Source organism: Haematobia irritans, chromosome 1 (assembly GCF_050003625.1).
Source record: "Haematobia irritans isolate KBUSLIRL chromosome 1, ASM5000362v1, whole genome shotgun sequence".
Lineage (NCBI taxonomy): Eukaryota > Metazoa > Arthropoda > Insecta > Diptera > Muscidae > Haematobia > Haematobia irritans.
In genome coordinates this window covers 15305187-15593544 of record NC_134397.1, presented here as the reverse complement: position 1 = coordinate 15593544, position 288358 = coordinate 15305187, and the positions used below count along the sequence as shown (strand labels likewise).

General features: G+C 28.4%; 9 protein-coding genes, 1 long non-coding RNA gene and 1 other non-coding gene across 19 annotated transcripts; 5 read left to right on the top strand and 6 right to left on the bottom strand.

The window, feature by feature from the left end:
* Positions 1 to 2205: 2205 nt before the first annotated feature.
* Positions 2206 to 9763, bottom strand: LOC142220308 (mitochondrial pyruvate carrier 2). Of its 2 annotated transcripts, none has more exons than XM_075289367.1 (5): positions 9645 to 9763; positions 9234 to 9492; positions 9119 to 9159; positions 2619 to 2895; positions 2206 to 2557 (listed from the first exon to the last, which is right to left on the bottom strand). In XM_075289367.1, the coding sequence occupies exons 2-4, from the start codon at positions 9373 to 9375 to the stop codon at positions 2638 to 2640; spliced, it is 441 nt and encodes a 146-aa protein (XP_075145482.1). In that variant the 5' UTR covers positions 9376 to 9492; positions 9645 to 9763; the 3' UTR covers positions 2206 to 2557; positions 2619 to 2637. The 2 variants fall into 2 exon arrangements, with proteins under 2 accessions (XP_075145482.1, XP_075145481.1); XM_075289366.1 differs by having other exon boundaries at positions 9234 to 9526; positions 9645 to 9737.
* Positions 9764 to 14075: 4312 nt separating this feature from the next.
* Kap-alpha3 (karyopherin alpha3) lies at positions 14076 to 18944 on the bottom strand. Its single transcript, XM_075289365.1, has 4 exons — positions 18661 to 18944; positions 16364 to 17575; positions 14524 to 14700; positions 14076 to 14454 (listed from the first exon to the last, which is right to left on the bottom strand). The coding sequence occupies exons 1-4, from the start codon at positions 18724 to 18726 to the stop codon at positions 14359 to 14361; spliced, it is 1551 nt and encodes a 516-aa protein (XP_075145480.1). The 5' UTR covers positions 18727 to 18944; the 3' UTR covers positions 14076 to 14358.
* A 1790-nt stretch (positions 18945 to 20734) lies between these two features.
* On the top strand, positions 20735 to 46094 carry Rga (CCR4-NOT transcription complex subunit regena). 4 transcript variants are annotated; one of them, XM_075289364.1, is made up of 9 exons: positions 20735 to 20892; positions 35589 to 35724; positions 35821 to 35978; positions 36109 to 36346; positions 41552 to 42105; positions 42687 to 42765; positions 42831 to 43035; positions 45447 to 45611; positions 45713 to 46094. In XM_075289364.1, exons 1-9 carry the CDS (start codon positions 20887 to 20889, stop codon positions 45936 to 45938), a joined length of 1767 nt encoding a protein of 588 aa, XP_075145479.1. In that variant the 5' UTR covers positions 20735 to 20886; the 3' UTR covers positions 45939 to 46094. The 4 variants fall into 4 exon arrangements, with proteins under 4 accessions (XP_075145479.1, XP_075145477.1, XP_075145476.1 ...); XM_075289362.1 differs by having other exon boundaries at positions 36109 to 36364; positions 42690 to 42765; XM_075289361.1 differs by having other exon boundaries at positions 36109 to 36364.
* A 1482-nt stretch (positions 46095 to 47576) lies between these two features.
* On the top strand, positions 47577 to 54647 carry asl (chromosome segregation ATPase asterless). Its single transcript, XM_075289360.1, has 5 exons — positions 47577 to 47786; positions 47841 to 49793; positions 50718 to 51554; positions 54005 to 54130; positions 54201 to 54647. Exons 1-5 carry the CDS (start codon positions 47670 to 47672, stop codon positions 54267 to 54269), a joined length of 3102 nt encoding a protein of 1033 aa, XP_075145475.1. The 5' UTR covers positions 47577 to 47669; the 3' UTR covers positions 54270 to 54647.
* An 8697-nt stretch (positions 54648 to 63344) lies between these two features.
* Positions 63345 to 92524, bottom strand: Pi4KIIalpha (phosphatidylinositol 4-kinase II alpha). Of its 4 annotated transcripts, XM_075289356.1 has the most exons (7): positions 92080 to 92524; positions 91028 to 91886; positions 69444 to 69562; positions 69050 to 69180; positions 68765 to 68960; positions 67854 to 68701; positions 63345 to 63639 (listed from the first exon to the last, which is right to left on the bottom strand). In XM_075289356.1, the coding sequence occupies exons 1-7, from the start codon at positions 92185 to 92187 to the stop codon at positions 63564 to 63566; spliced, it is 2337 nt and encodes a 778-aa protein (XP_075145471.1). In that variant the 5' UTR covers positions 92188 to 92524; the 3' UTR covers positions 63345 to 63563. The 4 variants fall into 4 exon arrangements, with proteins under 4 accessions (XP_075145471.1, XP_075145472.1, XP_075145474.1 ...); XM_075289357.1 differs by lacking the exons at positions 91028 to 91886; positions 92080 to 92524 and adding an exon at positions 81982 to 82291; XM_075289359.1 differs by lacking the exons at positions 91028 to 91886; positions 92080 to 92524 and adding an exon at positions 73231 to 73387.
* On the top strand, positions 87280 to 87352 carry TRNAK-UUU (transfer RNA lysine (anticodon UUU)). Its single transcript has one exon. It is a non-coding gene; the product is annotated as a tRNA-Lys (tRNA).
* A 761-nt stretch (positions 92525 to 93285) lies between the features above and the next one.
* Positions 93286 to 95754, top strand: LOC142220302 (coiled-coil domain-containing protein 174). The gene is made up of 2 exons (XM_075289354.1): positions 93286 to 95196; positions 95611 to 95754. Exon 1 carries the CDS (start codon positions 93352 to 93354, stop codon positions 95083 to 95085), a length of 1734 nt encoding a protein of 577 aa, XP_075145469.1. The 5' UTR covers positions 93286 to 93351; the 3' UTR covers positions 95086 to 95196; positions 95611 to 95754.
* A 5989-nt stretch (positions 95755 to 101743) lies between these two features.
* LOC142220317 (uncharacterized) lies at positions 101744 to 107316 on the bottom strand. The gene is made up of 7 exons (XM_075289389.1): positions 106821 to 107316; positions 106552 to 106733; positions 103502 to 103626; positions 103195 to 103436; positions 102904 to 103110; positions 102621 to 102829; positions 101744 to 102543 (listed from the first exon to the last, which is right to left on the bottom strand). The coding sequence occupies exons 1-7, from the start codon at positions 106953 to 106955 to the stop codon at positions 102315 to 102317; spliced, it is 1329 nt and encodes a 442-aa protein (XP_075145504.1). The 5' UTR covers positions 106956 to 107316; the 3' UTR covers positions 101744 to 102314.
* Positions 107317 to 122160: 14844 nt separating this feature from the next.
* Positions 122161 to 270350, bottom strand: LOC142220301 (hexosaminidase D). 2 transcript variants are annotated; one of them, XM_075289353.1, is made up of 6 exons: positions 270192 to 270350; positions 135704 to 135844; positions 135064 to 135609; positions 134861 to 135004; positions 126742 to 127899; positions 122161 to 122645 (listed from the first exon to the last, which is right to left on the bottom strand). In XM_075289353.1, the coding sequence occupies exons 2-6, from the start codon at positions 135842 to 135844 to the stop codon at positions 122400 to 122402; spliced, it is 2235 nt and encodes a 744-aa protein (XP_075145468.1). In that variant the 5' UTR covers positions 270192 to 270350; the 3' UTR covers positions 122161 to 122399. The 2 variants fall into 2 exon arrangements, with proteins under 2 accessions (XP_075145468.1, XP_075145467.1); XM_075289352.1 differs by lacking the exon at positions 270192 to 270350 and adding an exon at positions 263072 to 263177.
* A 1144-nt stretch (positions 270351 to 271494) lies between these two features.
* Positions 271495 to 271880, bottom strand: LOC142220300 (uncharacterized). The gene is made up of 2 exons (XR_012717854.1): positions 271749 to 271880; positions 271495 to 271688 (listed from the first exon to the last, which is right to left on the bottom strand). It is a non-coding gene; the product is annotated as an uncharacterized LOC142220300 (long non-coding RNA).
* Ssdp (Sequence-specific single-stranded DNA-binding protein) lies at positions 271807 to 286111 on the top strand. Its single transcript, XM_075289351.1, has 3 exons — positions 271807 to 271941; positions 273162 to 273275; positions 282582 to 286111. Exon 3 carries the CDS (start codon positions 284111 to 284113, stop codon positions 285431 to 285433), a length of 1323 nt encoding a protein of 440 aa, XP_075145466.1. The 5' UTR covers positions 271807 to 271941; positions 273162 to 273275; positions 282582 to 284110; the 3' UTR covers positions 285434 to 286111.
* The last annotated feature ends 2247 nt before the right edge of the window (positions 286112 to 288358 follow it).

The following is a 288358-nucleotide window of genomic DNA, read 5'->3' as shown; positions in this document are numbered from 1 at the left end:
CGGGAAAAATTCACCGCAAGTCTTTCATGTGAAACGTAAATTTCGAATCGGTTTGTAGTCTTCCCTTCCACTTATCCGCTAAATTTAAATTTACACACTCACACAATATAATATTGGTCGTGCCCAACGGAACTCGTGCCCAGTGGAACTCAACCTAGCTTTCCTTAGGAAACTAAGGAAATGTTCAGATGCTTTCACAGCGAAGCCCTCGGCGGTGTATCCCCTCCGGGATATTTCGTCAATTTTATGATGAGAAAAATTGCAACTATGCAACGGCGAGCGCGATATACACAAGCTCCCGGTCGGCCATTGCACGCATCTTACGAGAAGAGAGATGAGGTGCGTGTCAAATGGTAGCCGGAGGCTGACTTTTTTAAATAAATATAGTAAAAGAGCGGAGACCAAAATTGGATGGGGCCAATATCAAAATAGACTATAAGGACAAATATTTGAAAAAAAAATTAAATATAAGGCCCTAAAGGCCAAATATGGGGAACCCGATTCAGAATAAGTAAGTGTATACGCATCTTAAGAGATCGGCATGAAGATGAGGTGTGTGTCAAATGGTGGCCAGAGGCTGATTTTTTTTAATAAATATGGTACAAGAGCGGAGACCAAAATTGAATGGGGCCAATATCAAAATATACTATAAGGACAAATATTTGAAAATAAAAACTAACTAATACTATTCAAATTCAATACTCCCGAACAAGGGTAGTGGTGATTTAAGAAATAAAATGCTTTAATTGAATTCTCCTCGTCTATATTAATAATTACAATGAAAATATTACTAAGAGTTGATAGTGGTTGTTTGTTTATAATTACCATTAATATTTTGTTGTTGTGCCTGGTTTTGTGACACATATGATGTATCCATTTGCACAATAAGGTGGGTGCTATGTTCGGTTTTTTCACCAAAACACCAAATTAAAAGTACAAAAATATATATGAAGACGATTATATTTTTATCAAGCCTTGTCAAATTATGGATGGTAAACATCCAAGGCATTGATTTCGAAAAATTTTATATTTCTAAAATTATTAATTCAAAAAAGTAACCGTGAAAACAAGCTGGTTTTCAGCTTGAATTCTGAATATAGTACCGATGGAATTTCAACGGCCTGACAAATTTGGGATCAAAACAAAATGAGTCTCAGGAGTGCTTTAGAAATCATATATGGCCCATATTAAAAAACACACATATCCTGAGGATCGATCTGTATGGTGGCTTTATTTAACTCTAACCCACCATAGCGAATTTAAGCGTATTGGGTGGATAATAGGCTTTCAGGGAACTCATGAATTTAAATCGGTCTATGTGGAAGCTACATTTAATTGTGAAACGATATGGAACAAGTTTTGCATGGGCTATACCCATATATATATACTCCGCTATGCCCCATTTGCAATACCCGGAGACCTAATGAAATAAGAAGTCCTCGTATCAAGTATACGTATTTTTCAACGTAATAGTGATTTTTTTAAAGTCACCTATTCTCTGATTGGTGGATACGAAGCATGGAACCTTGTCCATACTTATTCAAAGATCGGGTTATACTTATTCAAAAATCGGGTTAATTTTGTGCCGAACACTCGGATGACTGTCGATTAGACTTCGGAGCACTCCAGTCAATAACATTTTCTACCAAAATTTGAATCAAATTTTACCAAAACTACCAAACAAAAAATCTTTTGCCAAAATTTTATTTCTATAGAAAATTTTGTCACTTTTTTTTAGAATTTTTTTTTCAAAATTTTATTTCTATAGAAAATTTTGTCAAAATTTTATTTCTATAGAAAATTTTGTCAAAATTTTATTTCTGTAGAGAATTTTGTCAAAATTTCATTTCTATATAAAATTTTGTTTTGTTTATTTTCATAGTTGATTTTTGTCAAATATAAAGAATTCTACCAATCTATCAAACAGTAAAAAATCTACCATTTTTGGTAGAATTCTACCAACTGTGGCAACAGTGCTTCGGAGCCATGTTTCATCCATTGTCCCATATGAAATCTTGGGATTTGTTCGCCAGATCATATCCAAACCTTACTTCGAATTTACAACGTATTTCTTATTTATGATTGTAGTGATGTTCTAATTCAATTTATATCTATAGGGTGCCATGTATTTAAATCAATTTCTATTTACAATCATTCAAGGCAACAATCTCTTCTGATTACTTTTTAGAAAATTAAATTCAAATATTTCATATTATTCCATCGCATTTTCAATTGATAATCTATTTTTAGTTTTATTTGTTGTCACTTGTACAGAAATATTATAACATATTTTAAATTTTCAATAAAATTGTGCTATTACTATAATTATACATAAATTATGTATTTGTATTCTGTTTAAAAGAAGAGAAAAAAAACTAAATATAAAAAATATATTCCTGATGTAATTTTACTTATTTTGAGAAAATATCACCATAATTTCTAACATTAGTTAGTTACTTCAATATCATTTCTTTACACGCATCTATTTTACACATTTAGTCCAACACTATGGAATATATATAGTTCACTGGATTTGTGTGCTTTACATCTGGGTAACCTGTTGAATAATTAAATACAGTTTTTTAAACTTTTTTTTATAAAAATTATTTTATACTCACACACTGGTTTGTTATCTTCTTATTTCTGTGCTACAGCAGCGGCATCAGCCTTTTCTTTTTCCTTCAGTTCCTGCTGATACATATAGGCTCTTCCCAATTGTATAGATTGTACTAGACCAACAAATAAATTCACCGAAAATAGACCCCAATTTTTTGGTTTGATAACCAATGAATAACGTGACCAAATAATGCCAGTAGCAGCTAATGCACCACATTGAGAAACGGAAAGAGTTTCAGCTGGTCGTGCTAAATCACTTAGACCGGCAATTACAAGACCCTACAAATGAAAATAAAAATGGATAACAATATAATTATTGAATACGATAATTTTATTAATTTTTCTAATTCGGCGTGTAAGTTGATATGGTCCTTTTTGACTGGTAGGTCGCAATTTGTAGAGATGAACTGTGCTGTGTCTAGCAATCTGGGGTTATCATCGGATGTACCCCAAGGCACTGTCCTGGGACCCCTTTTATTCATTTTGTATATAAATGACCTCCCTGATTGTGTGGATAGCAGATTTTGTACCCCGTTTTTATTTGCGGACGACATATTTTTACATTTTAGTTCTGCACGGGATTGTCCTGATTTATTGCGTGATAATATACAATCTTGCCTCGATCGGATTTTTCAATGGTCGGCAGTGAATGCGTTGGCCATTAATCCGGTCAAATCTAAAGCTATCGCATTTTGCTCTTCGAGTCGTTATTTCAATTATGGATTATTTATTGATGGGACTGTTATCGCATTTGTTAGTCAATTTAATTGTCTTGGAGTTATCCTAGATGAGCAGCTACGCTTTTTGTCCCACATAGAATCTGTCCAGCGTAAGGTCTTGAGTGTTCTACGTAGGATTTATTCTGCTAACATTTATTTGCCACTTGGTACTAAGTATCGTATAGCTTGGTCGCTACTCATGCCGCAGGTACTATATGGACTCGAGGTCTATTCGGGCACTACATCTAACAATATTGACTTACTTGGACGTATTGTTAATTCTGTGGTGAGATTTGTCTTTGGCGTTAGGAGAAGGGAACATATATCGGGTTATGTTAGAGAATTGTTAGGATGTTCTTTCAGGGATTTCGTTAAGATTCGCGCAGTGTATCTTTTCTATAGGACGATTAAGTGCGGAGTAGTTTTACCACTGTGTAATGCATTTTCTTTTATTCTGTCTGCAAGGGTTAATCATATTGATATTCCTCTGAGTAGGTGTAGTACCTTCGATAGATCTTTTCTGATTCGTGTGGCACGTTGTTGGAATTATTTGCCTATTGAATTACAGACTTTTTCACACTCTAATAATGCTTTTAGGCGTAAGCTTTTGCAACATTTTCGGGTGATACTGAATGATTCTCTATTTTTGTGTTGCTTTAACATGGATAATTGGGCATATTTTAGTGTTCATTTTTTAAATGTATTTATATATGGCTGGGGATCCAAATATACTATGGTTAAGTATTTTTTTTTTTTGTAATTTAGGTAATCTAGATTTTAAGTTTTTGAATTTAATTATTTTCTATAATTCAGGTATTTTGTTTTGCTATGTAATACGTTTTTTGGCCCTAGGGCTTTTGTATTACTTCGTGGATTAATAAATAAATAAATATAAGATCGCCTTAAAAAAAAAAAAATACAAAATCTCAGAGGATGGTTAGTGGCACTAACAGAATAATTGGAAATAAGTTGATGGTGATAGACGACTAAAAGTCAGCCAATTCGCGAGTTCCTAATTCTTTACATTTTTCTACTTGACCAATTTAAAGAGCAAGGTAAGGACAAAAAATATGCCAGTATGGATGAGTTGTAAAACAAAATCTATAGAAAAAAATGTTGACAACATTTTGTAAAGAAATATAATTTTAACAAAATTTTCTATAGAAATAAAATGTTGACAACATTTTCTATAGAAATAAAATTTTGACAAAATTGTCTATAGAAATAATATTTTGACAACATTTTTTATAGAAATTAAATTTGGCAAAATTGTATATAGAAATAATATTTTGACGAAATTTTTCCATAGAAATAAAATTTTGACAAAATTTTCTATAGAAATAAAATTTTGTTAAAATTTTCTGTAGAAATAAAATTTGACAACATTTTCTATAGAAATAAAATTTTGACAAAATTTTCTATAGAAATAAAATTTTGACAAAATTTTCTATAGAAATAAAATTTTGACAAAATTTTCTATAGAAATAAAATTTTGACAAAATTTTCTATAGAAATAAAATGTTGACAAAATTTTCTATAGAAATAAAATTTGGCAAATTTTTCTATAGAAATAAAATTTTGACAAAATTTTCTATAGAAATAAAATTTTGACAAATTTTTCTATAGAAATAAAATTTTGTTGAAATTTTCTGTAGAAATAAAATTTGACAAAATTTTCTATAGAAATAAAATTTTGTTGAAACTTTCGGTAGAAATAAAATTTTGACAAAATTTTCTATAGAAATAAAATTTTGTTGAAATTTTCGGTAGAAATAAAATTTTGACAAAATTTTCTATAGAAAAAAAATTGACAAAATTTTCTATAGAAATAAAATTTTGACAAAATTTTCTATAGAAATAAAATTTTGACAAAATTTTCTATATAAATAAAATTTTGACAAAATTTTCTTTAGAAATAAAATTTTGACATTTTCTATAGAAATAAAATTTTGACAAAATTTTCTATAGAAATAAAATTTTGACAAAATTTTCTATAGAAATAAAATTTTGACAAAATTTTCTATAGAAATAAAATTTTGACATTTTCTTTAGAAATAAAATTTTGACAAAATTATCTATAGAAATAAAATTTTGACAAAATTATCTATAGAAATAAAATTTTGACAAAATTATCCATGAGACCACTGACTGGAGTGAATTGTATGAACTAAAATATGAATATATATTTATTTATTTGCTTTTTATTTAATTTTTGAAAATCTGATATTGGGTTTTTAACTCCTTAATGTTTTGAAATGTCATCGGTTGATAATTCTTTTTTGAAATCTTAAAACTAAAATCCCAAAATCGTATATGAACTTCGGTACATCCTAATGTATATACTATAGTCAATTTATATATTTTTTTTATTTCGTTATATAGGCATTAATAAAAGGCAAAGCAAATGCTTTTTCACCAACACCGATTATAATATGTGTAGATTTTATAACATGCTTAGATATATACGTGGGATTTTATAGTATGTCAGACATTTTAACACTTTGTCAAAGAGTAATATCCCATGTTTCCTTACAGCAGAGCAGTATTAAAAATTCCATGAGATTTCTCATTATAATTTTTACTTCTAACTATTGCATTTTATTTTCCAAAAAAAAATTAAATGCTGTCTAATACTAGTACCCTACACCATTATGTAGTCATTCCGTTTCGGCCAAATACCAAAAAGTTGGTCAAAGTTTGTTTTCTCTGCTTTAAATAATTTAACAAAAAAAAAAAAGAATAATTTAACAAATTTAAAAATTATTTCCTCAATAACGAAAATCGATCGAATCAAATGGTACTCAGACGAAAATACAAACCTAATAAGCATTGATGAACAATTGATAGTTTATCAGTTTCAAGCAATATCTCTGTGCTGACGCTGTTTTTTTTTCTTTTGGCACAAAGCTCTACATTTGTAAAACAACAAAATACGTTATACTGGAAATATCGTATGCCGTTTATGAGTTCAATAGATAGTCGAATAAACGATTCATAATCCGACGTCATATAATTTTTTTTTCAAATAAATATATCACGTATGGAAGTTATGCCAATGTTTTTAAGGTAGATCAAAAATTTAATAAATTCCTTCTTATAGATTTTAAATAAACGGAAAAAATGTAAATTATTCTTAACTGCATTCGTCATTAAATTCCACCCTCAAATAATGTGAAAATTATTTGGACCCTTGCCTTCATGTAGCTTTTATGTTAGCCTTCATTATCGACGTATTGAGGCGTAAAAATTTTAACTTCGTGGCGGTTGAGATGAAGTCCTGTACGAAAGGTAACCTTTCATATGAGCGGGTATATTTATGAACCTTCCTAAATTCGATTTTTTTAGGGTTATCGAAAAATAAAACTGGGGTAAAAAGGTGGATATAAGGAATTCAATTAAAAATAGTTCAAAAAGGGCAAACATTAACTTTATTTGTGAGAACACATGGCAAAACTGTGTTATTGGAACGTAAACTACTTTTCCGCTAGAGATAAATGCCTGGCTAAAGGGATGCATCTTCGTACACATCTCTATCCAATACTTTTTTATCTATCTTGGTCAGCTTTTGTAGTTAAAAACCGATTAGGGTGTGCAAATTTACATCTAATTTCTTCGACAGCACACACGGTTGTCATTCGAGCATAAAAAATTTTTATCAAATTTTATTTCTATAGAAAATTTTGTCAATATTTTATTTCTTTAGAAAATTTTGACAAAATTTTATTTCTTTAGAAAATATTGTCAAAATTTTATCTCTATAGAAAAATTTTGCAAATCTCTATAGAAAATTTTTGCAAAATGTTTATTTCTATAGAAAGGTTCTTTGCAAAATTTTTATTTCTATAGAAAGTTTTGGCAAAATTTTATCTCCATTGAAAATTGTTGCAAAATTTTATTTCTATAGAAGTTTTTTTTTGCAAAATTTTATCTCTATAAACATTTTTTTCTGTAGAGATACTACAGAAAATTTTTGCCCTATTTTATCTCTGTAGAAAATTTTGGCAAAATTTTATCTCTATAGAAAATTTTATCGCTATAGCACACAGCCCTTCACTGTACTTGGCCGGAACAGTCACAGTGCAATGGTTAACATGTCCGCTTTGCATACATAGGGTAATGGGTTCAACCCCAGTTTCGATCGAACACAAAAAAAAAGAAACAAAAAAGCGATGGATAATAAGCACGATTGCCATTCGAGCCAAAAATAATCTACTAAAATTTAGAGAAAAACTACCTAATAAAAAGATCTTATTTTGTCAAAACTTTATTTCTATAGAAAATTTTGTCAAAATTTCATTTCTATAGAAATTTTTTAACATTTTATTTATATAGAAAAATTTGTCAAAATTTTATTTCTATAGAAAAAATTTTCAAAGTTTTATATCTATAGAAAATTTCTGAAGTACCTCTTAATTGGAGAGGATTACTCTGTAAAATCTACCAAAACATCAAGAATTCTACCAATCTACCAAACAGTAAAAAATTTACCATTTCTGGTAGAATTCTACCAACTGTGGTAACCGTGATAATAAGCACTCAGTGATGCTGGTGATATTTCTGAGCCTTTCAAAGCTTCGCCGGAAGGTTAAACGCTGTTTGGACACGGCTATAAAAGGTAGGTCTCTTGTCATTGAGCTAAACATCGAATCGGGCAGCACTTAGTGATAAGAGAGAGGTTCACCACTGTGGTATCACAGTGGTGAACTGAATAGTCTAAGTAAGTTTGAAATATCGGGCTGCCACTATACCTATCCTAACCTTACCTAACGGTCAAGGGAAGTTAGCATAGATTATTGATCAACTTTAGATGATATATTAAATTAAATTGAAGCTAGGATCTAGAATGAGAGTTAGGATCTAGAATTTTGCAAAGTTAAATTTATTTGATTTTCGGTTCTACAAAATTTTGGAAAAGGCGACTTTCAACTTCATATAAATTTTGATAAAATCGTTATTTTTGAAATATGGACTTATGCTGTCCAAGAATAAAATATCTGCAACATATTCCCCTTTCGAATGAAAAATCTACCGTACGATTATTACGTTAAGGCCGGCACTATGTTCGGGTTTCGAGTTGAAAATCACTTTATTGTCGAGGTTACTTATTAAAATAATTTTAAAGCGGATTGATTGTTTGGCTCAATTGAGGTTTACGTTTATTCATTTACATTTTCGAGATTTAACAGCAGTATTTTTGTTTTTATTTATATCTTGAAATGTTAAAATAAGTAAGCGCGAAAAAATGTGCTTTCAACTTGAAAATTGAACATAGTACCGGCATTTAAAATTCGATTGGTAGCTATCAAACATGGGTTGCCCTATTTCAACCACAATCAAAAGTAAATTTGTCGGTTTGACTCGATCTTTTAAAAACATAAATGTCGATTAATCCAAGCTGGGAGAATTCCAATAACTTTATTTTCCAAAAGTAGATTTCCGATTTTGGAATCTCCAAAAATATTGTTTTTTAATGGAAACGGTGTACTAATCAAATACTAGGGTACACGAACTTTCGTAGCTAATTTAATTATTTCCTAATCTCTGTTTGTCTTTATAAAGTACTTAAACTCTATTTATTAAATTAGAAACAATCTAGATGTGACATTGATAAAGCTTATCAATATTGTCGTCTCAAATCAAGTCCTACCCTATATACGTTGTACGACAAAACAATTTGTAAGTAGCGGGGGATCTAAACTTGTCAAAAGAGCACTTACCCACAATGACGTTTGTCATTTTTACATGCAAATGAATCTAAAATCGAATGATTATATAAAACTTACCCATTTAAATACGGGAGACCAAAAGAAGATCGTTTTAGGCCCTAAAATATATTCAAAACAATATCATCATTAGGAATATACGAATCTTTGTGATGTGACGACTACGACGACATACCAGCAGGGTGATTCCACAATGGACGTAATTTCGTTGGAACATGTTTGTCTACGGCACCTACTAAACCATTGTAAACCTTTGATGGGAAACTCAATTTTGCTGGAGCCGGTGGGGGATTTGGGGGGGTTGTAGTGGAAGCCATTGAATTAAACAAGTTGGAACCTTGAAAACGTCAACCGTGGAACAGAATTTGCGAATAGAATCAGATGATGGCCGCCACTCAACAAACGTTATGGCAATGTTGTTTATTTAAACTACGCTGTTTATGGCAAAAAAAAAAGAAATTTTGTTCGCTTCCCCACATAATCGTTAGAGAGAGGCAGAGAGAACCAGACAAATATAAACACAAATTCACCGAAAAGAAAAGCACAACAAAAAGAATCTCTCAAAAGCTTTCTCCACCTTACTTACCTTGGCCTTTACAAACAATATCCGCAAGTATTTTAGTTTACGGAAACCGAAATTTGTAGTTAAAAATGAGATGAAAAAATGTGTGAATTCTAAATATAAAATCAAACACAAACTAATGGCCAACTGGCAAACATTTACTTAGAAAAAATAAACGTACTATTTATAGATAACATCAAACAGTGGTTGCGAATATTTGTTGTTGTAGAAGGAAACCAGTGATGATAAATAGCATTCTTAAAGTTGTACTGAATCAGCTTCGAAAAAGTACTTTGCTGAAAGCCTTTTCCTTTTTTTTCATAATTTTATTGTAGTACTTCCGGAAATAATGCTGTAATTCATAAATTATTCAAGTCAGACATATGCTCCCGAGTATAATGTGTGAACACAACCTAAAGTTGGAATGAGTTCTTGTTAGATTCTTTCCATTGTACCAATTTGGTACCAAAATACCAAATTTTATGAAGGTTGGAAGCAAAATCTTATAGATATCTTGTAAATGATTGCGGAGATTAAAACCAAGCGTTACTCAGTTGGTGGTGCTCATATCTAGCAATGCGTGACATAGGATATGTCTCATTTGAATTCAGACGTATTTATCACCCTTATATTTAAAATTCTCTGCATAGACAATCATCATCAAAAGGCTTTAGAAATTCAAAAACAAACCTTCAAATTTGAAGGTTTAAAAAGTACCAAATGTTCTCGGAGTTACCACATTACTTTTTATACTCATATTGTTTAAAAAAAGTACAAAACAAATTTAACATCCCTGATGCATACATTGAAAAAATGTCATCTGGGTATTCGTAACGTTTCGTTGACGGAATATACGGCGTACCAGTGCTGCCAGGTTGGGGGTTCCCCCAAATTTAGATTTTTTGCACGTTTCGTGGGATTTTTAAAATTTTTAGGTGTAAAAATATTTTACATCTCATAAAGTTGAATAATTCTTAACTAAATGCAATTCTACCACTCTCTTAATACCCACCAGCAAAAAAAAAGGTAAAAAATTATACATATTTGTTGCAGATTTCATTATAACTTGATGGGGAATAGCCCAAAGCAAATTTTCACAAAGTTTGTATTCCATAAAATGGATTATATAAGAAAAGTAATCGTGAAAAATTTACGATTTTAGCGGCTAAACTCGAACTTAATACCCACCTTTAGCGGCTAAACTCGAACTTAATACCCACCTTTACACAAAATTTTCGGGGGTGTTTGAAAAATATCTAGACCAATTTGGAGTTTTTTCTTAAAAATTGGGGGAAAGTTCAAAGTTTACCTGGCAACACTGATTTGTACGATTTAAAGGGTGATTTGTTAAGAGCTTGATAACTTTTTTTTTTAAAAAAACGCATAAAATTTGCAAAATCTCATCGGTTCTTTATTTGAAACGTTAGATTGGTCCATGACATTTACTTTTTGAAGATAATTTCATTTAAATGTTGACCGCGGCTGCGTCTTAGGTGGTCCATTCGGAAAGTCCAATTTTGGGCAACTTTTTCGAGCATTTCGGCCGGAATAGCCCGAATTTCTTCGGAAATGTTGTCTTCCAAAGCTGGAATAGTTGCTGGCTTATTTCTGTGGACTTTAGACTTGACGTAGCCCCACAAAAAATAGTCTAAAGGCGTCAAATCGCATGATCTTGGTGGCCAACTTACCGGTCCATTTCTTGAGATGAATTGTTCTCCGAAGTTTTCCCTCAAAATGGCCATAGAATCGCGAGCTGTGTGGCATGTAGCGCCATCTTGTTGAAACCACATGTCAACCAAGTTCAGTTCTTCTATTTTTGGCAACAAAAAGTTTGTTAGCATCGAACGATAGCGATCGCCATTCACCGTAACGTTGCGTCCAACAGCATCTTTGAAAAAATACGGTCCAATGATTCCACCAGCGTACAAACCACACCAAACAGTGCATTTTTCGGGATGCATGGGCAGTTCTTGAACGGCTTCTGGTTGCTCTTCACTCCAAATGCGGCAATTTTGCTTATTTACGTAGCCATTCTACCAGAAATGAGCCTCATCGCTGAACAAAATTTGTCGATAAAAAAGCGGATTTTCTGCCAACTTTTCTAGGGCCCATTCACTGAAAATTCGACGTTGTGGCAGATCGTAAGTCTATTCATGATGAAATGTCAAAGCATACTGAGCATCTTTCTCTTTGACACCATGTCTGAAATCCCACGTGATCTGTCAAATACTAATGCATGAAAATCCTAACCTCAAAAGAATCACCCTTTATAAACACACGACAAGATATGTTACTCCTTGAGAGAACGAAGCCGTTCCATTTTTTCTTGGCAACGGCTTTCAACTTTTGCCAACGGCGGCTTGACGATTATCCGATATAATTTTTTAAAAATCAAATTAAAAAAATCTTATTTTGAAGTCAAAATTTTATTTCAATAGAAAATTTTCTGAAAATTGTATTTCCTCAATTTCTATTTCTATAGAAAATTTTCTCAAAATTTTATTTCAATAGAGAATTTTCTCAAAATTATATTTTTATATAAAGTTTTCCAATATTCTATTTTTATAGAAAATGTTGTCAAAATTTTGTTTCTATAGAAAATTTTCTTAAAATTTTATTTTTATAGAAAAATTTGTCAAATTATATTTCTATATATAGAAAATTTTCTCAAAATTATATTTCTATATATAGAAAACTGAGATGCTTCTTGGTTGGAGAGGATGATTTTGCAAAATCTACCAAAACATCAAGAATTCTAAGAAACAGTAAAAAATCTACCATCTTTGGTAGAATTCTACCAACTGTGGCAACCGTGCTCTAACCGCTACGTTTTATTTATTAAGGTAAGTACTATGTTCGCTTTTCGCGTTGAAATTTTCGTGGTTACTTTATTAAAACAGCTCAATACAAAGCAGATAAATTGACTCAATTGATGCGCAGTTACTTGTTCCTCTAGATTTCGACAAGACGTTACAGGAATAAGTTTGTTGTCAATTATAATTTTGATTATTTAAAGAAAAGTAATCGCGAAAATAAAGTGGTTTTGAACTCGAAAACCGAACATAGTACCCACCTTTAAATGATAAAATTTTTTGGCGGATAAATTTTACTCGAAATCAGCCGATATCATAATCGACAGTGGGCACCTAGCAAACTATCAATGGCACCCATGTTCGGATATCCACTTCCAAAAATAAGTGAAATCAATAGATTTATTTTAATTTTTTTTTATTAAAAATGACACGTTTTTAATAATACTCATGTATTAAATATAAAACACGATTTTTTTACCCGAGTACTTTTTTGAACCGGAAACACATCCATATTGGACATAATTCAACTTTTACCAAGACTTTTGCAAGTGAATTAATTTCACTTGCGGTGTAAGTGGATTCTAGGAAACCAAAATCGTGGAATTAATTCACATTCACTTGGGAGTGGATTTGCGAACTTGGGCATGGATTAGGGATACAAAGTTTTTTTTTTCAAACTGAGAACTTTAAGGACAAAACGTTGAAAAATGGGAATGTGATACAATTCTTCTCATGTTGATATATCGTAAAAAATTCTCGAGTCAAAAAATTATCGGCGTAGAATTAATTGAGCAAAGTATTTTTATAATATACGAAAAATGCCTTCCATTTATACAAAAAAAAAAACGATATGACTTCCCCGAACAACTCAACCATAGCCAGCAGGCTGGGGACAGTTCTTTTAACCTCTCGTTACATTAAAATGTATCGGCTTGAAATTCTATAAAGCCTCAACAGAAATTTTGTTCGATAATCACTTAAGTACAAACAAAACTGAAAAAAATGACATCCTCTGTTGTCTTTTATTTTTATATAATTATATTTACGATTTAAAAGTTTTCTTTTGTTTTAAAAACGTTCTAATATTTTTTAAATATGTTGGCGTTTTTAAATACTTGAATGAATTTTGTTGATTAATGAGCGAATATTGATGGTATTTATCTATGACATAATGAATTTGTTTATTTTAACGATGATTAAAAATGAATCTAAACGGAAGAAATCTCAGAAATGCGCATGTCTAAAACACAAGACAATTTACTGGTGGCAAAATAAAGATATAAAACAAGATTTCTTCGTTTCAAAAATTTTGAAGATAGTTTGTTTTACTACAATGTATTTTTAGTTCCAAAGAAAAAAAATTAAAATTATATAAAATAAAAAATTCTTTAAAGTAAATAGGTTTTTTTAGTACAGACGAATTTCTTATTTGTTGTTTTACAAAAAAAATGTTGGTTTTATATAAAAGATAAAGGATATTACAAGGGACCAAGGTAAAAGGTAGAGGGGGGAAGACCAAGGATGTGGGGGATAGGGATAGAGTGACTTATATAAATTTCCAGAATAAAAGGAAGTCGAGGTTTAATTTAGGTTGTTTTTTTTTTCAAAATTGTTTTTAAAACTCAAAAATTCAATAAATCTGTTTGGTTTTATGTGTATGTATATATATATAATTATATATAGATGATTTATAAAGTATTAAATTATTACAATAATTAAATTATCATGGACTCAGTATGTTCGTTCTTGTTATTTGCAATTTTGATAAATCCTTGTTTTTTTGTTTACTGTGTTCTTTTCTCTTTTTGTGTGTTACGATTCTAAATTAAATAATAACTAAAAAATAAAGATTTCGATTGTTTGCAATGTACAAGACAACATTTATCGTAAAATCATGGTCACATTGAAAAATAAGGGAAATTTTGTTAAAAATTAAATGAGTTCGGTAGTCTGCTATCAGCATTTGGATCAAATTGATATTGTGCTCCATCCGAAGCTGGTGCCATTGATGCTTGTTCAAGCTGCAAGATAAAGAAAAAGAGATTTAATTTTTTTTTTGTACTTTTTCGAGATCAACAGAATCCTCTTACCTCATCGGAAAAGTGTTGTTCAATGATTTCATATGCCAGTTTGTAGATTTCCACATTTTCATGGTTTTGTAATTTTTCAATTTTTTCAAGACCATCACATTCCTCAATCAAGTTGGCTACCTCTTGCACATGGCTGTCAGCCATTTTGAGCATATTGTTAAGACCATCTAGGACAACCTGCAGAAAAATCATAGTTAAATTCGTTTACATTTAAAATTCGAGGATTTAGGAATTTTGATTATTCACTATCAAATGAAAATGTGTATTTAAATTCCATGTAAAAAAAATATTTATTTATTTATTGAATCATATACTAATATAAAGCCTTCAAGGCCAATAAACATATTACTCTTAGCAAGTACCTGAGCATTAAATAGTTCTGTGATAAATCTAATATTTAATGACTACTTTTAGTCTAACACTAACGCGGCTCCCCAGCCATAACAACAAAGGTGTACGATATTTAAGATAACATAAAAAGGGGGTAAAATCCTATGTTCCATGTTCTAAAAATGTTTTTTTTTTTTTTAAATTTAGTTATTACTCGTGTTTACCAGTCCAAATAAATACAAACCTTTCGTCGATATATTCTGCTATCGATATTTTACATTTTATTTATTAAATTATACAATTTTTTGGCGGATACATTTTACTCGAAATCAGCCGACATAATCCAGAGTGGCATCATCATCTGGACATCTAACAAACTATTAATGGATGAGGGATACAAAGTTGAAATGACTTCTTAATTGATTTTTAAATTTTTTGTAATCTTAAAAATTGACTTTTGATATTTTTCGAAATTGAGAACTTTAAGGACAAAATGTCGAAAAATGGGAATGTGATACAATTCCTTTTATGTTGATATCTCGTAAAGTCACGAGTCAAAAAATTATCGGCGTAGAATTAATTGAACAAAGTACCTTTCTAATATACGAAAAATGCGATATAACTTCCCGAACAACTCAACCATAGCCAGCAGGCTGGGGACAGTTATCTTCTGCTATCGACGAAGATCTACATTCCTACTGTAGCTTTTTGTCGCTGAACTGAAAAATTAATTTAAAAATATGGACACTGTTAAGAGTTAAAGTGACTAATCCTAGAAATCTTTCAATGGACTTTAGAGGAGCTTCACAGTTGCCAATTAAAAAAAAAAGTGGATCAACCGGATGTTGCGCGCCCTGTCCGAAATGCGTGTAGTGACTTTTACTCAATTTTAGAGATCACACATCCTGAAACAAATTTGACGTCGGAAACATTGCGTTCTGCCGACACAAGCAGGTAAAAATATCGTAAATAACTTATTAGGCAACTTCGAAAAAAAAGAATAGTTTGATTCGATATCTGGACCATATGAACATTGAAAACTCGAATATACGCTATTATTAAATTGGTTGTAATATCTTCTAATGTAGCTACTTCTCTATATTTTTATATTTCTCAAATTTTGCTTCCGGCTTAGAACACAGTATTCGCTGTTTCACAATTTTTCCACTCACACGCCGTATTACAGAACCTTGTGAAGCCGTTAGATTTAAATAAGTCTACAACAAAGCGTAGTGACGATATCCTTTATATCCTAAATTATTTCCATTATCAACAGATTCTATTTTTCAAGGAACATTAAAGTAGGTAATTCTTAATTATATATGTTTTTACCCGACCAGAGCTGTAAGGATTTCAATACACTCTACCATTTCTGGATATGTTCGTTTTTATGGTTTAAAACCAATTTTTGCTAAAAATTTTCTACTGGATGTCAATAACTACATTGATGATACGATTTATTTTATGGTAGAAAAATAAAAACCAATTAAATATTTCACACAGTACTTACATTAATAACTTGGGTATCTTGACATACTAAAAGATCACAGAATGGTGATATAACTCCCTCTTTGATGAGCGTAAACACTTGCTCACGATTACCACTAATAGTCAAATTGCTAATGGCCCATGCAGCTTCTTTTTGTGTTTGGAATTCGCCATGTCGTAAATTTTCAATAATTTTCGGTAAAAGACCACAATTGATAACAGCCTGCACTTGTGACTGATTACCGGCTGTGATGTTAGATAAAAACCATACGGCTTCCTTGCGTATCTTCTCCTTTTGGTGAGACAATAATGCTGGGAAATATGATAAAGCATCATAATTGAGTACCACTTGTGTTTGTTCATCGGAGCCAGTAACAATGTTGCCGACAGCTCGTAGAGCGGCTGTCTGTACTTTAACTTCAGCATGACCCAAAAGAGGTATTAATTTTGGTACAATACCACTCTCAATAACCATTTGAATTTGATCATTGCCGCCATCAGTTAAATAACTAATTGCCCATACAGTGTCTACCAAAATGTTGGTGTCTGTGTGGTGAATCAACATATTTAGAGCGGGCAAGATTTCATGAATTGTGGCGGCCGGTGGAGGGGGATCTTTGTTGCGGCATAAATTCACAATAACCCAGGTGACATTACGTAAAAAGGAAATTGGTATATCGGGTTTGATAAATGACAACAATGGTTGAACCACACCATGTTTTATTACAAAATCACGCAGTTCTGGCCCATCACCAATAATATTACCCAGAGCCCAGACGGCTTGTTCACATACATTTGGAGCGGGTGAAGATAATAACTGCAAGAAGAGAGGGACAGCACCGGCAGCTACAACTTGATTTGTTTGTTCTGAAGTGCCAGAAGCGATATTTGTTAAAGCCCAAGCTGCTTCAAATTGCAACATGGTGTGATTGTGTTGCTTGAGGCACTCAACCAATATGGGTAGAATGTCGCTCTTTATTAAATCATTAATGGGTGGATTCTTGTCAGACGATAGCAGTTTGCGAGCAGATTGCACAGCAGCCAATTGCTGTTCGGGATCCCTTGAATCAGCAGCGGCTTCAGCTAATTTCTTCAAATTGATTTGATTTGGCAACTGATCATCTTCATCTGTATTTGAGTCCATATTGGGGACATTGCGTCGTTTAAGGAGAGTTTCCTCACGTTTGTTTTTGCGCAATTCCACTGTGACTTCATTTCGTCGTCGTCGCATTTCCTAAAATATAGAAAAAAAAGTTTAAACAAATAAATAATAAATTAGCAGATTGGTTGTGGAACATAAATATAAAAAGACATGGTCCAAACTTGTGGCTACTATTAAAATGTTATCCTTGATCTTTTTCATGATGTCAAAAATTGATAAAAAAAAATAATAATAAATGGGACAAAAATATAGCTTTGAACTTAGCGTTTTGGTGGAAAAATCATGCATGCATAGTTTTATTTAGTCATACAAAGTCCCCATTTCCTAAACATATACGAGTATTGGTCTGACTATATATAAAGCAGACACAGACCGTGAAAGATCCCATTAGTCCTATTTGAAAGCCCATATCCATTAATTGTTCATAAAATGGCAGATCTTTTTAATGGGCAGACATGTCGACCCACTTTAATTGCCAATTTGAACAATTCATTTACATTGCCAACCCTGTTTTTCCCCTCTATATTGATCAACCACTACACAGGGTTGTACTTGGGCACTTTGCTGCACACATACAAACGCATTCGAAAACAAATTACACACACACCCGCTCAAACCTGTGCATGTGTCTGCGTCGTCAAAGAAGAAACAAACAGTAAATGTAGGAACAAGGCGTACATGTGAAAAAAATCACCGTAATACCACGAGGAATGGAAGAAGAAACAGAGGGTATTAATAATATCAATGACATGGAATAAAATTATCAATTCAATTTTTATTATGGACACTGTGTGAGGAATAAATTTCACAATCTCATAGAAAAACGTCATTACCTTTTGGTACAAAATCAATATAAATACAAAAATTAAATTGAATAATGCATACATATAGATAGCAAATGGAGGTTAAGCAATTCGTTTTTCCTCTATTTGCTAATTCCTCATTTCTGCTAGTACTTCATTACACCTATATGTACTACAGACACCACCACAATCTCGGGAACGGACCACATCCATTTTACAACAAAAACATGTGCCATCTCAAGGAAATTTTACACAAAAAAATTTCGAGAAATTTTAAAAGTCATTCCATTTTGTTAATATGGGTGTGGTTTTTTTTTACAATAAAATACAAATATATAAAAATCTTTAGCTTACCTCTTGATCTTTGCCTTTGTTTTTGAAATTTTGCAAGCGATTCACATTTGGTTCCACAGACGTCATTTTTTCTTCTATTTTTTTCTTTTAGCTACTGCCTTCAGTAAAATTACGTTTTATTCCGTAGAAGATTCCAATTGATTCAAATACTTCTTACTTTATTTCTTCGTTAAGAAATGAATGTATATAGTTGCTAATGGTTTTTCAATACAATTTATATGGTCCTGTATCAAAAATCACTGATTAAATCGAAGAAAAAGACAGTAAACGCAACGATTGATGCCGATGACGAACGACGAAATGTATATCATTGCCTCTCATTTAGAGATAACGGCGTCAGAAATTATACCTATTAAGCCGTTACTTTAGACAATGAGATTGCATATTAGTGGGGCTTTACATGACATTGTTATGAAAATATCCGATACGAACATTTATGTATATATTTATTTTCAATTACTAAGCTGAGTACTATGTTCAGTTTTCAAACTGAAAACCAGCTTGTTTTCACGGTTACTTTTTTAATTAAAAAATTTAGAAATATAAAATTATTTGCAATCGATTCTTTAGATCTTTTCCATCCATTATTTGGCAAGACTTGATCAAAATATAATCGTCTTCATAAATATATTTGTACTTTTAATTTTGTGTTTTGGTGAAAAAAACCGAACATAGTACTCACCTTTATGTTGGCAGTATCCATTTTTCACGGCTGCTTTTCTTAGCTCATTTATTTTAGAAAAAATAAACTTTTTTAATTGTTGCTTTGGATTATTTCCCACAAAATTTGCTAAAAAAAAAGTTATTCTGTTATTCTACTTGTAGATTTATTTTTGAGCCACTAAACTCGAACTTAATACCCACCTCAATAAAGCTAAACTTAAAGAAGAAATATAATGCTACAATACAATATAGCTTGTAGGGAATGGCCAATAATATAAATTCAATAACTTTTCCTTTTTTAAGGTTTTATTTTTAGGGCTTTATTTTAAACATGGCAACGCTGATTAGAATTCGAATGTTACCAATAATATTATCCTTTACAGACAATCAGCTATTCCGGACGGAATGTCGGTGTTTGTAAAGAATCTTACACTGTGTCGGATCGATACGACTTGTCGGCGATGACTAAATAATCGGTAAATGTGTTATCGATCCCATAAACAAGCAGCATCGAGTATGCCTTGGGACTTAACTTATAATGTGCACAATATATGGGATATGTTCGACACGAGCACTGTCGTCCGGAATAACTGATAGTCTGTCTGCAAGATAGCGTTGCGGGGAAAATCTGTTTGAAGCTGTATTGAATATACGCATTTTTTCAATGCTAGTGTTTACTTATTTATTTAATCAACCAACGCCTTTCTGGACATCATGTTGATAGAATTCAATCAGTACAGCTCTAGTCTTCAAAATAAAATAATCGTTTTCATCTGTTTTATATAAAATTAGATATTTTTTGTTTGTTTTTGAAAGCACGATTTTCTTAACAATTTCTCAAATTGTTAAGACTGGTGTTAGGTTCCCCAAAAAGATGTCCAAGAAAATGTATAATGGCGCATTAGCCTGAAATTCAAATTGAGAAATTGTTTAAAACCCCGGCTGTCATAAAAATCAGATATTCTCCTCTACATTAGAATTCAATAAATAAATTATGAGCCGTTCATGCAATACTTTTATTTGGACTTTTTGGTGATTTTATATAATACCTATGAAAACGCATAACTTGAATCAATTGAAATCATTAGGAGTCAGATCCGCGTTACCATGTTTTTTATATCGATTAAATAAAAGTATAATTTGAAGGGCTTTTAATCATTAAGGAAACCTTTGAATGCGAGTTAAAAATAAACTTTTTATCAATGCATTTATTGTGGATAATTCCAGAGTTTCCTACTTTCAAAAAATACCACTTCAATAGTTGCCATATTTCAGAATATCCCATGTCCTCCAATTTTATCGAACATCTGGTAATCGCCTATTGCTAATAGATATTGTCCCTCTTTGGCATTAGGTATTGGCATATGTTCATCTCTTTTGCACGTATCACATACAAAAAGTGTCAGTGTTGCAAGTGCGTGAACGAAACGTCTCTGTGTAGTTGTATTCGTGATCCATATCTGCGGAGGTTTTTACTTCTACTTCTAATAATTAATAAATTCCGTTCACTTAAGAAATTTAATTAAATCACAGTGTTTTCCTCAAAGGAAGTCGCTTTATCCCATGGAGGTACGAAGCGAAAAGCTGTGAAAGCAGCAAATAGTGAATAATTTCGATTCTTTCGTATTCTCATGAATATCGGGTGAAATTGAAACACAAAGACAAGTTATCCACACCACGAATACATTTGCAAAAGTCGTGTATGTGTGTATGTTTGACCAACGAATAAAGGTATCGTGAGGAAGAACAAGCACACAGAAGAGTCGAAGGAGAAAAAGGCAAACAAAAAACTGAATGTTTGGTTGAATCAAATTCAACTGAAATATAACAAATATATTTCAATAAATTGAAGAAAATCGATAAAAGCATACAATATAATTGTGAATAGATTTATAAAACTTTCGATTTGACATTCAAAGTAGTAGTGGCAAAAATTAAGAAGAAAGAAACGAAGAAGAAGTTGTGTTTGTGTGAGTGTTTGTGTCGAAGAAGAGGAAGAAATACGTTCGCGTGTTTGTGTTGCAAATCAATTTGGACGACCAGCAACACCAAAACGAACAATATAAGAAATCCAAAATCAAAAAACATCAAAGACGACGGCGACCATCTATCTCTCCAAAAAGGCACAACTAACTACTGATTCCATTCGTTCGTTCGAGTTTTTTTCTTCTGCAAGGAAGCTAAAGCGACAAATACATATCGGAAGGCTACATTCCTAATAAGTCGTCAGTGCTTGGAGGAGCAAGAAGCATCACCACCAATCAGCTTATTTGGCTATTGGAATCTTCATCGTCAGCAGCAGGTTTCTGTTTGCAGACGCCGATTTTGTGCCATTTTTTCTCATTCTTCCTTGCCTGCGCCTGCTCTCACGATATTTCCTGAAATATTGTAATATCCCATTATCCAATTCATGTTGTTGAGGTTGCCTGCCTGCCAGTGCCTACCTATATACCCAAATATCTATTCAACAACAACAAGAACCAAGAACCTCACAAAAGAAAAAACAACTTGGTAATTGAATCCCAGAAGTGTTAAGCTAGCACCTGGTATCAGTTATTAGTGGTAATATCCGCAAAAACTTTTAACGTTCCATTTTGCCCTTTTGGAATGTTAAATGCGGTGAACTCTTGTATTTACGGTCGTAGTAGAAGCAGTAAAAGTTCGAGTATTACAAGTCGTTTGAAAGTGCATTCGGAACAAGGACATCAGCAAACAATAACAGTTTATTTGGGTAAGTTTCGTTCGTAATTCGCCCCGTCGCTGCGTCCTACAATGAACGCAAACGCACTCACACTCACACACACATATACGCACACAATATGTATGCACATCGGTTCGATGATCCTTGTCAAGCGATTTGATTTCTTTTTATCGATGTTCGATTATAAATCAATTTGAAAAGAATATCTTCTCGGTTATTTTGTATCATCATAATAAAAACTATTTCGCGAAATCAGTAAAAAGTCTACTTTAGCCACAAGTTGTTAAAAAAAAGAACTAAATTGTTTTGTTGGTACGGGGGGCAGTGTGTGTTTAAAGAGGAATTGCAAAGTAAACATTTAGAGCTTAGTTTTTTTTATCGATCCCTGAGAATTATTTTTTTTTTAATTTTTGGTTTTTTTTTTATTATATTAAAAAAAGGAAAATACGTACTGGGTATGAATATGGTATTTTAAAGAGAAAATGTAAATATTGCGCCAGAAAAGCTTGGTTTTCGGGCTGTAGCGAACCCAATGTGATGTGGTTGAGAGACTTTCCCAAGGATAGAGTCCAAAGTAAGATAAAGCGAAGCCAATGTGGAAGGTGTTGAGACTTTCAACTATGACCAGGGTCTAAAGTGGGCTAACGCGAAAGTTTTTCTATGGTGATCGTCGAAAGAGAAGTACGCGAACCAAATGAGTCGATATTGTATTTTTTAAAATTTTCTATTTTTAGATTTTACAATTTTTTTTAATGTATTTGTCTTTGGTAGGAAAGGGTCTAACGTGACTGGTCTTTGATCAGGATTTTAGACTTTCTACGGAGAGAGTACAAAGTGGAATAACGTAAGCCAAATGAGTCCGTATATATATTTATATTCTCTATATTTAGGTTTCCTCTCGAGAGTTTTTCTAATTTTTTAATGGATTTGCCATGTATTTTTTCAAACATAAATTACATATTTCTAAAACGGGAAGAGCTTTTTGAAGGGCTCGCAACCTCTCCGGTCCATGGGTATGAAGTTATTTATTTGAATTCTACAAATACCCTTTGTATGCTCATATTTGGACAACACGATCAATGGAAAAGAAACAAAACGATTAACATACGAATACAAAATGAGCTATATAAAAATCAGCTTTGCCCTTCTGAACCCATTGGACCAAAATTTGTACAAAAGATTTCTAATTATTTAATTTAATCCGAATTTATTTGAATTCTAAAATTGCGCTTCGTAGGTTCATCTTTGGACAACACGATCAATGGAAAAGAAACAAAACAAACCGATTAACATACGAATACAATATGAGCTATATAAGTATCAAGCATTGGACCAAAATTAGTACAAAAGCTTTTTAATTTTTTAATTTGACCCGACAAATGGAGTTTAGTACATATCCACCAAAATGATCAAATTTATCAGGTATTTTAATTTTTTTATTACATATTCAATAGTATTTCAAAAACTATGAGATTAGACACAATCCTAATCACCTATTTTAATTCTCATTGTACTTAGACATTTATCGAAAGTTAACCTTCATAAGCATGATTTCTTGGTTTGTCGATTGCCTTTTAACGCCGAACATTTTAAAAGTCTTTTACAGTGTACTTGGTGGGTTTAAGATTACTTTAATTCAAATTCATCTTTTGGTAATATTGATTATTCGACTAATCAATTTTTGATCTTAGTTAAAATCGAAATATACTTTTCCAAAGTCGAAAACAACCTTTTCAAAAAGTGAACCCTTCCAAAAATTAAAAAAGTCCAGAAATCGACTTTTTGTATTTAACCGTTTAGACACATACAGTGGTTGACAAAACAATGGAAACTTTTTACTAATATTTCATTTTTCAACTTTAAGGCCCTCCAACGTTTTTGCTTCTTAAAAAACATATATATCTTATAGCTCATTCACATTAGACACGAAATCGAGTAAATGTGGATTTGAAATCTCCTTTTTATAAGGCAAATGACAGTTGAAATGTAGTTAAAGTGCATTTTGGAAGTGTAATGCGAATGAGGTATTATTATGAAATGATGTTTTAACTCAATTTGCTTTAAATTACAAAAAAAACCCTTAGTATTCAATGAAAATTTTAGAATAATATACAATTATTCATCGCCGAGCTGATGAAGCAGGTCTTAAATGTTACCGTCCAGCAAAAAAAAAAAATTACCATTCGCAGTGGTAATATGCCAAGGAAAGGGCCCAATTCATGTCATTAAAGATACCCTCACTGGAATTGAAATGGCTTGCCCAATCCACAGATTTAAACCCCCATAGAAAATCTGTGGGATATAGTAGATCTCAACATTAGGACCCGCAATTATACCAAAAAATCTGATCTCATAGAAGCTGTTACTTCAGAGTGGGAAAAGGTTTCTAAGGATATAATTGACAATTTAATTAACACATCGATGTGAAAATTTTAAAAATTTATACAAGATTTTTTGTTGTTTTTTTTTCATTTTTATTACAAAAGTTTCCATTGTTTTACCAATAACATACAATACATTTTGTTTTTGTTTAATAAGTAAACAACCAACAAAATATATTTTTAGTTGTTTCTTACAAATTGTGGCTATTTTGCATAACAGTCATAAATAATTAAAATATAAAGTTTCCATTGTTTTGTAACTCACTGTAAGTCCTTTCTAGTTTGCTTAATATTTTATTAAAAATTGCTACGTACTACAATAAATTGCTTTTTAAGATATTTTTCGAAATAGGAAAATTGGTCGGCTCAAGGGAATTTTGGTTCGATTTAAGAAAAAATGTCAAAAATAATTTAGCCAAATGGAAGCAAGGGAAAAGACACATTTTAATCAAATATGTACTGATTGGTAGCAATGCGACGTATAGTATCATCATATAGGATAATAGGATTGATTTATTGTCGTATAGGATAAATTTAATATGCAACTGATACTTCGTGGAGAAAAGTTCATACATAGTTTTAAATTAATTTTTGGTTTATTAATTTTTTGACTAGCACAGTGGTCTAAGTCAAAGGCTACATAGAAGCTTCTTTGATGTGACGAAAATGGGATATATTAGTCGACGTCACACCATGGTATTCCATTTTAATTCACTAGTTTTAAATTTTAAAACTTAATACAAATTTTTTTTTTTGTTTTTGTTTTTACAAAAGTGTCCATTGTTTTGCCAACAACATACAAATGAATAGCATGACATTTTTGTTTTTTTCTTCTCTTGATTTTGTATTAATATTTTTTTTGTTTAATAAATAAACAATCAACAAAATATTTTTTAATTGTTTCTTCCTTTTCAATTACAAATTGTGGCTATTTTTCATAACAATCATAAATAATTAAAATATAGTTTAAAGCTTCCATTGTATTGTCACTCACTGTAAGTCCTTTTTTTAATAAAATTAATAAAAATTACTACGTACAACAATAAATTGCTTTTTAAGATATTTTTCGAAATAGGAGAATTGGTCGGCTCAAGGGAATTTTGGTTCGATTTAAGAAAAAATTTCAAAAATAATTTAGCCAAAGGGAAGCAATGGAAAAGACAAATTTTAATCAAATATGTACTGATTGGTAGCGATGCGACATATAGTAAACACACAAAGGCAAACTGGGAAAACGATGACATCCAGATTCATATGTGAAAGATTAAATTTTTAGATATCCATTTGATGATGAAAACGGACATTGCAAAATGTATTTGGCATTTATCATATGGTCTACAAAAAAGCGATGCGATTTCACAGGGAAGGAAGAACGATTATGAATTATTCCGGACTATGTTTTGTAAGATATAGAATTAAAACAACGTCTCTCTAGTATAATACTGGCGTGCTAACTTTTACCTCATTCTCATTGCACTACCGAAATCCATTTTAACTAGATTTCAACTGTCATTTTCTTTATAAAAAAAGAGATTTCAAATCCACTTTTACTACATTTTCAGCATAATGTGAATGGACTTTTAGTATTATGTCACAATATCCGACAATCAAGTCCTAAAGTATTAGGCAAAATATACCACTATGGGCAAAAAAATCCGACCGAAAAGAACTTTATAACAATTTTTTTCCAATTCTCGAAATCAATGTTAACGTTTAATAAGGCAAATACGATGGGTTTGGAACAATATTGGTTGAAAAAACTCACGAATTATCAATGTGTTATAGGAAATTCCACTATCGTGATGCAAAAGCCAAGGGATTTCGGCCCATATTTAGGGCCTCTATTTAGGATTTTTTTGATGCGATATTTGGTTTGACAGTCATTTCATTGACAGTCATACCAAAAACTACGACGAATGTATTTCTGCGCCAAATTAAAAATTAAGTAGTCTTACTATATTTTGCCTACAGTAAAACAGAGATTTTTTGAAACGCTTAGTTCAGATATATAATGACAGCAGCATACCATACGTATTTAGTTACCATTGACAAAGATTCTGAATCCTTAAAACCTAGGATCGATTGCAGGACAATCCACATGAGCAGCTGTTAGCTATATACTGATGCCTACCAACAACAAATCCCTAACCAATATTATTTGAATCGAAATATATGAATAAAACAAGTAAGGAAAGTCTAAAGTCAGGCGGGGCCGACTATATTATACCCTGCACCACTTTGTAGATCTAAATTTTCGATACCATATCACATCCGTCAAATGTGTTGGGGGCTATATATAAAGGTTTGTCCAAAATACATACATACATTTAAATATCACTCGATCTGGACAGAATTTGATAGACTTCTACAAAATCTATAGACTCAAAATTTAAGTCGGCTAATGCACTAGGGTGGAACACAATGTTAGTAAAAAAAAATATGCGAAACATTTAAATCTAAAGCACCTTTAAGGAAACTTCGCAAAACTTTATTTATAATTTATCGCTCGACATATATGTATTAGAAGTTTAGGAAAATTACAGCCTGTTTCTGTATGTCGAATGAGCTCTGTCGATCGACTAAAATGGAAACAAACAGCTGAATTTATAACCAAAAAACAGCTGTTTCTATACATTTCAGTCGATCGATTGAACTCGTTCGACATACAGAAACAGGCTGTTAGAGTCATTTTTAAAACTTTTCGACTAAGAAGTGGCGATTTTACAAGGAAAATGTTGGTATTTTGACCATTTTTGTCGAAATCAGAAAAACATATATATGGGAGCTATATCTAAATCTGAACCGATTTCAACCAAATTTGGCACGCATAGCTACAATGCTAATTCTACTCCCTGTGCAAAATTTCAATTAAATCGGAGTAAAAGATTGGCCACTGTGGTCATATGAGTGTAAATCGGGCGAAAGATATATATGGGAGCTATGTCTAAATCTGAACCGATTTCAATAAAATTTGGCACGCATAGCTACAATGCTAATTCTACTCTCTATTCAAAATTTCAACCAAATCGGAGCAAAAAATTGGCCTCTGTGGTCATATGAGTGTAAATCGGGCGAAAGCTATATATGGGAGATATATCCAAATCTGAACCGATTTCAAGCAAATTTGGCACGCATAGTTACAACGCTAATTCTACTCCCTATGCAAAATTTCAACTAAGTCGGAACCGATTTTGCTGATATTTTGCAAGTTTTTCGAGACTCATAAAATATTCGGATGTACGGAATTTGAGGAAGATCGGTTGATATACACGCCAATTATGACCAGATCGGTGAAAAATATATATGGCAGCTATATCTAAATCTGAACCGATTTTTTCCAAAATCAATAGGGATCGTCTTTGAGCCGAAACAGGACCCTATACCAAATTTTAGGACAATCGGACTAAAACTGCGAGCTGTACTTTGCACACAAAAATACATCAACAGACAGACAGACAGACGGACAGACAGACGGACATCGCTAAATCGACTCAATTTAATTCTAAGCCGATCCGTATACTAAAAGGTTGGTCTATGATTACTCCTTCTTGGCGTTACATACAAATGCACAAACTTATTATACCCTGTACCACAGTAGTGGTGAAGGGTATAAATATGTCCATTATATTAATTGAAGTATTGAAGGTATGTCTTTTCCATACAAAAAGCGTAAACAGAAAAAAATTTCCCGAAAAATTTTCCTATTAAAATTGTAATTGAGTTTTAAAAAATATTCAATTAAAAATTTAATTGATTCAACAAATTTTTTAATTGAAACAAAAATCACAATCACAAAAATTAATAGTATCAATTAATTTTTTAATTGGATCAATTAAATTTTTAATTGACCTTCAATTAATTTTTTAATTGATACTATCATTTCTGTGATTGAAGACATTTCAATTAAAAAATTAATTGAATCAATTAATTTCGTGATTGAATCAGAAAAAAAATTTTTTCTGTGTATATATGCGTCCATACGTTTATAAGTACTTCTTATACAAAAATATTTATGAATAATAATTTTTGTGCTATCTAAGAAATAGATCAAAATTGACGAAATAAATCAAAATACCATTTTCCCATAATTCATTTCATCCCCATAAACGCTTTATAACCCAACTAGCCTTAATATATAATTTGTGGCCAGAAGAAAACAACAACACAAACATAATGCCTAATTTAATGAGTGAACACAATAAATATTACTTTTTATTCCACCTCACACAAATAAATAAATATTCTCAATAGCAAAGTGTGATGGAGGTTTGAGTAGTTACCTGTACCAGCTTTATTAATGTATTATTAAAAAGAGCCTCTGCGTAGTCCTGTATGTTTATGTATGTGTGTTCGAGGTGTCCATAGAACCGACCACCTTATACATGTGTTTCAATTCGTTTTAATAAACGTCAAATAGATGGGGGGAAATTCGTTCAAAAGTATTGGTGGACCTTTGACCCTTTCCATTAGCATTGCCAGGTAGCCTGACAGGCTGACTTGTTTATGGTTACAACTAAATCCATCCATCCATCCATCCATTCGTCCATCAATTCTACCCATATAATATCATACGAGGTGCCAATGCCATTTCTCCTACTATATAGTTTTATAAATACACACAAAAATTCCTTTGAAACACAGCATGTTGAGATATGCAGAGGACAATGATTATTATGATGATTACGATGATGACAGTCAGTGATGCTGCCGATAATGATTTTGTGTCTTATGATGATAAACATAAAGTAATGGGGGCAGTGTTTAACAAGAAACGCAAGAATCGCCATAAGTATTGAACTTCTGTGGAAGGCACAGACACAAATTGTTTTTCTTTTCGATATGTTTTTGTTGTCTTTTACTTCATTCTGTTATGGATAAGTGGCTGGCTTGTATTGGAGTTTAGGTTCCTGTCAATTTACAAATGCAACGCGTTTATGATTCTTCAAGTTTTATTTTTGTTTTAAGATTGTTGTGACTATGGTTTGATTTATCGTCATAAAGGATAAATTTAATATGCAACTGATCCTTCGTGGAGAAAAGTTCATACATAGTTTTAAATTAATTTTTATTTTATTAATTTTTTAACTAGCCCAGTGGTCTAAGTCTAAGGCTATAGAGAAGCTTCTTTGATGTGACGAAAATGACGATATTAGCCGACGTTACACCATGGTATTCCATTTTATTTGACTAATTTGGGCAAATATTAATCCTATTAAAACTCTTCAAGAAATAAGTATTGAGAGATTTTTCTATAAATAAGTTTTCTATAGAAATTAAATTTTGCAAAAATTATCAATGATTTGAAATTTTAGGTAAAAATTAGGTAAAAAAATATATAAAAATAAGTCGCGTTTTCCTTCATGACGCAATAACTCCAGAACGCACGAAACAATTTCCACGGTATTGCATTTGTTGGAAAAGTATCGGGCTCCGTAAGGTTTATAGCAAAGAAAATTCAAGAAAAGAAAATTCGACGGAAAAGCGGGAAAATATTTTTTTTATATACAGCGCCATGTCTGATGCAACTCCAGAACGCACGAACTGCTTTCCACGGTTTTGCATTCGTTGGTAAGGTCTTGGGCTCTGTGAAGTTTGTAGCAAAGAATATTCAAGAAAAGTTTCAACGGAAAAGCGGGAAAATCTTTTTTACAAACAGCGCACATTACAAATTTTATATTTTGAATTCATCGCAGTTGCTTTTGTTACAAAATAAATTTAATTTTTTTCACACGAAAAATGTTCGGAGAACGCAGAACGCATGTGGTGAAAATAGGGTATCTCAGTTTTTGATACCTGGTGGGGGATGGGGACATACCCCTTGCCCGGCTTTTTCAAAATTGGGCCAAAGTTTTCCGATTTGGGTGAAATTTCCAAGGAAGGTTAGGGATGATGTACAGACAAAGACCCGCTACTTTATTTCTCGATATTTGGTCGCGGAAGTGGACCACCCCTTTATACGATTTTTGTTTAAAGTACAGTAAACCAACAAAAAATCACTGATTTACTTGAGATTTACAGAGAACACGCCGCGAGGTTATGAATTTTTTAGGGGGTAGCAGATTTTTTAATATTTGGATGGGAAGGGGGACCTCACCCTTGCCCGACTTTTTGAAAATTGGAATAAAATTATCCGATTTGCTTGAAATTTTCAGGGAAGGTTGAAGGGGGCGGGGCGTCTAGGAAAAGAACAGCTATTTTATTTTTCGATGAGGGGGCATCCCCTTTGTCCGACTTTTTTTTTTTAAAGTACAGTGAAAAAACTAAAATTTGTCGACTTGCTGAAATTTTAGGGAGAACTAAGTACATACCGTGAAACAATTACACTTTTCCAATTTACTGAGGATGTGGGGTAGGCTATATTGTTATAATGGATATCTGATTTTGTGATATTCGGAAGGGAAGAGGGGCCTCCCCTTGCCTTGCTGTTTAAAAATTTGGCTTATAATTTGCTTGAGATTTTCTGAGACGTCTACAGAATATACGATATATCATTTTTCGATATTTGGACGGGGAGGAAGACTTCCTCTAAAACTGAAAAAACCTATAATTCTCAAGTTTACTTGAAATTTACAAAGGCCGTAGGGGTTGGTTATGAAATCAATATGATGTAGTTGAGTTTTGGGTATTTTGACGGGAACCTTCTCCTTGCCCCCACGCTATTAAACTTGAAGAAAAGTTTACAGATTTCAACATGGTGTAGTTGAGTTTTGGGTATTTGGACGGGAACCTTCTCCTTGTCCCCACACTATGAAACTTGAAGAAAAGTTTACAGATTTTCTTGCAATTTGTAGAGAATGTGAAGTCCCTTTAAAAATTAGAACAAAATCTAACTTTCTCCGATTTACTTGAAATTGGGAGAAGATGACTAAATTTATACAGGGTACATGATTTTTCGATGTCTGGTTGGGGAAGGGGAATATAGGGTACGTGAATTTACGATATCTGGTCGGGGAGAAGCGAAGGAGGGGTGTTGCATTTTGCCCGATTTTTTGAAAATAGAAAGTAGACGATTGTCGATAAACGTGAACTCGGTATATAATTTTATGATTTTTCCATAGACTTCTGCCAGACTTTTTTAAGTAAAAAAACTTAAATTTACATGAAGTTGACAGGCAACGTAGAGGGTGCTTCAGGCATGTTCTCCGTGTCCAACACTTTAAGAAATGTTAATATGGACAATTTTTAGGTACTTTTACTTTTTCCGTGATTAATCAGTACTTCACTTTTTGTTCCAGACTTCCCCTGACCCTATTTTCGAAAAGAGTTCAAATCTTTTCGAATTTGTTTTCAGGTCGAAGGATATGGTTGACTAAGTTAACGAAAATATGCTTCGGGAGGCGCAACGAAGCGGGCCGGGTTATTCTAGTTTTATTTATTTTATTTATTTCATATAATACCCAAAGCCTACAAGGCCAATACATTAATATTATATATTTTTTCTATGAAAATCAAAACAAAAAAATAGAAAAAATGTAAATAGAAATATGGGCATAAAAATTCCATTCAAATCCCGAAAAAAATAAATTTTCATATGCAAATTTTATTTTGCTCATATCTCCTAAACTATGCGTCCTAGAGCGAAAAGGAGCATAATTTATGACCACCCCAAAAAAAAATCGACAATTTAATCCAAATCCCGAAAAAATGAAATTTTTATACGAAACATTTATTTTGTTCATATCTTCTAAACTATGAGGTCCTTGAGCGAAAAGGAGCTTAATTGACCATCCCCAAGAAAATCGAAAATTCCATCCAAATCCTGACAAATTTAAATTTTAGAACGAAAGGAGCTTAATTCATGATCACCCAAAAAAAAATTACGTATTCATGTACGTAAAAATGTATCTACAGTGAAAACTCCCTGAAGTGGACAGCTACGTGCGCCTTAATTTTGTCCACATTTGGGAGGTGCACACTTATAAAAGTAAATTTAAATGGAATAAGATAGCAAACATCTCAAGGCATTCAAGGTTTCTCTGTAATTTTCAGAAATAATATGGCAATGTAGCACACATTGTCTATTGCGATCACCTCATAAACATTTGTTGAGATCAAAAAGAAGGAAGTGTTGCATTTGTCTGCAATGTGTGTTAAAATATTTTACTGATATCATCATGTTTAACCACTTTACCTGATTTATTCTCATTGGATTTTTTTATTTGTATCTAAATATATTACTTAGTAACCATCTGGAGAGGAGAAAATATTTTTCAAAAGTTCAATGCTTCCAATAGGGTCAATCACCTATTGCAATGAGTGAAGGTGGTAATATACATGGGGTTATTTGAAACAACGGTTCATTGTCCAATGCAAAATGAAACAAGCCAAATCTAATTTGGTTTAATCCCTAGTTACATTTTTCAAGTCAACGTTTATTTGAAATCTTATCTAAAATAATTAACAATTGTAAGAAATGTCCCAAAACATAACTAATATGTTGTTTGTGGTAGGGACATTTTCGCGCAAATTAAAATTACTTTGCCCTTGTGACCACGGTTGCCACCGATACCACAAATAACCAACCTAAATTTAAAGAAAATTTTACAAAAAATCTAGAAAATTTAGAAAAATCATAAGTTTTTGATCAAAATTTTTGTGGTTTTTATGAAAAAAAAATTTCTTCGAAAGAATTTCTTTTAGAAAATTTTGTAAAAATTTTATTTCTATAGATTTTTTTTAATTACATTTCTATAGAAAATTTTTTCAAATTCTATTTCTATAGAAAATCTTTGCAAAATTTTATCACTATAGGAATTTTTTGCAAAATTTTATTTCTATAGAAAATTTTGTCAAAATTTTATTTCTATAGAAAACTTTTACAAATTTTTTTTCTATAGAAAACTTTTACAAAATTTTATTTCTATAGAAAATTTTAGCAAAATTTTATTTCTATAGAAAATTTTGTCGAAATTTTATTTCTTTAAATTTTATTTCTATAGAAAAGTTTGCAAATCTCATTTTGTCAAAATTTTAATTCTATAGAAAATTTTTTCAAAACTTTTTTACTATAGGAAATTTTTGCAAAATTTTATTTCTATAGAAAATTTTGTTAAAATTTTTTCTATAGAAAATTTTTGCAAAATTTTATTTCTATAGACAATTTTTCCGAAATTTTATTTCTATAGACAATTTTTGCAAAATTTTATTTCTATAGAAAATTATTGCATAATTTTATTTCTATAGGAAATTTTTGTAAAATTTTATTTTTATCGAAAATTTTTGCAAAATTTTATTTCTATTGAAAATTTTTCCGAAATTTTATTTCTATTAAAAATTTGTGCAAAATTCTATATCTATAGAAACTTTTTTTGCATAATTTCACCGTACACTGTACGTGTACGGTGACTTGCCAAACGAACAGTAGCACACGAACTCAAATACAAAATCCCAGAAGATGGTTAGTGGCACTAACCGAAATATTGGAAATAAATATTAAAACACATCAATATTCGATTGTTTCTATGATCTCAAGCCGAACAAAATTAATAATCGGAAATTTTATTTCTAAAGAAAACTTTTGCAAAATTTTATTTCTTTAGAAAATTTTTGTTAAAATTTTATTACTATAGAAAATTTTCCCAAAATTTTATTTCTATAGAAAATTTTTACAAAATTTTATTTCTATAGAAAATTTTACCAAAATTTTTTTTCTATAGAAAATTTTTGCAAAATTTTATTTCTATAGAAAATTTTTTTCAAAAATTTTATTTCTATAGTCAATTTTTCCGAAATTTTATTTCTATTGAAATTTTGTGCAAAATTTTATTTCTATAGAAAATTTTTCCAAAATATTATTTCTATAGAAAATTTTTCCAAAATTTTGTCGAAATTTTATTTCTTTAAAAAAATTTGTCAATTTTTTATTTCTATAGAAAACTTTTGCTGCCTGCCTCGTTACGAGGGTTACTTTTTATATTTCGGGATTTTTCAAAATGTTCCCCCATTAAGATCTATACACTTTCTCATACACAAGTCGAAGGCCTTTTTGCCACTCTGATTGAGGTGCATATCTCCAAAACATGCATTCTGAACGCATCAATGGCTTCTTCGAGTGTCGAAAAACGTTGACATCTCATTTTATTTGTTACCTATGGTAATAAATAGAAGTCATTCGGTGCCAAATCAGGATCAAATGGCGGATGACCCATGAAATCGATGTTTTGACTCAAAAATGCAGTTGCATGAGCCGATGTATGAGAGTTCGCATTGTCATGGTGAAGAGTGATCCGTCGCTGGCAACTTTTGTTGTATTTGACTCATCTCGAAACTCCTATACAGTCGACTGTTGTTTACTTTCGGGCTCATATGCGCAAATCCAAGATTCATCACCCGTTACGATGTCCTAGACGTGTTTCGATGCACCGCGATCATATTTCTGGAGCATTTCTTTCGACCAATCGCCACGAGCCTTTATTAAGCGATTAACAAATTGTGTGTGATCCAACGCGAAGGTCAAATGTTCATGCAATATTGAATATATGTCTAAGTTTGTCTCCATCTCATGATAGGTTAGATGATGATCTTGCAATATCAGTGGGCGCAAAGCATCAATGGTGTCCGGAATAACAACTGATTTTGGGTGACCTTCACGAAGTTCGTTTTGGACTGAACAAAGACCTCTGTTGAATTCACCATACCATCGATAAGTACTAGTTTAGGAAATATGTATTTATTTAAGCTATCTCTTATTTTATTGAATTTCATCAATTTGATATAAAGATGGACGTTGTTTCATTAAATAAATAAATAAAATTTACCTATGCCTATGATTACCTTAAAATTAGTGCTTCATTTTGCACTTTCCAAAGCTTGAAAATGTGTAGTCTGCTTACAATTTTCAAGTGAATCAAATACAACTTAAAAAAATGTCCAGTGTTGGTTTTGAAATGCCAATGCCAGTATAAACTTTGATGCATTTTTTCCTAGACATTGATGCGTTTATTAAATACGCAATTTTTATTGACCTTGATTTCCACGCAAAGGTTATCATGATTTACAACTTTGTTGTATATATGCAAAAAATGATACTTTCTTAAAGCATAATATAAACAAATCATTTCTATAATATTTCATTCCAAAGAAAGATATAAATTATTGACATACCATACATTCATAATCAATTTTTTTTTAGTTTTAGACTCTTTGACATTTTATTAATCTCAATTGCCTAACTTTTTTTGTAGATTATGGCGAATTTAAATTTTCAACAACCCCCAAGAAGCATAGCAAATGCATCTCTAACGGGCAGAACTACAGGCGGATTTGGTGGTAGTTCATTATCCGGTCATGTAACACCCACGTCTGGCATGTTTCCAAGTGGTAAGTCACTTACATATTAATATGTTTTTCAATTCCCTGCCTTTTTTCCCATGATTGTTTTCCTATTTAACGGTTTTTATTTTTATGTTATAAAAGGAGCAAATTATGGACAAACGCAACCTCAATTATCACCGAACCGTAATGCTCAGCTATCGGTTGGTGGTCCTGCGTTAACAAGTGGTAATCGTGCAAATGTATTCAGCCAGCGTCCATATGTGGAAAGAAGAATGCAAGGCCTGGGAGCTGGACCTATGGTAAGTTATATGGAAATTAGTCATGAAATATGTTTCATTTGAAGTTATAAAGCTGAAGATACGTAATCTATGCACCATTTACCGATTTAAAACAACATACATAACTCCATTGGTTTTTTTCTACTTTCAGTCGAACATGGGTAACTTCATGCAAACAGGCCGAGGAGGTTATGGTAATAGTGGTAGTGGCGGTGCCGCTGGTGGTCCTCTCAATAATTTCCATAATGTGTTTGGTGGCAGTGGGGATACAACAACGCCGGCCCTGCTTGATCCATCAGAATTTCCATCACTGACAAATGTCCGCGGCCAGAATGATCAATCACTGCCTCAGACGAATCCCCTCCAGCCGCCGGGAAGCAAACCTTATGGTAATTTCTTTACCTCTTGTGAGTTTTTCAATGAAATATTTATCCTCCGTTTTATTATTTAGTTTTATGATTATTATAGTACATATAAACAAAACAGCAACACTTCATACTTTCTATTAGTACTTCTTATTATTTTTTTGTGTGTATTTTTCATTTTGATTACATAAATGCGTCGTATCGTACATACATTTTCTATGAACTTTTAATAATTAATAATTTTCTTAGCTCTCATATAAACAAAAAAAAAAACAAAACATTGCTATTATACATGTATATTTTAATTTTGTTTTTGTTATTAATACATACATTCTCTCGGTAGTAGTTGTGTTTGTTGTTTGCCAAAGAAATTTTCAATACGCTGAGTTTTGGATCATTTTGAATCTGTGATTTTTGGTTAATGATGACTGTGGTGATTTATTTATTTAATCACAATATCTTATGAGTTTTCACGTTTTACTTATATGAAATATTTTTTAGGGAAGTATCGATATTTTCAATAATACATTTTATTTATTCGGAGGATATGTAAAGCTACCCTTTTTATACCCTTGAGCCATAGAAATCTTTTCTGCTTTAGGTATAGATCCACGGTTGCCACAGTTAGTAGAATTCTATCAAAAATGGTAGATTTTTTACTGTTTGGTAGATTGGTGGATTTCTTGATGTTTTGCAAAATATTCCTCTCCAACTTAAAGGCACTTCACAATTTTTTTATAGAAATAAAATTTTGACAATATTCTCTATAGAAATAAAATTTTGGCAAAATTTTCTATAGAAATTAAATTTTGACAAAATTTTCTATAGAAATAACATTTTGACAAAATTTTCTATACAAATAAAATTTTACCACAATTTTGTATAGAAATAAAATTTTGACAATATTTTCTATAGAAATAAAATTTTGACAAAATTTTCTATAGAAATGAAATTTTGACAAAATTTTCTATAGAAATAAAATTTTGACAAAATTTTCTATAGAAATAAAATTTTGACAAAATTTTCTATAGAAATAAAATTTTGACAAAATTTTCTATAGAAATAAAATTTTGACAAAAATTTCTATAAAAATAAAATTTTGACAAAATTTTCTATAGAAATAAAATTTTGACAAAATTTTCTATAGAAATAAAATTTTCTATAGAAATAAAATTTTGACAAAATTTTCTATAGAAATAAAATTTTGACAAAATTTTCTATAGAAATAAAATTTTGACAACATTTTCTATAGAAATAAAATTTTGACAAAATTTTCTATAGAAATAAAATTTTGACAAAATTTTCTATAGAAATAAAATTTTGACAATTTTCTATAGAAATAAAATTTTGACTCAATTTTCTATAGAAATAAAATTTTGACTCAATTTTCTATAGAAATAAAAATTGTCTATAGAAATATATATATAAATAAAATTTTGGCAAAATTTTCTATAGAAATAAAAATTTTGACAAAATTTTCTATAGAAATAAAATTTTGCGAAAATTTTCTATAGAAATAAAATTTTGACAAAATTTTCTATCGAAATAAAATTTTGGCAAAATTTTCTATAGAAATAAAAATTTTGACAACATTTTCTATAGAAATAAAATTTTGTCACAATTTTCTATAGAAATAAAATTTTGACAAAATTTTCTATAGAAATAAAATTTTGACAAAATTTTCTATAGAAATAAAATTTTGACAAAATTTTCTATAGAAATAACATTTTGACAAAATTTTCTATAGAAATAAAATTTTGGCAAAATTTTCTATAGAAATAATATTTTGACAAAATTTTCTATAGAAATAAAATTTTGCCAAAATTTTCTATAGAAATAAAATTTTGACAATTTTCTATAGAAATAAAATTTTGACACAATTTTCTATAGAAATAAAAATTGTCTATAGAAATATAGAAATATATATATATATATATATATATATATATATAAATAAAATTTTGGCAAAATTTTCTATAGAAATAAAATTTTGCGAAAATTTTCTATAGAAATAAAATTTTGCGAAAATTTTCTATAGAAATAAAATTTTGACAAAATTTTCTATAAATAAAATTTTGGCAAAAGTTTCTATAGAAATAAAATTTTGCGAACATTTCTATAAAAATAAAATTTTGCGAAAATTTTCTATAGAAATAAAATTTTGCGAAAATTTTCTATAGAAATAAAATTTTGCAAAAATTTTCTATAGAAATAAAATTTTGCGAAAATTTTCTATAGAAATAAAATTTTGAGAAATTTTTCTATAGAAATAAAATTTTGACAATATTTTCTTTAGAAAAAGAAATCAACAAATTTTCTATAGAAATTAAATTTTGACAAAATTTTCTATAGAAATAACATTTTGACAAAATTTTCTATACAAATAAAATTTTACCACAATTTTGTATAGAAATAAAATTTTGACAATATTTTCTATAGAAATAAAATTTTGACAAAATTTTCTATAGAAATGAAATTTTGACAAAATTTTCTATAGAAATAAAATTTTGACAAAATTTTCTATAGAAATAAAATTTTGACAAAATTTTCTATAGAAATAAAATTTTGACAAAATTTTCTATAGAAATAAAATTTTGACAAAAATTTCTATAAAAATAAAATTTCGACAAAATTTTCTATAGAAATAAAATTTTGACAAAATTTTCTATAGAAATAAAATTTTCTATAGAAATAAAATTTTGACAAAATTTTCTATAGAAATAAAATTTTGACAAATTTTTCTATAGAAATAAAATTTTGACAACATTTTCTATAGAAATAAAATTTTGACAAAATTTTCTATAGAAATAAAATTTTGACAAAATTTTCTATAGAAATAACATTTTGACAATTTTCTATAGAAATAAAATTTTGACTCAATTTTCTATAGAAATAAAATTTTGACTCAATTTTCTATAGAAATAAAAATTGTCTATAGAAATATATATATAAATAAAATTTTGGCAAAATTTTCTATAGAAATAAAAATTTTGACAAAATTTTCTATAGAAATAAAATTTTGCGAAAATTTTCTGTAGAAATAAAATTTTGACAAAATTTTCTATCAAAATAAAATTTTGGCAAAATTTTCTATAGAAATAAAAATTTTGACAACATTTTCTATAGAAATAAAATTTTGTCACAATTTTCTATAGAAATAAAATTTTGACAAAATTTTCTATAGAAATAAAATTTTGACAAAATTTTCTATAGAAATAAAATTTTGACAAAATTTTCTATAGAAATAACATTTTGACAAAATTTTCTATAGAAATAAAATTTTGGCAAAATTTTCTATAGAAATAATATTTTGACAAAATTTTCTATAGAAATAAAATTTTGCCAAAATTTTCTATAGAAATAAAATTTTGACAATTTTCAATAGAAATAAAATTTTGACACAATTTTCTATAGAAATAAAAATTGTCTATAGAAATATAGAAATATATATATATATAAATAAAATTTTGGCAAAATTTTCTATAGAAATAAAATGTTGCGAAAATTTTCTATAGAAATAAAATTTTGCAAAATTTTCTATAGAAATAAAATGTTGCGAAAATTTTCTATAGAAATAAAATTTTGCGAAAATTTTCTATAGAAATAAAATTTTGACAAAATTTTCTATAAATAAAATTTTGGCAAAAGTTTCTATAGAAATAAAATTTTGCGAACATTTCTATAAAAATAAAATTTTGCGAAAATTTTCTATAGAAATAAAATTTTGCGAAAATTTTCTATAGAAATAAAATTTTGCAAAAATTTTCTATAGAAATAAAATTTTGCGAAAATTTTCTATAGAAATAAAATTTTGAGAAATTTTTCTATAGAAATAAAATTTTGACAATATTTTCTTTAGAAAAAGAAATCAACAAATTTTCTATAGAAATAAAATTTTGATAAAATTTTCTATCAACATTTCACTCCAATTTACTTGAAATATTGCAAATATTTTAACGATTTGTGAAAAATTTGGTCGAAACCAGCGAAGATTTAGACATAGCCTCGAGAACTTGTATAAATTACTCAAATATTCCTATACGTCTAATACGTATCTATCGACCTATAAATTAAAAAAGAAATTGCATATAAAAGGCTTTAGATTTAAATATTTCCTATATTTTTTTACTAATATTGTGCTCCGCCCCAGGGCATTAACCGATTTAATATTTAAGCCTAAGAGAGTTTGTGAAAGTCCATAAAAATTTTGTCCAAATCGGCTCAAATTTATGGGAACATGAACCATTATACATAGCACCCAATAAATTCGAAAGATTTGGGATGGTATCGAAAATTGAAATCCACAAAGTGAAGCAGGGTATAGTATAGTCGGTCCTGTCCGACTTTAGACTTTCCTTACTTGTTTTCCATACAATTGCAGGAGACTTAGATAGTTCAAATCCATGATGGTAGTAATCTTCCGTTTTTGGTTTTCATGATTTGTATTTTATTTCCTAATTATTTTTATCGTTTTAAAATGCTTCAATTTATTTTTTATTTGATTAAAACAGCCATAATTAAATTTCAGCGGATTTTTTTTCTAAATTAATACAAAAAAAGTTATTTTGGATATTTATTTCCTTTGTATTGATAACAGTAGAAAAAGTAACATTATCTCCATATGAAAGTTAAAATAAAAACAAATCACACTGTTTGCGATACCGAAATATATTTCTAAAATTTATACTTGCCTTACGGAACGGAACCATGCGTAAATCACAGATTCAGCGAATATAAGAACAATACCAGCGACGAAGAAACAACATAAAAATTATTATCGTTATGTTTTGTATTTACATTTGTAATTAATATAATAATATGAGCACTCGTAAGTAAAATCTACCTATGCTAAATGTTGTTATTAACATAGAAAAACCAATATGCCGAAAAGAAATTAAAAAAACAAACATTTGAAATCTAACAGTAATTGTATGTAATTGGATAAAAATCAACACACTCACCACTCTCTTTGTCTCTCTTCTCTCTTTTTTCACATTGTGTAAATGTCGATATTTTCCGTAAAAAACTTAATGCTATCGCCTCCTTTTCCTTCTCTATAAAATCAATCACATATGAACTATTAATCGTATTTTACTAAGAGTTTTATTTTTGTATTTCTTATATTCTTTACAATAAAAATGTGTCCAAATTCCTCATACTCGTCAACTAAATACCACCTATTATATACAACCTGCATACCTGCATTCGAAAATATTCCCCAACTTATAGTTGGCATGGTAAAACAACCAACATCCGAACAATCGGAATTTACGATGTCGAATGAAGATTTCCCTGCGTTACCGGGCACACACAACTCGGATGGTACAACGAATGCGGGAAGTATTGGACTAACAGATAGTAATAATTTGGATGGTACAGATAAGACGATGAATTCGATTGTATCGAATAGTGGGTTGGGCGCCGTGGGTAGCGGTGCAGTGGGATCTGGCGGTGGTGGTTCAACAGCTGGAGGATCGTCAGGAGCTCCAGGCAGTAGTGCGGGTGGCTCTGGCACAGGTGGAGGTGTTGGTGTTGTTGGAGGTGGTAGTAGCAGTACGTCAGGATCAAGTAGTGGTGGTGTTAGCGGAAGTGGTGGTGTGATTGGCAGCGGTATTGGTGGTATTGTTAACAACTCTGGTGTGAGTAGTGCACAGCCCAGTGGAAGTAGTGGAGGCGGCAGTACAACAGCTGGTCTTAGTGGTATGGGAAATAGTGGTCATTACCAGCAGCAGCATCAGACGAATCAATCTTCAAATCAACCTGGCACGGATCTCTCAGCTTTGGTAAATATTATTGTTACTTCCAAAAGATTTTGTTTTGAAATTTCCATAAACATCCCTGAGAGAGACGCCTCTCATATCGACGAGACCCATTGGTTTATTCTTTCATATCTCTTGTAAAGAAAAGTTTTACTAAAGACTAAAATTTAACACGTGAACCTCCGTACATTACAAGGTGGATATTATTCAAACCCATTGTTGTTATATGTCGAAACTTGGTACTAAAAAAAACACCACTTTGTGTAATATTCTCTTGTTAGTAAGTCTCACTCTATGGTGAGGTACCTACTTTTGACTGTAGACTAAGAAAGACGATTGAATCATGGGAATCTTCAAATAAAGTTCTGACTAATGAATTATTTTTTTTTCTAATTCTATCACTTATTGATTTATTTATATATAAATTGATATATTTATATATATTTTTTGTTATACAAGGAATTGTTGTTTTATATTACTTAGGTATATAGTTGCTTTGTAATACGTTATTGGCCAATAGGCTTTTGTATTATAATGAATAAATAAATAAATAAATAAATAAATAAATAAATAAAATAAAATTCAATTTCTATCCTCCTTTTCAGCAGCAACAACAACAGCATCCGAACGATAATTCCAGCGATAATAAATTGGTGAAAACCGGTGTACAAACATCTCCTGACGGTATGCATTAAAAGCAAAAAAGCGAAAATTCATTTATAAAATCATCTCTATGATTTTTTTTTCAGGCAAAGTCACAAATATACCAGCTAGTATGGTGAACAATCAATTTGGAATGGTGGGCCTACTGACGTTTATGCGTGCCGCAGAATCCGATCCAAATTTGGTGACATTAGCCTCAGGCATCGATTTGACAGGTTTAGGTTTAAATCTGAATTCCCAAGAAAGTTTGCATCCAACATTCGCTGGACCGTTTGCGGATCATCCCTGCAGGTGAGTGCAAATTTTTGATAAAAGTTTACAAATTCGACCAAATATTCTGTAAAAGTCCAATTTAACAAAATTTTCTATAAAAATCAAATTTTGACATTTTTTATAAAAATCAAATTTCTACGAAATTTTCTATAAAAATCAAATTTTGACGAAATTTTGCATAAAAATTAAATTTCAACAAAATTTTCTATAAAAATCAATTTTTGACAATATTTTTTTTTTTATAAAATTTTCGACGAAATTTTCTATTGAAATTAAATTTCGACGAAATTTTCTATTGAAATTAAATTTCGATGAAAATTTTTATATGAATCAAATTTCAAGCAAAATTTTGTATAAAAATTAATTTTAAACTTAATTTTGTATAAAAATCAATTTTTGACAAAATTTTGTATAAAAATCAAATTTCCACGGCATTTTTCTATAAAAACCAACCAGACCAAAAAGTTTTCTATAACAATCAAATTTCGACATTTTCTATAAAATCAAATTTCAACGAAATATAAAAACCAAATGTCGACGAAATATTCTATAAAAATCAATTTTAAACAAAATTTTGTATAAAACTCAATTTTTGACAAAATATTTTGTAAAAAACAAATTTTGATTAAATTGTCCATAAAAATCAAATTTTGATTAAATTTTCTAGAAAAATCAATTTTCGACGAAATTTTCTATAAAATCAAATTTAAACGAAATTTTTCTATAAAAACCAAATGTTGAAAGTTTTCTATAACAATCAAATTTCGACATTTTCTATAAAATCAAATTTCAACGATGTTTTTCTATAAAAAACCAAATGTTGAAAGTTTTCTATAATAATCAGATTTCGATTAAATTTTCTATAAAAATCAAATGTCGACGAAATATTCTATAAAAATCAATTTTAAACAAAATTTTGTATAAAACTCAAAACGATATTTTTCTATAAAAAACCAAATGTTGAAAGTTTTCTATAATAATCAGATTTCGATTAAATTTTCTATAAAAATCAAATGTCGACGAAATATTCTATAAAAATCAATTTTTGACAATTATTTTGTAAAAAAAAACAAATTTTGATTAAATTGTCTATAAAAATCAAATTTTGATAAAATATTCTAGAAAAATCAATTTTCGACGAAATTTTCTATAAAAATGAAATTTCAAAAAAATTCTTTCTGCAAAAAATAATTTAAAAAAAAATTTTTCGATTTTACTTACTTTCGACGAAATTTATATAAAAATCAAATTTCGATGAAATTTTCTATAAAAATCAAATTTCTACGAAATTTTCTATAAAAATCAAATTTCCATGAAATTTTTTATAAAAAACAAATTTCTACGAAATTTTCTAGAAAAATCAAATCTATAAAATTTTCTACAAAACTCAATTTTCGACGAAATTTTCTAGAAAAATCAAATATCTATAAAATTTTCTATAAAACTCAATTTTCGACGAAATTTTCTTAAAAATCAATTTTCAACGAAATTTTCTATAAAAATCAAATTTCAACTAAATTCTTTCTGCAAAAATAATTTTTTTTAATTTTTCGAATTTACTTATTTTCGAAATTTATAAAAAATCAAATTTCTATGAAATTTTCTATAAAAATTAAATTTCTACGAAATTTTCTCTAAAAATCAAATTTTTGTGAAATTTTCTATAAAAATAAAATTTCGACGAAATTTTCTATAAAAAACAAATTTCGATGAATTTAAAAAAATATATATATAAAAATCAAATATCGATTAAATTTTCTATAAAAATCTAATTTCTACGAAATTTTCTCTAAAAATCAAATTTTGACGAAATTTTCTATGAAAAACAAATTTCGATGAAATTTTCTATAAAAATCAAATTTCGGTTAAATTTTTTAGAAAAAACTTTGAAATTTCAATGAAATTACCTAGAAAAATCAAATTTTGACGAAATTTTCTATAAAAAATAATTTTTTTTACAAAGTTTTCTGTAAAAATTAAGTTTCGATTAAATTGTTTATAGAAATCGAATTTCGATGAAATTTTCTAGAAAAGTTTCGGTTAAATTTTCTAGAAAAATCAAATTTCGATTAAAATTTCTAGAAAAATCAAATTTCCATGAAATTTTCTATAAAAATCAAATTTCCACAAAATTTTCTATAAAAATCAAATTTCAATGAAATTTCTATAAAAATTAAATTTCAATGAAATTTCTATAAAAATTAAAATTTCGACGAAATTTTCTATAAAAATTTTGTCGAATTTTTGGCCACTTAAGGGTTCGTATTACAAAATAAGAACAAACTAAATTTCGACGAAATTTTCTATAACAAAAAAAGAAAAGAAAAATTGAAAAAACATTCGAATTTACATAATTTATTTCTAACAAAAAACTCCATACACATTAAATTTGTTCCACTTGCAATATATTTTCTATTTGCCATTTCCAGAGCACAAGATGTCGAATATAACGTGCCACCCGAATATCTGATTAATTTTGCGATAAGAGATAAACTTTCCTCGCCTCTATTAAAAAAACTACAAGAAGATCTGCTGTTTTTCCTGTTCTACACAAATATCGGCGATATCATGCAACTTATGGCTGCCGCTGAATTGTACGTTAACATTTATAATTGTTATAATTTTTCCTTCCCCCAAAATCCAGTAGCACTTTTCTAAAATCTAATTGTGATTTTATTTTCTATTCAAATTATAGACATAGTCGTGAGTGGAGATATCACATAGAGGAGAAAATCTGGATAACTCGAATTCCTGGCCTCAACCAATATGAGAAAAATGGTACAAAAGAACGTGGCACCTTTTACTACTTCGATGCGCAGAGTTGGAAACGTTTGTCCAAAGTTTTCCAAATCGATCCCGAGAAATTAGATAAATGCCCCAATTTAAGTGCGTTTATGAACATAAATGGACAGTCTGTATAATATTAATAAAAAACGAAAAAAATCTTAAAAACACGAAAAAAATCTTTACAAAGTTCTTTAAAAAAACTTTCTTTTTTTAAAATTAAGGATAAAACAAAAAACAACACACAAAGCATGAAAAAATAAAAAAACGTAAAAATATTGTTTTAAAAAAAATTTGTGAATGCCAAATTTTTCGGGGAGCTTCTTTAACCACAAATTGAATGGGCTTTTTGTTTGTTTTGTTTGGAGTGTGTGAAACTTTACAAAGATTGGGGTGTAGAGGCAAAAAATTCCATTAGCTTCAATCGGAACACATTGTTACATTGAGAGAAAATCCTTAACTCAAGTGGTAGTCCGTTCCACGTACGTGCAATTCCCACCAGAAACGATCTAGAAAATATAGTTCTTCTGATCCGAGGTATAAATATCTGTATGTTCCGTGTCGATCGTGAGAACGTAAATTCAAGACGTAGAGGTAAAGGTCTGGATTCCCTAATCATCTTGTAGAATAGGCAGATGCTCCTTTTCTTTTTATTTTATTCATTTTTGTTGTCTTAAGGTGTGTTTTACTAAAAGCTTCTTTATTTAATGAAGTCCGCCTAAAGGCGAGATTGGGCATTAGAGGGCTAAGAAAAGTAATCGTGAAAAAATGGCGATTTTTTTAGCGGCTAAACTCGAACTTAAACCCCACCTTTAGCCGCTAAAATCGGCCAACATTTGGGAGTCGAAAACATTCCAAATTTAAACCGATTGAAGGGGGTAAAGTGGAAACAAATTAAGGAATTCGTCGAAAGCACAGAATTCTTAAAATAGGCATCGGGGTTATAATTATAAACTAGAGCGCACAACAAGCCGATTTCTGGCTTAGGTGTATGTCATATGACATGAGACGGAGAAATCCGACTCCTCTCTTCAACCTAACCTAGCTGCTAAAATCGTCATATTCCACGATTATTTTTCTTTAATAATACATTTTAAAGAATATAAACTTTGTCAAACGTTTCTTGGGAAAATTCCCTAAGAAAAAGGTTATGATTTCATACAGTTTCCACTGATCCAATTTTGATCTTAGCGGCTAAACACGAACTTAATACCCACATTTAGATAAAAAGGAGCGCCACAGGTTCATATTGTACTCTCTTTAGCCCGAAATGAATCCCTAACGAAATTTCCTCTATAGTATACCCATAAACAATGCATAGCTACTTTTGCTAACGTATTTTTCGTTAGGACGATGTTATCGACTGTTTACACTTTTTCCCATAGGAAATACATGGCAAAAACAGCCTTATTGGCATGTAATAGGAATTTTCGTAAGAGCTGCATAGCAGGCTTTATAAATTGGCTCAGCCCACTCTTCCCTGATTCCCGCATCATGAAATGGTCAATATCTAAATTACAAAAATTGTAAGAAATGATAGCGACTAAAAAAATAGAGCATTTGAAAAATGTTTGAATTCAGCATGTTTTCAAAGGTTGCAAATTAAATCAAATGTTTACCTTTCATCCATGTTTTGTATGAGCGAATGTTTTAATTAATGTGTCGTTACGTTATTGCTTTACGTCACGTTATGAATCTCCAGCTGTCTTCGTGACTTCTGGAAGAAGAAGAAGAATTCTTTGTTTTGAAAGCAAACGGTCCCGATGATTGTTATCGATAACATCGATTAAGAACATATCTGTTTTGATTGGAATGCGGGACATACAATACGGCATTAGTTTAAATATTTAAATAAATGAACAATTGAAATGGACACTCCCGGAGTTAGTTTGTTTCAAGGTTCTGAGAACCTCAAAATTAATAGCACTTTGGAGAGACAAGAAGAGGAAGAGGAGTTAGAAGACCAACGTCGAAGGCAAGCAGAGGTATTTTCATTTTTCCGATATCAAAACAAAAAAATCAGATTAATTTCTATTTAGCTGGGTGCCCTTTTGGAAAATGGTTTTGAAGATTTGGATGATGATGAGGGAACAATTGATTCTACGACAAATTTTCATAGTGATCTGGGAGCAGATGATGATATGGGGGGTAATCGGGGGCAACATGTACCACTCCAATCGCATCCCTATGGGAATAACGTTTTTCAACAAAACCCTTTACCGGTGCCAGCAGCCGATCACTCTTCCTGCGAGAGGGAAATTCACAACCTTAAAATGGCATTAGAATCACGATCCCGAGAATTAGAGCATACACATGGTCTGTTAAAAGAAGAATACAAGACACGAAATGACTTGGAGAAAAAATTATCCATAACCGAAGCAGAACTGGATAGGGCTCTAGCAAATCGTAACAATTCCCACGAACTTTTGGTGGAATCAAAGGAGAAATGTTCAAACTTGGAGAGTATCATAGAGAAGTTGAAAGAGGAAAAGAAAAATGTGGAAATGGAAAATAATGCATTGTTGGGAAAATTGGAAACTTCCCAAATGCTATTGGCCGATGTCCAAAGAAAATATGACATGGTGGAGAGAGATATGAATAAGAATTCCCAACGTAATTTCGAAATGAAACAAAAACATATGGAAGATCTTCATCGGGCACAAATGGAGGTAGTGCAACAACAATTACAACAAGCTACCAATAAACTGGACAAAAAGTCTTCCGAACTGGAGAATTTGAATACCCGCTATCAGACACTACAACACAATCATGAAATGATGCTTTGTGATAAGGCCAGCAAAATTAATGACTTAAGCAAAGCCCTCGATCAATCACAGAAACGTTGTGAAGAGCTACTCTCGCGTCCGGATTATTTCCAAGAAAATGTACGTTTGCAAAAGCTGGTAGCAAGTCTGCAAGAGCAAATAAATGGTATGGAAAAAACCATATCCTCTTTAAGAGAACGCCTTGAGGTGACAACAGCTGAGCTGGATTTGATGGATAGTGTGTTGCATCAGCACAATATGGAAGATACACCACGTAGGCTAAGTCAAACCCAAGGGCGTGTCGTGGGTAGTACTCCACTAAATCCTGTAGATCGTGTGGGAAATCTAAAAGACGAATTGTATCGGGCCTTGGCAAATGTAAAGGCCAAAAGAGAGGAAGTCAAACGACTACAGCAAACCTTGGAAGAGAAACAGAATGATATACGTTGCCTGAAACAGGAAGAAAACAAAGCATTGGTTCAAATATCAACATTGAGGGAAGAGAATATACGTTTGGAAACTAAACTCAAAATCCTCGAAGAAGAATGTGAGTCTTTGAAAACATCCAAAGACACGAGTCACGAAGAAGACAATCAAATGCAAACATTAAAAAAGGAACTTGAAGATTTACGACAACAACATAATATCCTACAGCAAAAAACGGTATCCTTGGATCAGGAAAAACAGACACAAGAAGCCGAAAGAAAAAAACTTGATTTTCAAATTAAAAATTTGGAAATTGATTTGGAAGAATTGAAACAGGAACATGAGAGTCTTAAACTTAATCACGAGCAAACACAAAAGGAGAATATCGAACTTAAGAAAAGGCATACAGCCGACAACGTTCGTTTGGAATTGGAGAAACATAAATTTCTTCTCAAAGATGCCCAAGCTGAATGTGATCGCTTGAAAAATCTCTATGTTGAAATATCCAATGCTAAAGAGGCTTTAGCCTATGAAATGGATAAACTCTTAAAATCTGATCAAGTAAAAGAGCTACAAATGGCCAAAGAAAAGATAGCCCATCTACAGCGTTCTTTGCAATTGAACGAAGTTAAAACATCCGAATTATCCAAAATGTTGGAAACGGAAAAACTTTGCCATGAACGAGAATTAGTTGCACTTCGAGAGAAATTGGAAAAAGAGAAGCTAGAGACCACAAAAGCTACAAAAGAGGCGGCAAATGAATGTGCTAAATGTATGGATTATGTAGCGGAATTGACAAAGGTATGTAAAGTCTATGTTAGATATATTGAGACATCCATTGTTTTCGATTTTTCAAAGTAAACATCTTTCAAATTTTTCCAGAGTAAGATTTTCGAATTTTGAAACAGTCGACATTTTCCAAATTTAGAATAATTTCAAAGAGTTAATTATCGTGTAAGCGATTATTGAAAAATCGACTTTTCCCACTTTAATGCAAAAACGACTTTTCGATTTTTTCATTTACAGTCCGATTCTGTTCACTATAAAAGCAGATAACATATATATAGTTAGGAACTTACTGTTAAAAATTTTTCAGTTAAAGTTAACCGGAAAGAAGATATTTGCAATTTTATTTCTGTTAACTGGCAGTTAAAGCCTAACGGAGCTACATGAAATTGGCCGTTATATAATTATATTTTCCCCCCCAATATGGGAATATAAAAACGGGGTTTTCAATAATTTTAAAGAGTCGACTATCGCTTTTGCGACTACAGTGAAACCTCTCAAACTTCGATACTCTGAAAACCGAACACTTCCCAAACGTGTACTGTTGTCAGGGGACGTTTGCTATATTAAAACATTAAAATTAACCTCTCATAAGTGGACACCTCCTAAATGTGGAAAAATTTCAGGCGACCGTGAGTGTCCACCTTTCAGAGGTTTCACTGTATTGTAAAGTCGACTTTTTAGGTCGAGACCTTTTACTCTTACCTTTTTAACGAAAATTCGACTATTCAGTTTTTGCGTTAAAGTCGAATAGTCGATTTTGACCAACATCAGATTTCGATTAGTCGATTTGTCTTGATTTTCGAAAAAAAACTGTTTCTCAAATTTTAAGATTACAAAAAGTATTTTTTATTTTTTTCAATTAGTTGTCAAGTCAATTTTCGACTTTTTTATCGCTACGATAATTCAAGCTTTTAAAATTTCTCTCTATCGTTTTAGTTTGAAATTCAAAATCTAAAGCTAACAAATGTGAATGCCGTCTCTAAAAAAGAAATCCATGAACTTAAAGAAGAGTTGAAAACTTCCAAAGATCATATTGCCGAACTTAATGAACAATTAAAGCTAAGCGATAAACAAGAACAACTCATTAAAGAACTAAAGACAAAAGCAGCACAATTTGAAGAATACATAAAATCGCAAAGCTCTTCGGAACTCTCGCAAAACTCTTCATCGCGTAGCGCAAAACAATTAAGTGACAAAAGTGTTACAACTTCACCCGAATTGGAAAGAAATGAAACGAAAAAAATTGAAGCACGTATACGCGATGAAATGGCAAAAATATTTGCTGTAGAATTGAAAAAAATCCAATTAAAATTGCAAGAAACTCAAGAGCAAAGTATATGTCTACAAAGAGAATATCAACATGTTAATGCCGAGCTGCAAAAGCGTCAATTCGAAGTGGAACAATTAAAACAAGCCATTTTATTGGAACGTGAAAATATCGAGGAAATACTTAAGCAAAAAGATGAAGAACATATGGATGTAATAAAAAAGCATAATGTTGCACTTCAAAGAGGCCGCGATGAATTGCAAATGAAAGCACAAAAAATTAAGGATCTAACAAATGAATTAAACGAACGACAACAACAAATCGAAGCTGAACGTCAATCCATGAAGGCTGTAATGAAGCAATGGGAGGAGCAAAGAAAATCGCTCGATGCTGTGGAAATGGAATGGAAACAAAAATTTCTTGATTTGCAGAAAGCGCATGAGGTTTCCATGGCCTCGTGGCAAAGTAAATATAATTCTGCAAAAAGGACGGCAGCCAATTATAAGGTGAGTTAAAGAGTTGAAATTTTGAAAATGGAAAAAAAGAGTCAGAAGTGGTAATGCCAAAAAACAAAAAAAAAAAAAAACATTTTCATATATTACCACAAAGAAATGCTGCAAAGATTTTATATAGAAATAAAAATTTGTAAAAAATTTCAATAGAAATAATATTATTGCAAAAAATTTTCTATAGATATAAAATTTTGCAAAAATTATCTATACAAATAAAATTTTCCAAAAATTTTCTAGAGAAATAAAATTTTGCAAAAAATTTCAATAGAAATAAAATTATGCAAAAAATTTCTATAGAAATACAATTTTGCAACAAATTTCTATAGAAATAAAATTTTGCAAAAATTTTCTATAGAAATAAATTTTTAGAAAATTTTCTATTAAAATAAAATTTTGCAAAAATTTTCTATAGCACTAAAATTTTCTATAAAATAAAAATTTTGTGAAAATTTTCTATAGAAACAAAATTTTGACCAAATTTTCTATTGAAATTAAATTTTTGTAAAAATTTTCTAAAGAACTAAAATTTTGCAAAAATGTTCTATAAAAATTAAAATTTATGAAAAATTTCTATAGAAATAAAATTTTGATCAAATTTTCTAAGAAATAAAATTTTGGCAAAATTTTCTAGAGAAAATATTTTTTTTTTGTTTTGTTATTGTTGGTTTTAATCATTGTTGTTCTTTGTGATTTCAGCTTAAAACCATGCATTGACATAAGCCGGCTATCGTGGAAACCTTTTTTCGGAAGGTTCAAGTGTGGTTTACTTTTGGGTTTAGTGAACTGCCTGAATTTATTCTGATAATTGGTTGATAGTTTTGCTGCAAGTCGAGGATGCTGATGAGGAATGTGGTAATTCCGAAACGGGCGTCCATCCAACCATCTTGCAGTCTATAGGGCTTTGCCCAAATAAATTTGACAAACATTATTTTCCTCTGTTGGTTAAGCTACACTTGTAGTTTAGTCAATACATGGTTTTAAGCTGAAATCAAAAACAACAGCAATGATTAACGAAAATAAATTTTGACAAAATTTTCTATAGAAATAAAATTTTGACAACATTTTTTATCGAAATAAAATTTTTACAATATTTTCTATATAGAAAAAAATTTACAAAGTTTTCTATAGAAATAAAATTTTGACAAAATTTTCAATAGAAATAAAATTTTTACAAAATTTTCAATAGAAATAAAATTTTGGCAAAATTTTCTATAGAGAAATAAAATTTTGGCAATATTTTCTGTAGAGAAATAAAATTTTGACAAAATTTTCTATAAAAATAAAATTTTGGATCAATTTTTCTATAGAAATAAAATTTTTACAAAATTTGCTATAGAAATAAAATTTTGACAAAATTTTCTATAGAAATAAAATTTTGACAAAATTTTCTATAGAAATAAAACGTTGACAAAATTTTCTATAGAAATAAAATTTTGACAAAATTTTCTATAGAAATAAAATTTTGACTAAATTTTCTATAGAAATAAAATTTTGACAAAATTTTCTATAGAAATAAAATTTTGACAAAATTTTCCATAGAAATAAAATTTTGACAAAATTTTCTATAGAAATAAAATTTTGACAAAATTTTCTATAGAAATAAAATTTTGACAAAATGTTCTATATAAATAAAATTTTGGAACAATTTTTCTATAGAGAAATACAATTTTGACAAAATTTTGTATAAAAATAAAATGTTGACAAAATTTTCTATAGAAATAAAATTTTGACAAAATTTGCTAATAAATAAAATTTTGCGAAAATTTTCTATAGAAATAAATTTTTGACAAAATTTTCTATAGAAATAAAATTTTGACAAAATTTGCTATATAAATAAAATTTTGCGAAAATTTTCTATAGAAATAAAATTTTGACAAAATTTTCTATAGAAATAACATTTTGACAAAATTTTCTATATAAATAGAGTAGTAGAGTAGTTTTTGAAAGAGAGAAAGTACGTATCATAAAGTGGTGTTATTTATATACATTTTTTTTAAATAAGTTTTAGTTTTATTTATTTATTTTATTTTATTTATTTTTTTTTCTTTAATGTATATCTTTTTGTAATTATGCTTTTTTGTTGTATAGGTTATATGTTTTGTTTTATTTGTTTATTTATATTTTATATACTTTATGTTATATTTTGTAATATGTGTCCAAATATTTATAATTTTAATTTTATTATACATTATAATAGAGTAGTATCCTGTTGTTGTATTATTGTTAGTATATTAATGTTAGAAATAAGAGAATTGTTTTGAGTAGTATTTAAAATGTTGATTTAAGTAACTGTATAAGGCCTTTGTAAGGCTTAGTTACATATGAAAATAAAATAAATTAAATTAAAATTAAATTAAATTAAATTAAATTATGGAACAATTTTTCTTTCTATAGAAATAATGTTTTTTTCTCATTTCTTAATTTTTTCATTTCTAAATTTATAGCGTTACTCTGAAGACAAAGAAGCTCATATGCTTAAAGAATATGACCGATTGAAATTTGAATATGATACGAGTTTGGCTAAAATTGAAGCTCGCATGAACGAAAATTATGAAAAGAAAAGCAAAGAGGTAAATATTATGCAATTTTGTAATACATTTAGAAAAACTTAAATATGGATTTTAATTTCATTTGTTTTAGCTTCTACAAGCCCTTAGTGATAAAAATGTCAATAGCCGTAATAATAAAGAGAACACGGCTAGCAATTAATAATGAGAATTTAAATTATTTAGATTATAATTATATTTATACATTATACATAGAGGAATTTTATATACTTATATTTAATAACTGTAAACAAGAGAATAGTATTATTCAAGCACTGGACTGCTCTATTCCATCGAATAATTAATTGTTAAATTTATAATTAATTGTTTTGTATATGTTATTCGATTTATTGTTTGTTTTCTTCTAATTCAGCATTGCTTATTTGCTTTAAGATATGTATTAGGTTTTTAATATATCACAAATATGTCTCTTACACTATATTGAATATTTCCAATATGAAATTCTCTTTGACTGATGGCGTGCCACTAATATACATTAAGAAATAATGGAAAATAAAAAAGAAAACAAATCAACTGTAAATATTTTATTAATATTTATTATTATTGTTTATGTTGAATTTCGTAGAGAGAGAGAGAATGTCATATATCGATATATCAGTTAGCATACCTGATTGAGTTGAAGAACTATGAAAAGACTTTTCCGAATACCCAATATTAATACTAAACAAACAATTAAGGTAAGTCTAAAGACGGGAGGGTCCGACTATGTCATACACTGTACCACTTTGTAGATCTACATTTTCGATATATATGAACTGATTTCAACCATATTTGGTACACGTTACGACTCTACCAATTGTACTCCTTGTGTAAAATTTAAATCGAATCAGGGTAAAACTCTGGGTAATGGGGCCATGTAAGTACATATCGGGCGAAAGATATATATGGGTACTATATCTTAATCTGAAACGATTGCTTCTAAAAATCAACTATTTTGAAGTTTTTGATTAAATTTTTGTGGTTAGTATGAAAAAATGTTTTTTCTTCGAATGAATGAATAATGATCCGTTCTATTAGCGACATTTTTTGGGTCTTTCAAAAAAATAAAAATTTTAAAGATATTAATTATAAAAATTTTGTCAAAATTTTATTTCTATAGAAAATTTTCTCAAAATTTTATTTCTATAGAAATTTTGGTCAAAATGTTACTTCTATTGAAAATTTGGTCAAAATTTTATTTAACTATAGAAAAGTTTATCAAAATTTTATTTAATTATAGAAATGTTCAAAATTTTATTTCTATAGAAAAATTGGTAAACATTTTATTTTATAGAAAATTTGGTAAAAATTTTATTTTATAGAAAATTTTCTCAAAATTTTATTTCTATAGAAAATTGTTGCAAAATTTTATTTCTATAGAAAATTTTCTTATTTTTTTTTCTATAGAAAATTTTTGCAAAATTTTATTTTGAAGTTTTTGATTAAATTTTTGTGGTTAGTATGAAAAAATGTTTTTTCTTCGAATGAATGAATAATGATCCGTTCTATAAGCGACATTTTTTGGGTCTTTCAAAAAAATAAAAATTTTAAAGATATTAATTATAAAAATTTTGTCAAAATTTTATTTCTATAGAAAATTTTCTCAAAATTTTATTTCTCTAGAAATTTTGGTCAAAATGTTATTTCTATTGAAAATTTGGTCAAAATTTTATTTAACTATAGAAAAGTTTATCAAAATTTTTTAATTATAGAAATGTTCAAAATTTTATTTCTATAGAAAAATTAGTAAACATTTTATTTTATAGAAAATTTGGTAAAAATTTTATTTTATAGAAAATTTTCTCAAAATGTTATTTCTATAGAAAATGTTTGCAAAAGTTTATTTCTATAGAAAATTTTTGCAAAATTTTATTTCTATAGAAAATTTTTGCAAAATTTTATTTTATAGAAAATTGTTGCAAAATATTATTTCTATAGAAAATGAAATAAAATTTTGACAAAATTTTTTTTTCTATAGAAAATTTTTGTCAAAATTTTATATCCATTGGAAATTTTGTCAAAATTTTATTTCCATAGAAAATTTTGTCAAATTTTTATTTATCAGTTTTTATTCCGTAATACTAAGCCTTCATAGCCAAATACATTTGTATTACAAAGTTTTAATAATCTGAATTGGATCTGAATGTAATAAATTTAAATACAATTAGAAATTATAAACTAAAAATATAATCTAACGATTTAATCATGATTGGCTCCTCAGTCATATGTAATGAAAAGAAAGAAATGTATACAAAAAATAAATCTCATTAGCAATCATGTACCAGCAACACTACGAATCAGAAAAGTTTCTGAATACTTTAATACGAAACACATTATTCGAGTGTGAGAAAATGCGCGTTCCACAAGTAAGGCATTCCAACATCTGGCCACACGAACCAAAAATGACCTTTCAAAAACAGATTTGTGAATAAGTGGTATAATAATCTGAGTATTCCTACTGGAACGTGAAAAGCTAAACCAATTATAAAAGGGGACGGGTACACCCCCTTTAACAATCTTTTAGAAAAGAAAAATACTCCTCCAATCAAGAAATTGCTCAAAATTAACTCCTAAGCAGTCTTTTGTAAATCCCGATATATGTTCCCTCAAGCGCAGGTTATAGACAAATCGAACAACAGAGTTAAATAAACGCTTCAATCTACTAATGTAGCAGTCTAATGTCCCAGATACTATTTCTAGCCTTCGTCTTAGACGGATTTATCATAAGATTATTTCGAGATGACCAATCTAGGGCTTGGTTCAAGCATAAATTTATATTATGTTCGGGAGCCACCGTGGTGCAATGGTTAGCATGCCCGCCTTGCATACACAAGCGGTGGATTTTCCCACCTCAGTAATACTGGTGACATTTCTGAGGGTTTCAAAGCTTCTCTAATTGGATTCACTGCAATGTGGAACGCCGTTCGGACTCGGCTATAAAAAGGAGGTCCCTTGTCATTGAGCTCAACATGGAATCGGACAGCACTCAGTGATAAGAGAGAAGTTCACCAATGTGGTATCACAATGGACTGAATAGTCTAAGTGAGCCTGATACATCGGGCTTCCACGTAACCTATATTATGTTCTAGAAGTGGAATAAATTAACGGGAGCAACTAAAATAGAGGAATACATCATCTGCATACAGAAACACTTTACATAGATTAGTATCAAGATATTTATAAATATCATTTATGTACAGAATAAAAAGGAGAGACCCTACGACCGAACCCTGTGGAACCCCCATTTTCAAAGAACGTATAGATGATGAGGCGCCATAAACTGGAATCTATTCTGCATGTAAGACATCAAAAGCCTGCAGGCAGACTTAGAAAATCCAAAATCACTCCTAAGTTTACCAACCATGGTAGCATGACATATCGAGTCAAATGCTTTAGACAAATCAAGGGAAACCAAAGCTCCAATCCTATTATCGTTAAGGTCTTTCCTCACAGTCTCAGTAATATGCAACAACAGAGATGTGGTACTATGACCACAACGAAAAGCATATTGTGATTCAAGAGAATATAATACAGAATCTGGTTTTTCAAAATGTGCTAAAAAAAACCTTAAAAAAAACGGGAATCCTCAAGACCCTTAATAGCAGAACATTTAGGAATAGGCACGACTCGAGCAGTTTTCCATACATCAGGAAATACAGATGTCATTATTATTGCATTGAACCATATTAAGAATCAAATCAGCCACATAAGGATATATGAGGAATTTGATAGAAATATTATATTATATTTCTATAGAAATTTTTGTAAAAATTTTATTCCTATAGAAAATTTTGTAAACATTTTATATATTTTATTTATTTTATATAAACTTTTGAGAAAATGTTATTTCTAGAGAAATTTTTTTTCAAAATTTTTTTTCTACATATAATTCGTTTTGCAATGATTCGGTTTAGTTTTATTACATTCCTTTATCGCAAATCTATATTATGTTTGGGAGTAAGGTTAGGTTAGGTTGTAGACTGTGACATCAATTTTTGTGTTGAAATTGATATCCACTTAGACCAGTATAGGTCCATTGTGATTCGTCGATGTGATCTTTCCATCCTCTTCATTCCGATGCGGTCCGCTTTGTCCCAGAGCTTTCTCCTGCTCGTTCTCTTTGAAAGAAATCTCAGAACAACCAACCAGAGGCCCTGATGAATGCAAGTATGTTCCTTAAGCTGCCCTCCGGCAGATCAGTGAGAGCCTGAAAGAAAAAGGAGCCCAGTATCTTGTTTCTTCTAAAGGATAAAGCTGGACACAGGCACAGGAAGTGGTAACATACGAGTCCTCCGTGACTTCCGGGTCCAGGCACCATCTACAGATATCATCGTCTTTAAGTCTTATTCTTACCATGTGTTTCCCAAGTGTGTTATGTCCTGTTATGATACCAATCAGTGGCCGCAATTCTTCTCTGTTCAACGACATCAAAATTTCGCAGTTCCTACATTTCTTTTCGTCCCATATCAACTTGGTTTGCTCGCAACCAACCGAAGAAACCCAGCGTCTTCCTGTAATGATAAGATGATAGTGGAGGAAAAACGTCCGCTAGGACATTATTCGTTGCAAGAGCGCCCTCCTTAGCCAGCACATCCGCTTCCTCGTTTCCTATTATCCCATAGTGCCCAGGTACCCAGCACAGAGTTATATTATGCTGTTCAGTGATAACCTTGAGTTCTCTACGACAGCGGCTGACTAGCTTAGACCTTATGTCAGCACTGCACAATGCCTTTATAGCTGCTTGACTGTCGATGAAGAAGCTGATATCGCTTCTGAATAACGGCCTCATCAACAGTGACTCAGCAGCCTGTGTGATCGCAGAAATCGCAGCCTGAAAAATACTGCAATCACTATCCAGCGTGTAAGACTCCCTTATTTCTAGTTCACTGCAATAGATTCCGTTGCCCGTTCCTTCCTCCATCTTTGATCCGTCCGTATACATGTTCAGGGTTCCGAAGGGTATCCTCCTGTCTTCCCACTCCTCTATACTTGGAATAATGTATGTCAGTTTGTTATGATAAACATGCTCCGTGGCCATATGGTCCGTCTCTCTATACTGCCCGGCCAGAATCTCAGTATGCCTGCAGGCTGTCCTCTCCAGCGTGTTCAAGCTCTTAAGTCTCAGAAGTGCCAGTTCCGCAGTCTTCTTTACGTGTGAATCGAGTGGGATAACTTCCATCAGTACCTCCAAAGCGTCAGTGGTTGTGGTCACCATAGCGCCTGTCATGTAAATAAGTGTAGTCCTATTTATCCTATTTATTCTCGACAAATGATTTTGGTGGTTCACGTTTGTCCACCAAACATGACAACCATATGTGGCCATAGGTCTTACAACCGCCGTATAAAGCCAGCCAAAAAGTGAAGGCCTCATTCCCCATCTCTGCCCGACCAATTTCTGGCACGAGTATAATGCCGCATAGGCCCTCTTTATGCGATCCGCAGTATTCTCCATCCAGTTTAGTTTGGAATCCAAAAGAACTACCTTGCTGATTTCGAGAGGGTCGGCTTCGTGCCCTGGAATTCAGGCGACTTGTAACCGACAACCTTTCTCCTCCTGGTGAACAGTACCAGCTCCGTCTTTCCAGGGTTCACCCCTAATCCGCATCCTAGTGTCCACTCCGAAGGATACTGCAAAGACCCGCTCAGCACATCCAAAATCGAGTTCAGGGGAAATTCCCCGATACCATTATCACAATGTCATCAGCGTATGCCACTACCTTGATGCCCCTACTGGTCAGCCCAATCAATACCTCGTTCACCACCAGTAGCCATGTTTGGGAGTAAATACCCACATTATTCGGCGACAAGTTACAGCGTTCCCTTTGTTGATAATAAAATTATAACATTTGTGTTTACCCTATATAATATTCGAGAAGAAAAACACTTTTCATATTGTATATATTAGTTTTTATTCTCGGCTTCGATTATATATGTATTGAGAGATATTTTTTTTAAATAATTTTAATCACATTCTGATCTAAAAATTATAAAATACAATACAATTGATTCAGTTCAGTTTATACGATATTTTTTTATTGAATTTTTGTTTAGTTTGTTGATGCATTTATCTGTGGTTTTCGAATTCGACTAGATTGATTAATCAGGATATACTACCGAAAACGGAAGGGTATACAAATTTAAAATTGGGAAAAGTAACAATTTGTATTTTTGTTTTGGAATTTTAAAAATTAGGTTATTGTAAACCGATATCTCAGTTGCTTACTCACGAAAGGGATTTCGAACATTTCAATATTTTCATGAAATTTAAATATTCAACATAGTTACTTTTTTTGAAAACCATAGATATATGCACGAGATGATAAAGAGTGAGAGAAATAGGTGAATTGATTTTATCAATATTTTTCGGGTGGTTACAATTGCTATTATCTATTTTTAGATGTATGCATACTTAGTAAATTCAAATAAAAACCTTTATTCAATTCATTTTTATACAATTGAATAATTTTAAAATATAAAAAAATATATATTCAAAGAATATTTTCTAAATAATTCATACTTACGCGCATCACTTGAACTTTAACGAATACAATAAGCTTCTATTTTCCCATCCTTACCTTCACAATTCATAGTTGTCTATAACAATTTTTTTTTTGTAATAAGTTTTTAGATGCTTTTTAGACCACACAATATGATATGTTAAATGAAAATTTACTAGAAATGATTATAAATGATCTAACTACTTCAAATAACTTATAGGATATGTAAAAAACAGAAAAATGGAATGATTCTTAAATTTTGAAAACACATCACATCATTTTTTAATTAGTATAAATGAGATTTGAATAATAATACGGATAACTAATTTTTACAAATAGGTAGGATTAGTTTTTCCTCCTGGGGCCTAATCAGGGAATTCATCAACTGGCAAATTTCGAAATGAAATAATTGTCTAATTGTTATATTTTTGTCATAAAAATATGGAAAAAAATAAAAAAGGCAGGCTGAAGCTCATATATACTCCATAATAGATTTAAAATTGACAAACTTATAACCTTACGAAAGTTCGAATTAAGGGCTACATACACAGACAACAAATGTTACCAAAATATTTCCAATTAAAAAATTATTTGATATAATTAACTTTTTAAACAAACTATAGAAATTTTTTAAAATTTTATTTCTATAGAAATTTTTGTCAAAATTTTATTTCTATAGAAAATTTTGTCAAAATTGTATTTCTATAGAAAATTTTGTCAAAATTTTATTTCTATATAAAATTTTGTTAAAATTTTATTTCTATAGAAAATTTTGTTAAAATTTTATTTCTATAGAAAATTTTGTCAAAATTTTATTTCTATAGAAAATTTTGTCAATATTTATTTTTTATACAAAATTTTGTCAAAATTTTTATTTCTATAGAAAATTTTGTTAAAATTTTATTTCTATAGAAAATTTTCTCAAAATTTTATTTTTATACAAAATTTTGTCAAAAATTTTATTTATATAGAAAATTTTGTCAAAATTTTATTTCTATAGAAATTTTTGTCAAAATTTTATTTCTATAGAAAATTTTTGCAGTATTTTATTTCTATAGAAAATTTTCTCAAAATGTTATTTCTATAGAAAATTTTTGCAATATTTTATTTCTATAGAAAATTTTCTCAAAATTTTATTTCTATAGAAAATTTTGTCAAAATTTTATTTCTAAAGAAAATTTTCTCAAAATTTTATTTCTATAGAAAATTTTGTCAAAATTTTATTTCTATAGAAAATTTTGTCAAAATTTTATTTCTATAGAAAATTTTCTCAAAATTTTATTTCTATAGAAAATTTTCTCAAAATGTTATTTCTATAGAAAATTTTGTCAAAATTTTATTTCTATAGAAAATTTTCTCAACATTTTATTTCTATAGAACATTTTTGCAGTATTTTATTTCTATAGAAAATTTTCTCAAAATGTTATTTCTATAGAAAATTTTTGCAATATTTTATTTCTATAGAAACTTTTTGCAAAATTTTATTTCTTTAGAAATGTTTGTCAACATTTTATTTCTACAGAAAATTTTTGCAAAATTTTATTTCTATAGAGAAATTTCTCAAGACTTTATTTATATAGAAAATTTTCTCAAAATTTTATTTCTATAGAACATTTTCTCAAAATTTGTTTTCTATAGAGAAGTTTCTCAAAATTTTATTACTATAGAAAATTTTCCCAAAATTTTATTTTGTTTTGCAAAAACGACCATTTTAGGTAGAATTCTACCAACTGTGGCAACCGTGCTCTGGGGAGATGCGTATGAATTTGCGACCGATTTGACCGTGAGTTTATATTGTATTATTGCTAATTCTTTTTTTTATATTGAAAAATGGGGTATTTAAGATTTTTTTATACAATTTTGTAATATCTTGAGGGGGAACCACTTCGGCCGGTTTTTCTAATATACTTAAATCTTTAGAAAAGTTTACTTCAAATCTCTAGAAAACTATTTTTATAAAAAAATCTTTTAAGCTTACTTTTCAATGTCTTAACGATCGATCTTCTATGTCCTTATATTATTTAATTTGTAATTTTTTTAATATTCTAATAAGACTTATTCACGACACAGTTTCATAACATACCAGCTAACTTATATTGATTTTTTAACAACTTTTAAATAGACATTAACTTTGAAATTTTTAAAATTGTTTATGAAACCATTCAAAATTTTTTTAAAGGTATCAATGTTTTGATTGAAAATATTTTGAATTTTTAATTTAATCTATTTGTTTTTGGGATTTTAAGAGATTAACATATAAACTGTAAAATATCAATGAAGTTTTGATAGAATTTCATATTATGAAATTTTTAAATTATGATTTTTTTGGGCTACCAAAATTAGAATTTAGAATTTAATTTAAAATAAATATTATGAATATTTATTTAAAAGAAGTATTATCTAAAGAAAGAGCTTGAATAATTTTTTTATTATCTTTTTTACATTTCAAATCACTGTGATGTGTAATCAAATTTTTATTTAAGGATTTTTATTAGAATATATAATTTTTCTTTCGATTTTCTACGATTTACAAAATAAAACTAAAACAAATATATTCTGACAAAAATGTTTAAAAATATTTTTTTGTAATATATATTATGTGAACACTTAATGTAATGTTATATTCTTACAATCTGTAATGAACAAAACGAGAAAACCCTAAATTAAAAAAATAACTTTTAATAATTTACATACATTTTTGTTTTTAAATAGAGTATATATGTTCTATATTATATGTGCACAATGAGACCTTATATTGTATATATTATTATTATTACATGTTTTTTTTCATGAAAATAAGGAACGTAACAAAAACTTTACAAAAACGATACGAGTGTGTACCAATACAAAGATTTGCTACTTTTCGCAATGAAAAATAACCCGCATACTATTATGAATATATATATAAAAAGTATGCATATATTTAATAGTATTTCATATAATATTTTCGAATAGAAATGTTAGCACCAGGAGAAAAAGGGACTTTTATTTTGGAAGCGCTGTGTAAAAGAGAAAAAGCCACGTGATGCCCTGGATCTGAAAGTAAAATCGAAAGTGAATAAAAAAAACAAGAATTGAAAATTTCGTTTATAATTAGAAAGAAAATGATTAATACAAAATATTTCATTCAATAGTTCAAACTTTTTAAATAGAAATCTGCATTAAGAAAAATTTTCTCAAAATTGTATTTATTTATTTTTTATTTTATTTTAGGCCTATAAAAATATACTTTATTTGTATAGAAAATTTTATTTATACAAAAAATTTTCTAAAAATTTAATTTCTATAGATTTTTTTTGCAAAATTTTATTTCCATAGAAATTTTTTGCAAAATTTTATTTCTATAGAAAATTTTTGCAAAATTTTATTTCTATAGAAAATTTTGTCCAATTTTTATTTCTATAGAAAATTTTGTCCAATTTTTATTTCTATAGAAAATTTTGTCCAAATTTTATTTCTATAGAAAACTTCGTAAATTTCATTTCTATAGAAAACTTCGTAAATTTTTTTCTATAGAAAATTTTGTCAAAATTTTATTTCTATAGAAAATTTTGTCAAAATTTTTTGCAAAAATTTTATTTCTGTAGAAAATTTTCTAAAAATTTTATTTCTATAGAAAATTGTATTTCTATAGAAAATATTTGCAAAATTTTATTTCTATAGAAAATTTTTGCAAAATTTTATTTCTATAGAAAATTTTCTAAAAATGTTATTTCTATAGAAAATTTTCTCAAAAATTTGTTTCTGTAGAAAATTTTTGCAAAATTTTATTTCTATAGAAAATGTTGTCCAAATTTTATTTCTATAGAAAATTTGTCAAAATTTTTTGCAAAAAGTTTATTTCTATAGAAAATTTTCAAAAAATTTAAAAATTTTTGCAAAAATTTTATTTCTATAGAAAGTTTTTGCAAAAATGTTATTTCTATAGAAAATTTTATTTCTATAGAAAATTTTCTCAAAAATTTGTTTCTATAGAAAATTTTTGCAAAATTTAATTTCTATAGAAAATTTTCTCAATAATTTGTTTCTTTAGAAAATTTTTGCAAAATTTTATTTCTATAGAAAAGTTTTACAAAATATTATTTCTTTTTAAAATTTTGTCACAATTTTATTACTATAGAAAATTTTCTCAAAAATTTGTTTCTATAGAAAATTTTTGCAAAATTTTATTTCTATAGAAAACTTCGTAAATTTTATTTCTATAGAAAACTTCGTAAATTTTTTTCTATAGAAAGTTTTGTCAAAATTTTATTTCTATAGAAAATTTTGTCAAAATTTTTTGCAAAAATTTTATTTCTATAAAAAATTTTTGCAAAATTTTATTTCTATAGAAAATTTTTGCAAAATTTTATTTCTATAGAAAATTTTTGCAAAAATTTTATTTCTATAGAAAGGTTTTGCAAAAATGTTATTTCTATAGAAACTTTTATTTGTATAGAAAATTTTTGCAAAATTTTATTTCTATAGAAAATTTTCTAAAAATTTTATTTCAATTCAATTCAATTCAAACATTTATTTAATCAATTAAGCCCTCTTGGACCATACATTGATAGATTTGAAAAAAAGTACAACAAGCTAAAGAAATTACAAATGCAAAGGAAAAAAATCATAATAATACTTAAAACTAATGTGAATACAATATTCTCAATAGCTGAAAAACTACACGCACATTTCTTTACCTAAACACCAAAAAAAACGCAACACCGCATATGGAGGTAATAATCAGTGATGATACAAAAACAAAGTTAATTGTTCTAATTAAAATACAGAATTAGTTTACTTTTAAAAGCGCTTAGACTTACGGAAAAGTTCTTATAATCGGATGGAATTGCATTCCATAATCTGGATAAACGAATTATGAACGATCTTTCAAAAACAAGGTGTGAGAAAGTCTCTATTAGAATTTGAGTATTAAAACATTGGAGGTAAGCGGGTTCACCATGTTTTATAATGCTAAAGAAAAAACTAAGGCATCTTATGCTTAGGAAGTGCTCAAAAGTACAGCCAAGGAAATGATGCGTGAAATACACATAATTACGTCGGCAGTTACGACCATAGACATACCTTAAAATACTGTGAGATGAAGATTCAAGCCTGCGAATATTTGACCTATTGGTACCAGTATATACCTCAGCTCCGTACAATATATGAGGCATTAGTAACGAGTGAGCCAACATGTACTTTATTTGCGTAGGCAAGATCACATTTATGCTGTACAACTTTTTTAGGATGAGATTTAGTTTGGAGCAGATGTGGGCAATATGCTGCGCAAAAACCAAATTGGAGTCAATTTGATAACCAAGAGAAGTTATGACATCTTTCGAAGAGACTATATGATTCTGCACAGTTATACTTTGAGGAGTATTTTGGCGACGTGAGTAGTTAAACACTATACATTTAGTTTTCGGAATATTAATGTTGAGATGGTTGCGACGGGCCCAGTCGCATATCCTCCCAATATCGTCGTCAAGAGCTGAAAATCGTCTGCATAGATTCCTATATCTACATGTTGAACACAGAGCCGAACATCATTGACATACAACATGAACAACACAGGACCTAAAATGGAACCCTGAGGAACACCGGCAGAAATTGCATTAACACCAGACACACGACCATCACATCGAATATATTGAGAGCGACCAGACTGGAAAGACAATAAAAGTCTACAAGCTGTAGAAGACAATTTAAATTCGTGGTAGAGCTTCGAATGTAGTATAATATGGTCGACTGAATCGAAAGCTTTACTCAAATCAAGGGCCGCGAGAATACATGGGCCACCTCTATCAAGTGCCCGCCTAATGTCATCCGTTAGCTTAATCATAAGAGATGTGATACTATGATGTCTCCTGAAGCCCGACTGACAGTCATAAATTAATGAGTAACGATCAAGATGTTCAATAAGTTTGTCCTTTATTATTATTTCAAAGACCTTTGATAAAGCTGGAAGGATAGAATGGGACGAAAATCAGAACAGTCATTACCACTAGTACCCTTTTTCCTCATCGGCGCCACTCTAGCCAGTTTCCAAGTCATAGGAAATTTATTAGTCAATATAATAGTATTAAACAAGTGCAAAATATGCTGTGATACAAATGGAAAAATCAATTTAACAAATCTAATAGGTATTTCGTCAGAACCAACTGCGTTGGACTTAATTCTGTATATTGCACTTTCTAATTCTAAGCTATTAACAGGTACATAATGAGGCGTAGTAAAATAATTATTAAGATTATCTAGATCTATATCACAGTTATCGCTATCACAGAAATTAGAATCGAGAACTCCCGTAGAACGAACTCTAGACCACAATTCCTTGTAACTCTTGCAGTTTTGAAACATTCGAAAACCATACGAACGTTTAACTCGTCGAATGGTTCGACGGGCAATAGCTCTATACATCTTGAAACGAGATCTACTTTCGTCGGATCGATTCTCAATAAAATCCCGGTGAGAGAAAATTCTATAGAAAATTTTTTCAAAAATTTGTTTCCATAGAAAATTTTTGCAAAATTTTATTTCTATAGAAAATTTTCTCAAAAATTTGTTTCTATAGAAAATTTTTGGAAAATTTTTATTTCTATAGAAAATTTTGTAAAAATTTTATGTCAATAGAAAATTTTTGCAATGTTGAGAATGAATGAAAAATGATGTATGCAACACTTTATTTCTCCTGTACTTCTTAACGTACCACTGCTTGTACATAGATTTACAACTCTGCTTAACATACTAGTACTAACACATTTACAGTGTAACTTAAAGAGTCGTTCAATAAACCTTAATTCAAACACAACAATTTCTATAGAAAAATTTTGTCAAAATTTTATTTCTATAGAAAATTTTCTCAAAAATTTGTTTCTATAGAATTTTTTTGCAAAATTTTCTCAAAAATTTGTTTCTATAGAAATTTTTTACAAAATTTTATTTCTATAGAAAATTTTTGTAAAATTTTATTTCTATAGAAAATTTTGTCAAAATTTTATTTCTATAGAAAAATTTTACAAAATTTTATTTTTTTGGAAAATTTTCTCAAAATTTTATGTCAATAGAAATTTTTTTCAAAAATTTGTTTCTATAGAAAATTTTGTCAAATTTTATTTCCATAGAAAATTTTGTTTCTATAGAATTTTTTTTTCAAAATTTTATTTCTATAGAAAATTTTGTCAACATTTTATTTCAATAGAAAATTTTGTCAAAAATTTATTTCTATAGAAAATTTAGAGGAAATTTTTTACAAAAACTTTACTTACCTTTCAATAACAACGGCTGGCATTTGAACCAGTTGTACTGGTGACTTGCCATCTTTTAATGCCTGTGTTAAGTTTAGAATTTGTCCTCGCATTACAGACATCTGACGCTCAAAGAGGCGTTTATCGAAGCCCTTATCCTGCTGAAATAGATAGTATAAATCCGCACATAATTCCTCAACGAAATTCATATCGGATAACTGTGGCAGTACTAATTGTTTAATTTCTTCACTAAATGGCACTTTAGCCTGTGGCAACCAGGCCCAATGATATGGGTATGCACGCCATGAATCGGGATGCTTAAAGGGAAATGCCAGGCCATTATCGATAGCGGCTATTTTAATTTCGGGTGAATCGACCATACTCCATTCGTTGGCATTACGCATGCGATTATCAACAACACCAGTCGAGGAAACGGACGATGAACTGTTTGTGGTCGAGGTACTTTGTAGAGAGCCCGCATTGATATTTGTACCAATATCAACTAGCTGATCACTACCTCCTCCTCCACTTAGTGTTGGTATTTTATTTTGTTCATTGTTATTATTTTGTGTTTCCCCTGTTGTTATAATCAATTCCGTTTTAACCTCATTCGATGATGAGGAACTAGATGCCAAAGTTTTACCACCTGTACCATTAACTTTTTTGGTAATTTTCGGTTGGACATATTTGATTAGCCAATTATCATTGCCTCGATCTGTATTACGTATGATATAGTCCAATACAACTAAACGTTCGAATTGCACTTGAAATGATTTGTTTAAGGCCTCAGATAGGGGTTCTTGTTCAAAACGTCTCAGCCAATAATCAGCATCCTTATAACCTTCCACAAAGGTTTGAAAGGAACCAGTCTAAAATTTAATACAAATGTCGTTTAAATTGTAAACCCTTAAGTAAATTTCCAAAGCCCTTACCTTTAGTGGTAAACTCATGCGATTGAATTTGGCTGAGGGATAATGCTCTTTTATACGCCTTTTTAATTTGGCTTTTTGTCGATCTATACGAGCGTAGTTAAATGTTTCCGCTACTAATCTTACCACTCTGGTCTTTGGCACTACATTCAAATTTAGTTTTCTATCAACTAAACTTGCTCCAGCTTCCGACAGATACCTAAGGGATAGGCGGGGTTTAAGGAAAGATTACCGAATTATTAGAAGAAAAGAAAAAAAAAACGTGGGAATATATTTCCAATATCTTACCCTTGATTCGGTATTAAACAGGCACGACCAAAACAACAGGGACAACATAATTTATGCATCCATTTGGTCCATTTAGGATTTAAACGACCATAAGGCTCTTCATCCTTGGGTTTGAAAACAGCCAAAATTTTCTGTGGAAAGAAAAACCATAATCAATTCAATTTTTTTTTCAATTTCACACTTTTTCAAAGAGTCGTAAAATTTTTGCTGTATGACTTGCTACCAAAAATTTAACAAATACAATCTCTATTGGTAAATTTCCCCGTAAAGAAGTCATATTTTGTTATTAGCTTAAATATATAACAAAATTCTTAGAAAATCTTTAAAGCATTTTGTTTGAATTAAAATTTAAGCTATACCAGGAAATTTTTCAGCTAAAAACACAAAAACTTACCCCAGATGAATTTTTAACAAAATATGAACCACTACTCCCTTGATATATACGCTCCGGCATAATACCATGTTCAATGGCAAATTCAACTTGAGCAACAATTTCCGTAAAGCTGGGATCATCTACAAAGAAAAACAAAAAAAGACAACCATATAAGATGATTAATTGGCCATGGGGCTTTGAAATTACAAATAAAGTATGAATATGAAATAAAAATACAGAATGGTTGAACCAAAAACTTGGCGAGGAGTCTCCCAACATAGCTCCTGAAATTTCAAACATCAATGATTCATATGCTAACAAAGAATTGCTTGAATTTTATATTTTTGTAAAATTATTTCTATAGAAAATTTTTGCAAAATTTTATTTCTATAGAAATTTTTTGCAAAATTTTATTTCTATAGAAAATTTTTGCAAAATTTTATTTCTATAGAAAATTTTTGCAAAATTTTATTTCTATAGAAATTTTTTGCAAAATTTTATTTCTATAGAAAATTTTTGCAAAATTTAATTTCTATAGAATTTTTTTGTAAAATTTTATTTCTATAGAGTTTTTAGCAAAATTTTATGGAAATTTTTTTCAAAATTTTAATTCTACAGAAAATTTTTGTAAAATGTTATTTCATAGAAAATTTTTGCAAAATTTTATTTCTATAGAAAATATTTGCAAAATTTTATTTCTATAGAAAATTTTTGCAAAATTTTATTTCTATAGAAAATTTTTGCAAAATTTTATTTCTATAGAAAAATTTTGCTAAATTTTATTTCTATAGAAGAGTTTATTGAACGTGAAGATTGATTTATTGCCAACGTGTAGAATTGCAAGGCGAATATGCTACAAACTGTATCACGTTAGTTCATCATATAAATCATTGTTTCCGAAAAAAATGTTTTACATTCTTTATCAGCACTTTGAGTAATAGATCACACATTTATTTCATAACAGAGTGTTTATTTCTAAGTGGTAACTAAAAATACTTAAAAAGTTAGTTCGTAATATACTTAAAAAGTTAGTTCGTAATATACTTAAAAAGTTAGTTCGTAATATAAGGATGCGGCCGGTAGCACGTTTTCTATTACGCCTCTTATAGAAATATTCGAAAGGACATAACATTTCAGCACAAAATATAAAAATATACTAAACTACCCAAGAATACCAAAGTAACTAAAATGCCTTTGAAAACAAAAATAAGATTATTTCATCTAATTGACCAAAATTACAACCATTTTATATTTCATTATTTAGGAGGCTTGCGGAAGTAGTTAATCGCCCATCAAAAAACAAAAATGTTCAGAAATAGAAAACCAATTATTACTTTTAAAAATTTTCTTATAAATTTTTAATTTATTTCTACCCTATTACCTATGGAATGTAGTTAACAGACACGTGGGTCGGAAAGGAATTATAAACAAATACACTCAAATAAATTATTCAGTTATGGAACACATTTCTCTAGCAATACAATTTTGTATAACAATAAAATTTTCACAAAACTTTCTATAACAATAAAATTTTCTATATACAGAAAAAATTTCCGTAATTAAATTAACGCTAAATTTAACTTATTTTTGTTCGAAAAAGAATATTTGCTAGTAGTTAAATTTTATTAATTGTTTCGAAATTTTCCACAGCCCTTTCCATAAGTATGTCTCAATCATTTTATGAACTCAACGTGGGTATAAAGTTCAATGACCGTACACATAAGTTCAATATGAACTAACGCAAAAGAAAATGTTCGTACGATTCCGGGGTAGTTCATTCTTACATAAAACAGTTTTCCGGTGTAGAAATAAAATTTTCACAAAATATTTTATAAAAATAAAATTTTGACAAAATTTTCTATAGAAATAAAATTTTGACAAAATTTTCTATAGAAATAAAATTTTGACAAAATTTTCTATAGAAATAAAATGTTGACAAAATTTTCTATAGAAATAAAATTTTGACAAAATTTTCCATAGAAATAAAATTTTGACAAAATTTTCTATAGAAATAAAATTTTGACAAAATATTTTATAGAAATAAAATTTTGTCAAAATTTTCTATAGAAATAAAACTTTTGCAAAAATTTTCTATAGAAATAAAACTTTTGCAAAAATTTTCTATAGAAATAAAATTTTAAAAAAATTTTCTATAGAAATAAAATTTTGAAAAAATTTTCTATAGAAATAAAATTGTGACAAAATTTTCCATAGAAATAAAATTTTGACAACATTTTCTATAGAAATAAAATTTTGACAAAATATTTTATAGAAATAAAATTTTGACAAAATATTTTATAGAAATAAAATTTTGACAAAATTTTCTATAGAACTAAAACTTTGCAAAAATTTTCTATAGAAATAAAATTTTGACAAAATTTTCTATAGCAACAAAATTTTGAAAAAATTTTCTATAGAAATAAAATTTTGAAAAAATTTTCTATAGAAATAAAATTTTGACAAAATTTTCTATAGAAATAAAATTTTGACAAAATTTTCTATAGAAATAAAATTTTGACAAAATTTTCTATAGAAATAAAATTTTGACAAAATTTTCTATAGAAATAAAATTTTGACAAAATTTTCTATAGAAATAAAATTTTGACAAAATTTTCTATAGAAATAAAATTTTGACAAAATTTTCTATAGAAATAAAATTTTGACAAAATTTTCTATAGAAATAAAATTTTGACAAAATTTTCCATAGAAATAAAATTTTGACAAAATTTTCTATAGAAATAAAATTTTGACAAAATATTTTATATAAATAAAATTTTGTCAAAATTTTCTATAGAAATAAAATTTTGAAAAAATTTTCTATAGAAATAAAATTGTGACAAAATTTTCCATAGAAATAAAATTTTGACAACATTTTCTATAGAAATAAAATTTTGACAAAATATTTTATAGAAATAAAATTTTGTCAAAATTTTCTATAGAAATAAAATTTTGACAAAATTTTCTATAGAACTAAAACTTTTGCAAAAATTTTCTATAGAAATAAAATTTTGACAAAATTTTCTATAGAAACAAAATTTTGAAAAAATTTTCTATAGAAATAAAATTTTGAAAAAATTTTCTATAGAAATAAAATTTTGACAAAATTTTCTATAGAAATAAAATTTTGACAAAATTTTCTATAGAAATAAAATTTTGACAAAATTTTCTATATAAAAATAAGTCGGAGTTTCTTTCCTGACGCTTTAACTCCAGAACGCACAAACCGATTTCCAAGGTTTTGAATTCGTTGGAAAGGTCTCGGGCTTGGCGAGGTACGAAAAACTTTTAAAGAATGACACACAAACCCACGATAAGACATGTGTTGACTCCAGAAAAATCGCCTCATTCATGAAAATTGTAGGGACTTACGATTGAGTTGTATTGAGTGTGCGTAAATGCGAATAAAAGTTTAAAAATCTTCGTCGACAAGTATGAATAAAATTTATGTGGAGGACCTGACTGAAAACGAGCATGTTCAAAATTGATCGCCACCAAATTGTACTTCAGTTTGGCAAACACGAAAAAAAATAAAGCCATCTGATCCCCTCGCCATTGTTACGGGTCTGGTGGAAACAAATTTGTTTGGAAATGTGTGTGTTTTAATTCGTATCTTTTTTTTGATAGATTGATGTTGGCTTGTTTAGAATTTAACAAATGCATACACACATTACCATACTACACCATATAATTTTCTTTTTTACTAACAATAAAATAATTGGGGTAAGTATGGAGGTAAGGCACTTGATGATTTAGGGTTAATCAATACACATTTATATGAATTTTAGAACAGGTTCTCTTTCTGATTTACCCATAAATTGCGCCGTACAATTTCCAGATATTACATATTCGTAGGATATCACACTATGTAGGGAAATATTATCCATTATGATAGCGAAGTATCAAATATGGTTTTTTATTATTAGTGAAAAACAAAATGAAAACAAACACGTTAATTAAATTCTATCTACACAACGAAATGCCGACAGTATCCTTTTTTTATTATGAGTGCGATTATTGCAAAATCAAATAAACTACTAAAGATATGTTTTCTTCTCTTCTCTTGTTGTCGTTCTTATACAATGTGTGTTTGCTTTTGTTGGTGTATGGTGGTTTCTTTCCAGGGTTGGGTTGACGGTTGCCACAGTTCTACAAAAAAATGTTGTATAGAAATAAAATTTTAAAAAAATTTTCTATAGAAATAAAATTTCCACAACATTTTCAATAGAAATAAAAGTTTGACAAACCTTTCTATAGAAATAAAATTTTGTAAAAAATTTTTTATAGAAATACATTTTTTTTTTAAATTTTCTATAGAAATAAAATTTAGACAAAATTTTCTATTAAAATAAAATTTTGGCAACATTTTCTATAGAAGCAAAATTTTGGCAACATTTTCTATACAAACAAAAGTTTGACAAAATTTGCTATAGAAATCAAATTTTGTCAAAAATTTGCTATAGAAATAAAATATTGTCAAAAATTTTCTATAGAAATAAACTTTTGCAAAAATTTTATATAGAAATAAAATTTTGCAAAAATTTTATATAGAAATAACATTTTGCAAAAATTTTATATAGAAATAACATTTTGCAAAAATTTTCTATTAAAATAAAATTTTGGCAACATTTTCTATAGAAGCAACATTTTGGCAAAAAAAATTTTACAAAAATAAAACTTTTGCAAAAAATTTCTATAGAAATAAAATTTTGACAAAATTTTCTATAGAAATAAAATTCCATACGTTTTGTTTTGTTATTGTTGGTTTTGTTCTTTAAGCATTGTTGTTGTTGAAATTGATAAAATTTTCTATAGAAATAAAATTTTGAAAAAAACAATTTACAGAAATAAAACTTTTGCAAAACTTTTCTATGGAAATAAAATTTTGTCAAAATTTTACTATAGAAATAAAATTTGACAAAATTTTCTATCAAAATAAAATTTTGGCAAAATTTTCTATAGAAATAAAATTTAGACAAAAGTTTCTAAAGAAATCAATTTTTGGCAAAATTTTTTTTATAGAAATAACATTTTGACAAAATTTTCTATAGAAATAAAATTTAGACAAAATTTTCTATAGATATAAAATTTTGCAAAAATTTTCTATAGAAATAAAATTTTGCAAACATTTTCTATAGAAATAAATTTTTGCCAAAAATTTTCTATAGTAATAAAAATTTGACAAAATTTTCTATAGAAACAAAATTTTGCCAAAATTTTCTATAGAAATAAAATTTTGCCAAAAATTTTCTATAGAAATAAAATGTTGACAAAATTTTCTATAGAAATAAAATTTTGACAAAATTCTCTATAGACAAAAAACTTTGGCAACAATTTTCTATAGAAATACAATTTTTTTCAATTAATAAAGATTTTTGAATTAATTAAATTTTTAATTGAATATTTTTTAAAACTCAATTAAAATTTTAATTGGAAACATTTTCGTCATATATTTTCCTGTGTATAGATATAAAAAATAAATTTAAAGATACCTTTTCAACATTTTTTTAAAAATTTTCTATAGAAATAAAATTTAGACAAAATTTTCTATTAAAATAAAATTTTGGCCACATTTTCTATAGAAGCAATATTTTGGCAAAATTTTCTATAGAAACAAAAGTTTGACAAAATTTGCTATAAAAATAAAATTTTGTCAAAAATTTTCTAAAGAAATAAAATTTTGCAAAAATTTTATATAGAAATAAAATTTTGCAAAAATTTTCTTTAAAATAAAATTTTGGCAACATTTTCTATAGAAGCAAAATTTTGGCAAAAAAATTTTACAAAAATAAAACTTTTGCAAAAATTTTCTATAGAAATAAAATTTTGACAAAATTTTCTATAGAAATAAAATTTTGACAAAAAAAATTACAGAAATAAAACTTTTGCAAAAATTTTCTATACACACAAATTTTTTTTTTCTTATTCAATCACGAAATTAATTGATCCAATTGATTTTTTAATTGAAATGTCTTCAATCACAGAAATGATAGTATCAATTAAAAAGTTAATTGAAGGTCAATTAAAAAATTAATTGATCCAATTAAAAAATTAATTGATACTATTAATTGTTGTGATTGATTTTTGTTTCAATTAAAAAAATTGTTGATTCAATTAAATTTTTAATTGAATATTTTTTAAAACTCAATTAAAATTTTAATTGGGAAATTTTTCGTGAAATTTTTTTCTGTGTAGAAATAAAATTTTGTCAAAAATTTTCTATAGAAATAAAATTTTGACAAAATTTACTATAGAAATAAAATTTTTCAAAAATTTTCTATAGAAATTTGTTGAAGATACCTTGTAATGAAATACTTTGTTTTCATGAATATAATTTTATATTAGTAGGCGTTGCATTTTTTCGTAGAAAAAATATGTATATTGAATACGACATTATTTTTTCATTCTCTCTGTGAAACTTTGTTCAATAAAGACGTTTGAAATATTTTTTGTATATCGTGTGCGTTCTTTGGTTTCAATTCCTGGATATCCTCAACAAAGGTTATGGGCCCAGGATTCCAACGATAAAATAAAGCCGCGAAAATTATATAGGAGAAGAATACATTAAAGAAGATGTCGTCAATTTTCCAAATAGAAAAGCTCGAGGAAACGAATTATGATGGATGGAAAATCCATATGCGTTCCGTATTGATTCATGCAGACTTATGGGACTTTGTGAGTGGTGCAGCAGTAAAACCATCCGATGATGCTGGAAGAATGATTTGGGAGAATAAGGACCAAAAAGCTCTATCCTCCATTCTGCTAAGTATGAAAAGATCACAGCTGAACTTGGTCAAAAATTGTCCATCTTCTAGAGACGCATGGCTAACTCTAGAAAAGAAGTTTCAACCAAAAGGACCAGCAAGGATGATATATTTATTCCGTAAGTTATTAGCGACGAAAATGAGTGAGAATCAAACAATGGCAGAACATCAAAGCAATTTCAACAATGTGGTTGAAAAATTGGCAGAAATTGAAGTAAATGTGTCTTCAGAGCTTCTTTCCATTATCCTGTTAGATAGTTTGTCTGAAGATTATGAGAATTTTGTAATCGCAATGGAGTCTCGAGATTCGTTGCCAACATTAGATGCCCTCAAAAATAAGTTATTGGAAGAATACGAAAGAAGGGCAAGTAAAGTCGTAGCCGAAACGGGACCATTGCAAATTTCACAAAGAAACATGATTTTAAACCTTCTGCAAGAAGACCGAATGGAAAATGTGAGAAAAGTCAGAACTCCTTTGGATCCCGGTCAAAAGTTTAAAAGATGTGATGATGATTGTGGTAATTGTAAGAAAATCGATGCAACAAAGTACCAGTCTCTGATTGGATCGCTGATGTACATTGGACTTTGTACCAGACCAGATATTTTGCATGCAGTCACTAAACTCTCTCAATTCAATAACAACGTAGAGCACTTGAATGGAGCGCACCATGTCTTGAGCGCACCAACATCTGATTTGAGTATTGAGTACAAATGTAGTGGCAAACCCTTACATGCTTTCGCAGATGCTGACTGGGCTGGAGCATCGGACGACAGAAAATCGTTTACAGGATTCGTTTTTGTATTAGCTGGAGGTGCTATTATGTATGAATCTAAAAAACAGCAAACTGTTGCTCTAAGCAGCACCGAGGCGGAATACATGGCGTTATCTGCGGCGACTAAGGAATTGCTATATATCCAGAATTTTTTGAAGGAACTTGGATATGCACGACTTGTAAAAAATGCAACTATTTTATATGGAGATAATATTGGGTCCCAACAACTTGTCAGAAATCCTGTTTATCATTCAAGAAGTAAGCATATCGACATCAAAGTACATCACATAAGGGATGTTTTTAAAGACGGAAAACTTGACCTGAAGTATGTTCCATCGAATGAAAATACGGCAGACATATTGACAAAAACCCTGACAAAGATAAAGAATCAACACCTCGTAAAAAAGTTGGGATTGCAATAATTTATATATATTTTCATTAAGGGGTAGTGTTGAAGATACCTTGTAATGAAATACTTTGTTTTCATGAATATAATTTTATATTAGTAGGCGTTGCATTTTTTCGTAGAAAAAATATGTATATTGAATACGACATTATTTTTTCATTCTCTCTGTGAAACTTTGTTCAATAAAGACGTTTGAAATATTTTTTGTATATCGTGTGCGTTCTTTGGTTTCAATTCCTGGATATCCTCAACAAAATTAAATTTAGACAAAAGTTTCTAAAGGAATCAATTTTTGTCAAAATTTTCTATAGAAATAAAATTTTGACAAAATTTTCTATAGAAATAAAATTTAGACAAAATCTTCTATAGATATAGAATTTTGAAAAAATTTTCTATAGAAATAAAATTTTGCAAACATTTTCTATAGAAATAAATTTTTGCCAAAAATTTTCTATAGAAATAAAAATTTGACAAAATTTTCTATGGAAATAAAATTTTGACAAAATTTTCTATAGAAATAAAATTTTGCTAAAAATTTTCTATAGAAATAAAATGTTGACATAATTTTCTATAGGAATAAAATTTTGACAAAATTCTCTATAGAAATAAAACGTTGGCAAAAATTTTCTATAGAAATAATTTTTTTTTAATTAATAAAGATTTTTGAATCAATTAAATTTTTAATTGAATATTTTTTAAAACTCAATTAAAATTTTAATTTGAAACATTTTCGTGATATATTTTCCTGTGCTGTAGATTATAGATATAAAAAATAAATTTAAAGATACCTTTTCAACATATAAATTGCACAAAACATAAAATGCATTTCCATCCCTGATGTTTTGATATTAACCTCGTTTCTTTTCGTATTTTTACTAAGCGAACAACCGTACAAACATATTTATGTATCACATATAATTTTTGCTTTTCGTATTTGAGCTTTTCATGCTAATTTAAGTCACAATGGTGTATGGGGGAAAAGGCCTCTAAAGGCCCTTATACACATACATTAATACCTCTTATTTATCAATTAATATTTAAGAAATGTGTCTCGTTATAATAAAATACAAAAAAGTATAAATAAACTTTTGTAAAATTACAAGAAATTTATTTCATCAATTAAAAAAATCGAGTTTTTTTTCCATCAACATGAATTAAAATTTTTAGCGAACCAATAAAAATTTAAATGAAGTTTCAGATGTAAAATTACAAGAAATTTATTTCATCTTGAGGAAATATAATTATAAATATATAATAATACGATATATATAACTGCCTCAACTAAAAAAATCGAGTTTTTTCACCAACATGAATAAATATTTTTGACGAACCAATAAAGAATTAATTGAAAGTTTCCAACGAAATTAATTAATTTTTTAATAAATTATATTTTTTATTTCTAATTAATTCTGTCATTGAGTGTTTTATATGGTTGTCAGCCCAAAAATCCCACAATAATGGTTGAAGAAATATTAAAAAAAAAGTTATTTGCAACAATAATACGAAATTACGAAAATATTTGTATCTTGTACCAACACACCTCCAATCTTATACCTATTTTGCAAAAAATCCCCCCGAAACAAAGTAATTTTGGCAAAACATCTCAAAAAGTCGCCTTGGCTTTAGCAACCACAATATATTTTACCGACAATGTTTGTTAGTTGCAGCAAAAAAACGAAATTATAAAAAGGCCCTCAGTCCCACCTGCAATTAACGTATCGAAGAGTCTGGCAAACATTTTGTTATTGTTCGAGTCTCAGAGAGAAAGTGCGACAGCTAACATTGTACTTGAATATTGAACTCTTGTCAATGCAAAAAAAAAACTTATTTATATCCTTAAATACAGACACACATACGAGTAAATAGTTTTTGTAGTAAGGAAAAATAATTACATATTTGGAAATTACAATATGTAAGTAATAATAGCATACTATGTCAATATTGATTTTTATAAATAATAAATTATTTAATGGCAAAGAAGAAGATAGTAAATATGTAATGTAATTTACTCATTTTTTTTGGTAGATCTTGGTTTAATAGCTTGCTTTTGAATTGAACTCTGCTTGTTTGTAATTGTATTTATATTTAATAGTAACATGTTCCAGAGACGAATCGCATTGGCGAATAATTGCCACTCCTATATAACGCGCCTATCACGTAATTGAATTAAATTCCTAGTTGAACTTGATGCACTAACGCGTGCTTTTGTTTGCAATAATCTTGTATTTTCTTTGGGTTTTCAAAAGGGACATTCAAGATTTCAGTATACAGCCCTTGCTATGTGGGAATACTTGTTGAGACCAAAAACGTATCTTGTTACCGTATCAAACATTTTTTTCTATATAACATTTTATTTCTATAGAAAATTTTGTCAAATTTTTATTTCTGTAGAAAAGTTTGTCAATATTTTATTTCTATAGAAAATTTTGTCAATATTTTATTTCTATAGAAAATCTTGTCAACATTTTATTTCTGTAGAAAATTTTGTCAAAATTTGATTTCTATAGAAAATATTGTGAAAATTTTATTTCTATAGAAAATTTTGTCAAAATTTTATTTCTATAGAAAATGTTGTCAATATTTTATTTCTATAGAAAATTTTATTTTTATAGAAAATGTTTGCAAAATTTTACTTCTATATGAAATGTTGTCAACTTTTTTTTTTCGATAGAAAATTGTGTCAAAATGTTATTTCTATAGAAAATTTTGTCAAAATTTTATTTCTATAGAAAATTGTGTCAAATTTTTATTTCTATAGAGAATTTTGTGCAAAATTTTATTTCTACAGAAAATTTTGTCAAAATTTTATTTCTATAGAAAATTTTGTCAAAACTTTATTTCCATAAGAAATTTTGTCAAAATTTCATTTCTATAGGAAATTTTGTCAAAATTTCATTTCTATAGAAAATTTTGTCAAAACTTTATTTCTATAGAAAATTTTGTCAAAATTTTATTTTTATAGAAAATTTTGTCAAAATTTTATTTCTATAGAAAATTTTATTTTTATAGAAAATGTTTGCAAAATTTTACTTCTATATGAAATGTTGTCAACTTTTTTTTCGATAGAAAATTGTGTCAAAATGTTATTTCTATAGAAAATTTTGTCAAAATTTTATTTCTATAGAAAATTGTGTCAAATTTTTATTTCTATAGAGAATTTTGTGCAAAATTTTATTTCTACAGAAAATTTTGTCAAAATTTTATTTCTATAGAAAATTTTGTCAAAACTTTATTTCCATAAGAAATTTTGTCAAAATTTCATTTCTATAGGAAATTTTGTCAAAATTTCATTTCTATAGAAAATTTTGTCAAAACTTTATTTCTATAGAAAATTTTGTCAAAATTTTATTTTTATAGAAAATTTTGTCAAAATTTTATTTCTATAGAAAATTTTGTAAAAATTTTATTTCTATAGAAAATTGTGTCAAAATATTATTTCTATAGAAAATTGTGTCAAATTTTTATTTCTATAGAGAATTTTGTGCAAAATTTTATTTCTACAGAAAATTTTGTCAAAACTTCATTTCTACAGAAAATGTTGTCAAAACTTTATTTCTATAGAAAATTTTGTCAAAATTTTATTTCTACGGAAAATTTTGTCAAAACTTTATTTCTATAGAAAATTTTGTCAAAATTTTATTTCTATAGAAAAATTTATCAAAATGTTATTTCTATAAAAAATTTTGTCAAAATTTTAGTTCTATAAAAAATTTTGTCAAAATTTTATTTCTATAGAAAAGTTTTTCGCAAGATTTTATTTCTATAGAAAAGTTTTTAACAAAATTGTATTTCTTTAGAAAAGTTTTTCACAAAATTTTATTTCTGTAGAAAATTTTGTCAAAATTTAATTTCTATAAAAAATTTTGTCAAAATTTTATTTCTATAGAAAATTTTCTCAAAATTTTATTTCTATAGGAAAATTTGTCATAATTTTATTGCTATAGAAAAGTTTTGCAAATTATATTTCTAAAGAAAATTTTGTCAAAATTTTATTTCTATAGAAAATTTTGTCAAAGTTTTATTTCTATAGAAAATTTTGTCAAAATTTTATTTCTATAGAAAATTTTGTCCAAATTTTATTTCTATAGAAAATTTTATTTCAATAGAAGTTTTTCACATAATTTTATTTCTGTAGAAAATTTTGTCAACATTTTATTTCTATAGAAATTGGTATAAAGTTAGAATTGCTATCCATTTATTTTACACAAAATGTATCACTTTCAATTATAACATTATATGACTTTTTTTCTCCCGAATCACCTTTAAATTCAAAATTATCATTGAAGTTGAACTCGGCCGAAAGTGTTTCTATGTATAAAGGATTTATGTAGAAAATACTCGAGTCGTGTAAATGTGAATCTAACTTTGGCATAGTTTTAACCACACCACCAACGCGAATACTAAAACTTTAAAATTATTAATCAAAGACCGGGCCCAAATTAAGTGTTTGTTTAGAAAGAAAATTGCGGCAACATTCGAAACAAAAAAATTTACATTTTATAGCGATAGGGTTTATGTTAATTTAAATGAAATACTCTGATAACTTAATCGGAAACCAACCACATTCCATTTACACTTTTTCACATTAACAATTGGGGTATATCGGTTGGTAAACTTACAAGCATTTTTAAGTGGACAATTTACACAACGACATTGAATTCCCGTTCTCCATTGCCAGAATAAAGAATTTGAACTGCTTGATGTGTATGATGGTGTTATTGAAGACCTGGGAGTTCTAACATTTCTCACACTACCAACGGGAAGCGCTATTGACCACTCCGAATTTATTTGTAAACATTGGGTTTCATTACACGGGCAGACGATTGGATTTTGTATACTTTCGATTTTATTCATAACCCCTAACACGAGGAGGGCACATACTTTTAGGATTTATATATTCTTTATATACTTTTGATTTAGCTTTAGAATTTATCACAAAGGTTGATTTATTTGAGATTAGGTTAAAACGAAATTTTATAAACAATTTTGACGAATATAAAATAAAATAAAAAATTTTGAACATCTCAATGACAACTCATATATCAATTGATATTCATACACGAAGAAAAATAATAAAAAAACACCCAACCTTTTTATCGGAAATTGTTATTGAATATATAGATAGGCGGTATTTTAACGTGATTGCAAAGTCGTCTATAGACGTTTTTCGAATTTATTTATTTATTCAACAACGTAATATAAAAAGCCGAAACAGGCCAAATAAAACTATATTACATCTCATAATACTGAATAAAAGAAAAAAAACTTTTGCATGTGGCTAGAGAAAAATATAAAATTATTCACTCTACTTAGAATATACTACAGAATTTTGCAAAGCTTAAGGCACATTTTTTTCTTTGAATTTCCGGCGTAAAAAGAGCTACATCACATCCCATTTAAACTCGAATCGGAATATTTGACCTTTTCATTAAAGTTGAATTAGTCGATTTTGATCACAATAAAAAGTCAGTCGATTTTGGCCAACATCAAAACTAGATTATTCGGTTTGAATGGAGTTTCAAAACATGCAAATGTCGACTAGTGGATTTTGAATATAACAAAGGCAATTTCGACTTTTCAATTTTTTTGACAAAAAGTCAATTATCCACTTGTGTACCCTATTTCTTAGGAATAGAATTGGGAAATTGGAAAAAGTAAACATTTCGACTTTTTCCAATTGGTGTGGGGAAAACAGTTTAAGTGATTAATGGGCCTTCGTCATGCCGAAGGCCTATTCGTGGATTCATCGGTTGAACTGTATTTCTTCCATACACATCTCGTTTCTCTCGCATTTGCCATAAAAATATTAATATCATATTTCCAACCTTTTCCTTGGAAGTCTATTAGTCGATTTTGGCCACCATCAAAAATCTATTATTCGATTTTGGGCATCATAAAAAGTCGATTACTCGATTTTACAAATTATAAAAAGTCGATAAGTTGAATTTCAGAACCGACTTCGACTTCTTTTTGGCAATTTATCCGATTAGATAAAGACTTTTCGATTTAGAGGTTGATTAACCGATTTCGGTCACAATCATTAAGTCGATTAGATTCCTTCCACCATCAAAATTCTATTAGTCGATTTTCAAAATTAAAAAAAAAATCGATTAGGTGAATTTGAAGATTGTCAGAAGTCGACTTTCCAAACTTTTTCTTAGAAGTCAATTACTAGATTTCAAAAGTCGGTTAACCGATTTCGGCCACCATCAAAAGTCGTTTAGCCGATTTCGGCCACCATTTAAAGCCGATGATTCGAATTTCAATATTATAAAAAATGTTAAAGTTGAATATTAAAAGTTGAAGGATTGTCAGAATATCTATGTAAGTTATTCATGTCTTTGTTTGCAATAAAAGATCTTAATAAATTTCATTCAAATAGAAAAAAGAAGTCGACTTCGACTTCTTTATAAAATAACAAGTGTATACGGCCGTAAGTTCGGCCCGGACGAAGCTTATGTACCCTCCACCATGGATTGCGGTAACACTTGCCGATGGCAAGGTATCTTGAAACATCCTAATACCGTAATATGTACCACATAGTCCATAAGTGGTATATATTAAACTAAAAATGGTCGATTAAATACGTATATAATTAAGTTTAAAGTTTCTATAGAAATAAAATTCTGACAAAATAAAATTTTGACAACATTTTCTATAGAAATAAAATTTTGACAAAATTTTCTATAGAAATAAAATTTTGACAAAATTTTCTATAGAAATAATAATTTGACAAAATTTTCTATAGAAATAAAATTTTGACAAAATTTTCTATAGAAATAAAGTTTTGACAAAATTTTCTATAGAAATAAAATTTTGACAAAATTTTCTATAGAAATAAAATTTTGACAAAATTTTCTATAGAAATAAAATTTTGACAAAATTTTCTATAGAAATAAAATTTTGACAAAATTTTCTATAGAAATAAAATTTTGACAAAATTTTCTATAGAAATAAAATTTGGAAAAAAATTTCTATAGAAATAAAATTTTGACAAAATTTTCTATAGAAATAAAATTTTGACAAAATTTTCTATAGAAATAAAATTTTGACAAAATTTTCTATAGAAATAAAATTTTGACAAAATTTTCTATAGAAATAAAATTTTGACAAAATTTTCTATAGAAATAAAATTTTGACAATATTTTCTATTGAAATAAAATTTTGACAAAATTTTCTATAGAAATAAAATTTTGACAAAGTTTTCTATAGAAATAAAATTTTGACAAAATTTTCTATAAAAATAAAATTTTGGTAGATTATTTTTGGCTCGAGTGGTAACCATGTTTATGAACCGATATGGATCAATTTTTGTGTGATTGGGGATCGGCTATATATAACTATAGACCGATATGGACCAATTTTGGCATGGTTATTAGCGGTCTTATACTAACACCACGTTGCAAATTTCAACCGGATCGGATGAATTTTGCTCCTCCAAGAGGCTCCGGAGAACGGTTTATATGGGGGCTATATATAATTATGGACCGATATGAAGCAATTCTTGCGTGTTTGTTAGAGACCACATTCTAACACCATGTTCCAAATTTCAACCGGATCGGATGAATTTTGCTCCTCCAAGAGGCTCCGGAGGACAAATCTGGGGATCGATTTATATGGGGGCTATATATAACTATGAACCGATATGGACCAATTCTTGCATGGTTGTTAGAGACCATATACTAACACCACGTACCAAATTTCAGCCGGATCGGATGAAATTTGGTTCTCTTAGAGGCTCCGCTACCCAAATCGGGCAATCGGTTTATATGGGAGCTATATGTAATTATGGACCGATATGGACCAATTTCTACATGGCTGTTAGAGAACATATACCAACACCATGTACCAAATTTCAGCCGGATAGGATGAAATTTGTTTCTCTTAGAGGCTCCGAAAGCCAAATCGGGGGGATCGGTTTATATGGGGGCTATATATAATTATGGACCGATGTGGACCAATTTTTGCATGGTTGTTAGAGACCATATACTAACACCATGTAACAAATTTCAGCCGGATCGGATGAAATTTGCTTCTCTTAGAGCAATCCTAAGTCAAATTTGGGGTCCGTTTATATGGGGGCTATACGTAAAAGTGGACCGATATGGACAAATTCTTGCATGGTTGTTAGAGACCATATACTAACACCACGTACCAAATTAAAGCCGGATCGGATGAAATTTGGTTCTCTTAGAGGCTCCGCTAGCCAAATCGGGCAATCGGTTTATATGGGGGCTATATGTAATTATGGACCGATATGGACCAATTTCTACATGGCTGTTAGAGAACATATACCAACACCATGTACCAAATTTCAGCCGGATAGGATGAAATTTGCTTCTCTTAGAGGCTCCGAAAGCCAAATCGGGGGATCGGTTTATATGGGGGCTATATATAATTATGGACCGATGTGGACCAATTTTTGCATGGTTGTTAGAGACCATATACTAACACCATGTAACAAATTTCAGCCGAATCGGATGAAATTTGCTTCTCTTAGAGCAATCCTAAGTCAAATTTGGGGTCCGTTTATATGGGGGCTATACGTAAAAGTGGACCGATATGGCCCATTTGCAATACCATCCGACCTACATCAATAACAACTACTTGTGCCAAGTTTCAAGTCGATAGCTTGTTTCGTTCGGAAGTTAGCGTGATTTCAACAGACGGACGGACGGACGGACATGCTGAGATCGACTCAGAATTTCACCATGACCCAGAATATATATACTTTATGGGGTCTTAGAGCAATATTTCGATGTGTTACAAATGGAATGACAAAGTTAATATACCCCCATCCTATGGTGGAGGGTATAAAAAAGCGTTTATTCAAAGATTTTTCCGTTGGAGGTCAATTAGCTGATTTCGGCCACAATCATTGAGCCGATTAGCCGATTTCGGCACCACCAAAATTCGATATGTCGTTTTCAAAATTATAAAAAGTCGATAAGATGAATTTGAGGATTGCCAGACATCGACTTTCCAATCTTTTCTTTAGAAGGCAATTTTTCGATTTCGGACAAAATCAAAAGTCGGTTAACCAATTCCGACCACCGTCAAGTATATTAGTCTTGTTGGTCATCATCAAAAGTCGATTTTCAATATCATAAAAAGTCGAAAAATTGAATTTGAGCATTGCCAGAAATCGACGTCGTCTTCTTTGTGAGAAAAAAAAAACAATTAATCGGATTTCAAAGAATTTTCGATCGAAGAATTGCCAGAAGTCGATTACACGAATTCGGACGACTTAAAAAGTCGATTAGCCGATTTCGATTACCATAAAAAGTATATTTGTCGATTTTGATAATCATCAAAAGTATATTATTCAATATTATAAAAGTCGATTATGTGAATTTGAAGATTGTCAGACTTCTTTTTGCTAAAAAATCGCAATTCAAAGACTTTTCGAACTTTCCATTAGATGTGGATTCGACAATTTTAGCCACCATTAAAGTAAAAAGATTTTGTTTAACATCAAAAATCGATTTTTTATTATTTTTTAAGTTGAGAATTTATTTTTATTTATTTATCAGTTTTTATTCTAAAATTCGACTTCTTCTTGCAAAAAAAAAAGATTAATCGATTTTCAACTATTGTATCTCTATGTTGGATGTGCATGCCAAGCTCATTTTTTGACAAAAAATTCAAAAGTCGATTTTCCACATTTTTATACCTAAGAAAAAGTTCAACAACAGAGCAATGTTAATAAATACACAATTTGTGAACTGATAGGACATCCTTCGAAGCTTTATTTCATAAACAAAAAAAGCAAATAAGAACAGCTCTTTGACCAAAAGCTTTTAGTTTAGGAAAAGCCACCCCCACACAAAATGTTGTACAAGTCCTTTGTCTGGCAGTGTTACTAAAAGCTTATATCTCATAGCAAAAGTTTATATTTTGCCTTGAAGCGACAATTGGCCCGGGTAGCTCAGTCGGTAGAGCGTTGGACTTTTAATCCAACGGTCCAGGGTTCAAGTCCCTGCTCGGGCGATTAATTTTTGTTTAAATAAAAAAAATCCAAAACTATCATTTTCATCAGCTAAATTAATTCTAAATAATAATAATGCAGACATGACAACACTTATACACATATAATAGAGTATATACATACATAGGCATGAAAAAAATATTTGTTGTTGTTGTTTGTATGATAGAATAATCACTAGAAATGCCTTTGTTCTGTAGAAATGGCGATATTATTTTGCAAATCACTTCGACGAATGAATCATAGAATTTTAGTTATACGAGATACCTACGAGTACATGCCACAATTCCCATCTATGCTATTTACTTACATTCTTTTGGATAAAAACAAATTCAATGTGTTAGCTATGCAAAGCAAACATAGTACAATGGTCCACATTCAATTAATTTCTCAATTTAATTTATAATCATATTTGATTACGAAAAAAGGCCATATAAAAAACTCAGCCAGCTGGAAGTTTTAAAAATGAATGCCAAGATAAAAGATTCATTTACATTTTAAGATATCAACACAGCTAAATTGTAAGGGAAGCACATTTTAATAGCATTGCAAGCTAAAAGAAAAACTGATAAGATTTGCTTATCTTAAGGTAAATTTATAGGATTTACGCCCACTGTAAAATGTATTCCCGTATTAATACATGTACATACATATTTCTTTTAATAAAAAGGGTAGCTAACACGACGGGTTACCAAGCTCACACTGGTATATAGTAATGAAAACTACATGAAATTTGTTTGGTAGTTCATTATATTGATTACAGTACAATCCATTAGCATTTGGCATTAAGAAATAAACTATTCGTGATCGAGAGTTCAAGCGTAATAGAGTGATTGCGTTAAATGTGGAAAATTAATTATATTCTTGGCAGTCCCAAATATTGCCGAAATTCGATCGAAGAATCGGCAATTCGATAATAGGTGAAAAATCTGTCCTCGGTTGATAGGACAAGAGAGAGAGAGATTCAAATCCTAAGATTGTCGTGAAAAAAACAATTATTTATCCCAATAGATATATGTAGGAGCTATATCTAAATAGGAACTGATTTCGATGATTTATTGCGGGTTAGTTAGTACTACAGAAGACTACGTTCTGCCATCCGCGAGTGAGATCGGTTTATAAAAAAGGTTTTTATATAAAAAAAGGAAAATCGGGAGATACATATATTTGGGAGCTATAACTAGGTTAAGTTAGGTTAGGTGGCAGCCCGATGCATGAGGCTCACTCAGACCATTCGGTCCATTGTGATACCACTTCAATCTCATCACTTAGTGCTGCCCGATTCCATGTTAAGCTCAATGACAAGGGACCTCCATTTTATAGCCGAGTCCGAACGGCATTCCACATTGCTGTGAAACCATATAGAGAAGCTTTGAAACACTCTCTAAGTGGAGCTATAACTAAATCTGAAACGATTTCAATGAAATTGTATCTAACTTTTATCCAATTTTTGTTTTCAAATTCGAGAGCATTCATTCTTGTGTCAAAAAAAAAACACACACTGTAACAAATTTCATCAAAATCGCTTAAAAATTGTTACTGGAATCCTGCGAACAACAAATACATGTACAGACGGAGGAACACCAAGAGGTATATCGACTCAGGAGGTGATTCTAAGTCGATCGGTATATATTTTGGGGGTCTAAAATCAATATTTCTGGATGGTAAATTTTTTCTGGTAGGCACCCGGACCACTATTTGGTTTAGGGTATAAAAACTACGGTTTCATCTTCAGCCGAATATTGAATTTTTGCCAAAAATTGTCTCCGGCTTCGGCCAAAAGTATTTAATCTTGTGTGTGTAGAAAACCGTAAATCGTCATAATATTAATGGTGGCTCGGCAAAAAGCTAGCATGGTAGACCAAAAGATAAGACTAGAATCTAACAAAATCTACGACGTAATGACCAACGAACAAAAGTGGAAAATTTTCTCCCTAAAAAAACTTAAGAGATTGTTGGCAAACTTTATGTCTGGCTGACTGTCCTATGTGGAATTCAGAGGAAAAACATCTTCGGGTAGATGAAATAAACAAAGCGGACCTGAAGGCGGTGTACTTGCCCCCACTTTTTAACTATTACGTGGCAGCACCTTCTCTTCCATCATCAGAGAGTATTAAAAAAACAAGAGGACGGAAATTTCTCTTCTACAAAAACAACAAATGTCAACCGTATAGATGTCGCACAATGCCTGCAGCTGTGGTATAACCGACGTTGCGGTCGAAGCGCTGTTTTGATAAATTCTTTATTAAGGCATCGGCAGTTCAAATTTCAAATTGTCTGCCAAAAAATAGTTACATCAGATAAATACATCGAGGAGCTTTATGTGAAGAAAAATGACAACCTCTCTGCACTTAGGAATCTGAAACTTTCTGCTCCTAAACCAACGCCAACCATTGTCACATCGTGAACCAAAAAAGCGGGACTGGAGTTTAATAATCAGAATCGTGTCCTTTATGGAAATCATACGGAAGTGCTAGGTACAAAACTTTGGGAGTAGGAACAAGATCCGGAAGGCATTGGCTGGTTGCACTTGAGGGGGAAGATAAAGAGACGATTCAAAAGGCCTATGAGTCTATTGGTCATCTCCTTATCAATTATGGGGCTTCTGTTTGGACTCCCAGTAGTAGCGATACCTAATGGGGAAATCTTCAAACGGTGCAAAATATTGCGCTGCGTATTGCGACTGAGTCCAAAATGGTCAACAACACATCTATCTCCTCAATCTACAGAAAATGCAGAGGGGTACACCACCCTAACTATGTCACATCCAGGAGGGTACCATCTGAACGAGCCAAGCCCATTCGGTTCAATTTCAGGAAAGGGATACGATCAATTGAGTGCTTGATATGCGATGACAATAATGGGGAAACAGGGACGTAATTGAGGGCGTCACACACGGCATCGGTTCAAAAGGCAATAGACTCGTACCAGTGCAGTGTTGTGCTAGGTGGAAGACAACAACCTGTCACACGTCTGCGTACAGAGACGAGGTCAGTGATATCCCAACTAATCTAATCTGGCATCTCCAGGTATTTGATCAGTTTCCTCTCCCTTCTGAACCCGGTAATTCATCCTGTTTGCTCCCTTCACAAGGTATTCCTTCGCGTGTCCTACAAAACTTAAGACACTTTTGGTGTCAAGCCAACGAACTTTAGACATTATAGACCAAACACGGTGCCTTGATTGGATGGACTTTTTCTCTCATGATAAATTCCAATTCAGCACCTAAAATCCCAAAATTATGTTTTTTGCGAAACCGAATATGTACGAATCCCTTAAAAATCATTAGACAATAGTATAAAGCCAATTAGTCGAAGCTCAAATTTTGTAGGACAGTCTTAAAATATAAGTTTTCAACAAATTTTAATTGATTTGTTTAATAAACGCTCATTTTTTTATAATAATTCATATTTATGACAATAAATTCCTTGAAAATCATTAGGCAATGACATAAAGACAATTAATCGAATAGCAAATTTTTTAGGACAAATCATAAAAGAATCAGTTTTCAAGAAATTTAAATACAATTGATTTGTTTAATAAACGCTCAGTTTTTTAAAGCCCTATTGAGGGCAACATTTGTATGGCTTCACTTTGTAGTTTTAGAAAGCACCATGCATTAGTAAAATCAAAAAGCAAACAATCCACACAAACACACACACCAGTGGATTTTAACTTACCCATAAATGTATTACATCCCACATCATAAGTGTCTCGACCATGCGAGCCACCTCCTCCTCCACCACCACCAGCGCCACCCAATAAAGGCTGCGATTCACGATTATCACTTCCGCCGCTATGATCCATAATACTTATGCCACATTCAAAATCAACATCGGGAATAAGACATATCTCATCTGTATCGTCTTGAGAATTTAATGAATCCTGACGTAGATGAGATGGTAAAACATTACTGCTAAACAATCTCACTGGTTGTTGTTGTTGTTGAGTATATTTTTGTTTCGATGCGGGAGATTGTTGCTGGCGCTGCTGATTACTACTACTGCCAATTGTATAATGTGACGGACTGCCAATCATTTTACTAACATTTGCCATTGTTGCATTCTCGTTGTCGTTAATGGGCAGCATTTGTTCATCTCCCATTCCATCAGTTCTTCTCCCATTCGAGAGTATGGAGGGAGAATTTGTTGAGGAGATTGTTATTATGCTACAGTCAGTTACGTTTGAGGGAGTTAATAGGTTTGTCTTTGGTTGTTTTAGGCTACTTGTTGAGTGTTGTTCATGGTTGCCATGACCATTGAGCTGAGGTGGTGAGTTTGCTTCGCGGGTATTGAAGAAATCATGTTTATCGAAAGCCAATGTTGTCTTTTCTATGGCATCATCATCATTTTCCTCGTCGGATGATGTTTCAGAAAAATGATTCCCCTTAGGGGCACCATCTCCGTCTTCTTCATCTTCCTCGTCTTTTAATGATAAGAGCATTGGTTCATTTTGTTTTGATTCTTGGTTTTGATGTTTTTTACTGTAGCTATTCTTTGGTTTCCTACGTTTCTTTTTGTTGAGACCAATGGTATTTATCTGCAATAAGTGATTTTTGTACAGAGAAAACCATCATCATTGGTGGTGGGGTGAGGGGTAGAGATCAGACATGAAAAACAAGCAAAAACAAAAATAATAAAAATAAACATTTGTTATCTCTATTTTATGAGGGTACAAAAGAACTATGTATGTGGATTTTTTTTACAAAGTATGCTACTATTAGCTACTATACCTCAACTGTTGTTAAATTTTGTTGTTGAGTTGTCGACTGTTGATTTCTTTCCTCATCACTAAATTGATTCATTAAGTCAACATCTGCATCCAATTGTACCAAAGTCATCTTTGCTATGTCCTTTGGAAAGTTTATGGATAATTTATGTGGTTATATTATGGATCCCACCAGCAGTTTGTTCCCTTGTGTCGCTCCCTATTTTTGCACTGTATCGATTTTTCACTATTTTTCTTTGTTTGCGTTGGAGGACGTCTCGTTATAGGCGATTTGTTTGTTTCTATAAAGTGTTGTTCTTTTCACAATGTGTTATATCTTTATCGTGTTTTATTTGTTCGAAAAGTTCTAATTCTTTTGCTGATTTGTTGGACTTATTTGTTAAAAAAATCATAGAGCTAAACTAAATATGAGCTCTGAGAAAAGTTTGCTAAATAAAAGGGCGATGCCAGATTGAGTTTTATGGAAAATCATCTCCAGAAAGTATGAAACTTGAGTGATGTTCTCTAAATAATAAAGATCTGGCAATATTAGCATTTGAGAATTTTGACGTCTATGGTAAAATCCATATTGTTATTTGAAATGGTAGCGTAATTTGCCAGAGGTTTGATATATGGCGTTATGAAACGGTTCAATCATGTTATCAAATGTTTATATTTGATAAATAAACAATACATGGCAAAATCGCTTTATTGAAACAGGCATTTTCGTAAGAGCTATAAGAAATAATTGGCATAACTGTGCTATCGATACGCAAACGGAGTTTCTCTAAATGACAATTTTTGCTCGATTGTTTACGTCTTGCTACAATAATTGTATGGACGAACTGTATTATTTTCATGCATACGAGATGTACATACCGTGTTTAAAAAAAAACAATCGGTAACATTGTCATAGTAAACATTTTCGTTAGGTATGGACTAAAATTTTGCCCACACCTAATAAAATAACTGCGTTATTGGCATGCGAAGCGAGTTTTCGGAAGAGCTGCATGGCAATATTGTTTACTTTTTGCTTCCATAAGAAATACATTTCAAAACTGTAAACAAAATTTCCGATAGAGGAGCATATCAGGCTTTATAGCACACAGCTTTTTCGAATATATCTATTTCATGTCGATAAGTAGGTGCAAGCAGTTAAACACATTGCGTTACGTTACGTGAAGTATAACCACATCTGTTGGACAATCAAACAGCAGCTGTTTTCAGTAAAAATAAACAAATTTGACTTTGCGTCATTTTAGATTCCAGGACGTAGTAGGAATTTTAGCGCTACAACATGAATGATCCGAACAAAGTGATAAATGTGAACCTATCATCCCTGTTAAGTCTCAAGGCAGAATTATTGCGTAAACAGACAGAAGCCAAAGCGAAACTACAGTCAAGAAATGCTGCCGCAGCAAACATTTCAACAACAACCGATAATAATGCTTTTGGCGATGAGACCCATAGAAAAAAAGATAAAAAGAAAAGGATCAAAGAATTGGAGAGGGATGACAAGAAGACGGTATATGAGCATGAAGATTCTTTATTGCTGGAAAAGTCACAAAAGGTTTTGGAAGCAAAGGCCAAATTTTATGAACGTATGTCCAGAAGTGGAGGAAAACTCAACTCAGATGACAACTGTTTGGTTATGTTCAATAAAAAGAAACAAGAGGAATCATTGGACGAGGTGAATACGGGTAAAGAGAATCCATCGTCAGATAGCAGTGATATCAGTAGCAGCGATGAAGATGACCATAACGATGAAGACTGGGTAGAATACACCGATTGTTTGGGCCGAACTCGTAAATGCCTAAAGCAAGATCTGGAAAGTGCCAAACAAAAAGATGCTGAATTGGCTGCCAGTATGCCGGAACGATTAGATCAAACAAAGGCAAATTGGATGATTGATACAATGGGAACGAAATGTGATGGCGATCAGAATGTGGATGATGAGGATGATATGATAGGTCCAATGCCACCACCATCACTCTTTGGGGATGGCTTGTCGATGATGTCCAAGCATGAAGAACAAAAAGCAAATTGGGAAAGGAAAGAGCAAGAAAATCTGGAGAAAACAGATGTCCATTATCAAGATGTATTCTTTGATGAAGCCCGTCAACATGGTGTTGGTTACTATGCCTTTTCTACCGATGAAGTCGAACGTAAGAAACAACAGAAAGAGCTGTTGAAGGCAAGAGAGAAAACTCTGGAAGAACAACAACGTAGAGAAGCCTTACGTATACAAAGAGAGAAAATTATAGCTGAAAGAGTTTTAGCGGCCAAAAATCGACAAAGGGCCCGTTTGGGTTTGCCTCCTTTGGAAAAAGATGAGGAGAATGAAAAGAAGGAAGAAGGGAACAATACGCCACTGGAGTCGAAGGAAGAACGTAAGGCGCGAAAGAAAGCCGAAAAACTTGAAAAGAAACGTAAACGAGAAGAAGAAAAAAGAGAAAAAGAGCGTCTTGAACATGTTAGACCCTGGGACGAGGAAAAAGATGGAGTTAATGTTAAAAAATCTCAGCCTGCTGGTGATAATGAAGATGAATGGCAGTATAAACCAGAACGTGAACCTATGACCCAAGAACAATGGAATGAATATAAAAGAAAAGAACGTATTTCAGAATTTGCTCCAATGCCGGAGCAGCCTTTGAAGCGCACTAATTTCAGAAGTACATTTTACAACAATGTTCCTCCACCTTCAATGCTGGAGTCTGAAGAAATAGCTTCATCATCATCGTTATCATTCAATACTTTCCAAAGTTCTAAGAAAAAAGAGAGAACATTTAAAAGAAGAAATTTTGAAGAACAGAGCAACGATGAAGAGACATCAGCGGAAACAAGAGGAGGAGTTTGTATACCACCGCCATCTAATCTAGAAGATTTCCATTTACCTTCACATTCAAAACGAGCCAAATCAACGAAAGATGTGGAAAAGTCCATTGAAGCTGGTTTAAGATTTATACGAAATAATTGTGATAAACAAATGCCAGCTACAAAATCTTCATGGACTGCCAAAGCTGATTATTGAAAATAAGTTATTTACAGAAATAATTCAAGATTGTAATAAAGCGCGAGAGACAAAACAATATTCACTACCCACAATATTTTTCAACTTGCCCATACTATTGAATAAAGATATGTAAGTTTTACATAGAATATTTATTGCTTACATTTATTTTCTTCTGACTATACATGTAAATTTCTTATTGTCTGTATAAAGATTTGTTAAAGTTAATTGTTGGTAAGCTTTTGTTTAATAATGCTTTTCCTTGGTATCGAAGAAATACTTATGTTGCAAATGTTTTTATTTGGCACATAATATATAATTGGTAATTATATAAACAGATTTTTCTGTATTAGCTTAAATAGATGAAAGTGCTAGACTAACATACATACATAATTTGAATTTAAATTTGATTACAATGAATTGAATGAAATAAAACCGAGGAGGAAAACGAGATCATATTTTTGTATAGATGAGCGATTAATATATTTTTATCGAGAAATTTTGTGAGTAAATTTTTTAAAAATATTTTTCTTTTTATTACTATAGATGCGACGTTTTTGGTAAAAATGCCAATTTCTATTCTTGATAGAAAGCAAATGGAAATAAAAAGAAAAAATGCAGCATATTTAATCAACAAATATTAAAAAAAGGGAAAATGGAGATTATAATCAGATTGGAGAAGAGAGGAAATTGATAATTTCTATTATTGATAGAAAGCAAATGGAAATAAAAAGAAAAAATGCAGCATATTTAATCAACAAATACAAAAAAAAACGGGAAAATGGAGATTATAATCAGATTGGAGAAGAAACGAAATTGATAAATGTAAGTAGTGGAAAATATATGTAAAAAATCTTAAAAATATTTTTCAAGTCAAAACATACTTTTTTCAATACTTTTAAAACGAAATTTGTTAGATGATACAGCAGAAAAAAATCTGCTAAATGGAAAGCAGTCGCTGCTTGCTGAAATGGCAAACATTTTATACTATTTTTTGTGGCAAACTTTATACTATTTAATTTGGCAAGAAAACCAATGTATTAAAAATTTGTCTTGTATTCACTCATAAATCTGAAACGTCTCAAAAGTACGTTTGCTACAGCCGATAGAAGTCTAGCAAAAATTATAGATTTTTTACTGACAAAAATTTTCCATAGATATAAAAATTTTGACAAACATTTTCTTCAGAAATAAAATTTTGACAAAAATTTTCTTCAGAAATAAAACTTTGATAAAAGTTTTCTTCAGAAATAAAATTTTGACAAAATTTTCTATAGAAATAAAATTTTGAAAAATTTTTCTATAGAAATAAAATTTTGACAAAATTTTCTATAGAAATAAAATTTTCACAAAACTTTCTATAGCAATAAAATTTTGACAAAATTTTCTATAGAAATAAAATTTTGAAAAATTTTTCTATAGAAATAAAATTTTGACAAAATTTTCTATAGAAATAAAATTTTGACAAAATTTTCCATAGAAATAAAATTTTGATAAAATTTTCCATAGAAATAAAATTTTGACAAACTTTTTCTTCAGAAATAAAATGTTGACAAAATTTTCTATAGAAATAAACTTTTGATGAAATTTGATAAAGAAATAAAATTTTGAGAAAAATTTTCTATAGAAATAAAATTTTGACAAAATTTTCTATCGAAATAAAATTTTCACAAAACTTTTTGACAAAATTTTCTATAGAAATAAACTTTTGATGAAATTTATTTGTTTCTTTTATTTTATTTCCATTTATTTAAGCAATTCAAAGAAATACAATTTCGAAAAGTTTTTCTATAGAAATAAAATTTTAATGAAATTTTCTATAGAAATAAAATTTTGACAAAATTTTCTAAAGAAATAGAATTTTGACAAAATTATCCATAGAAATAAAGTTTTGACAAACATTTTCTATAGAAATAAAATCTTGACAAAATTTTCCATAGAAATAAAATTTTGACAAAATTTTCAATAGAAATAAAATTTGGCAACATGTTCAATAAAAAAACTTGACAAACATTCCATAGAAATAAAAATGTTGAAATAATATTTTCACAAAATTTTCTATAGAAATAAAATTTCGAAAAATTTTTCTATAGAAATAAAATTTTGGCAAAATTTTCTATAGAAATAAAAATTTGATAATAATTTTCTACAGAAATAAAATTTTGACAAAATTTTCTATAGAAATAAAATTTTGACAAAATTTTCTATAGAAATAAAATTTTGACAAAATTTTCTATAGAAATAAAATTTTGACAAAATTTTCTATAGAAATAAAATTTTGACAAAATTTTCTATAGAAATAAAATTTTGACAAAATTTTCTATAGAAATAAAATTTTGACAAAATTTTCTATAGAAATAAAATTTTGACAAAATTTTCTATAGAAATAAAATTTTGACAAAATTTTCTATAGAAATAAAATTTTGACAAAATTTTCTATAGAAATAAAATGTTGACAAAATTTTCTATAGAAATAAAATTTTGACAAAATTTTCTATAGAAATAAAATTTTGACAAAATTTTCTATAAAATTAAAATTTTGACAAAATTTTCTATAGAAATAAAATGTTGACAAAATTTTCTATAGCAATAAAATAGTAAGAAAATTTTCTATAAAAATGAAATATTGAGAAAATTTTCTATAAAAATGAAATATTGAGAAAATTTTCTATAGAAATAAAATGTAGACAAAATTTTCTTAGAAATAAGATTTTGTCAAAATTTTCTATAGAAATAAAATTTTGACAAAATTTTCTATAGAAATGAAATTTTGACAAAATTTTCTATAGAAATAAATTTTGACAAAATTTTCTATAGAAATAAAATTTTTACAAAATTTTCTATAGAAATAAAATTTTGACAAAATTTTCTACAGAAATAAAAATTTGATAATAATTTTCTACAGAAATAAAATTTTGACAACATTTTCTATAGAAATAAAATTTTGACAAAATTTTCTATAGAAATAAAATTTTGACAAAATTTTCTATAGAAATAAAATTTTGACAAAATTTTCTATAGAAATAAAATTTTGACAAAATTTTCTATAGAAATAAAATTTTGACAAAATTTTCTATAGAAATAAAATGTTGAAAAAATTTTCTATAGAAATAAAATTTTGACAAAATTTTCTATAGAAATAAAATTTTGACAAAATTTTCTATAGAAATAAAATTTTGACAAAATTTTCTATAAAATTAAAATTTTGACAAAATTTTCTATAGAAATAAAATGTTGACAAAATTTTCTATAGCAATAAAATAGTAAGAAAATTTTCTATAAAAATGAAATATTGAGAAAATTTTCTATAAAAATGAAATATTGAGAAAATTTTCTATAGAAATAAAATGTAGACAAAATTTTCTTAGAAATAAGATTTTGACAAAATTTTCTATAGAAATAAAATTTTGACAAAATTTTCTATAGAAATGAAATTTTGACAAAATTTTCTATAGAAATAAATTTTGACAAAATTTTCTATAGAAATAAACTTTTGACAAAATTTTCTATAGAAATAAAATTTTTACAAAATTTTCTATAGAAATAAAATTTTGACAAAATTTTCTATAGAAATAAAATTTCGACAAATTTTTCTATAGAAATAAAATTTTGATGAAATTTTATATAGAAATAAAATTTTGATGAAATTTTATATAGAAATAAAATTTTGTCAAAATTTCCTATAGAAATAAAATTTTGACAAAATTTTCTATAGAAATAAAATTTTGCCAACAGTAACAGTAAATAATAATAATCATACAATTTTTACCAAATTTTCGATAGAAATATTTTTTTTATTTCCTTAGAAAGTTTAACAAAATTCAATTTCTTTGAAAATTTTAATTTTCGTGAACTTGGATCGTATGAAAATACGATTAATAAATTAGGGCGACCAAATATTAAGAAAATAAGTTTTTAGATTAGAGAAAATTTTGAAAATGTGATGATACACAGAAAAAAATTTTGTCGTGAAGTCAAGGATTTCATGTCTTTCAAATATAAATGTGAATTTTTTTTAGCATAGAAGATGAATTTTTCTAAAGTTTTTTGCTTGTCCAAAAGTCGATAAACTTTTCACTGAAATCGCTTTTTCCTTATATTTAAGTGATTCGACTTAGAAATGCATATCTATAGATAAAAGAAAATTTTGTTGAACTAACGTTAAATTGGATTTAATAGTTATGAAAAAATTCATGAAAACTAATGAGATCGTCTTTAAATTTGATGAAGTTACTAATTGAAGTCGAGTCTGGATTTGGAAATTAAAGTTGTCGTTAAAACGTTTTTAGCACATGAAGAAAAAAAAAACTGAAAAAAAAACAAGTAAATATTGGTATTTCACCTTTAAAATTTTTGTAGTATTAGTTCTTAAACCAAAGAACTGCTTAAAATTTCATGAAGATTCGATGCGACCTATGACTTTCGAAAAACAAATAGAATGAACCGACGGACGAGTGAGAAGCAAGTTCTAGAAATGTTTCAAGCAGATAGATAGTGATTCTTGTGAAGTTCTCGAACAAGGAAATTTTTTAAATGAAATGAAAATATTTAATTCAAGGGTTCTGTTTTTTTTTTAATTTTCTGTACAGTTTTGCTTTAATCATGAAATATTAATTTTTTTATACCCACCACCATAGAATGGTGACGGGGGTATAATAAGTTTGTCATTCCGTTTGTAACACATCGAAATATCGATTTCCGACTATATAAAGTATATATATTCTTGATCAGGGAGAAATTCTAAGACGATATAACGATGTCCGTCTGTCCGTCTGTCTGTCTGTCTGTCTGTCTGTCTGTCTGTCTGTTGTAATCACGCTACAGTCTTCAATAATGAAGCAATCGTGCTGAAATTTTGCACAAACTCGTCTTTTGTCTGCAGGCAGGTCAAGTTCGAAGATGGGCTATATCGGTCCAGGTTTTGATATAGTCCCCATATAAACCGACCTCCCGATTTGGGGTCTTGGGCTTATAGAAATCGTAGTTTTTATCCGATTTGCCTGAAATTTGAAATCTAGAGGTATTTTATGACCATTAAGAGGCGTGCCAAAAATAGTGAGTATCGGTCCATGTTTTGGTATAGCCCCCATATAGACCGATCTCCCGATTTTATTTCTTGCGCTTATAGAAACCGCAGTTTTTATTCAATTTACCTGAAATGGGAAATCTAGAGGTATTGTAGGACCACAAATACGTGTGCCGAAAATTGTGAGTATCGGTCTATATTTTGGTATAGCCCCCATATAGACCGATCTCCCGATTTTACTTCTTGGGCTTATAGAAACCGCAGTTTTTATTCAATTTACTTGAAATTGGAAATCTAGAGGTATTGTACGACCACAAATACGTGTGCCAAAAATTGTGAGTATAGGTCCATGTTTTGGTATGGTCCCCATATAAAACGACCTCCCGATTTGGGGTCTTGGGCTTATAGAAACCGTAGGTTTTTACCCAATTTGTCTGAAATTGGAAATCTAAAGGTATTTTAGGACCACAAAGAGGTGTGCCGAAAATGGTGAGTATCGGTCCATATTTTGGTATAGCCCCCATATAGACCGATTTCCCGATTTTACTTCTTGGACTGCTAGAATCCGAATTTTTTATCCAATTTGTCTGAAATTTGAAATCTAGATGTATTTTATGACCATAAAGAGGTGTGCCACAAATGGTGCGTATCGGTCCATGTTTTGGTATGGCCCCCATATAGACCGATCTCCCGATTTTACTTCTTGGGCTTATAGAAACCGCAGTTTTTATTCAATTTACCTGAAATTGGAAATCTAGAGGTATTGTAGGACCACAAATACGTGTGCCAAAAATTGTGAGTATCGGTCCATATTTTGGTATAGCCCCCATATAGACCGATCTCCCGATTTTACTTCTTGGGCATCTAGAATCCGAAGTTTTTATCCTATTTGCCTGAAATTGGAAATCTAGAGGTATTTTCGTGTTTTAGTATAGCCCCCATAAGAACGATTTCCCGATTTAACTCCTTGGGTTTCTAGAAACCGTAGTTTTTATCTGATTTGCCTGAAATTGTAAATATTCTGGTATTTTAGGCTCACAAAAACGTGTATCGGATTAAGTTTTTATCGGTCCATTTGGCAATGCCTCCATATAGACCGACTTCACTTTTTGAGGGTGTAGAAGGCGCACTGATCATGAAAATTGCTTGAAACTCAATGTAAAATTTCCAGATTTTTCTTCTACAGATTTAAGATTTCAAATCAAGACGTTATTTTATAATTTTCTTGCACACTTACAAGAGATGTTAATGATTCCTCTAAAACTCAAACAAAAATGGTTCTTATAAATCCAGAATCTGATATAGTCTTCATAGGTGAAATCTTTAAATTTATCTTCGGGAAGTGTCCTCAAGTCCTCTAGCCCTCCTGAAATTTCAAAGGAAACCCTAATATCTGGTTCATGGTGGTGGGTATTTAAGATTCGGCCCGGCCGAACTTAGTGCTGTATATACTTGTTTAATTATACTTTTTTCTTTCGAATACCTAACCCATGTTAATAATAATCCAAATGACCACACATAAAAAATTATATTTAATGCAAAAAATAAATCAAAATAAATATAGTTCTGGTGTTAAAAATAGTAGAGTCGATTATTGTTTAAGAAATTTAAAATCTTATTAAAATCCAATAATACACTCAAAAAACGGTGAACTCACATGGGCACTAAAGCCAATAACATATAACTTTATTTTAGTCCATGGAGAAAGTTTCCTTCTCCTTAATAATTTGTTGTATATCTTAGTTAAATTAACTAAACAGCGCCATAAGAAGCGCTAGAGACATTTTTAAAATTTCTAACTCCAACTTTTTCCTTGGAACTATGTTATGCAATTTTCTTTAACAAAAATGTCTAATACATTTTCTTGAATTGGTCGAAAACTATTTAGTTACATTTGTCATATCGGCGTCTATTTTATATTTATAGCTTAGTTAAAAATTTCTTAAATTAACCTACATTTACCTTCGTGGTGGTTTCACTTTTTGTTGAGTGTAATTTCATACAATCTCCAATAATTTGTCAGAGTTGGATTTCTTAGCAGAAATATAACGAAAAAATCCAATCTCAAAAAAATGTAAATGTTATCCATTTTTTTACCATCCTAGATATATTCCCAATGATTTGATAGTATATCATCTATATTACGTGTGGTCTAAAGCCAATCTTATTTAGACACCGCCAACATTTAGTAATAATACAAATCTTCTGATTCTAATCGAAATACTTAAAGCATACCATTATCTACCATATCTATAAGGATTTCCGACATTTTCTGACGACACAAATCGTTAGGTGGAAAATTAAGTTCAGGTGCACCATATGGGCAATCCATAGCATCAGTACGATTTATATACATATCGGGGGCATCTTCCGGGGAACAAGTACTAATGGGTATAATGTCCAAGGATAGTCCCAAAGCGAAACAGCCAAATTTTTTAAGTTCCCTGTGGAATCTAAAAAGACGGAAAATTGTAATGTAACATAGGCATATTCACTATTTGTTTTTTTTTGGTAATCAACATGCACTTACAAGTTTTCGAATTTTTCAAAAGTATTGCAAATGTCCGGTATTTGTGAACATAAAGATTGCAGCCACAGATACAAATCACTAGTATACATTTTCAGGAACTCTTCCAAGTGGCAATCACGCATAGATTTACTTGTACAGCAATATAAGAGATTAGCTACATCTAATGCTATGGAACTGTAACGAATCATTTGAAAGTCCACAAAGCAAACCTGAAATTGTATAGATAGATTCGATATAAAATTACTTAATTGATCAATAGAGTCTATGGTAGTGTTCTACTTACTTCCAAAACTTTACGTTCACAACCCCCATTGGCATCAATTCCATAACGGTATAGAAAGTTATTGGTCCAACAATCGCCATGACAGAAAGCAGACAATACCGATTCTTCACTAACCATATTGACCATACGTTGGAAAAAAGTTGAGGCTTCTGCAAATTGTTTGAATTTTTTCAAATATTTTGAATCTTCTGGTAAAACATCAGAAACCTGGAAGAAAAGAATTTTAGTTTTGAATAGAAGTTTAATCAATATCATTAATTTTAATTAATTGCCGAAAGTCAACTGCTTTACCATTTTTATAGCATTTTTGGTTAATGTCTCATAATATTTATAATACCAATTGGCATTGTCATTGGAGAATAAAGCTTCCACTGTTAACTTTCTTAAATTCTCAAATTGTTTGGGGTTTTCAAATTTATAGGCTAAACTCAATGCATGGAATTGGGCAACTTGTCTCAAAACTGTTCGGGTTTCATCAATAGTTAAACCTTGTTTGCGATCAGGCATTTCAAAGCCTCGTATTCGTAAATCCTCTGAAATTAGTAACGTTATAATGAGTATGTTATATTTTTTCGTTTTTTTTTTATTAAAGGCTTACCCATTATCAATAGATCCGATCGAGCATAATAACATTTGGGAAGGGCTTTGAATTGTTCATCGCTTTTAGTGCTTTGAAATTTCAATAATTCTGGCATTATGGCTGTATAAAATTCTACTTCGTTTCTGAAAAGATTATTAATTAAAGAATTCAAATTAGATATTTATATAAAAAAATATTTTTTTGTTATTGGAATTTGTTTTTTTTAGATTTTTTCTTTTTTTTATAAAAAAGAAATTCGATTTTTATTGAAAAATTTCGTGGAAATTAGATTTTTATAGAAAATTTTGTCGAAATCTTGTTTTTTTAGAAATTAAAAAAAAAAACAATTGATGTTTATTGGATATTTGTCGAAAGTTTTGCAAAAATTTGTTTTGATTTAATTTTTATACAAAAATTATAATCTGATGTTTACTGGAAATTTGTCAAAAATTTCGAAATTTTTTTTAATTTAATTTTTATAAAAAAATTATTTTTTTGTAGGAAATTGTTATCCAATTTTTTTTATTTATTTTCGTGGAAATTTGATTTTTATAAAAAATTTTGTCAAAATTGATTTTTATAGAAAATTTTTTCGAAGTTTGGCTTTTATAGAAAGTTTTGTCGAAGTTTCAAATTTATTGAAAATTTCATCAAAATTTTGTTTCGCAAAAATTTATTTTAATATAATTTTTATACAAAATTTATTTAAAAAAAATTATTTTTGTAGAAAATTTTTATCAAAATTTGTTTTATTTTTTTTTTTGGAAAATTTCGTGGAAATTTTATTTTTATAGAAAATTTGGTCAAAATTTGAAATTTGATTTTATAGAAAATTTTGTCAAAATTTGACTTTTATAGAACTTTTTTTTTCAATTTTGGTTTTTTATAGAAAGTTTAGTCACATTTGATTTTTATTGAAAAATTGGTCAAAATTTGACTTTTATAGAAAATTGTGTCGAAGTTTCAATTTTACAGAAAAATTCATATAAATTTTGTTTAGCAAAAATTTGTTTTAATATAATTTTTATAAAAAATGTGAAATTGTGTCGAAGTTTCAATTTTACTGAAAATTTCATCAAAATTTTGGTTCCCAAAAATTTGTTTTAATATAATTTTTATACAAAGTTTATTAAAAAAAAACTTGTAGGAAATTTTATCGAAATTTGTTTTATTTGTTTTTTTTTTAAAATTTCGAGGAAATTTGATTTTTATAGAAAATTTGGTCAACATTTGAAATTTGATTTTTATAGAAAATTTTGTCAAAATTTGACTTTTATAGAACATTTTTTCGAATTTTGGTTTTTATAGAAAGTTTAGTCACATTTGATTTTTATTGAAAAATTGGTCGAAATTTGACTTTTATAGAAAATTGTGTCGAAGTTTCAATTTTACTGAAAAATTCATCAAAATTTTGTTTAGCAACAATTTGTTTTAATATAATTTTTATAAAAAATGTATTAAAAAAAATTATTTTTTGTAGGAAATTTTTATCGAAATTTGTTTTATTTTTTATTGGAAAATTTCGTGGAAATTTGATTTTTATAGAAAATTTTGTCAAAATTTGACTTTTATAGCGAATTTAGTCCACATTTGATTTTTATTAAAAAAATTGTCGAAATTTTTAGATTTTTATAGAAAATGTTGTCAAAATTTGGCTTTTTTAGAACATTTTTTCGAAGTGCTACTTTTATAAAAAGTTTTGTCACATTTGATTTTCATTGAAAAATCTGTCGAAATTTGACTACTATAGAAAATTGCGTCGAAGTTTCAATTTTACTGAAAATTTCTTCTACTTTTTATAAAAAAATTAACATTTTGTAGGGAATTTTTATTGTAATTTGTTTTTTATTTATTTATTTATCCTGCAAAATCTAAAGAAAATTGTGTCGAAGTTTCAATTTTACTGAAAATTTCTTCTACTTTTTATAAAAAAATTATAAAAAATTAACTTTTTGTACGGAATTTTTATTGAAATTTGTTTTTTATTTTTTTTTTATTTATTTATCCTGCAAAATTTGTTTTAATATAATTTTTATACAAAATTTATAAAGAAATTAACTTTTTGTAAGAAATTTTTATCGAAATTTGTTTTATTTTTTATTGGAAAATTTCGCGGAATTTTTATTTTTATAGAAAATTTGGTCAAAATTTTACTTTTATAGACAATTTTGTCCACATTTGATTTTTATTGAAATTTTATTTGGATAGAAAAATCAAAAAAAAATTATGTTTGTTGGATATTTGTCGAAAGTTTCGCAAAAAAATGTTTTAATTTCATTTTTATAAAAAATTTATAGAACAAATAAAATTTGGAATTTTTTTTATCGAAATTTGACCTTGTAAATTTGTAAATTGTATTTTTAATGGAAATTTCATCAAAATTTTACCTTTATAGAATTTTTTTTTCGATGTTTGACTTTTATAGAAAATTTTGCCGAAATTTGAATTTATTCGAAAAATTTGCCGAAATTTGATTTTTTTTTGAAAAATTTGACAAAATTTATTTTTTTTTTAATTTATGTTTTTTTTTAATATTTGTCGAAATTTAGTTTTTTTTTAATATTTGTCAAAACTTGCTTTTTATTTGAAAAATTTGTTTTTTTTTAATTTGTCGAAATTTGAAATTTTTTGAAAAATTGTCGAAGTTTGAGTTTTTGTTTGAAAAATATGTCGAAATTTGAAAATTTTGTTGGTAATTTGGCAAAAAATTGTTTTATATTTAATTTTTATAAAAAAAAAATAAATTCAATGAGTGATTTTCAGCTCTAAATCTTTGTCAAAGAAGAGGTGTTTTTATACCATCCTCTATAGGATGGTTCGTGTAATAGATCGAAATATTGGTCTCAGACCCCATAAAGTATAAATATTTTGTGTCGTGCTAAAATTCTGAGTCAATGTCCGTCCGATGGTCTATTGCAATTTCGCAAACTTTCGAAGAAGTTAGCAAATTTCTTCCGATCCGGATGAAATTTGGTGCTTTTGCAAAAAAATTGTGCATCTCGGTCCATAATTATATGTAAATAAAAAATCGTTTTGCTTTTGCAATAATTCATGTTCATATAACTTACCTAAATAGTTTATCACTCTTATAGGCTTCCCTTAGTTTAATATTTTCTGGTAATCTTTTGCATATCACATTGTTTTCCCACTTTTGTTTCTTGCCATCGTCTGGACAATTACGATGTCCAGTCAAATGAATACGATATAGAGTAGCCGTATAATTATCACCGCGACCAGATCCCTGTTCTTCCTGGAAAATCAAATTAAACGACCCACTTTAATATGGTACATATTGAAAACATTGTCTTAAAGATGACAACACACTCATTGTACATACCTCAAATGTATCGATTTCCACTTCCGGGTCAAGACATTTGAAAATATCAGCAAATAACTCCAATGTTAATTTGGAACCATTGTTCATGATGACATCATTTGAAGCCATTTTTTGTGATGTTTCGGTAATGCCCATAATCGTTACTGAATTGTTTTATTTAATATTTTATATTCTTTTTTGTGTTTAAAGAGAATGAATGATGCTGAGTACAATTTACACACCAGGAAGAAATTTTTATTATGTATTCGGAAATTAAATCACTTTTATTTTATATTTCACAATCGTGTATTTTATCGACTTCGTTATCTTTATGTTTTTTTGCTATCGAAATATGTGTATATTACTTTAGAGATGCTTACAATTACAATCAATCTATGAAATTAATTTCTTTTTTGCAAAATTTTCTGAAATGGTTTTTCTTTTATAGTCCTTAAAATTTAGCGTTCATTGATTTTCCTCCGATGACTGTTCCCAACTGTCACTGGACCACATCTGATTTTTTGATATTTGGTTCTCTTTCATTATTTCAATGAGATGATAACAAATGCTCTCTTCATACTCTCATCGATTTTGACAGCTGTTATCCTAGGACCGGCATTTTTTGCATGAAAACAAAAACAAAAGGGGGTGCTTAACAGAATTTCCCTTCATTTTGCCATTCACCACCCCTTTTTCCCAAAATAAGGGATAGAGTTGCCAAGTTAATTAGAATGAAGAGAGTTGCTAAATTGATGCTCACAAAATTCTAACGGATAATCTAATTGAATATTAGAGGACATTAAACTAACTAACCACAGAGAGGGACTACATAAGCGTTTAACATTTTCCTTAATACACTTTTCTCCTCTCATAGAGTACTTTCGGCTGGGATAAGTGATTTTTAGTTTGGAATTTTTGTGTTGTGTTGTGTTCACGGTTGCCACAGTCAATCAAAAATGGTAGATTTCTTACTGTTTGCTAGATAGGTATAATTCATGATGTTTTGGTAGATGTTTGCAAATGTTCCTCTCTAGCTAAGAGGTACTTCAAAAATTTTCTGTAGAAATAAAATTTTGACAAAATTTTCTATAGAAATAAAATTTTGACAAAATTTTCTATAGCAATAAAATTTAGACAAAATTTTCTATAGAAATAAAATTTTGATAAACATTTCTATAGAAATAAAATTTTGACAAAATTTTCTATAGAAATAAAATGTTGACAAAATTTTCTATAGAAATAAAATTTTGACAAAACTTTCTATAGAAATAAAATTTTGACAAAATTTTCTATAGAAATAAAATTTTGACAAAATTTTCTATCGAAATAAAATTTTGACACAATTTTCTATCGAAATAAAATTTTGACAAAACTTTCTATAGAAATAACATTTTGACAAAACTTTCTATAGAAATAAAATTGTGACAAAACTTTCTATAGAAATAAAATTGTGACAAAATTTTCTATAGAAATATAATTTTGACAAAACTTTCTATAGAAATAAAATGTTGACAAAATTTTCTATAGAAATAAAATTGTGACAAAACTTTCTATAGAAATAAAATTGTGACAAAATTTTCTATAGAAATAAAATTTTGACAAAACTTTCTATAGAAATAAAATGTTGACAAAATTTTCTATAGAAATAAAATTTTGACAAAACTTTCTATAGAAATAAAATTTTGACAAAATTTTCTATAGAATAAAATTTTGACAAAACTTTCTATAGAAATAAAATTTTGACAAAACTTTCTATAGAAATAAAATTTTGACAAAATTTTCTATAGAAATAACATTTTGACAAAACTTTCTATAGAAATAAAATTTTGACAAAATTTTCTATAGAAATAAAATTTTGAAAAAATTTCTATAGAAATAAAATGTTGACAAAATATTCTATAGAAATAAAATTTTGACAAAATTTTCTATAGATAATATTTTTTTGTTTGGTAGTTTTTTGGTAAAATTTTCCCTAAATTTTGGTAGATTATTTTTGGCTTGAGTGGCAAGCGTGGTTGTGTTATGGACCGATATGGTCCAATTGGTGCATAATTGTTAGAGGGTATATAATAGAGCTCGACCAAAGCATCGGCTTCGGCATTCGGCCACGAATCGGTCTTCGGCGTCAAAAGGCGGATTAACCGAAGCTTTATGAATAATTTATTTGATATTGAATTGTTCAAGTGTTGAATTTGTCTCAGTCAAAACACCCAGTACAAATAATACGTAAAAAATTATAAAAAATATTGATTTATCAATATAACATCAAATGAATTACCTTTTATTGTTGTATTTGTAGATTTGTTAAAAAAAAAAAAAAAAAAAAACAAGTATATACGGCCGTAAGTTCGGCCATGCCGAATCTTATGAACCCTCCACCATGGATGCCGTAGAAACTTCTACGAAAGACTGTCATCCACAAATTTCAACTCACATGGTTGTTAAATATCATATACTACCACTACGTACCAAATTTCAACCAGATCGGATGAATTTTGCTTCTCCAAAAGGCACAGGAGTCAAATCTGGGGATCGGTTTATATGGGAGCTATATATTATTATGGACTGATAGGAACCAATTCCTGCATGGTTGTTGGATACCCTATACTAACATCACATACCAAATTTCAACCGAATGGGAAGAATTTCGCTCATCCAAGGTGCTCCGGAGGTCAAATCTGGTGATCGGTTTATATGGGGCTATATATAATTATGGACCGATATGGACCAATTTTTGCATGGTTGTTAGAGACCATATACTATCACCATGTACCAAATTTCAGTCGGATCGGATGAAATTTGCTTCTCTTAGAGGCTCCGCAAGCCAAATCGGGGGATCGGTTTATATAGGGGCTATATATTATTATGGACCGATGTGAACCAATTTTTGCATGGTTGTTAGAGACCATATACTAACACCATGTACCAAATTTCAGCCGGATCGGATGAAATTTGCTTCTCTTAGAGGCACCGCAAGCCAAATCGGGGGATCGGTTTATATGGGGGCTATATATAATTATGAACCGATATGTTAGAGAGACGATATTGTTAGAGACCATATACTAACACCATGTACCAAATTTCAGCTGGATCGGATGAAAATTGTTTCTCTTAGAGGCTCTGCAAGCCAAATCGGGGGATCGGTTTATATGGGGGCTATATATAATTATGGACCGATGTGGACCAATTTTTGCATGGTTGTTAGAGACCATATACTAACACCATGTAGCAAATTTCAGCCGGATCGGATGAAATTTACTTCTCTTAGAGGCTCCGCAAGCCAAATCGGGGGATCGGTTTATATGGGGGCTATATATAATTATGAACCGATGTGAACCAATTTTTCCATGGTTGTTAGAGACCATATACTAACACCAAGTACCAAATTTCAGCCGGATCGGATAAAATTTGCTTCTCTTACAGGCCTCGCAAGCCAAATTTGGGGGTCCGTTTATATGGGGGCTATACGTAAAAGTGGACCGATATCGCCCATTTGCAATACCATCCGACCTACATCAATAACAACTACTTGTGCCAAGATTCAAGTCGATAGCAAGTTTCGTTCGGAAGTTAGCGTGATTTCAACAGACGGACGGACGGACATGCTCAGATCGGCTCAGAATTTCACCACGAATATCTATTCTTTATGGGGTCTTAGAGCAATATTTCGATGTGTTACAAACGGAATGACAAAGTTGATATACCTCCCATCCTATGGTGGAGGGTATAAACATATTCTAATATTGAACTAAAAAACACCAAATTTCAGCTTCGGCCGATTATTGCTTATTGCCAAAAAAACTCGGTCGAGCTCCAGTATATAATAAAATTATATACCGAATTTTAACAGGATCGGATGAAATTTACTCCTTCAGGAGGCTCCGGAAGTCAAATGGGGCGTCGGTTTATATGGGGGTTAGGTTTAGGAAATTTGTTCCCCCCAAGAGGCTTTGTATGTCAATTTTGGGGATCGATTTATATGGGGGCTATATATAATTTTAGAGCGATATGTACCAATTTTTTCATAATTGTTAGAAGGGATATGTTAACATCAAGAACCAGATCGGTTAGAATTTGGTCCTCAAGGCGTCTCCGGAAGTCAAATTTGGAGATTGGTTTATATAGAGATATATAGCCCATATATGGGGATATTGCTTATATCTAATAAGTGAAAAGGAGCTTAATTTGTGATCACCCGTAGAAAATCTAAAAGTCGATTCAAATGGCGAAAAATTCGAAATTCGGAGTCAAATACCGAAAAATTTGAAAATTTTTATAATAAAAACTTCTTTTGTCCATATCTATGCTGTCTATGTCGTTAATGTGCCGAATTATCTCATCCTTTAGCTCTTGAATTGTTGCTGGCTTATCGACGTTCACCTTTTCTTTAAAATAACCCCAAAGAAAAAAGTCCAATGGTGTCAAATCACATGATCTTGGCGGCCAATTGACATCGCCATTTCGTGACATAACACGGCCATTGAATTTGTTGCGCAAAAGAGCCATTGTTTCGTTAGCTGTGTGGCAAGTTGCACCGTCCTGCTGAAACCACATATCGTCCACATCCATATCTTCCAATTCGGGCCATAAAAAGTTCGGTATCATCTCACGATAGCGAACACCATTCACAGTAACTGTCTGACCGGCCTCATTTTGGAAAAAATACGGCCCGATGATGCCGCCAGCCCATAAACCGCACCAAACAGTCACTCTTTGTGGTTGCATTGGTTTTTCGACAATCACTCTTGGATTCTCATTCGCCCAAATGCGGCAATTCTGTTTATTGACAATCCACTGAGGTGAAATGTGCCTCATCACTGAAGATGATTTTCTTCGAAAATTGATCATCCACTGTTGCCATTTCTTGGAACCATTCTGTCCATTCACGACGTCCATGGTTCAAATTGAGTAAGTCTGAAATAGAGAAATATCAAATAAAATTCGGAAAAAACTTGGCGTTAAGGTGTGGTTCACATTCAACATCGGCCCTTACAATTTAACCACCCTTTATGTTATGCGTCATAGAGCGAAAAGGAGCTTAATTCGTGATCATCCCGAGAAAATTCAAATTCCACCCAAATCCCGAAAAATTCGAAATTTTTATATTAAAACCTTCTTTTGCTTATATCTCCTTAAAAACTTCTGTTGCTCATATCTCCTAAACTATGCGTCCTAGAGCGAGAAGGAGCTGAATTGGTGATCACCCCGAGAATATCCAAAATTCCGTCCAAATCCTGGAAAATTCTAAATTTTTATATTACAAACTTGTTTTGCTCATATCTCCTAAACTATGCGTCCTATAGCGAGAAGGAACTGAATTGGTGATCACCCCGAGAAAATCCAAAATTCCGTCCAAATCCTGGAAAATTCTAAATTTTTGTATTAAATTTTTTTTTTTCGTTATCACCCAAAGAAATTCCAAAATTCCATCCAAATCCTGAAAAATTCTAAATTTCCATTCAATTCAATTTCATTCTAATTATTTATAATAATTTTTTATATTCTAAATTTTTATATTAAAAACTTCTTTTAGAACCTCAAAAAGGTGATCAAATATTGAGGAAAAAAATACCTCAATTTGTGATCATCCCTAGAAAATCCAAAATTCCGCCCAAATCATGAAAAATTCGAAATTTGTATATTAATTTTTTTAAGCTCATATCTCCTAAACTATGCGTCCTAGGTCGAAAAGGAGCTTAGTTCTTGATTAATTTTAGAAAATTCAAAATTCCACCAAAATCCTGAAAAATTCGAAATTTTTTTTTTATGAAAAACATCGTTTGCTCATATCTCCTAAACAATACGTTCTAGAACAAAAAAGAGCTTAATTCATGACCATCCCTAGAAAATCCCAAATTTTGAACCAATATCGGCCAATTTGTGTAAGGTTATTAGAAAGCACTACTTACATCACGTACCAAATTTCGATCGAATGAAATTTGCTTCTTCAAGAGGCTATGGATGTTAAAAGTGGGGATCGTTTCAAGTTTCAAGTCAACATAGAAAAAAATTTCACGAAATGTTTTCCAATTAATGTTTTAAAAATATTCTAATAAAAATTTAATTGATTCAACAATTTTTTTTTTATTGAAACAAAAATCAATTACAAAAAATAAAATTTAGAACAAAAAAGAGCTTAATTCATGACCATCCCTCGAAAATCCATAATTCTACCCAAATTTTGAACCGATATCGACCAATTTGTGTAAGGTTATTAGAAAGCACTACTGACCAGAGAATGAAGCCGCCGAGTCGCGCCGCCGATTTTAGCCGCCGCCGACTAGTTTTGCCATTCGAAGCCGTCGCCGAATTTGTCGACTCATCTCGACTCAAAATTAGCCGCCAATTAATCAAAAATATTGATTTGAATCTGAAAAAATTATTAATAATGGTTGCATGTTTTGTCAAAATGTTTAACTTTCCACCCAAAATCCGTCAGTATAAAGTTGCTATAATAGGTTTGCAAAAATTTGGCTCAGAACATTTGAATTATGTGTAAATGTGATTATAAGATAAGTTGTACAACTAATCTCATTACCATTCGGATAACATCAAATTGATTTTATTATGGATAATTGTCCGCCGTCGATAAGACAAATTTATATCGGCTTAGCCATCAAGCCGCCGCCGCCGGAGGCAAAAAATTAGTATTAGCCGCCGCCGACAAAAATGGGTCGGCTTCATTCTCTGCTAAATACTGACATCACGAATGATATTTGCTTCTTCAAGAAGCTACGGATGTTAAATGTGGGGATCGTTTCAAGTTTCAAGTCAACATAGAAAAAAATTTCACCAACATTTTCCCAATTAAAGTTTTAAAAAATATGCAAAAAAAAAATTGATTCAACAATTTTTTTTAATTGAAACAAAAATCTATTACAAAAATTTCAATTAAATTTTTTAATTGATACTATCATTTCTGTGATTGAAGACATTTCAATTAAAAAATTAATTGGATCAATTATTTGATTTGATTTAATTAATTTTTATTCAAACAAAAATTTTATTAATATTGATTGCAAAATTCAATTAACTTTTTCATTAAAAACGTAACTATTGTTAACTACTTTATTAATTGACTTTGTGTTTTTAATTTGATTGTTTGAAATAAATTTTTAGTTAAAAATTAAAAAATTTCCATCACTTTTGGTGATATTTTTTCTGTATGTACTTACCACACTTGTAATATACCATTAAAATTAAAATTCAATTTTCAAAGTTTTTACTATAATCATGCTCCTTTATTAAATAATGTTACATATGTATGTATTTTTTGGTAAATAATAGAGAAAAAACACGAATATCGCATAATTGTTGTCCTATGTTAACTGGTTTTTATTGTTTGTATTAATGCTATGATGACCGCCAGAGTCTCTGGAACCAAAATTTTAATATTATCAACATTTGAATATGTATGGATTTGTCGTACGATAAGTATGTAACATTTTTAATGTTATTTAGATTTTGTTTTCTATATTACTTTCGTTCAACTAACAATATGAAATATGTTCTTGTATGTTTTGTAATATTTATATATATAGGATGTATTTAATTATATTTTATTATTTCTTGTTCGAAATATTACACATTTTTTTGTTGTTGTGGGTATGTTGTACTTATATTTAGATTAGTTGGGAAAAGTTTGAAAACAATATTCTATATAGCTTTTTAAGCATCTGTTTTGTATTATTTTCTGAAACGATTATGACTTTTATTTCGTTAAAAGTATTTATTTTTTTATAAAAATTTTGATTTCTTATTTAAATTTATATTTAAAAAAAAATTAATGTTCAAAAAAATATATCTCTTATTCAAAGTTTGTAATAGATGATCAATGGCCGAATTTGGGTTGAGAGAATTTAATTGTATTAAAATATGTTTTTTTTTTTAATTGCTTCTTTGAATGAATTTGTTTCAATTTCAAGTTCTAAAGGGTGATTCTTTTGAGGTTAGGATTTTCATGCATTAGTATTTGACAGATCACGTGGGATTTCAGACATGGTGTCAAAGAGAAAGATGCTCAGTATGCTTTGACATTTCATCATGAATAGACTTACTAACGAGCCACAACGTCGAATTTTCAGTGAATGGGCCCTAGAAAAGTTGGCAGAAAATCCGCTTTTTTATCGACAAATTTTGTTCAGCGATGAGGCTCATTTCTGGTTTAATGGCTACGTAAATAAGCAAAATTGCCGCATTTGGAGTGAAGAGCAACCAGAAGCCGTTCAAGAACTGCCCATGCATCCCGAAAAATGCACTGTTTGGTGTGGTTTGTACGCTGGTGGAATCATTGGACCGTATTTTTTCAAAGATGCTGTTGGACGCAACGTTACGGTGAATGGCGATCGCTATCGTTCGATGCTAACAAACTTTTTGTTGCCAAAAATGGAAGAACTGAACTTGGTTGACATGTGGTTTCAACAAGATGGCGCTACATGCCACACAGCTCGCGATTCTATGGCCATTTTGAGGGAAAACTTCGGAGAACAATTCATCTCAAGAAATGGACCGGTAAGTTGGCCACCAAGATCATGCGATTTGACGCCTTTAGACTATTTCTTGTGGGGCTACGTCAAGTCTAAAGTCTACAGAAATAAGCCAGCAACTATTCCAGCTTTGGAAGACAACATTTCCGAAGAAATTCGGGCTATTCCGGCCGAAATGCTCGAAAAAGTTGCCCAAAATTGGACTTTCCGAATGGACCACCTAAGACGCAGCCACGGTCAACATTTAAATGAAATTATCTTCAAAAAGTAAATGTCATGGACCAATCTAACGTTTCAAATAAAGAACCGATGAGATTTTGCAAATTTTATGCGTTTTTTTTTTAAAAAAAAGTTATCAAGCTCTTAACAAATCACCCTTTATTACATTTTTAATAATTTTAATTAATTAACATATGATAGTTTACACAATAGGCGATATTTACGAAAATTATTTGCTTCTTAATTGTTGTTGTTTTTTTTTACACTCATAGAAACAAGTCTGCTAAACAGCTTCTGGGCTTCTGCTGTTACATTTTTGTATTTAAGGGTATATTGAAAAACAATTGCACACAAAAATATATTTCACGAAATTAATTGAGCCAATTAATTTTTAATTTAAATGTCTTCAATCATAGAAATGATAGTATCAAATAAAAAATTAATTGATATTAACAGGTTGGCTGATAAGTTCCCGGTCTGACACATAGAAGGCGTCGCTAGTATTAAATGCATATTTTTTTTTATATAGTACCAACCTTCAAATGATTCGTGTCAAAATTTGACGTCTGTAAGTCAATTAGTTTGTGAGATAGAGCGTCTTTTGTGAAGCAACTTTTGTTATTGTGAAAAAAATGGAAAAAAAGGAATTTCGTGATTTGATAAAATACTTTTTTCTGAAGGGAAAAAATACGGTGGAAGCAAAAACTTGGCTTGATAATGAGTTTCCGGACTCTGCCCCAGGAAAATCAACAATAATTGATTGGTATGCACAATTCAAGCGTGGTGAAATGAGAACGGAGGACGGTGAACGCAGTGGACGCCCAAAAGAGGTGGTTACCGACGAAAACATAAATAAATCCACAAAATGATTTTGAATGATCGTAAAATGAAGTTGATCGAGATAGCAGAGGCCTTAAAGATATCAGAGGAACGTGTTGGTCATACCATTCATCAATATTTAGATATGCGGAAGCTCTGTGCAAAATGGGTGCCGCGCGAGCTCACATTTGACCAAAAACAACAACGTGTTGATTATTCTGAGCGGTGTTTGCAGCTGTTAACTCGTAATACACCCGAGTTTTTCCGTCGATATGTGACAATGGATGAAACATGGCTCCAACACTACACTCCTGAGTCCAATCGACAGTCGGCTGAGTGGACAGCGACCGGTGAACCGTTTCCGAAGCGTGGAAAGACTCAAAAGTCCGCTGGCAAAGTAATAACCTCTGTTTTTTGGGATGCGCATGGAATAATTTTTATCTATTATCTTGAGAAGGGAAAAACCATCAACAGTGACTATTATATGTCGTTACTGGAGCGTTTGAAGGTTGAAATCGCGGCAAAACGGCTCCATATGATGAAGAAAAAAAGTGTTGTTCCTTCAAGACAACGCACCGTGCCACAAGTCATTGAGAACGATGGCAAAAATTCATGAATTGGGCTTCGAATTGCTTTCCCATCCACCGTATTCTCCAGATCTGGTCCCCAGCGACTTTTTCTTGTTCTCAGACCTCAAAAGGATGCTCGCAGGGAAAAAATTTGGCTGCAATGAAGAGGTGATCGCCAGAACTGAGGCCTATTTTGAGGCAAAACAGAAAGAGTACTACCAAAATGGTATCAAAAAATTGGAAGGTCGTTATAATCGTTGTATTGCTCTTGAAGGGAACTATGTTGAATAATAAAAACGAATTTTGCCAAAAAAATGTGTTTTTCTTTGTTAGACCGGGGACTTATCAGCTAACCTGTTATTAATTTTTGTGATAGATTTGTGAGAAAAAAAAGACGATCACGGTCACACCACACTAAAAATTAATAACAACATTATCGAACGAGTCACAAACTTCACATACCTTGGGGTATTATTAAACGAAAAATGGGAATCTTCGAAGGAAATTAAACGCCGTATAGAGATGGCCAGAGATGCCTTTTTCAAATATAAAAAGGTTTTTGCCATGACATGACATAAACCTCTCTACAAAAGTCAGATTTGTAAAATACTATATTTGGTCGGTACTACTCTAAGCAGTTGAGACGTGGACTATCAAAAATATTGATGAGAAGAGACTGGAATCCTTCGAAATATGGATGTATCGAATAATTTTGAAGATTGCTTGGACAGATCGTGTACCAAACCAGGAAGTGTTAAGAAGACTGGGCTTGGAGAGAGAATTGCTACGAAATGTTAAAACTCGAAAAATTGCGTACTTGAGACACTTCATGACAAATAACAAATACAGAATTCTGCAAACCATCATAAAGGGAAAAATAGAAGGACAACGAGGAAGAGGCAGGAGAGAAGTAAACTGGCTGAAAAACTTTCAAGAATGGACAGGCTACCGGGATGAATGTAATATTATATCAGCTGCCAGAAATCGAGAGCTGTTTATGAAATGAAATTATTAACATATTTGTTAAACTTATTGTATGATCCGGATAACGGATTTTCAAATAAAGAAGAAGAAGATTGAGTTTTGTTTCAATTAAAAAATTTGTTGAATCTATTAAATTTTTAATTTAATATTTTTTTAAAACTCAATTAAAACTTTAATTGGAAATGTTTTCGTGATTTTTTTTCTATGTGTAAATATATAGTTTTTATTTTGTTACTATAGCCCCAAACTAAAACATGAGTTAGTGTAATCGAGCTAGAAAAAAAGTTGACAATATTTGCTATTTTAACATATAATGACAGCTTGACTTCTTAAGCAGACTTTTTGCTGTTTTAGCAGACTGTTTTGTTGTTTCTACATTCAAGTTTCTTTTTGTGTATATATTTATACCCTTCATCACCATCAGTGTTGGCAGTATTTTTCTGGCTCTTTCGTCCCCAAAAGTCTCCAATTTAAATAAATAATTTCTCACAAAAATTCCCATTAAAAATTTTTGACAAGATTTTTTTGTAAAAAAATAAAGAAATAGGTTCTGCTGTAGAAAATCAGAAAAATTTTAAAAATTGAAAAATATAAAATTTTTGGCATTTGCGAGCTGCACGAAGATAAAGATTTCACAACACAATACCGGGAAATCGTCTTCCATATGCTTGAGAAATGAAAATGTGAGTTCGGTCACCATATGTTTATGAACGAAAATTTACTTTTAAATATTCAACATAATAACATTGGGTTATAGATCATATACTTTATAATTTCTATATTTATGGGATATATTGTGAAGAACACTGACGACAAGTTGCAACATTAAGGTCCCCAAGCCCAAATGAAAAGATTTCACAATTGTGGAAAAATATTGTTGTATAGAAAAAAATATAGAAATAGTTGTATAGAAAAAAATTTCACTAAAATGTTTGCAATTAAAGTCTTGAGCTTATGTTTGTAATAATTAAACATTTTTTTAACAATTAAAAAATTAATTGATATTATTAATTTTTGTGATTGATTTTTGTATGAATTAAACAATTTGTTGAATCAATTAAATTTGTAATTGAATATTTTTTAAAACTCAATATTTTGGAAAAATTTTTGTGAAATTTTTTTCTTTGTATGATTGAAGACATTTCAATTAAAAAATTAATTGGGTCAATTAATTTTGTGATTGAATCAGAAAAAAAAAAAAATTTGTGTGTGGGTAAAATTGATGCCAATTTGGTGATTTTAACAATTAACAAATTAATTGATACTATTAGTTTTTTGTGATTGATTTTTGTATCAATTAAACAATTTGTCGAATCAATTAAATTTGTAATTGAATAATTTTTAAAACTCAATAAAGACTTTGGAAAATTTTTCGTGAAAATTTTTTCTGTGTGTGATTGATGACATTTCAATTAAAAAATTAATTGGGTCAATTAATTTCGTGATTGAATCAGATAAAAAAATTTTTGTGTGTGGGCAAAATTGATGCCGATTTGGTGCTTTTAACACCAAATTTAGTGCTTTTAGATTTCCAAAAAGCATCAAATTGCCTGAATGATTTTTGCAATTAAAGTCTTAATTGAGCTTATTTTTGTAATAATCAAACATTTTTTTAACAATTAAAAAATTAATTGATATTATTAATTTTTGTGATTGATTTTTGTATCAATTAAACAATTTGTTGAATCAATTGAATTTTTAATTGAATATTTTTTAAAACTCAATAAAGACTTTAATTGGAAACATTTTCGTGAAAATTTTTTTCTGTGTGTGATTGAAGACATTTCAATTAAAAAATTAATTGGGTCAATTAATTTCGTGATTGAATCAGAAAAACAAAATGTTTGTGTGTGGGTAAAATTATAAATTAGCACTTGAGTCCAGTGATGCCAATTTGGTGCTTTTAAAGGGTGATAAGGTTCAAAATTTGGTCAATATAAACTTGACGTATTTCTTTCAATTTTGCATTTAAAAAACCCCTCATTTTGAAGGTGTGTGTGTGTAGAATGTTGCTCCTATTTTGATTTTGGAATTCACTCTTCAGTTGTCAAAATGCCGTCCAAGCAAGAAGAGCAGCGTATCAAAATTTTGCTCGCGCATCGCGAAAATCCGAGCTACTCGCACGCAAAGCTGGCAAAATCGCTAAAAGTTGCCAACTGTAATTAAAGGGGAACATTTGTCGACAGCCAGGAAGTCTGGATCGGGGGGAAATCGAAAACCGGAAGCCGCTGAGACGACAAAGAGAGTTGCCGGTAGTTTCAAGCGAACCCCTAACCTCTCTCTCCGAGATGCCGCAAATAAGCTGGGTGTATCGTCTACAACCGTGGATCGAGACAAAAAACGAGCCGGACAATCGACTTACAAGAAGGTAGTGACCCCAAATCGCGATGATAAACAAAATACGACGGCCAAAGCGCGATCCCGGAGGCTGTATACGACGATGCTGACGAAGTTTGACTGCGTGGTAATGGACGACGAAACCTACGTCAAAGCCGACTACAAGTAGCTTCCGGGACAGGAGTTTTATACGGCGAAAGGAAGGGGGAAGGTAGCAGATATTTTCAAGCACATAAAACTGTCAAAGTTCGCAAAGAAATATTTGGTTTGGCAAGCCATCTGTACCTGTGGCTTGAAAAGCAGCATTTTCATAGCTTCCGGGACTGTCAACCAAGAAATTTACGAAAGAGTGTTTGAATAAACGTCTGCTGCCTTTCCTGAAGAAACACGGTTGTTCCGTACTGTTTTGGTCGGATTTGGCATCTTGCCATTACGGTAAAAAGGTACGCCGCCAACAACGTGCAGGTGGTTCCCAAGGACGAGAACCCTCCCGACACGCCAGAGCTCCGCCCAATTGAGAAATACTGGGTTATAGTCAAGCGGAACCTAAAGAAGACCAAAAAAATGCTAAGGACGAGCAGCAGTTCAAGGCAAACTGGCTTTTTGCGGCGAAGAAGGTGGACAAGGTGGCTGTACAAAATCTGATGGCAGGTGTCAAGCGTGAGGCCCGGCAATTCGGATTTGGAAAAGCGAAAGCCTAACTGAATATTTTCCTGAATTTTATACTAATTGAACTTGAAAAAGAAATTTAATTTGATTTTTTAAATAAACGATTTCACCGATTTACACGCGTTTTCCTTTGACCGTATCACCTTTTAACACCAAATTTAGTGCTCTTAGATTTCCAAAAAGCACCAAATTGCCTGAATGAAAGTTAAATAAACATTAAAAGTTATAGAGCTGTACACTTTAAAATGCTTTTAGTACATTGAAATTTAGGTGGCTGAAGTAGTTTTTGTGTTGCGGGAACTGGCATGTTAGAATTTATAATATATATATTTGGTGTTTTTGCCCCTCGGGAGTTGGCATCACTGCTTGAGCCTTCAAAATGAATTCCTATAATCCCCCAAATTTATGGACATTCACCATATTGAAAAAAATATTTCCGTGATATTAAAGATTACGCATCCTATATTTTATGATAAGCAATTTACAAAATATTAAGGAAAATTTTCTTTTCGCGTTGTATTAATAAAGGTACTTACGTACAAACAAATGCCAGTTTAAAAATTCAAATTATAACGGATACTTCAAAGCATAAAATTGTTTTCTTAATTCCAAAAAAAATTTAACCAAAGACGCTAAATCTTCAAAATAAGTCTTAGCCTATATTTGAAGCGTTTATATCATAAATCTAAAGTTTCAATATTTCAGTTACTTTAAGGACAATTTCTTTAAATCAAAAATGTGTTTCTTTACTTTAAGGAAAATTAGGAATAAGGAATTTGAAGTAAAGATTATAAACTTTATTTTAATTAAAATTTCATTCATTTAAAGAAATTTGTCTTTAATATTTTGTAAATTTCGCATCCTAAAAAAATAATTTAGGTTGCGCAATCTTTGATATCACGTAAATATTTTTTTAGTGTGTAAGGGTCGTTGTGAAATTCTGAGTCGATCTAGCTATGTCCGTCCGTCTGTCCGATTTTCTCGATAAAAAATTTGAACTCTGTGGATATAAAAAAAACATCATGAAATGGTGTGTGGTGGAGGGTATAATATAGTCGACCTTGTTCCGCTTCAAACTTAATTGTTTTATACGTTTTTTTCGAATTTTATTAGGTATATCATTTTAAAGTATGGGAATCAATTAATGTTTTTTATTGAAATCACCTTTTATGATAATTTCAGAGACTTTTTAACTCATAGTTGTTCTCTTATCTTATTCTATATCTTAATAAAAAATTAATGATTTAAAATAAAAATAAAATATGACCAATGTGTGTTTTTTTTTTTAGAAAAATATTTTTTTTTGATTTTAATATATATGTATACGATTTTTTTTTCATAAAAAATGATACGACTTTAGAGATTTTTTCAAAAGGTATGTAAGTTTGTGTTGTGTTTTTTGTTTTTTTTTTCGGTGTTTGCTTTGTATAATGTTAACATTTTCGACTTCTTCGGAAGACAGACTATGAAAAAAATACTCTACTATGATGATAATCATCATCTCTGCATATGGTACTTCAATGTTGCATGTGTTGATGATGTTGATGCTGTGGCTGAAGGATCTGATGTTGTCGTAATTGCTGTTGCTGGCCGGTATGATGATCCTCTGTTATTAAATGTAAATCATGTAAAGCTTGTGCTATAGGCAATGGACGTTGGGGCCAATGATTGGGTTGTAATAATAATTGAGCATTGGCTAAATGACGTTGTAGAGATCCGATTGTTGGATATATGGACTGTTCAATAAATTCGGCAATGGTGTACTAAAAGTAAAAGAAAAGAGGAGAGAGATGAAAATCCAAAATATCTAACTTAAATAATTAAATGAAATTAATGTCAATTCACAAAAAAATTTCAATTGAAGAATTAAAGTTAAATTAAACAAAATAATATTCAATTAAAATAAATTAAATTAATTCAATAAAAAATACAATTATGTTAAACATAAACGAGTTAAATTAGCATAAAATATATTTTAAAAAATAAAGTAAAATAAGTAAAAAAAAAACAAATTGAATTAACCCTTTCGACCCTAAAGTTGCCTGTGGGCAACTTTTTGTGTTTTGAGACTCACTGTCAGCGTTGTTTTTGTTCATAAAATTATAATGGTATCGAGAGCTACAAGTGTTTTCTTCAAGTTGAATGAAAAATCAGCTAATTTGGTTGTCAATTAGCAAAAATGTTTTCATTAATACGCACGTGCCTCAAGAAAAAAATATTTGCGAATTTCTGGAAGTCAAATCTTAGAAAACAACAGATGAGAAATTTTTAAAATTGAAAAGTTGCCTGTGGGCAACTTTGGGCAATTGTGGTAGTAAAATTACATATTTTTGGACATAAGACTTGGAGAAAAAAGGTTTGAAAAACAATGATTTTGAAAAAAATTTGAACTTCGATTGGGATGTCCCAGTGACGAGCACAATTGTCCAAAGTTGCCCACAGGCAACATTCTCTACCGCCTAAACGAATGGGCGTGGCGACCCGAAATTTTGGCTAGATGCTTCTTAAATGACTTCAACATGATTAAAAGTAAAAAAAAATTTAGCGATACCTATAAAAGGGTCGAAAGGGTTAAATGAAATTATATTAAAAGTTAAATTAAATTAAAGTCATTAAAAAAAATAAATTATATTAAACTCAAATAAATTAAATTCGAATACATTCAGATAATTAGTAAATTCACAAAAAAAAAAAAAAACTAATTGAAAGAAAAACAAGTATATACGGCCAGGCCGAATCTTATGTACCCTCCACCATAGATTGCGTAGAAACTTCTACGAAAGACTGTTATCCACAATCGAATTACTTGGGTTGCGGTAAATTTGCTCCTCCAAGAGGCTCCAAAACCAAATCTCGGGATCGGTTTATATGGGGGCTATATATAATTATGGACCGCTATGGACGAATTCCTGCATGGTTGTTAGAGACCATATACTAACATCACGTACCAAATTTCAACCGAATCGGATGAATTTTGCTCTTCCAAGGGGTTCCGGAGGTCAAATTGGGGGTTCGGTTTATATGGGTCCGATGTGGACCAATTTCTGCATGGATGTTTGAGGCCATATATTAAAACCACGTACCAAATTTCAACTAAATCAGATGAATTTTGCTCTTCCAAGAGGCTCCGGGGGTCAAATCTGTGGATCGGTTTACATGGGGCCTATATATAATTATAGACCGATATGGACCAATTCCGGCATGGTTGTTAGAGACCATATACTAACACCACGTACCAAATTTCAACCGAATCGAATGAATTTTGCTCTCCAAGGGGCTCCGGAGGTCAAATCTGGGGATCGGTTTATATGGGGGCTATATATATAATTTTGGACAGATATGGACCAATTTCTGCATGGTTGTTTGAGTCCATATATTAAAACCACGTACCAAATTTCAACTAAATCAGATGAATTTTGCTCTTCCAAGAGGCTCCGGAGGTCAAATCTGGGGATCGGTTTATAGCCCCCATATAAATGGTTTATAGCCCCCATATAAATGGTTTATAGCCCCCATATAAATGGTTTATAGCCCCCATATATATATGGACCGATGTGGACCAATTTTCGCATGGTTGTTAGAGACCATGTACTAAAACCATGTACCAAATTTCAGCCGGATCGGATGAAATTTGCTTCCCTTAGACGCTCCGAAAGCCAAATTGGGGGATCGGTTTATATGGGGTCTATATATAATTATGGACCGATATGGACCAATTCCTGCGTGGTTGTTAGAGACCATATACTAACACCATGTACCAAATTTCAGCAGGATCGGATGAAATTTGCTTCTCTTACAGGATTCGCAAGCCAAATTTGGGGGTCCGTTTATATGGGGGCTATACGTAAAAGTGGACCGATATGGCCCATTTGCAATACCATCCGACCTACATCAATAACAACTACTTGTGCCAAGTTTCAAGGCGATAGCTTGTTTCGTTCGGAAGTTAGCGTGATTTCAACAGACGGATGGACGACGGACATGCTCAGATCGACTCAGAATTTCACCACGACCCAGAATATACATACTTTTTGGGGTCTTAGAGCAATATTTCGATGTGTTACAAACGGAATGACAAAGTTAATATACCCCCATCCTATGGTGGAGGGTATAAAAAAAAACAATTTGAATTTAATGAAGTTATATTAAACGTTAAATTAAATTAATGTCATTAAAAAAATAAGTTATATTAAACTCAAATAAATTAAATTCGAATAAATTCAGATAATTAGCAAATGCACAATATATACGGCCGTAAGTTCGGCCAGGTCGAATCTTATGTACCCTCCACCATGGATTGCGTAGAAACTTCTACGAAAGACTGTCATCCACAATCGAATTACTTGGGTTGTGGTAATACTTACCGATGGTAAGGTATCGTAAAACTTCTTAACATCATCTTCTAAATTGTAAGTCGTGGTATATAATAGACAAAAAAGGTATATATAGTTAAGTCTACAAATAATTACGAATCAATATGGACTTTTGCTTACTTAGAGTGCGGTACTTAGAGAGCCAGAATTGAAATATGGGCGTCGCTTATATGGGGGCTATATACAATTATGAACTGATATGGACCAATTTTTGTGTGATTGGGGATCGTTTTATCTGAGGGCTATATATAACTATAGACCGATATGGACCTAGTTAGGCATGGTTGTTAACGGCCATATACTAGTACAATGTACCAAATTTCAACTGACTCGGATGAAATTTGCACCTCCCAAGAGGCTCCAAAACCAAATCTCGGGATCGGTTTATATGGGGGCTATATATGTTTGTGGACCGATATGGACCACTTTTGACATGGTTGTTAAATATCATATAGTAACACCACGAACCAAATTTCAACCAGATCGGATGAATTTTGCTTCTCCAAAAGGCACCGGAGGTTAAACCTGGGGATAAGTTTATATGGGGGCTATATATAATTATGGACCGATTTCGACCAAATTCTGCATGGTTGTTAGAGACCATATACTAACACCATGTACCAAATTTCAGCCGGATCGAATGAAATTTGCCTCTCTTAGAGGCTCCGCAAGCCAAATTGGGGGATCGGTTTATATGGGGGCTATATATAATTATGGACCGATGTGGACCAATTTCTACATGGTTGTTTGAGGCCATATATTAAAACCACGTACCAAATTTCAACCGAATCGGATGAATTTTGCTCTTCCGAGAGGCTCCGGAGGTCAAATCTGGGGATCGGTTTATATGCGGGCTATATATAATTATGGACCGATGTGGACCAATTTTTGCATGGTTGTTAGAGACCATATACTAAAATCACGTAAAAAATTTCAGCTGGATCGGATGAAATTTGCTTCTCTTAGAGGCTCCGCAAGCCAAATCTGGGGTCGGTTTATATGGGGGCTATATATATATATTTTTGGACCGATGTGGGCCAATTTTTGCATGGTTGTTAGAGACCATTTACTAACACCATGTACCAAATTTCAACCGGATCGTATGAATTTTGCTTCTCCAAGAGGCTCCGCAAGCCAAATCAGAGGGTCGGTTTATATGGGGGCTATACGTAAAATGGTCCGATATGGCCCATTTGCAATCAATAAAACATCAATAAAAACTACTTGTGCCAAGTTTCAAGTCGATAGCTTGTTTCGTTTGGAAGTTAGCGTGATTTCAACAGACGGACGGACAGACGGACATGCTTAGATCGACTCAGAATTTCACCACGACCCGGAATTTATATACTTCTTGGGGCCTTAGAACAATATATCGATGTATTAAAAACGGTGGAGGGTATAAAAACAAAAATTAACTTAAAAAAACATGTTGATGTTTTTTTTTTTTTTTTTGGTGTATATGAAGCATTCATTTATCCCTACTTACCTTATCAAAAATATCGTACATCAACTCCTGAGCCTGTCGCGACATACCCTGTAGCTCACTTATATACAGTGGGGTTTTTTGTGTCAGCTCATGTACTCGTATGGGTGAACTGAAATTATGACGAACATTATAGTCCGACATCCAAGCACTACGATCCTGAACTTGATTCAAATAGATTTGTACTTCGGTGAGTAGCTCATGGAGACGCAAGGAATATTTATAGAATTGATGACCCACATAGACACAGGTTGAGAACAACTGATTGTGATGAGAGTTCGGTTGCAAATCTAGCCAAGGATGACCCGCACGATGTTTATCCAATTGATAGACACACTGAAGGACTTTAAGTAAATCATTTTCCTTGGGGTTTGTATCAAAATAGCCCTTAGAGACGGTGGACAAGGAGACCATTAAACTCGGTATACCAGTGGGCAGTAGTTCACATAATACAGCAAAATGATCATAACGCTGCCATCCTGTCAATACCAATCCTTGGAAACCTTTAGTGAATCGTGCTCCCTCTTTGGCAATTACGGCCAACCAACGAATATTATTCTCCAAATGATTTTGTATGGGCGGTAACATGAGACTCTCTCCAAAAGCTCCCTTAAACGCTGATGCCGCCCATGCTGTGGGAAAAACACGGGTATAACGTTCCCACAACATGGGTGGTATAAAACGATAGATATCATTGACATATACCCAAATCATGGGTTCCACATATTGACCAATTTGTGAATGTTGCATTTCACTCAATGTCATGCCACGCAGCATATCATCCCAGATGATAACCTTGAGGTTGCTCCATTTGTTCCGGACAAAATGAGCCACATTAATGACATGATTCATAAATAATTCTCCCCTTGACTTTTGTCTGCACTGAACACATTCACCCATGCGGGCTACCTCATCACATCCTATGTGTATATGGGTCATTTTTATTGAGGCCACTTCCAGATGAAACTCTATGACTTGGGTAAGCATGGCTTCGATGAAGTGAAGGGATGGTTTTTGACTTGGACAAATCGATTGTGGACTATCGGGTAATTCACGCATGGAGGCGAATTCTTGTAATTTTAAAGCATATTCCATGTGGCCGAATGTCTGTACCAAAGGCATTATTTTGAAACCAAAATGCACGCATGTTTGTAAAAAGTCCTAAAATTTGGAAAAAGAGTTGATCAGATATAAAAAGCAAATTGCAAACACATTTTAGTAAAATTTTTGTCTAAATTTTCCATAGACATAGAATTTTGTGATAATTTCCATTAGAAATAAAATTACAAGTACATTTCAATAACATTTTTGACAAAATTCTTGCATAGAAATACAATTTTGAGACAAACTTTTTTAGAAAAAAAATGTTAAATAATTTTCTATTGAAATTAAAATTTTCTATTGAAAACAAAATTATGACAACACTTTCTATTAAATCAAAATTATGTAAAAATTTTCTTGTGAAGTCAACATTTTGACAAAATTTTTATATTGAAATCAAAATTTTGACAACATTTTCTATTGAAACCAAAATTTTGACAAAATTCTCTGTTGAAATAAAAATTTTTTCATAATTTTCTATTGATATCAACATTTTGAAAATTTTTTCTATTAAAATAAAAATTTTCACAAAATTTTCTAATGAAATCAAAATTTTGACAAAATTTTCTATTGGAAAAAAAATTTTGACAAAATTTTCTATTGGAATAAAAATTTTGACAAAATTTTCTAGTGAAATAAAAATTTAGACAAAATTTTCTATTGAAATATAAAGTTATGATAACATTTTCTATTGAAATAAAAATTATGAAAAAATTTTCTATTGAAATAAAAATTGTGACAAAATTTTCTATTGAAATCAAAATTATGAAACAATTTTCCATTGAAATCAAACTTAGAATTTTTTTATTGAAATAAAAATTTTAACTAAATTTTTCTATAAAAATAAAACATTTGACAAAATTTTAAAAAAAAAAAAAATCAATTGAAATGCAAATTATTACAACATTTTCTATTGAACCCAAATTTTGACAAAATTTTCTATTGAAATAAAAATGTTGAAACATTTTTCTTTAAAATAAAAATTTTGATAAAAATTCTATTGAAATAAAAATTTTGACAAATTTTTCTTTTGAAGTAATTTTTTTTTATAAAATTTAAAAAATTTTATATTAAAATTATATTTTTTATAAAAAAAATTAAAAAAAAAAAATTTTGACAAATTTTTCTATTAAAAAAAAAAAATTGACAAAATTTTCTATTAAAATAACAATTTCCACAACATTTTTATTGAAATAAAAATTTTGACAAAAATATTGAAATAAAAATGTTGACAAAATTTTCTATTGAAATATTTTTTTTTTTTTAATTTTGGTTTCAATAATAAAAATTTTGAAATAATTTTTTTTTACAAAATTATCGATTGAAATCAAAATTATGACAAAATGTTCTATTAAAATAAAAATTATGGCAACATTTTCTATTGAAATCAAAATTTTGGAAATTGTTTTCATTGAAATAAAAATTTTAACAAAATTTTCTATTGCATTAAAAAATTTTACACAATTTTTTTGAAATAAAAATTTTGAAAAAATTTTCTATTGAAAGAAAAATTTTGACAAAATTTTCTATTAAAACCCAAATTTTGACAGAACTTTGTATAGAAATCAAAATTATGATAAAATTTTATATTGGAATAAAAATTATGACAAAATTTTCTATTGAAATAAAAATTATGCCCAAATTTTCTATTGAAGTCGAAATTATGAGAAAATATTCTATTAAAATAAAACACACTGACAACATTTTCTATTGAAATAACAATTTCTACAACATTTTTATTGAAATGAAAATTTTGAAAAAAAAAATATGGAAATTAAAATTTTGACAAAATTTTCTATTGAAATAAAATTGTTTTCAAATTTTTGGTTTCAATTAAAGAAAAAGTGACAAAATTTTCTATTGAAATAACAATTGTGATAAAATTTCTAATGAAATAAAAATTTTGACAAATTTTCTTTTGAAATAAAATTTTTTGCAAAATTGTCGATTGAAATCAAAATTATGACAAAATTTTCTATTGAAATAAAAATTATGGCAAAATTGAAATCAAAATTTTGGAAATTGTTTTCATTGAAATAAAAATTTTGAAAAAATGTTCTATTGAAATAAATATTTTGACAAAATTTTCTATTGAAAGAAAAGTTTTGACAAAATGTTTTAGTAAAAGCAAAACTTTGACAGAACTTTGCATAGAAATCAAAATTATGACAAAATTTTCTATTGAAATAAAAATTATGGCAAAATTGAAATCACAATTTTGGAATTTGTTTTCATTGAAATAAAAATTTTGACAAAATTTTCTATTGCAATAAAAAATTGTACACAGTTTCTTTGAAATAAAAATTTTGAAAAAATTTTCTTTTGAAAGAAAAGTTTTGACAAAATGTTCTAGTAAAAGCAAAATTTTGACAGAACTTTGTATAGAAATCAAAATTATGATAAAATTTTATATTGAAATAAAAATTGTGACATTTTCTATTGAAATAAAAATTATGGGAAAATTTTATATTGAAGTCAAAATTATGAGAAAATTTTCTATTGAAATCACACTTTGGATTTTTTTTATTAAAATAAAAATTTTGACAAAATTTTCAATTGAAATAAAAATTATCGCAAAATTTTCTATTGAAATCAAAATTATGACAAAATTGTGTATAAAAATAAAAAAAATTGACAAAATTTTCTATTGAAATAACAATTTCTACAAAATTTTTTATTGAAACCAAAAGATAAACATTTTTTATTGAAATAAACATTTTCACAAAATTTTGGTTTCAATAAAAAAATAGTTGGCAATTTTTTTATTGAAATAAAAATTTAAATAAAATTTCTAATGAAATAAAAATTTTTAAAAAATTTTATATTGAAACCAAAATTTTTAAAAAATTTTATATTGAAACCAAAATTAAATTTTTTTATTGAAATAAAAATTATGACAAAATTTTCTATTTTCTATAAAAATAAAAAAATTTACAAAATTTTCTATTGAAATAACAATTTCTACAAAATTTTTTATTGAAGAAAAACATTTTTATTGAAATAAAAATTTTCACAAAATTTAAAAAAAAAAATCCATTGAAATTAAAATTATGACAACATTTTCTATTGAACCCAAATTTTGACAAAATTTTCTATTGAAATAAAAATGTTGAAACATTGTTCTTTAAAATAAAAATTTTAATAAAAATTTTATTGAAATAAAAATTTTGAAAAATTTTTCTTTTGAAATAAATTTTTTTACAAAATTTTCTATTGAAACCAAAATTTAAAAAATATTGATTGAAATAAAAATTTTGACAAATTTTTCTATTAAAATAAAAAAATTTACAAAATTTTCTATTAAAATAAACATTTCTACAACATTTTTATTGAAATAACAATTTTGAAAAAAAAATATTGAAATAAAAGTTTTGACAAAATTTTCTATTGAAATAATTTTTTTTTTAATTTTGGTTTCAATAATAAACATTTTGAAATAATTTTTTTTACAAAATTGTAGATTGAAATCAAAATTATGACAAAATGTTCTATTGAAATAAAAATTATGGCAACATTTTCTATTGAAATCAAAATTTTGGAAATTGTTTTCATTGAAATAAAAATTTTAACAAAATTTTCTATTGCAATAAAAAATTTTACACAATTTTTTTGAAATAAAAATTTTGACAAAATTTTCTATTTAAAGAAAAGTTTTGACAAAATTTTCTATTTAAAGAAAAGTTTTGACAAAATTTTCTATTAAAACCCAAATTTTGACAGAACTTTGTATAGAAATCAAAATTATGATAAAATTTTATATTGGAATAAAAATTATGACAAAATTTTCTATTGAAATAAAAATTATGAGAAAATTTTCTATTGAAATCACACTTTGGAATTTTTTTTATTGAAATAAAAATTATGCCCAAATTTTCTATTGAAATCAAAATTATGACAAAATTTTCTATTAAAATAAAAAATTTGACAAAATTTTCTATTGAAATAACAATTTCTACAACATTTTTATTGAAATAAAAATTTTGAGAAAAAAAATATATTGAAAAAAAAAATTTTTGATAAAATTTCTATTGAAATAAAATTGTTTTCAAATTTTTGGTTTCAATTAAAGAAAAGGTGGCAAAATTTTCTATTGAAATAACAATTGTGATAAAATTTCTAATGAAATAAACATTTTGACAAATTTTCTTTTGAAATAAAATTTTTTACAAAATTGTCGATTGGAATCAAAATTATGACAAAATTTTCTATTGAAATAAAAATTATGGCAAAATTGAAATCAAAATTTTGGAAATCGTTTTCATTGAAATAAAAATTTTGACAAAATTTTCTATTGCAATAAAAAATTGTACACAGTTTCTTTGAAATAAAAATTTTGAAAAAATTTTCTATTGAAATAAATATTTTGACAAAATTTTCTATTGAAAGAAAAATTTTGACAAAATGTTCTAGTAAAAACAAAATTTTGACAGAACTTTGTATAGAAATCAAAATCATGATAAAAGTTTATATAGAAATAAAAATTGTGACATTTTCTATTGAAATAAAAATTATGACATTTTCTATTGAAATAAAAATTATGGGAACATTTTTTATTGAAGTCAAAATTATGAGAAAATTTTCTATTGAAATCACACTTTGGAATTTTTTATTAAAATAAAAATTTTGACAAAATTTTCAATTGAAATAAAACCTATCGCAAAATTTTCTATTGAAATCAAAATTATGACAACATTTTCTATAAAAATAAAAAAAATTGACAAAATTTTCTATTGAAATAACAATTTCTACAAAATTTTTTATTGAAGAAAAACATTTTTATTGAAATAAAAATTTTCACAAAATTTTGGTTTCAAAAAAAAAAAAATAGTTGGCAAATTATTTTATTGAAATAAAAATTTAAATAAAATTTCTATTGAAATAAAAATTTTTAAAAAATGTTCTACTGAACCCAAAATTATTTTTTTTTATTGAAATAAAAATTATGACAAAATTTTCTATTGAAAATTTTCTATAAAAATAAAAAAAAATACAAAATTTTCTATTGAAATAACAATTTCTACAAAATTTTTTATTGAAGAAAAACATTTTTTATTGAAATAAAAATGTTCACAAAATTTTTGTTTCAATAAAAAAATAGTTGCCAAAATTTTTTTATTGAAATAAAAATTTAAATAAAATTTCTATTGAAATAAAAATTATGACAAAATTTTCTATTGAAAATTTTCTATAAAAATAAAAAAAAAATACAAAATTTTCTATTGAAATAACAATTTCTACAAAATTTTTTATTGAAGAAAAACATTTTTATTGAAATAAAAAAGTTCACAAAATTTTGGTTTGAATAAAAAATAGTTGGCAAATTATTTTATTGAAATAAAAATTTAAATAAAATTTCTATTGAAATAAAAATTTTTAAAAAATGTTCTATTGAAACCAAAATTACATTTTTTTATTGAAATAAAAATTATGACAAAATTTTCTATTGAAAATTTTCTATAAAAATAAAAAAAAAATTGCAAATTTTTCTATTGAAATAACAATTTCTGCAAAATTTTTTATTGAAGAAAAACATTTTTATTGAAATAAAAATTTTCACAAAATTTTGGTTTCAAAAAAAAAAATAGTTGGCAAATTTTTTTATTGAAATAAAAATTTAAATAATATTTCTATTGAAATAAAAATTTTTAAAAAATGTTCTACTGAACCCAAAATTAAATTTTTTATTGAAATAAAAATTATGACAAAATTTTCTATTGAAAATTTCCTATAAAAATAAAAAAAAATTACAAAATTTTCTATTGAAATAACAATTTCTACAAAATTTTTTATTGAAGAAAAACATTTTTATTGAAATAAAAATGTTCACAAAATTTTGGTTTCAATAAAAAATAGTTGGCAAATTATTTTATTGAAATAAAAATTTAAATAAAATTTCTATTGAAATAAAAATTTTTAAAAAATGTTCTATTGAAACCAAAATTACATTTTTTTATTGAAATAAAAATGATGACAAAATTTTCTATTGAAAATTTTCTATAAAAATAAAAAAATTACAAATTTTTCTATTGAAATAACAATTTCTACAAAATTTTTTATTGAAGAAAAACATTTTTATTGAAATAAAAATTTTCATAAAATTTTGGTTTCAATAAAAAAATAGTTTGCAATTTTTTTTATTGAAATAAAAATTTAAATAAAATTTCTATTGAAATAAAAATTAAATTTTTTTATTGAAATAAAAATTATGACAAAATTTTCTATTGAAAATTTTCTATAAAAATAAAAAAAATTACAAATTTTTCTATTGAAATAACAATTTCTACAAAATTTTTTATTGAAGAAAAACATTTTTATTGAAATAAAAATTTGCATAACATTTTGGTTTCAATAAAAAAAAATAGTTGGCAAATTTTTTTATTGAAATAAAAATTTAAATAAAATTTCTATTGAAATAAAAATTTTTAAAAAATGTTCTATTGAAACCAAAATTATTTTTTTTTATTGAAATAAAAATTTAAATAAAATTTTCTATTGAAATAAAAATTATGGCAAAATTTTCTATTGAAGTCGAAATTATGAGAAAATTTTCTATTGGAGTTAAACTTTTGAATTTTTTATTGCAATAAAAATGTTGACAAATTTTTCAAATGAAATTAAAGATATGGCAAAATTTTCTACTGAAATCATCATCAAAAGTTTCTATAGAAATCAAACTTTTGGAATTTTTTTAATGAAATAAAAATTTTGACAAAATTTTGTATTGAAATCAAAATTTAGAAAAAAAATTCTATTGAAATATTTTTTTTTTACAAAATTTTCTATTGTTGACAAAAATTTCTATAGAAATAAAAATGTTGACAAAACTTTATATAGAAATCAAAATTTTGACAAAATTTTCTACTGAAATCAAAATTTTGACAAAATTTTCTACTGAAATCAAAATTTTGACAAAACTTTCTATTGAAATAAAACAACAACAAAAATTTTTTCTAATGAACTTTAAATGTTTGAGAAAATCAAATATGCTAATATTTTAAAATTTTAGGGATTCTTGTCTTACCTTCAATTCTTCACGTGAATAAGCATTTTTGGCAGCTAGAGTTGAAATATTTCCTTCAAATGGAAACATGTCCTCATATTCGAGCAACAAACCTGTGGCACCCAAAGTTTTCATAACTGGCAATAATTCTTTTAAAAATGAAATCTATAAAATTTAAAAAGTTCTAAGAACTCAAATCATTAGGTAGTTAAATTCAATCTTACTTTTGGAGGAGCTCCTTTCAAATCGAAATGAACCAAACGTTCTTTGGGTGGTTTGGCACCATCTGGACCAATTCCAGCAACAACAGGTATACCCATACGTTGTAATTCATGTTCATACTGTGTTTGACGCTCAGCTGAGGATAACATTTGAGCTTCATTCTCCATTTGATTTTGTATCTCATCCATGGCAGAATTGCGAACACGCTGTTGATTTTCTAAAATTTTTAAACGTTCCTCTTCGAAGAGATAACTTTCACCAACTATCGGTCCCTTTTTACGTCTTGCCACCAAGGAGAGAGTTTGGGCGGATGCCTCTTCTATTACAACAGATGGGGGATTTTTGGTAGGTTTAAGAAATCTTCCTAGACCAGAATTGGCTAGACTATTTGGATGGTTTTGGGATCGTAGATCCTTTTTTGATTTTGTGCTTATTTTGTCGGTTTCCTGTTGGAAACGTAGAACACGATTAGCTTGTGCGATAAGCTTTTGCAGGACATAGATATGTTTGTAGGAGTCTTTATCTATGCTATCGGCATCGGGAATATTCTAAAATGTGAATATAGGGAGATTTAGTTTTGGTTCTCAGGTTCTCGGAGAGGGATAAAGAGGAAGAGATAGAGAGTGTTTGGCATTTACTTACATTTACACCATATCCTTGTGGAAAATTATGATTTGTATCAAAATAAGCCCAAGTCCATAGACCGAAGAGTACAAGCGATGATAAAAGTAATAGGAGAGATATTTTACGACGCCAAATTAAAATAAAAATATTTGTGTGCATCTGCAAAAAAAAAATAAATAAAAAATATATTATACAATCTAACAGTTTAAGGTGTTTTCTTATGCTTTGGTCACACTAGGCAAATATTTGACAGAATTCAAAAAAGAATCCGTCGCCACAGCCAAACCAGCTAACATTTTGAGTTCATATTGGATATATAACATCGTGGTAGGAGTATTTTCCAAAAACGGTACTCAGATATTTGGAAAATGGTTCTGGAAAAATGTTTGACACTCATTTTGGTCAAATATTTGCTTAGTGTGACCATAGCCTTAAAATTTTATAAAATTTTTTATCATGTAAAAAATTTCATTTAATGGCAATGTTTTTTTGATTTGTCGTTTCTGTTTTTATTTGTTCAATATGTTGCATGGGAATGTTTTGTTAAAATATATCACATGACAAAATACTATTTTTTGAACATTTGTCGTATGAGATAATCTTTTTTATGCAAATTTGTCGCATATCAAATTTTTTATGGAAACTGGAAACGCATGAGATATTTTTGTTTGAATTTGTTGCGTTATTTTTTAAGACACAAACATTCATCGAAAATTTTTCCAGAAATATAAAGGCAAATTTTCACAACAATTTTCGTCTAAAATCTTAAAAAAAAAGGTTTATGCAAATAGTTTTAACAAAAAATATATATCATACAACAAATTTTCATAAAGGAATTTGGGAATTTTGTCTAAAAAAAACACTCAAAGCCTTTTCAATAGTTTGAAAAATTTATTATAAGTAGACACCTTAAAAATAAATTTAAAATTAAACTTTTAAAGTTAAAATTAAATAAATTTAGTCCAACTCATATTAGTCCAACACCATAGCTATTTTCAACTAAGATATTTGCAATTTTTTAACAAATATTCCATATAAATCCAATTATGTTAATATAATAAAGAATAATTTAGTGATAATAGAAATTTCAATCCTTTTTAGACACAATTTCACCTGCAATATCCTCGAAAATAAACCCTTATGGTGTTAATAGTTGTTGTGTGTGTGTGTGCATGCGTGCGTGTAAACACCAAAATACCAAAACCGTAAAGGCCACTTACTCTATACAAATCTCTCTTTCATATAAAAACTATGCACATACAAACACACACACACATATGAATTCAGATTTTCACTCTCCTTCTGTACAATACACCTAAGTGGTGTTTAGGAAGTTTAGGTTGTTTTTTGACTAAACGGAAATCTTTTGAAAGCGGAAAACATGAACATATATAGACAACGTGGCAACACGGGGGGAATGTATGGTATATCTGAACCACTGACACATATTACCACTATATATCCGTTTTGCCTTGCATTGGGGTATAGCCAAGTAGATTATATACGTGGGCGTGTGTTTCTGTGTTGTTGTTGTTGTATATGTTCATGTACATAGGTGGCTAATAAAACATTTTGTTCCACACATATAGACGACAACAAGGGAGAGATCTTGCTGGTAATGGTCAACAATTGTAAGCCACATTTTGAGTTGGTTCGTTGGTGGACTGGTGCTGCTGTTTATTTTGCTGCTTTAGAGTTGTTAACGTAATCCCATCTAAATTTGGCTTTAGGAGATATTCGTGGAATGAAAAAAATCCAAGTCAAGCTACTCAACCACAATTCATAGCGGCATTAAAGCTGTATCAGCAAACATCACAAACCATTGAAAAATGGAAAAACTGTGGTTTTGCCATATGAATAATTTTCAAATAATATTAATTTTCTTTAGAAAACAAACGCATTTCTATTTAATCAAATATTTATTTGCCATAATTAATTGACCACATATTGAAGATGAATTTTTGACCTACGATAATTATGTAGAAAGCTATAAACTAAACAAAATGTCTAAGGAATTTTTTATGGATTAACATTTTTGTGTGTTCTATGATATAAAGAGATAACCATGTGCGCCTCAAGAAAGGGTATTAATTTTATCATCCCAGAAAACAGCATTTGAAATGTTTGCAGAAACCAATTGTGAACCTTCCTGCCCTCGGGAATTTTCTATTTATTAGGAGCGCAATAAAAAATACGAGGATTTTTTCAAATGTTTGAGAATTTATTGCGAACAAACATGTAAGAGACAGATCAATGGAAGTAGTGCCTAACGCTAGCAACTACTTTTTCCCATCATTTGCGAATCGACTCAATTTTTAACGTCCTCATAATAACGTGAATGCTAATCAGCCAAGTTATGTGTCATCAATTGGAAAAAGTCATAATCGGAAGAAAGCAACAATAAAACTTTTATTTCTATAGAAAATGTTGTCCAAATTATTGTTAGTTCTTATTGCATTGATTTTAGCTTAAAACCATGCGTTGACTAAACTACAAGGGTATCTTACCTAATAAAGAGAAAATATTGTCAAAATTTTATTTCCCTCGAAAATTTTGTTGAAATTTTATTTCTATAAGAAATTTTGTAAAAATTTTATTTCTATAAAAAATTTTGTTAAAATTTTATTTCTATGGAAAATTTTGTTAAAATTTTATTCCCATAGAAAATTTTGTCAAAATTTCATTTCTATAAGAAAATTTGTCAAAATTTTATTTCTATAAAAAATTTTGTCAAAATTTTAATTCTATAAAAAATTTTGTCAAAATTTTATTTCTATAAAAAATTTTGTCACAATTTTATTTTTATAAAAAATTTTGTCCAAATTTTATTTCTATAGAAAATTTTGTCAAAATTTTATTTCTATAGAAAATTTTGGTAAAATTTTATTTCTATGGGAAATTTTGTTAAAATTTTATTCCCATAGAAAATTTTGTCAAAATTTCATTTCTATAAGAAATTTTGTCAAAATTTTATTTCTATAAAAAATTTTGTCAAAATTTTAATTATATTAAAAAATTTTGCCAAAATTTTATTTCTATAAAAAATTTTGTCAAAATTTTATTTTTATAGAAAATTTTGTCAAAATTTTATTTCTATAGCAAATTTTGTTAACATTTTGTTTCTATAACAAATTTTGTCAAAATTTCATTTCTATAACAAATTTTGTCAAAATTTCATTTCTATAAGAAATTTTGTCAAAATTTCATTCCTATAAAAAATTTTGTCAAAATTTCATTTCTATAAAAAATTTTGTCAAAATTTTATTTCTATAAAAAATTTTGTAAACATTTTATTTCTATAAAAAATTTTGTAAAAATTTTATTTCTATAAAAAATTTTATCAAAATTTTATTTCTATAGAAAATTTTATTTATTTATTTTGGTATATAATTATTTCTATAGAAAATTTTGTCAAAATTTCTATATTTCTATAGAAAATTGAAGTATCTCTTAGTTGGACAGGAATTTTTTTTGAAAATTCTACCAAAACATCAAGAACTGTACCAATCAGCTAAACCGTAAAAACATCTAACATTTTTGGTTGAATTCTACCATCTGTGGCAACCGTGGACCCAAAACGATTTCATGAGATCTATGAAACGGGAAAGGGACGTAGCTGGAAGGTTTTACAAAGCAATTTAATTTGTCTTGAAATTTTCCAAGAAACCTGTACTGATTGTGCCCTAAAGGAATTTTCTGTTTCTTGTCCTTGTCCTTTATGTTTTTTAAAATTAAGAAAAAAAAAAATGAGAAAATTGGTGTAGTTGAAAAATTGTGCGGCGAAGGGCTGAAATCCTACAGGGGTTTTACTAAGCAACTTAAATTTAATTTTAGCTCCCCTAAATTGTTAGCAAGCATTAGAAAATTTTTAATAAAACTATATGAGTTGTGCCCTATGTCTCTGAGGGAATTTTCGATTTCTGGGGTTTGTCCTTAAAAAAAAAAATGAGAAAAATAATATAAGAAAAAATTATTAATGGTTGTCGTTTATGTTTTTAGGACTTAAATCCATCCCTCATTATTAGAGGTGTGCGCGTGACACGAAATATTCGTGACACGTGTGAAGTACGTGAGTCGTGAACAAAATCCAAAGCAACTCTCGTGATTGTGCGTGAATGGGACTAAAATAAATATGTCGTGGGTGAGCATGCGTGAGAAATAATTTTTTTTGTGAATTTGCGAGAATAAAATTTCTGCAAAATCACGCTCACGAAAAAAATCAAGATTTAATTCATACTCGTATGTTAACTGAAATTTAATTTAGCTCACGAACTATATTTAATTTAGCTCTCGAACTATATTCAATTTTTGAATTTTGTTACCTTTGCTGATTTCCGTTTGAAAAATTTCGTGAGTTTCGTGAATTTATCGTGAATTGTCGTGAATCGTGCTTGAGCGTGAGTCTTTAAAAGTAGTTCGTGCGTGAGTACTGGTTTTCATTTCGTGAATGTGCGTGAGTGGGATTGGCTACACCACGTGTCGTGTGTGAGCGTACGTGAATAAACACTTTGCTTCGTGAATGTGCGTGAGTGTGAGTGAAATTTCAGTCACGCTTTTCGAAGCCTTTTTCTTTTTGTTTTCAAAAATTCATTATATCTAAAATTCTTCGATTTCATAGAACAATCACTGTATAGAAATTCTTTAAATCACATAGAAAATACAAGAAAATGAAAGATCAGTGCTTTTGAAGTCAATTTATTATAGGGAGTTATCCACTATAGCGATGTTCGACTTTTCCTGGTTTCCTAGTTAGTTGGTTTAATTTTATACCACTGTTCCTAAACTTTTTTTTTGTATAATAAGCCTTGATATCAGTTAACCAGATATGTTTATGGTTTGTTCTATCTGTAACATGTAATTCTTATTCCAAGTATCCTCTCATTTCTTTTTTTTTTTTTGAAAGAATTCCATCGTCATGCATACTTATTTGCCCTATCATACTCGTACCCACACACACACACATACATTCATTCAGCCAAAGTACTCATAGACCCAAGTACACCTTACTTTCCGTATCCCCGTATCTGATGTGGCCATTGTTTAACGGTATCTTTGACTAACAAGTTATGTTAGGCATGATTTTGTTTTTTTTTTTTTTGTTTTTTCCTTGAGGAGATACAAGATACGGATACTCGTAGACAGTAGTAGTCTTTGTCCGTTCGGTGCTATGTTTAACTAGCCATGGCTAAATATATTCAACGTACTAGAAAAAGAATGACTTTTCGGCCTTTCTATCTTTGTTCCTCTTTTGTAATTTGAAATGAGATTTTTGTGTTCTTGCTTAACTTGACGTTGGCACATTGTATTCGAGCAAAAAAAAAAAAAAACACCGCAAAACAAAAGAGAATAATTTTGTGCCAGTCATCTATCTGTCGGTGATAGTGATAGCTATGATATAGGAGATACGTAGAGGAGTATGAAGAGGAGGAGGAGCGTTGATAGTTTCACTAAGAGATGCTGTTTGTTTGTATGCTTAATGAAAACATATTGAATTTTTAATGAGAAACAATTCTATAGATCTTTTGTCTTTCTTTCGAACATTTGAATACCAAAATCAAATAGGCAACTAATAAAAAATTCTACAAATCTGCCTTCGTCTGTTTGTCAGCAGTTTTTAAAAATTTATTAAAATCTCTGTTTTCTTGACTTGACTTGTAGATAATGCAATGGCCATAAATATACAATACAAAGAAGTCAATGAAAGGATACTAAAAGGCTTGCCTTTTATATTTCAGGATTAGAGAACAAAAGCAAAAATTAATCATTGAAAACTTTATTGTTTCTCAAAATATTCTCCATATCTATACACTTTTGCAGGCTTTTGTCAAAATTTTATTTCTATAGAAAATTTTGTCAAATTTTTATTTCTAAAGAAAGTTTTGTCAAAATTTTATTTTTATAGAAAATTTTATCAAAATTTTATTTCTACAGAAAATTTTGCCAAATTTTATTTCTATAGAAAATTTTATTTCCAAAGAAAATTTTCGCAAAATTTAATTTTTATAGAAAAATTTGCCAAAATTTTATTTCTATAGAAAATTTTCGCAAAATTTTATTTCTATAGAAAAATTTGCCAAAATTTTATTTCTATAGAACATTTTTGCAAAAGTTTATTTCTATAGAAAATTTTCGCAAAATTTTATTTCTATAGAAAATTTTGCCAAATTTTTATTTCTATAGAAAGTTTTGTCAAAATTTTATTTTTATAGAAAATTTTATCAAAATTTTATTTCTACAGAAAATTTTGCCAAATTTTATTTCTATAGAAAATTTTATTTCCAAAGAAAATTTTCGCAAAATTTAATTTTTATAGAAAAATTTTCCAAAATTTTATTTCTATAGAAAATTTTCGCAAAATTTTATTTCTATAGAAAAATTTGCCAAAATTTTATTTCTATAGAAAATTTTCGCAAAAGTTTATTTCTATAGAAAATTTTATTTCTATAGAAAATTTTCGCAAAATTTTATTTCTATAGAAAATTTTGCCAAAATTTTATTTCTATAGAAAATTTTGTTAAAATTTTACTTCTATAGAAAATTTTGTCGAAATTTTATTTCTATAGAAAATTTTGTGAAAATTTTGTTTGTATAGAAAATTTTATTTCTATAGAAAATTTTGGCAAAATTTTATTTCCAAAGAAAATTTTCGCAAAATTTTATTTCTATAGAAAAATTTGCAAAATTTTATTTCTATACAAAATTTTCGCAAAATTTTATTTCTATAGAAAAATTTGCCAAAATTTTATTCCTATAGAAAATTTTTGCAAAATTTTATTTCTATAGAAATTTATTTCTATAGAACGATTTGGGGTTGAGGGCTTATAAAAGCGTAGTTTTTATCCAATTTACTTGAAATTTGAAATCTAGTGGTATTTTAGGACCATAAAGAGGTGTGCTAAAAATGGTTAGCATCGGTCCGTGTTTTGGTATAGCTCCCATATATACCAATCTCCCGATTTTACTTTTTGGGTTTCTAGAATGCGTAGTTTTTATCGAAATTGCCTGAAATTGGAACTCTAGAGGTATTTTAGGACCACAAAGAGGTGTGCCACAAATGGTGAGTATCGGTCCAGGGTTTGGTCGAGCCTCCATATAGACCGACCTCCCGATTTGGAGGAGTGGGTTTCTAGAAGCCGTAGTTTTTATCCAATTTGCCTGAAATTGGAACTCTAGAGGTATTTTGGGATCATAGAAAAGTGTGCCGAAAATTGTGAGTATAGGTCCATGTTTTGATATAGCCCCCATATAGACCGATCTCCAGATTTTACCTATTGGGCTTATCCAATTTACCTGAAATTCGAAATTTAGAGGTAATGTAGGACCGCAAATACGTGTGCCGAAAATGGCGTGCATTGGTCCATGTTTTGGTATATCCCCCATATTTCTTGGGCTTATAGAAACCGTAGTTTTTATCCAATTTGCACGAAATGTGAAATCCAGAATCATGAAAATTGCTTGAAACTAAATGTAAAATTTCCACATTTTACTTCTCGTAATCATTTAAATAATGGGTGTGAAAATCAACAGATTTTAGATTTCAAATCAAGGCGTTATTTCATCATTTTCTTACACACTTACGAGAGATGTTAATGATTTCTCTAAAACTCAAAAAAAAATATAGTTCTTATAAATCCAGAATCTGATATAGTCTTCATAGGTAAGATCTTTAAATGTATCTTCGGGAAGTGTGCTAGTTGAACTGCTCTGCTTGGAAGAATATCTGAAATTTCAAAGGAAACTATAATATTTGATTCATGGTGGGCGGCCGAACTTACTGCTGTATATACTTGTTTTGTTTTTTTAATTAATGTACATTTTCCTTCCTGCTGGGTTCTCTGTTTTTTTTTTTTTGAGTGTATTAATATATGTGATGGAAAATATAGATATTATATTTATTTTCCTAATTTCATGCATTGTCCCGTCTTTCAATTAACATCAATGATATTTTATTGTTATCGAAGCTAAAATGAGCGATGAACGATATCTCTCATTCGACCTTATCTACATTATTTTCTATCCTTTAGATTTCTTACAAAATATCCAAGAATATTGTCCACTCACAACAAAAACAAACAAAAAAGTGGGCTAATGTTTTTGTTTTCCGTCTGGCAATCAAAAGTTTTTTTTTTCCATGTGTTTTTGTTTGTTGGCTGAGTGCTTTCAACATCATTGAGGTCATTCCAAGTGGCCACTTTGGAACAAGTAGAAAACAAAAAGGAGCACCAATCAGACATACATGAACATTATCATCATCCACATCCTACATCAGTCATGCATGTCATGGCTCAGTGGAAAGAACAAATTTTTGTTTGTAAGCATATGTACATATCAAATCGAAAGGCAACAAATACTGATATAAAGGATTATTATATAGGAATAACATATTTTTTTTTGATGATATAGAAAATTAAATTTCAATAAAAATAAAAGTTATCTTTGTCCTTAATTTTGTGTAAATTCTGTGACATAAAATTTGGTTTGCACAAAATAAAAATAAATAAAACAAAAATAAATAAAATTTTAACAAAATTTTCTATAGAAATAAAATTTTGACAAAATTATCTATAGAAATAAAATTTTGACAAAATTTTCCATAGAAATAAAATTTTGACAAAATTATCTATAGAAATAAAATTTTGACAAAATTTTCTATAGAAATAAAATTTTGACAAAATTTTCTATAGAAATAAAATGTTGACAAAATTTTTGATAGAAATAAAATTTGACTAAATTTTCTATAGAAATAAAATTTTGACAATTTTTTCTATAGAAATAAAATTTTGACAAAATTTTCGTTAGAAATAAAATTTTGACAAAATTTTCTATAGAAATAAAATTTTGACAAAATTTTCTATAGAAATAAAATTTTGACAAAATTTTCTATAGAAATAAAATTTTGACAATTTTTTCTATAGAAATAAAATTTTGACAAAATTTTCTATAGAAACAAAATTTTGACAAAATTTTCTATAGAAATAAAATTTTGACAAAATTTTCTATAGAAATAAAATTTTGACAAAATCTTCTATAGAAATAAAATTTTGACAAAATTTTCTACAGAAATAAAATTTTGACAAAATGTTCTATACAAATAAAATTTTGACAAAAATTACTATAGAAATACATTTTTGACAAAATTTTCTATAGAAATAAAATTTTGACAAAATTTTCTATAAAAATAAAATTTTGACAAAATTTACTATATAAATAAAATTTTCTATAGAAATACAATTTTAACAAAATTTTGTATAGAAATAAAATTTTGAAAAAATTTTCTATATAAATAAAATTTTGACGAAATTTTCTATAGAAAAAAATTTTCAAAAAAATTTTCAAAGAAATAAAATTGTTTTGTTTGGTAGTTTTTTTGGTAAAATTTTCTAAATACAAGTATATATTTACATTATGCAATGTATATTTAAATCCGGTAAAAATTATGACGATAAATTTTCCAAGTGTATTTTAATTTTTTGTCCAAAAAACCCAATTCTAATAGAGATAATAATGTAAAAACTAATTCTATTAAGTTTTCCTATTTAATAACCCTGCTGATTAGCTTCTATTTGTGTGTCTATGTAGGTTGTACTCTCCCTCTCAGTCTCTCTCTCTCTCTTTCTCTTTGTAATCATGAGCTTTGATAAAGACATGTACTGTATGTTTATACTACATATCATAGCCTAGGGAAAGACATGTATATGTGAAATAAAGAGGAGAGAGTATCAAACCTCATGGTGTTGATATCACATTATTACCAACCGTCTTGACTAATGGTATTGTTCACTATTTGACCAATTTCAAGCATTTTTCTTTTGAAAACGAATTCTCAATGGAGGCGGAAAAATGAAAGTAATCTTTTGTTGAAATTTCTCAAATGATACTACGGTATAAAGAGCAACAAACATATCAATCAAAAGAGTAATTGACACGCAACACACATACATGTGTGAGGAATAATGTGTGTACAAGGACAGAACATTGTTAGTACTTTTTTGATAGCATTAGGTGTTGAGGATAACGAAATTATATTGGAATTTGGAAATTGAAATAATCAAAATAATGCAAACATAAATATAAAATAACATTTTTAAAAAAATTATACTAAAATAAATTTAAAAAAAAAATAAATAAAATTAATAAATAAAAATTACATCAAATCGGACAGGACTGTTTCCAAAACCGGTACAATCAATTTTAATAAAAACGGGTAGTTTTGAAAGGTAAATCTAATTTTATTGTCATAAAGAATCATGTACTAGGTACGCTAAATGTAGTTCGTACAACAACAGTCTCGAATGCGCATAGTTTTTTGAAAGTCGGGGTTTCTTGAACAGAAATACAAAAGTCGAAAATCTAGTTTTCAACTAAATTAAATTGTCAAAAAAAAAAAAAAACAAAAATACTTTTTGTAATCTTCAATTTCGACTAGTCGACTTTTGATATTTTTAAAAATCGACTAAACTACATTTGATTTGATGAATTTTAAAAGAAAGGTTTGATTGTATAACTGTAGACAATATCATATAACATATTTTAAAACTTTTATACAAACATACTGCGAATATTTATGTGTAAAATTATCAGTGGAAAAATCATTTTTTTTTTGCAAAAATTTTATTTCTATTGAAAGTTTCGTCAAAATTTTATTTATATAGAAAATTTTGTAAAAATTTTATTTCTATACAAAATTTGATCAACATTTTCTGTCTATAGCAAATTTTATCAAAATTTTATTTCTATAGAAAAATTGGTCAACATTTTATTTCTATAGAAAATTTTGTCAAAATTTTATTTCTATAGAAAATTAGGTCAACATTTTATTTCTATAGAAAATGTTATTTCTATAAAAAATTTTGTCAAGTTTTGCCCGAAATGGGGATAGATACGCACTCAAGACTGGCATACTTATTAGTATAACCTCTTAAATGTTCCAAACACCAGTCAATTTATGGTAGAGTGCCTTCAATTATTTCGTCTTATACCCCGTTTTGAAAGCTTCGTAGGTGTTTTTTTTAACTTCTATAGGCAAAAAGCCTAATAAGAATTACACCTTCTCCAAAAAAACTTTGCCATTTCAATACCTCCTCCTTAATAAAATTCCAAACGAAGAGTATTCAAGAGTAACTTAAACCTCCTCACTTATTAGAGAATAAATTTCTGACCACGCTTTGATAAACCCCTCCCGTCAGCGGATTTCAAATTAAATTCAACGTAATTTGCACTCCGATGAATTCTTACTGCCCCATTCATAGTTCATTCAAGGAACATGAAATGCACTCGAATAGAACCAGCTTTTCATCCGCCTGGCAGCATTTTAACACAATTCTTTTACACCCGCATCCCAAGTGCCATGGCCGCACACTATCGCAGTGGTTCCGCCCAGTGGCAAATTTGTGAAAAGCATTTAAATTTTGTGCGATTGTGTGTGATGCTGATTCCTACTAACTCGCTGCAGGATCCCGACACTGTGGTGGTAGCCACAGTATCAGCAGGGGCGAAATGCAATTATGAAACATTGAAAAAAGCCCTACCAACGAACAAAAGCAGCAGGCAGAGAGTTCATTCTAAATACCACTCTTGATGCTAGAATTATACTTTAAGCAGGACGTAAGTTAGCTCACATCACATACAAGCCTTGTAGCAAACTCACAAAAAAAAAACTAAAACCAGAAAAACATGAAATCTACAAATTGCAGCATTTGCAGGCAAAAAATGTATTTGAAATGAACAGAGTGGAACGAAGGTATTTGAAATAAAGATACTCTTGGGAATTTCATTAAAAAAATTTTAAAAAATTTAAAATTAAATTAAAATAATGTTAAAAATTAAATTAAATTAAATTAATGAAATAGCAAAAATTAAAATGAAATTAAAGTACATTTAATTTCAATAGAAAATTTTGTCAAAATTTTATTTCTATAGAAATTTTTGTCAAAATTTCATTTCTATAGAAAATTTTGTCAACATTTTATTTCTATAGAAGATTTTGTCAAAATTTTACTTCTATGGAACATTTTGTCAAAATTTTAATTCTATAGAAAACTTTTACAAAATCTTATTGCTATAGAAAATTTTGTCAAAATTTTATTTCTATAGAAAATTTTGTCAAAATTTTAATTCTATAGAAAATTTTCACAAAATCTTATTGCTATATAAAATTTTATCAAAATTTTACTTCGATAGAAAATTTTGTCAAAATTTTATTTTTATAGATAATTTAGTCAAATTTTTATTTCTATAGAAAATTTTGTCAAAATTTGATTTCTATAGGAGGTTTTCTCAAAATTTTGCTTCTATAGAAAATTTTATCAAACTTTTAACTCTATAAAAAAAAATTGTCAAAATTTCATTTCTATAGAAAATTTTGTCAGAATTTCAATTCTATAGAAAATTTTTACAAAATTTTATTTCTATAGAAGATTTTGTCAAAATTTTATTTCTATGGAAAATTTCGTCAAAATTTTGTCAAAATTTTATTTATATCGAAAATTTTCTCAAAATTTTATTTCTATAGAAAATTTTCTCAAAAATTTACTTCTACAGAAAATTTTTACAAAATTTTATTTCTATAAAAGATTTTGTCAAAATTTTATTTCTATAGAAAATTTTGTCACAATTTATTTCCATAGAAAATTTTGTCAAAACTTCATTTCTATAGAAAATTTTGTCAAAATTTATTTCTATAGAAAATTTTGTCAAAATTTTATTTCTACAGAAAATTTTGTCAAAATTTTATTTCTATAGAACATTTTGTCAAAATTTTATTTCTATAGAAATTTTTGTCAAAATTTTATTTCTATAGAAAATTTTGTCAAAATTTTATTTCTATAGAACATTTTGTCAAAATTGTATTTCTATAGAAAATTTTGTCAAAATTTTATTTCTATAGAAAATTTTGCCAAATTTTATTTCTATAGAAAATTTTCTCAAAATTTTATTTCTATAGAAGATTTTGTCAAAATTTTATTTCTATAGAAAATTTTGTCAAAATTTTATTTCTATAGAAAATTTTATCAAAAATTTATTTCTATAGAAAATTTTTACAAAATCTTATTGCTATAGAAAATTTTATCAAAATTTTATTTCTATAGAAAATTTTGTCAAAATTTTAATTCTATAGAAAATTTTCACAAAATCTTATTACTATAGAAAATTTTATCAAAATTTTATTTCTATAGAAAATTTTATCAAAATTTTAACACTATAAAAAAAATTGTCAAAATTTATTTCTATAGAAAATTTTGTCAAAATTTCATTTCCATAGAAGATTTTGTCAAAATTTTATTTCTATGGAAAATTTTGTCAAAATTTTAATTCTATAGAAAATTTTGCCAAATTTTATTTCTATAGAAAATTTTATCAAAATGTTATTTCTATAGAAAATTTTGTCAAAATTTTGATTCTATAGAAAATTTTCACAAAATCTTATTGCTATAGAAAATTTTATCAAAATTTTATTTCTATATAAAATTTTGTCAAAATTTTATTTCTATAGATAATTTAGTCAAATTTTTATTTCTATAGAAAATTTTGTCAAAATTTTATTTCTATAGGAGATTTTTTCAAAATTTTTCTTCTATAGAAAATTTTATCAAAATTTTACTTCTATAGAAAATTTTATCAAAATTTTAACTCTATAAAAAAAATTGCAAAAATTTATTTCTATAGAAAATTTTGTCAAAATTTCATTTCCATAGAAAATTTGTTCAGAATTTCAATTCTATAGAAAATTTTTAAAAAATTTTATTTCTATAAAAGATTTTGTCAAAATTTTATTTCTATGGAAAATTTCGTCAAAATTTTATTTCTATAGAAAATTTTGTCAAAATTTTATTTCTATAGAAATTTTGTCAAAATTTTATTTCTATAGAAATTTTGTCAAAATTTCATTTCTATAGAAAATTTTTCTCATCACAATGGACTGAATAGTCTAAGTGAACCTGAATCTTAATCGGGCTGCCACTTTAACCTAGAAAATTTTCTCAAGATTTTATTTTTATAGAAAATTTTCTCAAAATTTTATTTCTATAGAAAATTTTCTCAAAATTTTACTTCTATAGACAATTTTTACAAAATCTTATTTCTATAAAAGATTTTGTCAAAATTTTATTTCTATAGACAATTTAATTTCTGTCGAAAAGTTTCTCAAAATGTTATTTCTATAGAAAATTTTGTCAAAATTTTATTTGTATAGAAAATTTTGTCAAAATGTTATTTCTATCGAAAATTTTCTCAAAATTTTATTTCTATAGAAAATTTTCTCAAAATTTTATTTCTATAGAAAATTTTCACAAAATTTTATTTGTATAAAAGATTTTGTCAAAATTTTATTTCTATAGAACATTTTGTCAAAATTTTATTTCTATAGAAAATTTAGTCAAAATTTTATTTCTATAGAACATTTTGTCAAACTTTCATTTGCTATAGCAAATTTTGTCAAAATTTTATTTCTATAGAAAATTTTTTCAACATTTTATTTCTATAGAAAATTTTGTCAAAATGTTTTTTTCTATAGAAAATTTTGTCAAAATTTTAATTCTATAGAAAATTTTGTCAAAATTTTATTTCTATAGACCATTTTGTCAAAATTTTATTTCTATAGAAAATTTTGTCAAAATTTTATTTCTATCGAAATTTTTGTCAAAATTGTATTTCAATAGAAAATTTTGTCAACATTTTATTTCTATATAAATCTAATTTAGATGGTTTTGTTAATAATTTCTCCATCAAAATATTTGTCTGTAATTTATTCTTTTACTATCCACAAACGTATTGATTGTTTTACATTTTATGAAAGCATTTCTGATTTCATAGTCTTCCCCATACATGCTTGCTACCAAATAGAATGACAAACATGTGCTTCAAACTTTCTACGACAAAACTAAGGAAAACTTTATAAAAATCCCAATTAAATGCAACAAACTAAACAAACGATCAAACAAGAAAACTTTTTTTCCGTAAGCCCAAACCATAGGTGGATGCCGTATAGTGAAATTCACTTAAATGCATCAGTGCCACATATTTGCACCACAAGCTTCCCATTGCTCCGCAATGCCAATTACTTTGTTGGGAGTCCCATTCAACGCATCACCATTTAAGCTGGCAACAATTAATGGTGTAATTAGTTAAGTTCAGCAGTTCCATAATGTGGCAGTAGCATCAATTTAATTGCAAACATTTTGTCGACTGGTTTGGTTGATGTTTCATACTCGTTAATGGCATTGGTGTGGTTACGTGGTGGTGGTTTATGTGGTGAAAAGACGATGAAGCCTATGGCAATTCCAGATCATTGAGACCATTTTCAATAAAACGATTCATTAAATCAAGTGCACTAATGACTATTGCAAACATATACAGTGAAATCTATGTGTGTACACTGCAAAACAACTAGAAATTACCGATGCTATGAAAATAAAAGAATATATTTTCAGTGGCCAATTATATGTTGAGGAAAATTAATTTAATTGAAAATATTGATGACTTTCTATTGCTATTCATAAAAAATAATCTTTATTTTTTGTCTCACGAGAGGATTTTCTTATAAATTTCACATCAACCGAAATGAAACTTTTCTACAGATAATCAATCACTTTAATAACGGCCATTTTCATGTAGCTCCATTAGGCTTTAACTGCCAGTTAACAGAAAGAAAAATGAAAATATCTTTTCTCTGGTTAACTTTAACTGAAAAAATTTCAGCAGTTAAGTTTCTAACTGGCATATGGAATATATATGCAAGATGACAGATATGTAGATATCACAGTTTAAAAGTTCGTTAGCTAACGTAGCACTAACGGAGCTTCATGAAAATGGGGGTAATTTATTTTTTAATTTCATATGTATAGTTTTTAAAAGATTATGACGTTGTTGCTTCAGCTTGAGATTTATTTTGTCTGTATGTTATGCTAGCATAGGGACAACAGTTTAACAGTCATTGAGAGTGTATTCATAACAACAGTTATCTCACTCTCTGACAATGACAATAATAGCATTGAATAGCCCAAAAATGAACAGTGGTTATAGGTATACAAAATGGGAGAGAAGACGAATGTTAAAAGGTTATGGCGGGGCAATTGTTTTGTTTTTGTTATGATGGCATGGACACAATAGGTCGAAAGTCATATTGTAGTAATGAAAAATGCCAATATATGTAATGGATTCAATGGGAAACTACTTGAGAAAAATCTACTACTTGCTGAAGCCATTAGGCCCCCGGGGGGTCTGTCAAATAGACAATATGGGTTCAGACCTGGACGGTCGAAACTAGAAGCCCTAAAAGAAGCAGTCGGTACCGTACAATCATCGAGATACATCATTCTGGCCATCAACACTGGCGACACTGGACATTATAAACGTATTCAACAGCCGGAGATGGGCAGATGTTATACATAGTCTCGAGAGTATATTCTGCATACTGGAATGAGCATCCTTACCTAAATGACCGCGTATTGATATATGCGACAACGCAAGGGCCAAAAAGAAAGGAAATCACTTCAGGTACCGCACAGGGATTAATCCTGGGACCAGACCTGTAAAATTAAACTTACGATGAGATATTAAAGATTAGAGTTTGGCGATGCAGATTCAATAAAGTGATCGGTCTTTTCAGATCCGCTTCTAAAAAGGAAATAGTTCCACAGCAGAAAGAAAATAAAATGCATGAATCCTAAATTTAGGCAAAACATAAAAATTGCAAAGAATTTAATCAAATTTCTTGAACATTAGCGTGCATAATAAAGATTTTGTGACTAAAGTTAGATCTAAATACAAAATCAGATATCAATATTTAAAAAATATGTTTTTAGAACAAAAGAGTTCGCCTTTCGTTTATGATTTGTCCTATTGCTGATAATATTCTTTCGCATTGGACCGATGTTGCTGATACACATGGTTAGGTTAGGTTAGGTTAGGTGGCAGCCCGAGGTGGCAGCCCGATGTATCAGGCTCACTTCGACTGTTCAGTCCATTGTGATACCATATTGGTGAACTTCTCTCTTATCACTGAGTGCTGCCCGATTCCATGTTAAGCTCAATGACAAGGGACCTCCTTTTTATAGCCGAGTCCGAACGGCGTTTCACATTGCAGTGAAACCACTTAGAGAAGCTTTGAAACCCTCAGAAATGTCACCAACATTACTGAGGTGGGATAATACACCGCTGAAAAACTTTTTGGTGTTCGGTCGAAGCAGGAATCGAACCCACGACCTTGTGTATGCAAGGCGGGCATGCTAACCATTTCACTACGGTGGCTCCCATGCTGATATACATAATCTTTGTAAAGCATTTTGGTATTGTTATGTAGGTTAGATTTGACATATTAATCTGACAACTTCAATCTAAGGGACAGTTGTCATAAAGGATCTGGCAACTTCAATCTAAGTGACAGTTGTCATAAAGAGCGAAAGAAATGGAATGAGTATAGAACGAAATGACTATAAGAAACTGAGGAGCTGAAATAATATAGCTATCGCATCCAGTTCAATTAGTTACAGCGACAAAATAGTTCCATAGAACTAGTTCGCTCCGAAACTACACAACTCTATTGAAGATAGCAACAGGTCTGACACATAGATGGCGTCGCTAGAATTAAATGCATATTATTTTTATATAATACCAACCTTCAAATGATTCGTGTCAAAATTTGACGTCTGTAAGTCAATTTTGTGAAGCAACTTTTGTTATTGTGAAAAAAAAAATGGAAAAAAAGGAATTTCGTGTTTTGTTAAAATACTGTTTTCTGAAGGAAAAAAAAATACGGTGGAAGCAAAAACTTGGCTTGATAATGAGTTTCCGGACTCTGCCCCAGTGAAATCAACAATAATTGATTGGTATGCAAAATTCAAGCGTGGTGAAATGAGCACGGAGGACGCTGAACGCAGTGGACGCCCGAAAGAGGTGGTTACCGACGAAAACATCAAAAAATCCACAAAATGATTTTGAATGACTGTAAAATGAAGTTGATCGAGATAGCAGAGGCCTTAAAGATATCAAAGGAACGTGTTGGTCATATCATTCATCAATATTTGGATATGCAGAAGCTCTGTGCAAAATGGGTGACGCGCGAGCTCACATTTGACCAAAAACAACAACGTGTTGATGATTCTGAGCGGTGTTTGCAGCTGTTAACTCGTAATACACTCGACTTTTTCCGTCGATATGTGACAATGGATGAAACATGGCTCCATCACTACACTCCTGAGTCCAATCGACAGTCGGCTGAGTGGACAGCGACCGGTGAACCGTTTCCGAACCATGAAAAGACTCAAAAGTCCGCTGGCAAAGTAATGGCCTCTGTTTTTTGGGATGCACATGGAATAATTTTTTATCGATTATCTTGAGAAGGGGGAAAACCATCAACAGTGACTATTATATGGCGTTATTGGAGCGTTTGAAGGTCGAAATCGCGGCAAAACGGCCCCATATGAAGAAGAAAAACATGTCGTTCCACCAAGACAATGCACCGTGTCACAAATCATTGACAAAAATTCATGAATTGGGCTTCGAATTGCTTCCCCACCCACCCCAATAAACACAGGATGAGCGTTTTTCAAATGCAACAACTTTTCAGTTTGAGGGTAAATATAATTTTCAACATAAATTCAACTTGACTTGAAATAGCTCATCTTCAATACATCTTCAAATTGTTTGCGAATTACTTCCAATTTGCCAAAATGTTGACGAAATCTTTGAAAAGGTGTTGAATATAATATGAGAAAACTTTGACAAAACACTACCCTAAAATGCAACGAAAAAACCATGTGGTTTTCAATACTTATTTGTGCAACGAAGTTCGTGGTCAATTGCAAGAAATTAAAATAAAATGGAAAATTTTAGACAAATAACCAAATAGTTTATAAAAATAGGTAAGTGAAAATAAAAAAATGAAATAAAACTTTAAGGAAGTCACTAAATTTATATCTCTTTGCAGAAAATTAAAATTATGGATTCTACGTTCTTGAAAACATTTAAACGCTGACCGATGAAAAAATGGTGGACAATTAACTGGAACTGCTTCAAATAGTTTATAATAATTGGTACGTCAATAGAAAAATTAAATCAACACTTTAGAGAAGTCACTAAATTTAAATCTCTTTGCAGAAAACTAAAATCTTTGGAATCTACATTCTTGCAAACATTAAGAAGCTGGCCAATGAAAAATGAGTGGCTTATCGACATGAAAAATTTTCCAGAAACATTACAAGTGCAACCAATTAAAATGGTTAAAAACAACAAATTGTTGAAATCAACAACTTCTGTATGAAAATGGGCATCACATCATCAGTTTAATTCATATGCTATTATCAGTTTAAAATGGATATTTTGTGAATTCCTTCTGCTGGAAATCAATTCTAACACGCGGTCCAGTACGTTCCTAATTTCAACTTGCCCGCATGTTAATAAATTTTAATGCTGTTTTATGACACCAAAAGGAAGGAAAACGAATTATCAATGCAAAAGTGTTTACTAATAATGTTTAAGATATTTAAAGTTTTGTTGTTTGTTTGTTTTTTTGTTCTTATTTGTTGATATGTTTAATAAGATTATTATTTATCAATTGGTATTTTAGTGTATTATGTAGTGTAGTGTATTATTATATATTTTATTTTGATGAAAATGAATAAATTATACAAAATTCATAGAATTTTGGCTTTGACTTTCAATTTGAAGTGGGGATATCATTCATACAAATTTAGGTTGAAAAGTATTTGCAACGATGTTAATTTTGAATATGACTCGCATCGAAAATAGTTTGACAAATTATTGAGTAGCGATGCATTTCAATTTGAGGATAACACTTGAGATATTATTGCTAATGTGTTGAATTTCACTGTTGAGGGTAATGTCTGTTTTTTGTTGAGAACGCGATTTTCTCAACAATTTCTCAACTTGAATATTACCCTAATCCTTTGAAAAAATGTTTGAAAAATTGTTGAAATTTAGCATTTTTCAAACGTTTGTGTTTATTGGGACCGTATTCTCCAGATCTGGCCCCCAGCGACTTTTTCTTGTTCTCAGACCTCAAAAGGATGCTCGCAGGGAAAAAATTTGGCTGCAATGAAGAGGTGATCGCCAAAACTGAGTCCTATTTTGAGGCAAAACCGAAGGAGTACTACCAAAATGGTATCAAACAATTGGAAGGTCGTTATAATCGTTGTATCGCTCTTGAAGGGAACTATGTTGAATAATAAAAACGAATTTTGACAAAAAAATGTGTTTTTCTTTGTTAGACCGGGGACTTATCAGCCAACCTGTTATGCCACACGACACGTTCCTAGTGGAATAGTCAGCGGTAATAAGAGCTAGAAACACAGAAGAGGTCAAACGAAATCTACGTCAAACATTGATACGAATGAAAACCTGGCTGTTCTGGTTTACAGTCAGCCATGGAATTAGTACTTTTGACAAGGCGTCATTTGCCTCGAGAAATATAGACGACGTAGTTATAAATACAAGACCGTCAATACTTAGGGTTAGACACAAAACTAATGCCCTTCCAGCTGATCAAGTTTGCAACGACAAAAGCTGTCATGATAACAGCACGATTGAGCCACCTTATGACAAATGTTGGAGGAATGCTCCAAAGTACAAGGAGTCTACAAACAGCATACTCTTATATAGATCTGTAGTCTGGACACGGACACTACAACGACAGACCCGAGCGATTAAACTACTCTCTGTGCAGAAAACAGCGGCGCTGAGGGTCACATCAGCGTACCGCACAAAATCGCGAGAAGCCGTACTAGTGATAGCGTGAATGGTCCCAATAGACACTCAGGCAACTGATCGAAAAAATTTTTTTCCAACCAACCAACAGGACGTGACAAATCTGATAGAGCGTCCAGTGAGAAGCAATAGAGAACTGACAAGGATGCTGGAGAAAGGAGAGAAGAGGTATATGGCGAGACAGAAAGCAAGGAAAAGTAACTACCCTATTTTCGGGAAAATTTGTACTATATATGGGGCAATGCAGTAACGACAAAAGCTGCCATGATATGATATATGATTGAACCTCCTAATGGCAAATATTGGAGGACCGCTCCCAAGTACGTTAGAAGAACTTATGGAGGCTAAAACCAGCATATTTCTATATAGATATGAAATCTGGGCACAGACTCTACAACTAGAAGACCCGAGCGAATAAACTACTCACTGTGCATAGAACATCGGCCTAGAGGGTCAAATCAGCGTAACGCACAGTGTCGGGGAGAAGCTGGACTAGTGATAACGGGAATAGTCACAGTAGACCTTCAGACAACTGAGTTGAGAAAGATTTTTCTTGCCAACCAACAGGGCGCGACAGGGACATCCCGAAAAAGAAACCATAGAGACCTGGCAAGAACGCTGGAGACACGGAAGAAGAGACAGATGGACACATTGGCTTATAACAGGTATTCGAACGTAGCGATACAGCGAAGTAAACTACTTCATAACCTAGATGCAATCTGGCCGGGACTATTTTCGGAAATATGAAGAAATGCAGTACGCATACGTGTGTATACGAGGAAAAAGAAATTTTTGAAGATGATGAATATTTCCTTTTGGGTGGGGTTTTAGCCGGTATCGTAAAAAACTATCCAAGTATAATATGCCAATCACATATTAATTAGAGTTACCCCATAAAGGCAAAAATTTTATTAGGTTGTTTTACTTGAAATTTACTAAATAATTTATTCAAGTTTCCTTTTTATAAACATTTAGTTCGGTACGAGTCATGAGTTTATTTTCAAGTGTCATTAAAATTGTGAATTCATTTCTTTATACGAGCAATGCCCTTCCTCAGACCGCTTCCATGACAGCTCAAATTGTTGAAGTGTTACAATTTGATTTACTATCTCTATGTGGTGTTATCAGCTCAACTATCTCATTCAACATTTACCTGCCTATGGCCAAAATTTCTTTTTGGCACTTTAAACAAACTATCGCGATCATCATTCATGTCCGGCCCCTACTAACCACCCTCCGCAGGAATGGACACTAAGAAATTTATGGAATTTTTATAAAGTTCAAATTAAGGCTGCTAAATATATAGAAGTCTATGTAAATTTTTGTACCTATTTTCAGTGGATTATGCATGTACAGGTGCACACGATGGCCACCAAAGTGGCATAGTTGAACGCGCCATACAGTCTGTAGCTCAATGCTATTTGGTTGGATTTGGCAAGAGCATCATGCGGCCTATACTGGGGTATACTTTTAACGATGATGGTGCGATGATACGTGTAACAAGAGCAAACTTATCTCTGGCACATAGCCAAAAATGAAAAAAGAAACGAAATTTTTAGCCATCTAGGGATATGTACACGAGGGGAGATTAATTTGTGTAAATTCATGAATAATTTCCAATGTAGAAAAAACTAAATGGATTAGGACCTCAATAAAGGCTGAAAATGTATTTAAAGGGATGTTCTAGAGATCAAAGTGGTATGAAAATAATGAAATATTTAGTCCATTGTGAAGACCACAATAGGAAGCAGCCTCAGGCCAATCGTTTATTATGTCAATCTTCTCAAAATCGGAGAATTCAGAGTGGCAAATGTGTTTCGACAATTGGTTCAAACGCATTTCTATAGAAATAAAATTTTGACAAAATCTTCTATAGAAATAAAATTTTGACAAAATTTTCTATAGAAATAAAATTTTGACAAAAATTTCTATAGAAATAAAATTTTGACAAAATTTTCTATAGAAATAAAATTTTGACAAAATTTTCTATAGAAATAAAATTTTGACAAAATTTTCTATAGAAAAAAATTTTCACAAAATTTTCTATAGAAATACAATTTTGACAAAAATTTCTATAAAGATAAAATTTTGACAAAATTTTCTATAGAAATAAAATTTTGACAAAATGTTCTATAGAAATAACATTTTGACAAAATTTTCTATAGAAATAAAATTTTGACAAAATGTTCTATAGAAATAACATTTTGACAAAATTTTCTATAGAAATACTATTTTAACAAAAATTTCTATAGAAATAAAATTTTGACAAAATTTTCTATAGAAATAAAATTTTGACAAAATTTTCTATAGAAATAAAATTTTGACAAAATTTTCTATAGAAATAAAATTTTGACAAAATTTTCTATAGAAATAAAATTTTGACAAAATTTTCTATAGAAATAAAATTTTGACAAAGTTTTCTATAGAAATAAAATTTTGACAAAGTTTTCTATAGAAATACAATTTTGACAAAAATTTCTATAGAAATAAAATTTTGACAAAATTTTCTATAGAAATAAAATTTTGACAAAGTTTTCTATAGAAATAAAATTTTGACAAAATTTTCTATAGAAATAAAATTTTGACAAAATTTTCTATAAAAATAAAATGTTGACAAAATTTTCTATAGGAATAACATTTTGACAAAATTTTCTATAGAAATAAAATGTTAACAAAAACTTCTATAGACACAAAATTTTAAAATTTTAGAAATAAAATTTTGACAAAATTTTCTATAAAAATAAAATTTGGACACTTGTCTATAAAAATAAAATTTGGACACTTTTCTATAAAAATAAAATTTGGACACTTGTCTATAGAAATAAAATTTTGATAACATTTTCTATAGAAATGCAATTTTGACAAATTTTTCAATGGAAATAAAATTTTGACAAAATTTTCTATAGAAATAAAATTTTGACAAAATTTTCTATAGAAATAAAATTTTGACAAAATTTTCTATAGAAATAAAATTTTGACAAAATTTTCTATAGAAATAAAATTTTGACAAAATTTTCTATAGAAATAAAATTTTGACAAAATTTTCTATAGAAATAAAATGTTGACAAAATTTTCTATAGAAATAAAATTTTGACAAAATTTTCTATAGAAATAAAATTTTACAAAATTTTCTATAGAAATACAATTTTACAAAATTTTCTATAGAAATAAAATTTTGACAAAATTTTCTATAGAAATAAAATTTTGACAAAATTTTCTATAGAAATAAAATTTTGACAAAATTGTCTATAGAAATACAATTTTGACAAAAATTTCTATAGAAATACAATTTTGACAAAAATTTCTATAGAAATAAAATTTTGACAAAATTGTCTATCAAAATAAAATTTGGACACTTGTCTATAAATATAAAATTTGAACACTTGTCGATAGAAATAAAATTTTGACAAAACTTTCTATAGAAATAGAATTTTGACAACATTTTCCATAGAAATAAAATTTTTACAAAATTTTCTAATAACAGGTTGGCTGATAAGTCCCCGGTCTGACACATATATGGCGTCGCTAGTATTAAATTTTTATATAGTACCTACCTTCAAATGATTCGTGTCAAAATTTGATGTCTGTAAGTCAAACATGGCTCCATCACTACACTCCTGAGTCCAATCGACAGTCGGCTGAGTGGACAGCGACCGGTGAACCGTCTCCGAAGCGTGGAAAGACTCAAAAGTCCGCTGGCAAAGTAATGGCCTCTGTTTTTTGGGATGCGCATGGAATAATTTTTATCGATTATCTTGAGAAGGGAAAAACCATCAACAGTGACTATTATATGGCGTTACTGGAGCGTTTGAAGGTTGAAATCCAGATCTGGTCCCCAGCGACTTTTTCTTGTTCTCAGACCTCAAAAGGATGCTCGCAGGGAAAAAATTTGGCTGCAATGAAGAGGTGATCGCCGAAACTGAGGCCTATTTTGAGGCAAAACCGAAGGAGTACTACCAAAATGGTATCAAAAAATTGGAAGGTCGTTATAATCGTTGTATCGCTCTTGAAGGGAACTATGTTGAATAATAAAAACGAATTTTAACAAAAAAATGTGTTTTTCTTTGTTAGACCGGGGACTTATCAGCCAACCTGTTAAAATTTTTGACAAATAATAATTTCGTATAGTGGTGATATTTTTCTACAAATTATTATTATTTTTATATTTTTCGCTTTCATCCATTTAAAAAAAATATATTTTTTTTTGTAACAGTGATATTTTTTTAGTGCAAAAATATTATGACAGTGATATTTACCCATAAAAGATATTATGGAGCAAAAGCTCTTATTGCAGTGATAGTTGTAAATATTTTTATACGAACAGTGATTGTTAGGTATATCAATTACCATGACAGTGATGTTTTCGTAATTCATAATTCGGCGGAAATGTCCAAATTTATAGAGTGAAAAGAAAAAATTGTATTCTGAAAATATGTCATAATGTTGTCAGCATTGCATAAGAGCTTAAACGCTACTAAAAAAAATTGTTGTGGTGTTTGTCAATGTATGGAATTTAACCTATAAATGTCAGATGCTATAACCAGTATTCTTGCTCTGATGGTAAAATACGTGTATTTTTTTTTGGCGGTTTTCGATGTTATTTATCGAATATAAAAATAAAATTTGGACACTTGTCTATAGAAATAAAATTTTGATAACATTTTCTATAGAAATGCAATTTTGACAAATTTTTCAATGGAAATAAAATTTTGACAAAATTTTCTATAGAAATAAAATTTTGACAAAATTTTCTATAGAAATAAAATTTTGACAAAATTTTCTATAGAAATAAAATTTTGACAAAATTTTCTATAGAAATAAAATTTTGACAAAATTTTCTATAGAAATAAAATTTTGACAAAATTTTCTATAGAAATAAAATGTTGACAAAATTTTCTATAGAAATAAAATTTTGACAAAATTTTCTATAGAAATAAAATTTTACAAAATTTTCTATAGAAATACAATTTTACAAAATTTTCTATAGAAATAAAATTTTGACAAAATTTTCTATAGAAATAAAATTTTGACAAAATTTTCTATAGAAATAAAATTTTGACAAAATTGTCTATAGAAATACAATTTTGACAAAAATTTCTATAGAAATACAATTTTGACAAAAATTTCTATAGAAATAAAATTTTGACAAAATTGTCTATCAAAATAAAATTTGGACACTTGTCTATAAATATAAAATTTGAACACTTGTCGATAGAAATAAAATTTTGACAAAACTTTCTATAGAAATAGAATTTTGACAACATTTTCCATAGAAATAAAATTTTTACAAAATTTTCTAATAACAGGTTGGCTGATAAGTCCCCGGTCTGACACATATATGGCGTCGCTAGTATTAAATTTTTATATAGTACCTACCTTCAAATGATTCGTGTCAAAATTTGATGTCTGTAAGTCAAACATGGCTCCATCACTACACTCCTGAGTCCAATCGACAGTCGGCTGAGTGGACAGCGACCGGTGAACCGTCTCCGAAGCGTGGAAAGACTCAAAAGTCCGCTGGCAAAGTAATGGCCTCTGTTTTTTGGGATGCGCATGGAATAATTTTTATCGATTATCTTGAGAAGGGAAAAACCATCAACAGTGACTATTATATGGCGTTACTGGAGCGTTTGAAGGTTGAAATCCAGATCTGGTCCCCAGCGACTTTTTCTTGTTCTCAGACCTCAAAAGGATGCTCGCAGGGAAAAAATTTGGCTGCAATGAAGAGGTGATCGCCGAAACTGAGGCCTATTTTGAGGCAAAACCGAAGGAGTACTACCAAAATGGTATCAAAAAATTGGAAGGTCGTTATAATCGTTGTATCGCTCTTGAAGGGAACTATGTTGAATAATAAAAACGAATTTTAACAAAAAAATGTGTTTTTCTTTGTTAGACCGGGGACTTATCAGCCAACCTGTTAAAATTTTTGACAAATAATAATTTCGTATAGTGGTGATATTTTTCTACAAATTATTATTATTTTTATATTTTTCGCTTTCATCCATTTAAAAAAAATATATTTTTTTTTGTAACAGTGATATTTTTTTAGTGCAAAAATATTATGACAGTGATATTTACCCATAAAAGATATTATGGAGCAAAAGCTCTTATTGCAGTGATAGTTGTAAATATTTTTATACGAACAGTGATTGTTAGGTATATCAATTACCATGACAGTGATGTTTTCGTAATTCATAATTCGGCGGAAATGTCCAAATTTATAGAGTGAAAAGAAAAAATTGTATTCTGAAAATATGTCATAATGTTGTCAGCATTGCATAAGAGCTTAAACGCTACTAAAAAAAATTGTTGTGGTGTTTGTCAATGTATGGAATTTAACCTATAAATGTCAGATGCTATAACCAGTATTCTTGCTCTGATGGTAAAATACGTGTATTTTTTTTTGGCGGTTTTCGATGTTATTTATTGCTTCATGAAGCAACGTGAGGTCCTTAATATACTGATCCATCGAATGTATGCTAATATTTTGTCTGCTATTGTGAAGCTTTAAAATACAAATTAAATTTAATAAGACTCTTATTTTAATTCACTCACATGCTGTCGATTATACAATATCATCGTATATAGCTATGTATGTACATATAAATCATTCATCATATATGCTATTGTATGGTATGTTTGTGTATGTGTTTGCTCACATAATCATTGTTAAATTCCATGTCTATACAAAATGTATGTTGGCTTAATTGTTATGCATATTTAATTAATTTAATTTCTGCATTGTTATTGTGTTTTTCATCAGCAAGTTTCGCAGGATTTTTATTGTTATAACAAGTGTTGCATTGAGTTCACATTTTGTGGTTTTCAGAGAAATCCATGATGCATTTTTCAATGGTTTACATGCCTTTATTATATTTTGTTTTTGTGATTTGCAAAATTTCCAAATATACTTGTAGTTTTGATTTTCGTAGTGCTGTTTCAGAATTTACCAATTAGTATGCAAAAGAATTTTACACAATAAAAAAGGTTAAGATTTTAACCTTCCGTTAAGGATTTTGGTATCGATTTGCTCAACGCTGAAGCGATAGCAAGCTAAGGACGAAGCAGTTAGTGAATTAATCAAACTAAAAACCGATGCGATTAGTGCGGAAGCAAGCTTAAAGCTGAAGCGATTAGTGCGGTAGCGAGCGATTGCAAACAAACTGCCGAAGCAATCAGTGCGGAAGCAAACTAAAAGCAGAAGCGATTAGTGTGGAAATAAGCTAAATGCCGTAACACTTAGCACGGAAGTGATCGAATGCAAACTAAAAGCCGAAGCGATTAGTGCGTTGGCAAGATATTTGCTGAAACAATCAGAGCAGAAGCAAACTAATTGCGACTCAGGATCACATCCTGATGAAATTTGGTATAAGGCGGTTTTTTGGCATAAGGACGAACACTATTGAATTTGGAGAAAATTGGATCAAAATTAGATATAGCTTCCATATATATGTATCGCCCGATTTCGATAAATGGGGTCAGATTGTGCTCATTTACTAACCGATCGGCATCAAAGTTGTCACAAAGTAATCTAATTTACCACCACTTTAAGTGTGCAAAATTTCATCGAAATCGGATCAGATTTGGATATAGCCCCCATATATATGTATAGCCAGATTTTCACAACCCTTATTTATAAATCGATCTTACTAAAATTTAACACAAAGTAACCTTCTGAGATATTAATCAAACCTACGAAATATCATCATCATTTCATATTTAGATATAGCTTCCACATAAAGGGTGATACGGTCAAAATTTGGTCAATATAAACTTGACGTATTTCTTTCAATTTTGCATTTAAAAAACCTGAACACCCCTCATTTTGAAGGTGTGTGTGTGTAGAATGTTGCTCCTATTTTGATTTTGGAATTCACTCTTCAGTTGTCAAAATGCCGTCCAAGCAAGAAGAGCAGCGTATCAAAATTTTGCTCGCGCATCGCTAAAATCCGAGCTACTCGCACGCAAAGCTGGCAAAATCGCTAAAAGTTGCCAAATCAACCGTTACAAATGTAATTAAAGTGTTTGGGGAACGTTTGTCGACAGCCAGTAAGTCTGTATCGGGGGGAAATCGAAAACCGGAAGCCGCTGAGACGACAAAGAGAGTTGCCGGTAGTTTCAAGCGAAACCCTAACCTCTCTCTCCGAGATGCCGCAAATAAGCTGGGTGTATCGTCTACAACCGTGCATCGAGCCAAAAAACGAGCCGGACTATCGACTTACAAGAAGGTAGTGACTCCAAATCGCGATGATAAACAAAATACGACGGCCAAAGCGCGATCCCGGAGGCTGTACACGACGATGCTGACGAAGTTTGACTGCGTGGTAATGGACGACGAAACCTACGTCAAAGCCGACTACAAGCAACTTCCGGGACAGGAGTTTTATACGGCAAAAGGTAGGGGAAAGGTAGCAGATATTTTCAAGCACATAAAACTGTCAAAGTTCGCAAAGATATATCTGGTTTGGCAAACCATCTGTACCTGTGGCTTGAAAAGCAGCATTTTCATAGCTTCCGGGACTGTCAACCAAGAAATTTACGTGAAAGAGTGTTTGAATAAACGTCTGCTGCCTTTCCTGAAGAAACACGGTTGTTCCGTACTGTTTTGGCCGGATTTGGCATCTTGTCATTACGGTAAAAAGGCCATGGAGTGGTACGCCGCCAACAACGTGCAGGTGGTTCCCAAGGACAAGAACCCTCCCAACACGCCAGAGCTCCGCCCAATTGAGAAATACTGGGCTATTGTCAAGCGGAACCTAAAGAAGACCAAAAAACTGCTAAGGACGAGCAGCAGTTCAAGGCAAACTGGCTTTCTGCGGCGAAGAAGGTGGACAAGGTGGCTGTACAAAATCTGATGGCAGGTGTCAAGCGTGAGGCCCGGCAATCCGGATTTGGAAAAGCGAAAGCCTAACTGAATATTTTTCCTGAATTTTATACTAATTGAACTTGAAAAATAAATTTAATTTGATTTTTTAAATAAACGATTTCACCGATTTACACGCGTTTTCCCTTGACCTAATTTTGACCGTATCACCCTTTATACATGTATGTAGCGCCCGAAAATTTAAAAAAATGCCTGTTATAACCTTATTTCTGACCATAGTGGCCTCATTCATTTACCGATCTTACTCAAATTCAGCACAAGGCAATTTCCTGTAATATCAACCAAACCTGCCAAATATAATGCAAATCGGTTCAGATTTAGATATAGCTCCCATATATATGTCACGCCTCTTTTTTCAAAAATTTACCCTTTATAACTATATTTCTGACCATAATAGCCTTATTTAGTAACCGATCTTACTCAAATTTAGCACAAGGTAACTTTCTGTAGTAGTGGAAAATATCATCCAAATCGGTTCTGATTTAGATATAGCTCCCATATATATGCATCGCTCGATTTTCCTAAAATTGGACATAAGGCTCTTCTTTATGTAACCATTGTTAGTCAAATTTCAAATATTGAAGTATTAACCGATCGAAGCTTTTACGTCAATATATTTCCCAAGTTTCACAAATTTTGATTAATTACCCACACTAATTGAGCGGTTTATCTCTCAAACCTATACTAATGTTACCCAACAAATGCCTATGTTTACTAATTCAGTAGGGGTAGTTGGTTTAGGGTAGGATATACACCCAGACCTCGCTTTGCGTCGTTTCGTTTTGCGTTGTTTCGAAGTTGCGTCGCTGCTGAATTAGTACTAGTTTTCACTTTGCGTCGTTAGATTTTCGAAGTTGCGTTGTTATCTGACACCAATCTTTGCATGGTTTGCCATAGAAACTCATAATTCACTTTGCGTCGTTTCAGTTTGCGTCGAGTAGTCGGGTCGGGACTTTGTACTTTACTTACTTGTTCTAATTTATATATAAATATTATTTTCATTTCTAATTTATTTTGATTATGATTTCAATTAAAATAGGTGGTCCCTTCCCTTGTATGCAAATGGGACGAAAAATTCTTCATTCATGGTTTTCTCTCACCAAAATTCTCCCATCATCTTAATTGAAAGTAATCTCTTTCCACATTAATAGAAAACTTATGTGTAAAGACCACATTATCTCACTACACTAATTCTAATATATAGATTTAAATATTAATTACAATTATATTGTACAGTTTTTTTATTTTTATTGTGAATTTGATTTCAATTAAAATAATTGTCTTTCCTTGCTTACAAATAGTGAAAAAAAACTCTTCACTCATGTTTTTGTCTCATCAGAATTCCCCTGAACTCTCACAATTAATTTAGAGTTATTCACTCTCACTCTTAATTGAGAGTTATCTCTTTTCACATCTAGAGAAAACTTATGTGTAAAGACGACATTATCTCACTACAGTGTTTGCAATGGCAGCCATCGTCCCACTCGCTAAGTAATTATCAGTTCATCGTTCATTTATTCATTGGATATTTCATGCATGATTGCCATTCACATTACGCCTGAGTAGTTAGTTAGAATATCATCCATCCATTCATACGATTGATTTACTATCGGTTAATGTTATGTTGATGGTTGCTGGTAGTGGTTAGTTTATATCCAATATGTCAAAGCTATATGATAGATTGATGTTATGTCAAAAACAAAAAAAACAAATACAAAAAAACACTCTTGTTCTCTCTCTCTCCCTCTCTCAAACAAACACACATTCTAGGCATGCCTTGATTATTCGCACACATATACTGAATTCATTCCCACAATACCTGTTAAGTTAAATCAAGCTGAAAGAAGAAGTAATGATGTTGTTATATTGCAGGGCTTTAGAGAGATGCAGTGGTAAGAGGGGTTAGTGGGTTTACATGTCAACACATATGTTTACATGTCTATACCCATAAGAAAATCCAAAAGCCGAATGACTCAACGGAATGTTGATGTTGATTTTACACATTATTTAGTTTCAAGGATTTTAAGAACTACTATCCCAATGAAAGGAAAACTTATGAGACACTGAGAAAAAAAAATATTGCATTAATATTTTAGAATTCTAGCAATTACAATCCTCGGAAATTGAATATTCATATTAAGAAAGCTATTCAAGAACAGATAAATGATAAAATCTAAATTATAGAAGACTCTTTAAATAAAATAATTTTTATAAAAAATTCAAATTAAAAATGCCAAGATTTATCTATTTAAATCAAAAACTGTCTTCTTAACATTAAGGAAACGTTCCCTTACTTCAAGGACAAACAACTTTAACGGACACTCAAAAATTATTAACCGAATCTTAAACACTCATAGAAAAAATCATGCACGGTGTGCTCATTTCAAAACGATTCGTTCATGAAAGTGAATCAACACACATGTGGTGTCGAACTGTGAACAGGCTGTGTCAATCTGACAACGATAATATGACACCATGCGTTGTCAAAACAACAACCAGTGTTCATGATCTGAAAACGTTATGGTTACGACTTTATAAACAAAATTAAAAAAGATTTCCGCAAGCGTGACTCGAACCTGTGTTTTCTGCACCATACGCGTCAGTCGTCTTAGCACATTGCACCACCGAGGGAGTTGCCATAATAACGTCTATCGAGTATTATAAGACTTTTCATGGCCATAAAATCGTGAACGCCCGTTGGACGAAATTGTGAACAGTCCGTTTTGATTTTTTGCGAACGTTTCCGTTTCATTTTGTCACCGTCCGTTCACGACTATGAAACGTAATTTTTTCTATTAGTGAAGATTATACAAAAATAATTGTATAATTAGATACAAAAATATTTAGGCCATGTTATGGATAGTAAACGAGGTTTTAGGCTAAGCACCAAGGCTGTGGCAATGGACGCGGCTGACATCGTAATATTGTTATCGGGAAAATTTCTGCATACGATCTCAGATGAGTTGAGTGGCGTTTTACAGTATCTTTCAGACTGGTCTGGAGGATGTGGATTGGGTGTGAACCTTGGAAAAATAGAGCTGGTACTCTTCACTAGAAGAAGAAAGATTATTGGAAACAAACACATAGGGGTATTCGATATTCAGAATCGCCATTTGCAATTATACCCAAAACCACATAGTGGTCAGGGTATAATAACTGTGATCTGCTAAAAAATGTGCCTACCAGAAATATTGATCTAAGACCCATAAAATATATATCTGAGTCGATCTAGGATTCAAAGGATTCCGGTTGCATTTATTAACCGATTTCGATGAAATTTCGTTACATATATAACTCCCATATATATATATGTATCGCCCGGTTTCGACAAATGGGGTCACATTGCGCTTCTTTTCTAACCAAATGCCAAATTTCATCGGTTCAGATTTAGATATAGCTCCCACATATATGTATCGCATGTGTCCCTTAAAATGTGTCCCTTATTGGCCTCATTTTTTAATCCATCTTACTCAACTTTAGCCCAAGGTAATATGCTTTAATATCAACCAAACCTGCAAAATATCATCCAAATCAGTTCAGATTTATATATAGCTCCCATATATATGTATCGGCCGATTTTTAAAAATTGCCCCTAATATTATAGATGCTCTATAAAAGTAAGTATAAAGCTATAGCTTTTTCAAAAATGTCTTTATTTTAAAACAATCGCATCTTTGGCTCGGAATCAATACTAAAATCCCTGAGAAATCCAAGCTTTTAGATCCAAAGATTTTGACCTTCTTTTAAAGATTGTGATGCAAATTCCAAAGACAAGTATTCTTAATTTAATGACAAAAATTTTTAAAGGAAGTTTATAAATTTGCTTTCAATTGCACAGAAAAAAATTTAAAAAACATTTTTCCAATTAAAATTTAATTGAATTTAAAAAAATATTCAATTAAAAATTTAATTGGTTCAAAAAATTATTTAATTGAAACAAAAATCAATCACAAAAATTAATTGTATCAATCAATTTTTTAATTGGAACAATTAATTTTTTAATTGACTTTGGTGATTGATACACATAAAATAATTTTTACTGATTCAATCACGAAATTAATTAGCCAAATAATTTTTTAATTGGAATGTCTTCAATGACAGAAATGATAGTATCAATTAAAGCCAATAAAAAAATAATTTATCCAATTAAAAAATTAATTGATATTACTATTAATTTTTGTACTTGATTTTTGTTTCAATTAAAAAAAATTTAATCAAGTAAATTTTTAGTAGAATATTTTTTTTAAACTCAATTAAGACTTTTATTGGAAAACTTTTTCGTGAAATTTTTTTCTGTGTACTATCATTTATGTGATTGAAGACATTTCAATTAAAAATTAATTGGATCAATTGATTTTGTAATGGGAGACAAAAAATATCTTTTTTTGTGTGGTCTTAGAATTTAGAAAATATAATCTTTAATATTAGGTGAATATTATTTTTTTTTTTTTATTGTAGAATACTTTTTTTGATTTAATCCATTTTATAGAATTATAGATAGCTAGGACAAATTCTTAGAAAACAAAAAAATAAAGGAATAGTCTACCCGAACACAATAGATTGTATTGGGGAATCAATTATCTCATCATTAATTATCTCCTCCTCTTCAATTTCACATTTTTTATGAAATTAACTTGGAGATGATAGAATTTGTAATGGGTATATTTTATAGATTTATCATCATTGAGCCATAAATTCCCTACACTTTTTACAAATATCTCGTTTCATTATGCAATAAATTTAGCTTCCATAATCCCATAATCATTAATAGTATTTAATATTTTTTTTTTTGTATTTTTTTGAATAAAGAAAAGAAGGCATAAAGGAAGCACACAAAAAACCAAAGTGATTTATAATAATTTTCCCCTGCAGTATTATTTTGAACAAAGAGAAGAAAACTAGTTTGGGGATATAAAATTCAATGTAATATAAAGTATTTAATTAAAAAAACGATCTCAAGCTTGAATAATTATTTTCTATTGAATAAAAGAAAGATAGAATAAAATCAAAATTTCTAAAAAAAAAAACTTTAAAATGGTATCAAATTATTAAAGAAAATAAGGAGTATTTCACTTAAATCGGACTGGTCTAGCTATGGTAATTAAATCTTTCAATTTCATGGAAAAATAATAATAACTTTCATCAATACACATCCCTTCTTTAGTTTTGTAATTAAAAAAATTGCTCCATTCTGAAATATTTAATATGAAAAATCTATATTTAACTATTAACTTTTAGCTAAAACCCTTCGCTATAAAACTCGTCGCTCTGTGCTTATCATTTAATTAACTTTCAATTTAGCTCTTTGCTATTTCTATATTTACACGCACACACACACCCACACGTTACACTTCCATTTCGATATTCTCATTCATCATAGATAGTCTATGGTACCCCCCAAAGCGTATTGCACAAAACGGAAATTGAAAACTTTGTCCAACGGAAGTTATTTGATTTTTGTTGTTTGTTTTGATGTTTTTGCTGCTTAAATTTTGTTGACAATTCATTAAGTGTCAACATAATTTAAAACATTAAGCCAAACGAGAGTGAACATTCCTAGTGTTAGAAGGGCATTAATCATTTATACAAACTTCCATCAAAATTTTATGGTTTATGTACAAAACACTTGTGGCTGTGAATTGGACGGATTGACAGGCATACAACCATACGGACCGACGGACGGATGGACGGATGGATAGACCATAAACTTTCAATAAAAACTCTGATAGATAAATGAATGTGATGAACATCGTACACTGTGGCGTATGAATGTTGTGAACAATTAAATTGAAAAAGCCATAAATCATACGCCACCATGTCGAGTTAAAGCAATGGGGATTTTTGATTTAAACTAGGATGTTGAGCAATTTAATACGGGGAACATCTAGCAAAATCGACGACAATAAATATTTAAATTTTTTAAGCGAAATATATTAATATTTCCAAGGACATTTGGTCCAGCAAATGTTTAAAAACAGTATTGTAGTTATTAATTTTTTAGTTATTTTTTTTATTTTGTAAGGAATTAAAAATTATGCAATGTGAGTAAACAACCAAATATTTACCCTTAAATTAATTTAAATTATGTCAAAAAATTAAAATGTCTTTGACTTACCTTCCGATAGGTCTCAGTGGAAATTTTTGAATTTTATTATTTCGTAAATCTCTATTTTACCTGATCTCAAACATGATACTTTATGCATACTTTTACTAATTAGTACCATCACATTTCACATCGTATAAAATACAGATTTACGAAATAAAAAAAAAAAAAATATAAAAATAAAATTTTGAGAAAATTTTCTGTAGAATTACAATCTTTAGAAAATGTTCTATAGAAATAAAATGACCAAATTTTTTATAGATAAAAAATTTTAACAAAAGTTTCTAAAGAAAAGTTTCTATAGAAATAAAATTTTGAGACAAATTTCTATTATTTCTATAGAAATAAAATTTTTCAAAATTTTTCTATATAGAATTAAAATTTTGACAAAATTTTCTATAGAAATAAAATTTTGACAAAATTTTCTATAGAAATAAAATTTTGACAAAATTTTCTATAGAAATAAAATTTTGACAAAATTTTTTATAAAAATAAAATTTTGACAAAATTATGTATAGAAATAAAATTTTGATAAAATTTTCTAGAAATAAAATTTTGACAAAATTTTCTATAGAAATAAAATTGTGAGAAAATTTTCTGAAGAAATAAAATTTTGAGAAAACTTTATATAGAATTACAAATTTGAGAAAATTTTATATAGAATAAAAAGTTAAAAAAAAAATAATTTAGAATTACAAATTTTATATAGAATTAATATTTTTAGAAACTAAAATTTTGAAAATATTTTCTATAGCAATAAAATTTTGAGAAAATTTTCTATAGAAAAAAAATGTTGGCAAAATTTTCTAAAGAAATAAAATTTTGAGAAAATGTTCTATAGAATAAAATTTTGGAGAAATTTTCTATAGAAATAAAATTTTGACAAAATTGTCCATAGAAATAAAATATTGAGAAAATTTTATACAAAATTAAAATGTTGACAAAATTTTCTATAAAAATAAAATTTTGGCAAAAATTTTTATAGAAATAAAATTTTGAGAAAAATTTTCTATAGAAATAACATTTTTACAAAATTTTCTATAGAAATAAAATTTTGACAAAAATTTTTATAGAAATAAAATTTTGAGAAAAATTTCTAAAGAAATAAAATTTTGAGAAAATTTTCGATAGAAATAAAATTTTGAGAAAATTTTCTATTGAAATAAAATTTTGAGAAAATTTTCTATAGAAATAGAATTTTAAGAAATTTTACTATAGAAAAAAAATTTGAGAAAATTTTTTTTCTTACTTGTTTAAAATCGTATTCTAGCGTTACTTTTTTCCAATTTTTCCTCTTTAACTTTAATTATATACGAGTAGTACTCTTCAAGATCTTTCGTTTAATGCCAAAATATATTGCGCAAATATATTGGAAAGTGCTGAATTTTATTAAATATTTTATCCCCCAAATTGTAATTAACCCATTAGGTGCGCAGGCAAAAACTACCTGGTTCTTGTCTCGGCTAGTTAAATTTACAACTTATCTTCACGTACATATTTATGCATACCTTTACTAATTAGTACCATCACATTTGACATCGTATAAAATACAGATTTACGAAATAATAAAAGAAAACATATATATATATATATATATATATATATATATATATATATATATATATATATATATATATATATATATATATATATATATATATATATATATATATATATATATATATATATATATATATATATATATATATATATATATATATATATATATATATATATATATATATATATATATATATATATATATATATATATATATATATATATATATATATATATATATATATTGTCAAATTTTTTTAACTATAAAAAATTTTTGATAAAAGTTTCTATAGAAATAAAATTTTGAGACAATTTTCTATTTTTCTATAGAAATAAAATTTTGACAAAATTTTCTATAAAAATACAATTTTGACAAAATTTTCCAAACAAAAAAAAAATTGACAAAATTTTCTATAGAAATTAAATTTTGACAATAATTCCTACAGAAATAAAATTTTGAGAAAATTTTCTATACAATTAAAATTTTGACAAAATTTTCTATAGAATTAAAATTTTGATAAAATTTTCTATAGAAATTTTGAGCAAATTTTCTATAGAAATAAAATTTTGCCAAAATTTTCTATAGTAATCAAATTTTGACAAAATTTTGTATAGAAATAAAATTTTGAGAAAATTTTTTATATAAAATTAAAATGTTCAAAAATTTTTCTATAGAAATAAAATTTTGACAAAACTTTCTATAGAAATAAAATTTTGGCAGAATTTTCTATAGAAATAAAATTTTGACAAAATTTTGTATAGAAATAAAATTTTATATAAAATTAAAATGTTGAAAAAAATTTCTATAGAAATAAAATTTTGACAAAATTTTCTTTATGCTGAGTACTATGTTCAGTTTTCAAGCTGAAAACCAGCTTGTTTTCACGGTTACTTTCTTTAATTAAATAATTTAGAAATATAAAATTAGTTGCAATCAATTCCTTGGATCTTTTCCATCCATTATTTGGTAAGACTTGTTCAAAATATAATCGTCTTCATAAATATATTTGTACTTTTAATTTAGAAATAAAATTTTGACAAAAGTTTTTATAGAAATGTTTTTTTTTGGTTTTTATTGTTGGTTTCTCTTCAATCATTATTGTTGTTTTTGATTTCAGCTTAAAACCATGCATTGACTAAACTACAAGTGTAGATTAACCAACAGAGGAAAAGTATACTTGTCAAATTTATTTGTTTCCTCATCAACATCCTCTATTTGCAGCAAAACTATCAACCAATTATCAGAATAAATTCGGGTAATTCACTCAACCCAAAGTGAATTACACTTGAACCTTCCGAAAAAGGTTTGATAGTCGGCTACTTTTCCTCTGTTGGTTAAGCTACACTTGTAGTTTAGTCAATGCATGGTTTTAAGCTGAAATCAAAAACAACAAAAATAAATAAAATTTTGACAACATTTTCTATAGAAATAAAATTTTTACCAAATTTTTTATAGAAAAATTTCTAAAGAAATAAAATTTTGAGAAATTTTTCTATAGAAATAAAATTTTGAGAAAAATTTCTAAAGAAATAGAATTTTAAGAAATTTTGCTATAGAAATGGAATTTTTTTTCTTACTTGATTGAAATTGTATTCTATCGTCACTTTTTTCCAATTTCTCCTCTATAAATTTAATTATATAGTCGATTTTTATTCGAAAGAATTCTTTGACAAGCTATAAATGAAGCGCGGCATTCTTAGGTCTTACGGAGCCCCCTTTTTTTGAGTCAATTTAACATTATTTTAATTCATAAAAATGTTTATATTTTAGTTAACATTCCACAAACATGAGAAAGTTTCCTTTACATTAATAATTTTTGGTGTATGTTAATTAAATGAACAAAGTAAAATAGTGAAACAAATTTATACCGAAATGAAGGATAAAAAATGTATAAATTCTACAAAAAATATGTGAACTACGCATGGCATTAAAAACAGTTTTGCAATATTTAACTAAAATGGGTTCATCAAATACGAAATATTCTATAGCAAGTTGCTTGAATATGTCGACAAATATTTAATTAATTTTTTCACATTGGTTTATAAAATATAGTTTAGTTATATATTTCTAAAATTAACCTTCACATTCTTTCCTTGTGGTTTCACTTTTGAGTGTCGAATTCTCTCTTTTACAATATTTCAACTGAATTAAAATAATCTTTCCTTATAAATAGTTGAATTTATTTTTTTTAAAGCGTCATGGCATTGAAATGTATTCTCTGATAGCATAACTAAATCGAGCATCGCTTCTATATTGCAAGGCATATGGTTTGTATGCATTCCATGAAAACTGCATAGCTAAAATCTTTCCATGCCATTCACTCCATTTCTCCCCTACTTTTAACCACATAAATTGTCCTTCGATAAAATTTATTGTTGAATCAGCAACACAAAATCCAACTATGCTGGAACAAATGAATATAAGCTGAACAGCAAAAGTACAAGGAAATGTAAAAAAATAACTAAAACCCCTAGACCACAACCAGGCCACCAACCAAACTAGACAATAGAAAAAAAATCATTGTATTATGGTATCCCTTATCAGAGATTTTCAATAGAAGCATTTGTAAACTTTTAGCTGATCTATGTGAAGATTTTTTTCTGGCAGAAAAAAGGAGAAAATTTAAGAGGAAAACTTTAAATTAATTACAATTTAATTTTAATAATAATGCTAAAAAAATGGATCTTAATTAAATTACACTAAGTGAAATTCACCATGGGTCATACACAAATGCAAAGAGTTGTTTCTAACGGTGAAAAAGGAGAAAATTTAAGTGCAAAAATTAAAAATAAAAAAAGGAATAAAAAATTTAAATTGAATTAATTAATGAATTAATTTAATCTTAATAATGGTAAATAAAATTGATCTCAATTAAATAAATGTAAATTAAATTCACCATAGTTCATACAACATTTAATTTAACTAAGATTCAATCCACATCTTTCATTTAATGTGAAATTAATTCAGTTCATCATTTTCAGTTTCGTTCGATCTTCAGATTATGAATTAAAACTTTTAAGGCTTAAAAGAAACTCACTCATATTTTTGTATGAATTAATGAATTATATGAATATTTTGGATTATGAATTAAATGATACTTTGGTATACATTTCGAGCAAATTAAATCATATGAATGAAAAATATCTCAATATAAATTTTCGTTAAGATATTTGGCCTTGTTGAAATGATATAACCAAGTTGCTCAATATATCTCAGAACAACGCAGATACACATACAAGCATATAAATGATGAAATTTCTATAGTAATTCATATGTATTCATGCTCACACAATTATTAAATAATACAAAGAAAAAAATCTGTGTGCCTAGAATTTTCTCTAGCATCCACACACATACACATATTTATAAGAATCCCATGACAGAATTTCTGCATGCACGTATCACTGGGAGTATATGTCGAACCTATTGTCCCAAGGCATTATCACATATATATGCAATATAGGCATATGTTTTTCTTACCACACTTGAATATTAATAATTTCTGCTCTATAAATCTTAAAAGCGAATTTTGAAAATACTTTTTTTGTATAAAGGATACGAAATAACAACATATTCCTATAGAAGGTCACATATATGTATATAAGCTTTAAAATAAAACCCTATTAGATAGATATACATAAAATTTTGTAAAAAATTTATTTCTATAGAAAATTTTCGAAAAAATTTCATTTCTATAGAAAATTTTGTCATAACTTTGTTTCTATAGAAAATTTTGTCAAATATTTTATTTTTATAAAAACTGTCATTTCTATAGAAAATATTCTCAAAATTTTATTTCTATAGACTTTTTTTTTCATTTTTTACCTATAAAAAATATTCTTAAAATTTTATTTCTTTCAATATTTCCTGATTTTTTTTCCAATAGAAAATTTTGTCAACATTTTATTTCTACAGAAAATTTTCATAAAATTTCATTTCTATTGAAAATTTTCTCAAATATTGTATTTTACGGAAAATATTCCAAAAAATTATTTCTATAGAAAATTTAATTTCTGTCGAATATTTTATTTCTATAGAACATTTCTCAAGATTTTATTTCTATAAACTAATAAATAAATACATTTTCTATAGAAATAACATTTTGAGAAAATATTCTATAGAAATAAAATTTTGAGAAAATATTTTATAGAAATAACATTTTGACAAAATTTTCTATAGAAATAAAATTTTGAGAAAATTTTCTATAGAAGTAAACAAGCTTTTTTATAAAAAAAAACATAATAAGCAAAATTTCTATAAAAATAAAAAGTTGAGAAAATTTTATAAAATTAAAAAAAAAACATTATGAGCAAAATTTCAATAAAAATAAAAAGTTGAGAAAATTTTATAAAATTAAAATTTTGAGAAAATTGTATATAGAATTAAAATTTTTAGAAAAATTGTTATATAAATAGAATTTTAAGAAAATTTTGCATAGAAATAAAATTTTGACAAAATTTTCTATAGAAATACAATGTTGATAGAATTTTCTATAGAAAAAAATGTTCTATACACTGGCAGAAAAGGTTTCGTTATATTAATGGAATGTGTCATTAAAATTGAGCCAACGAACATTTTTCATCGATACAACGAAACATTTTCATTAAGACAATGAAAATGTTCGTTAGTAGTACGAAACGTTTCGTTGACTAACAGAAAATTCGTTATAATAACGAAAAATTTCGTTATATCAATTAATTTGTTTCATTGGCTCAATTTTAATGAAACATTTCATTAATATAACGAAACTTTTTCTACCAGTGTACAGAATATTTTTTTCTATAGAAAATTTTATCAAAATTGTATTTCTACAGAAAATTCTATCAACATTGTATTTTTATAGAAAATTTTGTCAATATTTTATTTCTATACAAAATTTTCTTAAAATTCCATTTCTATAAAAATTTTTCCAAAAATTATCATTCTGTATAAAATTTTTTCAAAATTTTAATTTTATAAAATTTTCTCAACATTTAAATTTTATAGAAATTTTTCTCATAATTTTTTTTCCTATATTACTTCTATATACATTTTCCCAAACTTTTATTTCTATAGAAAATTTTCTCAAAATTTTATTTCTATAGAAAATTTTTTCAAAATTTTGTTTCTATTAAAAATTTTCCCAAAATTTTATTTCTGTAGAAAATTTTCTCAAAATAATATTTCTATAGTAAATTTTGTTAAGATTTTATTTCTATAGTAAATTTTGTCAAGATTTTATTGCTACAGAAAATTTTGTCAAAATTTTATTTCTATGAATAATTTTCTCTACATTTTTATTTCTATAAATAATTTTCTTAAACTTTTATAACTATAGAAAATTTTGTCAAAATTTTGTTTCTATAGAAAATTTTGTCAAAATTTTATTTATATAGAAAATTTTTCTCACAGTGTTGTTCTTATAAAACAATTTTTTTACTTCTAAAAAAATTTTTTCAAAATTTTATATATGTAGAAAATTTTGTCAAAATGTTATTTGTTTAGAAAATATTTCAAAATTTTATTTTTATTTTAAAAATTTTATTTCTATAGAAAGTGTTGTCAAAAGCTTATTTCTATAGAAAATTTTGTCAAAATTTTATTTCTGTAGAAAATGTTGTCAAAATTTTATTTGTATAAAAAATTTTGTCAAAATTTGAATTCTATAAATAATTTTCTCCAAATTGTATAATTATAGACAATTTTGTCAATATTTTATAACTATAGAAAAATTTGTCAAAATTTTATTTCTATAGAAAATTATCTCAAAATTGTATTTCTATAGAACATTTTGCTCAAAATTTTATTTATATAGAAAATTCTTCTCACAGTGTTGTTCCTATAAAACAATTTTTTACGTCTATATACTTTTTTCAAAATTTTGTTTCTACAGAAAATTTTGTTAAAATTTTATTTCTATAGAAAATTTTGTCAAAATTTTATTTGTATAGAAAATTTTGTCAACATTTTATTTCTATAAATAATTTTCTCCAAATTGTATAACTATAGAAAATTTTGTCAAAATTATATAACTGTAGAAAAATTTGTCAAAATTTTAAATCTATAGAAAATTATCTCAAAATTTTATTTCTATAGAAAATTTTGTCAAAATTTTATTTATATAGAAAATTTCTCTCACAGTAAAATTATATATGTAGAAGTAAAACATTTTTTTTATTTCTATATAATTTTTTTCAAAATTTTGTTTCTACAGAAAATTTTCTCAAAATTTTATTTCTATAGAAAATTTTGTCAAAAATTTATTTCTATTTTCAAAATTTTATTTCTTCAGAAAACTTTGTCAAAAGCTTATTTCTGTAGAAAATTTTGTCAAAATTTTATTTCGTTTTGTTTTGTTATTGTTGGTTTTGTTCTTTAATCATTGTTGTTGTTTTTGTTTTGTTTTGATTTCAGATTAAAACCATGCATTGACTAAACTACAAGTGTAGCTTAACCAACAGAGGAAAAGAATGTTTGTCAAATTTATTTGGGCACAGCTATAGACTGCAAGATGGTTGAATGGACGCACGTTTCGGAATTACCACATTCCTCATCAGCATCCTCTACTTGTAGCAAAAGTATCAACCAATTATCAGAATAAATGTGGTTCAACCAATTATCAGAATAAATGTGGTTCAAACTTTTATTTCTATAGAAAATTATCTCAAAATTTTTTTTCTATTGAACATTTTTCTCAAAATTTTGTTTAAACAGAAAATTTTCTCAAAATTTCTTTTCTACTGAAAATTTTCTCAAAAGTTTTCTATATTCTATTCTATATAATTTTTTTTCAAAATTTTGTATCTATAGAAATTTTTCTCAAAGTTTTATCTCTATAGAAAATTTTGCAAATTTTTATGTCTATAGCAAAATTTTTCATAATTTTATTTCTATAGAAAATTCTTGTCAAAATTTTATTTCTATAAAAAATGTTCACAAAATTTTATTTCTATAGAAAATTTTCTCAAAATTTTTTATTTCTATAAAAAATTTTCACAAAATTTTATTTCTATAAAAATTTTTTCACAAAATTTTATTTCTATAGAAAATTTCCTAAAAATTGTGTTTCTATATTTCATTTTCTGTAGAAATCTTTTATTGTCATTGAAAAATCATTTTGAATTGTAGTAAGTATGTATTTCTTTTTCCACGTAAATCAAATTTTGTATTGTAATCACATAGCCTTACTCAGGTGTTTTCACTATATCTCGTAACATCATTCGAATGCAAGAATGAGAATAAGAGTTGATTTCTTGAAACGTGAGTAGAGGAATTTAACTATGACGATTATATGTACATGAGAGTATGTGAATGCATCTGCAGCAGAAAATAATCACACACTCACACACATTTCCGTGACTAGTGCAATGTTTTCAATTTTTATCTTTTTTGTGATTGACATTTGTTTGCGTGTGTGTATATGAGAGAGGGAGAGAGTTTAAGATTGTAACGAAATCATGACAAACTAACGGATATTGAATGGTATGATCATATGAACCAATGCAAGAATATCTCTGTGAAACAGAAGTGCAAATTTTTATGACAGAGATGTTTGCATTTATGTGTACGTCTGTTGGCCAATGCTTTAAGAGTTACTAAACTACATATAAACACTTGTGGGGAAAATGTGTGGTAAGAGATAAAACCAAATGTGTTGCAGACTATAGAATATATGTCAAATATTGTGTATGTGTGTGTGCGTGTGTTTATTTACTCTCCCTTATTTTACTTACACCCATCCAAAAAGGGAAAAATAAACACGAATGACTTTGCAATTCTTTTCACTATACAAGTCTGCATATGAATGTGAGTGTGTCTGTGCGATTTTGTGAATATGAATAGTGCCAGTTGAATTGATTTTACCATAAATGCTTCACTTGTGTTCTAGTGTTTGCGGTATGTTAGTTTATTTTCCTTTTTCCTATAAAAAGGTAACATAAATAAAAGCAATGTAAAAAAACACCGACTGACACACACACACACACCTAGGCAGGTCGTCTAGTCTATATGGCATCACCGATGATGTTTATACACAGAGCAAACAGTATCTGATTTTTCCAGTCCTTTTGGGAAATTTTTATATGAAGTTTTCTTTATACTTGTTACCATTGCTGACAGTTGGAAAGAAAAAAACAAAACGTTCCTTTTTGTTTGTAGATTCTGCTGTTCTGTTTATGCCTGACTTGTAACAGATACAAGTTGCATGTTTTTTTTGTGAAAAATTCAACATTAAGGATGCGTTTGTTTTTTTTTTCGCACAAGTGTAAAAAAGGATTCGTTTAAAAAATGATTTTATGTCATTTTTAGTGGATGACATGTACATGCAGCTTTCAAAAGTTTTTTTTGAAATAAAATATGATACTCAATATTTAAAACTTATGGTGAGCAGTTGATGATTTCAGATCAAGTCTTTGCGTCTATGAGGCTCATTTAATGTTATACATGTACAGGGGTCCCTAATGTCATATTGCCTTTAAACACTTACGCAAGTATACGCTGAATAAATCTAATACACACGGAAATGGAATAAAAAATTACTTTCGTATTGAAATTTCACACTTCAATAATTTTGTCAAAATTTTATTTCTATCGAAAATTTACTCAAAATTTTATTTCTATAGACAATTTTCTCAAAATTTTATTTTTATAGACAATTTTCTCTAAATTTTATTTCTATAGACAATTTTCTCAAAATTTAATTTGTATACAAAATTTTATCAAAATTTTATATCTATAGAAAATTTTGTCAAAATTTTATATCCATAGAAAATTTTGTCAAAATTTTATTTTTATAGAATTTTTTTATTAAAATTTTATTTTTATAGACAATTTTGTCAACATTTTATTTCTATAGAAAATTTTGTGAAAATTTTATTTCAATACAAAATTTTGTCAAAATTTTATTTCTATATTTTTTTCAAAATTTGTTTTTTATAGAAAATTTTGTCATAATTTTATTTTTATAAAAATTTTCTCAACATTTTATTTCATTTCATAATTTCATTTCTATAGAAAATTTTCTCAATTTTTTTTCTATAGAAAATTTTGTCAAAATTTTATTTCTATCGAAAATTTTCAAATTTCTCAAAATTTTATTTCTATAGAAAATTTTGTCAAAATTTTATATCCATAGAAAATTTTGTCAAAAAGAAAATTTTGTTAAAATTTTATTTTTATAGAATTTTTTATTAAAATTTTATTTCTATAGACAATTTTGTCAACATTTTATTTCTATGGAAAATTTTGTGAAAATTTTATTTCAATACAAAATTTTGTCAAAATTTTATTTCTATAATTTTTTTTTTTCAAAATTAGTTTTTTATAGAAAATTTTGTCATAATTTTATTTTTATAGAAAATTTTCTTAAAATTTTATTTCATTTCATAATTTCATTTCTATAGACAATTTTCTCAAAATTTTATTTCTATAGTAAATTTTGTCAACATTTTTTTTCTATAGAAAATTTTGTCAAAATTTTATTTCTATCGAAAATTTTGTCAAAATTTTATTTCTATAGACAATTTTCTCAAAATTTTACTTCTATAGAAAATTTTGTCAAAAATTAATTTCAATAGAAAATTTTGTCAAAATTTTATTTCTAGAGAAAATTTTGTCAAAATTTTATTTCTATAGACAATTTTCTCATTTTATTTCTATAGAAAATTTTGTCAAAAATTTATTTCAATAGAAATTTTTGTCATAATTTCATTTCTATGGAAAACTTTCTCAAAATTTTAATTCTATAGACAATTTCCTCCACGGTTTACTTCTATAGAAAATTTTGTCAAAATTTTATTTCTATAGAAAATTTTCTCAAAATTTTATTTCTATAGACAATTTTCTCAAAATTTTATTTCTGTAGAAAATTGTGACAAAAATTTATTTCAATAGAAAATTTTGTCAACAATTTATTTCTATAGAAAATTTTGTAGAATTTTATAGAAAATTTTCTCAAAATTTCATTTCTATAGAAAATTTGTCAAAATTTTATTTCTATAGAAAATTTGGCAAAATTTTATTTCTATAGAAAATTTTCTCAAAATTTTTTTTTTCTATAGAAAATTTTCTCAACATTTTATTTCAATAGAAAATTTTGTCATAATTTTATTTCTTTAGGAAATTTTGTCATAATTTTATTTCTTTAGAAAATTGTTGGCAAAATTTTATTTCTATAGAAAATTTTTGGCAAAATCTTATTTCGATAAAAATTTTTTTGCAAAATTTTATTTCCTTCTGTTTTCTTTTTGTAAATTCAAGCTCGAGGTTGAATTTACAAAAAGAAAACAGAAGGTAATAAACAAAAGGTCAAAAAAACAAAAACAACAAACGTATATAAAATAAAATTTTATTTCTATAAAAAAATTTTTGGCAAAATTTTATTTCTATAAAAAAATTTTTGGCAAAATTTTATTTCTATAGACAATTTAGTCAAAATTTTATTTCTATAGAAAATTTTGTCAAAATTTTATTTCTATAGAAAATTTTGTAGAATTTTATAGAAAATGTTTATAGAAAATTATTTCTATAGACAATTTTCTCAAAATTTTATTTCTATAGTAAATTTTGTCAAAATTTTATTTCTATCGAAAATTTTGTCAAAATTTTATTTCTACAGACAATTTTCTCAAAATTTTATTTCTATAGAAAATTTTGTAGAATTTTATAGAAAATTGTGTCAAAATTTAATTTCGATAGAAAATTTTTTCAAAGTTTCATTTCTATAGAAAATTTTGTCAAAGTTTTATTTCTATAGAAAATTTTGTCAAAAATTTATTTCAATAGAAAATTTTGTCAAAATTTTATTTCTATAGAAAATTTTCTCAAATTTTTTTCTATAGAAATTTTTTTCAAAATTTTATGTCTATAGAAGATTTTGTCAAAATTTTATCTATATAGAAAATGTGTGCAAAATTTTATTTCTATAGAAAATGTGCGAAAAAATGTTTTATATCTTCAACAAATTTAAAATTTCTTCATGCTATGGTTTTTTCTAATGGAAAAACTCACATTACTCAAGCATGAATTTGCACACATCTATACATATGTATTCTACCATATGAGGTTACACATCAAAGTTTACCTTCACTTGTCAACGTACGTGTCCATTTACATATGTAATTGTTTTAATTGACTCGTAGGAGTCAATCATGCTTCAATTGACTTTTCCAAAAAGGCAAATGGAGTCTCAAGGATACTCAAAGAATGAAATAAAATCAAGCAAAGATGTAAATATAGGGGGCTTAAATAAAAAACAACAACATAGGAAAAATGATGAAATGTCATTTATTGGATAGTCGAAAAAGTCTTTTTGTATTTGGTCAAAAGATGGCGCCACCAATCATATTGTGTCATACCAAAAGGTGTTTTTTATTTTTGTTTCTATAGAATTTTTTTTTTCAAAATTTTGCTTCTATTTCTATTTTGTATAAATTTTATTTCTATAGAAAATTTTGTAAACATTTCTATTTCTGTAGAAACTTTTGTCAACATTTTATTTCTGTAGAAAAGTTGTGAGGTATCATTTAGTTGGAGAGGAATAATTTGGAAAATCTACCAAAACATCAAGAATTTACATTTACAATTAAAAATTAAATATATATTTTTTCTTGTAATTACTAAAATTAAAGTTAATCTTTATTTTAATATCATAAAAATTCAAAATATTTTACAATTTCCTAGAAGTTATTGAACTTTTCTAGAAAAGCAAATACACTGATTTCCATTATTGTATTGCTCTTTCTTGCGTTTTATTGTGTGGTAATTAAATTCATATCATGGTTGATTATCACAACTTTTAGTTTCCATAACAAAAGGGAAATGTCAAGAATTATGATTTGTATTGTGATTTTGGCATTCATGGCATTATTTAGCCGCAATTTCCGGTCGAGAAGCCTGTCGTTTTTGTTTCCGGTAGTTTGACTTTTGTTTTTATACCACATGCACACTCGGATGTTTTTGTTATAGTTTCTCTACGAATTGTTATGCTTTCGTTGTGTGTATGTGTGTTTTTTGTTTTGTTGAAAACTTTTGTTTTCATTTTTCTCTAAACCATCAATTGTCTGTCGCATTCACCATCACCATAGCCCTAACTAAGATTTTACCATACCGGGTATATGCAGAGAAAAGTTTTAGTGAAACCAAAACATTACACTAAACTCTATGAGTGTATCCACTCGTATGTGTGTGTGTATGCGTGAGTTCAAGCAACACAACAGAATCTCTCAGCAACAATTGTTTCATTCGTTCATTCACATTGAGGATACAATAAAAACAATGATGAGACACTAACAATGGCAACAGTATGATTAACACATGAACATCATCACCATTGACAATTTGATTACAGAACAATGTAGAAATAAAGAGAGTTAGAGAGATAATGAGAGAGATGTCTTATTCAAATAATCTTAACCATTTACTGTCAAACATTCAAAAATAACTGTTAAGCATAACAATTATTTTGAACGTTTCTAAAAGAGTTACAGTTAGCCAGAGAGAAAAAAGAGAGCGAGAGAGTGAGTGAGGGAAGTATATGTAAATGAATAATGCCTTCATTACAGGAAATCCATATATCACTTTTTTATATAAAATTATTTTAAATTAAATTAAATTTCATATTAAATTAAATTTGGCTTACCATAATTTAATAAATTCAATTGAATAAACAGATTTGAACCTAATTTATTAACCAATTTATTTGTGCTGACTCATTTCGCATGGTTTTTAGTATCCAGAGACTTAATCTGTTTGAGAAATAGTTTGAAAAGTTTCTTCTTTGGTAAATAGTTTTTACACCTGAAGATTGCAATGAACAGGAAGAACCTTTATGTGAGGTGGCATAGAGTTTCTAACCCCACGATAAATGAAATATAAAATTTCTAACCACAACTAAAAAAGGTCCCCAATGACATGAAGTTTTCTATAGCATAGGGAAAGTTGCGTGCATCACTAAGTTCTCTAGGGAAGTTGAAAGAAATCGTTTCAAATTTCCACAGCTAGAAAATATATCGACTACTTTGAAATAACTATGGTGGTGTTAGGACAAAGTTTGTTTTTCTTTAATTTTTTTTTTGGGAGGATACGGAAGTCATTGTAGAAAATATAGTCCTTGGTGCAGATACAGTGGCAAGACCATAAGATTGGAGATGATAGCGGAAGTAATTTAAGGAATTTCAAATAAGGAAGAATACAGTGAAAGAATTTTGTTATTCTGCAAAGTTAAGTTTTAGGCAAATTGATTTTTTTTTATATCAATAAAAAAATTAAGAACAAATAAATGCAATTTTTCCATAATAATCATATGACCAATTTGTATTTTTAGGGAAACAATTTTTCCTTTAAAGGAAATATGGAATTTTTTACAAAATTTCCTTTACAAGAGAAGAAAATATTCTTTCCGTGTATCTATGGGAGTGCATACAATAACACAAAGTCCTGTCCTTGTTGCCGTTCCACCTCCATCATCATTGCCAGCAAATAACAATGATAACAATATGCCAGCACACACATCCAAAAGCAGGAAGTAAGAAAGTGGAATTTTAATAAAGTGACATGGTTCTAGGTGGCCATTGTCTGTTGGTTTTTCCCCCGGACTGTTTTTTGTTATTTGGTTTTTTCTTTTTCAAGCAAGTGCAAGCTCTTGTGGGTATGGCTGTAGGATGGGATACCAATAAAAAAGTTTCTTTTAAATTTTTCCTTATCAAAAGTAAAAAACACAGCCCCACCAATAATGGGAAGAGACATTTACTTACACTCACTCACATAATAAACAGACAATAGAACACAATGCTAAGTGTGGTGGGATTAAGTACAAATGGCTGAGGCCTTATTCTTAGGATTTTACAAAATAATTGTTTGATCAACAATTTAAAAATTTAACAACTCTGTAATATAGATAACAATTTTATTTATAATTTTTTTTTTTAACTCAAGATCCTTTAGAGAAACTTGGCATCAAAAGACAATGACCCCTAATTGAAATGATCACAATTTAAAATTTCGTAATATCTTAAGGCTATTAGGTATGAAAAAATCACAACATTATCAAAAACTCCATAACACAATGGTTAAAACTCGAAATTAGTTTTTTGAAATATATTATGATCACCAGAGAAGATTTTAAGGGATAAAAATTTTATTACACAAAAGGAAATTATGCTGTCATAGAGACAACAGTTTGAGAGTCAATGATAGCGAGAGAGCTAATTGCAAGACTTACGCTATAGTCATACTGGGCAAATATTTGACAGAAATCAAAAAAGAATCCATCGCCGCAGCCAAACCAGAAAATCTATTTAGCTCATATTGCATATATAACTTCATGGTAGGATTATTGACCAAAAACCGTATCAAGAAATTTGGAATATGGTTCTGGAAAAATGTTTGACACTTATTTTGGTCAAATATTTGCCTAGTGGGACCATAGCCTTAGATTAAATTGTTAGCGAAGGAGAGTGGGAGAGACAGATAGAGAGAGCTAAGCAATGTAAATAATAGGGTTGCCTTTCGTATAACTGATAGCAATAAAACATTGACTGAGGGATTGTGATTGCAGATTGGAATGATCAGAGAGACGATTTTTTTAATATTGGTATTATTGTCTTTTGTCAAAATTTTATTTCTAAAGAAAATTTTGTCAAAATTTTATTTGATAGAAAATTTAGTCAAAATTTTATTTTATAGAATATTTTATCAAAATTTTATTTCTATAGAAAATTTTGTCAACATTTCATTTCGATAGAAAATTTTTTTATTTTTATAGGAAATTTTTGTCAAAATTTTCTTTCTATAGAAAATTTAGTAAAAAATTTTATTTCTATAGAAAAGTTTGTGAAAATTTTATTTCTATAGAAAATTTTATCAAAATTTTATTTCTATAGAAAATTTTGTCAAAATTTTATTTCTATAGAAAAATTTGTCAAAATTTTAATTTTAGAGGAAATTTTTATCAAAATTTTACTTCTATAGAAAATTTTGTTAAAATTTTATTTCAACACATAAAAAAATTTCCGTAGTTAAACTAACGCTAAATTTAACTTAGTTTCATTTGAAAACATTTATTTGTTTGTAGTTAAATTTTATTTTTTTTTTGTCAAAATTTTATTTCTATAGAAAAATTTGTCAAAATTTTAATTTTAGAGGAAATTTTTGTCAAAATTTTACTTCTATAGAAAATTTTGTCAAAATATTATTTGTATAGAAAATTTTTGCAAAATTTTATTTTTATAGAAACTTTTGTCAAAATTTTCTTTCTATAGAAAATTTTTTCAAAATATTATTTCCAAAGAAAATGTTGTCAAAATTTTATTTCTATAGAGCACTTTCTGTAGAAAATTTTTATTTCTATAGAAAATTCTGTCAAAATAATATTTAAAAAAAAAATTGTCAAAATTTTATATCTATAGAAAATTTAGTCAAAATTTTATTTCTAAAGAAAATTTTATTACAATACAAAAATTTTTCAAAATTTTATTTCTATAGAAAATTTTGTCAAAATTTTACTTCTATAGAAAATTTTGTCAAAATTTTACTTCTACAGCAATTTTTTTAAAAATTTCATTTCTATAGAAAATTTAGTCAAAAATTTTATTTCTATAGAAAATTTTGTGAAAATTTTAGTTCTATAGAAAATTTTATCAAAATTTTATTTCTATAGAAAATTTTGTCAAAATACTATATCTATAGAATATTTAGTCAAACATTTTATTTCTATAGAAAATTTTATGAAAATTTTATTTCTATAAAAAATTTTGTCAAAAATTTATTTCTATAGAAAAATTTGTCAAAATTTTAATTTTAGAGGAAATTTTTGTCAAAATTTTACTTCTATAGAAAATGTTATTAAAATATTATTTCTATAAAAAAATTTTTGCAAAATTTTATTTTTATAGAAACTTTTGTCAAAATTTTCTTTCTATAGAAAATTTTTTCAAAATATTATTTCCAAAGAAAATATTGTCAAAATTTTATTTCTATAGAAAACCTTGTCAAAACTTTATTTCTATAGAAAATTTTGTCAAAATTTTATATCTACAGAAAATTTTGTCAAAATTTTATTTCTGTAGAAAATTTTGTCAAAATCTATAGAAAATTTAGTCAAAATTTTACTTCTATAGAAGGGAGCCACCGTGGTGCAATGGTTAGCATGCCCGCCTTGCATACACAAGGTCGTGGGTTCGATTCCTGCTACGACCGAACACCAAAAAGTTTTTCAGCGGTGGATTATCCCACCTCAGTAATGCTGGTGACATTTCTGAGGGTTACAAAGCTTCTCTAAGTGGTTTCACTGCAATGTGGAACGCCGTTCGGGCTCGGCTATAAAAAGGAGGTCCCTTGTCATTGAGCTTAACATGGAATCGGGCAGCACTCAGTGATAAGAGAGAAGTTCACCACTGTGGTATCACAATGGACTGAATAGTCTAAGTGAGCCTGATACATCGGGCTGCCACATAACCTAACCTAACCTAACTTCTATAGAAAATTTTGTCAAAAATTTACTTCTGTAGAAAATTTTGTCAAAATTTTACTTCTATAGAACATTTTGTTAAAATTTATTTCTACACAGAAAAAAATTTCCGTAGTTAAACTAACGCTAAATTTAACTTATTTTCATTGGAAAACATTTATTTGTTTGTAGTTAAATATTATTATTTTTATCGAAATTTTCTACAGCTTAATGAAATCTTACTTTTTTTAAGTATGTCTCAAAACGTGAGTATAAAGTTCAATGACCCTTCACATAAGTTCAATATGAACTAAAGAAGATTGTCGTACTATTCCCAAAAATAATAAGAATGAACTACTGTATGGTTAAAATGGTCATGATTTGGCGCCAATGATTTTCTTCTTTACTTTTAGTTAATTTTTTCTTCTATGAGATGATGTAATTTCGTGAACTGCAGTTAAAAAGTACAACAGGGCATTAAAATTTCCTGGTTTTAACAACGCTTTGTGGAAATCTCAAAGTGCGGAGTAAAATTTAGTTCAATTTTCGTGCCAGGTAGTTCATTCTTCCTATAAAACAGATCACTTTTTGTTCGGTGTATAGAAAAGTTTGTTAGAATTTTATTTTTATAGAAAATTTTGTCAAAATTTTATTTCTATAGAAAATTTGGATAAAATGTTTATTAAACGAAAGGAAATCACGTAAATGTTTTAATTTGATCAAATTTTTGTTAAAAATTTTGAAATTAACAATAATAATAATGACTTTTGTGAAGATCTTGCGTTAGTACTTGTTGTTAAACGATAGTCATTGCAACCTTGCAGGTGTGTTTTTGTAAGTGGCTTTGGTTATGCTGTCATAGAGACATCAATTTGAGAGAGTCATTGATAGCGAGAGAGTGAGTTATAATTGCACTGCAAATAACAAGACAGAGCAGTGTTGCCAATTTGGTGCTTTTAGCACCAAATTTAGTGCTTTTTCCTTTTTGGTGCCTTTTCAAAAAAAGCACCAACTTGGTGCTTTCTGGCATTTTCATTTAGTGATTTTGGTGCTTTTATTTTGAACAGTATTAAGTTTAATTGATACAAAAATTTTGATTAGACTTTCAAGAGCCGAAGAAACTCAAATTTATTGCCAAATATAGAATTTGTTTGTTTTGAAGTTGGTATTGATTATTTTTTAATAAATATTGTTATTTAGGGTATTCTGTAGGAAAGTCGAGCGATGAGTGTCGAATTTTCGAATTTGGTAAAGATGTCATTAAAAACGTTTGTATTTAATTCACAAAAGCACGCACAACTGAAATAAGACTCCTTCCATATATTAATATAGACTCCTTCCATATATTAATATTTTGAAAGTTGAAAAACATCACTGATCAAAATGAATTGGACGAAAGCATTAAAACTGATCAAAGTGTATACTTGAATAGCGGTTCATAATGGTGAGTACTAAGTTCGAGTTTTGCCGCTAAAGTGAAAACTATATCAGTAAAAAAGGCATAAAATTATGCATATTTGCTGCAAATTTTATTATAACTTGATGGGGAATAGCCAAAAGCAAATTTTCACAAAGTTTGTATTCCTTAAAATGAATTATTAAAGAAATTGTAATTGTCAAAAAATGACTATTTTAGCAGCTAAGCTCGATCTTAATACCCACCTTAACTTCTTAAAATTCAATTCACAAAAGTTCTATAAGAGGTACATCTTAGGAAGTTTTTTTTTTTTTTTTTTTTTTTTTAGTAGAGCATTTAATTTTCGATTTTGTGGTGGAAGGTGGTATGTTAGAATTTATAATATATTTTTGGTGATTAAATTGTTAGCTAAAGAGAGTGGGGGAACAGAGAGAGAGCGAGAGCTAAGCAATGTAAATAATAGCATTGCCTTTCGTATTGCCGATAACAATAAAACGTTGACTTAGGGATTGTGAATGCAGATTGAAATGATCACAGAGACGAATTTTTGTTAAAGTGTTCAGACGAGTAATTTTGCAACACGACTCTTTTAATTTTTTATGAAAATTTAGAGACACATACATCCTGGTCTGCATTAATTCATCAAATCTTTTCAAACCACATACTCCATATTGATGGAAATATTGTACTTAAAAGCCAGTTGTGGTTTACCAATTTATTTTAGAAAATCCCGGAACTCATAGACAGGTGTATCCATTCATTAAAGATTTACTTTTTTTTTTGGTTTTGTGTAACAAAAACTCAAGGCCTTGACAACTTCTTTATACTTAGAACAATTTCCATATCAGATTTTTTTTTTTGCATAGATTGTTCTCTTCTCCTTTGCTCTATACTATCACACACACACATTTTAACTCACCGTAAAGAAAGTAACCGCATTAGAATGAGCAGGAAAACGACAACAACAACAAGTGAACAAAAAACAACAAATAGAGGAAGAGGCAAAGTTTTTCCCAAACGATCAAAATAGACAACAAATGCTAGAGCAAAATTAATATTCTGCGTCAACTTTTCTATCTTCTTTGTGGGTTGGCTATACCACAATAACAACAACAGCAGCCAGAAAAACAAAACTGAAACGGAAATTGCAATGCTAAGGAAATTCTCTTATTTTGAGTTGGTTGACAGCACAAGCAGCTTTGTATACAACTGGGGAAATGCAGTGTGAGTGTGTATAGGTAGTAAAAGCTACAAGGAAACATTTTAATGACATTAGATTGGTGAGTTTTTTTTTCTCTGCATCCTTTCTTTTTGTTTTATGTTTTGCAAAAAGAACAATGAGAGTTAGCTTGGAGTTTATCATCTGTGTCTGAATAGGTGTTTATGCATTCGAGTAAAAAGTCTGAAAATATGGAAAAATGTAATTCAAAGTGAAGGGAAATGCCTACTCAAGTGTTATGACAATGATTTTGCGGCCTAGCCTAGTGAAGATTAAACAAAAAAAATCTGTAAACGGTGGACCGAAAAGTAAATCAAAGGATGATTAAAAATTAAAATATGGTATTTTTACATTCAAAATAATACGAAATGGATTTCAAAATAATACGAAAATATTTTGCTTATAAGCAGATTTGGTATAGTTTAAATTAATGCTTATGAAATATATATAAATCAGTTTTCTATCTCACATGCCGATTTTCTCTCTCACACTTACAGTGAGGAATAATTTCTATTTGCAAATATTATAGCCAATAAAATTATCATCAACTTACCTGAAAATAAACAAGATACATAATATTTTAGTAATGCGTTTTAATTCAATTTTTAAAAAAATGATTAAATTCATATAAAAAACAAGTAAGTAAAGTAGAAAATCGGTTGGGACCGACTATATCATACCCTAAACCACCTCTACTGAATTAGTAAACAGAGTTAATATGCCACTAATATCAATTAGTGTGGGTAATAAATATAAATTTATGCAAATCGGGCAATATTGTTAAATAAGAGCTACATGTCAGTCCAAATACAATCGGCTAGTACATTAAAATTTAAAATTTGATTAACATTGGTTAATAAATAATTTGGATAATATTTTGTAGGTTTGGTTGATATTGCAGAAGAGTAACTTGTGCCATATTTGAATAAAATCAGTGAATAAATGAGGCCTCTATGGTCAAAAATAAGGTTATTACGGACAATTTTTTCAAAATCGGGCGATACATATACAGCGAAACCTCTAAAAACCTGAAAACCGGACACCTACTAAACGTGGACAGTTGACTGGGGACGTTTGCTATATTAACACAATATAATTAACCTTTCACACCTGGACACCTCTCAAATGTGGACAATATTTAGGCGACCGAGGACACCCACCCACCCTTTCAGAGGTGGACACCCACGGGACAAATTTTTGAAAATCGGGCGGTACATACATATATGCGGGAGCTATTTCTAAATCTGAACCGATTTGAATGATATTTGACAGGTTTGGTTTATACTACTAAATTTGAGTAATATCGGTTAAAAAATAAGGCTATTATGACAAAATTTTGGAAAATCGGGCGAAGCGTATATATGGGAGCTATATCTAAGTCTGAACTGATTTCGATGAAATTTTGCAAATTCAGTTAGTGCTATAGGGGACTGGATCTTGCCAACTTTACGTAAGATCGGTCCATAAATAAGGGTTTTATGGCCATATTTGTCAAAATCGGGCGATACATATATATGGGAGCTATATCTAAATCTGATCCGATTTCGATGAAATTTTGCACATACAATAAGTGCTATAGAAGATTACATTTAGCCAACTTTGAGTACGATTGGTTGATAAATAAGGGTTTTACGGCCAAATTTGGCAAAAATCGGGCGATACATATATATGGTAGCTATATCTAAATCTGAACTGATTTCGATGACATTTTGCATATACAATTAGTGCTATAGAAGATTACATTTAGCCAACTTTGAGTACGATAGGTTGATAAATAAGGGTTTTACGGCCAAATTTGGCAAAATCGGGCGATACATATATATGGTAGCTATATCTAAATCTGAACTGATTTCGATGAAATTTTGCACATTCAGTTAGTGCTATAGGGAACTGAATTTAGCCAACTTTAAGTAAGATCGGTCAATAAATAACGTTTTTATGGCCATATTTGGAAAAATCGGGCAATACATATATATGGGAGCTATATCTAAATCTGAACCGATTTCGATGATTTTTGGCACATATTGTTAGTACTATAGAAATATTAGAAACAGCCAAGATTGAGTAAGATCGCTTAATAAATAAGGTTTTTATAGCCAAATTTGGCAAAATCGGGCGATACATATATATGGGAGCTATATCTAAACTTGAACCGATTTCGATGAAATTTTGCAGACTTGAAGGATGATGAAAAAGATTACTTTGTGCCAAATTTGACGATGATCGGTTAGTAAAAAAGAGCAATGTAACGCAATTTGTCGAAATCGGGCGATACATATATATGGCAGCTATATCTAAATTTGATTCGATTTCTTCCAAATTCAATAGCATTCGTCCTTGTGTCCAAAACACACCCTATACTAAAGTTCATTATAATCGGTTAATAATTGCGATCGGAATCCTGTGAACAACAAATACATGGACAGACGGACGGACGAAAACCAAGCTCTAGATCGACTCAGGAGGTGATTTTGAGTCAATCGGTATATATTTTATGGGGTCTAAAATCAATATTTCTGGTAGGCACATTTTTTGGCAAAACAATTTATTTTAGATAATATTAAAATTATCTTAAATATAATTTAAAATTTTAAATAAAATTAAATTAATTTGAATTAATAAAACTTATTTTTGATCAATTATTTTTTTTTAATTTAAATTCTCTTTTTCATTTTCAGTTTAATTTTAATTTTATTTCTTTGGGAGTGTTAATTAAGTCATACTCGTTGGCAGCATTAACATCGGCTCTGCGTTGTATCGCATGAACATCACGTTCATAAAAGCACCATCTGGCAACACTGCAAAAGTCAGATGTTCAATAATGCAGATGAGGCTGCATCGCTGCGCAATTGCTAATCACAAATAACTAATGCAATGCAAGAGGTAAGTAAACATTTTATGATTTATATAAATTTTTCTCATATATTTGTTTTTTTTTAACGTATTTTTTAGAGTGGAAGAGAAAAATGAAATCTGAAAGAAACGTATCAATTTGACAATTTTTTTGGATGATTTCATTGAAATTAGGGAACGGGACATAATTAAACCTCCTACAAATAATCTTTTGTCATCAATGGACGATAGTTTGAGCTCCGAACAATATGAGAATTCAGACAATTTTCCCAATGCCTCTCCTGAATCACCAGTCAAACAGACTTTTTTATGTGGATGCAATTTTTTATCATCATTTACTTTCATCCAAATTCAAAAATTAAGTGTAATATTAACATTTCTATGGTTAATTTCTATTTCATTCGAAAATATAAACAAACTGCATACAATCAATCATCAGCAACAGTTCTTCTGCTAATGCATTAAAACAGCTGATGTCGACATTAATCAGTCCCCATAGATCCAACTCACTGCGTGGGATCTATGGCATTACCAGAAAGGGCCATCATTATTATGTTCTTACTTCATGTTAAGCTTTTCATTACATCTTATTATGTATTTATGTTACATTAACATTATCATGTTAGAATAAGTTAATTTGATCAGTCAAAGATAATTTTATGCATCTGAAATCTACTTTCACATTAAGAGATACCTCATTTTACTTGTAAGTTATTCTCACTCTCATAATAACTCTTCTCTTTGATTTTGATAATTTGACAATGCTAATTAAATGCATCTCAAATCTACTCTCACATTGGCATATATCTCATTTTACTTCTATGTTATTCTCTTTCTCAAAATAACTGTTCTCTTTGATACTTTATTGGCTAACATGGCTATTGTACACATCATTGCATTGTTTTGGGATTTTAATATTTAATTAATAACATATCCATCTTATATATTAAATATTGCCTCAAAACATATTTATTGTTAAGAATTCTGAGTTCAACTTGGTGCATAGTCAATTTCGAAAATTCTTTTATGTACTCATTTTGGTCAAATATTTGCCTATTGTGACCATACCCAATAGTCTCAGATATATAATTTAAAAATTAAGGAAATTTTTATAACCTTTAATATTTAAGGATTGGAAAAAGTTTAATTTTAATTTTAATTAAACGTCATTTACTTAAATAATAGAACTTTATTTTACTTAATGAAAAATAAAAAATAAAAATTTAAATTATTGCTGGAATTTAAAGCTATAAACAATGACCTATACTCTTTGCTGTCGCAACGTATTTAAATATTAAAGAGATTCACAAAGAACCGACATTTATATTTTTTTATTATACTCAATTCTCTTGTCTCGTCTCTTCCTTCCTGCCTTTATTAAAAGTTGACAAGACTTTGCCATCAATATTTTGCAAATGGTCCTAATGGTCAAAAAAGAAAGAAACGTACACAAAGGAAACAAGAGAAAGAGAGAGTCGTGTTTAAAATGTTAATTAACAGGATGTGGCGCCATCAGGCTTAACATCCTCATGTTATTTTTTTTTGTCTTAAGTCACACTCAAATCGGCCAAAGGAGGTAATGAAGGTATCTACGAGTAGGGTTTTCTATCCGTGTTATATGTCAACAATTTTGTGGTACACAAATGTTGTAGTAATAAGCTTAATGGAAGGACATTAAACGAAGGACAAACAAAAGCACAACTTGAAAATGAAAACAATAACAAATCCTTTTGGAATTTAAGGCAAAAAAAAAAGTTGACCAAAGAATAAATGAGACTTTAATTCTTTGTTAATGAATTGAGGCCAAAAGGATCATGACATGACCATAACTTTTGAACGTTTACGTTCACAGTACACACAATTTTCCATGCTCTCAACCCCCCTCCACTTCCTTGCTCTCAAAATCCCATACCATGGGTTTGGTATGAAAACATAACTTTTTCGATGATGCAGAAAATATGGGGGAATTTTTCAAACTCTTTGGGAAATTGGCTTCTAAATAAAGTTTCTTTGCAAAAAGGCACAGGGAGAAAGCTTTCACCAAAATGAACCAATAATTAAAGAAATTTTATTGCTATGAAATCATTCACTGAATTTTTTGGTTCCCATAGCCAATGGGGTATGAATAATTTTTATGTCTTTATGGAATCAATGGCTCGCTCATACGAACACACAAAGCAATTTTATGTATGATCTCGTGAAGGTTGGAAGGGATGTGGAGTTTTTATTTGCAATGAACTGCAAACAAGCCGTCTTTTGGCAAAATAAACATAAAATTGAGTAATAACAATCATACTCGTAACGATAATAATAGGAAAATAATAATGACGCAGCAATTCAATGGATTATTGTGTACGAGGGATAATTTTTCCAGTAAGTCTTTTGCATAATGTGCCAACAAATATCTAATGCAGTATTTTTTTTTAATTGCTTGTTTATTATAGAAAACATATTTACGAAAATGATATAGTAAAAATATTAAATATTTATCAAAAAATTAACTATGATAAATATTTTTTAAAAATATTTTTTTTTTTTGCACAATTTCATACAAATTGGTAGAACGTGAAGTTCTAAGAAAAAATTTCCTAAATGCAGTTTTCATATATTTTAAACAAAAAAATTTAGAAAAATGATTTAATTGAAATATGAAATAAACATATTTAAATTTAATTAAAAAATGTCTGTATGAAATATTTTTACAAAAAAAAAATATACATATATATATATAAGGAAAGTCTAAAGTCAAGCGGGCAAGCACCAATTTCTAGATCTACATTTACGATACCATCTCAAATCCTTCAAATTTCTTGGGTGCTATAATAAGAGATTATATTTCAATATACTTATATTTAAATCTGAACCGATTTGGACTAAATTTTTTTAGACTTCTACAATATCTCTAGACGTAAAATTCCAATCGGCTAATGTCCTGCGGCGGAGCGCAATGTTAGTAAAAATAATGGGAACAATTGGAAAACAATTTCTTTAGAAATAAAATTTTGACAATATTTTCTATAGAAATACAATTTTGACAGTATTTTCCATAGAAATAAAATTTTACAAAAATTTTCTGGAGAAATAAAATTTTGCAAACATTTTCTATACAAAAAAAATTGGCAAAAGTTTTCTATAGAAATAAAGTTTTGGAAAACTTTTCTATAGAAATAACATTTTGGAAAATGTTCTATATAAATAAAATTTTTGAAAAATTTTCTATAGAAATAAAATTTTGACAAAATTTACGATACAAATAAAAATTTTGACAAAATTTTCTATAGAAATAAAATGTTGTCAACATTTTCTATAGAAATAAAATTTTGTCAACATTTTCTATAGAAATAAAATTTGTCGAAATTTTTCTATAGAAATAAAATTTTGTCAAATTTTCTATAGAAATAAAATTTTGTCAAAATTTTCTATAGAAATAAAATTTTGTCAAAATTTTCTATAGAAATAAAATTTTGTCAAAATTTTCTATAGAAATAAAATTTTGACAAAATTTTCTATAGAAATACAATTTTGACAGTATTTTCCATAGAAATAAAATTTTACAAAAATTTTGCAAAAATTTTCAATAGAAATAAAATTTTGCAAACATTTTCTATACAAAAAAAAATTTTGCAAAAGTTTTCTATAGCAATAAAGTTTTGGAAAACTTTTCTATAGAAATAACATTTTGGAAAATGTTCTATATAAATAAAATTTTGACAAAATTTTCTATAGAAATAAAATTTTGACAAAATTTTCTATAGAAATAAAATTTTGACAAAATTTTCTATAGAAATAAAATTTTGACAAAATTTTCTATAGAAATAAAATTTTGACAAAGTTTTCTATAGAAATAAAATTTTGACAAAATTTTTAAAAGAAATAAAATTTTAACAAAACTTTCTATAGAAATAACAGTTTGCAAAAATTTTCTATAGAAATAAAATTTTGCAAAAATTTTCTATAGAAATAAAATTTTGTCAAAATTTTCTATAGAAATAAAATTTTGTCAAAATTTTCTATAGAAATAAAATTTTGTCAAAAATTTCTATAGAAATAAAATTTTGACAAAATTTTTCTATAGAAATAAAATTTTGACAAAATTTTCTATAGAAATAAAACTTTGACAAAATTTTCTAAAGAAATAAAATTTTTGATAAATTTTCTATAAAAATAAAATTTTGACAAAATTTTCTATAGAAATAAAATTTTTACAAAATTTTCTATAGAAATAAAATTTTTACAAAATTTTCTATAGAAATAAAATTTTGACAAAATTTTCTTAGAAATAAAATTTTGACAAAATTTTCTTAGAAATAAAATTTTGACAAAATTTTCTTAGAAATAAAATTTTGACAAAATTTTCTATAGAAATAAAATTTTGACAAAGTTTTCTATAGAAATAAAATTTTGACAAAATTTTCTATAGAAATAAAATTTTGACAAAATTTTCTATAGAAATAAAATTTTGACAAAATTTTCTATAGAAATAAAATTTTGACAAAGTTTTCTTTAGAAATAAAATTTTGACAAAATTTTCTAAAGAAATAAAATTTTAACAAAACTTTCTATAGAAATAACAGTTTGCAAAAATTTTCTATAGAAATAAAATTTTGCAAAAATTTTCTATAGAAATAAAATTTTGTCAAAATTTTCTATAGAAATAAAATTTTGTCAAAATTTTCTATAGAAATAAAATTTTGTCAAAATTTTCTATAGAAATAAAATTTTGACAAAATTTTTCTATAGAAATAAAATTTTGACAAAATTTTTCTATAGAAATAAAATTTTGACAAAATTTTCTATAGAAATAAAATTTTGACAAAGTTTTCTATAGAAATAAAATTTTAACAAAACTTTCTATAGAAATAAAATTTTGACAAAATTTTCTATAGAAATAAAATTTTGACAAAATTTTCTATAGAAATAAAATTTTGTCAAAATTTTCTATAGAAATAAAATTTTTGAAAAATTTTCTATAAAAATAAAATTTTGACAAAATTTTCTATAGAAATAAAATTTTTACAAAATTTTCTATAGAAATAAAATTTTTACAAAATTTTCTATAGAAATAAAATTTTGACAAAATTTTCTTAGAAATAAAATTTTGACAAAATTTTCTATAGAAATAAAATTTTGTCCAAATTTCCTATAGAAATAAAATTTTGTCCAAATTTTCTATAATAATAAAATTTTGTCAAAATTTTCTATAGAAATAAAATTTTGTCAAAATTTTCTATAGAAATAAAATTTTGTCAAAATTTTCTATAGAAATAAAATTTTGTCAAAATTTTCTATAGAAATAAAATTTTGACAAAATTTTTCTATAGAAATAAAATTTTGACAAAATTTTCTATAGAAATAAAACTTTGACAAAATTTTCTAAAGAAATAAAATTTTTGACAAAATTTTCTTTAGAAATGAAATTTTGCAAAAATTTTCTATAGAAATAACAGTTTTTATAGATATATATAATTTTTCTATAGAAATAAAATTTTGCAAAAATTTTCTATGGAAATAAAATTTTGTAAAAATTTTTCTATAGAAATAAATTTTTGCAAATATTTTCTATAGAAATAAAATTTTGCAAAATTTTTCTGTAGAAAAAACAATTTGCAAAAATTTTTTATAGATATAAATTTTTTTATAGAAATAAAATTTTTCAAAAATTTTCTATAATAATACAATTTTCAAATTATGATAGATTATGTGTGGCATAAGTGGCAATCGTGCTCAGGGGTTGGTCCTGATCATTATTGCCAAAAATACCATGTAGCTATCTCGTCCCGTCTTCTAACTTATAATGGCTCGGTCAACAGAAAAAATAAATTCACCAAAATATTTATAATTAAAATTTTAATTGAATTCTCAAAAATATTCAATTAAATATTTAATTGCCCAGCAAAACAAAATTGGAAGTTCTTCCAAAGGCACAACTTTAAAAGCACTTCCAGAAGATGCACTCCCAATGATGTTCTTTATTTCAACTACTCAGGAAGTTCTTTTAATTCAATTTTTTATAACATGTTTTTTTTTTATACTTTTAATGGGTAATTTTAACTTTTTTGTTTCAAATAGGTTAAAAACAGAGTAATAATTCATAAAGTGGTACAAATCAGTTAAATTTTGTCGAAAAAAATGCTAAATCCAACTTGAGGTCAAACGTTTCCGACAAGCGTTAGAATCCATTAAAAATTATAAAAAATTATAAAAATTATTTATTTGACAAAATATCACAGAATTTTTTAATTTACATTCAAAACATTGAATTTGGATCACACCTAAAGAAGTGATACAAATTCAGTGCAACGGCTGTTGAAATGGAGGACTTCCGTCCTATGACAAGCCCATGTTAAATTCATCGCTTCTGCGTCAATTTTGCACCACCTCCGGATCCAAAAAGGACATTTTTATTATTTTTTTGGCGACGCTTTTTTTGCTGGGTGATTCAATAAATTTTTTAATTAAAACAAAAATTAAACACAAGAATTAATAATATCAATTAATTTTGGCTTTGGTGATTAATACTATCATTTCTGTTAGTGAAGACATTTCAATTAAAAATTCATTGGTTCAATTAATTTCGTGATTGAAATAAAATTTTTTTTTTTTTGTGAGGGTAGAAAAACTAAAAATATGGTTTAATTGAAATATGAAATAAACATATTTATCACAACGAAAATGTCTGCACGATAAATAAACAAAACAACAACAGTTTTATCAAAGTCTTACAAAAAATAATATTTTCATAAAAATTACTGTATTTCAAAGAAAACAAATCTATTTATTTTTTTATTTTTTATAATATATATTTATTATAATTAGAAATTACAATAAAAAATTAGCAACTAAAGCTACGGCTAAAAAATCTAAATTCAGTTTTTTTTAATAAATTGCAAAACGGCTTTAATAAAAAACATTTATATTGGGGATTTTCACATAAATTGTAATTATTTGTCATAGACAACTTTTTTAAATTTTCATAATTTGAAAACACGGCTTCTAATTTTGTTTTAATTTTATACTATTATATAAAATTTAAAGCTAAAACCCAATGTTTCAATTGAAAGTCTATGATGTAGTATCATAAACATTAACAATAATCTTCATGACCCCAATGAAATATCTAATGTCCAATTTCCCCCCATAGAAAATATCAATAATCGTAAATATTGTCATTATTATAGACTTTTAAATTACTTTCAAAGAAATTTATTGAGAATACTCTTACATGTACTATGTATGTGGGGCCCATTTGTAGCTATGTAAATTTCAACATAACTCTACCTAAAGGTAACTTCAAATATTTTCACATTCATTCACACATATTTTTTGTCTCATACACATTTATGATATGGCCCAACATTTTATGATATTTGCATATGTATGTTGCATACATTTGTGGGGATACCAAATAATCGAATTGATGGCGATTTGTTAGAGTCATAGATAGAGAGAGAGAGAGAAAGAGAAATGAAACTATTATTTAAAATCAGATATGATCGAAGACTCACTCGTACACATGAGCCACTCGTCTTCTTCGATAATCAGCACTCAGCAAATGACTATCCATAATGACAGTTTTAATATACGAATTTGATTGCAAAACAACACACATACACATACATCTGCATGTTGACAATTATTATTGAAATAGGAAATTTTGTGTGGCGGGCACATTGGAGAGAAATTATCGAATTCTTAAATTCAACAACTGGATGAAAAATTAATTTTTATCTCAAGAGATTTCAAACTATATTTAAAATTTAATATTTCTACAAGGAGGAATTTAATATTCCTACACTGAAAAAAAAGCAGAGATTTATTTTCGGCAGAAACAAAATTTTAGACAAATAAAAACAATATCGAAATGCAAATAAAACATATTAAAGACAATCATTAAATGTTCATATCATACAATTAGATACACAGAAAAAATATCACCAAAATATTTCCAATTAAAAAGTTAATTGAAGTTGAAAATTTTTTCAATTAATAAATTAATTGATACAATTAACTTTTTAATCATGATAGAAACATTAAGTTAATTAAGTCAATGATTGAAATTTTTAAAATGTTTGATTAAAAAATTAATTGATACAATTAACTTTTTAATCAAATTCGGAAGACTAATTCAGTTAAAAAAAGTGCTGATTTTTTTTTTACTTTTTTAATTAAAAATGTATTTCAAATAATCATTTGTTAATCCAAATAAAAACTCTAACCCAATCTAACTAAGTAATTAAAAATAGTTACATTTTTTAATTAATAAATTAATTGCGTTTTGCAATCAACATCAATTAAATTTTTAATTGAATCAATTAAAAAATTAATTGAATTTTGCTGAAAAAATCAATTAATTTTTTAATCAAGAATTTTTTCTATGCCCAATTAAAACTGTGATTGATACTATCATTTTCGTGATTGAAGACATTTCAATTAAAAAATTAATTGGATCAATTACTTTAGTGATTGAATCAGAGAAAAAATTTTTTGTGTGTACATTCGTATATACTTTGTCAAAAATGTAAATTTTGTTTCTCTCAAATTTCGTTCCATAGGAAAATATTTTTTCTTTGTGTAAACCCACTGTACTTGGATACTTAAACAAAGTATGATACTATTTACATTTTGCCGTTTGCTGCATATGGAGATAGTAGAATATTTTCATACATTCATTCTTACGTACAAATGTTCATCTTGCACGTTCACAACTTGTTTTTATTGAATTAATGCTGCTGTGAATGTTGAAACACGTAAACCAACATTTGCATAGGGAAATGCTAATGATTACATCCATTGACTAAAGTAAAGGGTGATTTGTTAAGAGCTTGATAACTTTTTTAAAACAAAAAAACGCATAAAATTTGCAAAATCTCATCGGTTCTTTATTTGAAACGTTAGATTGGTCCATGACATTTACTTTTTGAAGATAATTTCATTTAAATGTTGACCGCGGCTGCGTCTTAGGTGGTCCATTCGGAAAGTCCAATTTTGGGCAACTTTTTCGAGCATTTCGGCCGGAATAGCCCGAATTTCTTCGGAAATGTTGTCTTCCAAAGCTGGAATAGTTGCTGGCTTATTTCTGTAGACTTTAGACTTGACGTAGCCCCACAAAAAATAGTCTAAAGGCGTCAAATCGCATGATCTTGGTGGCCAACTTACCGGTCCATTTCTTGAGATGAATTGTTCTCCGAAGTTTTCCCTCAAAATGGCCATAGAATCGCGAGCTGTGTGGCATGTAGCGCCATCTTGTTGAAACCACATGTCAACCAAGTTCAGTTCTTCCATTTTTGGCAACAAAAAGTTTGTTAGCATCGAACGATAGCGATCGCCATTCACCGTAACGTTGCGTCCAACAGCATCTTTGAAAAAATACGGTCCAATGATTCCACCAGCGTACAAACCACACCAAACAGTGCATTTTTCGGGATGCATGGGCAGTTCTTGAACGGCTTCTGGTTGCTCTTCACTCCAAATGCGGCAATTTTGCTTATTTACGTAGCCATTCAACCAGAAATGAGCCTCATCGCTGAACAAAATTTGTCGATAAAAAAGCGGATTTCTGCCACTGATTTTGGTAATAAAATTCAATGATTTGCAAGCGTTGCTCGTTAGTAAGTCTATTCATGATGAAATGTCAAAGCATACTGAGCATCTTTCTCTTTGACACCATGTCTGAAATCCCACGTGATCTGTCAAATACTAATGCATGAAAATCCTAACCTCAAAAGAAGTATAACAATAGAATTTGCCTCTAAATTATTAAAAAAAAAAAGATATTTAAATGTATTAAAAATTTAAATTTAATTAAATTTTTAATAAAGTTAAATATTGAAAAAAAATTAATATTTTTAAATTAAAGTTAAATATTGAAAAAAATTGAATATGTTTCATTAATTTTTCTTTGTTTTTTTTTTTTGTAAACTAAATTCCTATTGCTCCTTTCTACTATATTTACGAACAGTGAAGTGATTTTCGCCTAAAGATATGCAACATTACTCACGAACATCCTTTGGTGCGTATAAGTTATAATCCCCTTTTAATAAAATCTAAAACTGAAAATACTAATACGCACCAGTGGTGGAAGAAGATACGTATGACGATAATAATAGGATAGGTGGAACTTTATTATTATAAATCTAGTCTCTATATGTTGGTTGTGTATTGCAAAAGTATTCAGAATTATATTGGACGGATATGCTAGGGTTGCCTTGGTATGAATGGCAAGCACGGTTGCCACTCGAGCCAAAAATAATCTACCCAAAATTTGGAGAAGATGATACTAAAAAACTACCAAACGAAAAAATTTTATTTCTATGAAAAATTTTGTCAAAATGTTATTTCTATAGAAAATTTTATCAAAAGTTTATTTCTATAGAATATTTTGTCAAAATTATATTTCTATAGAAAATTTTGTCAAAATTTTATTTCTATAGAAAATTTTGTCAAAATTTTATTTCTATCGTAAATTTTGTCAAAATTTTATTTCTATCGTAAATTTTGTCAAAATTTTATTTCTATCGTAAATTTTGTCAAAATTTTATTTCTATCGTAAATTTTGTCAAAATTTTATTTCTATAGAAAATTTTGTCAAAATTTTATTTCTATAGAAAATTTTGTCAAAGTTTTATTTCTATAGAAAATGTTGTCAAAATTTTATTTTATTTCTATAGAAAATTTTGTCAAAATTTTATTTCTATAGAAAATTTTGTCAACATTTTTATTTCTATAGAAAATTTTCTCAAAAATTTATTTCTATAAAAAAAATTATCAAAATTTTATTTCTATAGAAAATTTTGTCAAAATTTTATTTCTATAGAAAATTTTGTCAAAATTTTATTTCTATAGAAAATTTTGTCAAAATTTTATTTCTATAGAAAATTTTGTCAAAATTTTATTTCTATAGAAAATTTTGTCAACATTTTATTTCTATAGAAAATTTTGTCAAAATGTTACTTCTATAGAAAATTTTGTCAAAATTTTATTTCTATAGAAAATTTTGTGAAAAATTTTATTTCTATAGAGAATTTTGCCAAAATTTTATTCCTATAGAAAATTTTGTCAAAATTTTATTCCTATAGAAAATTTTGTCAAAATTTTATTTCTATAAAAAATTTTGTCAATTTTTTTTATTTCTATAAAAAAATTTGTCAATTTTTTTTATTTCTATAAAAAAATTTGTCGTTTTTTTATTTCTATAGAAAATTTTGTCTAAATTTTATTTTTATATAGAAAATTTTGTCAAAATTTTATTTTTATAAAAATTTGCAAAGTACCTCTTAGTGTGAGAGGAATATTTTGCAAAATTTAAGAAAACATCAAGATTTCTACCAATCTACCAAACAATAAAAAAATATACCATTTTTGTTAGATGGTTGCCACAATTGTTAGGCGTAGGCATAAGACTATTAGCATAAATGTTTTCAAGTGAATATATACAATTTGTAAAACTAACACTCGCATTGGTATTTTATTGACATTCGATTTGTTTTCCGACTAGCTAGCTAGTGGGTTATGAAGACATGATGAGGCTTGTAATTGAGATAGCGTTGACTTTTTACTGGTCCTGGCATTTATAAACACTTCATTCGATTGTCTGTGTATGTATGTATGTGTTTATGTGTTCTCCTTCAATTGAGATGGCACCATTTTCAATGTGTTTAGTAAATTGAGTAAATGCCTACACATATTATTTTATGCAAATATTTATTAAGTGGACTATGTACATTGGTTGACTGGGCTGGGAAATGGCTTAGTTTGTTGTTGACATTTGTGTTTATTCTGACAAGGCTTCATAGGCTGGATTTGTTGTAGTATAGAACATTATCATTTCTATTGTTTATGTACATTGCTAAGGTTGATTGATTTTTTTTCCGAATACAAAAAAAATTTCATTTAGTAATAAACATGTTCATTTTTATTTGATAAACACAAAACAATTGTTTTACTAAGGGTAAAACAAAATTTCAATATTCCACACAAAGTACATTAAATTAAGATTAGTAAATAACATTTATTATGCAATTGTGTTTATGGATGTACATATTTACTCAATCGAGATTCCTACAGTACCTGTCTACTATATATAATTTACAAGCAAATTGACTAAATTCTCTATAGAAATAAAATTTTAATGAAATTTCCTATAGAAATAAAATTTTGATAAAATTTTCTATAAAAATAAAATTTTGATAAAATTTTCTATATAAATAAAATTTTGCAGAAATTTTCTATAGATATAATATTTTGCAAAAATTTTCCATAGAAATAAAATTTTGACAAAATTTTCCATAGAAATAAAATTTTGACAAAATTTTCCATAGAAATAAAATTTTGACAAAACTTTCTATAGAAATAAAATTTTGACAAAATTTTCTATAGAACAAAATTTTGCAAAAATTGTCTAAAGAAATAAAATTTTGCAAAAATTTTCTACAGAAATTAAAATTTTGGCAAAATTTTTTATAAAAATAAAATTTTGACAAAATTTTTTATAGAAATAAAATTTTGACAACATTTTCTATAGAAATGAAATGTTGATAAAATTTTCTATAGAAATAAAATTTTGATAAAATTTTCTATAGAAATAAAATTTTGATAAAATTTTCTATAGAAATAAAATTTTCCAAAATTTTCTATAGAAATAAAATTTTGACAAAATTTTCTATAGAAATAAAATTTTGACAAAATTTTCTCTATGGAAATTAAATTTTGACAAAATTTTCTATAGAAATAAAATTTTGACAAAATTTTCTATAGAAATAAATTTTGCAGAAATTTTCGATAAAAATAAAATGTTGACAAAATTTTCTATAGAAATAAAATTTTGAAAAAATTTTCTATAGAAATAAAATTTTGACAAAATTTTCTATAGAAATAAAACTTTGACAAAATTTTCTTAGAAATAAAATTTTGACAAAATTTTCTATAGAAATAAAATTTTGATAAAATTTTCTATAGAAATAAAATTTTCAAAAATTGTCTATAGAAATAAAATGTTGAAAAAATTTTCTATAGAAATAAAATTTTGACAAAATTTTCTCTATGGAAATGAAATTTTGACAAAATTTTCTCTATGGAAATGAAATTTTGATAAAATTTTCTATAGAAATAAAATTTTGATAAAATTTTCTATAGAAATAAAATTTTGATAAAATTTTCTATAGAAATAAAATTTTGATAAAATTTTCTATAGAAATAAATTTTGCAGAAATTTTCGATAGAAATAAAATTTTGCAGAAATTTTCTATAGAAATAAAATTTTGAAAAAATTTTCTATAGAAATAAAATTTTCCAAAAATTTTCTATAGAAATAAAATTTTGACAAAATTTTCTATAGAAATAAAATGTTGACAAAATTTTCTATAGAAATAAAATTTTGACAAAATTTTCTATAGAAATAAAATTTTGACAAAATTTTCTATAGAAATAAAATTTTGATAAAATTTTCTATAGAAATAAAATTTTGATAAAATTTTCTATAGAAATAAAATTTTGACAAAATTTTCTATAGAAATAAAATTTTGACAAAATTTTCTATAGAAATAAAATGTTGACAAAATTTTTTATAGAAATAAAATTTTGACAAAACTTTCCATAGAAATAAAATTTTGACAAAATGTTCTATAGAAATAAAATGTTGACAAAATTTTCTATAGAAATAAAATTTTGATAAAATTTTCTAGAGAAATAAAATTTTGATAAAATTTTCTATAGAAATAAAATTTTGACAAAATTTTCTATAGAAATAAAATTTTGACAAAATTTTCTCTATAGAAATAAAATTTTGATTAAATTTTCGATAGAAATAAAATTTTGACTAAATTTTCTATAGAAATAAAATGTTTACAAAATTTTCTATAGAAATAAAATTTTGACAACATTTTCTATAGAAAAAAAGTTTTGAGAAAATTTCTATAGAAATAAAATATTGCACAAATTTTCTATAAACATAACATGTTTATATCGATTTATGTCGATTAATAATTGTAAAATTAGATGTAATGCATTTGGATGTTAATTGCCTGTTTCGGTAACAGGCTAACATGAAATATTATAAAATGTTATTGTTGTTTTGATTTCAGCTTAAAATAATGCGTTAACTAAACTACAAGCGTATCCTATCCAACATAGAAAACGTATGTTTGTCAAATTTACTTGGCATTTTTTAATATAGCAGATTTGTGGTAAAATTGTCTTCAAATTTTGGGTGAATATTTTTGGAACGAGTGATAATCGTGATCTCAATTCGTTGGATTTTTGCGCCTGGGGACGTTTGGAAAGTAAGATTTGCACAAAAAAAAAATACCAAAGTATCTATGATTTCAAAAAGGCGTTTCCATTTCCAAAAAAAAAAAATTAAATAATGCACTTCATTTTTTTTTTTGCATTTCATATCAACCACTCTGTATTTTTAGTTGTATTGCAATTTATATAAAATTGAATATGTAGAGCTTCGAATTAAAAAATAATGTCAACATTAAAGAAAATTTGGGCTTGATTTATTTTTTTGGCCCAATTCTTTTCTCTTCTCTTATCTATCTACTGCCATTCCTCTTCATTGACATGATACATTGAATTCTATTCATATTCTTGCCCCCCAACTGCTATCAATGTTAAAACATTTGACTCCTCCCCAACAATCATTTATTACCTAAAGCAGCTTCATTTGAAATGGAATGCCATTATCATTTTTCAAATGCTTCACAAACAATGTCCCATTTGAATAAATTACTTCCTCAACCGTTTTTAATTTAAGCCATCAACTCATCCCAGGGGAAGTACTTTGCCATTAAAGAGAGAAAAAGAGAGAGGGAGAGAGAGAAAAAACAAAAGATTTAGTACCATGTAAAATTCCTATATATTGCTAAGCTACCATCGGAATTACAAACAATAGCAAATTTGATTGTCTTACTAAGCCTCATTTATTCTTGCAATCAATCATCTCTCACACTTTTGCATAATATCCATGGTAATAGAAGATGAGAAGATATAGAGAGAGAGCGAGAGAGAAAGCAAGAATAAATAAAAAACTTACATCAATACCCCAATATCCATTTGAAGTGAACATATAACTCTCTGTTGAAGTGCCAACCTTACCACCTATCCCCACCTTGTTAACCAGCATACCAGCAAAAAAAGACCCTACCACGAGAAAAGCAAAAATACCAAGTGACAAGAAAAAAAAACAGACATCTCATTAAGAATTCATTATTTGCAAAAGTTTCTTTCGCTTGTTAGGTATCCTGCAAGGGATACTTCATCGTCTCTCCGTGGCATAAGGGCATATGATAATGGCAACGTATTGTGCCACTAATGAAGTGATGAAATGTCACTCATTCTTTGCCCCAGCAATGAAACAGAATACAGATAGTGTAGACGCAGTTTTATCCCAGGAATTCTTCGCTTATTCCCATTGAATTATCTGTGGCTTAGGGAAATTCTATTCCTAGACGGATCCAGGCAGTAAAATACAAAAAAAAAAAACCCATAGACCCAAAATTAATATACACTTGGAAAAAAATTCCTACTTGGAGAAGCTTTGAAAAAATTTTGTCAAAATTTTATTTCAATAAAAAATTTTGTCAAAATTTTATTTCTATAGAAAATTTTGTCTAAATTTTATTTCTATAGAAAATTCTGTAAAAATTTTATTTCTATAGAAAATTTTCGAAAATTTTTATTTCTATAGAAAATTTTTGCAAAATTTTATTTCTATAGAAAATTTTGTCAAAATTTTATTTCTATAGATAATTTTGTCAAAATTTTATTTCTATAGAAAATTTTGTCAAAATTTTATTTCTATAGAAAATTTTGTCAAAGTTTTATTTCTATAGAAAATTTTGTGAAAATTTTATTTCTATAGAAAATTCTGTAAAAATTTTATTTCTATAGAAAATTTTCGAAAAATTTTATTTCTATAGAAAATTTTTGCAAAATTTTATTTCTACACACAAACAAATTTGATCCAATTAATTTTTTAATTGAAATGTCGTCAACCACAGAAATGATAGTATCAATTAAAAATTAATTGAGGGTCAATTAAAAAATTAACTCATACTATTAATTTTTGTGATTGATATTTGTTTCAATTAAAAAAAATTTGTTGATTCAATTAAATTTTTAATTGAATATATTTTAAAACTCAATTAAAAATGTAATTGGAAAAATACTCGTGAAATTTTTTCTGTGTATAGAAAATTTTATCAAAATTTTATTTCTACAGAAAATTTTTTCAAAATTTTATTTCTATAGAAATTTTTGACAAAATTTTATTTCTATAGAAATTTTTGTCAAAATTTTATTTCTATAGAAATTTTTGTCAAAATTTTTTTTCCAAAAAAAAATTGTCAAAATTTCTTTTCTATTTTGTCAAAATTTTATTTCTATAGAAAATTTTGTCAAAATTTTATTTCTATAAAAAAATTTTGTCAAAATTTTATTTCTATAAACCATTTTGTCAAAATTTTATTTCTATAGAAAATTTTGTCAAAATTTTATTTCTATAAAAAATTTTGTCATAATTTCATTTCTATAGAAAATTTTGTCAAAATTTCATTTCTAGAGAAAAAAATTGTCTAAATTTTATTTCTATAGAAAATTTTGTCAAAATTTTATTTTTATAGAAAATTTTGTCAAATTTTTATTTCTATAAAAACATTTTGTTAAAACTTTATTTCTATAAACAATTTTGTCAAAATGTTATTTCTATATAAAATTTTGTCAAAGTTTTATTTCTATAGAAATTTTTTTCAAAATTTTATTTCTATAGAAAATTTTGTCAAAATTTTAGTTCTATAGAAAATTTTGTCAAAATTTTATTCCTATAAAAAACTTTGTCAAAGTTTTATTTCTATAGAAAATTTTGTAAAAATTTTATTTCTATAGAAAATTTTCAAAAAATTTTATTTTGTCAAAATTTTATTTCTATAGAAAATTTTTTCAAAATGTTATTTCTTTAGAAAATTGTCAAAAAATTTTATTTTCTATAGAAAATTTTCAAAAAATTTTATTTTCTATAGAAAATTTTGTCAAAATTTTATTTCTATAGAAAATGTTTCCAAAATTTTCTTTCTATAGAAAATTTTGTCAAAATTTTATTTTGATAGAAAATTTTGTCAAAATTTTATTTCTACACACAAACAAATTTGTTTCTGTTTCAATCATGAAATTAATTGATCCAATTAATTTTTTAATTGAAATGTCGTCAACCACAGAAATGATAGTATAAATTGAAAAATTAATAAAAGGTCAATTAAAAAATTAACTCATACTATTAATTTTTGTGATTGATTTTTGTTTCAATTAAAAAATTTGTTGATTCAATTAAATTTTTAATTGAATATATTTTAAAACTCAATTAAAATTGTAATTGTATTGTATTAATATTGTAATTGGAAAAATATTTGTGACATTTTTTTCTGTGTATAGAAAATTTTTGCAAAATTTTATTTCTATAGAAAATTTTGTCAAAGTTCTATAGAATATTTGGTCAAAATGTTAGTTCTATAGAAAATTTTCTTAAATTTTACTTTCTATATAAAATTTGGTCAAAATGCTATTTCCATATAAAATTTTGTCAAAATATTACTTCAAGAGAAAATTTTGTCAACGTTTTATTTCTATAGAAAATTTAGTCAAAATTTTATTTCTATAGAAAAAATTGCCAACATTTTATTTCTTTAGAATATTTTGTCAAAATTGTATTTCTATAGAAAATTTTGTCAAAATGTTATTTCTATAAAAAAATTTTGTCAAAATTTTATTTCTATAAACAATTTTATTTCTGGATAATTATCGTTGACCTTTTTATTTATCTTTAAGAATTATTTTTCATAGTTTCGGCTATAGGTCGATTAAAAAACGTAGATATGATGTTTTTCTTTTATTTTTATTTCCAATATTTCGGTTGACTTCGTCAAAACCGTTTTCAAGGCTGAAGTGAAACAAAAAACAGAAAATTGTTTTTAAATTTAATTACAAAAATCACTAACAAACAAAACCAAACAATAAATTATTAAACTATTATAATTTACATTTGTTCTGGTGTACACAGCTTCACACTCTGTTTTACACTGAATTTAACTTTCTATTGTGCTTTTGTATTGTATGTCTATATATTCGAGCGCAGTTCTCAATGTCTTTCTTGTAATTCATTCTCTCGTCAGGTGGAGTGTTGATAATGTGTAGCATCTCAAGAGTAAATCTGCGTCTGTAATTGTTTTCGTGGTCTAAAATTTCTACCCCTTCAATTTTGTCAAAATTTTATTTCTATAGAAAATTTTGTCAAATTTTATGTCTATAGAGAATTTAGTAAAAATTTCAGTTCTATAGAAAATTTAGTCAAAATTTTATTTCTATTTCTATATAAAATTTTGTCAAAATATTACTTCAAGAGAAAATTTTGTCAACGTTTTATTTCTATAGAAAATTTAGTCAAAATTTTATTTCTATAGAAAAAATTGCCAACATTTTATTTCTTTAGAATATTTTGTCAAAATTTTATTTCTATAGAAAATTTTGTCAAAATTTTATTTCTATAAAAATTTTTTTCAAAATTTTATTTCTATAAACAATTTTGTCAAAATTTTATTTCTATAGAAAATTTTGTCAAATTTTATGTCTATAGAGAATTTAGTCAAAATTTCAGTTCTATAGAAAATTTAGTCTATAGAGAATTTAGTCACAATTTTATTTCTATAGAAAATTCTGTCAAAATTTTAGTTCTATAGAAAATTTTTGCAAAATTTTTTTCTGTAGAAAATTTTGTGAAAATTTTATTTCTATATAAAATGTTGTCAAAATTTTATTTCTAGAGAAAATTTTGTTAAAATATTATTTCTAGAGAAAATTTTGTCAAAATTTTAGTTCTATAGAAAATTTTCTTAAATTTTAATTTCTATATAAAATGTTGTCAAAATGTTATTTCCAAATGTTATTTCTAGAGAAAATTTTGTCAACATTTTATTTCTATAGAAAATTCTGTCAAAATTTTCTTTCTATAAAAAAATTTTGTCAAAATTTCATTTCTATAGCAAATTTTGTCATAATTTAATTTCTATAGAAAATTTTGTCAAAATTTCATTTCTATAGAAAATTTTCAAAAAAAATTTATTTTCTACAGAAAATTTTGTCAAAATTTTATTTCTATATAAAATTTTCGAAAAATTTTATTTCTATAGAACATTTTGTCAAAATGTTATTTCTATAGAAAATTTTCCAAAAATTGTATTTTCTATAGAAAATTTTGTCAAAATTTTATTTCTATAGAAAATTTTCAAAATTTTATTTCTATAGAAAATTTGGTCAAAATGGTATTTCCATAGAAAATTTTGTCAAAATTTTATTTCTATAGAAAATTTTGTCAAAATTTTATTTCTGTAGAAAATTTAGTCAAAATTTTATTTCTATATAGAATTTAGTCAAAATTTTATTTCTCATCATTTATTTCTATAGGAAATTTTGTCAACGTTTTATTTTATTTCTATAGAAAATTTACCATTTTTGGTAGAATTCTTCCTGTTTATATGAAAAAAAAAATCAGCTCATTATTTTTACTCCTTTTTGAACCGCTGTATTTTTTTAAGTGCAGTCATGTCTGGATTAAATTGCTTTCCATACATTCAAAAGGAATAACTCAAAGTGACACTCCATTTCTTTTTTAACAAAAAAAAATCAAGCGACACAGACGAGCCTAAACTAAAAATAAAGGCCAACGCACTAGAGAGAAATGTTGAATGATTCTTCTCTAGCTGTGTTAGGGAAATAAATGTGACAGCGTTGGGACAAGACTTTCATTTCTATTTCTCCATTTCATTGTATGTGTAAATGTGACAGTGCTGTGTTTGTTTTTTCCACATTTGTTTCTCATCGTGTGACATTATGATAAATTCATTTGGCTTTGTAAAATTTTTTTGTTTTGGTTTTTTACTTCAAGGGCTTTTCCCCAAATCATTTGGATTGAAATAAACAAATTTGGCACATGCTGCCTCGCTCACTGAGCAATTGATGTGTGCGTGTGTGTAATCTCTTCATCTCACACTCACATGTTGTTTTGTCTTATGGTTGAATGCTTCGTTGCCTTCAATATATCCGATGGGTTTGGTTTTGTATTTTGTATCATCCTGCGGCTTGTACTGAGTGATTAATGTCCATGAAGAACATTAGAAACAGGTGGTTCAACAAAATTTATAAAACTGCATCAGAATGTTTATTAGGACAGGTCGTTTTCATGAGTCACTTTTAAATCTTGATATAAACGGAAATTGAATGTAATGGAAAATACTAAGAAATGTACAAATGGCTAATGTTGGTCGATTTAAAAGAAATAAAAAGAATATAGAAATCAGGAAAAAAATAAACGATAGTGTATTATTCAAAGTTAAAAGGAAACCGCATGGAAATGGATTTAAGCATGGGTTTATGAACGCCTAGAGGAAATAAGAACCTCCTCTCATGAAAGAGTAGCATTTGGCACATGTTGCCTATCTTACTGAGCAATGGATGTCTGAGTGTGTGCAATCGCTTCGTCTCATCTGCATCTGACAGGCAACCTAATAAAAAATTTAAATGTTTACCTAATAAAAAATTTAAAATATCTGCATACTTTTAGGCGGTTTATGGATTTCTACTGGTTAGCTAACAGATAATGTCAAACTAGTAATGAGAACTATATGTTATTTGATTTATTGACAGCCTATTACAATGTTTATAAGGCACCAAAAGCATTTGGAGATTTTAAGGAAGTTACTCGTAAGAAAAGATCAAATGTAAAAATGTGCCTATGTCATATTTAGCCCTGAAGTCACATAATCAAGGCAAATTTTGGAATCTCAAACACTACAAAAATGGTAGATTTTTTATTGTTTGGTAGATAGGTAGAATTTTTGATGTATTGGGAGGTTATAGAAATAAAATGTGAACAAAATTTCCTACGAAATAATATTTTTTAAAAAACAAATTCTATAGAAATAAAATTTTGACAAAATTTTCTATAGAAATAAAATTTTGCAAAAATTGTCTATAGAAAAAAAATTGCAAAAATGTTCTATAGAAATAAAATTTTTTATATAAATAAATAATTTTGCAAATTCTTTTTATAGAAAAAAAATTTGCAAAAATTTTCTATAAAGTAAAATTTTGCAAAAATTTTCTATAGAAATTAAATTTTGACCAAATGTTCTATAGAAATAAAATTTTTCATAAATTTTCTATAGAAATAAAATTTTGGCAAAATTTTTCTTTAGAAATAAAACGTCGATAAAATATTCTATAGAAATAAAATTTTGCAAAAAAATTCTATGGAAATAAAATTTTGCAAAAATTTTCTATGGAAATAAAATGTTGACAAAATTTTCTATAGAGATACATATTTTCCACCAAAGTGAATTTGCTATAGAAATAGATTTTTGCAAAAATTTTCTATAGAAATAAATTTTTAACAAATTTTTCTATAGAAATAAAATTTTGTAAAATTTTCTATAGAAATAAAATTTTGACAAACCGATACCTTTATTACAATAAAGGTATAGGTTTCATTTCTATAGAAATAAAATTTTGCAAAAATTTGCAAATGTTCTATAGAAATAAAATTTTTCATAAATTTTCTATAGAAATAAAATTTTGGCAAAATTTTTCTTTAGAAATAAAACTTCGATAAAATATTCTATAGAAATAAAATTTTGCAAAAAAATTCTATGGAAATAAAATTTTGCAAAAATTTTCTATGGAAATAAAATGTTGACAAAAATTTCTATAGAGATAAAATTTTTAGAAAATTTTCCACCAAAGTGAATTTTCTATAAAAATAGATTTTTGCAAAAATTTTCTATAGAAAAAAATTTTTAGCAAATTTTTCTACAGAAATAAAATTTTGTAAAATTTCCTATAGAAATAAAATGTTGACAAACCTATACCTTTATTACAATAAAATTAGAGGTTTTATTTCTATAGAAATAAAATTTTGCAAAAATTTTCTACAGAAATTACATTTTATAACATTTTTTTATATAAATAATATTTTCTATAAAATAAAATTTTGAGAAAATTTTTTATAGAAATAAAATTTTGACAAAATTTTCTATAGAAATAAAATTTTGCAAAAATTTTCTGTAGAAATAAAATTTTGCAAACATATTCTATAGAAATGAAATTTTGCAAAATTTTTCTATAGAAATAAACGTTTGCGAAAATTTCCTATAGAACTAAAATTTTGACAAAATTTTCTAAAGAAATAAAATTTTGGCAAACCTATACCTTTATTACAAGAATCTTAAGAAAAGCGAAGTGACAGTGATACATAGGTTTGGTTACGTATATACGTAATCTGTAAATTATGATCTGTAAATTATGATGTCACAGATATTGAATTTCTCTCTTATCAATGTGTGCTGCCAGATTCTTCGTTTTAGTTCAAGGACATGAGACCTAATTTTTATAGTGGAATTCGTAGAGAATTATCCTCAATTTCTTATTGTCGTTTCCTATATTTTTCCACAAATTTATAATACCCTAACCACAAAGAAGGATTTAAAACCCATTATAATCATATTTTGTTGTTTTATAGCCTTCCATTCATTTGAATAAATAAAACATAAACAATGAAACAAAAAGAAAAACTAGGCCACATATAAACAAAAATACTATTGCGATAATAGAGATTCCCAATTTTTGTGTTTCTCCAAAAAAAAACTATTCATATTATTTGTTGATATGACAATAAAAACAACGACAATAATAATATCAAATAAACATATTTGAAAATCACCCAAAACAAAAAATAAAGTCCCCTTTGTTCATAATATTTTATTCATAAATAATTTGCATTCATATTAAAAGAACAACAAAAAAAGAGTTTTGCCAAATGAAAGAGCAAATATTATGTTGCTCATTTTTGTTGTGGTTTTGTGTGTGTGTGAGTGTAGTGGACATTTTCAAATTCTATGATTGTCGAAATTAATCTCCATTGAAATATTTAGTCAATAAATAATATTTAAAAATGCAAAAACGATATGTGAACATATATACTGAATTAAATCATTCGTGCAAGAGCAAAGAGCAAAAACTTTTGAAAAATATTTAAACTGTGTTCATGCCTTAATTGAATTTATTTTTATTTGGTTTTTCTCTCTGTCCTTTATATGCGATTTTAATTCAATGAAAGTGAGTGTAGTAGGAGGAGAGTTAAGCAAATAAAAATTGCAATACCAATTTAAATGCTATGGACAATCGCCTGTGAGGCACTTAAAAGCGGCAATCGAAACAACAACGACGAGTTCAATATCGATCCTTGTCGACAAAATGCTTGGCAAGTGTTTCAATGACCATACCTATTTTCAATAGGTTGAAAAAGCCAAAGAATAATCTCAGTTTTAGATGTAAAGAGTTTAATGGCAGTTTAATTTAGTTTTAATTTAATTAAATGAAATTTAATTTCGTTTAAATTTAATTAATGTTTAGTGAATGTGTTAATTCATTATAATTAATTTCATTTGTAACAGAATATAACCAGTCATCAATTTCCTTTGATATATTCCTTAGGTATTTATGTTAACTTACATTTCTAATGTTAAATTACATTTACAAGAGATGATTCATGTTAAATGCTCATTAAAATGTTAAGTGACATTGTCATTTTTTTAATCATTTACAATAACATAAGGCATTGACACTCTTTTCATAATCGCTCTCAATTTAGTTTTGTTTTTATATCACTCTCAAATTCTCACGTAATTTTAAACCTATTCCAGTGTTGCCAGGTTGGGGGTTTTCCCCCAAATTTAAGGGTTTTTTACACGTTTAGGGGGATTTTTAGGGGTAACATTTATTTGGGGGGATTTTTGGGGGTAAAAGAATATCTTAGATCTTATTAAGTGGAGCAATTCTCAACAAAATTTGGAACAATTCTGGTATGAATTTTGAGATAAAAATAAGGGAAGTCAATCCATGTTCCTAAATACAAGCAAGTATGTAATGACATTCTTTTTTAAACGCATCTGTTGAAGGGGCATTTTTAATATTTGATACATTTAAAAACAAGGTCAGGTTAGGTTAGGTGGCAGCCCGATGTATCAGGCTCACTTAGACTATTCAGTCCGTTGTGATTCCACATTGGTGAACTTCTCTCGTATCACTGTCCGATTCCATGTTAAGCTCAATGTAAAGGGATCTCCTTTTTATAGCCGAGTCCGAACGGCGTTCCACATTGCAGTGCAACCACTTAGAGAAGCTTTAAAACCCTCAGAAATGTCACCAGCATTACAGAGGTGGGATAATCCACCGCTGAAAAACTTTTTGGTGTTCGGTCGAAGCAGGAATCGAACCCGAATTTGTGACAAGTGGGGTAATGATTTTTATTTACTTCAAAAGAAAATTTTTAGCATTAAAAAAAACTTATTTTGTCTAAAATTTTGGTCCTCCGAAAAAATCTTGTTTCAGTTTATATATTTGTGTTAAATTTAATTTTTGAAGTGTATCACTACCGGATTTTTAACGAAATTTTGGGCCTCTTTTTGTACTATTTACATACTTAAATAACATATTACAAATTGGCGAAGAGCATAATAGAATGAGGATTGACATATTACAAATTGGCGAAGAGCATAATAGAATGAGGATTGACTTTTATATTTTGGGAATTGGACAACCTGCAATCTGTCAACTGACAACTTTATCGTAAAGAGGTTATATGTACTCAAAACGTATTCACATACGAGCGCTATTTGTGTGTTATACAGCAACTTAAAAAATGTATCTCGTAAGTAAAGCGCGAATCAATGTTGCCACAAAGAATTTTTATTTTGGACCAACATTTTTCAAAACTTGGACCAAAATTAGTACCAGCGGACCATTTTTCCAAATTAAATTAATATAATTTAAAAGTTAAATTTTTTTCCAAAATTTTGTCCAAATTTTATTTCTATAGAAAATTTTGTCAAAATTCAATTTCTTTAGGAAATTTTGCCACAATTCCATTTCTATAGAAAATTTAGCCAAAAATTTATTTCTATAGAAAATTTAGCCAACATTTTATTTCTATAGAAAATTTGGTCAAAATTTCATTCTTTTAGGAAATTTTGTCAAAATTTAATTTCTTTAGGAAATTTTGTCAAAATTTAATTTCTTTAGGAAATTTTGTCAAAATTTAACTTCTTTAGAAAATTTTGTCAAAATTACATTTCTATAGAAAATTTAGCCAAAAATTTATTTCTATAGAAAGTTTCTACAGAAAGTTTTGTCAAAATTTTATCTCTATAGAAAATTTTGTTAAAATTTCATTTCTTTAGGAAATTTTGTCAAAATTCCATTTCTATAGAAAATTTAGCCAAAATTTTATTTCTTTAGAAAATTTAGCAAACGTTTTATTTCTATAGAAAATTTTGTCAAAATTTTATTTCTATAGAAAATTTTGTCAAGATTTTATTTCTATAGAAAATTTTGTTAAAATTTTATCTATATAGAAAATTTTGTCAAAATTTCATTTCTTTAGGAAATTTTGTCAAAATTTATTTTCTTTAGGAAATTTTGTCAAAATTTAATTTCTTTAGGAAATTTTGTCAAAATTTCATTTCTTTAAGAAATTTGTCAAATTTTCATTTCTTTAGGAAATTTTGTCAAAATTCAATTTCTATAGAAAATTTAGCCAAAATATTATTTCTATAGAAAATTAAGCCAACATTTTATTTCTATAGAAAGTTTCTACAGAATTTTACTTCTATAGAAAATTTTGTCAAAACTTCATTTCTTTAGGAAATTTTGTCAAAATTCTATCTCTATAGAAAATTTAGCCAAAAATTTACTTCTATAGAAAATTTAGCCAACATTTCATTTCTATAGAGAATTTTGTCAAAATTTTATTTCTATAGAGAATTTTGTCAAAATTTTATTTCTATAGAAAATTTTGCCAAAATTTTATTCCTATAGAAAATTTTGCCAAAATTTTATTCCTATAGAAAATTTTGTCAAAATTTTATTTGTATAGAAAATTTTGTTAAAATTTTTTCATTTCTATAGAAAATTTTTTCAAAATTGTATTTCTATAGAAAATCTCAAAATTTTATTTTTATATAGAAAATTTTGTCAAAATTTTATTTTTATATAGAAAATTTTGTCAAAATTTTATTCTATAGAAAATTTTGTCAAAATTTTATTTCTATAGAAAATTTTGTCAAAATTTTATTTCTATAGAAAATTTTGTCAAAATTTTATTTCTATAGAAAATTTTGTCAAAATTGTATTTCTATAGAAAATTTTGTCAAAATTTTATTTCTATAGAAAATTTTGTCAAAATTTTATTTCTATAGGAAATTTTGTCAATATTTTATTTCTATAGGAAATTTTGTCAAAATTTTATTTCTATAGAAAATTTTGTCAAAAATTTATTTCTATAGAAAATTTTGTTAAAAATTTATTTCTATAGAAGATTTTGTCAAGATTTTATTTCTACACTGAAAAAACAGTGAACCCACCACGAAAGAAAATTTTAGTTCATTTTAGAAAAAATAAATTATTTTTAGAAAATTTTAATTAACTGTATTAGAAACGCAGTTGTCACGCCCTTTTCACAAAAATAAGTAAATAATTTTCGACAAATTGAAGAAAATTTATTAGACATAATTCACATTTTACACTTGTTAAAGAAAATTTCGAAGTTTTAAGGAAAAAATTGGAGTTCAAAATTGCAAAAATGTCTTTAGTACCATACGAAGTTCATGATGGGCTCATTATTGGTAAAATGTAAAAATTTTAAGCAATTCTGAACTATAGAAAATTGGGCCAAAAAATTATTTTTTTATTTATTTAGCCAAAATTTTATTTCTATATAAAATTTTTACAAAATTTTTGCTTAATTTGGTAGATATACATTTTTTTAGTTTATTTCTGTACAAAATTTTGGCAAAATTTTATTTCTATAGAAAATTTTTTTTTTAATTTTATTTCTATGGAAATTTTTGTCAAAATTTTATTTCTACAGAGAATTTTGTCAAAATTTTGAAAAATTTGTTGTTTTGATCTCAGTTTAAAAACCATTGCGTTGACTAAACTACAAGAGTAGCTTAACCAACAGAGGAAAAGAATGTCAAATTTATTTGGGCAAAGCCCTATAGACTGCAAGATGGTTGGAACGAAAAATTACCGATTTGACGAAAATGGACCAAAATCAACCAAATTCCATTTAGTCAGACCATCGGACTAAATTTAAAAGTTAATAATTTTTTGGACCAAAACGGCAACCCTGACGTGAATACTTTCGTGTGATTATTTTTTACCACTATTGACTTAAATTAAAGGAACGACAGTGCATCGATGAACTTAATTAAATTTTTGATGATGAAGCTCCATTTTTCAATAAAGTTTTCGAACTCTAATCAGTTTTTTTCACGAGTGTATTATTTAATCCCCATTTTTTTTAAAACATAGTATAATATTTTATTCTATTTGGCCTCTTGACTTAGCATAGCCTACTCTTGATATTTCATGGCTATATCTTCCTACATATATATTTCAATGACTACAGTTTATGTGAATGTGTATCGATGAGTTGATGTGTTCAATGCTATACTTCGACAGTTTATCACATATACTAAGAACAATGAAATATACTCTTTGTACATTCATCCTCTCTCCCACACTCTCACTTCTCTTTACACCAAAATATTAATGTTTGGATGTATGTTCTTATCCATATTACTCGCATCACTCAATGCACCACAATGACCAAAAGTGAAAAATGCTAAAGCATTAAAAATCTCTTTTTGCAATATTTGTCTACACATCCATGTGTCAGTTAGTTGAGAAGTGAGAGAAAAACATTTGAATTGTTGAGTGGAGTAAGTTTGGGGATTAATTACTCATGACTTACAGAGTCATTTATTTGTGGATAAAGGGACATTTTTTATTGCATTTTTTGAGGGGGATTTTGGTAGAAGAAATTACAATGTGTGGTATGTCATTTAAGTCATTGTAGAAGTCGTTAAGTTCCATTGGTCCTAAAGATGTTTTTCTATGGAAAAAACATTTTTATTTCATTTTTCTAAATTTGGAAAACATAATTACTCTTCAATTAATATTAAAATTGTAGTAGTCGTTGATTTTCATGGGTCCTAAGGAAGTTTTTATATGGGGGAAAACATTTATTTGATTTTTCAAAATTTGGAAAACAAAATTACTCTTCATTTAATATGATGTAAATTGAATAATAAAAATAAATTGACTTATAACTAAATCAATTCGAATATAAATATTTTTTTAAATAATTATGAAAGAATAATAATTAATATATTAAAAATAAAATAAATAATCATGCTGCAAATTAAATAAATTTTTATTAAAATAGATTTCATTTTTTAGTTTTGGAATTTGGAAAACAAAATTACTCTTCATTTAATATGATATAAATTGAATAATAAAAATACATTGACTTATAACTAAATCAATTCGAATATAAATATTTTTTTTTAATAATAATGAAAGAATAATAATTAATATATTAAAAATAAAATAAATAATCATGCTGCAAATTAAAAAAATTTTTATTAAAATAGATTTCATTTTTTAGTTTTTTTTTTTTAATTTAACCTAGCCTATGGGTCAAGAGAACGGGTACTAAAAAAATTTATATAAAAAATTAAATTAAATTAAATACGGACTTAAGTTCGGCCAAATCAACTAATATAATTGTTTCATTTGAAAACTCTTCGTCGGGTTACTTGAATTTCAGATGGATTTTGATGACAGTTACTCTGCCAAGCAACAACATGGAAACTAACACCTAAAATACCTCTAAATTTTGAATTTTAGGCAAACCGAAAATTGCGGTGTTTAGAAGCCCAAGAAGTCAAATCAGGAGATCAGTGTATATGGGGGGAGGGGGTATATCAAAATATGGATTGATACGCTTACCTATATGGAGGCTATACCAAACCATGGACCGATACACACTATATTCGGCGTACTTATGTATGTGTGGACTCAGAATATCTCTAGATTTCCAATTTCAGGCAAATTGGTTTAAAACTGCCGTTTCTAGAAGCCCACGAAGTCAAATCAGGAGATCGGGTTATATGGGAGCTTTACCGAAAAATGGACCGACACACACCGTCTTCCGCACACCTGCTTATGAATACCAAAATACCTCTGAATTTCAGGCAAATCAGATGAAAATTCGAATGTCTAGATGCTCAAGAAGTCACATCGTGAGATCGGGCTATACGGGAGCTATACCAAAGTTAGGTTAGGTGGCAGCCCGATGTATCAGGATCACTTAGACTATTCAGTCCATTGTGATACCACAGTGGTGAACTTCTCTCTTATCACTGAGTGCTGCCCGATTCCATGTTAAGCCCAATGACGAGGGACCTCCTTTTTATAGCCGAGTCCGAACGGCATTGCACAGAAGCTTTTAAAACCACAGAAATGTCACCAGCATTACTGAGGTGGGATAATCCACCGCTGAAAATCTTTTTGGAGTTCGGTCGAAGCAGGAATCGAATCCACCACCTTGTGTATGCAAGGCGGTCATGCTAATCATTGCACCACGGTGGCTATGCCAAACCATGGACCGATACACACCATCTTCCGCACACTTGTTTATGAACCCAAAAATACCTTAAGATTTTGGATTTTAGGCAAATCGAATAAAAATTGAAGTGTCTAGAAGCCCAAGAAGTGAAATGAGTAGATCGGGCTATAAGGGACCTATATCAAAATGTGGACCAAATCACACCATTATCGGCATACTTATTTATGCACCCAAAATACCTATAGATTTTAAAATTGAGGCAAATTGGATAAAAATTCGGATGTCTAGACGTTAAAGACCCCAAATCGTTAGTAAGGGGGCTATAGCACAATCTGGACCGATATAGCCTATCTTCGAGCCTGACCTGCCTGCGGACAAAAGACGAGGTTATGCAAAATTTCAGCGCGATAGCTTCATTATTGAAGACTGTAACGTGTGTACAAACAGACAGACGGACATGGTTATATCGTCTTAAAATTTCTCCTTGATCAAGAATATATATATACTTTATATAGTCGGAAATGGATATTTCGATGGTTAATACTATGATTTTGTATTAAAATAAATTTCCTATATCGATTCTTATTCTATCCATGAAGCATTAACTGTTGAAATTCCTACTGTACCCATCTACTATTAAAAAAAAATTTTAAATAAAAATAAATTTAATTTATATTATTAGTTTAGAATTAAATTAAATAAAATTTAAATTATTGCAATATAATTAATATAATTTTTATTGAAAGAAACTAAAACCATAGAGTATTTCTTCTGCTTTTGCTTATATCGTTCACTTGAAATACACAGTAACTTATCCCCTTGTTTTTTCAATACCAATTAAATGTTGTCAGCCCATGATACTCATTGTGTAAAATGTTCAAAATCAAATCAACATTGTCCTGTCCATGTTCATGTAAAATACTATTTAATGCAATTATCATGTTTATGTAAATGAAGCATATGCTTGATTTCTGGCCAAACATAGTTTTGTTCTAGCCAATTCTAGGACAATGGAATGCCAAGTACAGACAATGCAAGTAATTGAAAGCACGAATACAAGAGAAGATAAAAAAAAAATATTTTCTAAAAATTTAGTTGGAAATAAAATTTAAAAATCCTCTACTTCAATTGATTAAAAAAACTTTATCTTCACCCTCAAAAAACACCTTATCCTCACTGCAAGAATTTACCCAAATATTTAATAGACCAGAAGATGACTGACACCCAAAATAATTTAAGCTCAAGGACTTGCCGCTCACAACTTTCCATGTACAGAACGACATCAAAATTGCACTCAAGGATCTGTTGGCGTAGCATGAAGTGCAAAACCACCATCATCGTTTACACCACCCTGACTTCCCTTTTTGTACCAACAACCCAACGATATATGGTCGTCATTGGCCAATGTTTATACTATTTTGGGAATAGCTACAAATTTGCCATAGCATTTGTGTGTTTGGCTTTTCGTTAGCCATGATACGCTGATGGCAAGAAAGTGATGGCCATTAAACAGCTACAATACTGCCGAAAGACATTGTGGTACCATTTTCACAGTCATTTTCACTAATCGAATGAGTGCATTTGACTGTGATTTGTGTGCAGCAATTAGCACACCAGTAAACATGGAATGGGATAATCAAAAATTGTTTGTTTTTAGTCAATTTATTTAAGGTTAAATTTATTTTATTTTATAACTATTTTTTTATCAAAATATTTTTGGTATTGTTATTAGAGGTATCAATAATTTATATATAAAAAAACTTATGTTAATTAGGTAGAGGGTTATTGGTAACATTTAAATAAACTAGAATACAACATTCATCTATGAGTTAAGATTCCTACTGTACCATCTACTATTCAACAGTTTTAGTAATAAATAATGAATTATGAATAATGAATATTATGTATAACAAGTCATTCATATCACATAAATATTATAAAAATAAGTGGTGAAAAGGAAAATAGCTCCTTCGATTTTATCAAGCATTATAAGTTGATATTCCTACTGTACCCATCTACTATACCAAAAAAATTAATAAAGGCCAGTTTTGAAAAAAAAAAATAAAAGTTAAATATTATGTGCACATAAATGACTTGAGAATATGCGATGAAACAGAAAATAACTCCTTCGATTTTGTTAAGCACTATGTGTTGAGATTCCTACAGAACTCATCTACTATACAACATTTTTTTATAAAAGCAAGTTTTTAAAATATCCTTTGGGTTGAATATTATATACAAAACAATTAAGGAAAGTCTAAAGTCGGGCGGAGCCTACTATATTATACCCTGCACCACTTTGTAGATCTAAATTTTCGATACCATACCACATCCGTCAATTGTGTTGGGGGCTATATAAAAAGGTTTGTCCCAAATACATACATTTAAATATCACTCGATCTGGACAGAATTTGATAGACCTCTACAAAATCTATAGACTCAAAATTTAAGTTGGCTAATGCACTAGGGTGGAACACAATTTTAGGAAAAAAAATATGGGAAACATTTAAATCTGAAGCAATTTTAAGGAAACTTCGCAAAAGTTTATTTATGATTTATCGCTCGATATATATGTATTAGAAATTTAGGAAGATTAGAGTCATTTTTACAACTTTTCGAGTAAGCAGTGGCGATTTTACAAGGAAAATGTTGGTATTTTGACCATTTTTGTCGAAATCAGAAAAACATGTATATGGGAGCTATAGCTAAATCTGAACCGATTTCAACCAAATTTGGCACGCATAGCAACAATGCTAATTTTACTCCCTGTGCAAAATTTCAACTAAATCAGAGTTAAAAATTGGCCTCTGTGGTCATATGAGTGTAAATCGGGCGAAAGCTATATATGGGAGCTATATCTAAATCTGAACCGATTTCAACCAAATTTGGCACGCATAGCTACAATGCTAATTCTACTCCCTGTGCAAAATTTCAACTAAATCGGAGCAAAAAATTGGCCTCTGTGGTCATATGAGTGTAAATCGGGCGAAAGCTATATATGGGAGCTATATCTAAATCTGAACCGATTTCAACCAAATTTGGCACGCATAGCTGCAGTGCTAATTCTACTCCCTGTGCAAAATTTCAACCAAATTGGGGTAAAACTCTGGCTTCTGGGACCGTATTAGTCCATATCGGGCGAAAGATATATATAGGAGCTATATCTAAATCTGAACCGATTTCAATAAAATTTGGCACACTTGATTATAGTGCTAATTGTTCTTCTTGTGCAACATTTTAGGCAAATTAGGTTAAAACTCTGGCTTCTGGGGCCATATAAGTCCATATCGGGCGAAATATATATATGGGAGCTATATCTAAATCTGAACCGATTTCTTCCAAAATCAATAGGGATCTATTTGAAGGCGATTGGACTAAAACTGCGACCTAGACTTTGATTACAAAATGTGTTCACGGACAGACGGACATCGCCATGTGTTTATCTCGTCTCCTTCTGGGTGTTGCAAACATATGCACTAACTTATAATACCCTGTTCCACAGTGTGGAGCAGGGTATAAAAAAGTCATTTATTTCAAATAAATGACTTGGGAATATGTGTTGAAAAAGAATATAATTCCTTCGATTTTGTCAAGCATTATGTGTTGAGATTCCTACAATACCCATCTACTATGAAAAAATTTTCTTCAAATATCATTTTTGAAGACAAACAAAAAGTTGAATATTTCATACAACAAAAGTCATTTATATCATATAAATATTTTAAGAATAAGTAGCGAGATCACGGTTTTCACTCGAGCCAAAAATTATCTACCAAAACTTGGAGATAATTTTACCAAACAAACATTGTCAAAATTTTCTTTCTCTAGAAAAATGTTGTCAAAATTTTATTTCTCTAGAAAAATGTTATCAATTTTTTTATATATAGAAAATGTTGTCAAATTTTTATTTCTATAGAAAATTTTGTCAAAATTTTATTTCTATAGACAAATTTTTCAATATTTTATTTCTATAGTAAATTTTGTCGAAATTTGATTTCTTTAGAAAATTTTGTCAAATTTTTTTTTTCTATAAAAATTTTTGCAAAATTTTATTTCAAAAAAATTTTTCGCAAAATTATTTCAAAATTGCTAATATTTTATTTCTATAAAAAATTTTGTCGAAATTTTATTTCTATGGAAAATTTTTGCGAAATTTTATTTCTATAGAAAATGTTCTCAAAATTATTTCAAAATTGTCAAAATTTTATTTCTACAAAAAATTTTGTCGAAATTTTATTTCTATAGAAAATTTTCTCAAAATTTTATTTCAATAGAAAATTTTCTCAAAATTTTATTTCAATAGAAAATTTTCTCAAAATTATATTTCTATAGAAAATTTTCTCAAAATTTTATTTCTATAGAAACTTTTCTCAAAATTTTATTTCAAAATTGTCAAAATTGTATTTCTATAGAAATTTTTTTAAAATTTTATTTCGATAAAAATTCTCTAAAATTTTGACAAAATTTTATTTCTACAGAAATTGTTTGGAAAATGTTTCTATAGAAAATTTTTGCAAAATGTTATTTGTATAGAAAATTTTTGCAAAATGTTATTGCTATAGAAAATTTTGTCAAAATGTTATTTCTATAGAAAATTTATGAAATACCTTTTACTTGGAGAGGAATATTTTGCAAAATCTACCAAAACATCAAGGACTCTACCAATCTTCCAAATTGTAAAAAATCTACCATTTTTGTTACCAATCTATCAACTGTGCCAACCGTGGTTGAGATTCCTACAGTGGCAATCTACTATATAACATTTTTTTTTTTAAATGTCAGTTTTGAAAATAAACTAAAATTTTAATATTATGCACAAAAAAATCATTTATTTCACATAAATGCCTCGAGAATATGTGATGACGAAGAAAATAACTCCGTCGATTTTATCAAGCACTGTGTGTTGATATTCCTACTGTACCCATCTATTTTTCATCATTTTTCGTAGAGACAAACCCACTATTGGAGGAAACGAAATATATGCTTAACATATTCCATATTATAAAAAGGGATCCATAACTGCATCTGATGTTACACAGGATTGGCTCTGTGTTATTTAAAGTTTTAGCTTTTAATAAACAAATAACTTGCCAATTTTTATATATAGTGGAGTATTTAGCATTTTTTAACAAAAAAAAAACTTTTCCACTAATGACCATATATATTTCCCTTATGTATGTAGTTACTGTATGTCCTTCTTCTATCTCATATCTGAAATGTGATTGTGTCACCATTAAATCACTATTCAAAGTCTGTCGCTGGCATTAGAGGTAAGTGTTAGCAGTCTGTGAATGTTAGCTTGTCGACAATGTAAGACAATGACAATGATTCAGAGTACTCGTATGAATGAAGATATTCGCTGTCGACACATGCTAACTGACAACTCCTGTGACAAGATAAACAATTTTCAGTCAGTCACAGAGTGTACGCAAGAATGTTGTTATCCTATGCATAGAAGATACACCGAACAAAAAACTTATGTGCCTCAAAAATGAAAAAATTTTAAGGCATTTTCAAATTCAAATTTAAATTGAAATTAAAACTAAAACTAACTTCACTTAAATTCACACCCACCTGCACCATACTGGCTCCATGGTTACCACAGTTGGCAGAATTCTACCAAAAATGGTAGATTTTTTTACTGTAGGTTGATTTGACAAAATTTTCTATAGAAATAAAATGTTGACAAACTTTTGTATGGAAATAAAATTTTGACAAAATTTTCTATGGAAATAAAATTTTGACATCATTTTCTATAGACATAAAATTTTGAAAAACATTTTCTATAGAAATAAAATTTGACAAAATTTTCTATAGAAATAAAATTTTGGAAAAATTTTCTATAGAAATACAAATTTGGAAAAATTTTCTATAGAAATACAATTTTGACAACATTTTCTATAGATATAAAATTTTGAAAAAAAAAATTCTATAGAAATAAAATTTTGTCAAGATTTTCTATAGAAATAAAATTTTGACAAGATTTTCTATAGAAATAAAATTTTGACAAGATTTTCTATAGAAATAAAATTTTGACAAGATTTTCTATGGAAATAACATTTTTACAAAATTTTCTATTGAAATAAAATTTTGACAAAATTTTCTATAGAAATAAAATTTTTACAAAATTTTCTATAGAAATACAATTTTGACAAAATTTTCTATAGAAATAAAATTTTGAGAAAAATTTTCTATAGAAATAAAATATTGAAAAAAATTTCTATAGAAATAAAATTTTGAAAAAAATTTCTATAGAAATAAAATAAAATAAAATTTTGACAAGATTTTCTATAGAAATAAAATTTTGGAAAATTTTTCTATAGAAATACAATTTTGACAAAATTTTCTATAGATATAAAATTTTGAAAAAAATTTCTATAGAAATAAAATTTTGACAAGATTTTCTATAGAAATAACATTTTGACAAAATTTTCTATAGAAATAAAATGTTAACAAATTTTCTATGGAAATAAAATGTTGACAAAATTTTCTATAGAAATAAAATTTTGACATCATTTTCTATAGAAATAAAATTTTGAAAAAAATTTCAATAGAAATAAAATTTTGAAACAATTTTCTATAGAAATAAAATTTTTACAAAATTTTCTATAGAAATAAAATTTTGACACAATTTTCTATAGAAATAAAATTTTGAGAAAATTTTCTATAGAAATAAAATTTTGAGAAAAATTTTTATAGAAATAAAATTTTTGACAAAATGTTCTTTAGAAATTAAATTTTGACAAAAATTTCTATTGAAATAACATTTTGACAAGATTTTCTATAGAAATAAAATGTTGACGAAAGATTCTACAAAATTAAAATTTTGATAAAATGTTCTATAGAAAAAAAATTTTTTCCTATAGAAGTAAAGTTTTGACAAAATTCTCTATAGAAACAAAATTTTAACAAAATTTTGACAAAATTTTCTTTAGAAATTAGTTTTTCAAAAATTCTCTACAGAAATAAAATTTTTACAAAATTTTCTATAGAAATAACATTTTGACAAAATTTTCTATAAAAATAACATTTTGACAAAATTTTCTATAGAAATAAAGTTTTGGCAAAATTTTCTATGGGAATAAAAGTTTGACAAAATTTTCTATAGAAATAAAATTTTGACAATAATTTCCAGAGAAATAAAATTTTGACAAAATTTTCCAGAGAAATAAAGTTTTGACAAAAAATTCTATAAAAATAAAATGTTGACAAATTTTTCTATAGACATTAAATTTTGACAAAATTTTCTACGGATATAAAATTTTGCAAAATAAGATTTTTTTGTTTGATAGTTTTTTTTGGTATAATTTTCTCCAAAATTTTGGTAGATTGGCTCCCAAAAAATAATTGAAATTTTAGTTTAGTGGTAATTTTTCTTGGTGTATATGTGTGTGGCGAGCGCTTGTTAGAGTAGGGATATCTACACTGTTAGAAAAATATGTTTTTCATATGTTCCGATATAAACAAAATGTGGTTCGGGCACAATTTTTAAACACAATATATTTAAGTGCCAACATGTAATGTTCCTAAACTAACACTAAATGTTTGGGACACATATGTTAATATGTTAAAATATATTATGTTTGGGGTATGAATGTTTCATAAAAATAATATGTGTGAATGTAAACATATATAAATTTACAAATTTCGAGCAAACATATATATGTTTACAATTTCTGTGAAATGGTTGTATGTTGTTTCGGAAAACTGCTTTATGATAAGGCCAAAAATTTTATATGCTTAAGTCTAAATATTATTTAATTTGAATATTAGAATGAGTATTCGGAGTAAAGAGAATAGACATTCGGAACCAAGAGCATAGAGATTTGAAAAAAAAAACAGCATGTGTTTTCGCCTTGAGAGGAGAATTTTATGTATGTGGGGACTGTAAATTTTTAATAACCCACATTTCGAAGTTTCATTATAAAAATTTAATATAGTATAAATGTCTAAATTGCAAAAAAAAAAAATTGGTTCGGTCGGAGCAGGAATGGAACCCACGACCCTTTGCATGCAAGGCAGGCATGCTAACCACTGCTCCACGTGGCCAACAAATGTATGTTTCTTTTAAATAATGTTATGTTTGCATGGGCTCGTGGGCGCAGCAAAGTATGCTATATAAATGTAACTTGTAACGATAATTGTCTACTGGTGACTATATATAATAGCCCAGTTGATAGTGTGTTGGCTTACAAACTGTATGGGCCTCGGTTCGATTCTCCGCCCAGGCGAAAGGTAAAATTAAAAAAAAAAATTATAAAATTGAATAATTTCTTCAACATTATTTGTATTACAGAAAAAGGTGCCAAGAACTAAAAATTTCGTGGAAGTGAAAATTATGTGAGGGAATGATCACAATCTTCTTTGGGGAAAATTCTTCCAAGCATATAATATTTTTGGGCTCAAAATGCTTCCAAACATATAATATGTCCACATAAAACAAACATATTAATATTTCGGCAGTATCCAATAATATATGTGCTTCCTGCAAAATATTTTTGGAACATATGTTAAAGAAGCGATTTTTTTTGAGGGTGTATCGTTGCAATTTGGGATCCTTGTGCATGCATTCTCTTTAGGTTGATTTCGCTTGAGTCATGCTATCACATTTTGGCAGTTACTCCGTTTACGAAATGAACAAACCACACACACACACACATTTATACAAACTAGTTATACTCTTCCCCATTACTATCCTGAGAAAGAAACGAGATAACCCCTTAGTATGTTTAGCAAATTGACTGCATATCACTTTCTCATACTTGCAATCATAAAAAAATACAAAACATTTAGAAATCATAGAGAATAACCATTGCCTATATAGTGTATCGGTAATGTTGGTTTATATAAACAAGTTCTGCATGAGAAACATAACGTGTCTGCCCTCCTTAAGATTATGTGACTAGTCTATGAGAGAGTGACATATCTATGCGAGTCTACCATTCTTTTCATTGGTTACAAATCTCATAATATGTGTGTGTGTGTTACACTATATATATATTTGAGAGTGAGAGTACATCTGGGTGTGTGTGGGTGCGTAGTATGCATTCATGGTGAGTGCTGTCATTTCAAACTTTCGCCGATGCCTAATTGGAATATGAATTCCTCTAAGTAAACCACAAGTAAAGGGTGATTCTTTTGAGGTTAGGATTTTCATGCATTAGTATTTGACAGATCACGTGGGATTTCAGACATGGTGTCAAAGAGAAAGATGCTCAGTATGCTTTGACATTTCATCATGAATAGACGAACGATCTGCCACAACGTCGAATTTTCAGTGAATGGGCCTTAGAAAAGTTGGCAGAAAATCCGCTTTTTTATCGACAAATTTTGTTCAGCGATGAGGCTCATTTCTGGTTGAATGGCTACGTAAATAAGCAAAATTGCCGCATTTGGAGTGAAGAGCAACCAGAAGCCGTTCAAGAACTGCCCATGCATCCCGAAGAATGCACTGTTTGGTGTGGTTTGTACGCTGGTGGAATCATTGGACCGTATTTTTTCAAAGATGCTGTTGGACGCAACGTTACGGTGAATGGCGATCGCTATCGTTCGATGCTAACAAACTTTTTGTTGCCAAAAATGGAAGAACTGAACTTGGTTGACATGTGGTTTCAACAAGATGGCGCTACATGCCACACAGCTCGCGATTCTATGGCCATTTTGAGGGAAAACTTCGGAGAACAATTCATCTCAAGAAATGGACCGGTAAGTTGGCCACCAAGATCATGCGATTTGACGCCTTTAGACTATTTTTTGTGGGGCTACGTCAAGTCTAAAGTCTACAGAAATAAGCCAGCAACTATTCCAGCTTTGGAAGACAACATTTCCGAAGAAATTCGGGCTATTCCGGCCGAAATGCTCGAAAAAGTTGCCCAAAATTGGACTTTCCGAATGGACCACCTAAGACGCAGCCGCGGTCAACATTTAAATGAAATTATCTTCAAAAAGTAAATGTCATGGACCAATCTAACGTTTCAAATAAAGAACCGATGAGATTTTGCAAATTTTATGCGTTTTTTTTTTTTAAAAAGTTATCAAGCTCTTAACAAATCACCCTTTAGTTATGTGTATGTATGTTATATTTGTGTATACACTTCTGGCAATTGAAAACAATTTTTGAATTTGTTATTCTCAAAAGACCATAGAAAGAGATAAAGAGAATGCAAGAGACATACAACGAAATACCACAAACATAATCAATATGTATGTGAGTGTGTGTGCTTTGTGAACTCCTTGGGCTTTTGAAACAATTTGTTTTGAGTTTAGTTTGTGTCACACTTAATTTCAATGAAAGGCAACACTGCATCATGTGTCGCCTCAAGGACTGTTACAAACCAACTACAGCAGCAACAACAACAACACCACAATCTACAATAACAAATTTGCTGTCACCATTAGAAACACAACAACACCAACAGAAATAAAATCAACCATCAACATGCCCATAAACATTCTGGCGTCTGTTATCTATTTGGGCTTGTTTATTTGGTGTCCTTGTTTTTTCTCAGATCTTGCAAACCAGAGAAGGGGATGAGAGTGGTGAATTGATATAAAATTGCAGATAAAAAGAGTGAAATGCCAAAAGACAAAAACAAGGTGTTTGTCTAAAGGAAGCACAGTGGGCAAGTTTTATTTTCTTCAAATTTTCTTATTTTCTAACAATTAAAAAATCACAATGTTTGTATCATTTATAAATTTTCTTAATTGCTGATATAGAAATAATTTTTTGCAAAATTTTATTTCTATAGAAATTTTTTGTAAAATTTTATTTCTATAGAATTTTTTTTTTAAATTTTATTTCTATAGACAATTTTTGCAAAATTTTATTTCCATAGAAAATTGTTGTCAAAATTTTATTTCTAAAGAAAATTTTGTCAAAATTGTATTTCTATAGAAAATTTTGTCAAATTGTATTTCTATAGAAGGTTAGGTTAGGTGGCAGCCCGATATATCAGGCTCACTTAGACTAACATATCAGGCCATTGTGATACCACATTGGTGAACTTCTCTCTCTTATCACTGAGTGCTTTCCGATTCCATGTTAAGCTCAATGACAAGGGACCTCCTTTTTATAGCCGAGTCCGAACGGCATTCCACATTGCAGTGAAACCACTTAGAGAAGCTATGAAACTCTCAGATATATCACCAGCATTACTGAGGTCGGATAATCCACCGCCGAAAAACTTTTTGGTGTTCGGTCGAAGCAGGAATCGAACCCACCACCTTGTGTATGCAAGGCGGGCATGCTAACCATTGCACCATGGTGGATCCCATTTCGATAGAAAATTTTTGCAAAATTTTATTTCTATAGAAAATTTTTGCAAAATTTTATTTCTATAGAAAATTTTGTCAAAATTTTATTTCCATAAAAAATTTTCTCAAAATTTTATTACTATAGAAAATTTTTGCAAAATTTAATTTCTATAGAAAATTTTTTAAAAATTTCATTTCTGTAGAAAATTTTTGCAAAATTTTATTTCTATAGAAAATTTTTTCAAAATTTTATTTCTATAGAAAATTTTTGCAAAATTTTATTTCTATAGAAAATTTTATTTGGAACTCTGGTGCGATTTCTCCAAAGACAAAACTTCAGATTTATAACGCCTGTGTTAAGTCAGTTTTATTATGTGGACCAGAGACGTAGTTAGTCAACGAGAATATCAAAAATAAATTGCAAGTTTTCAAAATACAAATGGATCGGTCACACACTTCGTAAACCTTTTGACGATATATGCCATGAAACACTGTGTTGGAATCCTCAGGGTACGCGTAGCAGAAGACGACCAAAAACCACATGGAGAAGAACTATTCTTAATGAAACTGGAAAAAGTTTTAACGAGTAAGATGGAAATTCTATGTAAATAGCTTATGTTCCTGATGGAATACGCTAATAAAAATATAGAAAATTTTTGCAAAATTTTATTTCTTAGAAAATATTTGAAAAATTGTATTTCTATAGAAAATTTTCTCAAAATTTAATTTCTATAGAAAACTTTTTTAAAATTTTATTTTTATGGAAAATTTTTTCAAAATTTTATTTCCATACAAAATTTTTTCAAAATTTTTTCTATAGAAAGTTATCTCAAAATTTTATTTCTATAGAAAATTGTCTTAAAATTTTATTTCTATTGAAAATTGTCTCAAAATTTTATTTCTATAACAATGTTTTGCAAAATTTTATTTCTATAGAAAATGTTGTCAAAATTTTATTTCTATAGAAAATTTTATTTGGAACTCTGGTGCGATTTCTCCAAAGACAAAACTTCCACCTTGTGTATGCAAGGCGGGCATGCTAACCATTGCACCACGGTGGCTCCCATTTCGATAGAAAATTTTTGCAAAATTTTATTTCTATAGAAAATTTTGTCAATTTTTTTTTTCTATAGAAAATTTTGTCAAAATTTTATTTCTATAAAAAATTTTCTCAAAATTTTATTACTATAGAAAATTTTTGCAAAATTTAATTTCTATAGAAAATTTTTTAAAAATTTTATTTCTATAGAAAATTTTGTCAAAATTTAATTTCTATAGAAAATTTTTTCAAAATTTTATTTCTATGGAAATTTTTGCAAAATTTTATTTCTATAGAAAATTTTTGTCAAAATTTTATTTCTATAGCAAATTGTCTCAAAATTTTATTTCAATAGAAAATTGTCTCAAAATTTTATTTTTTTTTTAAATTTTGTTAAAATTTTATTTCTATTGAAAATTTTTGCAAAATTTTATTTCTATAAAAATGTTTTGCAAAATTTTATTTCTATAGAAAATGTTGTCAAAATTTTATTTCTATAGAAAGTTGTACCAAAAATTCATTTCTGTAGAACATTTTGTCAAAATTTTATTAATTTTTTTTTTTCAAAAAATTTTTTTTTCAAAATTTTATTTCTTAGAAAATGTTTGAAAAATTGTATTTCGATAGAAAATTTTCTCAAAATTTTATTTCTATAGAAAATTTTGTCAAAATTTTATTTTTATAGAAAATTTTCTCAAAATGTAATTTCTATAGAAAATTTTTTAAAAAAATTATTTCTACAGAACATTTTTGCAAAATTTTATTTCTATGGAAATTTTTGCAAAATTTTATTTCTATAGAAAATTTTTTCAAAATTTTATTTCCATAGAATATTTTTGTAAAAATTTTATTTCAATAGAAAAATTTTTCAAAATTTTATTTCTATAGAACGTTTTTGCAAAATTTTATTTCTATCGAAAATTGTCTCAAAATTGTATTTCTTTAATAAATTTTGTTAAACTTTTTGCAAAATTTTATTTCTATAAAAATGTTTTGCAAAATTTTATTTCTATAGAAAATGTTGTCAAAATTTTATTTCTATAGAAAGTTGTACCAAAAATTCATTTCTGTAGAACATTTTGTCAAAATTTTATTTAAATTTTTTTTTTTCAAAATTTTATTTCTTAGAAAATGTTTGAAAAATTGTATTTCTATAGAAAATTTTTGCAAAATTTTATTTCTTTACAAAATTTTGTCAACATTTTATTTCCATAGAAAACTTTTGTCAAAATTTTATTTCTATAGAAAATTTTTACAAAATTTTATTTCAATAGAAAATTTTCTCCCAATTTTTATTCCTATAGAAAATTTTCTCAAAATTTAATTCCTATAGAAAAATTTTCTCAAAATGTTATTTCTATAGAAAATTTTGTCAAAATGTTATTTCCATAGAAAATTTTTGTCAAAATTTTATTTCTATAGAAAATTTTTGTCAAAATTTTATTTCAATAGAAAATGTTGCCAAAATTTTATTCCTATACAAAATTTTCTCAAAATTTTATTCCTATAGAAAATTTTCTCAAAATTTTATTTCTATAGAAAATTTGTACCTCATATAAATAATTTGCAAAATATACCACAACATCAAGAATTCTACCAATCTACCTATGTTACCCAACAGTATAAAATTTACCATTTTTGGTAGAATTAAACCAACTGTGGCAACCGTGGCCCTGAGTCGATATAGCCATTTCCGTCTGTCTGTGAACACATTTTTGTGATCAAAGTTTAGGTCGCAATTTTATTCGATACTTGGCATAAATATGTATTTTGCCATAAATATGTATCAGTTCAGATATAGATATAGCTCCCATATATATCCCTCGCCCCATATGCACTTATATAGACTCAGAAGCTAATTTGCTTTAAATTTTCTCCAAATTTTATTCCTATAGAAAATTTTTCTCAAAATGTTATTTCTATAGAAAATTTTGTCAAAATTTTATTTCCATAGAAAATTTTTGTCAAAATTTTATTTCTATAGAAAATTTTTACAAATTTTTATTTCAATAGAAAATGTTGCCAAAATTTTATTCCTATATAAAATTATTCCTATAGAAAATTTTATTTTTATAGAAAATTTTTACCTCATATAAATAATTTGCAAAATATACCACAACATCAAGAATTCTACCAATCTACCTATGTTACCCAACAGTACAAAATCTATCGGCGATTATTTAAATATAGTCCCCATATAACGGATGCTTTGATTTGATTTCCACACCCTCTAGAAGAAGCAAATTTCATCCAATTTGGTTGAAATTGGGTACGTGATATCAATATGTGGACCACTTTTCGTGCCACTTCTCAATTTAGTCCCCACATTTATTTTCTGGTAATATCCAGGGAATGAATCGGAGGGACCTTTGGTATAAATGTATTACATTCGCACTCTTTTAAAACATATCAACTCAGTTTTAATGAAACTTAAAAAAAGACCTATGCTGAAAATTTAGGTCTGACTTATTCATTTGATTTCTATTTGTAAATCTTTACTCCAGTGTAGCCTAATGAGCATTTTAGACTTTGCTTCGCCTCATGTAGATATTTCTTTTTTGCTTTAATAGTGAGACTGGTAAACGAAATAGACTGAAGTATTATAGGAAACTGCATCACATTTTTATAGTTTCTGTGAATTCGAAAATACTAAGGTTGACAAGACTAACCTTGATTAAAAGAACACAAACAAACCTAGATATATATATATAAAAGAATTATAATTTTAAAACTTTGCAAACACCAACCACATTCGAATTCACACCCATACAGGCTCTCGTTTTCCATCCATTTTTATTCACACACACACTCACATTGATCCACTTTCACCAATCCTTTCAAGGCCAACAATTTTAGTTGCCGTCTTCTAAATTGAGTTTGTTGGGTTCTTTGAGAAAATAGAACATTGCGTCTTAAGTCATTTTATATTATCAACTATATTGACATAACATAAAACCAAGCATTTGCATTTCTTTGGCGCCAGATTTTAGACATTAAACAAAAACCATGATAGAGGTTTTAATTCAAAACAAAAAAAATTGAATATGGAAATATGGCAAAGTGTTTTGTTAAATTAAATAAAATAAATTAAAATAAAATGTCATTCCAGTTCATTTCTTTTCATATTATTTTATTGCAATTTATTTTATTTTGATTTAGTTTCAGTAGTTAATTTGACATAAAGAAAATAACTCTAATAACAAATTATTTTTTTTATTTTTTTAAGTTTTTTGTTTAGTATATTACGAAAAATTCTACTATAGATATAGAATCCACATAACATTTCCCACAAATTATCGTAAATGCAACATCACTAATATTTCCAACGGAATGCTTGAAGTATTTATTATCCCCAGTTGTATAAGTGGCAGGTAGGTAATAACCAAATATGAGAAACCACTTCCTACTACCACTCGCATTCTATTCACAAGAGTATCTTTTGATCTCTGGTTTCCGCTTGGATTATCACTTACAATGAAGCAATGACTGAATCCACAAGTATGAGACTAAGTATGTATATTTACACATGTGTGAGTAGCATATGTGTTCGTCTCCTTCTCTGCCCGAGCATATACTTTCAAACGTCTCTGTTAATATTTCTCTTCCTCTAAGCATTTTACAAAAACTTTTATGATTATAACCGTTATGATGATAGAAGTTAAGATAATGGATAAATGCTCTCATGTATGTTTTAGTGTGTGCGTGTGTGTATGAGTAGAATATGGCCAAATTTTCACTGAGTATAATAGCAGCAACAACAACAACAGCATGAATATGAATAATGATGAAAAACCACAAAATATAATCGTCATTATGAAAGTAAATATAAGTTCCTGCATGGATTTATTCAAGTGCACATATGGATGCGTACATAAGACTTCATTCGGGCTCATGTAATGGAACGAAATATATTTTTATGTATGTGTATGTATATGAATGATGTGTTATATCTCAAAATTGACACATTTGAATACAATAAATGGCGAAGAGCATAAACAAATAAATGTATGCACAACGTTTACTCTGGTGAATGTTACAGGTCTTGAAATTATACTATGTAAACGAGAGTACATACTAATGGATATTAAGTTGGGACAAAGAAACGGAAAATTTTCACAGAAGACTTTTATAAAAATAAAAATTTGAGAAAATTTTCTATAGAAATATAATTTTAAGAAAATTTACTATTAAATAAAATTTTGCAAAAATATTCTATAGTAATAAAATTTTGCAAACATTTTCTATAGAAATAAAATTTTGAGAAAATTGTCTATAGAAATAAAATTTTACAAAAATTTTCTATGGAAATAAAATTTGGACATTTTCTAGTGAAATACAATTTTTAGAAAATATTCTATTGAAATTTGTTTATAGAAAAACAAATTTTGCAAAAATTTTCTATAGAAATAAAATTTTGAGAAAATTTCCTATAAAAATAAAATTTTACGAAAATTTTCTATAGAAATGAAATTTTACAAAATTTCAATAGAAATAAAATTGTGACAACATTTTCTAACGAGATAAAATTTTGCAAAAATTTTCTATAGAAGTAAAATTTTGACAAAATTTTCTAAAGAAATACAATTTTTACAAAATTTTCTATAGAGATAACATTTTGCAAAAATTTTCTATAGAGATAAAATTTTGCAATAATTTTCTATAGAAATAAAATTTTGATAAAATTTTCTATAGAAATAAAATTTTGTGAAAATTTTCTATAGAAATAAAAATTTTGCGCAAATTTTCTATAGAAATAAAGTTCTAACAAATTTTTCTTTTGAAATAAAATATTTTGATTTTTCTATTGAAATAAACATTTTGACAAAATTTTGTATAGAAACAAAAATTTTGACAAAATTCTTTATATAAAAAAATTTGCAAACATTTTCTATAGAGAAACAAATTTTGTCAAAATTGTTTAAAAGTTTCTATAGAAATAAAATTTTACAAAAATTTTCTATTGAAATAAATTTTTTAGAAAATATTCTATTGAAATATTTTTTTTTTAGAAAATTTTCTATATAAAACAAATTTTGACAAAATTGTTTATAGAAAAACAAATTTTGCAAAAATTTTCTATAGAAATAAAATTTTGAGAAAATTTCCTATAGAAATAAAATTCTGCTAAAATTTTCTATAGAAATATAATTTTACAAAATTTTCTGTAGACTTAAGATTTTCACAAAATTTTCTATAGAAATAAAATTTTGCGAAAATTATCTGTGGAAAAGAAATTTAGCGAAGATTTTCTATGGAAATGGGAGCCACCGTGGTGCAATGGTTAGCATGCCCGCCTTGCATACACAAGGTCGTGGGTTCGATTCCTGCTTCGACCGAACACCAAAAAGTTTTTCAGCGGTGGATTATCCCACCTCAGTAATGCTGGTGACATTTCTGAGGGTTTCCAAGCTTCTCTAAGTGGTTTCACTGCAGTGTGGAACGCCGTTCGGACTCGGCTATAAAAAGGAGGTCCCTTGTCATTGAGCTTAACATGGAATCGGGCAGCACTCAGTGATAAGAGAGAAGTTCACCAATGTGGTATCACAATGGACTGAATAGTCTAAGTGAGCCTGATACATCGGGCTGCCACCTAACCTAACCTAACCTAACCTTCTATGGAAATAACATTTTGACAAAATTGTATGTAGAAATAAAATTTTGCAAATTTTTTATAGAAATAAATTTTTGCAAAAAATTTTCTACTGAAATAAATGTTTGCCAAAATTTTCTACTGAAATAAATGTTTTGTTTTTTATTGTTAGTTTCAATCATATTTGTTGTTTTGATCTCAGCTTAAAAACCATTGCGTTGACTAAACTACAAGAGTAGCTTAACCAAAGAAATAAAATTTTGCAAACATTTTCTACAAAAATAAAGAAGAAAAAAATTAAGATAAAATTGTCTATAAAAGACGAAAATTGACAAAATTTTCTATAGAGATAACATTGTGACAAAATTTTCTATAGAGATAAAATTGTGATAAAATTTTCTATAGAGATAAAATTGTGACAAAATTTTCTATAGAAATGAAATTTAGCGAAGATTTTCTATAGAAATAAAATTTTGTGAAGATATTCTATAGAAATAAATTTATTTCTAGAGAAAATTTGTGCAAAAATTTCCTATAGAAATAAAATTTTGCAAACATTTTCTATCGAAATAAAATTTTGCAAAAAATTTTATTGAAATAAAATTTTGCAAAAGTCTTCTATAGAACAAATTTTTTTGAGAAAAATTATTATAGGAAAAAATTGAGAAAATTTTGCAAAAACTTTCAAAAGAAATAAAATTTTGGCAAATTTTTCTATAAAAATAAAATTTTGTTAACATTTGTTGTAGAAATAAAATTTTGCGAAAATTTTTTATAGAAATATAATTTTGACAAAACTTTCTATAGAAATAAAGTTTGAACTTTCCAACCCACCTTAATATAAACATAACAAAACTTGGCTACTTTGATATGCAAAATGATACATTTGCACATCGTTTACAACTTCATAAAAATATATTTTATAGTGGTTGGCCAAAAAAACGCATTACATTGTTATCTGATGAAAGATAAAGGTTTCTATAAAAAATATACGATATTACCTGTCTTCTATTGAAATAAAATAATGGTATAGTAGATAGATTTTGTAAAAAATATTAGCTATTTTTGTAATTTCAGAATTTTATTTCGTTTGAATTTTGCTGTTTTAAATAATGTTTCTTTTTTTTTTGCAATTTGCATTTTTTATAAACACTTTGGTTTTTTGTAAAAATTGTATTAATGCCAAAGAGTGATTTTTATTACTTTGAATATTTAATAAGAACTTTTCATTTAGCCCACCCTATATATGATAAGTCAGTCAATATATTCCCAAAAGTCATTTCATGGTGTCTTGTAGATAATATGGCTCTGTATGTTTGCTTGGTGTTAATGTGTCACATACATGTGGATTTATTATTGACGCTTTCAAACACAGACATGTTCAGTGAACGGAATAAAAACATTTCCAGGCGATTTTTATGAATTGTCATATTCCTCTCTGTTTGCTTATTTTACCACACAGCCTTTGTTTAATTCATGCCATAAAGAAATGTGTGAAAGCTTACCTATATAAATGTAGATATGCGTACAGGCAGGCGTGAGTATGTGTTTGTGCACAGATTAACAAAAATCATAGTGTAAACAAATGCACACATACTTTCTTCACAAGAATGTGTTTGTGTTTTTAAGTGCTTATACAGCTCATATGTGTCTTCCTCTCCCATGTACCAATCTCTATGCTTAACTCATTCTCACCACTCTTTTTTTTTGCATTATAGGTGTAGGCGGAGTGGGGGTTCTTCTGTATGGTGAAATGTGTGAATTTATTTTTGTCTGTTGTGTCTGTTTAGGGGTTAGGTCTTTATTTGTTTGCATTTTCAAGAGTGTATATGTTGGCGAGAAAGCACTTGTGTTAAAAGTAAACCACAAAAACCATTTATACGGGGCTCACAAGTAGTGTGGCGTAATACTGGCTAAAATTTATGCACGCCAAAAGAAACACTGCTCATAATGAGACATTAATTAAATATTTAAATTTCATACATTTATCATATCCTGACAATATGGGGACATAATCGTGTGAGCATGCGAATCAGATTTACATTTGCATATATTAAGCCCTCTTGAATTTTGGTATTTTTTTATGGTAGATAGAACGATAAAAAATTCTACACACAAAAAAATAATTTTTGGATTCAACACGAAATTAAAGGATCCAATTAATTTTTAATTGAAATGTCTTCAATCACGGAAATGATAGCAACCATCACCGAACTCAATTAAAAATTTAGTTTATCCAATTAAAGAAATTTATTGATCCAGTTAAAAAAATAATTGACACTATTAATTTTTGTGATTGATTTTTGTTTTAATTATAAAATTTGTTGAATCAATAAAATTTTTAATTGAATATTTTTGAAAATTCAATTAAAATTTTAATTGAAAATATTTTTAAGAAAAATGTTTTCTGTGTATGAGAGATACTTGGTAAAATGTATCGAAAATTTTGTCAAAATTTTAGTTCTATAGAAAAAATTTTTAAAATTTTATTTCTATAGAACATTTTATCAAAATTTTATTACTCTAGAAAATTTTGTCAAAATTTTATCTCTAGAAGAAATTTATGAAATACTTTTTGTGAGGAAATTTTGTCAAAATTTTATTTCTATAGAACATTTTATCAAAATTTTATTCCTCTAGAAAATTTTGTCAAAATTTTATTCCTCTAGAAAATTTTGTCAAAATTTTATTTCTATAGAAAATTTTGTAAAAATTTTATTTCTATAGAAAATTTCGTCAAAATTTTATTTCTATAGAAAATTTTGTCAAAATTTTATTACTATAGAAAATTTTGTTAAAATTTTATTTCTATAGAAAATTTTGTCAAAATTTTATTTCTATCGAAAATAAGAGATAAAATTTGTCAAAATTTTATCTCTACAGAAAATTTTTGCAAAACATTATATCTATAGACAATTTTATTTCTATAGAATATTTTGTCAAAATTTTATATCTATAGAAAATTTTTTCAACATTTTATGTGAAATACTTCTTGTTGGAGAAAATTTTTGTCAAAACTTCATCTCTATAGAACATTTTGTCAAAATTTTAACTCTTTAGAAAATTTTGTCAAAACTTCATCTCTGTAGAAAATTTTGTCAAAATTTTATTTCTGTAGAAAATGTTGTCAAATTTTATCTCTATAGAAAATTTTTTCAAAAATTTATCACTATAGAAAATTTTGTCCAATTTTTTATCTATACAAAATTTTGTCAAAATATTACCTCAATAGAATATTTTTTTATTTTTTTAATTTTATTTCCAAGTATCTCTTGTTGGAGAGGAAATTTTGTCAACATTTTATTTCTAGATGAAATTTGTGAAATACCTCTTTTTGGAGAGGAATATTTTGCAAAATCTACCAAGACATCAACGATTCTACAAATCTACCAAACAGTAAAACTCTACCATTTTTGGTAGAATTCTACCAATTCAGACACCCTATACAATATGCTCTGGAAACATGTTTGGGGTGCTCATATTCCTTCCCTGTGAGTTTAAAATGCAGCTAGATTCCGCATTTTTTTTATAATTTATTGTATACTTCATCCTATGGTAGAGCTTATAGAAGCCTGCGATTTTTTTTCTTGGCCCGTTTGATAAATGAATTTCCATACAATATTTTAAAAATGTCTTTGTAAAAGATTTAACTTTTCTCTTTACATACACACTTGACTCTAGCTATTTGGCTTAATGACGAGAATCTTCATACATAAATAAGTAGATGAAATGTATACTGTGTAAAATTGTTAAGAGTTTCCCATGTTATTTTTCCATGCCTCTCACTTCTTATTTACCATAAAATTCATAAATTGTTCATAATTAATCTTCTTAACATGCTTTTCACAGTACAGTGGTTTTAAATACCCGTCAAGTATGGCAATCAAGGCCTGCGGCCTGAGTTCTATACTCCAGTAGAGTAGACTTGCTGGCTTGCTTCTCATTTAAACATAATTGTATATTCATCCTTTTTTAATCTGTGTGAGTGTATGTGCAATGAAGTGAATATAGAACATACACATAAATATAACCCATACAGAGGCATACAAAAAAAAATGAATTATGCTATGCAAAAATATTACGAAGGCCATGTATGTATGTGGGTTGGCTTATATGGAGTGACATCTGGATATACACTGGATGGATGAGTGTACGACATTACAACAAAAACAAATTGTTGTTGTTATACAATTTAAGAAAGAAATAATTCATGAAGACTTTATAATGGAGAACCCCAAGATATGAGATCAATCTATGTTAACTTTCTTCTTTCTCTCTAGCTTTTTCTCTCTTGAAAGAAATAATTCATCAAGGCTTTATAATGGAGAACCCCAAAGATATGAGACCAATCTATGGTAACATTCTAGTCTCTCACTCTCTCTCTCTCTCTCTGATATTTATTTCCCTTGAATTGTTACTTTAAATTTGCAATATCCGTTTCCGGTTTTCTTTAGCATAGTACCTCTCACACAATTGACATATACCCTGTGGCTTTTGTGTTAACATGATGACAAGAATCCCAGAGGAAACATCAATTTTTTTTTTTGAAAAACATACGAAAAAAATTTAATGAAGTCCCTACGTGTCACAGTGACAAGTAAGAACATAAAAAAGGCAAATCAAATCTCAAAGTCAGTTATATCTTATATCTACCCATGTAGAGATGTGACAGTATATAGCATATATATGCATATGTGCGTGTGGATGTTTAACTGTGTTTGCTTGCTATACACATACTTCTTTTTAAACTGTATTGACTTGTATAGCATTGTGAGATTTAACAAAAGTCTTTAAGATTTCATTGACTGAAAATTCTTTTATCAGATTTTCTACTTCTTCTTTACAGTATAAACTACAACAATGAAAATAGGATAAAATGTTAAGAAATATAAACAGCGTTCATTGTATGTTATAAACTTTTGTAGAAACGCAAGTGTCAAATATAGTTCTTAGAAATTGAAATTCTATTATGTTTTTCTCTTTTTGTCATTGGCATTTCTAAGGTCATCGCGACTGCAAATGGGTGGGAAATACACGCCAAGATGGGTATTATGATCAAATAGATCCTATTTGAATTGCAATATAATACAAATGGATACATTACCATTGACAATGAGATGGGGTAGTTGTAAAAATATTATTTCTATAGAAAATTTTATCAAAATTTTATTTCTATAGAAAATTGTGCCAAAATCTTATTTCTAAAGAAAATTTTGTCAAAATTTTATTTCTATAGAAAATTTTGTCAAAATTTGTTTTTCTATAGAAAATTTTGTCAACATTTTATTTCTATAGAAAATTTTGTCAAAATTTTATTTCTATAGAACATTTTTTGCAAAATTTTATTTCTATAAAAAGTTTTTGCAAAATTTTATGGAACATTCTTTCAAAATTTTATTTCTATAGAAAATTTTTGTCAAAATTTTATTTCTATACAAAATTTTGTCGAAATTTTATTTCTATAGACAATTTTCTTTTCAAAATATTATTTCTATAGAAAATGTTGTCAAAATTTTTATTTCTATAGAAAATTTTGTCTAAATTTTGTTTCTATAGAAAATTTTGTCAAAATTTGTTTTTCTATAGAAAATTTTGTCAAAATTTTATTTCTATAGAACATTTTTGCAAAATTTTATTTCTATAGAAAATTTTGTCAAAATTTTATTGCAATAGACAATTTTGTCAAAATTTGTTTTTCTATAGAAATTGTTGACAAAATCTTATTTCTATAGAAAATTTTGTCAAAATTTGTTTTTCTATAGAAAATTTTGACAAAATCTTATTTTTATAGAAAATTTAGTCAAAATTTTATTTCTATAGAAAATTTTATTTCTATAGAAAATTGTGCCAAAATTTTAATTTCTATAGAAAATTTTGTCACAATTTTGTTTCTATAGAAAATTTTGTCTAAATTTTATTTCTACAGAAAATTTTGACAAAATCTTATTTCTATAGAAAATTTTGTAAAATTTTGTTTTTCTATAGAAAATTTTGACAGAATCTTATTTCTATAGAAAATTTGGCAAAATGTTATTTCTATAGAAAATTTTGTCAAAATTTTATTTCTATAGAAAATTTTGTCAAAATTTTATTGCAATAGAAAATTTTGTCAAAATTTGTTTTCCAATAGAAAAGTTTGACAAAATCTTATTTCTATTGAAAATTTGGCAAAATTTTATTTCTATAGAAAATTTTGTCAAAATTTAATTTCTATAGAAAATTTTGTCAAAATTTTATTGCAATAGAAAATTTTGTCAAAATTTTATTGTAATAGAAAATTTTGTCAAAATTTGTTTTTCTATAGAAAATTTGTGCAAACTTTTGTCAAAAAATTTTGTCAAAATTTTATTTCTATAGAAAATTTTGTCAAAATTTTATTTCTATAGAAAATTTTGTCAAAATTTTATTTCTATAGAACATTTTTGCAAAATTATATTTCTATAGAAAATTTTGTCAAAATTTTATTTTATAGCAAATTTTGTCAAAATTTTATAGCAATAGAAAATTTTGTCAAAATTTGTTTTTCTATAGAAAATTTTGACAAAATCTTATTTCTATTGAAAATTTGGCAAAATTTTATTTCTACAGATAATTTTTGCAAAATTTTATTTCTATAGAAAATTTTGTCAAAATTTTATTGCAATAGAAAATTTTGTCAAAATTTCTTTTTCTATAGAAATTTTTGACAACATCTTACTTCTATAGAAAATTTTTTCAAAATTTTATTTCTATAGAAAATTTTATTGCAATAGAAAATTTTGTAATAATTTTATTTTTATAGAAAATTTTGTCAAAATTTTATTTCTATAGAAAATTTTGTGCAAATTTTATTTCTATAGAAAATTTGGCAAAATTTTTTTTATAGAAAATGTTGTCAAATTTTTATTTTTATAGAAAATATCGTCAAAATTTTATTTCTATAGAAAATTTTGTGAAAATTTTATTTCTATAAAAAATTTTGTCAAAATTTTATTTCTGTAGAAAATTTTGTCAAAATTTTATTTCTATAGAAAATTTTGTCAATATTTTATTTCTATAGAAATTTTTCCCAAAATTTTATTTCTATAGAAAATTTAGTTAAACTTTTATTTCTATAGAAAATTTCGTCAACAATTTTATTTCATTGGAAAATATTGTCAACATTTTATTTCTTTAAAAAATTTTGTCAAAATTTTATTTCCATAGAAAATTGTATATCACACAACTATTTTATTGCAACAACAAATCAGCGTGTTTTTACCAAATTGGAAGGTTTTTGCTCCAAAATGGGACTTGTCTAGGAGTTACGTGGGTGGCTAGAATAGAATATACTGCGTGAGCGAATGCACATCTCTACCCCTCCACACGGACAATTCGGCAAGGAATTGTAGATGCCTGCATGGCGCACTCGGTCCGTCCAACGGACATCTATAATAAATTTTAAAATAAATTAAATTAATCTTAACTGAAACTGCCACACTTCATTTCTTTTGACGCAAACATGATTTCTCAAAAGACAAATGAAAAATGATAGAGACAATAGTTGTTATAAATTCTGGCTTAAAGAAACTGGGAATTTCGTTTCGGAGGAATGCATTTTTTCTTTTGGGTGTACCACATTAATGTTAAGATATAGCAAAAACTAAAGAAACACTCTATAGAAAATGCAATGCAATATATTAAACTCAAAGATTATATAGATTCAAAGATAAAGCTATATTTTCCTCTCCTCCTCCTAAAGAAATCTTTATTGGGGAAAATATTTCCACATGGCCCTGGGAAAAATTATCCACCCAAACAACATTTTTTTTCTATTTTCTTGTTTTCCATTTTAGAGACATAATAAACTTTTTGTTCTCTTTGACAAACATAAAAAACACTCAACATGTCTTGGGTCAAAGACTCAAACGAACATATCAACACACATATACACAAGTATAGGCAACATATAGACGCCTACGCAGAACCTTCTCTTGATATTGTATTTATGTGGCTAACTTGGTTGGTTGGCCAGCTATTTTTATAAGCATATGTTCGAAGTACTTTTTATGTCTTAAACGCGGGGCTATACCAATTCGCTAGCCAACAAAGCCTCACTGTCAAGATATCGTATAGCTAACAAACGCAATACAGACACACACATATAGAGTTTATACTACAGAAAATAGCAGAAGACAATCAATTCTCAAGGGTCACAACAATACAACCAAACACATGCATACATACGCTCACTCAGGGACTCAGGCACACACAACAAACAGGATGTGGATGGAAATGATTCTCACATCAGGAATGTTGGAATTAAATGCACACACACACACTCACTCATTTATTACATTCCTTTTATACACAACAAAATAAAATAGGGCCCCAAAGCAGACAAGAAAGTAAAAATTAAAGCAAAACCTAGGCTGACTCCTCTTTTAACCCATAATGTTAAGCATGAGAGGTAGGTAATGTGAATATTTCTTCAACAACCATACAAATATGCGTGTTCTTCACTGAGAGCGTAACTATGCTACCATCTATTCCATGGACCAACGAGTGGAATACTAGGCTTTATATATGCACTCAACGCATAATGTTTCAATACTAAAATGTTTTTTATATGGGCATTTTTTTTATTTTTTTTTTATTTCAATAGAAAATTTTGCCAAATTTTATTTCTATATAAAATTTTCTAAAAATTTTATTTCCACAGAAATTTTTATCAAAATTTTATTTCTATAGAAAAATTTCTCAAAATTTTATTTCTATACAATATTCTCTAAAAATTTGTTTTTCTATAGAATATTCTCTAAAAATTTTATTTCTATAGAAAATTTTGTCTAAATTTTATTTCTATAGAAAATTTTGTCAAAATTTGTTTTTCTATGAAAACATTTGTCAAAATTTTATTTCTATAGAAAATTTTATCAAAATTTCATTTCTATAGAAAATTTTATCAAAATTTCATTACTATAGAATATTTTGTCAAAATTTTATTTCTATAGAAAATTTTATTAAAATTTTATTTCTATAGAAAATTTTAACAAAATTTCATTTCAGTAGAATATTTTGTCAAAATTTTATTTCTATAGAAAATGTTCTCAAAATTTTATTTCTATAGAAAATTTTCTCAAATTTCTTTTCTATCGAAAATTTTGTCAAAAATTTTTTTTCTATAGGTGAAAATTTTATTTCTATAGAAAATTAGAAATGTTTGTCAAATTTTATTTCTATAGAAAATTTTATCAAAATTTCATTTATATAGAAAATTTTGTCAAAATTTTATTTTCTATGGAAAATTTTTGCAAAATTTTATTTCTATAGAAAATTTTTGCATAATTTTATTTCTATAGAAAATTTTTGCAAAATTTTATTTCTATAGAAAATTTTCGCAAGATTTTTTTTCTATCGAAAATTTTGTGAAAATTTTATTTCTATAGAAAATGCTGTCAATATTTTATTCCTATAGAAAATTTTGTCAAAATTTTATTTATATAAAAAATTTTCTCAAAATTTGTGTTTCTATGGACAATTTTGTCAACATTTGATTTTTATAGAAAAAATTTTATATATATAGATTTTCTCAAAAGTTTATTGCTATAGAAAATTTTCGCAAAATTTTATTTCTATAGAAAAATTTCGCAAAATTTTATTTCTATAGAAAATTTTCTCAAAATTTTATTTCTATAGAAAACTAACGTAACCCAGCCCGCTTCGCTGCGCCTTCCGAAGCAGAAGCCTGTGCAAAAATCATAAAATTATGTACCGAAGTCCCATTAACGGACAAACCTTTAACTTCAATCTTCAAAAAAAAACGGACAAATTGGAACACTCTCCCACCTTCGCTCCACTCCGACCAAATACCGGAAAATCACGTACCCTATATTAAATTCACGAACTACCCAACGGTCCCTATAAATTCCAAGTAAATCGACAAAGTTTATTTCACTATTCCTCTTCCCCAACCAGATATCGAACAAACATGTACTAATTTAAAAATCATGTATTAATTTAATCACCACGTTCCCTGTAAACTTCAAGTAGATCGGAGAAGGTTAAATCTTGATCTATTTTTTTAAAGCGCCGTCACTTTCCCCGATAAAATATTGACAAACACCGAAGTGAATAGCACCCTTAACCTTCCCTGAAAATTCCAAGAAAATCTGGAAACTTTCATTCAAGTATGGGGCAAGGAGATGGTTCTACCCACGTCCAAATACCCAAACAACGGGTACTCCACATTGATTTCATAACCCACGGCCTTTGCAAATTTCAAGAAAACTTGAGAATTTTAGTTTTTTCTGTTTCAGAGGAAGTCCCCTCTTCCCGTCCAAATATCACAAAATCAGGTATCCAATATTAATTTCATAACTTCTCCCTATGTAAATTTCAAGTAAATTGGAAAAGTTTTATTGTTTCTCTGTATGTACTTAAGGAGAAGCGGATGTCTCCCTAAGCCCTTTTTCCCCCGACCAAATATTAAAAATCAGTAACCTGTTATAAATTTCATAACCTCATCCAGTTTTTCCGTAAAATTTCGTTCTTTGTCTAGACGCCCCCTTCAACCTTCCCTGAAAATTTCATGCAAATCGGACAATTTTGTTCCAAGTTTTAAAAAGTCGGGCAAGCGGGAGGTCCCCCTCCCCGTCCACATATGAACACATCAGGTACGCCATAATAATTTCATAACCTCACCGCATGTTCTCTGTAAATCTCAGGTAATTTAGAGAATTTTCACTGTACTTCAAAAAAAAAAGCCGGACAAAGGGGGGGGTCCCCTCCGCGACCAAATATCGAAAAATAAAGTAGGGGATCTTTGTCTAGATGCTAACCCCAACCTTCTATGAACATTTCAAGCAAATCGGTAAAATTTGGTTCAATTTTCAAAAAGTCGGACAAAGGGGGGGTCCTCCTCCGCGACCAAATATCGAAAAATAAAGTAGGGGATCTTTGTCTAGATGCCAACCCCAACCTTCAATGACAATTTCAAGCAAATCGGTCAACTTTGGTCCAATTTTCAAAAAGTCGGATAAAGGGGAGGTCTTCCTCCGCGACCAGGTGTCAAAAAATGAGGTACCCTATTTTTCACCACATGAGCGCCTCCTATCCACTCTGAAAGTTTCAAGTTTCTCAAAATTTTATTTCCATTGAAAATGTTTTCTAAATTTTATTTCTATAGAAATTTTATTTCTATATAAAATTTTGTCAAAATTTTATTTCTATAGAAAATTTTCTCAAAATTTTATTTCTATAGAAAATTTTCTCAAAATTTTATTTCTTTCGAAAATTTAATCCAAATTTTATTTCTATAGAAAATTTTGTCAAATTTTTTTTTATATAGAAAATTTTGTCAAATTTTTTTTTATAGAAAATTTCATTTCTACAGAAAATTTTGTCAAAATTTTATTTCTATAGAAAATTTTGCCAAAATCTTATTTCTATAAAAAATTTTTACAACATTTTATTTCTATAGAAAATGTTGTCCAAATTTTATTTCTATCGAAAATTTTGTCAACATTTTATTTGTATAGAAAATTTTGCCCAAATTTTATTTCTTCGAAATTTTTTTTTGAACATTTTATTTCTATAGAATATTTTGTCAAAATTTTATTTCTATAAAATATTTTGTCAAAATTTTATTTCTATAGAAAAATTTGTTAAAATTTTATTTCTATAGAAAATTTTGTCAAACTTTTATTTCTATAGAAAATTTTGTCAAGATTTTATTTCTTTCGAAAATTTTCTCAAAATTTTATTTCTATAGAAAATTTTCTCAAAATTTTATTTCTTTCGAAAATTTAATCCAAATTTTATTTCTATAGAAAATTTTGTCAAAATTTTTTTTATATAGAAAATTTAGTCAATTTTTTTTTGTAGAAAATTTTATTTCTACAGAAAATTTTGTCAAAATGTTATTCCTATAGAAAATTTTGCCAAAATCTTATTTCTATAAAAAATTTTTACAATATTTTATTTCTATAGAAAATTTTGTCCAAATTTTATTTCTATCGAAAGTTTTGTCAACATTTTATTTCTATAGAAAATTTTGCCCAAATTTTATTTCTATAGAAAATTTTGTCAAAATTTTATTTCTATAGAATATTTTGTCAAAATTTTATTTCTATAAAATATTTTGTCAAAATTTTATTTCTATAGAAAAATTTGTTAAAATTTTATTTCTATTGAAAATTTTGTCAAACTTTTATTTCTATAGAAAATTTTGTCAAGATTTTATTTGCTATAGAAAATTTTGTCAAAATATTATTTCTATAGAAAATTTTGTTAAAATTTTTACAACATTTTATTTCTATAGAAAATGTTGTCCAAATTTTATTTCTATCGAAAGTTTTGTCAACATTTTATTTCTATAAAAAATTTTATCAAAATTTTATTTCTATAGAAAATTTTGTCAAAATTTTATTTTCTATAGAATATTTTGTCAAAATTTTATTTCTATAAAATATTTTGTCAAAATTTTATTTCTATAGAAAAATTTGTTAAAATTTTATTTCTATTGAAAATTTTGTCAAACTTTTATTTCTATAGAAAATTTTGTCAAGATTTTATTTGCTATAGAAAATTTTGTCAAAATTTTATTTCTATAGAAAATTTTGTTAAAATTTTATTTCTATAGAAAATTTTGTCAAACTTTTATTTCTATAGAAAATTTTTCCAAAACTTTATTTCTGTAGAAAATTTTTCGCAATATTTTATTTTTATCGAAAATTTTGTCGAAATTTTATTTCTATAGAGCATTTTCTCAAAATGTTATTTCGATAGAAAATTTTGTCAAAATTTGTTTTTCTGTGGAAAATTTTGTCAACATTTTATTCCTCTAGAAAATTTTTCCAAAATTTTATTTTGATAGAAAATTTTCTCAAAATTTTATTTCTATAGAAAATTTTGTCAAAATATATTTCTCTATGAAAAATTTTGTTAAAATTTTCTTTAGAAAATTTTGTCATAATATTTTTCTATAAAAAATTTTTCAAAATTTTATTTTTTGGAAATTTTTCCATTGTTAATTCTATATAATTTTATCCTCTTTTTACCCAACATTTTCCTTTGAGCGTTTTTATTTTACCTATCCATTTTCAAACATAGATGCTATACCCAACGAAACCTTAAACACTTCAGGCCATAATAAAAATAAGTGTTTGTTATTCCCCATTCCACTTTATGGGATGGATGAATATGTGCAAATGTGAGTGTAATACCTTTAGAGGAGACTGAGTAATAGATATTTCGAACACTCACACACAAATCTACATTTACTTGTGTTCACATTCTCACTCATTGTTTAAATTAGCCATATGCTGAGATGCCAACAGGGCTATGTTATTAGAGAACAGCATGCACATCGTATCTTATGGTGAAAAGTTTGCTAATAAATTTGTTTGTTTTGTTTCACTTTCCAATAAATTGACTAGGATTTACCCTCCCGCAAAATTATGAAATTGGAAAAGATTTTATTGATTTCTAAAGATTTATCCCTATAATCTTCTATAAAAAGCCAATGGATTGTTGTTTTGTTTTTGGAGAAACTTTTTATTGATTTACTTGGAATAAATGTCATCATAAAATTTTATAAAACAAAAAAACAACATTTATATGAAAATCATATAAAATTTTTAATTCTTCAAAATCGCTTTTAATTTATTTTATTTAATTAATTTAAAGTAATTACATTTTCTAAAATATTTAAATGGTTAAACAATTTGTTCTTAATTATTTTTCCATATATATATATGAAAAATGTGAATATTCATAAAAAGGGTTAAACAATTTAAATTATAATATTTTCTAAGATATTTTAAAAGTTTTTTCATAATTTTCTTTTTTTAAGCATATAAGAAAAATTATTACTTTTCATAGGAAATTTTAAATTTCTTAAAATTTGTTCTCAATGGAGATTTTGTTAAAATGTATATATTATTAAGTTACAAAATTAATTTTCCTTCAAATTTTCGTGTTAAATTTCATGCTACAAATGATTATTATTTCCATATGATTATTATTTTATTTTCAAATTAAAATTTCTGAAACAATTTTCGACATTAATAAATTATTCACAAAATAATAGTTATTTTCTTTCCCCATATCGCATATAAAATATTTACAATAAAAATTAATTAATTTAAAATAGCACAAAAGCAAACTAAACAACATATGGCCATGGCCAAACATTTTTATGTATGTGTACATAAATACTTTTGTAAGAGAATTGTATGGTGTTGGAAATAGTTTGATCTTATCTTGATTTGTTTATTTATTTGTTTTACTTTGGTTGGAATTAAATTTTGTTTATCTAAGCTATCCTTAGCTCTAATTTTATATAGAATGATATGTTAAGCTGGTATAGGAGGACATATGTATTTTCATTTAGTCTCTCATAGAATATGGTTAGAGAGGGAGAGTATTAGACAGTAGGATTTTCAGTTAATCTCTCATAGAGTATGGGAAGACAGGGAGAGTATTGGACTGTAGGAAAAAGATATAGGAAATTTTGCTGTTTTTTTTTTACATGAGAGAATGAGGTGTGTGAGTACAAAAAAGCCAAATTGTGTTGACATAGAGTGAGAAATGCGGTGTGTGAGTACATAAAAGCCAAATTGTGGTTACAAAGGTTCACATTTCTCATATCTATTCGGAGAGGAGGGAATTTCCCATCGTCTTGATCTTCTTGAAAAATCAACTTAAGCTCTTTAAATTATTTGAAATTATTGGTGGGGATAAAATTTCGTTAAAAAAGGATAGCCAATATTTTCACATCATTCAGGAGAGTGTGAGCAGAGAGGGTGAAAGACATATATGAGAGTGAGTATATAAAAAACAAATCGTGGTGATAATAAACTGCTACACAAATCCTATAGTCGGTTCAGTTTGAATTTAGTGATTTCTTACTTGTTTGATATAGTCCGTATATAGAGTGATATACCAAATGTATATAAAAATCATAAAAACTATATGGCGTATAATGAACTTTAATATAGTAGACCCTATATGATATGTAGGCGTATAAGTAGTATAAAAAATTTTCAAATAGTCTGTTTTTATAGTTTACCAATATACTAGAAACTCGAAGTACACCAGACCCACTCTCTTTTTTTTATAAGTTAGCAAATTTTAAAAGTACAAAGTCGTTAAATGACAAGAAAAATAGGTTAGATTTTGTTGCAAGTCATCCTTTAAAAACCGTCATTGTTAGATGATTTAAAAATCTTTTCATATATATTTTTTTTCATCATCCCCGTTAATAGCATTTCCTTGAGTTCTGCACAATCGCATCCTCTGGGTTAATCAGGATGTTCATTCTGTTTGTTGCTTTATTTTTCTATTTAAAACTTTTTTTTTTTAATTAAAATTATTCTATTCGAGAAGTTGAGTGTGAATTTGCAATGAAACGAAGTAAACACAAACAACGAGACTTGAGCTTGACAGAAAGAGACTAATTACAAATATAAGCATACACACAGATAAACACACACACAATAATTTTAGTAACATTTTTTCAGGCAAATAAATAACAAAAGATATTAAATGTCATATGCTGGTATGTGTGTGTGTGTGTAAGAGCCATAATTTCATAGTTTCTTATGTTGTTCTTGAGATCGTAGAGATTGTACGAAATAGAGAGAGGGAGAGAGTACGAAGCTCTCAGCTTAAATTATTGAACTCATTATCAGTGATGCCAATTTGGTGCTTTTGGCGTCAAATTTATTGCCTTTACATGTCCAAAAAGCACCAAACTGTCTTTTTAGTGCCTTTTCAAAAAAAGCACCAACTTGATGCTTTCTGGTGTTTTCATTTAGTGCTTTTGGCGCTTTTTTTTCAATTTGAACAGTATTGAGTTTGATTGACGACATCTTTTCATACAAAAATTCTGATTAGACCAAAATATAGAATTTGTTTGATCTCTTTTTATTTAGGGTACTCTTTTGACAAGTCTAGCGACGAGTGCAGGATTTCAGAACTTGATAAAGATGTCACTAAAAACGTTTGTATTAAATTCACAAAAGCATTTGAAAAAAATTTGAATTAAGAATAATTAAAATACTAAAATATTAATATTTCCAAATTTAATGTCGAAAAATTTATTTTCTTCTCTGAAAAAAACATATTTTGGAATTTGAAATTTATTACTGATCAAAATGAATTGAATGAAAGCATTAAAATTATAAAGATGTACATTTGGATAGAGGTTCAAAATTTCATAAAATAAAAAATGTTTCAAATCAAATCAATACCCAAAAGTTTTATAATACATCTTTGAAAGGTGACTGGCTGGAGTAGTTTTTGTGATGGGAACGGGTATGTTAGAATTTATAATTTTTGTTTGGTGTTTTTTTTTTTTTTTGCTCTTCTGGAGTTGGCATAATGGTGCTCATTATTATGTTCACCAAGAGAACTTGTGGTATACCATAACGCATACGCAACATATTTCAATTGATCATACGTCCCATACATATATATGAAGGTTGGGGAAAATGTCAGATAATCTTAAAGGTGTAGCAATTGAAATGGACAAATAATGAGTGTCTGGTCACAGGAACATACCAAGGAAACTTCGAAGCGTATGTGTTAGAAAGAATAGAAACTACCATACTATGTATGCCTCTGGCTACTTGCAAGCTACTGCTTGAGAAGTCTCTTGCGATAAGCTATAAGACTTTGGGATATTACCTACCACACTAACCTACTTTAAATGAAACTCATACCTCGGGAACAATAAGAATTATGAGCACTAGCGTGGTAGTAACTACAATTACAGATCTGGGTGAAAGTTGTAAAAATCCCTAACCTAACCTCAAATTCCTTGACATCTCAGGATCCTACGGAAGGCATTCGCTGTACGAATACAATTTTTCAGAGTTCAGCTCTTTTTCATTATGGCACCACGGTTGCCATAATTGGCCGAATTCTACAAAAAATGGTAGATTTTGCTGATTGGTAGATCGGTAGAATTCTTGATGTTTTGCAAGATATTCCACTCCAACTAAAAGGCATTTAACAAACTTTTATAGAAATAAAATATTGAAAAAATTTTCTGTAGAAATAAAATTTTCAATAGAAATAAAATTTGGACAACATTTTCTATAGAAATAAAATTTTCCATAGAAATAAAATTTTGACAAAATTTTCTATAGAAATAAAATTTTGACAACATTTTCTATAGAAATAAAATTTTGACAAAATTTTCTATAGAAATAAAATTTTGACAAAATTTTCCATAGAAATAAAATTTTGTCAAAATTTTCTATAGAAATAAAATGTTGACAAAATTTTCTATAGAAATAAAATGTTGACAAAATTTTCTATAGAAATAAAATTTCGACAAAATTTTCTATAGAAATAAAATTTTGACAAAATTTTTCTATAGAAATAAAATTTTGACAAAATTTTCTATAGAAATAAAATTTTGACAAAATTTTTTTATACAAATAACATTTTGTCAAAATTTTCTATAGAAATAAAATTTTTACAAAATTTTCTATAGAAATAACATTTTTACAAAATGTTCTATAAAAATAAAATTTTCATAAAATTTTCTATAGAAATAAAATTTTGACAAAATTTTCTATAGAAATAAAATTTTGACAAAATCTTCTATAAAAATAAAATTTTGAAAAAAAAACATTCTCTAGAAATAAAATTTTGAAAAAAACTTTCTCTAGAAATAAAATTTTGAAAAAATTTTCTATAGAAACAAAATTTTTACAAAATTTTCTAGAGGAATGACATTTTGAAAAAATTTTCTATAGAAATAAAATTTTGACAAAATTTTCTATAGAAATAAAGTTTTGACTATTGTTACAACTAAAATGTTGACAACATTTTCTATTGAAATAAAATTTGACAAAATTTACTGTAGAAATAAAATTAAAAAAAAAACTGTCTCTAGAAATAAATTTTGAGAAAATTTTCAATAGAAATAAAATTTTTAGAAAATTTTTTATAGAAATAAAATTTTGAGGAAATTTTCTATAGAAATAGAATTTTGGCAAAATTTTCTATAGAAATAAAATTTTGACAAAATTTTTTAGAAATAACATTTTTATACCCTCCACCCTAGGATGGGGGGTATATTAACTTTGTCATTCCGTTTGTAACACATGGAAATATTGCTCTAAGATCCCATAAAGTGTATATATTCTGGGTCGTGGTGAAATTCTGAGTCGATCTGAGCATGTCCGTCCGTCCGTCCGTCTGTTGAAATCACGCTAACTTCCGAACGAAACAAGCTATCGACTTGAAACTTGGCCCAAGTAGTTGTTATTGATGTAGGTCAGATGGTATTGCAAATGGGCCATATCGGTCCACTTTTACGTATAGCCCCCATATAAACGGACCCCTAAATTTGGCTTGCGAGGCCTCTAAGAGAAGCAAATTTCATCCGATCCGGCTGAAATTTGGTACATGGTGTTAGTATATGGTCTCTAACAACCATACAAAAATTGGTCCACATCGGTCCATAATTATATATAGCCCCCATATAAACCGATCCCCCGATTTGGCTTGAGGAGCCTCTAAGAGAAGCAAATTTCATCTGATCCGGCTGAAAATTGGTACATGGTGTTAGTATGTGGTCACTAACAACCGTGCAAAAATTGGTCCACATCGGTCCATAATTATATATAGCCCCCATATAAACCGATCCCCCGATTTGGCTTGCAGAGCCTCTAAGAGAAACAATTTTCATCCGATCCGGCTGAAATTTGGTACATGGTGTTAGTATATGGTCTCTAACAACCATGCAAAAATTGGTCTATATCGGTCCATAATTATATATAGCCCCCATATAAACCAATCCCCCGATTTGGCTTGCGGATCCTCTAAGAGAAGCAAATTTCATCCGATCCGGCTGAAATTAGGTACATGGTGTTAGTATATGGTCTTTAACAACCATACCGACCACCAGATTTGACCTCCGGAGCCTCTTGGAAGACCAAAATTTATCTGATTCAGTTGAAATTTGGTACGTGATGTTAAAATATGGCCTCAAACACCCATGCCAAAATTGGTCGATATCGCTCCATAATTATATATAGGCCCCACATAAACCGATCCCCAGATTTGACCTCCGGAGCACCTTGAAAGAGCAAAATTCTTCCCATTCGGTTGATGGATACCATGGGTATCCAACAACCATGCAGGAATTGATTCCTATCAGTCCATAATAATATATAGCTCCCATATAAACCGATCCCCAGATTTGACCTCCGGTGCTTTTTGGAGAAGCAAAATTCATCCGATCTGGTTGAAATTTGGTACGTGTTGGTAGTATATGATATTAGCAACCATGTGAGTTGAAATTTGTGGATGACAGTCTTTTGTAGAAGTATCTACGCAATCCATGGTGGAGGGTACATAAGATTCGGCCTGGCCGAACTTACGACCGTATATACTTGTTTTTCATTTGGGATATGTTCCTAGAAACCTAAGCGGTAGCAAAACCTCAATCTAAACAACCTAGATCTCCTTAGATCCGTGATTATGGGCTAGTGCATAAATCATCACATGTCCCACTGTTTGCCTCTGTGGTCCTCAGATGGTTCATATTTTTCTCCCTCATTCTCTCCCCCATCATATTCATCCCATATCTAATCACACGTAATTAGTTGATTATCATATTTCACATTGACCTAGGACAGTCATTTTCCAATTTTTGGAAATCCAATCCCCACGAAGAAAAACAAGTTTCTTTGTCGGGCAAAATTTATGCATGACATCTATGGGATAATATCCCAATTCAAAATGACCTTTACAAGTAATTCTCTTGAAAACAAACTTCCATCTTCCAAGCAATAGAAGGAGCTTAAAAAGAACACTCTGGAGCTTAAAAAGAACACCAAGGAAAACGAAATAAAATATGCTAATTCCTACCATGGCCCTGCCCTCCCCTTTTTGTTTTCACAAAGAAAGAGAAAGTTTTTGGCCTTTCTTTTTCCAAGTGACGGTTGAAATGCTTGCCATTGCTTTATGCTGTTTCAGTTTCTGTTTCTGGACCAGAAGAGGCTTTTAATTACCATTAAATGTTTATTTCCCTTGACTTCAGAGACGACGACGACGAATGATGGCAATTCTTCTCGTTCGCAGTGTTATTGTTTTTTTTTTTGCGGGGAATCTACGCTGATTATATAGAGCTCTGGTGCTGGTGACGACGTTTGATGTTGCTATTGTTGTTGTTGTTGTTGCTGTTCTGGTGCTACAGTAGATATTTCTACTCTGGGGAGCTTTTCCGCACCAAGGCAACAAAGAGGTTTTTGCCAGTTGGCTGGTTGTGGTATTATGGTGGTCTAGCATTTAAATTAACCGCAGCGGTAATGGTGGTGGCCCTGGTGGTGGCACTACTTGGCACTCTGAATTTTCAAATAAACGCGGGAGCACAATTTTAATTATTGGCCAAGGAAACCAACAACAACAAAAATATGGATAAGGTTACGGATACGAAACACACAACGTTCACAAAATTTCTCAAATACACACACACACGGAGACACTTACGCACCTTTCTCTTACTCTAGGCTATATCCAGGAAATACACGAACATTCATAAGACTTGGCCAACCAATTCAATTGTACACACACACACACACTCACTCATACACAGAAACACTAAACCTTATGTCGTTATCTCCGGGGTTTTATATGCGAAAGGGTTATGCGTATGGACCTTGTTAGCTCAATTATTTTCTTTTATTTATTTTTCCTTTTTTTGCTTTTTTAAGTTTACACTTTCTCTTGCAATGCAATGGGGGTCACCAAGCTATTCTCCAGCCTGGGACAGTATTACCTATGGTGGGTATTTTTTTTTTTTGTTCAAGTGACTTAATCAAAAATTACCGTTTTCCTAGAAGCAGACATGATGTTGCCTATTAAAAAGAGCTCTCGTATACGTTTCCACTCCGTGTATTAAGTTTTTCCGAAGCAATACGTCCATTGAGATGAGTTACTCTGACAAAACTGAATTTGATGATGAAATGAGTTGTGGCTAGCCAGTCCCTCCAAAAAAAAACAACAAGGTTTACAACTTTCAGACATTCATTTACTTGGTGGTGGTATGTGCTGGCTGCTGCGTTCGACAACAGAAACTTCTTGTCAAGGATGTTTTGGCTGAAGCAACTCAAAGGCTCCTTACACAACATGTTGGCATCAAAACAATACCAGGGACTCAAAATGATTATGTTGCAACCAGTGATGCGAAATTAAGAAAATGTTGTACTGGTACTATTGGTACGAAAGTTAAGAAAAATACGAAAATACTCTATACATATGTGCCGCTTTCAAAACTTTTGCCAGGGTTGTCAAAATGTTATTTTTATAAAAAATTTTGTCAAAATTTTATTTCGATAGAAAATTTTGACCAAATTTTCTTCCTATAGAAAATTTTATCAAAATGTTATTTGTATTGAAAATTTTTTCAAAATTTTATTTCTATAGAAAAGTTTCGCAAAATTTTGTAAAAGTTTTATTTCTATAGAAAATGTTGTCAAAATTTTATTTCTATAGAAAATTTTGTCAAAATTTTATTTCTATAGAAAATTTGATTGAAATTTTAGTTCTATAGAAATGTTTTTTACAATTTTGTTTCTATAGAAAATGTTGTCAAAATTTTATTTCTATAGAAAATCTTGACAAAATTTTATTTCTACAGAAAACTTTGTCCAAATTTTATTTCAATAAAAATTTTTATTTCTATAAAAAATTTTTTCAAAGTTTTTATTTCTATTGAAAATTTTGTCAAAATTTTTATTTTTTATTTCTATTGAAAATTTTGTCAAAATTTTTATTTTTTATTTCTATTGAAAATTTTGTCAAAATTTTATTTCTTTAGAAAATTTTGGCAAAATTTTATTTCTATAGAAAATTTGCTCGAAATTTTATTTCTATATAAAATTTTGTCAAAATTTTATTTCTATAGAAAATGCGCTCGAAATTTTAGTTCTATAGAAAATTTTGTCAAAATTTTATTTCTATAGAAAATGTTGTCAAAATTTTTATTTCTATAGAAAATTTTATTTTTATAGAAAATTTTGTCAAAGTTTTTATTTTTTTATTTCTATAGAAAACTTTGCCAAAATTGTATTTCTATAGAAAATTTTGCCAAAATTGTATTTCTATAGAAAATTTTGTCAAAATTTCATTTCTATAGTAAATTTTGTCAAAATTTTATTTCTATAGAAAATGTTGTCAAAATTTTATTTCTATAGAAAATGATGTAAACATTTTATTTCTATAGAAAATCTTGATAAAATTTTATTTCTATAGAAAATCTTGTCCAAATTTTATTTCTATAGAAAAGTTTGTCAAAGTTTTTATTTTTTTATTTCTATAGAAAATTATGTCGAAATTTTAATTCTATAGAAAATTTTGTCAAAATTTTATTTCTATAGAAAATGTTGTCAAAATGTTATTTCTATAGAAAATTTGCTCGAAATTTTAGTTCTATAGAAAATTTTGTCAAAATTTTATTTCTATAGAAAATTTGCTCGAAATTTTAGTTCTATAGAAAATTTTGTCAAAATTTTATTTCTATACAAAATTTTGTCAAAATTTTATATCTACAGAAAATTTTGTCAAAATTTTATTCCTATAGAAAATGATGTAAAAATGTTATATCTATAGAAAATTTTGACAAAATTTTATTTTTATACAAAATTTTGTCCAAATTTTATTTCTATAAAAAATTTTATTTCTATAGAAAATTTTGTCAAAGTTTTTTTTTATAGTAATTTTGTCCAAATTTTATTACTATAGAAAATTTTGTCAAGATTTTATTTCTATACAAAATTTTGTTACAATTTTATTTCTGTAGAAAGTTTTGGCCAAACTTTTATTTATATAGAAATTTTTTGCCAAATTTTATTTTTATAATCAGTTTCTCAAACTTTTAATTCTATAGAAAATTTTGTTAAAATTTTATTTGTATAGAAAATGTTTTCAAAATTTTATATCTATAGAAAATTTTGTCAACATTTTATTTCTATAGAAAATTTTGTCAAAATTTCATTTGTATAGAAAATTTTGTCAATATTTTATTTCTATAGAAAATTTTGTCAAAAATTTAATTCTATAGAAAATTTTGTCAAAAGTTTATTTCTATAAAAACATTTTGTTAAAATTTTATTTCTATAAACAATTTTGTCGAAATGTTATTTCTATAGAAAATTTTGTCAAAGTTTTATTTCTATAGAATTTTTTTTCAAAATTTTATTTCTTTAGAAAATTTTGTCTAAATTTTATTTCTATAGAAAACTTTGTAAAAATTTTATTTCTATAGAAACTTTGTAAAAATTTTATTTCCGTGGAAAGTTTTTTTTCAAATTTTATTTCTATAGAAAATTTTCTCAACATTTGATTTCAACAGAAAAGTTTCTCAAAATTTTATTTCTATAGAAAATTTTCTCAAAATTTTATTTCTATATAAAATTTTGACAAAATTTTATTTCTATAGAAAATTTTGACAAAATTTTATTTCTATAGAAAAATGTTTGTCAAAATTTTATTTCTATAGAAATTTTTTGCAAAATTGTTATTTCTTTAGAACATTTTTTTTATGTTATTTCCATAGAAAATTTTCTCAAAATTTTATTTGTATAAAAAATTTTCACAAAATTTTATTTTGTATAGAAAATTTGTAAAGTACCTCCTAATTGGAGAGGAATATTTCGGGAAACGCCGTCAACACTTTGCAGGTTTTCTGCCTCATGCGGCGCGTAACATATTTATATAAAATCAGGTCTTCAATTTTCGGATCATTTCTGCTATTTAACCGTTTTTTTTTTTTTGTTCACTTTTCGGACGTTATACAAAACTGCCAGTATCACGGTAACGAGCAAACATTTAAATACTTGAAGGGTCTAATGATAGTCTCTTGTGGTTTTCCCGCCAAATTTTAATTCCATCAAGACTAACTTTATATGCAATAGATCAAATTGCTTGTCTATCCTTGTAAACAATAAAATGAACTGTCACTAGAACAAATCATATGGTTGAAGTTTACCATTTATGACTCTGTTTTAGCACTGGGTCATCTTCCCTTCTCATCTCTACGGCTTATCATTTCAATCGGTTTGTTTTCTAATTCCTAGGTTCAGACATGTTCGATGGCGGAGACAATTCAACACAGCACAAAACTTATTACTGGTTAGCTTCCATCGAGCCAACTCTCAACGAGGAGGGGGCCAATTTTGCTTTCGTTTTGTTCTTGTAAATCTGCTGCGTGCCACAATCAAACCATTGTTGAATCCCTCTGCAATGCAGGCATGGCATGGCTGGCAAAAGAAGGAAAAAGCAACCTCTTTGTAACGGTTCGTTGTTGTCTACAAAGCTTCGCGTTGCTTATTAACGTTAAGTCGAGCATGTCGATTGAAGGATGTTTCTGCAATCTTAGGTTGATTCTGGCTAACTTTACAATGACTCTGATACGTTTTTTCCCAAATCCCCTCTGCATCTTCTTCGGTTTCAACGCCAGGTTAAAGTAAATGTTCGTTGGTTGCGCCTGCTGCCTTTTTTTACAAAGGACTTACTATGGCAGATGTATCTGTGATGATTTGTTGCATAGATCACGTGCTTGAGTGTCATTGGTAATGAAAATCGAAAATCAAAGAAGAACGATTCTACTTTTTTTCCAACAATTTTTGAGACATGATTTTTCAGGGGATATATCCGAATGGGCGAATATCTGTGTATGTCTGAACGTGTGTGTAGGTGTAGGAATGCTTGTTGTAAGAAATATTTCATAGTTTCATTTAAAAGGTCATTCCTTTTTTACTTTCATCACGTATTCATTCAGTAATAACGTCCGTTGATTAAGCTGATTTGCTAACGAATATACCGTCACCATCAATGGTGGAATGGAAGGGGAAAGAAATATTGCTACTTAGTACTAACCGAAATATTACTGTAAGAGATTCAGACAATTTTTCTATAGAAATAATTGTCTTAAATAAATAAATAAAACATACAATTTTGAGAAAATTTTCTATTGAAATAAAATTTTTCAAAAATTTTCTATTGAAATACAACCTTGACAAAATTTTCTTTAAAAATAAAATTTTGAGAAATTTTTCTATAGAAATAAAATTTTTGCAAAATTTTTCAATCACAAATAAAATTTTCTATAGAAATAATATTTTAAGAAAATTTTTTATAGAAATAAATTTTTGCAAAAATTTTCTATAGAAATAATATTATACAAAAAATTTCTATAGAAATAATATTTTTGCAAAAATTAAATTTTGACAAAATTTTCTTTAGAAATACAACTTTGACAAAATTTTCTATATAAATAAAATTTTGACAAAATTTTCTATAAAAAAAAATTTGCAAAATTTTCTATAGAAATACAACTTTGACAAAATCTTCTATACAAATACAACTTTAACAAAATTTTCTATAGAAATAAAAAATTTTAAGTATTTTTTATAGAAATAAAAATTTTCTTCAGAAATAACATTTTAAGAAAATTTTCTATAGAAATAAAATTTTTCAAAAATGTTGACAAAATTTTCTATAAAAATAAAATTTTTCAAAGATTTTCTATGGAATTCAAATTTTTAAAAAAATTTTCTATAGAAATAAAATGTTTCAAAACTTTTCTATAGAAATAAAATTATTCAATAATTTTCTATAAAAATAACATTTTAAGAACATTTTCTATAGAAATAATATGTTGACAAAATTTTATATAGAAATACAACTTTAACAAAATTTTCGATAAAAATAAAATTTTTCTAAAATTTTCTATAGAAATAAAATTTTGACAAAATTTTATATAGGACTACAACTTTGATAAAATTTTCTATAGAAATAAAATTTTGACAAAATTTTCTATAGAAATAAAATATTGACAAAATTTTCTATAGAAATAAAATTTTGACAAAATTTTCTTTAGAAATACAACTTTGACAAAATTTTCTATATAAATAAAATTTTGACAAAATTTTCTATAAAAAAAAATTTGCAAAATTTTCTATAGAAATACAACTTTGACAAAATCTTCTATACAAATACAACTTTAACAAAACTTTCTATAGAAATAAAAAATTTTAAATATTTTTTATAGAAATAAAAATTTTCTTCAGAAATAACATTTTTAAAAAATTTTCTATAGAAATAAAATTTTTCAAAAATTTTGACAAAATTTTCTATAAAAATAAAATTTTTCAAAGATTTTCTATGGAATTCAAATTTTTAAAAAAATTTTCTATAGAAATAAAATGTTTCAAAACTTTTCTATAGAAATAAAATTATTCAATAATTTTCTATAGAAATAACATTTTAAGAACATTTTCTATAGAAATAATATGTTGACAAAATTTTATATAGAAATACAACTTTAACAAAATTTTCGATAAAAATAAAATTTTTCTAAAATTTTCTATAGAAATAAAAATTACAAAAAAACTTGCTATAGAAATAAAATTTTGACAAAATTTTATATAGGACTACAACTTTGATAAAATTTTCTATAGAAATAAAATTTTGACAAAATTTTCTATAGAAATAAAATATTGACAATATTTTCTATAGAAATAAAATTTTGACAAAATGTTCCATGGAAATAAAATTTTGACAAAATTCTCTATAGAAATAATTTTTTTCAAAATTTTTCTATACCTATAAAAATTTTTAAAAATGAAATAAAATTTTTTAAAAAATTTTCTCTAGAAATTAAATTTTCAGAAAATTTCTATCAATACATAAATATAAATATTCAGAAATGTTTCTACAGAAATAAAATTTTTCAAAAATTTCTATAGAAATAACAATTTTCTATAGAAATAAAATTTTTGAAAAAATGTCTATAGAAATAACGACTTTCTATAGAAATAGAATTTTCTAAAAATTTTCTATAGAAATAAAATTTTTCAAAAATTTTCTATTCTAATTTTTAGAAAATATTCTGTAGAAATACAATTTTGACAAAATTTTCTATAGCAATAACATTTTTCAAAAATTTCTATAACTTTTCTAACAATGTTCTATAAAATTCAAATTTTCAAAAATGTTTCATAAAACTCTCAAAAATATTAAGTATGGACCAGAGCGAGGTTAATATGGTAATGATCCCAAAATGTCCATAAATTGCGGTTATGCTAACAACGCATTATGGAGGTCTTAAAGTATGGAATAGAAATAAAATTTTTCCAAAATTTTCTATTCTAATTTTGAGAAAATTTTCAGTAGAAATGCAATTTTGACAAAATTTTCTATAGCAATAAAATTTTTCAAAAATTTCTATAACTTTCCTAAAAATGTTCTATAAAATTAAAATTTTTAAAAATGTTTCATAAAACTCTCAAAAATATCAAGTATGGACCAGAGCGAGGTTAATATGGTAATGATCCCAAAATATCCATAAATTGCGGTTATGCTAACAACGCATTATGGAGGTCTTAAAGTATTGAATACAGTTTAGTTCATTTCGCAATAGGTAAATAATTTGTCTTTACTTTTTTCTGTGTAGAAATAAATTTTAATTTTCTATAAAAAAAATAAAATAACAGAAAATTATCTATAGAAATGAAATATTAACAGTTTTTACCAAATCTTTGATCAATGTTGATTGTGTTCATCGATATTTTTGCGTAGTCATAGTGAATTTTACGAAATTTGTTCTTTTTCTATCTGTGTAAAATTACAGCATATAAATGCCAAGAATATATGAATATTTCACCACGGCACCTACTACATTAATTCTCACAAAATTCAAACTATTTGCAAATTTAAAACAGAGTTGTATGTTTGGACTATGCAAATTCACCTTATTACGGGTATCAACCTATAATAACGGTTTATTTTTTCTTTCAATCACCTGGTAACTACACGATAACAAAATCTTGCAAATATGGCAACGTTATACAAATATAGCAACAAAACAATTGAATAAATAAAGTTTTTGGTATATTTTAAGTGAGAAAGCAAAAGTAAATTGATCGAAACTTTCATAAGTACTTACCAGACTTTAATTAGTAGTTTGTATTAGGATAATTCATTTATGACTTTAACAACAACCCTTGAATACGATATGCAAAAAATACTACACTGAACAACCTAGAATACAACCCTGTCGGCAGAGTGCACAAAGAGTAATTTGAAAATTGCGATATTTTGAGGTATGTATGTATGCAATGTATGAAGAAAAACAATAAAAGATGAAAATGCCGGGAGTCAATGGCAGTCCCATATACTGGACGTTTGAGTGAAAGAGACAAATAGTGTTGATAAAACAATAACCTGTTTATTGCCCGTGACAAATGCAAACAACAGAGAAATCGATATATTTGGAATATGGTTAAAGAGAGGAGTGCAAATTAAAATATGGATTACCATGTTTATGAAAATATCCACCTGGGGACTTACTAGATAATCTACAAGAGTCCTAAGCATTATATGGTCAAACGATTATATGGCCTTAAAATCTAATGAACTCTCAAGTTTGGTGATTTTACATTTTGTTGAAGTACGGAGGCCGGAGGCCGCGCTCCCCTTACCAGAATTTACTTGCTTTAAGACCAGCACATAGTTCGTGTTTCACTGATGGAAACCAACATTGCAAGTGCAAAATATCAATAAAGATACAGAGTTTCTTTGCAAAAGATAACTTAGCTGGGAGGGGAAAGGGTCTAATTCAAATCATTGCAGACTGTAATAGAATTGCATTTAGCATCGGGAACACATGAAAAATTAGACAACAATGGATTCAGCATTTTCACATTCACATTTTTTGATTTATAATATAATCTTTAAGTATTTAAAAATATTTTATGCTGCGATTTTTTATAATACTTACTTATAATAATTCACTTTAAAGGAAATAATACTTTTTAATTGGTACTTTGGATCAAACCCCATTTCATGTATAATACAATGTGGCATTTTTTATTTTAGCGGCTAAACACAAACCTAATACCGACCTTATTAAATAAATCAATTACAATAAAAATTATTAAACAAATTAATTACAATATTAGGTTAGAGCATAATCGAACACTCTTCCCCGCGAGTTTTGAAATACCAAAACTTGACAACCCTGTTCTAATTACGAATGAATATACAAGGAGAAAAATACATTTATAGTACCCAATAGGAAAATCAGACACATATGTTGTGAAATACAAAATTATTACTTTCGCTTTGCAAATATAATAATAACTTAAAATGAGATGAGCATCAATATAAAATGTTTATTTTTTAGATTTTATTTATATATTTCCAATGGAGGGAAAAAGGGGTGTTGCACAGTTTTGTATACCATCATATTGTTAGGCAAAAAATATTTATTATTCACTTCTTAGTAGACGATAAAATCTAAATTAGCTTTCAATTCAATGTATAAGATAATATGTGTTTATTGCACATATATTTAATTTTTTATAATTCACCAACTATATTTTTTTAGTTTTCGCCGGTTCCATTGCTTTTTTTCCTATAGGGTCTCTCAATACGAAAGTACCTAGATAGAGTATGAATGGTGGTTAAAAAGAGATGACTATATGATTTTAATGTAAATTACATTTGACATGTGTCTGTATGCGTTATGTGCAGTTTCGAGTATTGTCTTGTCTTCTCCATACGCGAGACGCACTTGTTTGTAGCGAAAAATATTTTACCAAAAGAAATTTTCAGTTTTCACTCGAATAAGAAGGAAAAAATCCCTGAAAATTTATAAAATAAATATCGTGTATTATTGAATCACAAAACAAACGGTTAGTGGTAAAATAGAAGAAAAGTTATTGAAGTGAAAGATTAAAAAATGGAAGATGTACGACGCCAATAGAAGCAAAATGTAAAAAATGCAATTCGATGTGGTGTGAAAAGTATCGATGAAATTTTCATTTTGAAGCAATATCAAGAAGAAGAAGAAGAAAAAAATATTAATGTTATTTGCCGTTGTCGTCCTCATCTTCCTAGCTGGCTCTTCTCATTGCTATCACCTATATATATATATTCATGCACACATATCTAAAGTTAACAAGAGGTTTTTGAAAGAAGGACGGAAGGCCGTAAAGAAGAGTGAGCTCCACAAAAGTTGTTCGTGGTGGTGGTGAAGCAGCAGTGGGAAAATCATACGGCACACACACGAAAAGCAAGAAAAAGAAAGAAAAAAACAAATACAAAATATACATAGTGAGAAATTGACGAAATCAACTCTGTATGTCGTCGTATTGTCATCATCATCACTCTCATTGTGTAGTCTTCGTCATTTGTGTATACCCCTCTGCGGCTCCTTCGGCTAATATCGATAAACGTACATATATTGTGCAAGTGTTATTAGCTCTATGTTCTTGAGAGGCAAGAAAATAGGCTTAAACCAAAACCCAAGAAACGTAAAGTGAAAAACCAAAGTAACAAAAACAACATTGGTAAAAAAAGATTCTAGTGAAATCAGGAAAGAAGTTCTTTTTCTTCTTGTCTTTTTATTTTTGGTGTTTTGTTAAGAACACATAACGTCAAAATCAAAGACGGGGGAGGGTAACTAAGAAAGCAAGAAGAAGAAGAAGAGTAACAGTAGCGCTGCCACCACCAAACCAGTTGAGAACAATAATAATAATAACAACACCACCATCACGCACAGCATATTTGTGATTGTCAGTTAATGTTAATGTTACTTGTCATTTAGCCAAAGTTTCTATTTATATTAAATGTGAATGAACAACGAAAACTAATATGTTCAAACCCCTCTTATTATCAAATGTAACAACATTCGAAATAAAACATAATTTAAAAATTCCATAAAATAAAAAGAGTGATAGCAAAAAAAAAAATGAAATGTTTTTAATCAACAACAGTGATCTGGCGATTACTAAACAGTTGAAACCGATAAAGTGAACATATTCCATAATACCATTAATCAATACCTACCAGTCCATCATCTATATATTTTGCTCATTCAATGATTGTGTTTTTATTTCGGTGTCTCGTTTAGTTAAAACAACAATAAACAAAAATGTTTGGATTCCCATCAACCATATTGACCGGCCAACAAGAACTGGAATATAGATGAATATGTCTGTTTTGCAGAATTAATAAACTAAAAAGGGTTCGTAAAGCCACAATTCCATATCCAAATAAATATAACCCAATCCATTCACCACCTCGTTATCTTTATTATTATCGTAGCCATCATTGTTTTTTTTTTGCCACCTGTTAATATTCCATTGTGAAGTCTGGTTTAAATGTGCTACTGAAACTGGAACAAATATTCAATGAAGCGTATGACGTATTTTTTCTATCCAATGATCGTGATTAAAACTGAAGTTGGAAAATTAGAACAGCTTTCCGAGTGGGGTATGGAAAAATAATGTGTACGAATGTTCTTACACGTTGGCTCGTTATGTCCTATTTTACTTTAAGTATTGCTCTGATTCGGTCACAAACATCATGACCGAATCGAATTACTTCTGGAAATCATTCGTGATAGAAATTTCTAATTAGTTTAGCGATAATATGTGTTATTCTAAATTACCCGGGTATCCCTGGTAGCTCCCATCTTTGATAACTTGCAAAAGTGAAGCATCGTGCGTCCTTGGGAATACCCATACAAGCAACTAAACCATTGCTTCTTGAAGCCAAATATGCTCCGCTACCCATAAAAAATGCATTGCTCCCATAGGATATATTGGGGAGCATACCTGGATTTTTTTTTTTACCACAATGGACTGAATAGTCTAAGTGAGCCTGAAACTTAATCGGGCTGCCACTTTAAACTTTTAACCTGGATTTAAGGGAACAGTTTCCGGACCTTGTTATCTGTAGCAGAGGTGATAATCAACCAAAATTCCATTTGGTCCGACTATCGGAGTTTGGTTGATTTTTGTCCATTTTCTTTAAATCGGCATTTTTTTTTTCAAAATTTTTTATTGAAATTTTGTCTAAATTTCTGTAGAAAAATTTTAACAATAATTTCTATAGAAATAAAAATTTGTCAATATTTTATGCAGAAATAAACTTAAAAAAAAATGTTATATCCATACAAAATTATGCAAAAATTTTGTACAAGAAGACAATTTTTTAAAAAATGTAAATAGAAAAAAAATTTTGCGATAACTAAAATTCCAATACAAAATTCCCTAAAGAAATAAAATTTTAGCAAATTTTCTATAGAAATAAAAAATAGACAAAATTCCCTAAAGAAATGAAATTTTTACAAAATTTTCTACAGAAATAAACTTTTGACGACATTTTCTATAGAAATAAAATTTTGACAAAATTGTCTACAGAAATAAACTAAACAAAATTTTCTATAGAAATAAACTTTTGACGACATTTTCTATAGAAATAAAATTTTGAAAAATTTTTCTATAGAAATAAAATTTTAACAAATTTTGCTATAGAAATAAACTTTTGACGACATTTTCTATAGAAATAAAATATAGACAAAATTCCCTAAAGAAATGAAATGTTTACAAAAATTTCTACAGAAGTAAACTTTTGACGACATTTTCTATAGAAATAAAATGTTGAAAAAAATTTGGCATTTTCTATAGAAATAAAATTTTGACAAAATTTTCTATAGAAATAAAATTTTGACAAAATTTTCTACAGAAATAAAATTTTAACAAAATTTTCTATAGAAATAAAATTTTAGCAAAACTTTCTATAGAAATAAAATGTTAACATAATTTTCTATAGAAATAAAATTTTGACAACATTTTCTATAGAAATTAAATTGTCAAAATTTTCTACAGATATAAAATTTTGTCAAATTTTTCTATAGAAATAAACTTTTGACTACATTTTCTATAGAAATAAAATTTTGACAAAATTTTCCTCAGATATAAAATTTTGTCAAAATTCTCTATAGAAATAAAAATTTGACAAATCGAAGAAAAATTTTGGAAAAATTTAAACTTTTAAATGATATTAATTTAATCTGGGAAAAGGGTCCGCTGGTACGAATTTTGGTTCAATTTTGGAAAAATTTTGGTCCAAAATAAAAATTAATTGTGGCAACGCTGGTAGGGAGCCACCGCAAAGATTATTGAGTATAACAAGATTAAGCATTGTGCTCTTATAAAGAGAAAACAAATGTCAAGGTGTAGAGGGCTATGAGAAAAAAATTGTTTTATTTGTCAATTGTGTCCAAAGCAGCTCTGCCCAGGAATTAATTTAAACGGCAATATTCACATAAAACCATAATGAATATTTGCTTTAAAATACACATACGTTTTATTTTAATGTTCTACAATCGTTTTGGTATTGCTTTTGTGGGTTTTTATTCAGAAATTTATGAAAAACACAAATGTTTTTATATTTTCCGACGCAAACGGCAGTACATTTGAGAGACGCAAACTTTATGATATTTTGTTGGCAGAGTCCTCTGGTGCTTCAGATTTACTATGACAAGACTGCATCTTCTTCTCAATTATCTTTGGCCACCGTGGTGCAATGACAAATTACCGCTTTCAGTAATTCTGGTGACATTTCTGAGTGTTTCAAAGCTTTTCTAAGTGGTTTCAACCGCATTGTAAAACGCCGTTCGGACTCGGCTATAAAATGGAGATCCCTTGTCATTGGGCTAAACATAGTATCAGGTAGCACTCATTGATAGGAGAAAAGTTACCCTAATGTGGTATCACAATCGACTGAATAATCCAAATAAGCCTAAGAGAAATGGCTATATAAATAACCGACATTAAAATTGATAGTCATTCAGTGTATAATATGCCATGACCATGAACAGGATTGCTAAGACGGGCCCAAGAACGGGACTCCTTGAGATTATTGATTTATATTGAAATGTAATTCTGAATATTAAAATAGTCGAAATACTAAAAAAATCGAAAACATGAATCTTCCTGTCATTTGCTTGTGACATTTCTGAGTGTCTCGAAGCTTCTCCAAGTGATTTCACTGCAATGTGGAACGCCGTTCGGACTCTATAAAAAGGAGGTCCCCTGCCATTGAGCTTAATACAGAATCTGGCAGCACTCAGTGATAAAAGAGAAGTTCACCACTGTAGTATCACAATCGACTGAATAGTATCACAATCGACTGTCACTATACCTAACCTTCCTGCCTTTTCGTTAACCTTTCTGAAATGCCTTTCGTTTCATTGGTATATCGCCCATATACAAACAATTTCAATTTCGTAGGGGTTTTGTCATACATATTAGTCTTTGCGCCACTAAATTTAAATGGAATTGGCGTAAAATGGTTATTATAAAAAAATCAGGCGCATTTGGAATTTAGGAACAAATCGTACTACAAAAATTCGGAAGATATATCTTTAATTAACTAGTACTAGTAGGTGTATCCTCTAATTTCTTGTATGAACAACTTTTACAGAATTCATGTCAGAGGAACTCCTAAATTTTCTTCATCATTATAAGAAAATTCAATTTTGCCTATATATGAAATTCCGTATTATGTGCTTATATTTAATTTCGTATTATTTGTTTAGTATTTCAATATGCTTTCTTAAGGTGGGTATTAAGTTCGAGCCACTTAAATCGAAAACAAATCAGTAAAACCAGTATAAATTTATACCACTTTGTAAAAATTTTATTAATACTTGATGGGGGGAATACCCCAAAATAATTTTTCACAAAGTTTATTTTAGCGGCTAAACTCAAACTTAATATACCCACCTTTGCGTATTAAAGAATATTGAATATTTGAAAATTAAATTTTTTCTTTCAAATTTTATACACCAAAAATAATCCTGTATATTGAAACAGTTTCAATGGAAACAGAAAAAGAGTTTTGAACCCAATAGGCCTTCGAAAATGCTTGTTTGTTTATTCATGCTATAAATATTAGGCCTCATATGTATTATTGATATGTTCTTCCGATTTGATATATAAGATCAAAATTCCTTTAATGACAACATCATATAAAGTGTGATTTTTTAAGAGCTATAGGAAAATTAAAAAAATAATAGAAAATGCATTAGTCGATAATACGGTCCGTATAATTTAGAGTTTAAAAGATTATTTCATTTAGTATATAAGAGCGAAATCCCTTTAATAATAGCAAGATATAAGGGTAAGGTTTTTAAGATCTTTAAGAAATTTTTACAGAAAAAAAACAAACATTAATAGTGGACCGATAGTACGGTCCACATAATTTAAAGTTTGAAGAGGATTTCATGCAACTGTTAACCGCCACTGTCCTCAAATGGTCCGTCCTTTTCTATGTTGTCTTCCAATGATTCAATTTAAACCGGCTTATCCGTATAGACTATCCTCAATTTTTATAAAAGTTAACGTAAACTTTAAACCTACTATTACCATACAAATGCCTTCGATAAACGGTCAGTAAATTATTATGAATATGGACATATAGCTTTAACATCGCATGATCTAGTTGTCCAATTGACCGGCCCCGAACGTGAAATAAAATATTCAACGATTACTCCTCTCAATAACTCCTTTGTTATGCGTGCTGTCTGACATGTGGCACAATTTTGTTGAAACCAAGTCAAGCTCTTGCATTTTGGAAAAAAATTGTATATCATCTGACGGTAGCGTTCATCATTCACACTTACGTTACGATTCGCATCATCTTTGAAGAAGTACGGCCTAATGATACCATCAACCCATAAACCGCACCAAACTGTGACTTTCTGAATGCAGTCGTAGCTTTTATCACAATGGATTGAATAGTCTAAGTGAGTCTGAAACTTAATCGGTCTGCCACACCATTCGTAGCTGTGGCTTCTGGCTGATCATGGCTTCAAATCGACAATTCAGCTTATTATGTATGGAGCCAAAACAGAGCACGCATTTTGATAATAAAATTCAATAATTTTTAATCGTTATTGGTTTGTAAGACGATTCATGGTTAAATTATAGACCAAAATGAAAACGTTTGACAGTGAAACAGGACACGAAACTTGCGTCAGCTGTTTAAACTAATTTTGCCCAAAAAAGGTAATACCTAAAAAATTACCCTTTGGGCAGCTAATATATTTAAATATTTCTCTTCGTCTCAAACAAATACTAAATAGCGAAATAAACATTATTATATGTTGGGATAGAGTGTAAGCACCTTTATATCGAGAAGCAACATTGCTCGTTGAGTTTTTGACATTAGTGTATACCTACCATCTTAACTATTATTATTCCCTTAAACGTCGTTACCTGTTCCATCATTTTGATATTTTCTTCTCGTAATTTTGTGAAACGAAACAATGCTCATTTGATGAAAAAAGCATACAAATTAAAAATATATATGTAAATATAGATTATATGACAGTATTCATTTATTCGATCTATTTCTTTCGTAAAGTTCTAATGTTAAATAAACAACATGCAAAATGTTATTACAGATACATTCAGTCACACATAGCTAATGTTATTCAATTACACCATGGCAACCCTTCGCCTTGTGAAGTATGATTTTTGGTTTTCTTTGTCCTCTATTCTATTCGGTTACAGTGATGTCAATAAGATTAGTTTGAAAACCGCTATATTATGATTTTTCAAATTTTCGCAATAAAAACAAGTATGAGCATTTTCAAAGGGAATATCATGTCAATTTGGTAATAATTTCGTATTATAAATGATCTACACTTACTGCCTAATATTTTTTAAACAATAAATTTCAATTTCTCGACTGATTTCTATATATTTGATATGATAAAATATCGTCTATCACGTAGTGGATTTCAACAAGATCTAATTCAATTACTCATAAACTGCCATATACAAATGTGGTTTTAAAACTAGGTTAGATTAGGTTAGGTGGCAGCCCGATGTATGAGGCTCACTTAGGGCGTTTTCGTTTCGCAAAAAATATGTTGCCCTGGTGTTACACTACTTTTTCCCTCATTGTATTTTCGCTCAAATTATAGTGTCATTCCAAAGTTATTGTTAATTCATAATATTGTGAGGGATTCAGGATCCAAAATCTATGACAGTGTCCTTTATATTTGGCAATCAATTTCGAGAATGTTGCACCTTTTTTCCCAATCGAAATCGCCATTAGACTATTCAGTCCATTGTGATACCACATTGGTGAACTTCTCCCTTATCACTGAGTGCTGCCCGATTCCATGTTAAGCTCAATGACAAGGGACCTCCTTTTTATAGCCGAGTCCGAACGGCGTTCCACATTGCAGTGAAACCATTTAGAGAAGCTTTGAAACCCTCAGAAATGTCACCAGCTAACTGAGGTGGGATAATCCACCGTTGAAAAACTTTTTGGTGTTCGGCCGAAGCAGGAATCGAACCCACAACCTTGTGTATGCAAGGCGGGTATGCTAACCATTGCACCACGGTGGAATACTAATCATAATTTATACTAATAATAATTTAATACTAATGTGTACAAATACGAATCTGTTTGCTTAGGTATGCGTATATTGGGGGTCAATCACGACATTCGACACCGAAAGTTTTTAATTGAAATTTACATTTTTCTATCAAGTGAGTCGATACTGAGTTTTTGCAATCGTAAAACATTTTTACGTTTTGTTCACACCGTTTACGCCATATAGAAGGAGTAAAAATGTAATTTTTAGCTCAAACCAAACGTAGAACGAAGATTTGGTCATATTCGAGTTCATGAGCGATGTCCTAGCTTGGTAAAGAACCATATAAAAAAATGGTGGGATCAATTAACCATATTTTTATTTTGAGTATTCCTGTAACCGTATATGGCCATTTCGGCTTGGTTGTAAAATGAGTTAAATAAATAAAAAATACAATAAAAAACTAAGGATAAAATTGACCTTGGTATGTCACCAGAAAAATGTATTTCACCAAGTCTTCGAACTATAAAAAAGTTACTTTCAAACAGTTCAATGGCGTACAAACGACAATGGGTTAGGTTAGGTTAAGTGGCAGCCCAACTGGTTTCAGGCTCACATAGACTATTCAGTCCATTGTGATACCACATTAACTAAAAGTACTTATGACATATAGGCACTTATAGAGTTGCTACCGTTGAACCCACCCTATTATTTTCTTATGTTGAACCAACCTGTTGTTCCAAAAACTTTAGCAGACAGCTTAAGCTAACATTTTCCACGTCCGCTAGTGGTAATCTAACGCTATAGGCCCCTAAAATTCGCTGACACCTTAAGGTGGGTATTAAGTTCGAGTTTAGCCGCTAAAATTGTCATTTTTTACAATTAGTTAAGTCCCCGGTCTGACACATAGATGGCGTCGCTAGTATTAAATGCATATTATTTTTATAGTACCAACCATCAAATGATTCGTGTCAAAATTTGACGTCAGTAAGTCAATTAGTTTGTGAGATAGAGCATCTTTTGTGAAGCAACTTTTGTTATTGTGAAAAAAATGGAAAAAAGGAATTTCGTGTTTTGATAAAATACTGTTTTCTGAAGGGGAAAAATACGGTAAAAGCAAAAACTTGGCTTGATAATGAGTTTCCGGACTCAGCCCCCTGGAAATCAACATTAATTGATTGTTATGCAAAATTCAAGCGTGGTGAAATGAGCACGGAGGACGATGAACGAAAGAGGTGGTTACCGACGAAAACATCAAAAAAATCCACAAAATGATTTTGAATGATCGTAAAATGAAGTTGATCGAGATAGCAGAGGCGTTAAAGATATCAAAGGAACGTGTTGGTAATATCATACATCAATATTTGGATATGCAGAAGCTCTGTGCAAAATGGGTGCCGCGCGAACTCACATTTGACTAAAAAAAACTACGTGTTGATGATTCTGAGCGGTATTTGCAGCTGTGAACTCGTAATACAACCGAATTTTTCCGTCGATATGTGACAATGGATGAAACATGGTTCCATCACTACACTCCTGAGTCCAATCGACATTCGGCTGAGTGGACAGCGACCGGTGAACCGTCTCCGAAGCGTGGAAAGACTCAAAAGTCCGCTGGCAAAGTAATAGCCTCTGTTTTTTGGGATGCGCATGGAATAATTTTTATCGATTATCTTGAGAAGGGAAAAACCATCAACAGTGACTATTATATGGCGTTATTGGAGCGTTTGAAGGTCGAAATCGCGGCAAAACGGTCCCATATGAAGAAAAAAAAATTTTTTTCCATCAAGACAACGCACCGTGCCACAAGTCATTGAGAGCGATGGAAAAAAATCATGAATTGGGCTTCGAATTGCTTCCCCACCCACCAAATTCTCCAGATCTGGCCCCCAGCGACTTTTCTTTGTTTGTTTGTTTATTTTTGATTTTAGCGGCTAAACTCGAACTTAGTACCCACCTTTACACAAAATGCAAGATACCCACACAATAGGTATTTAATTGATTCTTTTACCTCCGCATTATGCTGAGCTGCCATTATGCGGAGTAGTTATTATACTTCACTCAAATAGTTTTTGCAAACTCACCTATCTGGCACCTACTCGTTAAAAAAGATATCAAGATTGATATCTGACGTCTTGAGAACACTAGACTTAATTTTCTTATTTCTCTCTCTCTTCTGTTTCGGTTCTTGCTGTTGACAATGTTATGCTGTGATCTAATCTTTTAATCGTATAGACAATTTTTTTACAATGAATTCGATATCGAATTCCGTGATTAGCCCCTTGAACCATTTTACTTTTATTTTTATCAAATCATCTAAAACATAATTGTTCTTTAACAAAGGTTCAATGAAGAATCGCTATAGAACAAATTGATTCAATACACAAGAAAACGGCTCTGATCACAGATTTTAATCTTTACTCAAAATACAAATTTTGCCCAAATTAAAATTGAGATATGTTTACAAATTTGTATGTTATATATTTGTATCTTTTTCCTTCACGACTTCTATATCAGGTGCAAAATACACACAAAGAAGACTATATTAAATTGAAAAATATATAAATTTGTATATTTCCTTGTATATATTCTACACATGGAACTCAGTTAATAATAGTGGTTTCCATACAATACTATAGGTTATGAAAATATTTGAATTCATAACGCATTCAAACAATATTGGAGCGCATGTTGGATACAACATTACAGATCAGAGATAAGATTAAGTATAGTGGCAGCCCGATATTTCAGTTTCACATAGACTACTCAGTCCATTTTGATACTCCAGTGGTGAACTTCTCTCTTAACACATGCAAATTTATTATAGCATTAGCAGTATTGAAGTAGTTTGGGTGAAAGATTCAATGTTATGGCAGGAAATGTGAAACAATTGAAGTTTTTTTTCGATTTTAAGGAATGTATATTGCTTGGCAGCTAAATTTCAATCGAGATGAGCCGACTTAATTGACGCCGATTGGCAAAAATTCGTCGACGACTTCATTCTATACTACAGACCCCAAAATTTAATTTGCAACAAAACCGCTAAAATTACAACATTGCTCGCACTGTACATTTTTTGGCAATTCTTTCATTGCACTTATTTTCTCATCTTGAATTCTATTTCATAGCCTTCCTTTCATATATTTTCAGTTTGCGAAACGTCCAACAGCAACAGCACACAAAAAACCTCGAAGGGGAGAATTGGTATGAGTGCGAAAGAGTGAACAAATCAACACCGAACAGTGCGCACATAGAGCAGCGGCAGCAGCAACACAACCAAAAATACCAAAAAAAAGCGAATGAGGTGGTTGTTCATCGCAGCGACTGAACTCGGAACACTCAAAATACACAACCAACAACAAAGAAGAAGCAGCAACTCGCAACCAACCAACCATCAATAGAGCGGGCAGCAACGCCGTCAGAGTAGCAACAACAATAATAAAACTAATAGGACTATACATCAGCGGCAGCAACAACAACACACAGTAACATCTACAATAATAATAATAAAAAGCAAAAAAGAAACGGTAAACGAAGAAGAAGAAGCAGCAGATACAAGAAGACAAATATGAACTAAATTTTTTCGTTTTTTTTCTGAACGAAAATTCACACACCACAGAGCCAGTCAGCGACAGCAGGCAAACAGACAGTCAGTCAGCAGTGGAAGCAAAGCAAATAAGCTCTACATAGAGAATAGAGTAAGTGGTGTGGAGTGTACGGTGGTCGGTCCGTACTACAAAGAGGACAGAGAAAACAAACGACGAATGAACGAACGAATGTATAATAAAATATAAAAATCGTTTTTATTGTAAATGAAATATCTCAGGCAAAAGTACATTTTTCGATGGTACGCAAATTTTGAAGAAAATATTCATCCATCAATTATTGAGTGCGCGTAGTGAGCGTGTGTGTGTATGGCCTCACGTATGTGAGTGATTGTGTTCAGAAATCGCATAACAATAATTGGCCTATACATCTGAACTTAGAGAAGACTATTTTCTGGCCAAAACTAAAAATCGAACCCAATTTTCTCTGTGTGAATATGAAAAACGAAGACATTTTTAGAAAAATGCTGGATTTGATAGAAAACAGGAGGACGGCTGCGTGAGCTGAGCCACTGACTCGCATACTCACAACCGACCGTCTCTCGCTCGCTCTCTCTCTCTGTTCTGTTATTCTCTATTGCTACTACGTACTTCACATCTCTCTCCCCCCACTCCGGTAAACGAAAATTGTGTGTGAGTGTGTATGACGACGAGTACGTCGACGAAGCAGCAACAGCAGCAGAAGAAGAAACTGCGGCCAACAAGAGACTTTTAATATTTGTTGAAAGTAACTACAAAATATAATAGAAATTCATCCAAAAAAGAAGAAAAAACAACACACTAAAGTGAGCGCCAATTAAAAAAATAAAAATAGTGAAAGATATTGGCCGAAATCATCAACACCAGCAAACAGACAGACACACGTACACACAACTGCCAGCAGCCAGCCAGCGGGTTTTGAAAACAAACCTCGTTGAGTTGTGTGTATTCTCCCCGTATCTCGGAAGGTCGAACCCTCCGAATCCGAAAACATTAACATCACACAGACACACCAATCAAGCAATAAACCACATTTAATATTTCTCCAATAAGCAAAAGTAACCAGCTCCAACAAAAACAACAGAATAACAAAAAATGTATGGCAAATCGAAAACCTCATCGGTGCCTTCAGATGCTCAGGCCCGTGAAAAATTGGCTCTGTATGTGTACGAATACCTGCTGCATGTTGGAGCGCAAAAAGCTGCACAAACTTTCCTCTCCGAGATTCGGTGGGAGAAAAACATCACGCTAGGAGAACCACCGGGTTTCCTACACACATGGTGGTGCGTATTCTGGGATTTATATTGTGCCGCCCCCGAAAGACGTGATCAATGCGATCACTCATCAGAGGCTAAGGCCTTCCACGACTATGGATTTGTCAGTTCAGGATATGGTGTCAATGGCATCGGCCCTGGTGGCCCACATAGTGCAGGTGGTCCTGCGCCCAGTCCTTTAGGTCAAATGCCCCCAGGAGGTGATGGCCCTATGGGACCAGGTGGTCCTATGGGAGCAAATTTCTTCCCCAGTTCAACAATGAGACCTTCTCCGCCAACACATGCGTCGAGTCCACAGCCCCCACCATCACAGATGATGCCTGGTCAACCGCCATTCATGGGTGGCCCCAGATATCCAGGTGGACCCAGACCCGGTGTGCGTATGCAGGGTATGGGTAATGAGTTCAATGGTCCACCAGGTCAACCTATGATGCCCAACAGTATGGACCCCACACGACCGGGTGGCATGGGACCCATGAATCCTCGTATGAATCCACCCAGAGGACCAGGAGGTATGGGTCCCATGGGTTACGGTGGGCCAGGTGGTATGCGTGGTCCAGCGCCAGGACCTGGAGGTATGCCGCCCATGGGAATGGGTGCGGGTGGAAGGCCACCTCAGTGGCAACCGAATGCAGCAGCGCCTATGAATGCATATTCATCATCATCACCTGGCAATTATGGACCTGGTCCAGGGTCAAATGGGCCCCCAGGACCAGGCACACCAATCATGCCATCACCACAAGATAACACACAAGCCGGCCCCGGAGGTCCTGGCGATAACATGTACTCGCTTATGAAGCCAGAATTCCCAATGGGTGGAGGACCGGATGGAGGAGGTGGTGGACCGGGAGGCATGGGCCCTATGGGTGGTGGTCCAAATTCTATGGGTCCTGTACTTAATGGCGGTGCCGGAGATGGTACTGGTCTTGACGGTATGAAAAATTCCCCAGCGAACGGAGGACCAGGAACGCCCCGAGAAGATTCTGGTAGTGGTATGGGCGATTACAATCTGGGAGGCTTTGGGGGACCTGGTGAAAATGACCAAACCGAATCGGCGGCTATATTAAAAATCAAAGAAAGTATGCACGAAGAAGCGAAAAGGTTCGAGAAAGACACAGAACATCCAGACTATTTCATGCAATAACCGCCCGAAGAAGTACAACAGCCACCAACAGATCTGGACGAAAAGATGAACAATAATAATTCCTCCTGCTCCTCCGCAAATGTCAACAACGCTAATGCCGCTCCTTCATCCACTTCGAACAATACTATGGCCGCGGCTTGTTCCTCTTCTGCCAATAGCAATGAGGATGATGAAACCAGTGCTCTACTAGCTGTAGCCATGATGAATAGTGTCAAGGAGGTGGGTTCAGCAATGTTACAACATTTGTGGTCTACCATGGCAGCAGCCTCAAAGCAACAACCATAGTTATATTAAGAAGGTGACAAAGGTGGCGTCCCCTCCTTAAAACAGAAACATGTGGCGGCAGTGGTGACTCCAGTTCCATACAAATAATTCAGTTGATATCGTTTTTGAATCGGCTGTCTCTTGCCTTTTTTTTGTCGATTGATGATCTGTTTGAGAATATGACTGTGTTTTTGGTATCCTTAAGAACAAAACGTACTCCATCCGCACAACAACTCTCAAGCTGGAACAACGCAGGGTGAGGGTGAAAACGAAATGACACAACACACTATAGATGTGGGACCGGAGAGCGACTAAACAAGTCAGCAACCATTACAGAAAGCAACACAACAAAATTTACTGGTAAATGGCATTAATTAAACAAAAATAAATTTACTTTATGTTAAAAAAATTTAATTTAATTTTATTTTTATTTTGTAAATTATAATTAAACAAATAATGATTATAAAAAAATGATGATATATATGCATACACATAACGTGAAAACTAATCTCCCAGCCCAAAAATAAATATAAATTATTTTCCCCCCAAAAAAAGAAAAGAGAAGAAAATATTGAAATCCGTAAAAACAAATGATGGATGGTGGAAATTCTTAAAAACTTAAATAAGGACCATTTAGAGAGACATACGCCCAAAACTGAGTTTAACCCTGGACAGTCATCCTTATTTTTTGTACACTAACGTCATCCTTCGTCATTTTGACTACGGCTTATTTCAAGATGCTATAATTTGCACTGTGAGCAAAAATGTGAACCAAAATTGAATTTATTTTCTTATTCATTTTGTTCTTAATTAGTATACAACAAAAATTCATAAAATATTTGCATTTGTATAACTTAAATTCATCATTTCCCAATCGACTAAAATGCATTTTAGATCGAAAATGAAATTACGCGTCGTCATTTTGACGAAGGATGACTGTCCAGGGTTAAGGAAACCTTTCCATTATTCCTATCACTCTCTCTCTCCTCCCACTATCTCCAAAAACTCCTTTATTTATTCCTCATTATACTGTTTAGTAGATAAAATCTTCAAAGGAAAACAATTTAAAAAATATCCATAACTTAAAGTATTAAACGATCATATTTTTGTACAGTTTCTTAAATGATGAAGATTTAAATATAATAATTATAACTAAATAGATGAAAATATCAACTATAAAATGAATTGATTTATTAAAAATTAAGAATTGTATTATAATAATCAAAAAGGAAAAAAGAAATATATATAAAAAAATCTCTTTAATCCTAACAAACAACCCACCCCTCTCATAGCCAGCCTTCCTTTCCTCCTTTATAGTCCCTACCCAAAACAAAAAAATAATTATTCTATCTTTTCAAATAAAAAAAGAAAGAGCTACATATATAGATTAAAAACATAGATAAGAAAAACACCCGTATTGTGTAAAAAAATATTATTAAAAAATTATCGCTCTCCAACTCCTGAAAAAAAAAACTACAAAAAACCAACAATTTCTTAATATACTATAGGTACTTATTATTAAAACTATACAAAAAAAAAGAAAAACAAAAAATAATTACTTAAAAAGAAATACGAAAAATTTCTTGGCTTTCACAATTAATGATGAATGATGATGATGATGTATTCATTAAGAATTTGTAGTAAAGTTTATTAACAGAAACATAATATTTTGTAATATAAACAAAATCGTCGTATATATACTATATAAATATTAAATGTTTTATTTTTTGTCAATGACAGTTTTACTTTTATATTCGATATTAAATATCTTTGATTTTATTCCTAATTTTCATTGTTTTCTTATTTCCTTAATACGTGTTTTTTTATCCTATCATCTGAAAGGAAAACGGGGGACAATTTTCTATTGTTTATTTGTTTTTGTTTTTCTCTGTGTACATTTATTGTGTATAGAAGTCCTTTTGTTTTAAATGTGACATCGTGTATTTATGTTTTCCCCTTCTTCTTGTTTGAAATTTATATTTTAAAAATATTGCAAAACTGTTTTCTCTCCATGTATATTCCAAACTTCTATTTAAATATATATATATATATGCATACAAAAAAAAAAAAAAAACATTAAAGAACAATTTCCATCTCTTATATTACAAAAACAAAATTGTTATATTTTTCCATGTTATGCGATCCTTTTCTGGGGCCATTAATTAGTCCCACGTATAAAAATGTATAGGCTTTTTTTTTAAATTGGGGATTAAAAGTTTGTAAAAGCTTTGGATTTGATTTTATACAAGATGGTTTCAATCCAAATATTATTCCACCAAAAAAATAATGTTTCTATGTAATAAATATTGTATTACATACATACATGAATACAGTAAATCTGTTGTAAATTTTTACTTGAGTCTGAAGATTAATCGTATTGAAGACCTGTATGTCGACATGTGGACGAAATTATATTGCAAAGAATTCTATTTGATAGCAAAAAATTTTTCAAAACTCCTGATACCATATTGAAAAAATGGAAAGAGTATCCCAGCAAAAAAAGCGTCGCCAAAAAAGTAATGAAAATGTTCTTTTTGGATCCGGAAGTGGTGTAAAATTGACGCAGAAGCGATGAATTTAACATAAGCTTGTCATAGGACGGAAGTCCTCGATTTCAAATGCCGTTGCACTGAATTTGCATTACTTATTTAGGTGTGATCC

Excerpts from the sequence above, each read along its gene's own strand:
- Rga (XM_075289361.1), top strand. Across the intron at positions 35,725-35,820 it reads GTCTGGCATGTTTCCAAGTG|GAGCAAATTATGGACAAACG; the intron begins GTAAGTCACTTA and ends ATGTTATAAAAG. Across the intron at positions 42,106-42,686 it reads GCACGGATCTCTCAGCTTTG|CAGCAACAACAACAGCATCC; the intron begins GTAAATATTATT and ends CCTCCTTTTCAG.
- LOC142220302 (XM_075289354.1), top strand. The coding sequence starts at position 93,352 with ATGAATGATCCGAACAAAGTGATAAATGTGAACCTATCATCCCTGTTA.
- Ssdp (XM_075289351.1), top strand. The coding sequence starts at position 284,111 with ATGTATGGCAAATCGAAAACCTCATCGGTGCCTTCAGATGCTCAGGCC.
- LOC142220301 (XM_075289352.1), bottom strand. The coding sequence starts at position 263,092 with ATGTCTGCTTCTAGGAAAACG. Across the intron at positions 135,610-135,703 it reads CACAAGGATATGGTGTAAAT|AATATTCCCGATGCCGATAG; the intron begins GTAAGTAAATGC and ends TTCACATTTTAG. Across the intron at positions 127,900-134,860 it reads ATTCACGTGAAGAATTGAAG|GACTTTTTACAAACATGCGT; the intron begins GTAAGACAAGAA and ends TCCAAATTTTAG.
- Pi4KIIalpha (XM_075289356.1), bottom strand. The coding sequence starts at position 92,187 with ATGACTTTGGTACAATTGGATGCAGATGTTGACTTAATGAATCAATTT. Across the intron at positions 69,563-91,027 it reads GGGATGTAATACATTTATGG|ATGATCCCAGCTTTACGGAA; the intron begins GTAAGTTAAAAT and ends TTTTCTTTGTAG. Across the intron at positions 68,961-69,049 it reads TGTTTAATACCGAATCAAGG|GTATCTGTCGGAAGCTGGAG; the intron begins GTAAGATATTGG and ends CCTATCCCTTAG.
- LOC142220308 (XM_075289367.1), bottom strand. The coding sequence starts at position 9,375 with ATGGCTTCCACTACAACCCCCCCAAATCCCCCACCGGCTCCAGCAAAA. Across the intron at positions 9,160-9,233 it reads ATTGTGGAATCACCCTGCTG|GGCCTAAAACGATCTTCTTT; the intron begins GTATGTCGTCGT and ends AATATATTTTAG. Across the intron at positions 2,896-9,118 it reads GGTCTCCCGTATTTAAATGG|GGTCTTGTAATTGCCGGTCT; the intron begins GTAAGTTTTATA and ends TTTCATTTGTAG.
- Kap-alpha3 (XM_075289365.1), bottom strand. The coding sequence starts at position 18,726 with ATGACGTCTGTGGAACCAAATGTGAATCGCTTGCAAAATTTCAAAAAC. Across the intron at positions 17,576-18,660 it reads ACAAAGGCAAAGATCAAGAG|GAAATGCGACGACGACGAAA; the intron begins GTAAGCTAAAGA and ends TCTATATTTTAG. Across the intron at positions 14,701-16,363 it reads AAGATACCCAAGTTATTAAT|GTTGTCCTAGATGGTCTTAA; the intron begins GTAAGTACTGTG and ends ATTTTTCTGCAG.
- asl (XM_075289360.1), top strand. The coding sequence starts at position 47,670 with ATGGACACTCCCGGAGTTAGTTTGTTTCAAGGTTCTGAGAACCTCAAA. Across the intron at positions 47,787-47,840 it reads AACGTCGAAGGCAAGCAGAG|CTGGGTGCCCTTTTGGAAAA; the intron begins GTATTTTCATTT and ends ATTTCTATTTAG. Across the intron at positions 54,131-54,200 it reads ATGAAAAGAAAAGCAAAGAG|CTTCTACAAGCCCTTAGTGA; the intron begins GTAAATATTATG and ends CATTTGTTTTAG.
- LOC142220317 (XM_075289389.1), bottom strand. The coding sequence starts at position 106,955 with ATGGGCATTACCGAAACATCACAAAAAATGGCTTCAAATGATGTCATC. Across the intron at positions 106,734-106,820 it reads TGGAAATCGATACATTTGAG|GAAGAACAGGGATCTGGTCG; the intron begins GTATGTACAATG and ends TTGATTTTCCAG. Across the intron at positions 102,544-102,620 it reads TTTGAAAAATTCGAAAACTT|ATTCCACAGGGAACTTAAAA; the intron begins GTAAGTGCATGT and ends CCGTCTTTTTAG.